The sequence below is a fragment of the Manis javanica genome, chromosome 2 (genome assembly GCF_040802235.1).
Source record: "Manis javanica isolate MJ-LG chromosome 2, MJ_LKY, whole genome shotgun sequence".
In the NCBI taxonomy this organism is placed as follows: domain Eukaryota; kingdom Metazoa; phylum Chordata; class Mammalia; order Pholidota; family Manidae; genus Manis; species Manis javanica.
In genome coordinates, this window is record NC_133157.1 from 152,852,197 (window position 1) to 153,140,554 (window position 288,358).

Here is a 288,358-nt window from a genome sequence, read left to right on the forward strand (position 1 = left end):
TAAAATTAGCATAAAAACAATGAAGAGGGGGCGGAGCCAGGATGGCGGAGTGAGTAGAGCAGTGGAAATCTCCTCCCAAAAACACATAGAGCTATGAAAATATAACAAAGAAAAATCTTCCTAAAATAGAGACCACAGGACACAGGACAACATCCAGACCACATCCACACCTGCAAGAACCCAGCGCCTTGTGAAGGGGGTAAGATACAAGCCCCAGCCCGGCGGGACCCGAGCGCCCCTCCCCCCGGCTCCCGGCGGGTGGAGAGAAACCGGAGCGGTTTTGTTTTTTTTTTTTTTTTTTGGCGAGCGCTTTTTGGAAGCCTTAGAGGGACGGGCCCCCGTTGCTGGGGAGGCAGGGTGGCGGGACCGGTGAGGAGGTGCCTGGGAACGGCGCCGGAGGACAAAGAATATCCCGCGTTTCTCCCTGCGAGACCTGGGGGCGGGTGCCTGAGACCTGTGCCTGAGGACGGAGGAGGTCGCGCGTTTTTCCCCTTTTTTTTTTTTTTTTCTTCTCTTTTTGGCGAGCGCTTTTTGGAAGCCTTGAAGGGACGGGGACCCCAGTGCTAGGGAGGCACGGTGGCGGGACTGGTGAGCGGGTGGCTGGGACCGGCGCCTGAGGACAAAGAATATCCCCTGTTTTTCCCTGCGGGACCGGTGGGCGGGTGCCTGAGACCGGCACTTGAGGACAGAGGAAATCGCGCGTTTTTCCCCTTTTTTTTTCTCTTTTCTGCGAGTGCTTTTTGGAAGCCTAAAAGGGACAGGGACCCCGGTGCTAGGGAGGCAGGGCGGCGGGACTGGTGAGCGGGTGCCTGGGACCGGCACTTGAGGACAAAGAATATCCCGCATTTTTCCCTGTGGGACCGGTGGGTGGGTGCCTGAGACCAGCACCTGAGGACGGAAGAAATCGCGCGTTTTTCCCCTTTTTTTCTCTCTTTTTGGCGAGTGCTTTTTGAAAGCCTTGAAGGGACAGGGACCCCGGTGCTAGGGAGGCAGGGCGGCGGGACTGGTGAGCGGGTGCGTGGGACCAGTGCCTGAGGACAAAGAATATTGAGCGTTCCTTCCCTGCGGGACCGGTGGGTGGGTGCTTTTTGGAAGCCTTGAAAGGACAGGGACCCTGGTGCTAGAGAGACAGGGCAGCAGGACCAGTGAGCGGGTGCCTGGGACTGGCACCTGAGGACAAAAAAAAAAAAAAAAAAAAAAATCGCTTGTTTTTTCCTTTTTTTTCCTTTTTTTTTTCTCTTTCTTTCTGTTCCCTCTCTCATTGTTGCTGTTGTTGTTTTGGTTTGGAGAGTGCTTTTTGGAAATCTTAAAGGGGCAGGACAGGTCACTTAGACCAGAGGCAGGGAATCTGGGGATCTCTGGGCACTCTAACCCCCTGGGCAGCAGGGAGCACAGAGGCCCCTTACGGAGATAAATAGTCTCCTGGCTGCTCCCTCTCCAACGGGGCTCCACCATTTTGGAGGAACAGCCCCAGCCAGGCCAAGCCCACAGCAACAGCGGAGATAAACCCCAAAGCAACTGGGCAGGAAGCAGAAGCCCTGTCTGCGCACAGCTGCCCAGCACAAGCCACTAGAGGTCGCTATTCTCCCAGGAAAAGGCTACAAACCAACAAGAAGGGAAGCTCTTCCAGCGGTCACTTGTACCAGCTCTGCAAACTATCTCTATCACCATGAAAAGGCAAAACTACAGGCAGACAAAGATCACAGAGACAACACCTGAGAAGGAGACAGACCTAACTAGTCTTCCTGAAAAAGAATTCAAAATAAAAATCATGAACATGCTGACAGAGATGCAGAAAAAAATGCAAGAGCAATGGGATGAGATGCGGAGAAAAATGCAAGAGCAGTGGGATGAAGTCCGGAAGGAGATCACAGATGTCAGGAAAGAGATCACAGAAGTGAAACAATCCCTGGAAGGATTTATAAGCAGAATGGATAAGATGCAAGAGGCCATTGAAGGAATAGAAGCCAGAGAACAGGAACGTATAGAAGCTGACATAGAGAGAGATAAAAGGATCTCCAGGAATGAAACAACACTAAGAGAAATATGTGACCAATACAAAAGGAAAAACATTCGTATTATAGGGATACCAGAAGAGGAAGAAAGAGGAAAAGGGATAGAAAGTGTCTTTGAAGAAATAATTGCTGAAAACTTCCCCAAACTGGGGGAGGAAATAATCGAACAGACCATGGAATTATACAGAACCCCCAACAGAAAGGATCCAAGGAGGACAACACCAAGACACATAATAATTAAAATGGCAAGGATCAAGGACAAGGAAAGAGTTTTAAAGGCAGCTAGAGAGAAAAAGGTCACCTATAAAGGAAAACCAATCAGGCTAACATCAGACTTCTCAACAGAAACCCTACAGGCCAGAAGAGAATGGCATGATATACTTAATGCAATGAAACAGAAGGGCCTTGAACCAAGGATACTGTATCCAGCACGACTATCATTTAAATATGATGGTGGGATCAAACAATTCCCAGACAAGCAAAAGCTGAGGGAATTTGCTTCCCACAAACCACCTCTACAGGGCATCCTACAGGGACTGCTCTAGATGGGAGCACTCCTAAAAAGAGCACAGAACAAAACACACAACATATGAAGAATGGAGGAGGAGGAATAAGAAGGGAGAGAAGAAAAGAATCTCCAGACAGTGTATATAACAGCTCAATAAGCGAGCTAAGTTAGGCAGTAAGATATTAAAGAAGCTAACCTTGAACCTTTGGTAACCACGAATCTAAAGCCTGCAATGGCAATAAGTACATATCTTTCAATAGTCACCCTAAATGTAAATGGACTTAATGCACAAATCAAAAGACATAGAGTAATAGAATGGATAAAAAAGCAAGACCCATCTATATGCTGCTTACAAGAAACTCACCTTAAACCCAAAGATAAGCATAGACTAAAAGTCAAGGGATGGAAAAACATATTTCAGGCAAACAACAGTGAGAAGAAAGCAGGGGTTGCAGTACTAATATCAGACAAAATAGACTTCAAAACAAAGAAAGTAACAAGAGATAAAGAAGGCCACTACATAATGATAAAGGGCTCAGTCCAACAAGAGGATATAACCATTCTAAATATATATGCACCCCATACAGGAGCACCAGCATATGTGAAGCAAATACTAACAGAACTAAAGAGGGAAATAGACTGCAATGCATTCATTGTAGGAGACTTCAACACACCACTCACCCCAAAGGATAGATCCACTGGGCAGAAAATAAGTAAAGACACACAGGCACTGAACAACACACTAGAACAGATGGACCTAATAGACATCTATAGAACTCTACATCCAAAAGCAACAGGATATACATTCTTCTCAAGTGCACATGGAACATTCTCCAGAATAGACCACATACTAGCTCACAGAAAGAGCCTCAGTAAATTCCACAATATTGAAATTCTACCAACCAATTTTTCAGACCACAAAGGTATGAAAGTAGAAATAAATTCTACAAAGAAAACAAAAAGGCTCACAAACACATGGAGGCTTAACAACATGCTACTAAATAATCAATGGATCAATGAACAAATCAAAATAGAGATCAAGGAATATATAGAAACAAATGACAACAACAACACTAAGCCCCAACTTCTGTGGGATGCAGTGAAAGCAGTCTTAAGAGGAAAGTATATAGCAATCCAGGCACACTTGAAGAAGGAAGAACAATCCCAAATGAATAGTCTAACATCACAATTATTAAAACTGGAAAAAGAAGAACAAATGAGGCCTAAAGTCAGCAGAAGGAGGGACATAATAAAGATCAGAGAAGAAATAAACAAAATTGAGAAGAATAAAACAATAGCAAAAATCAACGAAACCAAGAGCTGGTTCTTTGAGAAAATAAACAAAATAGATAAGCCTCTAGCCCAACTTATTAAGAGAAAAAGAGAGTCAACACAAATCAACATAATCAGAAATGAGAATGGAAAAATCACGACAGACTCCACAGAAATACAAAGAATTATTAAAGACTACTATGAAAACCTATATGCCAACAAGCTGGAAAACCTAGAAGAAATGGACAACTTCCTAGAAAAATACAACCTCCCAAGACTGACCAAGGAAGAAACACAAAAGTTAAACAAACCAATTACAAGCAAAGAAATTGAAACAGTAATCAAAAAACTACCCAAGAACAAAACCCCGGGGCCGGACGGATTTACCTCGGAATTTTATCAGACACACAGAGAAGACATAATACCCATTCTCCTTAAAGTGTTCCACAAAATAGAAGAAGAGGGAATACTCCCAAACTCATTCTATGAAGCCAACATCACCCTAATACCAAAACCAGGAAAAGACCCCACCAAAAAAGAAAATTACAGACCAATATCCCTGATGAATGTAGATGCAAAAATACTCAATAAAATATTAGCAAACAGAATTCAACAGTATATCAAAAGGATCATACACCATGACCAAGTGGGGTTCATCCCAGGGATGCAAGGATGGTACAACATTCGAAAATCCATCAACATCATCCACCACATCAACAAAAAGAAAGACAAAAACCACATGATCATCTCCATAGATGCTGAAAAAGCATTTGACAAAATTCAACATCCATTCATGATAAAAACTCTCAGCAAAATGGGAATAGAGGGCAAGTACCTCAACATAATAAAGGCCATATATGATAAACCCACAGCCAGCATTATACTGAACAGCGAGAAGCTGAAAGCATTTCCACTGAGATCGGGAACCAGACAGGGATGCCCACTCTCCCCACTGTTATTTAACATAGTACTGGAGGTCCTAGCCATGGCAATCAGACAAAACAAAGAAATACAAGGAATCCAGATTGGTAAAGAAGAAGTTAAACTGTCACTATTTGCAGATGATATGATACTGTACATAAAAAACCCTAAAGACTCCACTCCAAAACTACTAGAACTGATATCGGAATACAGCAAAGTTGCAGGATACAAAATCAACACACAGAAATCTGTAGCTTTCCTATACACTAACAACGAATCAATAGAAAGAGAAATCAGGAAAACAATTCCATTCACCATTGCATCAAAAAGAATAAAATACCTAGGAATAAACCTAACCAAGGAAGTGAAAGACTTATACTCTGAAAACTACAAGTCACTCTTAAGAGAAATTAAAGGGGACACTAATAAATGGAAACTAATCCCATGCTCATGGCTAGGAAGAATTAATATCGTCAAAATGGCCATCCTGCCAAAAGCAATATACAAATTTGATGCAATCCCTCTCAAATTACCAGCAACATTCTTCAATGAATTGGAACAAATAATTCAAAAATTCATATGGAAACACCAAAGACCCCAAATAGCCAAAGCAATCCTGAAAAAGAAGAATAAAGTAGGGGGGATCTCACTCCCCAACTTCAAGCTCTACTACAAAGCCATAGTAATCAAGACAATTTGGTACTGGCACAAGAACAGAGCCACAGACCAGTGGAACAGATTAGAGACCCCAGAAATTAACCCAAACATATATGGTCAATTAATATTTGATAAAGGAGCCATGGACATACAATGGCAAAATGACAGTCTCTTCAACAGATGGTGCTGGCAAAACTGGACAGCTACATGTAGGAGAATGAAACTGGACCATTGTCTAACCCCATATACAAAGGTAAACTCAAAATGGATCAAAGACCTGAATGTAAGTCACGAAACCATTAAACTCTTGGAAAAAAACATAGGCAAAAACCTCTTAGACATTAACATGAGTGATCTCTTCTTGAACATATCTCCCCGGGCAAGGAAAACAACAGCAAAAATGAGCAAGTGGGACTAAATTAAGCTGAAAAGCTTCTGTACAGCGAAAGACACCATCAATAGAACAAAAAGGAACCCTACAGTATGGGAGAATATATTTGAAAATGACAGATCTGATAAAGGCTTGACGTCCAGAATATATAAAGAGCTCACACGCCTCAACAAACAAAAAACAAATAACCCAATTAAAAAATGGGCAGAGGAACTGAACAGACAGTTCTCCAAAAAAGAAATACAGATGGCCAAGAGACACATGAAAAGATGCTCCACATCGCTAATTATCAGAGAAATGCAAATTAAAACTACAATGAGGTATCACCTCACACCAGTAAGGATAGCTGCCATCCAAAAGACAAACAACAACAAATGTTGGCGAGGCTGTGGAGAAAGGGGAACCCTCCTACACTGCTGGTGGGAATGTAAATTAGTTCAACCATTGTGGAAAGCAGTATGGAGGTGCATCAAAATGCTCAAAACAGACCTACCATTTGACCCAGGAATTCCACTCCTAGGAATTTACCCTAAGAACGCAGCAATCAAGTTTGAGAAAGACAGATGCACTCCTATGTTTATCGCAGCACTATTTACAATAGCCAAGAATTGGAAGCAACCTAAATGTCCATCTGTAGATGAATGGATAAAGAAGATGTGGTACATATACACAATGGAATACTACTCAGCCATAAGAAGTGGAAAAATCCAACCATTTGCAGCAACATGGATGGAGCTGGAGAGTATTATGCTCAGTGAAATAAGCCAAGTGGAGAAAGAGAAATACCAAATGATTTCACTCATCTGAGGAGTATAGGAACAAAGGAAAAACTGAAGGAACAAAACAGCAGCAGAATTACAGAACCCAAAAATGGACTAACAGGTACCAAAGGGAAAGGAACTGGGGAGGATGGGTGGGCAGGGAGGGATAAGGGGGGGGAAGAAGAAGGGGGGTATTAAGATTAGCATGCATGGGGGGGAGGGAGAAAGGGGAGGGTGGGCTGCACAACACAGAGAGGACAAGTAGTGACTCTACCACATTTTGCTAAGCTGATGGACAGTAACCGTAATGTGGTTGTTAGGGGGGACCTGATATAGGGGAGAGCATAGTAAACATAGTATTCTTCAGGTAAGTGTAGATTAAAAATTTAAAAAAAAAAAAGAAAGAAAGAAAGAAAAGGGGGATTACTCCTTAACAGGATAAAACTATTGGTAAATCAAAGATCAACGCATGCTTTAAATATCCTTAATGTTGATCACTTAAAGGGTGTCAGATGATCAGCTATGGAGGTACTCTTTTCTGATAATATTCCTTTCTCTTAATTAAAAAAAAAAAAAAAAAGCAGTTACTGTGTGCGGACCTCCAATGAGTTCTGCACAGTGGTATAGAGGGCATGTCAAAGTGTGGGCAAAGGGTCTGTTTGTTTCTACGCAGAAGATCAAGGCCTAGCTTGGATACCCAGAAAATGAACTAAGATACGATATGAGGAGGAGCTTCCGGCATCAGCACTCTCTGGAGGACTCATGCCGGGGGATGATCATCAAAAAGCCTCCACAGGGATCCGGACGATGCTGCGGTTGTGGCTGCATCCAGCCCACCGTCTCCTGGACTTGCCATAAGAAGGAGGAGGGAGATGTCTAGGCTGGCATGTGCATACAGTGAGACAACGAATTTGACTGGATCTGTACTGTTGGAACTCAACCAGGAGTTGGGAGGGGTGCAAGTTGTAGCACCCCAAAATCTCATGACTATAGACTATCTATGGTTAAAAGAACATATGGGATGTGAACAGATCCCAGAAATGGGCTGCTTTAATTTGTCTGATGGTTCAAGTACAGTTGGAAAATATCCATCATATCATAGATAAATTTTCACAAATGCCTAGGGTGCCTAAATGGTTTTCTTGGCTTCACTGGAGATGGCTGGTAATTATAGATTTGCTTTGTTTATGTCACCGTATTCCTATTATGTTAATATGTGTGTGCAAATTAGTTAGTAGTTTAAAACCTATACATACTTAAGGTACTATACAAGAAGATATGTCAAAGAAATAATCAATCCTCCCAAGTTTCCTTCATATGCTACATCTATAGCTTTTCTTCTTCCTTCCTAATTACAAACCTTAAATAGAATTCGTGCCTCATATCGAATTTACCGAGTATCATAATTCCTCCAGGTGGTAAAGATACCTCGAGACAAGTGCTGGGCATAGAAGCCACAGGGCATAAATCTGCAAAGAAGTAAAAAGATAACCTTTGCAAACAATATGGCTTCTCTCTCACTTACCAACTTTACATTTCCCTGTATGGCCCCGGAAGATGACTGGTTAGCCAGAGACGGGTAAGATTCCTCAAGGGAGGAACAACCTAAGACAGGCACAGTCGCAGGGGGGCCATCAGGTGAGAATTTGGGGATCAACAGAGGTGAGGCTCAGAACCTCACCCCCCCTGCTTTGAGAGAAATCTTCTGCATCCGTGGATGTCTTGCTGCCCTTGTCTAGCCTGGATTAATACTTAGTCCATAGGCACACACCTGATCATCTGATCATCTACATTTGCCTTCTTACAGCACTTAACTATGTTTTCTACCTTTATCTTGCATCTACCTACCACTTCAGCATTTTATTAAAAATAAAAATAATAATAATAATAGGAGAAATGTGGGATCAACATATAAATCAAGTACAAAAATCAAACGAATATTCATATTTGACCTGATTGTTTATAGGTCATAATGCATGATCAAAACCGAAAGTTTCTGTGATGAATGCCCTTGTACTGTTCACCATGTAAGAATTTATTCACTCTGTAAGAATTCGTTCACCATGTAAGAACTTGTTCGTTATGCTTCAGAAGATTGGAGACTGACGAGAATTAGGCTTGAGATGGATTAATGATTGTACATTGAGCATTGACCCCCCTATACTGAATTTTATTGTTGTTAACAACCATTTGATCAATAAATATGAGAGATGCCCTCTCAAAAAAAAAAAAAAAAAATACACCAGCCAAAAATAAAAGAATTGCTCATTCTTGAAAAAAAAAAAAAAAAAAAAAAACAATGAAGAGGTGCAGTCACAAGGGACCACACAGAGCAGACTTAAGAGAGGAGCCAGCCCTTCTGAACAGGTGCATGAGTGTGGCACGTGCCCTGCACTCTCCGAGGGGGCTAGTACAGCTGGAAGTATCTTACCTGGCCTGAAGTTGTTTAATCCCATCTCTACCTAGTCCAACAGGACAAGAAGCAGTGAACACGTTCAGAAAAGGGGCTCTCTACATGGGATGGGCTCATTATTAGGGGAAAAGAGAACACAAAAGGATAGGCAGAAAGGTGGTATCAAAGTGACACTTCAAAATTTTGCACAGGTTTGACTTCATTAGTTTGGAATTTCTACCAAATATTCCTTAAGAGGCCCAAAGCAAACATCCTGTGATACAGTTTGAAGTTGACCAGCAGAGACTTGCCGAGTCTTTAATTTTTCTTCACAATAGAAAATGCAGTTTGGATTAAATTCTATGCAGAGAGAAACTCATCAACAAAGAGGTTTTTCTCCACAGAAGATCCTGGTAAGAAAGTTTTTGCAAACTAATAAAGAGTTGTGAGACATGCTGATGTCACAGGCCTTGAATTAACTGAAGGCTCTCACCTGGGGCTGTTCTAGATTATCTTCCTCGAACAATGTGAATGAGGCAACTCAGGTCATGAGGTGGGTGCTTTCAGGCATGACACCTCCAAGTACCTAACTGGGATTTGTGGAGATTGAAGATTTACCTTTGTAAGGTGTTAACCGTGGTTTCTTGATGACACATGTCTCAGGAAATCATTGCTAGTCTATTCTAACTTCCACTGGTATTAGAACAAGGGACAGCTATTTGACACAGATATATTTGTGAAGCAAGATATACCTCCTTTTGTCCTTCACTAAGGTGGGCTATCTCAAATATATATATATAATTTACCTCTCAGGAATGTTGTGACAATTGGTTAATTAATATTGTAAAGTGTTTTGGAAGCATCAAGTAAAATAAAAATGCCAAATATTGTGTAACAGTTTTCCTTCAAATAGCACCTTAGTCAATAATGTAACCTGATTTAATTAAACAGAGTTAAATAATAGAAAGCAGAGGAGAAAATAAATTAAGAAGCAGAGTCCAGAGAGAAGGATATGTTTTCAGGTAAGTTTTGAAGAGAGGGTGAATCAATGAGGCAGGGAGACACTAGAAAGCAGTTTTACTTGAGAGAAGACACAGACAAGTTCTCGGCTTTGACAGTCTGCTAAGTTTCTTGGGACCTCATTATATCATTAAATGCATGGGCATCTCAAATAACAGTGAATGTTAATGGCCATCATTGGTGAGACGCAAAAGAGCACTTAATTACCCTTTGGGAGAGTAAATGCAATCATTACTGAGAATTGTGGAAGTCATACAAAAGTTAACAAATGTAAGAAATTGTGGCTGGCTAATTCTGAAGATCTGTGTTCCCTTTCTCCAGCTCAGCATTGCACCTGGGAAATACCTGCCCAACCAGGAACTCCATTTCTGGGCTGGCGGCAGGGAAGAGAGGCCATGGGGCTAGTCTGGCTGATGTAATGAGAACAGAAATGACATATGTTCTTTCCAGAACCAAGATAGATAATTAGTGTTGTTCTTGCCATGATCTTTTTCCTTCCCACAGTGCCTCTGGAGCCTATGTTGAAGATAGTGGCATCAAAAAATGGAAGGAGCCTGAATCCCAGACTCCCACTTGAAGGAAAATAACTCACGAGAGCTGCCCAAGCAGGAACAGACACCAGGACCAAGCATAAATGAAAAGTTGTATTGCTAAACCACTGATATTTTAGAGTTGTTTGTTGACCATTCTTAGTAATATGTTATGGTCCTAGTAATATATTTTTAATTCTAAAGTTGAAGTTTTACTAAACACTTATTTATTAGGATAGATAGTTGTCACACACCATGTAAAAAATGGAGTGAAGGGACAGAGAAAGAATAAAAGCCCTAGTTGGAAGAATACCTATGCAGAATGGAGAATGAACTAGGAGGCAAGTGGGCCAGTGTGACTGGACTGAAGAGCCGGTCACTCCTGAATACAGTGCAGAGGTCAAGTGTGATTTAAAAAAATTAAAGTGTCTTTAAAATAAGTTGGATTTCAGAAACCAAATGTCATAAATGTCCCTAGAGAAAGCAGTTTTCATCAAGTACTGGTAGAATAAGTCAGACTAGTGAATTGAGGACTGACATGGCACTGAAGTACAGAAAAGAAATATAAAATGCTTTTCCACAAAACTTGGCATTAAAGAGAAAGGAAGGTATAGGAAAGTAGCTAGAGGAAGCAGTAAGGATGAGGGACAGTCTTATATGTTGTTTTGGCATTGGAGTGACTGGTGGGTTCTACCAGAAATGCTAGGGCAGGAAGGGAGTGGTGTGAAATACAGGACAGTTCCCTGAGGAAGTGTAAGGGCAGAGTGCGAAGTCCAAGTGGAAGGTGATTCCTTAGATGGCAAGAAGGCAAGACCAGGAACTGCTGCAAATTGCAGGAGGGATAGTGTCTGCTTTTGCTTTGGGATTGCGAATAATTCAGAGATACAGATAATTGTGTTTCCATCACTGATAATTTTAAAAATGGGAATAATGTCATCACAATGTATAATCAAATAAGAACAAAAATACATAAGACCAAGTAAGGGGGAAACCTGTAAGGATAAAGATAGAGAAATAGATTCACATAGAAGGGTATGGGTAGGAAATACAGTAAAACAATGCATAGAAGGAAGAGACAGCCTTTTCATAGATTTTGACAATGTATTTGATAGTTATCTTGCAAGTATTCTGAGTTGAATGAGGAAGAAGACTAATGATCATCAATAGTGGCAGATAATGGACTGATTTTACAAATATTTTCCTATTGCACGTCACACCTACATGAGGTATTATTTCCATTCTTTTTTAAACTGTTCACAGTTCACAGTTGTTAAGCAAGAGAACTGGGGTCTAGTTCATGTCTGTGTAACTTAAAAACTCATGTTCTCATTATACTTAAAAACTGCTATTGATTAAGGCAATGAAAAACATTCACTTTGGAGACAAATAAACCAGAATTGATGTATTATTTCACATCTTACTTCCTATACTGCCAACCTTCTGAGAACAAGGTCTATGTTCTTGTAACTTTTCTATCACTTGTGCATTACACAGTGTTTAAGTATATTCAAAGTGTCCAGTAAGTGATTATAGTGCTCAGTTTAATTTCCTTATGTCTGTTTCAATATTCACAGCACATAAAACCAAAATAGTACAAGGAAAAACAAAGGAAAGAGAAAAAACAATTTTAACAAAAAACTTACAATGAAATAAATAACTAGGACAGAAAAGCCATAGATGGGATAAATTGAATATAACTGTACACATAATTGCAAAGGTTATTCAAGTGACTTGCCGCATGTCAATGAGAGTGGAAGTCATATCACTATCAATGGACAAAGATAGCACATTCCAGCTTTCTGCCTGATTCTAATATTTTTAAGTGAGTGCACTCAAAAAGTCTAAACAGCATATTGTTGTCAACTAACCACTATCAAATATTCCAAAAGTACTGTTTTCCCCAAAACCGATATTGAATTTTAATTTACATTGCCGTTTTCACACTGCAAGTAATGATTTTTGCTTAAGTGATATTAACCCTTTCTCAGACTCCATTTGAGGAGTCCAGAGAGCCCTTCTTTTAAGGACCAGACTCTAACATGTACAGTTTTAACAACATGGAGTTAAGAGTTTGGAAGCAAAATAATGCATATTCTAACAAAAGTTCACAGTTTTAGTATCAAAAGAAATCATAATATGCATAATGCACAATGAGCAACATTTGCAAACTATACGTATGGAGTGTGGGTACATCTGGTATAATATTTAATTTGAATACTATCTTTGTTATGCACTCAGCATGTCAACCAGTACTAGTTATTTCAGTCAACCAAATTAACAAAATATTTAAATGCTTCACTCTAAGTCTATAATCAACAAAGCCCGAAACTAAAAATCATAGGAAAAGAGAATGATACGAGCTAACGTTAAAACACCAGATTTTTTTCTTTTATTTAAAAATTACTTGTATAAATAATACATTTTTAAATGAAACTCAAGCCAAAAAACAAATGACTTCAAATCTAACTAGCTAGAAGTTATCCTCATTAAACATAAGTGAAAATCGTATTAAACTTCTCTATATGTATAAATGCAGATAATTAACAGACATCAGTGACTATAAAATAAGAGTTGCTCTATGCATGCTTAAAAATTATTTAATTCTATTTGCACATAGCAAAATAGAAGTGAAATATAAGGCATTCTAATTTTATATAAAATTTTGCCACTAAAATTAATACAAATCATTTTTTTAAAGTGGTTGGAATTATTATGACTATCTTTAAGCTATATTTCACTTTTAAATACTACTGGTATATAACATCAAAAGATGAGAAAATTTCCACAGTAATAGTTTTCCTGCCTTTCATTTCATTTTTTGTTAATTAAATATCATCTTTGGACTGTCAAAGTTTACATTCTGTCTCAATTCTAATAATCCCCATAGACTTTTTTTTTCTTCGTTTTACATTGAAATGAAATATTCACCTTCATTCCTTTTATCAAATCCTTTGAATTTAAGAGTTCTTAATTTTAATTAACTGCTTGGGTGGTAAATTTCAACACAGGTAGTTTTTCCAGGAAGGACTCAACAATACTGAATTCTTATTGGGAACAGATGCCTTTTGCCTTCAGACTTGATGGACAGCTCTGATGGGTGTAATATTCTTGGGTCACAGTTTGCCTCAGATGTAAACTTCTTTCACTCCAGTGTGTCTTTGGGTATTGAATAATGCAATGAAGAAATCTGAAGTCAACTGGTCTTCCCCCTGATAGGTGCCAGATAGGCAAATACTATGCACATTTTATAGATTAAGAAGCTGAGGATCAGAGCAGTTAAAGGACTTGTTAAAGGTCTTACAATTTAATTACCAAGAAAACTGGAACCAGCCTCCAGGTCCCACAACTTCCTAAAGTTCATAATAGGAAGTCAAAAAATGCTAAGGTTAGCCAGCTATGCAACTTGTTTTCTTTTATTCCAGTAAACACCATGCTTGAATGTGTTTCAGAAGATGGTTTCACCCACTTCTCTGGAAGGTGAAAGCAAATAGTACAGCAATCTGCATTCCTGTATACAGTTCATAGAATATGGCTGCAAATATTTTTTTCTATTTAAGACATAAGATAAAGTGTGCAATTACTCACAATCACAAATTAAAGTAAAACTGCAATGAAATTAAGATAAAACCTGAATGTGATGAGTATGAAATATCAAATATGTGGTTACAGATGTGTTAAAAACAAATAAAGATGAGAATCAATGAAAGAGAGAAAGCTAAGATATATGAAGGTATTCCCCAGCCACCCTTAAAAACCTTGAGTAATTACAAGGATGTGAAGTGTTGAAATTACATTATGCATTTCAGCAAATGGAAAATCCATACAATCAATTTTTATATTATAAAATGAGATTTTAAGAAGTATCTGTTTGTCTATCTAATGGCCCATTTTGAAATAAGTGCCTCTGTGACCGCCAAATAAATTTACAAACCTAGCAGGCTATGATTGTCTTCTATCTCTTTTCTAAAGTAAACTATGTATATGCAATTATGAGGACAATAGAGTGTATATAAGAAGGGGAGATTATGATAAAAGGAAGTATCTTTCCAGAAGTAAATAAAAAAGGAAATTTTGATACTTTCAATCTCTAGTAGAAATTTCCTTTTTATGATATCTAGTGTAATGCTTGTTGCTACTAAAATTACATTGAATTAACTACTCATGTACGTGTACCGTGTTTACAAATTCATGCCACTAGGTGGCAGTGGCGCCATCCGGGGCAGCATTGACCTTCTGCAGTAGCTTCTTCTGAATTTACATCATACTCCTCTTCAGAATCTCGAAATTCCCAACATTTAACACCTGTCTCATTCAGAACTTTTTGTTGTTATTAAAGAGCCGTTGAATTAATAAATAAGACATTAATTAGTATATCTGTTTCCAAAAGCAGTGATCTTAGAATTAAGCCCTATACATGACCGGGGAGTGTTTGCCACCTTCGCATCCACAGGAGGTGAATTGTAATGCACAAACTGAAGCGAGTTAGTACAGAGAGAGGCACTGCTGGAGTTTTTAATACGTCTCTCACCACTTACCTTAATTTTGGTTACAAAATTATTCGACATGCTTCATAGAGGCAGGAGCTCTCCTGATTTCGCTCCTTTAGGTGAGCTTTAAACTTGCTGCTTACTCCTATCAAGATGATCTCATTTTACCCTGCTGATGAGCTTGGAAGCATGGTTTCCTCCTTTTAACAACCGTTACTCTTCAAAAACAGACAGAAATTCTTGTTGGAGCCCTCTGCTTTTCCTTTTACCTCTCAGACCCACCCATGGTTCAAAACTTGAGGTTTGCCTCTGTTGTGAGTCATACACACAACAATGAATCAATGCTTTCCTGGATACACTGTAAGCCTCTATAATACATTTTCTCCTCTGAAGCTTCTTTTAATATGAAAGGTGCTTCTCCCCCCACCACATTCATTTGAGATATCCCATTAGGTTAAGTTAGCAGTTTCCAGAGCCCTTCAAGACTCTCTTAAAGAAGTATTGCTCCTTTGTCTTTCATTATCCTTCAATATATTTTGAAGTGACAGAAGAGATTGATTTTAAAGCTTCTTTTCATAAAAATCATGTCTTCACACCTTAACCAGCATCTGGTTCTGTGAAAGATACCTGTATTCATTAAATAAAGGGGAAAAAGCTTTCCTTTAGCCATAGTCTGAGGTTGTTTTCAACATCTATTTCTGTATAATAAAATCTTTTTAAAATTAAAAAATAAGTCCATGCACTTAAAAGAAAAGAAACTAGAACATCAGCATGGGTAACTAGAAAATATAGGGAGTTTAAATGTACAAAACAAAACAAAACAGTTAAGAGCTGCTCTGACCTTAAGTAGTATGCAAATTGCTTTCTTTTAAATGGTAGCCTAATGAACACAAATGATATTTCTGGGTCTTGGCACATCAAACTACCCACAGATGAAGGATGGTTTAATTGCTTTGACCACAATCAGAGTCAGAAGAGTTCAGTTGGCAAATATAAAAATAGCTTGATGATATTTGCATGAGTAAAGACTGTTTTCATTTTAATGTCCAGAAATATAGGTAACAAAACAACCCACAGGTACTGGAACACACCTTGCAGGCAACGGATACAATCCCTGATCATTGTCTGAGGGTTGCAGAGGACATGTTGGTCTTGTCAACTACAGCCCATGCATAGAAAATGCAGCTGTCAGTGCAGTGCCTTCCAATTCAGATCACAATATATTGAGAGTTTATGTCTTGCAAGGTTAAGCGGTTAAGCATTCACAGAGATTTGTTGCCAGTACCATCACCTTTAAATAACCTTCTAAAAATCTTTTAATAATTAATTGTTATTCTGAATGTCTAATGTTACTGTTAATGGCTTAAGTTGCTTCTCATAATTTCACCTCACAAAGTACTTCCAAATAAATAGTCATAGTGAGTGAGGCTTGCTATATTTTAGACTTTACTATGTAGCAGCCCAAATAAAGTAAAAATATATACAAGAGAAAAATATGACACAAAGAATAGGAAATTCCCCCAGGTCTTGTATTTAATGTGATTCCAAAGCAAGTAATGATAAAATGTGGACTATAGACTCTCCATTTTTTGTAACTGGTTATCTTTAAGATGATGTTACTTTCATATTTTCTCAACTTTGTCATGTAAACAGCAAACTTAATTCAGAAAAAAAAAATCTGTCATCACTGATTACCATAGCCAGGATCACAGACATTTAAAGCAACAGTCACCTGAGTTGGAAACAGTTTAGGTTTTTTCAATAAATTATTTTTTATAATGACTATAAAAGTTATATAGTACACAGAGGCTAGCTGGAGCTAGATACTTTACTGTACTTGAATTGCAAGGAATACTTTCTGAGACATAAAGCTGACAATCAGACATCTGAGTGCAACTTGAAAATAGCAGTCCCTGAAAGATTAAAGTGTGAATTTTAGTAACCTCAAAGGCAAAAACCATTGTTCTTTCACTTTGAACCAGGAGATAAAATGGGCAAAGTGATAATATGAACACATGTGAAGAGATCAAAGGGTAAAGTCATAGCCCCCAAAATCATTTTGTTGAAGTTGACAGTGAGAATTCTGGCTCCACAAATATCTGTATTTCTTCTACTATTTGAAAAACAGTTCTGTAAACATGCTAAAATGTATGCAATGGCTTAATTTACAAAGTAAAACCGAGTTAGTTTTATTGAATTTCAATGAAGTCACTAACATTGCAGTTTAATCACCATGTATCTTTAATGTTATAAATATTCTTCAAAAATTTAATTGCTAGTGTAAAAGGGAAGATATCTGTGGTTAAGCCAAAAATATGTGTATTGTTTATAAATATCATTATTATTTTAAAGTGCATTCTCGATCCAAACAACATGAAAGAAAATGATTTTAGGTAATGAAATTTGAGGGGCAAAAATTATAGAGAGCAAGTATTTAAAATTAGGAAAACTACTCCTACTATATTTTAAAAAAAGGAGAATCAATAATGATGCAATAAACCTACTAAAAGAGATACTAACACTTTTATTTATTTAATATTTTATTCTTAAGCTTTTGTAATTAATAAAAAAAACTATACACATAACAAATAGTAAATAACTGTCACCCATAATCTTTATAAACGTGTTTAAGTAACATGAAATACCCTACTCTTGACCTTCCAAACCCAGTTCCCAGAAAGAATTAGGGTTAATTGTTCTGGAAATTTCTTTCAGATCTTTACTAGCATGTACCCACTCACATACCTTTTTCTTAATACCAGAAATGACTTTATTATATTCTACATCTTGCTTTTTGCCTTAATTACATGTCAGAAATGTCTTTTCCAAGTCAACGAATATATAGATCAACTTAATCTACTTTTTATAACTGCATACTATTTTAAGAGTGGAGGCATTATCATTTATTTAATCAGCTGCATACTGAAGAATATTTTGGTTGCTCATATTTTCTGCCATTTCAGAAAATTCTTATACATGTATCTATACTACTCATACTACTATTTCGGCAGGATTGATTCTTAGGTGTTAGATTCCATATAACCTTCCCGAAAAGATTTACTAATTAATTTTCACTACAACTATTTTCCTTACAACTCTGAAAATTGTTTTCTTTTTAATTTAGCCTATTTTTTTAATGTTTTAATTTGTATTTTCTTCTTATGTATGTTTCTGAACATCTTTTTATATCTTTTTTTGGACATTTATGTTTCTTCTGCTAATTGCCAGATTAAATTATTCTCCTATTTTCCTATTAGATAGCTTCTTGTTTTGTAGAAGCTCTTTGTATATTTGATGTGTTTATTTTCTCCTTCAAGTCTGCCATTTATCTTTTAGTTTTGTTTATGTTCTCTTTTTTTGCAGAATGGAATTTTAATTTTTTCATGTAGTTAAATGTGTCAAACTTCTCCTTTGTGAACTGTTGGATTTTTGCCTTACCTAGATAAGCCTTTCTTCCCTAAATCTTTAAAATCATCTCTATAAATTTAGTAATGCTATCATTGCATTACGTTAAATGCACTTCTCAATCCACACATAATTGATTTAACTGATTCTAGTAAAATAATTAAAAAATTTAAGTAGAAATTGTCTTCAAATGTTTACAGAATAATAAAATCAAGGGACAATAAGTAGCTGAGGTTTAAAAAGTAAAAATAATTCTTTTCTTGATTTCCTTTCCTTTCTTGATAAAAATAACTCAATTAGTGGGTAAGGGAAGAGACGGTGTGTAATAAATTAAGACCTTTGACATACATTGTCTCCATAAATCTTTCATAAAAAATTAATTCAAATTGGCTTTGAGGTGAACACTGTCAACTGAATTGAAGACAGTTTGATGGACCATAAATAACAGAAATAACAATAGCATTGATATATCCAGCCACAGGGAGAAAAAAACAAATACCACAGTAAAATCAGTGATAGATCTGGACTCACAAATCTTTTATATTAATGATCAGAAAGGAAGAAAGAAAAATGATATAATCATTAATTTAACAAATGTCACTAAACTGAAGAGTGCACTCCATGCATTTTGAAGCCCTGCAACAGAAGATTGTTGTGAACAATGGAGACAATAGAATATACAAAGAAGAATTGACTCTGAGCTACATCTACAGTCATTTCTGTGCCCATATGCCAGTTAGTTCAATCAAAGCACACTTGGTGACCACTTCATAAATGTCTAGAGACAGGTGCCCTCAGTTCAAGACAGCAGAAAAGAGAGCAAACCCTCCCAGGCAGTGCAGAAGGAACATGCAGGAGAGCCTGCGGAGGGCGTAAGTGCTGACGGCATGGGGACACCGCAAGTCCAACAGCGACGGCTCCTATTCCTGGGGCCCTTGAACACGGCCCAAGCAGTGAAGATGCTCTAAGATCTGCCAGCACCTGAAAGTGTGACAGAAAAGGTTAATAAAATACAAACAAACCAATAATGGTAATTAAAAGTGACTAAACTGGTTTAGATGAAACAAAGAAGCATAATCAAGTATTAACATTAAACTCACATAACATTTTAGTGTTTACAACATGCTTCTACATAGTCTCATTTGATTAATACCCTTAAGCCTGTCAGGAAAGGCATAATTAATAGATCCATTTTCAAAGCTAAGTAGGATAGGAAAAATTGCCAAAGATTACATAGTTACTCTGCTGAGGATCTGCTATTTCACTTCACCTACTTACACCTTTTAAAGCAATTCACTGAGAAGTGTAATCAGGTTTGGACATACATAAAAATCATAATTCAAAAACTTTTAAAAACAGAAGTAGACTGAATCTTCATGAGACAAGCTCTTCCCAGAAACACTGAATACACTAAATGCATTATTTGGCCTCATATCTGCCTACCTACTCTTTCTCAGCCTTCTTTTCTTGTTTCCCCCCATAGCTCTTGTGCTTGAAAACAAGGGAAGTATGGGAGCAACTCAAGGGAGTAACACTGTTTAAGTACATGGATTACGAAACATTCTTTCCAGGAAAATCTCAACTTCTCATCAGTAAAGGCAATGGGTGATTTTTTTTCTTTTTTTTCCTCAGAAGTATCTAAGGCCTAGGAGGCTCTTAAATCATTTTGGGATTAACTTCAGTGTCTCCATGCCACCCACATAGTAATATTCATTCTCCACATGGGCATGACACTATAACAGACAGCCTGGTCAGCCAGCCAACATCACTGTAAGCAAATAATGGCCCCTTTCAGGAAGCCTGAATGAAACATTTCATCAGAGGAATGTTATTTTTGTTTATAGATATTATTGTTATGATGCCTACAGCCATTGATGTCCCCTTTATAACACCTGCTTGCCACTACGTACATACTGCACGTGTGTGTGTGTCTATTTTCCCAAGTGGACAACTCAGTCAGTACAGTTTTCAGCTAAATACATCAATTGAAAAGCCAAGTTGACTGTTTCTTAAACATAAGTTTAAATAATTATGTGCAACTATATACTGCATTGCTAGATCAAATGACCTCATCAAAAATGTTTGAGGTGTCAAACTTATCCATGTTAAATTTTAAATTTTAACTGTGAAAAGCTTTCTAGCTAACCATCTGTTTATCTAGTTCCTCCTATATGTAATCAAATTTCTTTCAAACAGTAACTCTTACACTGACAGAGTAAATGAGTCCAAATATTTGGCTTATAGATCTTCACTTTAATTAATCAAATAAAATTAATCTTTCAACTGAAAAGAAGTTTACATTTGTCTGTTTGATCTACAATATTTTTGAAGGATATTCATAATATTTTGTACACTACAAAAGCATATCTACTTTTATTTGTATTATAAGCAGCTGGCCTGCGTATATAATCATAGATGAGAAATGTTTTTAAATGGGAATGATCTCTAAGTTTTACTGAATTTTGATTTTATTTATAAAAGGGATTGAAGCTTGAAAAAAAAGACATCTGAGACACATTTTAATTCAGGAAAGTTGTAGGTATCCATGATGTTATTATATGCATTAAAGTTTTGGAAAATGATTTAGTTTCAGGTGCTATTTCAGATCTTGGACAGCCTAAGTAAAAAATTCTGAAAGATTATGAGATGACAAGACTGTTAAATAAAGAAAGTGAAGGCCTATTGAGAAAAGTGGGGCAGACCATTTACTAATGTTTACTAGCAAAATTTGATGAGAAACTAGGAGAATTTATGTTTCAACACCATCATTTCGAATTAGTCTCCTGTTTACCATGCATGGTAAGCATCATCCACAAAGAGTAAACGAAGAGAACTGCCTTTACTGAAAATACCCATACTTGACAGAGAAATATTTTGGTGATTTAAGTATCTGAATAGTAATTCAGCACTTGCTTTTCGCCAATTAATTCCTGAGAGCACTGATGTATTTATAAAGTTAATATCTTTTGCATAAAAGAACTAGTTCAAATTCTGATTTAGAAATTAACCTGTGATTTAATTTCCTTCATGAAATTATGCATTTATGGAAAATTAAAGAAACTTTATCATAAATCCTTAGAACAATAACTATATCTTAATCTATAAAAATGATGTGTAAATAAACTTCTACTGACAAATAATTAGCTTCCAGGATTATGTCTGACAACTATTAATGGCCGTAAATTTCCAGCTCGTGTTGTGTAATCATAATCAATTTGTCACTGAAATAATTTTTGAGGCGTAAAATAAAGTGTATCTATCATATTTGAGTATTTCATATTTAGTATTTAGGCAGGAGCATTTAAGCAGCTTCTCATTACCAGGAGATGGCGCTGTGGGCTTTAAATCGCAAAGCTAAAATACCAAAGCCAAACTGAACCCTTTTCAAAGTTTCTTTCTTTGCGGACACAAGGCAAGCCCTAAAAACATCTGCCTTTTTGGTCCGAACAATTTTTCTTTTTTAAAAAAAACAATTCGAATTCCCTCCAACATTGGATAAAAATAAGATACTAGGAAAGTGACGTGTAACGCAAATAAGTATATCAGCGCCTAGGTAGTGTCCCAGGTAACCAAGGAAAGCGTGAACTCTTTAGAAACTTTTCACTTGTTTTCCTCGATTTCCATCTTCATACCCTACAATGTTCTCTGGGGGCTCAGAAGTGATAGGCAGCCGCCCAGCATTTCTCTGGCCCTACCGGCCTCTTCTTAAAAGTCCCATACTCGGAAAGACCCTGCCGGAGCCAGGTGAACCCCTGGCCGCAGACCGGGGGATCCACCTTGGCGCCGGAGTGGGGCGCACAGCCGGGCTGAAAAAGCTTCTTTTTGTAAGGACTGAGGTTTTCTCTTCAACGTCTGTTCAAACTTAGGTTAACTTTCATGTCTGCTCAATTGAGGCTAAATTCAAGCAGCCGTGAGGATCAACATCTTTAAGAGATAAAGAAAAGGACAGTTTTCCCGAAGGAACTTCAGATCAACAGGTTTCAACTTTTCTAAGGTCAAAGTCCTTGGAATTGCAGAACACTTCGGAGCAATTCCAAACTGGAGCCCCTGGCTCACTGCCAGGGATGTGTCAACTGCCAGGACCCCAGCACCCAGGCTGCCGTCCCGATTAGCAATCCACCCTTCTCCGCCATTCCCCAAAACACACGTGGGCCCATAGTATCTTCCTGCAGTGAACTTCATAGGACCTGGAGAAGAGGGTGAGAAAATACCGACGACAATACAACACCGAAAAGGCTTGACTTCAGAAACTTGATGGTCTTGAATCTCTCTGCTACCGAGTGGATCCTGCGTTTCCAAACCCGGCGGAGGTTCAGGATAATGAACCTCAGCTCTGCAGGTTTAAAGACGACCCAAGTGCCTCCAGAATGCGCAGGGTCGGGGTAGGCAAATGCAGCTTCAATGTCAGCGTGCCTCTGGGGCTGAAGATTGGTCAAGGTTGCCCGGGTCGCGCTTAGGGGCGTAGGACTCGGCCGCGGAGGGCGCGGTGTCTCCGGAGGGAGTCCCGCAGGGTTGTCTGCGGTCCGGGTTGTACTCCGAGATGAGGAAAGCGTAGTCCGCAGAGGATTCCCCTCACTGTCAAGGAATTAGCTTTTCCAGAGCAACTCCTAAGCGAAAAGTGCCTGTCATTTTTGGCAAACTTTGCTTTTACTTTTTAAGGATATTCTCAAATAGATTAATTGAAACACACAGGCGCACGCGGACATTTCTCTTTCAGAAAACATACACTGATACCCATATCCCAGTGTTCAGGGGTTCTCCTAACTTTTTAATCTAGGTAAGTAATAAACTATCAGGGCTATAGAAATACCAAAGAGCGACTCATGAGTTTGCTCTTCAAAAGTAGATTAGATTATGCTCCGTTCTGATTTCATTAGGCTCCTATTTCAAATTTAAAGCAAATGTTAATAAAGATGATCACCAAGAAATTTAAGTCTGACCTAAAACATTAATTTGGCCGAAGTGCAAGGCTCAAATTTCAATGCGGTGCTGCTCATTGAATATTTTAGAATCCCTTCAAAGCCGTAGGTATGGTCCCTCCTGCCGTAACAAAACTGTATTCGTCTTTGCACTACATGCTCTGACGCTTGTAAATTTGGTATCCAACACTCGGCAGAAAATGCTCCCTTGTCCTGACGTGTGTCAGCCAACCGGCTCCTCTCACCAACTGGCCCAGCACGAAGGGCGCCCTGCCGGGTGTCGCTGAACTGTGCCCACTCTCCTGCTCTGGCCACGGAGTGGCCTGAGATGGTCCCGCCCTGCTGCGGGCATAGGAGACAGTCCCCTGCGTTTCCTGTCCCCCAGTTGCTTCGGTAACTCACAATGACCTCCTCTGAAATTGCACAGAGTCCGAGGATTTAGCTTCCGACTCTTCCTTCTTAGGGTCATCGGTGGGTCAGTTTTCCCGATGGGTCAGGAGTTTTCGCGGCAGGCTAACTCCCCAACCCTTTCTTCCAGGGCGTTCAGAAGGTTTTTAATTTGTTTTTCCTCAGCTACCTTTCCAACTTGCTTGTTACATCAGTAGCCCGAGCTCTTTCCCCGCTTCTTGGCAGAACAAAGTTCAAGAGCACAGTTCTCCTGAGCTCCTGCGGCCAGAGGGCACTAAGTGAGCAGCTGACATCAGTCCTTCGTCGGCTGAAACCAGCGGCTGGATCCCACTCAAGTGAAGAGTGAGTGCCTAGGCCGTGACTTAGGGTGGGCGACGATTAAACCAGGTAACGAGACACCAGGCAGATGTGTTTTCATTGCCTTGTAAGATAAATGCAGTTTTAAGTGTCTGACAACTTCCCAGAAGCAATCAGCAGAAGTTTACGAGTGCATAAACCTCAAAGACCATTCCCCGACGGTTGTTACAAGGCCCGCATTTAGAGCTTCTATAAATTCTCCAGCAGTTTCCCAAAGCTAAGTTTCCAGTGACTATTAAAGCAGCCACCTCCTCCGGGGAGACCGGGGAGATTTTCCTTAAACACCAAAGAGGTTTGGGGCGCCTGCTGAGTTAAATAAAGTTGCATTAAAGTTTGTTCCGGAAGTTTGGATGGTCAGGGAGTAGGGGGTGGGGATGGAAGGACGGAGTGGAGGTGGAGTCCGGGAAAGCCACGACTCGCTCTCTGGTGCCAGGGTCCTGGGAGGGTCCCACGTCTAGCAGCTACAGGCATCGCCTTTGTCGCTGTCCCTGGCCATTCCGGCCCTGCAGGTCATGGCCCTGTGTGGTGCGGCTAGGTAAGTCCAAGCTACCACCAGACCCGGGCATGGTCCATACTTTGCCTTTCTAGTGCCCACTGAGAGGCCCGCAGGAATCCAGGTGTCCCGGCCCATTAGAAAGGCAGGTTAGACAGGAAACCGAGTCAGGCATCTGGGGACGTGTCGTCACTCCGCCTAGAGCCACCACCGTGCCAGATTCTGTCCTCGGGTAAGTGGCCAGAGAACTTTAGTAGGTTAGTGTGAGGCACACATAACTCACCTATATTTGTAGAGAACCTTCGTTTATGATCCAGTGAAAACAAAGCTTCTAATTGAAAAACAGTAACAGGAACGTCTTTATAGCTTCCTAAAGGTAGAGATTAACATCTGCGAGAGCAGGGAAAGGCAAGGTGGGAGGGAAGAGGAGAGTGAGGGGCGGTCAAGCGCGACCACATGCCTTTGGGTCCCCAGCAAGACACGTGGGCCGGCTCAAGCCTCCCAGAACCGCCCGCCTCGATCCCAGGCTGGAAAACCTCCCGCAACCCGCTTGCTGTTTCTCAATCTTCGGGTTCCAGTAAATCTGAAGGCGCGAAGGTAACCGAAGACTGTAGTTTTTTCTGTCCCTGTGAGACTGAATCTCAGACAATTATTTTGGAACGATACCCCTGGGCCCCTTTTCATCCTTTCCAGGTGAAAATGCAGGCGCTTCATTGTCGCCCTCACCCCTCCTTTATGAAATAAGGCGCCCAACTGTTCTGATATTATCATTCAAAAACAGGTTCTGTGGCGAACCTCATTTGTGAATCTATTACAGAGATTAATAGATTATTTCTCCTTTTTCAACTAATTCTCAGTGGGGAAATTTAACCATATGGTAAGGAGAGAATTAGAATTTCATCACATTAGAGCAAAATGTAATGAAAAGAGTCCAACACCTGGGGCCAACTCTGAAAGCCACAATTAAAAGGTTTTTAATGAAACCAGAGATACCAAAAATTTCATGGGCTCCGGTAATTCTGCCACATAAGAAAGATTTACTGGACGTGTTGGGAAATATTGTTTTTACTTATGTCATAAGGATGAAACCCAGCCTCTGTTAAGTACCATAGTCTCGCAGACACTCTACTCCTGAGCGAGAGGACTGCGTGTACTGCTCCCCATCGGGAGAGCAGTACTTGCTTTCACACTTCTCTTTACTAGTGCTCCAAGAACAACCGAGGCAGATGCAGGTGTCCCTGAAGTGCTTCTTGGCTGACAGTTGTGTTTCCGGATAAATATATATGCACAAATGCCCCCACTTGATTCTTGGTGATGTTGACTATTCTGAAACAACTGGATTTTAATCTTGAGGAAAGTTTGAGAAATCAGTTTCTTCCTGTTTGGGGAATCGTGTGCTTCACAATCACCATCACTGCAGCAGTTATTCAGAGACCAATGCCGAAGCACCCCTTCCTGCTTTTTGTTTGTTAATCTAATGGGTGCTCTTCATTTTCCTTTTCTTTTTTCTTTTCGATCCGGGTAGGAAATGGGCAGGGGGGAGGGGTGTTGGTAGTGGAGATAAGAGTGTATTCAAGGGGTACGATTGCTTGGCTCTCTTATTATTTGAGAACCGTGTCTGAATTTGGGACAAGCCAGCGGGGACTCCACTAACCCCCAAAGTCCCATCGCCAAATCCAGACCAGAGTCATCCTACGAACAGGGTGGAGTATAATTCTCGCCCGGAAGGGTAATTTAGCACAACACGAGACAGCAGTGGCGAGGGAAGGGCAGTGGGGGTGGGGTGCGGTGGTTGGGGGGCGTCTGCTTTCCACGGGACTCCCAGGCTTCGCCGCTGATCCACAATTTGCTGAAGGAGCAAAGAACATCCTGGGCTCTAAGTAGGGCTTTTAGTGTGCTCATTGATGAGTGAAAGTCGCCACACATGTCAAGCTAAAGGCAGTTGTTGGGTTACTAACAGGACCCAGCGCCTTGCAAACATATGCGCTAAGCTGTGTATACAGATGGCACGCAGAATAATGGAGCAGGCGCCTTTTATAAAGCTCTAGCTGCTGCCTGTCTTCAGACCTGGGAAATGAAACTATTCAGACTCGCGGCCAGATAGCGCCTGCGATTGTTTGTTACCGTTTTAATCCTATTAATTAAAACGTTAACCTGATTGGGTAGAAAGCGCTGTCCCAACAGGCGAGTCTTCTTCATAATAACCTACTCAGAGATAATGATGTAAAAGACTCCCCCGTCTGTGGCGGCGGCTGGTTGATGGGTCCGGAAATCTCTTGAAGGTGAATCCAAGCAAGATAAACGGTGCGGAGAGGCGGCGCGGGGTTGGGCTCAGAGCGGCGGCGGCAGCGGCGGCGGCTCCACTCCCTCCGCGCCCACCCTCACACCATGCGGGGCCGCGGCCCATGGTGAGCCCCAGCAGCCGGCACCATCGGCTGGAGACGAAGAAGAAGAAGAAGAGGAGGCGGCGAGCGCGGGGGAAGGCGAAAAAGAAAAAGAAGGGGAGAGGGCTGCCAGCAACCCCGGGACCGACGCGCGCACCAGCCCGGGAGCCCGGCTCGGGCGCGTCTGCGGCGCCGCCTGACTCCCGAGCCCAGGCGGCTGCGGCCGGCGCGGCGGGCCTGGGCTGCACGCCGGCGCCGGACCATGGAGCGCGGGCTGCACCTCGGCGCGGCCGCCGCGGGCGAAGACGACCTCTTCCTGCACAAGAGCCTGAGCGCCTCCACCGCCAAGCGCTTGGAGGCGGCTTTCCGCTCCACGCCCCCGGGCATGGACCTGTCCCTGGCGCCGCCGCCTCGGGAGCGCCCGGCGTCGTCCTCCTCGTCGCCCCTGGGCTGCTTCGAGCCGGCTGACCCCGAGGGGGCAGGGCTGCTCCTGCCGCCGCCCGGGGGAGGCGGCGGCGGGGTGGGCGTCCCCGGGCTGCTCGTGGGCTCTGCCGGCGTGGGGGGCGACCCCAGCTTGAGCAGCCTGCCTGCTGGGGCCGCCCTGTGCCTCAAATACGGCGAGAGCGCAAGCCGAGGCTCGGTGGCCGAGAGCAGCGGCGGCGAGCAGAGCCCCGACGACGACAGCGACGGCCGCTGCGAGCTGGTGCTGCGGGCCGGAGGTGCCGACCCGCGAGCCTCGCCGGGCGCGGGAGGCGGCGGCGCCAAGACGGCCGAGGGCTGCTCCAACGCCCACGTCCACGGCGGCTCCAGCGCGCCCCCGGGAGGTCCCGGCGGCGGCGGCGGGGGCAGTAGCGGTGGCGGCGGCGGCAGCAAGAAATCCAAAGAGCAAAAGGCACTGCGGCTTAACATCAACGCCCGGGAGCGCCGGCGGATGCACGACCTGAACGACGCTCTGGACGAGCTGCGCGCGGTGATCCCCTACGCGCACAGCCCCTCGGTGAGGAAGCTCTCCAAGATCGCCACGCTGCTGCTCGCCAAGAACTATATCCTCATGCAGGCGCAGGCCCTGGAGGAGATGAGGCGCCTTGTCGCCTACCTCAACCAGGGCCAGGCCATCTCGGCTGCCTCGCTGCCCAGCTCCGCCGCCGCCGCCGCCGCCGCCGCTGCTCTGCACCCAGCGCTAGGCGCCTACGAGCAGGCTGCCGGCTACCCATTCAGCGCCGGGCTACCCCCGGCCGCCTCCTGCCCGGAGAAGTGCGCCCTGTTCAACAGCGTCTCCTCCAGCCTCTGCAAACAGTGCACGGAGAAGCCTTAAACACCCCTCCCCCCGGAAAAAAAACACAGGACCGACCACAAAGCTAGAGGAAAGTGAAAAGCTGCCCCCCCTAACCCCCCGCTTCGGTCCTCTGGTAGTTCTGAAACACTTGCAAAGCAAACAAAGCAGAGGCGAGAACTGAGGAGAAGTATCAGAGACAAACGGGACTGTTAGCCATGACATCCCCAGAATTTCGGTCTTAGGGGTGGGGAGGGCGGAAGGAAGGAGATGAAGGTGGGAATGGAGTATGGGTGTCTTTTTTCTCAGAAAAGTGGCAACTTTGGTGGTAGCCTACACCTCGAGGAAGCAGTTTTCCTCTAAGGTGAAAAATAAGTTGAAAAGTAGTCACTTGAATATTAAGCGTGAAGAGTATTAAATGGCAAAATACTAATCCTACTAATACTTGTGAATTTGGCAAGAGCCAAGGAGGAGAGGAGGAGTCTGGGTTGGGAGGCTTGTGGGAGGAAATACTCATTCAGACAAATCAGAAAGGGCACTTGAAAATAAATTTTGATTCTGAGCCAGGAGAAAAACTTGAAATGTAGACTTTTAAGTGGAAAAAAATAAAACAGAAGGAGACACGTTGCTATGAAAGACTTGTATTTTTTATTGTCTCTGAACTTTAATCCTGTGAAATGCTCAAAACTTTTGGCAAGAATGATATAAAAAACTGACTGTGACTGGAAGAACTGCATTTAAAAATATTTATGTGCACCTTGTTACTTTCCACTCTGCAGTGATGTATTAACAATTCATGGTATTTATTTGTTATTTATTCAAAGACACATCAACAGTATCATGTGTTAAGGTCATGAGTCTTACGTGCAGAATTTTTTTTAATGCCTCTAAATTCTGTTTTCTAGATCAACTTATACTGTGTGCCAAGTGTTTAAAAGGTTTATTTGCCAACAAATATGAAGAGACATTGATGTACCTGAGCTGCTTAGGTTTATCAAAGGTCACCTGGATATTTTCAGTTGCATCACCCCTGTATTTAAATTGAGCTTTAATAAATTGCTTCAGTCCAAAAATTACAGGAAAGGTGTATTCTTAATTGATGAATGAATTGATCTCTTTTTAAAAAGGGGACTCCTTTGCATTCTGAAAGGGAAAGACATCACAGCAATAGATCTTTTAAGTCAGAACATGCTAAGCAAATATTTTTCCAGGCTGTGCTGTGCATTTTTAAAAGGTCTAATTTAACTGCTTTTAATATATATGTACATATAAGTTATTTTAACTTTGGAGAATTATTTAAGTTAAAGACTGGTTTGATTTGCCTATGGTGTGAAATTCTTTGTTATTTTTCTAAAAAAAAATTTTTTTTTAAGAAATAAAATAACACTAAGGAAGAGAAAGAAGCTATTTACCCAAAGTGAGCTTTCAGTTTTAGTTTGCATGGCTGTTTGCCTGCCTTTCTATCTTACGAAAATCAAGAAAACCTTTTTTAAAAATGGATTCCTGCTATTTTCCACTCCTTGCAGATAATACAAATTCAGTTTGTCAGGTCAGATGGTGAGTTGGGAGCTGTGATGGATCTACTGGTGGGTTTCCAATGTGTAAAAATGACATATATATACATAAATATATATATATATATATTAAATAGGCCAATCAGACTATGACAGCTATGTATGACCATTTGTATGTGTATCTATGTCAGAAAGAATCTTTATTAAAATATTTTGATCAAACATTTTATTATGCTGTGCTTTGTGGAAGGAGCATTCACCTCTCTGCTGTGTTACTCTGCTTGAAAGGTGACAAAAAAAGAAAGGAGTTTCAGAGAAGGTGGAACTAAATAAAGTTTGTCAGGGATACACAATTAGGAGTAGTAGCCCTAGTTTACTTGTTAAAAGAATGATGGCTGGGCCTGGTCATTGGAGGAGAGAGAAATGGGGGTCAGTGGTGAGATCCAGAGGACAGCCGGAGTCCTTGTCTGCTGGCATGAATTCTGAAGGCCATGCTGTCCCTGGAATTCTTTTCCCACTTATATGGCACTGTTAACTATGCCAGGGCCCATCAAAGAGGGGAAAGTTTCTTCAAGAGTATATATCAAAATTTTTATCAGCAACTGCCTGAAAGGCAAGGAAGAGATGGATTTGGATTCTCTAAGGATAGATTTTATTGTGGCTTTCTGCTTTTTTTGTGACAGAAGAATCAACCAGGTTGAATTTTAAGTGTAAACAATGCCCAAAGAGTTACTAGTGTTGCTTGTTAATGAAATTTTTAGAAACTCTGTTTGGATTGGGCTGGGTATTGGGTTAATTCTGTTACGGAATGTCTGTATAAGCTTGTATTTGGACCTTAATAATGCCTTCAAATATAGAAGGCTTGCTTTTTATTGTGGTGGAGGACTAGAGATGGTTGTGGTGGTGGTGAAGTTACGGTGTTTCTTCAGTAGTCAGTATGCTAGATGCATTTTTTTGTCTGTAGAGCCTCAGCTCATAATGATATCCCTAAATGCCATCAAACTTAGTGGGGGGTGAGGGAGGATATTTTCTGCTCCACTTGCCATCAAAAAAGATTAATCAGAACCTGTAACTTTTCAGAAAACATAACAGTAAAGGGCCTTGAAGCTGGAGCCCTCCCAGTCGGAGTGGGGGGTAGAGGGAGGGAAGAGACCAGGGCAACCCCCAGGCAGGAAGAGACCCGTCTCTCAGCATTTACCAGACAAAGCCTGGGTGCTTCTAATTATGATTATTAAAACAATTTCCATGACGATGTCTAATATTATGTTAATTTGAAAACAACTGTGTATGAAAACTGTCGACTATAATACCTAAATTCATTTAATGAAACACATCGTTAAGGCAATTAAACCTCCTGGATGTGATTAAGAAACATAATTACGACACTGTTCTGTGCCATAATTGGGTGTCTTTAATCAAGGGGTAAAGTGATCAGCAACACAGCCATTAGTTTGTATTGTTCTGGCCCTGCTGTCCATCATTCTGATTAGGAATTAACCACAGCCACTATTAGTCGAATTTTTTCTTTTTGCATATTAATATTGTAGGGGACACATTTGCTGAAAGATTTACTGTTTAATATTTCTCATTATTAAAAGGCCTTGAAATACTTGCTGTGCAACTTCTATACTGTTCAATTCTTATTAGAAATTGTACAAATAACAAATCTTGAACTCCAGGAGGAAAAGAAAGTCTCTCCTTTTTTTCACCCTTGACCTCTCTAGTCTTTGCCCTCAAATCTCCACTCATAGTCCTGAAAGAGACTTGAAATGGATAGGGTTAGGGGTGGACAGAATATTGAGAATAGGTTGAAACATCAGATGACTATGTACAATTATTAAAATAACAGGGTTAATGATATTTATTTTCATTTTGATCATTTCAGACAAATCAGTTCTCTTTCCAAATGCAGAAGGTGACCAGCGTTTGGTTCTAGGAATAAGCATAGGACATTTGAAGAACCAGCAGAGGGGTAACTGGTGATTTACTTAGGTGGCCTTCCCTTCCCTAACTCCGAACTTTCCAAAGTTTCTTCATCAGCTGCTTTAGAAAAGGAAGCCAGTGGTTAGAGAGACAATTCTTCCCCCAGCCCCCAACCCGCACAGGCCAGGAACCCCCTGGGGCACTTTCCTTCTGAGGTTTGGGTTTTGAATTTAGGCCCAGTCTGGAAAGTGGGCCTACACACTTGGGCGCAGATGTCCTTCCAATATGGAGCATCCATGTCGTGCCCGGGGCGATCACTGGTGGCCATACCGGAGTGCCCTCTGGCCACAGCAGTTTGGCCCGTACAACTGCAGCATACCGGACTACTAGAGACCTTGCCCTCCCCTGAGCCTGCTGACCCGCCCACCGAACCCGGAGGCCTGGCGGATCCCGCTGTTCCTGCTTTTAGGGAGCTGAGAGTGGGCAGAGGAGGTCACGAGAGGACCCAGAGTCCCACTTGGCCCTTTATTCCCACCGTTTCCTTGTCTAATTTCTCTCTAATTTCAATTTCCTTATCTAATTTCTGCTTCTCACTTAGGTCTCATTTCCAGGTTGACCCTGGGCACCCACAGAAGCGCCGGGACTTTTCGTGGATTCCGCAAGACCAGCAAATGATGATCTTCGACGACGAGCTAGCTGTTAGCCCGCGTTTTCCCTCTCGGTGAGCGTGTGTGTGTACATGCGCGCGCGCGCACTGTGGTGCGCTCCCCACTCTCCGCAGCTGGGCATCCTCTCCAGGATCCCGTGTTGAGCTTAAGTGCTTCTCCCTTCTCTCCCACCCACCACTCATCCTTACTGCCGACAGCTCACTAGGCAGGGCCCAGGCTCACGAACTTCACTTTCCCACTCACTCTTGGTTTCGGATGCGGGAATCGAACCTTTCTTGGCGCCCCGGACCTTGAGATTGCTCCAGCATGAGTGGCGTTGACTTTTCCAATGTAATGACTTATGAAAGATACAATCATGTGTTAAATTGAGTCCTCCGTTTAGCTGTTAATGGTGTGCTCTGGGTACATTTACGTATTAGATGCTATGGTAACTAATTACCACTAAGAAAAAGGATAATACACTTCCCAGACTTTGAAAAATAATGATGAGAGTTCACTTCCCGGCTCGCAGCACGTTGTGGCGGCTCTGCCGGGTGGAGCGACAGAGCGAGTAGAGACCCGAAAGAGTGTTCATGAAGGGCGGGAGGTAATGAACCCTGGTCAGGCGAGGCTCCTTTGCAAAACCTTAAATGAAAAGGGGATTCAGATGGGGAGGAGGGATGGTCAACTGCTGCACAATGGTACCGCTAAACAAATTAAATTGCTAAACGTGAGCATCAGAAGCATAAATAAGTTTTCTTTTAATTAAAACGCAGGTCAGACTAGATTACCCACGTGCCAAGCAACTTTACGTCAATTAACATTTTTTGTTATGTGGGCAAAATAAATGAGCCCGTCTCCTGCGCGCTCTCCGTTGGCACTCATAACTTGGACGCACCTGGTTATGTCAAGCCAATGAGCTGCAGGTTGATTTAAGTTTGGCCTTTTAAATTAGACATCCCCACAGTAGATGGAAGGAGGGAGACCGCAGGGAAAACCAGGAGACAGTTTAAGAGCAAAAACAACTCTTCAGAGTAAAAGTCTTTTTCTCCTCTCCTTACCTCTGACTCTTCTGATCGATTGATGTGCTTATTAGAGCCAGGGTTCTCAAGGCTGTGCGGATCAGCAGGTGTCTGTTTAGCCCAAGGGCCAAGGCAAACGTTTGTCCTGGGGACCTAGCAGGACAGTAGGTAGGGAGCGGCTTTTCCGCAGGTTACAGACGGAACGACTGCCTCAGTACGCGCTACTACCACGCTGCTCTGCTTTCGCTGCGCGCTGGGAGGGACTCGGGATCCGCCGCCGCAGAGTACTTCTCCCGATGCTTCCCCTGGACTGGCATTCCAGGTGCTCCTGCGGGAGCAAAGCCATCCAACCTCCAAGTTCCTTGGCACAAAAACCGAACTCAGAAGCTCTGCCTCACACTCTCTTTGGAGAGGTGGCACTAGGATCGGGTTGTCCCTTGCACCCCTGTGGCCTGGTGAATGCCAGGCTTGTTAGGAGCACCCCGCAGCCGCATCGATCCTGGAATTTTGTGAAAGCGCCCCAGTTTTAAAGCCCAAAGAACTCTTCGCTTCCTAGAAAAGCTGGGAAACTCTGCTCGCTTTTCCTGAGGTTTGATTTGGGTTAAATACCACTTTTTCTAAATTACTAGTCTTAACGGATCCAGGAGACTACTGGACTATTGCATAATTACCAGGTACCCCCCAGGGCTTGTGCACGTGCGTGTGTGACTTCCTTCCCTTCCCCTGTACTCTCTTATTTGGGTAACAGAAATACAGATGGGAGAGCTCTGGAAGAGAAATGACTGGCTGGGAAGGTCAGACAGCAAAGGGAAAGAGGCTTTTGCAAAGCTCCCCTTCTCCCCTGCCCCCTGTCTAAAATGGACAACCCTACCTTACAAGTCAACAGGATGTTTTGATGGCCAGTCAGCTTTAATTATTCACACTATGATTTCACTCTCACCAGCTTGGGAAAGAGTTAATTCTTTCCCAAAGACCATAGTTGCCCTTGTCTTCTCAACCTGATTCAGAGATGCAATAAAATATGAAGCAAATTTATGATCTGTTTCAAGCATTTTATTGCTGTATTTTTAAATTCATATATGCACATATAAGAACTATGATCTGTGAATAATTTGAAATGCTATAGTAGAATGATACATTTTAGATAAAACATAACCATATCTTTATATAATTGTCTCAGATTAAAATAAAAAAGAAAAATAGATTTCTAATGTGGATCAAACTGAAAAACTAATGACAGCCATAAACTGCTAACCAACCATAAATTAACATCTTCATCAAATGCTAAAATGGTATCAGTGGTTATATAAAGCAATTATTATTTCTCCTTATAAGTTTTAGAATAAAGTTCAGGGATATTTAAAGGACCCATTATTTACAAATGCTTCGCAATTGTCAAGATTTCATATTTTATTAGGACAATGGTTGCAACTCAAATTTGCTATGCTAATAGGAATGTTTAGAGATGAGAATTTAAACATAAAAATGCTTCATGGCCTAACCTCATTTTATGCGTTTATTCTGCTCTGTCAGTTACTGGAGAACCTGGTATAAGGATTTCTTTGTTAAATATCTTAATCTAATCTTTGAAAAGAGAAGACAAATAATATCTTACTGTGGGAGAGACTTAGACTATGTACCTAACTGGTTAGAACATTAAATCATGCAAGGTCTATTTAAGCAGGTACAGGTACATCTTCCATGTACAGTCTCTCTGAAAAGTTACTGTCAAATTCAGGTGCCAGGCTGAGCTTGTGCCCTCCTCCTGAGACACCCATGAAAAGCAATGATTTTCCTAACCAGGCCTCCACAGAAACATGAAGAGCCATGAAGGAGGAAAGGAAATCTGTCTATTAAATGCCCCATGTATCAGGAAGGAGGGTCAGGGCATAACTTGTTTTAATTTTCATTTGTTGAAGCACTAGGCATACATATCTTTAAAGTGTACATTTCTCAAGAGAGTGAAATTAAATAAAATCTGGAATTACTCAACAAAGTAAGCTTTTTTTAAATTTAGAAAAGAATGTTAATGAAAATAAAACACATATTTGGACTATGGAGGATCTGGGTGGCATACATACTCAAATTATCTCTGCCACTAGTTGTTTCAGTATGTTGCCTTATAGGGTAGTTATTGTGGATGGTCATCTCCAAAATTCAAGGATTAACTAAGATCTTCAACTGTTAAAGTCCTGCAACCCATCTTGGTTTACATTTTTTGCCAGCACTGTTTAGTCTGAGGACTTTCTTCTTTAAAAATGAATACTATCTAATAGCTTTTCTGTAAGCCTTAAATTAGGTCAAAATAAAAAGTTAAAATAATGAATACCAAACTTCAAAACATGGAGAAAGTACTACTTACTGTACATATTTGCATTTATCAAAAAATTCAAAAATGATTTCAAATTCTTTCTAAAAATTCTACTGAAAGCATAAAACAAAGGCATTTATAAAATTTTAAATATATTGGTCAGTTCTTAGAAGTTATGTTCATTTAAACATTAATTTAAAAGGAAAAGAAAAAAGCATTTATTAAAAAACATAGGTTAGTTTTCAGGTAATGGTGACATACATTTTATGTAAATAAACTACAAAAACTAGTTCTTAGAAATGAAAGTTATATGGAGTAAATGTTCTCTTCATAACAAATAAAAATCCCCAACTAATACATGCTTTATATTAGTAACTGTTTAAATTTGACTCAGTGATGAATCATTAGATGTTACTACATTTAACTTTTACTTATATTCCTCTAGTTTCTTGTGTAAGCACAAAATATTAGGGAAATAAAATGCTTCATGGGTCTATCTCTAAATACTTTGTGTGATCTGTAATACATCATGTCTGCTTATTAAAAATGAATATATTTAGGAATTGAGAACATATACCTCAAATAATTAATAAACTCTATCAAACACATTTAAAATTATCTAGCTTAACTAGTAATTTTTCTCTCCAGCTATATCCTGGATAGAAAATGCACAGTATTACTCACATGATCATGCTAATTCCAGACAGTTCTGAAAAATTTGTACTTACTCAGTGTTTTTTTCAGTAAAATTGAAAGCAATGACAATTATTTCATAGATTATCCATTTAATGACATAACTTACCCTAATTATTAAACAATGTGGACCTGACTAGTTCAAATGTACAGGAACACCTTTGGAGTCTAAGGCAAGTTCCTAGAAGATGCTAATGACTCACAGGAGTGTTTCTTAGAAAAGCCAAGTGTCCCAGTGAAATGCTGTGTGTACAGTTACTGAAGGAGCCACATTTGATTTTCATCAACAGCATTCTCTATTATATGCTTTATTTACAGTTTGGGTTTCAGCTTTATGAATAAATAGAACACAGAAATATTATTCAGCTTCATGTATTATCTGTGGTAAAGTAATCTGCAGAAGACAAAGACTGCATCTATTGGGATCTCTCTCCCATTTCTTGCTGTACTTTTATATCTCTCTATAGAATAATAGTAATTATTAAGAACTATAGCCTAGCAAAGTCAGCCTGGTTAAAATAAACTTATTAAAAAACTTATTAGTCACTGGTATTTCTTGTATCTATTTTAATTTCCCATATAAATAAGTTAAACTATATTGAAAAATACTCTGAATATAACAATTAATGTACTTTTAGGAAGAGTGTCAGAAAATAAAAGTATATTATATGTGTGTGTGTGTTGGTGAGGGGAGATGGGGATGTGGATAGTCAGGCAGCAAAATTGTTTCCCAAATAATTTGCTATTTGTAATTAAATCTTCTGTCACATGTAAAATATTTACATGTTTTTGGTAGGGAAATAAGTAGGCATAGTCATTCACGTGTGCTTTAAAAGTTGATTTACTGAATTCTTGTTGAAAATAAAAGAAAATTAGATTTACAAAGCACTTGCATTTCTCATCCGAAATCTTTAAAATTTGCTTCCTTATAAGTCCACATATATACCATTTTAAAATCAAAAGATAATATTGAACAAACAATTCAGGACAACAGCTTTTAAAAATACACAGCATATCTCTGACTAAAAAATATTTTTAAACATAAGTATTGCCAAATTATCTCCTATTTAAAATTGTGCAGAATTTTTTATGAATTAAATTTAGCTTACTCAAAAAAGTATTATGAACAAAATAAACATTTAAGCTAAAAAGTTCAAACATCAATGATCACTGATTTAGATTAACACGGTGAAGTAGAGTAAGTAATAATTGCTTTCGAGAAATACTAGAGTTTTATGTGATTGCTCATTATAATTTAAAATAATGCTACAGGGAATGTAATCTTGGCTTGCTACCTTTTTCTTAATTGAGTATGTGGATATGAATAGCTAATAATGCAGTTCAAGTAAATAATAGATTGCAATATCAGTGAATTTAATAGTTCAAAGCAGAGCACATTCTAAGGGCATATAATTCTTGTTTTATAATTATTGACATTATTTTATACTAAGATCAAAACTTAGATAATTTTTGTGCTTTGATCTTTGAAATTGGTCTTAACATTCCACTGTTAAATTAGAATTTATAATAGGAAGTGTTACATAAATTCTTTTTTTATGAGAAAATAAACAGATGTAATCATGAAAATTTTGAGCATGGAAGTTCTTTGCCTTAGACTTGGGACCCAAACTTAATGCTAAAATGGAGAAGATACAATGAACTGTGCCAGCAAAGCTAAAACAAGGCAGATAAAAGTTTCCAAATAGGTTGCTTATCAGCATGCCTTATTTAGTGCTAAACAGCTTTTTTCTTAATATCTTCAGAGCATTTAGTTTTTGCTATCTGAATGCTTCATTACTGTTGGTCATTGATATAAAAAAATTATTAGTTACCAATTTCCTTCAATGTGAAACTTGGAGGAGGCTGTTAATCTGAAAAGATGTAAGTTTGTGATATTTAAAATGCCATTAAAAAATTTCTGGAGCCTCAGTGACTGTCATGCCTGTTGTATATGTTTTATTGTGTGTAATTATGTCTATAGTATTTCTCATTACAGAACACTACTTTGGAATGAGTGATGAAAGGTTAATTAGTACTAATGATATATCAGAATTTAAGAACTTTTTAAAAAGATGTATTACAACTACATTTATAATAAATTACTTGTGTATGTGTTGCCCTCTCTAGTAAATTGTGTGCTCTTGAAGAAGGGCAATCCACTGCGTAACATCATATCTAGAATAGAGGAAATGCTCAAAAATGTTTGATTGAATAAATGAATAAGTAATTACCTAAGGACTAAAGAATGATTCTCTTTAACATAAGAACAGTTTTTAAAAGGCACAGCATTGTTAGCCTATCTCCTTTACAACTTTACATTTGCATATTGGATTGCCCTTTTCAAAATAAATTCACTTATCTTACTATGCTTTATCCTTATAATGAACTCTGGTGTCAAAACGGCATTATTTTATTTTGCAAGTAACGAAACTGAAGCACTGAGAGGCCAAGTGACTTGTCAATAACAACAAACCAGCTATGTCGCAGTTAGAATCCATGTCTTGTCACTTATTTCTCCATTTTTTTTCTGTTCATTAACACTCTTTAATTACTAGATCTCAGTCTGTCACAAGACTCTCTCATTTTGGCTCCACTGGCTATTGCTTTTATATATTTTCTCAATCACTTTATTACTTTTACTTTCTACTATAAATTCCTGTACTCACTTTTAGTTATGAATTTGAATGGAGTAATTTACTGTGTTATGTCTACTATACCATCACAAATGTGTGCTACTAAGATGAATTTAAGATTATAGACATTTCTGCTTCAGGCAATATGGCATACTAGGTGTCCTAGTACAAAACGAATGGACTACACTTTGTGGAAGGCAGGAGATAAAGCACAGGGCTCAAGACGGTAGGTGTGTGTGAAATCCAGGACTTCTGCACAAAACCAAGAACTTGCAAAGGCAACATCCTTAGTAGGTGAGCTAGAAAGAAACCTTGCTCCATAGAGCAAGACTGTGGGTGTACTTGCAGAATCAGTGATGGCTCTGGGTGAAAGGGAAAAAAACGCAGCAAGTCTCTCCTGATTATTTCTAATCACAGGACTGCATTGCAACTGATCTAGGGCTAGAGCTCACACTACCTCTGTAGCTCTCATCCCCCAACTCCTCTCAAAACACTCAAGCTAAAAAGTTAAAGTAATCTGAGTTTGATAGTAACATCAGCAGTCAGACAAGCAAACACAAATTCTCTCTGGAGGAATGAACTTTAAACTCAGGTCTTATAAAATTTCCAGAGATAAAATTCCAAGGAATCTGGGTTCAGTAACCGAGTCATACTGAATAAGTCTTATGGACAAGAAACCAACAAACTGCACACCCACGAAACACTGATAAATTTGGAAGTATCAGATACAGAATACAAAATAGGTTTCTTAACATATTTAAATAAATGAAAGAGGATATTGAGTGTATAACAAGATATTATTAAAAATGACCAGGCAGATATGAAGAATCAAGAGTTCTCAAAGTGAACAGGAATCACTGAATTTAGCAAACTCAGTGGGATTGAAAACTGAAAGCTGACAGGTTGGTAGCTGGTGCCCTGACTCAAAATCAACCCTGAGACCCCAAGGATGGAGAGGGTCATAAGGATCTGAGGATTGAACATAACAAATCTAGAACATCTCAAGGAGAATGAAGGCTGTCATGACCAAATGTCGTGTGGGTTTGCAGCAGCCCAGGGTGGAGAGTGGCTGGACATGGCAGTGGGAGGATGGGGAGGATAGAGTTTTTAGGTCCTGCTTTGGCCTCTACCCCAAAGAAACCATCCTACTGATATAGTTTCTATCACTGGGTAAATAGAGCATTAAAACATGGTGGGTGCACACTGTGAAATACTATGCAGTAGTTAGAAGCAATAAATGAAAGCAATATCTTCTAAGTGGTGGGAGGAAATAACTGTCTGCCTAGACTTGTGCACCAAGTACCATCAAGAATGAGGACAAAATGAAGTCATCTTCAAATGTGATGTGGATGTATCTTTAAAACATAGCACTTAGTAAGAAAATTTAGAAGGCTCTGGTCTACAGAAAATGCACTGAGGAAATTAAAAACGTACACACCGAAGATAACAGTATATATATTATAAAGATACATACCAGGGGTCCTTGCTTGGACCAATTTTAATTGTGTACTATAAACTAAGGAGTATACAGAGTTTGATCACTTAATCCTGTGAAGCTGAGGTTAAAATAAAAAGAAGGAAGAAACTCAATGGATGAGTTAAACAGCACATTAGCTACACTGCATGGAGAATAAACTGGAAGAGAGATCTACACACATTACTTAGAGTGTAAATTAGAGATAGAAAATATAGAGAGAAAAAGTCAAGCAGCATGGAATATTGAGTGAGAGGATCTAACACAGGGTCAGAGAGAGCTATTTTTCAAAGACTTTATGGCTCAGAATATTCCATACTTGATGAAAGACACACTTCCTCAGACTGGGGGAGCACTGTGACATGTAACCATGATAAATAGAAAGAAACTAAGAACATTGAAGACAAAGAAACATGTTAAAGCTATTAGAGAGAAGAGGCAGACTACCTATTGAATAATTAAACTGACTGATGGCTAACCTCTTAATAACAAAAGTGAAAGCCTTAAGAACATGTAATATCTTCCAAGTGCTATGAGGAAGTAACTGTCGATGTAGACTTGTGCACTGAGAAAAATCATCTTTAAGAAATAAGGCAAAAATGAAGATGTTTTCAATTAAGCAAAAACAGTTTGGACTAGCAGACCTTCACTCAGGAATGTTTAGAGCATGTACTTCAGGAAAGAGAAATAAATGCTAGAAAATCTATTTACTTATTATGTATGGTAATTATGTTATTTTAAAAATCAATTTCCTTTTAAAAAACAATAGCACATTTCTGAAATATTAGAAGTTCCAATTTATGCAGCATGAATTAACTGGATTCATTTACTTGTTTTGCCTGTTTACACAGAACATCATCCTTCATGTCAGATGCCAGACAATCATTTGGTAGTCTGATAGTACAACTCTTTGAATCATGGACACAAGGCTGCATTATGGCATATGAAATTATACGGCTTACTTAATGTTGTGACTCAAAATAAAACGACAGAACTCCAAGCCCAAAAGGGTGAGGTGTCAAGAACAAATACTGCTCTCTAGTTTCTCAGTTATATTAATGAAAGCATTTAGGAAAGAATTAATTGTAATACTGGCATAACTCTTTTAGTTTACAATAAAGCCAAATGCTATAATCAATCCTGTAATGACTTCAATATTTGCTTCTACAATAAGCATAATACTAATGTCTAGGGCAACTGATTAAAAATAATAGGTTATGTGTGTTCTTAGACATTAAGTCTTACAAGTATCTAACTTGAACATGAATGGTCTTATATAACAAGGAATTTTGTTCTACTGAGCCATAGTATACAAAGTAATAAAAAGCATTTATGGATGATTAAATACTGAAGTAAAGTTGAAACATTTAATCTACCACAAAACTCATTTAATGGAAATGTATACTGGCAATATAGAAATTATTGCTATTATATTTGAAGGAAGTATCTTCATCCACTGTATCTCATGGAAATGTAATTTCCTTCTCTTGAGAATTCGGAATTTGTTAGACTATATCCATTTCCAGCACAAATTTCCAGTAGTATATGAAATGTGTTTGTACATATTAGAGAAGAAGTTGAGTGACCAAAAAATCCACAGTATCCAATTGATTTCTGTTCATCTACTAAGATAGGTGAAGAACATAACATGCAGAAATTAAAAAAACTATTTTGTTTATCATTATGTTGCTTTTGAGGTCCATTTTCATGCCACCATCCTGTTTTGTTTTATAATGTGTTTTGTGGCCAAGTGCAAACTGGACTGACCTCAGATCAAATAGAATTTGGCACTTTTTAGACACACATACAAACAAAACAATTACATTTGCAGAGATTAAAAGCAAATAGACGAACAGAGGCTGTTTGGTTAGTTTTGATGGATTTCTTTTCTACTTACAGCATCTTCAAGATTTTACTTTGTACCTAAATAAAACATCAGAATCTGGATGTTGAACACCAAGCAAAAGGCGGTTGTAGTTTAGATTTACAGGCTTATCATCAATTATTTCAAAATCAAAGTAAGTTAAAAGTACGATCAATAATTGCTTTATTTCAACAATTGCTAAAAACCGGCCTGGACATTTGCTGGTTCCTAATCCAAATGGCATTAGGTAATATTTCAGTCTCTTCCCTCTTTTGAAAAAGGTGGTTTTCTTCTTACCATCTTCTACAAAACGATTAAATCTAAACTCCTGTGAAAAAAGAGATTGAGTGTCAGTATGAAACATATACAGGAAATAGTTTTACAAAGTTGCCAACTCTCCCTGACTGTCTTAAAAGGCTCTTTGTAATGTAGCAAACACCAAAAAGTAAAACCTGACTAAGTGCAAATCTTGCATGAACTTCAAAAAACTCAAATGCTACTAGGAAATGGCTTGTCCCATGTCAAAGCGAAATCTTAACACCAATATGACTTCTCTTCCCAATTCACATTTCTCTCCTACACTGAGTTTCCTTAGAGGTAGTCTCTGTTTTTATTCTCTAAGATGGGCCTTGATTTACTGGCACTTGATAGACTAGCGTTGGGTAGACAGTAAGGGCTCCTGTCATCCCACCACTGTTATGTTACTATGAAACAATGAATCCTATTGGTCACAAGAGCTGCCTATCAGGCTCCTTAATATGCTGTTTTCTTTCCCTTCACAGTCAGATATTGGGAAGGATGAGGACTATGAGCTTAGGATTCAGTGTTTATAGGATTAAATAGATATAAAATAATAAAATTCACATAAAGCGCTAGGAAGTAAGCTGCAAAACCTGTCTTCCTTGTTTTCTGAATGCACTGAATTTCTGCTATAGCAGTTCTACTAAAATGTACTCTTTCGGCTCAACTCTAGGGTGGTAGGTGTTTCTGATATGTTTTCATAAATAAGTTATATTCCCTGTTACAAAAGATTATGGGACTAGTTTACCTAGGGTGTTTGGCCCACCATCTTAATTTACTCTCACTTGAGTTTCTAAGAGATTGAATGACCTTATTTTAGCCCATGGTGAATTAAACCACTGATTAAATTAATACACATGGCATGCATGAAGATGACCAAGAATTTCTTGTACTTGGCACTCATTAGTATTAGACTTGCTCAGCACACAACTTTGATATGAAGTACATGAAGTAAAAGGCAGAGAAACAGGTCAGGTTGACAGCATTTCAAGTTACAGTGAAAACCCTAGAAATAATATGGGTAGATTCTCAATCCTTCACAAATTACCTAATTTTCTCACTGAATGTCAGTATTAATGTCAGCAATTCATTTTCTTTAAAAGCATTATGTTTATCTTCATTTCTCTAGGGCACTTATTTTGATAAATATTCAAGCTTAGAAAATAGACTTTGGGTAGTTTACATTCCTTTCCAACTTGCAAGTTGATGCCATCAGAATGCCACAATTAATCTGCATTAGGACACAAGTGTATTTTCCCACAGACAGTTCTGGGATACAATTGAATGGGATCAAACCAGTGCTAAACTAAAAATACCTGTTCATCCTTGTCATAACGAATAAGGGCTCTTTGTTGACATACTCTTTATTACTGGAGATAGAGTTACTAGATGGCCAGCCATCTCTCCTAGTGATGTTTTTCCATTACTGGGGCCCAGGCCTGCTCACCTGAGTTTACTACTGCTGCTTCTTGCTCACTGACCAATCTGAGGAGACCAGCTTGACCCCCAAGAGTTCCCTGCCTATGCCTAATCTGTATAAATCAATTTGCTATGAAATGATTTGTTAGAAAAGATCTCACTGTGACCCCAATGTTTAAGCCAGAAAATACAAAGGTATTTTTTTACCCATAGCTTGTGTTATGACTTCATAATGTCCTGACTTCATAAATAAGCCAGAAATTCACACAGCTTTCCTGTTCTCTGTGAAAGTGAATGTGCTGCCTTCCGAGAGGTCACAGTGATGACACATAATGCTTCCCCATCCCTGTGTCCTTCAGTTAGTGTTTATATTCAATTCCCTCAGATTTCTAGTCAATCAGTAAGTAGTTCACTCCTCTACTTTTTGATCAACTTCTATCCAATTTCCTCATAATAAACATTTAAAAAATTCCAATTTAGTTGTTTATATTATGAAACAAGAAGGGAAGAGGCCAACTTGTTTTGCTCTGTGACTACAACGAAGCCCACAGGGCAGTAGGGCATACACATGTTTTTGAGTTAAGATTTATTTTCAGTTTGCTTTCCATTGCCAGAGCATGGAGAACACAGCAGGAACTGGGAAGGACTTGTACCATCTACTTTTAGCTAAAAAGAGGAGTGTAATAGTCTCACCCCTGAGATTTTGGGGTCACAGTGACATAAAACAAAGAGTTAGGAAGCTCAAGATGCACTCATTCATTTGGAATAACTAAACACTGGGTTTGTATTATTAACTTAAACTCTTTGCAATAACCATACCAGTGCTTCACAATTAAAGAGGGTCAAATAAATGTGATATTATTAAATGGGTGAGAACAGAGAAATGATAAGAGAATTCCTAAGGCACTGAAATTCCCCATTGCTCTTCTAATGGTTGTTGTGGTTCACTCCTCAGCACCTTCCTTCTGTGTAAGATTTGTCTAGGCACCAGTCATGGAAATCACATTGCTCTGGCCTCTAACTGATTTAGGATCTCATCGGTGCTGTTTTGGAAAAGACAGTGGGGACATCTGCGAAAAATTCTCATCTTTTGAAGAAGGAAAAACAAACAAAAATGGCTCATCACCATTCCTCCTCTGGCCCTAGTCATACGTGAGTATGATGCCTGTGACTACCGCAGCTGTCCTGCCGCCAGGTTGGCGATGGAGCTAACCCACCGACAGAGGGCGCAGTCGGGCAATCCCACGAGACTGGAGTTGTCCCACCATCTTACTTGTCTGTTTTTCCAAAGCACCCAACACGGTGCCATGCACATAACAGACGTTCCATGAACAAATACGAAAATCTTCAAGCTTATGAAGAAAATATAGATAACGAATGAGTAGATACACAAGTAGAGAGTGAAAAGCAGATGAATATTCAGTGTTACAGTAGAAAATGGTATAATATTTGGCACTAGAAATCATGATTAGATAAATGGTACAATTTTCCAGACAGAGAAGAATTTGGTAGAAGCGATTTAGGAACACTGCAGTAACACCCTAATTTGTGTTCTCAAAATATCACACTTAACTCAGTTCAACAGATTTCTTTGAGTACTTCCTGTATGTGAAATATTGAAGTTAAAAAGACATAAAACAGGGTCTTGCTCAGGCAGATGATACACAATATGACCAGGTTTTGTAATTACTCAATTCATCCTTTTGGGTATAGGAATCTAGATTAGACAAGATATGACTTCCTAGCAATAAAAACCGTCAATGTTTTGAATGATGATTAAGGGGTTTCACTGTTGCCCCTGGTTTATAGTCTGTCCTCCTGGGAGCAAGATGACAAAATATAGCAGTTCCTTTTTATCTCTGCAGCTTGGGTTTCAACCAGAGGTTTGCTGCGGTCAGTTTGCACTATTGAAAGAGAGGAAGCACATCTCCTCCCTGCTTCCTGTTCAGGGTCTTCACACTGGCAACATGAAGTCAGTCGATGTGGGGGGGTTTACACCAAAAAACCTGACAAAATCAGGGCTTTTGGGGAATGCTGGTTTAGCAGACATGGTTCTGACATGGAGAAATGAAGTGCCGACTTACTGGTACAGCAGGAACCCTCTCAACATGAAGCATGGGCTATGAAAACATGGCCACATGACCAGGCCCAGCCCCTAAGTTACAAGCTGTTGAGGACAGGAGAATTTTTTTATTTCTGTGTCACGCGTTAGGTCAATCAAAGAGCACTCTGGATAATAGATGATCAGTATCTGTTTGTTTCCTTGAAGAATACTGGTGGGACGATCTCTATTCCAGTTGGAGATACAGACAAAAAATTATTTAGTGATTTCCTCATTTGTCATGACTAGTCTATTCTAAGAATGGTGACAATAATCAAAATAATATTGAAAGAACAATTTTTATAGTGATCTAGAATTTTTTCAAGGGCTCTCAAATTCATTTATCACCTTATAATCCCTACACCTCTAAGCAGGTAGAACAGATTTCCATGAGGTCAAATAAAGACATTCAACCTCAGAGTTTTTGGGTGTACTATGATGGCTTCGGAATTACTTTGTTGTGTCACTATTTTCTTACATTAGGAGGCTACATGGTTATGATAATGTATTGCTATCTTAAATGTTTGCTGTTTCTTCCCTGTGGTCCAAAAGTATCCTCAGCTGTCCCTTTATACCTTAGCACTTCTGGCCAGAGAAAAACCAACCAATATTTTTGGTCTCCATAGCTCCAGTTCTATACACTGCCTTTTGGAAGAAAAGAAATCATCATTTATTGATTATTTGAGAGCCAGTTGCTTGAATTCTAGCAGATAACAAATTTGAGGAAGGCTTGAGAAAAATTTAAAAAGCTATCCATTCTTGTTAATTAATCTAGACTTTCTTAGATAGCACTTAGATCGAAAAAGAGAAAGGAAGGAAGAATTGGGAAGGGTGGTTCCTTTGCTTTCTCTCACTGTTTTAAATTGTACTTGCCAATTTGTTTTCCCACATAAGCAAGTGCCACCTATGTGGCTAGCATTCTAATGAGTTAAGCAATCAATCTTCCAGAAAAGAATAATTCTTAACACAGAAGGTACATGTTGGTAGCTTATAGACCCAATCAGTTCCCACATTATGTTTTAAATTTTATTTTTCTGAACATTTAAAAATTCTAAGGTTCACCCAGAAATCTGTTTTTGGAGTTTTTGTTTGTTTTTTAATAAAAATGACTTGGCCACGTGAGCATTTGCTTGTAGCCTAATGGTCTTATGTAGATGAATGACTGTTGGGCTCTTCTTTTGTTATAGAGCCTGTCACTCCTGACAATATTACTATATTTACACCATATCACTTCATCTACTGGATCTGGGTAGGCCTGGTACATAATCTGATGTACAATATTTGCGATGATTTAGCATTTTAATTGAAGTGTATTTCTGCTTTCAGTACTTTCCTCTCTCCCAGCATCCCCTTATTTCTTCATTGTGTCTGGACGCCCTCCTGTGTACCAGGCACTGGGAACGCAGGGGAGGTGAACACAGGGTCTTTCCCCTTCTGGAACTCCCAGCATATAGAGTACAGACAAGTAAACAGGTAACTGTACAATACTGTGTGGTGTGCACCATAAGAAAGGCACACATGGGCCACAGGGTGGACAATGGTGAATTCTCTGAGGAAAGAGGTGGGAATCAGGGACACTGTCAAAGAAGAGGTGACTGAGGGTGATTCTTGGAGAGCAATCCCTGTAGAGCCTCTTTAGTAGACAAATTAAGAGGGACACTGTAGGAATAGAAAGATGTGTGAAGGAAGATATGGCCCATTTCTGGAATGTAATATCAGACAGCCTGTGGGGGTTCAATATCCTGAATCCATGTTTCATTTGGTTGGCAGTACCTACATTCCGCTAAGGCTCTTCAGTCTCTGTGTCCTAAGAGAATAACTATACTATATCTGGAGTTAGTCTTCCTCAAGTTTTTGGCCTAACAGCTGTTGTCTATTTTCTATGTCTGGGGCCTAGTCTTCCCATTCAAGATCCACAGGGCACAAAAGGCAGACAGTGAGGAATATGAGACTTTGAGGGGCTCCTAGGCCAGTGCTTCTTAGTGACAAATGACCAACGACAGCATTTCACAGAATTTTCTTCTCTTTTTTATTGTCAGTACATAGCAGTTTTGGATGGGCATCTGTTACATGAACATCTTTAGCATCTGCTTATTGCCACCCTATGTTGTTAAGAATAAAAGGACTCAATCTATATAACCGAGAGTGATATGTGCTCAGTAAATGCATCATTTTTTTTTTCTGTGCCAGTAATTACCAGCATTCCACAACTAATTTTAAGCAAACAATACTGTGGCCAAAAATCAGCTAATTTAACATTAGTCAGCATAAGCGGCTAATATTACGTCTAGTAAATAATAGAGAGTGCTCATCAACTCAAGTCAGAACTACTCTAGGAATGATGAATCAGTTTTAACAATATTGCAATTTCATTGTACAGCTTCAGTATGAAGCAAACCCTTCTGATTACTATTAAGACTGATTGACTGATTATATAAAGTTTGGGCATTGCTATTTAGTACTCCACAGAAAAAATATAAGTCAGCATGCTTTCAATGTTTAACTTTGATTTTCACATTTCTAAAAATCTAATTCATGGTCTTTTCCATCATAGGAGCAGGGTCAGAGGATGGAGAAAAAGAGGAGCCCAAAGAACAGTATCATAAAAACAATGGTAATTTGGTAAACATTTGTTAAGGACTTGTTCATCAATTTAATGTTGGTTTTCCTACCACGATATGAATAGTAGACTTAATCACTAGTGGAATAATCACATAATGGAAATAGTAGCATAAGTTAAATTAATCAAAAATTGTACATATAAATGAAATTTTTAATTTTTAAAAATATTTTGTAAATATTGTTTATTCCAGTTATTATTATATATTAGTTATAAATTATATATAATATTATTCACCCAATTAATTGAATATCTACTTAAGTGTGGAATTTTTGATATTTACAAATGTGGGGATGAAGTTTGTTGTCTGTGGAATGTCTATTTGCTAATACCTTATTTCTGACTTGCTATTTGCTATCATCATTCATACAATGCCTCTTCTTCTGAAATGTATAGAAACCATATGTGCATTCTACTCTCGCTTAAAAGTTTTTGCCTTTGCTGATGAAATAAATGCGAGTTATCTCATTGGATTTGAAGTCTGTCCTCTTATTAATTTCCAAGATTAGAAATTTGGTTTAAAAGTGGTTCAGCTATGAACTGCTCAAGAAAAGCAAAGAAGTTTCCCTTGGAAAAATGTCATTTTGTATGCAAAAACCACTGCAGCAACATTACTTCATGAGAAGCACAGACAGAATATGACTGTATTCAATTTGCATGCAGGTGGTGAGTCTCCAACATGGTATTAAGGAATGAGCCAGGGTGGATTAATTTCCAGTCTTTGATGTTCATTAACTCCAGCTTCAGAAATAAATACAAGGAGATGAACAATTACCCTCAGAGCTTCACCTGCGAGCAGTAGCTTTACAGTCTCAAGTTCATAATGCCATCCTAACTGATCAAGAAGAGGCATATACCTTTAGTAAGAAGTGAAAAAATATATGGGTTTAAATATTGCAATGATGGTATTTGAATTTGGGACAGTTAACCCAACCCCACTCTGGAAATACTTAGCAAAATAGTCATCATATTTATTTCCTAAGCCATCTGTCAATAGCTAGCCCACCATGGTTTCAGTAACTCTGCCAAGCAAAGCCTAAGTTTGCTTAAAGGTAATGATGACCAAGGTACAATGTTCATTTCATTTGAAGACACTGGCATTTAATCTCATCACTGTATTTTGGTTTATAGATCACAAAACATTTAAAGAGATCTTCCAAGAACACTTCAGCAATAAGAAAATTTTCCCATTGGATGGAAGAGCAGAAGTCATCAAGCTGTTTCAAATCCCTTCTGGAGCAAGATGGCAAAAGGAAGTGATAGAAAGAAATCAGGAAGAAGAGAAATGTGCTCGCAATATCAGAAAAGGAGAAATGACCAGCTTGATGTTTATTTACCTCTGGAGCTTCAAAGATTTCCGGGTCATAGTGTGACATTGGGGGTAAGATGGCTATGAAGTCCCCCTTCCGCAGACGGTAGTCCCGGGTCTCTAAATGTAGAATCATATCCTCTTTAACAAAACGAAGGACGCTCGAAAATGAGCACAGTCGTAAAACTTCGAGAACAGTGCTTTCTGAAGGAAACAAGCAAGCAACAACTTATTAAAAGATGATTGCTCCTGAAAAGCGAGCTCATTATCAATAGGGAAAGGTAATTTCCTAATCATATCCATGGAGCACCAAGAGGGAGCCACCATAGTGAGGACTAGGCTGTGAGATGACTTGGGGACATTTCAGACAGGAGGCAACCGTGCTGTACTTCTGCAGAAGGTCATTAATTTGGATTATTGTAGGAAAGAATGGTTTGCAAAAGAGGAGTGCTGTGTTACAGGGTTTATATACTGACATTAAGACCACGTCCAGTTAAAGTACACTGCTGGTGGGTTATTTCACCAACCTTCAGAACAGATATGTCTTTAAAGCCAGGCTTAGGTATTTAATGACCACTTAGGGAGTTAATAGTAAAGTAATTGTAGTAGTGCTTTCTGAGACAGCTTAACATTTAATTTCATTTATGCTAGCTGTAAATAAAATGTGAGTCAGCATTTGCTGGAAAAATTTCAAAGGGAAAATACTTATATAGGATTCAGAAGAAAACCGTATTTAAATCCCTCAGCATCCAGGGAGAGTAACAGCCACCATCATAACCTGGAAGATTCCAGAAGCTGAATGTCCTTGCTTTCCCAGTGGCCTTCACCTTTTGCTCCTAGCACGACAGATTTTATGGCTAATTTCCGGCAATTTATCCTGGCAGTTTGAGGAGGAATTCCTTTGGGAATAATATGCATAATTTGCATAAATCATTCTGATAGCATGCATATCAGCATGTAGCTCCTGTCTAGGTCTGCATCTCTGCCTTCATAATCAAAACTGACTATGTTTTCACCAGCGTGAATGGGTCCTAGAATATAAAGCTTGATTCTTTCTAATCAGCAATGTGAAAAAGAGTTCCGAATTGAGTGTTTTTCCCCTTCACATGGTAACAAATGGTTGTGTTTCTGATGTGCAGGTTAGACACTCACACACACACACACACACATGGCCCAGTTTCTTGGTATTCAGCAAAACTCAGAAACGTGGAGTGCCGAATTATTAGATTATAGTGGCAGGCTGGTCACTGAGGACTTGCATCAGTCAAAAAATAAAAACAAATGCTATGTCACTGAAATTTAAATCTATGTACAGCATGCATAGGAATATTGTGTAGCTTTGGGTGCCTTCTCCCAGGAGGTTTTTCCCTAAGCTTGCATTTGTCTAAAGAAATGAGGCTGTGGTCAGCTCTGTGTGGCCAGTACAGTAATTTGATGTGACGTCCACTGAGGTTGTGCATATTCTTTTGGACTGCCTTTGTTATTATAATCAGGCAGAGTTACTCTAGTTTGTTGGTGACGTGCCCAGAAAAGAACTTTGGTTCTGGAATGTGGACTCCACTGCAGATAGCCACAAGGCACCTGACACGACGGATTTCAGCTGGCACGACATCAGTGACCAACATTTCTATGGTGAAGAGCAAGGGTCGGCTTCCGTATACTGCTGCTAGCTCTGTTGGATCAACAATAGCACAGCAACATTTTAGTTTGTGGTGTGAAATGGTGGCTGGCATACGTAGCAGTGCTATTCAGCAAGTCCAGTAGGGGTGTGGGAAGAAGAAATACAAAAGCAAAATAATTGTGGGGTGGCTCTGTGACAGGGCAGGCATTTAACATTCCAAATACCATGATCACATCCGATTGGCTGATGTGCTTGAGGGAAGCATGGCAGCTCGCGCCCACTGCAATATCACAAATGACAATTGGGCAAGCATATCTTATGCAGAAGTTAATCACAATAATGGAGCACAAAGTGTGGCTTAGCGGTCAGATCATAAATGACAAATTTGTTTTACCTTCCAGTACCAGTTATGTGTGCAAGATGAGGCTGGCTCTCGCTCTGAGCGACCATGCCGATAATCATTAGATGACATAAGTAATGAGTTGCATTATTATCAACAAGGAAGAGTGGAGCTTCCCTGGCTCTGTGCTACAACATAGAGACACAAAAGCCAGCAGCTTTTCCACCAGAGCCAGTAAGAATGCAGGCAGGGCTATATGTTGAGAAGAATGACAACTGCACAATAAAAAAATTGCAGCATCTACTTGTAGTTGTCATAGTTGAGCAGACACCAGCCAGTGCCACTGACAGACCAGCTGGGCCCTGGGAGGACTTCCATGTTGCACCAGGAGGTACAGTAAATTATCCTGCACGGTAGAGCAACATCTGTTTCTGTGCTAGTGCCGAACAAACAAGGCAATTTAAAACATACCAAGGGATAACCAAGCAACAAATGAACATGACCCTCATTTTTCCCCCCTTCTCACACACACGAGGTGTTAAACTTCATTGTGCAAGCACTCCACGAAAGAGAGGCCAGGTTGGTATTTGATAAGGTGTTGTCAGAGAGATTTTACATATTTCCAAAATGGAAAGAAAAAGCTTATAGTATTGTTATTCTTAGAATCTTCCTTCCCCCTTCTATCTTCATTTCTTTTATCGAAAGCTAGCACTCAGTTCTCAATTTGCTCTAGAATTAAAAAAAAAAAAACTTTCCATATACTTATAAATATTCAGTCTTTAAACCTAATTTGCTATACTTAGTTCACATGCCTTCAAGCATTTGTCTTCCAATTTCCACTGAATAAATGCGTACTAATGAGAAGTAGAGCAAGCTGCTGAGGCAAAGCTGGGTGACTTGGGTCTGGCCTGCCACCAGCTTGTGATAGGCGGGCAAATTGAGTTAAAATGAAAAGTCTTGTCAGCTGAAATTCAACATGGTAGCCAAACAGCAAGCTGTCAATCATCCAGCCAAAACAAGGGACTGCAGGTAATAAAAGGTCATTGTGATCATGAGTGCCGTTGGCTTTCATATGCAAGTTAATTTTAATTAAACATGATCTCTATCGGTAAATGTTTTATAAAACTTACTGTGCATAATGGTTGTTAATTTATACTAACATTTAGCAGGTAGTAGGACCCTCTATTTATTAAATGCACTGTAGAAAAATGGCTATCAAGAATGCAAATATTTGGGGGATAATTTGTACCAGGCACTGCAAAGTGCCAACAATTGCAACTGTGATTAAGATAAGGCTGCCGGTCTTTTACTAAGAACTGAGCTTTATTGACCAGTGTACGCTAGGGAATTGGATTACAGAATTCCCACAATGAATTTACAATACAGGGCCTGTACTACCTTCCTCACCTGGCTGGGGAAGATGTTTCTCTTTTCAGGATATAAAAATATTCTGATTAAGTAATCCTTCTAAGCTGGGGAATGTGTTGAACTAAGATGCTTTACAATGTAACTGTGAAGGAAAATGGCAAATGAAAGAAAATGCTGGTAGAAAAAGGCATGTACACTTTCTCTTTTGCTCTCAGATCTCAATTCTAGCTGTAATAATTGACAGATGATTCTCATTTGCAGATTTAAAGTGCTAAAGCAGCTTATGGCAATCAATAATGCATGTTACAATGCAAACACAAATATGCACATCCAAGTTCCTGCCTCACACTTAGGCCATGTCTGTATATGTGGAATGAATGTGCTGTGACATGGCCAGGCTGTTAATTTGGGTCATCTTAATGATTGGTGCAGACTGTCATACCATCTGATTAGCCATGGTGATCAGCGGATAGCAGTGATGGTTGGAGTGAAATGGACAGCCAGGCCCTCCTAGAGTCGCTAGGCGATCTTAAAATAAAGGTGAACAGAAAGGGGAGCAGGGCACCTGGAGGTAGTGTGCTCTAGATGGCGTGAGGAAAATGAGTGAGGCTCCAGATGTGTGTACGTTTTTACATAACTGCCTTCAAGACAGATGAGAAAGTATCTAAGAAATTGTAATAATCAGATAACCTGAAGCAAATAACTATTTTTGCCTCACAACTGTGTATTTTAAGAAAAGGGAAAAATAAATCTGAATTGGTACAAATGCTTCCTCTTAGTGTGCACTGCAGACATTGCACTGGGTTTATTGCTGAAGTACAGAAACATGAATTCAACACTCAGATATTCAAGAAGTGCTTCTTAAGGTCCTACTCTGCTCAACGGACTGGGCTATTTGCTGCTGGAGTAAAAAAAAAAGGTAGTACATGGATTTGACCTTCATAGACACTGCCATCCAGGCGGCTCACCAGGTGGCTCAAAGGTGGAAGGCACATACAAACAGGAATGCTCCCCAAGATCCTAGTGAAAATACTGTACAGTTCCTGACTGTATAACTCCAATGGTGGCATTCAGACACTCCATTTTAGTAGAAAGTAATTTTTTTATACTGAGCTGAAATTTTCCTCCCTTTAATTTCTACACTTTAGAAAACATAAAGGCAAAAAAATATTCTAATACATCTTTCATGTGACAGTTGTCTTGCCTGAGGGTTTCAGCCACAGGCAAGTTCACGATGGATTTGGTGAGACTGAGAAATGACAACTGAATGTTCTTGGGATAAAAGGGTTGATACCCGGCTTTATTATCATGGTGGCAGGTTGAGCACTAGAATCGCGTCTGCATCCAGCAGTCTGCAGATCTGTAATCCACCTATGTCTCTGCCTCTGGGCCTCTCCACCCCGGCAGCAGTCTTAGCCTCAGTCCCAGGTGTTGCCACCACTCCAACCTCTGCTCTCCTGCAGCCGTGCAGCCCAGAGCACTGGGCAGAGCTCTTTATACAGTCAATAATAATATGGAAAAAAAAATACAGCACATGGATTTGGCCTTCACAGACACGTGAAGGGGGCAAGCAGACCAGGGTCGGGTGAGAATCCTGGCCATAGAAACTTTAATTTTCTCTACACAGTCCCTTAAAAATATTTAAAGATTTTAACATTGTATGCCAGAGAAGATATGGCCTTCAGTTTTTTGACATCAGATGAATTCAATAAAATGTGGCAGAACTGGGTGTGTTATTTCAGTTGGAAAAGTAGAGAACTACCAATTTGTTTTAAGTTTTCTAATATCTCAGAAGTTATCAGCCCTGGCTGTCCATTAGAATCACCTGAGATGGTTTAAAAAAATAAATGCTCCAACCCAGACCAGTGGAATCAGAACCACTGCATTAACTAAAACCTTTAAATCAGTGGTTTTGAATCTTAGTTGCACATTAGAATCACTTCGGGAGCTTTTAAAGCCATCAGCCTGCACCCCAGGCCAATGAAATCAGAACTTTTGGGGGTGGAACCAGGCATGAGTAGTTTTTCAAGTTCCTTGGATAACTCCAATGAGCCATCAAGGGTGAGAACCATTGCTTTAAACACTTTTCTGCCAAGCCACACATTTCCTCATCCTATTTTTATGCAGTTGATTCTTAGAGCTAAGTATAACAATTTGCATTTTCATTAGTTTTCCATTTCAATTCTTTTAACTCCTGTTTCTAGTATTTATTATATTATCTCACACTCTTAACTTTGTGCTGAAGAGTTGATAAACATCCAAATCAGCATTTTTCTCTTTTTTACCAATGTTTTCTTATATTGCATATAAAAATCTCACTACCTGATTTTTGGTTACCCTTTGGGGAAGAAGGCTCTCTGGCCTTTTCTAGTTACAAATTTCTAACATGAAGTGGAATTTATACCTCCTACTCATCCCCACTGGAAGAGAAGATTTTTGTTAAATTTTGCTATCATTGTCTAAATTATGTGCAGTTTTAATTTTTCAAATACATTATTATTTTATAATATTTAAGGAGCTTTCTCAAAATAACACCCACAATTGTGACAAATATCTAAGATATTAACAATAGGGAAACTGTGTGTGTGTTGGGGGGGCATATAGAAACTCTACTCTTTGTAACTTTTCTGCAAATCTACAACTTTTCTAAAATGAACCATTTATTCTTATTTTTAAAAAACACGGAATTCTGATGTGAACCTCTCACCCATCCTCATCCTCAAACCCAACTGCTTTTGAATTTAGTGATACATACTCTTGTAGAATAAAGTGGTCAAGGACTCTGATTTTGAGAGCATTTTTCCCTTAGGTGACAGTGTTGATGGGTTAGCACTGAAGTTATATAGGCCTAGCATCCTTTCCTGGGTCTGTCATTATTTAGTTGTATGATTTGGGTTGGTAAACTAGTCTTTCTGAACCTTATTACCCAATAATTAAATGAAGATAATATTTTAGGATTAAATAAGCTCATATACAAGAAGCACTTAGCACAGTGCCTGCCACATAAATAATAAAATAATAATTATCATATTATATCATATCAATATGTGTCAATAATTATATCATATAAGGTGTTGTCATTTATAACGTCTTATCCTGAAATTAAAATTACAGTTTATCATCATCTAGCCACCTTTTCTGATCTCATATGCATATCACCACAGGATTTGTTGAATTAAGATACTAAGAATTCTGTTCCCTTCTCAGTTCAATGAAAAAGGACTCCAAAGATTCTACTATCAGACAGGCCTGAGGGGAAAGCATGGGTGTGGCCAGAAAACCCAGGACAAAAGGCTTGCCTCTCCTTTACTTCCATGACCTTAGTTAGGCAAATTATCCAGCACCCAGAGAATTTTGTCATCTGTAAAAATAACGACAAAATAATAGCTGAATATTGTCCCCCACTATCTTGAACATCACATAAACCAATGTTAAGTCCATAAAATTCCCTTGACCATTGAAATCAATATATTTAACATGGGCTATGTCTAATAATCATTATTGTTTTTTTATAAGGAATATTTTTTCTAACTAATTATTCCTTTCTGTTTCTTCCCCCCCTAATTACTCAAAAACAACAGGCTTACAGTCTTTCATAGAGCTTTGCTGGAGAATCACTGAGATCTTATGATTCCAGAGTTGTTATAATATACAATTCCTCCTTTCAAGATGTACAGCAAATTTAGCTGGGCTCTAGTTTTACAGCATCTTCTTTTATTCCAAGATCTCTCATTTGGACCACATTTGCAACTTTTCTCATATTTCAGGACATGTTAGTGAATACAGTTCACCTGAGCGGTGCTGGAGTTGTGACCGACTTTGTCTATGTTCTTCCCATCTTAGCGTCTTTGCTCTTTTCATGTGTTAATACATGCCTGTGGGGTGTGGTAGACTTGAGTTTGATAGCAGCCTGGTTCACAAATAATTGAAAATGAAAACAGTATAAAGATCATAGGGATGGCATTGAGGTGAAATATCATTTTGGTAATAACAACGGATAAAAGTCACTGACCCCATGCTTTTTAAGTTAGTTATATACATTATTCAGGGAAACCTTGAACTAAGAAGCAGCAACCGATGAGATTTGCTTCCCCTTTATCAAAATTTCAACTTTGAGAGCTTCCTCCCCTTGCATTATTCTTTTACTTGTCTTCTCTCTGAATTATCTTTTCTCTTTTTCTTTTTCCTAAATTGGAAAACCTGTAGTTTGAAATCCTATCTCCACCCCAAGGTTTTCTCTCTGGGGAAACTGAAAAATGCTCTTTCCTCTTAGAGTTTCTCAAACTTCCATTTATCAGGAGCTCTTCCTATTGAGATTTAGGCCCCTCACTAATAATTACCTGAACTCCACTGTATGTACTAATATTTCTATTTAAATTTAACTATAGAGATATACTAAACATTAATAGATACAAAATTTTAATGAGTTTATGATAAGCAGAATCCTTATAATAGATAAAAATATAAAATTATGTTTTTCTTTATCTAAAAGTAAGGGGCAGAATGGTTTCAAAGAAAGATTCTCAAATGAATTGGAAAAAAGCAAAATCCATCCCAATCTGTTCTAAGAGATGATTGCTTTGAATTACATAAGCAGGCTTGATATTGAAAAATCCAATCTATGTTATACATTTTAACTTTTAGTGACATTAAGTATACCTTCATGTCAAAGGCAATTTGATACATGTGAAGCCTACCAGACTGAGCCACTAATGTCAAAAATATGCAGAAGGATTTGCATCATGATTGACCTGTGCTCCTTTGGGCCCTGTCTTCTATGACCACCCTAAACAAGGGAAATCATTTTTGTTCAGGAGTAAGACACCTGTTTTTATGGCATTCTAACTTTCCTTTTCAGCCTTGTGTTATAATTGACATATGCTAACATGAAAAATCTCTGCAAAAAAAATTAAAAATAAAAATAAAACTCCTTTCCCTTTGATATACTATATTAAAATTCCTCTTCCTGGTAAAATAAATGCAGCATTCATACCGTCCTTGTAATCTTTTTTTCTTATAATAATAAGAATTCAAGGTATTTTATTTGGAAGAAATTGTACTTAGAACACACAGAATTCTTTCCTTAAGGAGATGAGAAGGGGGACCACATAAACTCATATCATGCCATACACTATAAATATTCAATTCTGTAAATCTTGCATTTGCACATATAGTTCACATTCCTTTGATGTAGAGAAATACTCATGACTCAACTATGACTACATGCAGAGGTTATCTGTTGTGTAACTGATTCATATAAAAATTTGCTTCAGTCTGCATAAAACTGTCTATCTCATGAAAGAAAAAATGCACACTATTTTCTGGAAGATTAAATTCTCGTAATGAACAACACTGGCCCTGCTGGCAACTGAGATCATGATGAACAGAGGTCCACTTTCTAGACTGCAGAAGGCATTGCTTTTATCTGGGAAGATCTACACTCACTTGGGATTGTGGTGGTTGTTCACTTGGTGGTTAAGTAGGCCATAAATTTATAAGTACTCCAAGAATGAAAATCTCTAGCCCTAGCTATGGACTTAAATAGACCCAAACTACAGTTCTAGAATGTGCCGTTTCTCCTGATCAAATAAATTTAAACTTTTCCGTTAAATACCACAGTTTTAAAGTGATCTTTTCTTTCAATGATCAGAAATTGAAGTAAAAAGAATCGATGAATTTCAACTAAATTTTTTAAGAGTAACAACTGTGTATGGAATACAAACACATATTCCTTGACGTTTATTTGCTTTCCTTCCTGGTATGCATCATCTGATTCATTGACAGCCAATGGAATTACTTGAATATATGGGAAATGTAACCTTGATCTTCATAGTAGCATACATCTACCCAGAAAGCACTGTGTATCCATGTGAAGGCAACTACCCAGAATTTTATGCAAATTTTGTACATTTGTTCCTTAATACTTCCGCAAGTAAAAGTAAGATAATATTTGTATTTTATAATATTGGGATTATTTTCTTTCTCCAAGAAAATATAAAATTATTTTGCTAATGTATGCTAAACCCCAGCAAACTACAAGGTAATATGTTTTCCTAAGTGACTGAACAGACTAACTAACCAACTGCCAGTACCAGGAAAGCTTCCTGTAATTGCCTCTAATGGATTTTGGCCTAGCCAGTGGGAAAAGTCTCAGAGCACTTGTGCCATTCTTAATACCAGCTGGTGGTCAATACTGATCAAGACCTGTAAGGCCTTTGCTCCCAGAAGTTGCCATCAAAGAACCTGAAACATGTTTAAAAGATAAAGAACTGAGGCCAATATAGGATAAAAAACTTGCCTGCTTTCTTGGAGTGAAGCAACAGAGATAGATAAAGACTAATTCCAGTAATTATCCAAAGGAATTTGGAATATTGCATAGGACACCACAAGATGAAATGTAAACACAGAAGGCATGGAGGGGAGCCCACTGAGAGGGGATTTAACTTGGGGAATTAAAGTGCATTCACATGACAATGAAACACCTTATCAAAACCAGTGATGGAGAATGCAATCGACTGTCATCAAAAGCTCACGTCACTGGCCCACAAGCTTATGTAGAAACAGAAAAACAACTTAGTCACTCCTGATTTCAAACATACTTGAAACAGTGGCCACGTATATCTCATGAGTCAGTGAATATTTTATAAAAACATTGACATTTCACGTGGAGTACTTTTATTTGTTACTTTTTCTTTTCCCTCCCTTCCTCTCTTCCTCTGTTTTCTACCCCAGAAGAACTTCTGGTCAGAATCACTTTTCCTACATTTTTGAGAATCATATCCTTCAGGCTATATAAAACATCCTAACTCAACCTGAAAAAGAGATACTATTTTAGGGAAGAATAAATACATTTTGCACACAAGTTGCCTTTCTGAAATGCTTTCTTTTGCAATCCCCAAGTATCATTCTTGTGAAGATAGTGCAGCAGTGTTTGGAAAGCATTAGCTCATCAACAGATGCTCAGAATCAAATAACTTAAAAGGCATTAACTTTTTTTTTCAAATAATTGTAAAGCTTTGGTTTAGCCTTTTGCATACCTTGCATAGTTAATTACCTAGGCCTTAATGTTTACATGTAATGAGAGTATCTACAGCTATAAACTACATAATTTATAATTGATGTAAATGGGTGTTATTATGTCAATTAGGCAGCTGTGTTCTCCACCTCTTGGTAAACAGCGTTGAGGGATAAACTGAGTTTGCAGAGAGGTACCTTCTTTTCTTCATAACAGCTAAAAATAAATTACCTAAGTAGATCAGGCTGTCCAATTGTTCTCTGGTGAAGTGGATGGAAAAGTGAGGCCCTTTCTTTTGACCTGTTGACTCCAGCAAATGGTCAATTTCCTCACGCAGCACCGCCATAACTTCTGGGTGCCGCAGAAGGTGATACATCGCCCAGAACATAGCTGGAATAGTGTTTGTCAAAGAGGCCCAGAAAAGGGCGAAATGATGTGCTAGGAGAAAATAAGTGAAAAGGAAGATTAATAGCGTTTATTACACTGATTAGATTTGCAGTGTGCTAATTAAAAGATGTTAGGACACAGACCCAGCCAAGGATCAGTGCATGCTAATGAGGACCAATAGGCTTCTGAAGTCTAATTTTCTGCTTAATGAGAATAGTTTAAAATGTAATGTGCTGGTGGGGGGTGGAGAAGTGGGGGATGAGATAAGAGGAGTAAATGCAGCTTAGTTATACTCTTTTCTCATTATCGCCATTAAGTATCTTGTTTTACCACCTCAGCAAAAAAAAAAAAAAAAAATCAATTATCACAGAGGGTTGTTTCAGAGTAAAACATTTTATCATTAGCCAATTAGAAAGAGCATAAAAATTTTCAAGGTCACCATTTTATCTTTTTATTTCAAAGGTCTATTGTACATTATTTTATTTTAGACAAGTAATCATTTGGAAGTTTCTTACCTCCCATTTCAGGGTCCTCCGGTGCATAGTATTTCTCCAGGATGTTTTGCCTCATTTGAATTACTTCTGCCCATCCTTGTAGCTTAGCTAACTTTTCTGGCATAAATTGTTTTGTAATTTTCTTTTGAAGAAACTTGGCATTTCCTAGAATGGGTATGCCTGATACCAAATATGGGAACTTGTCATTAAATTTTAACATATCATCTTTTAACTCAGTAATAATTTTTTTCCTGTCACCAGCAATAAATTTTCCATACAGGGTAATAAATGTGATGTCAAATATTACTGAGCTGCAGAATGGCAACAGGTATGCCACATCCCAACTTGTAGTTTTTAATAGTTGGGCTTCAAAAACTTGTTTTAAATTCTGCATCATGTTTTCTGAGACTAAGTCAAAAGGTTTTCCTTGTAAAAATTGATAGCAGACATGAAGCTCATCATTCAGGTCATCATTGTACATCAAGTTTTTGATGGAAAATACTGTCTCCAGCAGTTTATTACTAAATATTCGAAAGCTTAAATTGTGATTTTTCATCACTAAGTGGTACTGGAAAGAGTCCAGGATAAATGTAAAGTAATTTCCTGAAAGAAAGAAATGAGAATATGAGCTCACGTGGAAGCAAAAGACAACAGAAAATACCTGAAATTTGAAAATGTTTTAATCAAATTTGAAAGACCTTTTTAAAAATTTTTAGTTTCATTTATTTATTGACAATCAGTGGATATACAATATCCATCTTGGTTTCAGATGCACAACATAGTGATTCAAAGAAAGACCTCGGTAATTAACATTTAGAAAAGTGCAAAGTTTAATAATTCATTTCATTCAAAGGTTCAGGACACGTTTCCTTTTAGAATGGAGGATGGTGAAAAACACTCTGGAAGCTTGAAGTTAAATATTCTGGAATTCTAGATGACTTTTAAAATGATAGTGTAGTTCAAATATTAATTTTAGCTAAGCACTCAAATATTTAAATTATCCTTCAAATATCCTAAGAATCCTTTGACTTACCACTTCTCGTATTTTCTCCCCAATAATTCAAACAGAAAAGAAGCACACACAAAAAACAAACCAAACTGTTAAGATGCCACTGCATTACTGTTTATAAAGAGCTTCATAAAGAGCTATTTCATTCCTGGTGTCATCTTAGCTTTGGTTGGATATAATCATTTTCACTCAAATAAATAAAGATGTGGTATGAAGCAGGTACTCACAAATGAATGTCTAGTGCTATACTAACAAATCACAAATGCCAGCATTTTCTTTATTATAGGTGAGAAACTAGTGGCTCAGGAAGATTTAGTAACATGTCAAGGTCACATACTGATTTGTGACTGAAAAAGGATTCCAAATTAGAATCCATTCATCCATTCATTCAGTATTTATGGAGATCTGTCACTTGTTTGGACTTCTTTCCTCCTGCGATATAAAGATGTAAAGGAATCATTGTATCATTATGGTTAGTGATATAGCAGAGGTGTGAACACAATGTAAAGGCAGCAGAAAATGGAATCTGCTTTAGTTTGCCTGGACTTACCCATAAGGGTTCTTGGAGGAGATGAATGACTTTGTTTTTTTTCATGTATCAGTGCTGTTCATCTTTACCCAATTAAAGACTTAAGAGTCTGGGTAACAATACAGATGCCTGCCTGATCATGATTCATAAGGCTTGGAAGTGGGATCTACAAGTTTCTATATTTGACAAGAGCTTCAAGTGGTTCTTAGAAGGAGGCACATTGAGGAACAGAGTCATACTATGGTCTGTCTCTCAAAACTGTCAGGGTCCTTGGACAGTTCCTAGCTCACTCTCCCCACCCCAAGCCCACCGTTTACCAATTGAGAAAGCTGAAGCAAGCCAAAATAGTTAAGGGCCAAGACCATGCTGCCATTTTAATGGCAGAGCCTGGACAAGAAGTCATGTCCATGCACTGCTCTCTTCCTTACACAGGGCTGATTTCCCCTCCCTGGAATGCTGTTTTGAGACTCTTTCTAATTAGAAGTATTATGCATGTAGTGTTTAATAATGGCACTTAATAAGTCTTTGCTTTCCAAGAATACACATTAAGTTTAGATGCTGCTATAAACTTAATGCCTATTGTCTCCCAGCAAACAGTAAATAATTAGATATGGAAGTTTGTAGGATCATCTACACTTTCCTCTTCACCTCATCATGCTTCTGTGTGCATGTGTGTGTATGTTATGCATAGCTTTCTTAGATAAACAACTTCTCACTTGTTACTTATGGTAACTCAAACAGCATCACAGAAATCAAACTCAATTTGGTATAAGATTTAGGATGAAGTTTTGAATAATTTTCACTCATCCTAGAAACAGGATAAATGTTTTTGTTTTACAATTTTAAAACATAATTTAAGTTTTAATGTATGTGAATACACATGTGCTATGATTTTTTTCTAAAAATAAATCACATGGCTTGAATTTTATTGACTCTATTTCTCCTTGATTTATTTAATAAGGCAGGCCAATCTAGCAATGAGGGTAAAGCTAGTGGGTATTCTTCTGGTCAGATCCTAAAGCTCCGTCTACAAAGTATACTGGAGTTTTTACCCCTGAGAGAGCAAAAAGAACTCTCAACTGGATTTGGGCATATTTTATGACACCTGCTTTACCATAGCATCTTAATTAAACAAAATTGCCAGCATCTGCCTGAGAAATAATTGAAAAAAGAGTCAGTTCTCTTATTTTGCAGGAGATACAATTTTAGGCAAAACTGCATTTTTACAGGTGGTGATTCATACTTTTCTCCTTGCAGTAAATGAAATGATTTTGTTAAAAAATCTTTAGGTCAACTTTTTAAATTAGTCCCTAAAATTCAGAGAATGTATAAAAGGTTTATTTTGTAAAACACACAATTTTTAGGGAATACTTTGAAAATTTTCCAACCAATTTTCTATATTCATCAAAATCTCAGTGGAAAGACAAAACTGTATTTAGCCATGAAACACAAGCTTCTGGCCACTGGCCTACTGAAGTAGAGGCTGCATACACGTTAAGAGTTTTTATTTACCGTTCATCACAAATACACTCTCTCTTTTTCTCTCTCTCTCCTTGTGGGTGAAGATATGGAAAGAAACTGAGGTTCATTTCAAACTAAAGGAGTAAAAGCTAAATGTGGAAAAATGGTTCTGGTTAACAACCAATCATTAATAATTAAAAAAAAAAGCATATAGGTTCTTCAAAAAAATCATTTCTGCTTAGTTTAAAGCAATTCATTTTTTATAAAATTCTCCCTCTTTTCAAGACTCTTTACACTCCAGAGTTTGTAGTTTCTTTTTCTCATTCATATTTTAATTTTCAATATCAAAGCATTGTGTTTTACCTACTACTATCTTTCTGAATAAGATGTGGAGTGTTTTAAAAGTAGATGTTTTAATTTTCTGGATTTTACTTTTCAAGTGGGTTTGGAAGTACTAATAACTCTGGAGATGTTAGTTGGCTTTCCAACTTTTAATTTTCAGTATAAACAATTTAAGCTAAGTTTTCCAAAATTAATATTAATTTAAACCATCTGTCCACCATCTGCTAATGTGAGATGCAAATGAGAATTTCTTTGTAATCTTTAATCAGACAGTTAGGAAAACACATATACATTCATAAAATGAACTTACATTTCTTAACAAAGGAAATCAAAAAAGTTATTCTGAAGGCCATGTATTCTTGGAGCAAAATAACTTTTGCTCCAATGTGATTTTATGTAAATGAATGTCAAGTGATAATAGGCAAGTTACCTCGTTTACAAAGATCACAAGGTAGAAACAATATCCTTTGCCATGTTTTCAAAAGAGAAAAGAATGCTGTCAGCAGTTGATGTGAAATATTGATTTACGAAATTTCAGGCTTTTCATTTGTCTAAAACATAAATGGCAAAATGGGGCTCACTTCGGCAAAAAATAAAAATAAATAATATAAACACTACATATAAAACCTAAAAAAATTAAACTTTATAAATAATATACATACATATAATCATCCTTTTGAGCAGTAAATCTGAAATGAAGAAAAATTTTTAATGTCTTCTTTGCCAATCATTTCATTCTCTTCCATCTTTAGGAGTGGACTGGGTCTTACGATATTAACTTTAGTATTCCTGTATAACCTGCACATGATCCTTTCTAGCTCAACAGCCTTAACACTTTCTTCAAAATTAATTCTTTAGGAAGGTGAAGCAACATGATGCAAAGTATGTCAGTAAATGTTAAAAAAAAAATTAGGTCATTCACCCTGATGTCTCAAGACACAAGAAGTTTGACATCTGGATGATTTTAAAGTGAATTTTGTTGTTGGCATTTTAGATATTTGGTGCTGTACTGAGACACATCATGAGAATTCAGGACAACTATTTGACTCTTTGGAATAGAAATGCCCAGTCAACCAATATGAGATAAATTTAAAATTTAAAGAAATTTTCCATAATTATAAGCTTTTAATCTCAAAGCTTAGCTTGTTCTTCAAGAGAATTTTTTAAAACCTCAAGTTGAAACTATTAGGAAGAGTAGAATATTGACCAGCTTTGTATTGTATGAAGACGACCGCATTACATCCCTCCTGCCTTATTAGGGAGATCTCACTAGCTGTTGACAATGATGTACAGTGCTGCTTTGCTGGGGTGACGTCTAGGGGAAATGATTCTGCAGCACCACCACACATAACCAATTAGAGAACTATTTTCTGCGACAGGTCACGAATTGACGTGGTTTCTCATGAAAAGATGTACCTTTTAATTTCTTTATTAAGATGACATCCCTGTCCCTTGAGACTTTATGGGATGACAGTCATTTGTTCATCATGCAAGAACATATACTCACTGAAATCATATTATGGGACAAGAGTAGAGGACTCTGTTCCTCATTTTACATTTTTCAAGTGAGCCATGTTGCAAACTGATCATTAGTCCCATATATATTAACAGGATTTCTTGACAGGAATTTATTCAAACTCTAGTAAGCAACCAAAGGGAAGTAATTGTACATGTTGTCTACTGTTGAGTTAAAAAACATAACCATAGTCAAATTATTTAGACACTAGAAATTCAGCAAGTTTCTCAGTATCTAAGGTTAAGATACCAAGTGTCAGCAGAAACTGGTTGTTTTTTGAAAAGTGGATAAAATTATTCAAATATGCCACAAATTTCTACTTAATCATCTTAGGTTATTTTTGTATGGCGTATTAAAGAGGAAAACAGAAAATTTCAATAATCTGTTGTATCTACTCATTAGAACATAACGCTTAAGTTTTTAAAGTAACAGTGACTCTTTTTTTAAAGTAAAGAATATAGTTGTATATTATGACACCCAAAGCTCACTTAGACTGGAAACACTAGCTATGGCCTTTATTTGTATTGTAGAAGTATTTTGTCAACTCTGAGGTATTGGGAATTTCCTCATCAAATATTTATTGTGAATCAGTCAGTGCTGAGCTCTGGACTAAATGCTGGCAGTGGTGGAGCTAGAGAATAATGAAGGGAAACAGACAAGTAGACTAGCAAGAAATTCAGAATTTATTAAATGTTATGTATACTAGTGATACTAGGAGTAACTGGAGCCTGGAGAGGAGGCATCAAACAGCACAGAGAGGGAAAATGGTCAGTGAAGGCTTTGGGAGCAAGTGATACGACTGTGGCTTCAATAGATGAGATCATGTGAGTCATCCTGTGAGGATGACTCAAAAAGAGAAGAAAAGCATTCTAGCAGAAAGAACATCAAGAAAAAACAGAGGCACAAAAGGACATGGTGTGTGAGGAGGAAGCCTCAAATAATTCGGTACATTAATGGTGCATTAAACAAAAGGCAAGTAGTAGCAGAGATGAGGCTGGAGAGGTTGGTGGAGCCCAGATCTCAGCAATCTTTATGAGAATTACAGTAAATGTTTTTAAGACGCGTGATTTTTTTCCCCTATTTCAATGTCTCTGAAATCAGAGTGCATACAATTACTATTGGAAGAGACTTGCCAGTGTCCAACAAAGGAGTAAGTTGTGATGAATCAAAGACTAACTATTCATGTGGGAACCCAACCGTACTGATGGCTTCATCCAGTTGGATTGTTTTTCTCTCCCAATTACATTAAGGTGGTAGCACTGAAATGAAGTTGCTCTATGTACAACAGGTGGCTTCTGATACTTGGCAGTAAGTTATAGTAAGGAGAAATTACCTAAATTCTTGAGGAATTGAACATAAAATTCCATGGCTGGTTTAAGGAAGGTAAACGGGTTGAGCAAAGACGGAAGCAATCATCAAGATGACCCAGCTAAGGAGAACTTAGAGTGGGTTAAAGAACCAGAAGGTGTAGTGCCAAGATGGGAAATAAAAGTGTTTCAAGAAGGAATGAGGGATCAGCATTATCAACCTAGGGAGAGAGGTCTAATCAGGTGAGGGTCTGTTAATGACCACAGCAAAGCCCACAGCTAGTTAGTTAGGAGTTCTCCAGGAGATAAGTAACTACCTAGTGGCTGCAAATACAAGTAACTCTCTTGAAAAATCTGGATGCAAAAGAAAAAAAGGAGTGAAAAGTAAACTTAAGCATGGTTAAAAACTAAAGGTAAGGACCTAAGAAAGAAAAAAAATCAAGATAAACATGTGAGAGGAGTAAATAATGAACCACTATCTCAGAGAAGGCAGGATGTAAGGTCGTGGGGACAAGAAAATGGATTGTCTTGAATGGTCTTTGAAATTGGTGAAATGGTGTTGAGGATAGTTGTGAGACATCTGGTAGATATGAAGGAACCTGAGTGAGATCCTGCCTGACGTCTTCAGTTTTCTTAGGAAAAAAAGGAAGGAGACTGAAGTGTGTTACCACAGCCCAGTGAGAGATGGGGAGCTGGACACAGCCTTTACTGCCCTCCACAGGCACATCTAGCTGGAAGTCTGAGGGCAAAGCAGTGTGGATGATCTACTTCTAGGACACAGGACAGAGTCAAGTGATGAAAAGGAAGAGCTAGATGAAGAAGACTGTGCAAAGATGGCCACAATAAACTCCTTCTATCCCTCCTCAAGTGTTCCTTTGCAGTGTGACTGCCACTCCACCCAGGAAGAGGTGGAATCTATTTCCCCTGAATCTGGGATGCTTGTCTTGCCCTGACTAACAGAATGTGAGGGAGTGAGGTTTTGTAGCATCTCAGCGTACAAGAGGCCTTGTGGCATTTCCTCTTGCCCTCTTGAAACACTAGCTGCCACATAAGGATGTCTTCCTGAGGATGAAACATCATGTGGACAAGAAGGCCCAGCCAGGCAAGCTGGAGCCCACGCTAGACCAGCCGGCCCCAGTCAAGAAGCCGGATAACTCAAGCCACAGAACTGATCCAGGTGAGACCAGTTGTTTTAAAGCATGAAACTTGACAGTCTGTTACACAGCAATAGGTAGCTGATACAGCTGGACAACATAGGTTTTAAAGGAGGATGAACTAGTAAGAACATTCCAGCTTTTCCTCTTAGCCTTATAATGTTGGGATATGTAGTAATCTGTTTATTTTTCTTATTTGTAAATGTTTTATTGAAGTTAGGAAAATAAAAAACGTTTTAAATTAAAAATATATTAGTGGGTTTCTAGGGATTCAGGGGGATGGGAAGAGGACTGATTACGTGGAACATAGGATTTTTAGGGCAGGGAAATCATTCTGTGTGAAACTGTAATGATGGATACATGCATAACATTCTGCATTGGCCAAAATTGAAGAACTGCACAACACAAAGAGTAGACCCTAATGTAAACCACAGACTTTTAATAATGTATCAACATTGGCTCATCAGTTGTAACAAATGTATAGCACTGATATAAGATGTTAATAATAGGAGAAATTGTGATCAGGGGAAAAAGACCTGAGATGTGGGAACTCTCTGTACCACATAAGATCAATTTTCTATAAATGTGAAACTGCTCTACAAAATAAAGTCTGTTAATACATTCTAGCTTTTTTTTTTTAACCCTTCTTAAAACCAAGGCAAACCAAATGAGAATGAAGATGATGGTAGGAAAGAGGGGCTCCCTAGGTGCCCTCAAGATGGTTCTATAATTCGGTTATTAATGTGAGGATTATTATGCTCAAAAACATAGTTTCTTTTGTATGAGTCTAGAAATAATAATATACAAATATTTCATATTTTGCCTACGAGAAAAATATAGTAACTTTAAAGAACAAATGAGAAATCATGATACATGTGAGGTGCTTATACAAGGCTGCTCACCCCCAAGGAGAATGGTGAAAGTGTCACCATGTTGCTTTTGAAGAGTTCTCATGAAACCTAAAGGATCTTTATGTAATTTCAGGATTTCTCCCAGGTAAGGAAGCCAGCCTTTTATCAATGGAGGCTCACCAGGTCTCCTATAAGAAGAAAAAAAAGTTTAAAGAAAAATCATTAAAGCATTCTTATTGTAATACATGTGAATTATTAATCCAGTATAGAAGTGAATGGATGAATTGCACAGCTTTCCTTCAGTGATTCTTACATAATCATAGATGTGTTTTTTAAGTCCCTCCAGTATGTATGGCTCTTGGGTAGACAGTTCAATCCACAGATTGTGGTGAGCAACTTTTTAAAGAAATTTTGTCTTCTAAGGCCCAAATGGCTGGCTGAAATGACAGACACATCCAGTAAAGACTTTGTGCATGAGAGCGTTTGCTGCACTAGGGTGTTAGATATCAGGTCGTGTAGTTGCCAAAGTAAAGCTCTTTGTCATCAGATGTCAATGAGACTGGAATTACATCATTAAGAAAGGGGCAATTAATATCTTGAAGAATCTTTCATGCTTTTAAGAACAATAAAAACGTTAACATTATTTCCATGAAGTATATTTTCTTATATTCTTTTGTAAAGTTTTTAATTCTAACTACAAATGTATAGGAATATTTGTTAAATTTTGCAGGACATGTTTTTTTTTTAACATATGAAGCCTGTTCTATGAAACATTGCAACACAATGAGTTAAAAAACAAATTTCTTCTTTTTTGACCTATAATCGTAGCAAACCTGACTTCAAATTTCTTCCTAGTTGTTTATTTGGTGAACTTAATCTGATTTAAAGTAAAAAAAAAAAAAAAATCCAAAGCCATTTTATCCTAGAAGGGATTAAAACAAATATTCAAGAGAACTCTCATGATTCTCTATCCCATCTGTGACGATGACTTATAGTGCATTCAGTGCAACCCATTTTGATTAATCACAATATATTACTAGCTCAGGTCTAATCAAAGATCAAGATTATGATCATACTTAACATGGACTTTTATGTAGCTAGATTAACCTTATCAGAAGCTTTTATTTTCCCACCATCCAATATGGTAGAATTAAACCTAAAAAATAAACAAATCTTTCAGGGGTAAAGAAATAAAATAAAACAAAAGAAATCCAAGGTGTGATAGAAATAAAGGAAATAGGCCCCGAAACTTTGCACTTTCTATTTTTTGGGAGACAATTTATTTTCACAGAAATTCACAAAATGTATGCTGTTGTTTAAATACTTATACTTAGAAATAGGAAGACAGAAACATTTCATAGAAATGTGATCTTAACTCGTTCTCCCTTTCTCCACTGTTTTCTTGAATGCAATCATTAGCAACAGAAACTTGCTTTTTTGGGAAATATAAAAGTGTGCCAAGAAAATATTACAATAGTTCATTTTATATCCAAAGATGAAACAAGAAGAAACTGAACATAAGATTTTAGAGCAGTATTTCCAAGACAGAAAATGTTAGAGCAGGCAGGGTTAGAAATCAATGCCTCTTTCAAAATTTACAAGTAATCTAGTTCACAAAATTTCCTTTCACTATTAACTCACTTTGTCAGTCTATTTTTACTCAGTTTTGTTTAATATTGTCTGAATGTTACATTGTGTTACAAGATTTTGAAAAGCTTTTTGTCAGATCATAATTTAATGCAACTAATTTCATCCTCTCTGCTCTTTCATTTAGTCAAAAGCTGTATTCTTCATGGGATTTCTGCAGGGTGAGAGGAGGATGGAACTATGGAAACCAGAGAATATTAACTTAATGTTCAGAGTTAGGGAAACACATTAGGAAGCCATTTTATAGTTACCAAGATGAAAGGGTCATCATTTCTGACAGCTGTGTTCATTTTGGCAGCAATAAGCTTAAAACGATAAATTACCATGTCACAACTCTGCATATTTTCAGGAAAAAAATAGAGTGCTAGTTCAACTGATGACCTATCAAAGCCTTACGACTCCTGTTCAATGTTATCTTAGAATTCCTAACTAAAATGAAATAAGACAAGAAAAGGAAATATAGATTTATACAGGTTGAGAAAGAAGAATTAATATTCTCTTTGTTTGCAGATAATAAGACCATCTATGGAAAAATCTCAAAAAAAAAAAAATCAACCAAAAAATCCCTCCTGGAACTAGAAGTGATTATAGCAAGGTAGCAGAATAAAAGGTTAGTACACAAAAGTAAATTGTTTTCCTATACATTAGTGATAAAAAAGTGGAATTTGAAATAAAAAAGTGTAATACCATTTACATTGGCATCATAAACATGGAATATTTTGATATAAGCCTATCAAAGTACATACAATATCTATATGAGGAAAACTGCAAAACTGTGGTGAAAGAAATCAAGATCCAAATAAATGAAGAGATATGCCATGTATACAGATAGAAGATTCAAGATTGTCAAGATGTCAGTTTTTCCCAACTTGACCTATAGATTCAAGACAATCCCAATGAGAACTCCAGAAAGTTATTTTGTGGACTTTGACAAACTGAATCTAAAGTTTATATAGAAAGGGAAAAGACCCAGAATAACCAATATAATATTGAAGGAAAAGAACAAAGTTGGAGGACTGACACTACCTGACTCCAAGAGACTTCCTATAAAGGTACATTAGTAATAAAAACAGTGTGCACTGGTGAAAGAAGAGACAAACAGATCAATGGGACAAAATAGAGGGCTCAAAAATAGACCTATACAAACAGCGAGTCATTCTTTAACGAAGGAGTAAAAGTAATTCAATAGAGAAAGGCTGGTCTTTTCAACAAATGGTACTAGATCTGGGCATCCACTTGCAAAAAGTATGAATCTAGACACAGTTCTTACACCTTTCACAAAAATTAACCTGAAGTGAATCACTGATCTAATTATAAAATTCAAAACTACAAAACACCTAACTGATAACCTGGAAAAAAGTCTAGGTGACCTTGGGATTGGTGATGACTTTTTAGATATAACATCAAATGTATGATCCATGAAATAAAAGGAAAAAATATTTCATTAAAATAAAAACACCTGCTCTGCAAAGCACACTAAGAGAATAAAAACCCAAGCAGCTCACTGGGGAAAAACATCTTTGCAAAATACATGAAATACATATCTGATAAAGAACTAAATTAAACACATAAAATAACTCTTGAAACTTAACAATAAGAGAAAAAACAATTAAAAATGGGCAAAAAATATGAACTGGCCCCTTCCAGAGAAGTATATACTAATGGCAAATAAACAAATGAAAATATATTCTACATGGTATGTTGTCAAAGAAATGCAAATTAAAATGATGAACTACCATTACCCATCTATTAAAATGGCTAAACCCCAAATAATGACAACCCCAAAAGCTGACAAGGATGTGCAGCAACAGGAACTTTTATTGCCGGTTGGAATGCAAAATGGTATAGCCACTTTGGAAGACAGTGTGGCAGTTTCTTTCTTACAAAACTAAACATGCACTTACTCTACGACCCAGTGATTATGATCCTTGGTATTTACACAAACAAATTGATAACTTGTGTTCACACACAAACCTGCACACAAATGTTTATAGCAACTTTATTCAAAATTACTAAAACTTGGGAACAATCAAGGTGAATGGATAAACAAACTGGTAAAACTCAGGCCAAACAAAAAATACATGGAGGAACATTAACTACATATTGCTAAATGAAAACTAATCTGAAAAGGCTACGTATTGTGTGGTTACAATTACATGACATTCTGGAAAGGCCAAAACTATGGAGATTTAAAGATCAGTAGTTGCCAATTTTTTTTAGGAGGAGGGAACAATGATTAGGTGGAGAATGGGATTTTTATGGGGGGGTGAAACTTTTCTGTATAATACTATAATGGTGGTATTATACCATTATAATGCACATTTGTCAAAACCCACATACTGTACAACACAAAAAGGGATCTATGATGTAAACCTTAGGACTTTATTTACAGTAATGTTGGCTCAGTTGTAACAACTGGACCATACTCTCCCAAGATGTTAATAATAGGGAATACCAGGGGAATAGGAAGGGGGGTCTATGGGAGCTCTGCAATGTCCTCCCAAATTTCTATAAGCTTCAAACTGCTCTATCTAATTAAGCCTACATATATATCCATATATATGTAAATGTATATATATATATATATATATATAAAATGAATATAAACTGATATATCAGTTTCTTAATTCTAGGCATTAGTATTGGTCAGTGTGTAAAGTGGCACAAACTACACTATTTTTTTTAGAGTAAAGGGTTCTAGGAACCAAAATGAGAAAATCACTGTGGATCACATCCAGCCATGAAGACCCATTTCTTGCTATGACTTCACCAGGAGCCATTATTATGGAATCCCAGGCACCTCCTCAGGACCCTGGCTGGGCAGAGGATTGTATACCTTCTAGTTCAGGAAGCTATTTTTTAGTGACCTGAGGGACTTTGGCCAAAGTTATTTTATTCCTTGGCATTGCAGGGTTTTTGTCTACTTATTTACTAATTTTTCTACTTTTTCTTTCATCTTTTTCTCATGTTTTCTTTTACTCACTCTTTCTTTTATTTTTTATTATTTTTCTCATTCTTTTTCTTTATTCTTTTCACATTTTTTCTTTAGTTTGTTAATATGTGCTTTATTTTTAAAGATATTTGTTTAATTTTGTTTAAAAATTTTAAAAATCTGCTTTAAAAATATTTTTAAAAAGATTTGTTTACCTTTACTTTTCTTTGGCATTAGGTTGATTCCATTACAATGATCAGTTTTTCAGGTGGGCTTTGGAAGTGATTTTTTGGGAAGCAATTCAGATTAAGTTTCTCCCCAGCTTTTCCCAATTTTAAACTGACCTTAAGTCACTTTGCCTCCAAGTGCAAGAGTAAACGCAACATGCAGTGGCACCTCTCAGCCATCCCTGCTGAGGGGAAGAGGCCACGACCATAAACAGGGACACCTCTGCCAGGGTGACACTGGCCCGACCCGTCCTCACTGGGAACCAGCTGACCATGAAGGTCATTAACAAGAGTCCACAGAATCCTTCTGGCTGCAGAGACTACCCCACAAAGTCAAAACAAGGAAGGCCTTGGGTCACCCCGACATCATGAAATTACTTGAGACGACGATGGAGACTAAGGAAACACTCTACCTTGTCATGGACTATGCTAGTGGGACAGAGGTGTTCAATTACATAGTGATCCTGGAAGCATGAAAGAGAAAGAGACCTCAGGCAAATCCTGCCAGTGTCTGCCACGAGGCAGTGCCCCCAAAAGGGTATTGTCCACAGACCTAAAGGCAGAAAACCTGCTCTCCAATACTGACATGCACATCAAGACAGCAGACATTGGCAATAAACTGGATACACTGTGTGGCAGCTCCCTTATGCTGCCCCAGAACCCTTTTCAGGACCAAATGTAAGATGGGCTCATGATAGCTGTGTAGAGGCCAAGACATCTTATATATGCTGGTTGGTGAATACCTGCCATTTGATGGACATAACTTTAAGAATCAGGAGGAGCGGGTATGAGCAGAATACACCATACTCCTTCTTCTTGTCCATGCAGTGTGTAAACCCGCTCAGTACATTTCTCATGCTCATTCTCAGCGAGAGAGGCACCTGAGAGGGGATGATGAAAATTCCGTAATGGATGCAGCTCATGAAGATGAGCGGCTGAAGCTTAAATTGGAGCCACTCCCTGGTTAGAAAGACCCAGAAGGACTCAGTTGAAGGTGTGCTCAGGCTCCACAGGGTGAGGAAGGGTGGGGAGAAGCAGTGACACAGTGTGAAGGCTGTGAAGAGTACTCCTGAGTCCTTATCCACAGAGACATCCTGCCGTGTGTATGACACACCTCTCAGAGAGCCCATCACGATTTACTCTTCAGAGAAATGTGCTTACTGTGTACCCTTAAGGCAGTAACACAGTTAAATAACCACAGGTATAACAGCATAACATTATCTTCCTAGAAGAATAAGGTACTATTAATACAAAGAGAAGGGCTGGGGTGGTTTATGATATTACTAGTCAATATTTCTGAGTGATGAGATTACAGGGTTAGGTCATTGGGGTGTCTTCTAATTAGCCTAGCACGTACATAGTGCTTTGGAAGAGTACTTGTATTTATTTTGCAGATTTTCCCTTAGTGTGGGTTGGCTGATGTTTTCTCATTATTAGATTGAGGTTACTTTTGAGAAAGAATCCCACAGACGTGACATGCCCGTCTCAGTGTATTGTTGTTTGTGCATATTTTTAAAATGCCATTTTAGTGTTAAAATGAAAGCCATGTACAGAAGGCACTGTCTTCTAAAAAGTAGTTGATAGCAAAAAATATATTAAAAATAAATAAATAAATACAATCTGCAAATGAAGGCTGGTTCTAAAAATGAGCACAATATTCCCAAGGTGGGTGAGTGGAGACAGCCTAAGGGTCACCCTAAGGGCAAGCAGGTGCCACCCCACCCACACCTGGAAAATGTAGAGCAGACACCAGAGGTCATATTCTGTAACTGCACAAAGTGTGGACACATGGTGCTGCCTGGGACAGCCATCACTTCTACAAGGGTGCAGGCAACATGCTAGTGAGGCAGGCAGTTGGTTTCTGTGATAGCTATTGGGTGGAAGGTGCTCATCACACAGGGCTGCAGCTGCCAGACTCTGCCTACTAAGGTCCCTCTGATTGGCTCTTCAAGGGCTCTGCTCAGAGGAAGAAGCCTTGTGGCATGAGGCACACTGTTTCTGCTCCCTCATGGAACATGTTAGGGAACATAGTACCTCATGTTGACAGCGAACAGGTCAATTTTTTTTCTTTTGAATATGATAAACCACATATTCTTTAGGACTCTCGATTCATATGTTGAACATAAATGATCTGCTTCATATTTGTTTACTGCAAATCAGACTGTAATCTCTTGTCAGGATGAACAGTAATCCAACTCTGTCTAGAAAAATTACAGAATTCATTACACTAAGTAATCTCTATTGTACCCTGCACTTAACCTTCACTTTTCTCCCAGTCCTATAATCTCACAAATCCGCTAGTGCTGTATGATTGGCATCTGGTGTTCACACAACCTCTGCCTCACAAGAATAAATGAAAAATCTCTCGATAAAAAATGCCACTTTCCAGTCTGTCAGTGATTCAATGCTTTGTTGTTTGGTAACTTTCGTTCAACTCTCGAAGTTCTCTCAACTCTGTGGGTCATAAATAAGGCCTTTACTCTTAGAACTGTTTTGGCTCTATCAGAATGGCAACTGACTTAAAACTTGATTTAATTTCCTGATAGCAAAGATATTACTGTTCAAGCACTTTTGATCAAAGCATTAAATGTAATGGCAATGTAAAAGCAAACAATGCTTGACTGGTCACAAATTTCTCCATTATTGGCATGGAATCTAAGCAAAACCAACATGAACATGACTAAATATATCTTCAGGCCACCCAGCATAACTTTTCAAGTCATATTCCAGTTCAATCTTTAGTAGTCAATCTATGCAATTGTATGATCTAGACAAAGCTTTGTAGAACGTGCCTTGTAAACTCAATTCCATTAGCAGGTTTATACTAATGCCTTGATCAAGTGAGTGACTTGTAAATGCTTCTTTGGATAAGAAGCCAAACCACATACATGCAGGATTTCACTCAGAGAAGTCTATCATTGGGCTTTTTATTTTAATCTGGGAAGGATGCCCAAGTTGGCACCAATGAAATAAGGTCAAGGCATATTAAAAAAAAAAATCCTATCATTTAAAACTTAATTGAGTCTCAAGCAGGCTTCACAAAAATGACCACAACACTGGGGTACATTTCCTTATGAACCTGACCCTGTGTTAGTAGGGCATTCAAGCCATAATTAATTTCCACGTGCCTTGCTGCAAGAGCCTGCTGATTAATTTGGCCACACTGCATGGCTCAGATCTCAGGCTCTGCCAACTACCACCAGTTTGGTAACTTTGGCCAATTTACTTAACCTGTCTGTGCCTCAGGTTCCTCATCTTTAAAATGGCTGGAATACTGCATTTTCCTCAACCCGTGAGGATTAGATGAGATGGGTTGATGAATGTAAAGAATTGAAGGCAATGACTTGCTCACAGTAAGAGCTCAAAATGTGAACTGCTGTTACTATTATTATCTTTACGTTGTTACTTGGGATCATCTAAATACAAACCTAAACACGGTTCTCTCTTATTTTCTCTTTGCTAAAAGTTTTCAATACAGTACCAAATTTTAAGATATTTTTCATTTGCTTTCATGCTTTCTTTATTTGCCTAATTTAGATTTTAGTTTAGGGCTGCCATATATGATTTTCTTAGATATTAGTTTAGGGCTGCCATATGTGATTTTCTGGTCAGGAGATGGGGCATTACAATCATCTTCCTTCTTTGAAAGAAACTATAACTTTTCAGGCTTTGTGCTCTCTAAGCAAACACATGCAAAGGAACAAAAGTGGCTCAGAAGAGTACTGGATTTTAGGAGAAAGGTGGTCAAGAATGTTTAAATGGCCTAGACAATTCCAAAAGAGGCAAATTGATATAATGAATCAATTTGAAAAACATAAATGAAAGTCATTCCTACTCCTTAATTAAGATAGAAAACCATGCAACTGAATTTGTGATTCAGTTGGACTCCATGGACTCCATGGAAGAGATACAAGTCTATTTACTTGTCATTTCTGATATTTGATTAAATCATTTGATTTGGAAATGTTTAATAAAAAATCAGAACCCACAGTTTTATGGAAACTAAGTTATAAGAGGATTAGCCCAGAAAGCCTTGATAATGACAACACAGAGATCAATGCCAATAATATATAAATGCAGAGTCAAGTTATTAAATGACATTTCATCAACCCAAGCCAATGAAGAAACAAAGTTCCAAATTCTGAGACCAACATTAAAATAATCAAGCATAGTTTATCAGACCCATAGGAAAGGCAATTCAAGGGTACTCTGGTTTGCTGAGGTGGGAAGCTAATGAAAAGCCCAAGGACCATATGTTACATCTGCTTCATAATGCAATAATTCATAGCCATATTTTAATGTTGGCTAAAACATGAACATAGCAAAAGCTAATGGTATCTCTTCATTTGTAACACAGCACATGGCACTGAGAAAGGTAACATTTTGATAACTTAGAGGGCTTTTTGGAAGGGAAAATACCATTCTTCTCCAAAGATTGGTTCCTAACTTTGGCTGGTGATTTTAGGTCACTGCATAAAAGGAGTGTGTAATTACTTCAGGAAATCCACAATCACAAATATTATTAACATGGAATGTAGAAGACCTGGCATCATAGTTATATACAGAAATCACTAAGGTTTGCAGATTCTAAGATTCTATTAAAGGTAACATCTTATTTTAAACATAATGCTTCCAGTGTCCTTAGCTTACTCTATCCCCTCTTATACACTCCCACTTGTTTTGTGAACTCAATTTTCAGTGTTCATACCATAATCACTATTTAGGTAGTGTTCAACTGCTTTGTTTTTGTGTTTGTATCATTTTCTATGTACCTGTCACTAATTCTTATCCCTTTCAGTACTCTCTAAATTCTCTTAATATGGGCAGACATATGGTCCTGTAATTTTCATATAGCTCCTTTCCTATTCTCCATCAATTTTTCTTTTGCTCCATTTAATAGATTTTCTTAATCTCTTTTACAGATTTTTTTCTACTTTTAGATATTTAATTTTCAAGAGTTCTTTTGTGCTCTGTGATTATACCTTATTCAAATTATATTCCATTCTTGTTTTATGAATGCAATTTCTTCTCTTATCTCTCTAAGACTGTTAAATAAAATTTGGGGGGATTTTTTTTTTGTTGTTCCTGAATTGTCTTCTCGGAGTCTTTTTTGTTTGCTTGTTTGTATGTTGTGGTTTCTCTCTTTCATGATGTAACCTTTTTTTAATGTCTCATCATCCTTAGCTTCCTTCCACATTTAAGAACAAGGCTGTGTGTGTGTGTTGGTGGAACTGGTAGAATTCATACCATGACTGGAAGAGGATCTACTCATTTTAATGAGCTACTTCCTTTGTTAGTTAAATGGATGAGGCGGTATCTTTTTTATGAACTTTAATTTCACTTTGGGGACTTCGGGAATAGGATATAGTATACAGATATATGTAAATACATCTTTGGTGTTTAGTAAAATGTTAACATTAATCAATATTGAGTTATTTACAGAGGTAAGGATAGAAGATATTATCACAAAATGGAAGGTTAGCATTAGAAGCCAGAAAAGAAGGAAAGACGATGGGTTCTATAATACAAGTTGTCAGTTAAAAATTTTAGGATGGAGTAAGGGTTTTATTATTTCACTGTTCTTTCCTAAATTACTCCAAAATGTCCAAAAGTGATACTATCTTGTGTTAGGAGCTGGGAGGGTTAGGGGGAACTGGTAGAGAGAACTGAGGTTTATATTCTTGTCATTCGGAGAAGTGTTCGTGTGTGTGTGTGTGTGTGTGTGTGTGTGTGTGTGAATGCATGCACATGTATGCACATGTGTGTATTCATGTAACTATATTTTGAACTGGGACTTGGGCAAAGTGATGCTGACGTAGTAATATATTAATTTTTTCCACAGAACACACTTCAAAGCGCAGATGTTTGAAGTTCCATTAGAATAAAAAGCATTGAAAAATCAAGAACTCTGATATCTCTTTCTAGTTCCTCAGATACTTCCTTATTCCTTTTCAGAAATAACTGGATTTTGACAGAAGCCTTATACATCTATAGAAGATGTTTTCTCCCCTCTTCTATAAAAAGGGCAGAAACAAAGAAAATAGAAACCACTAATAGGTTTGTAAATAATCATTCTACCACTCTGAGAGCTTACAGGTAACTCCTCAAAATGCTCATTTAATGCTTGTTAATGACCACATAAAATTTATTGTTTCTCTTCTAGAACTGAAAATTCCATCCTATTATTTTCAAGGTATTTTACTTCAAAACATGAATGTGAAAGAAACAAGCAGTTTACACACACACACACACACACACACACACACACACACACACACACAATATGTCTGTGGGCATGCGTGTATGTGTTTACGGCAAGGAAAGTCCTGTAAAAATTAGGGAAAAATATATAAAGAAGGCTTTTAACTCTATAATGAGACCACCCAATAAAAAAATGGACAAAAGACTTGAATAAACATACCACTGAAGACATACAAATGGCCAATAAGCACATGAAAAGATGTTCAACATAACGAATCTTTAGGGAAATGAAATTAATAACTAAAATGAGGTATTGCTAGTCACTTGCTAGAATTGCAAAAATCAAAAAGAATGGCTGTCTCAAGTGCCATCAAGTACAGGAACTGGAACACTGATACGTGGCTGGTGAAAACAAAATAGTGGTCACTTGGGAAAAGAATTGAGCAGTTTCTTATGTTAAACATACCTACAATATAACCCAGCAATTCCACTTGTAGGTATCTCTACCCAAGAGAAATGAAAACATATGTCCACACCAAGACTTATATGACTATTCATAGCTGCATGAATCAATAAGCCAAAATTTAGAAACCATTCAAATGTCTACTAGTGAGCAGGTAAACAAAAGGTGGCCTATCTACATAATGGAATATCATTCAACAGTAAAAAAAGGAACAAACCCCTAATGTCTGCAACAACACCGATAAGTTTCAAATGTATTATGCTAGGAAGGAAGCCAGACATATGATTCCATTTATATGACATTTCTAGAAAAGATCAAAATAGAGATGAAAGGCAGATCAGTTCTGCCTTAGGGTTGAGGGTGGGAGTTGGGATTAAATGCAAACAAGAATAAGGAAACTTTTCACATGATGGAAGTGTTCTAAACTGGATCATGATGATGGTTGTGCAACTGTGTCGGTTTGCTGAAACTCATCAAACTGCACACTTAAAACGGATGAATTTCATGGTATGCCTCTCTAAAGCATATCTTAATGAGCCCATGGGGAAAAAATATGGGGCATTTTTGTATGATGTATTTTCTACTTCAACTATTAGACAATTCTTTCAATGAAATATATCATGTCAAAAATTATATTTTAATTTGTGTTATTAGGTAATGAAAAAGCAAGAATCATTTAACAGAGCGTAAGCAGTAGGTTTAAATTTAGATGCTGTTGGCAATATTTGGACCATTTCTAAGGATGAAGAGATACATATTTTATATTTATTTTCTAAATAAAAATCTCTATTTTACTGATTTAGCTGGACAACCTATATGGCTTCTGCGAAATTCCCTAAGTAGAATAGTGTCCTGAAACTGGAGAGTTTTGAGACACTCATCAGATGTCTTACAAATAGGGAAACAGAATCAGAGAGATAAAATAACTTGTCCAAAGACACATAGCCACAAAGTGGGAAAAATATCCTGATGCCCAGTCCAGTGATTTGTTTTCTCTGTACCATACTACCCAAGGAAAAATAAGCACATGTCAGGATTAAGGGAGTCCTGACTTTAAGAAATCAGATTTTTCTCTTTTCTGATATGTTTTGCATTTGCAGTGAGCCCAGAGGTGAAAATCCTATGAAGTAAATAAACATAAGATGTTGTCTCCCACAGGGCAACTTCTGTTTATGGCTAAATGAGCCAAGACGAAGAAACACTTCAAATAAAAGACTCAGCTGGAATGACAAGGCAAAGAGGCTGCTGAGCTTGGAAGGGAGTCTGGCACATAGCCACTGTGATTCATAAACTATAATGTAATAAACTTGTATGAACAAAAATCTAATTTCCATATTCAACACTGGTTACCTGAATGAGCCATATGAGAGCTAATTTTTGGAAACAACATTAATTCTCTGGAAACAAAATGAGCCACTTGATACCAGGCAGACTGTGGTATCTAAAAGGTTTCCAATTCTCCATCCTCAACAAACCTTTTCTTCGTCTCAGCTTTCAAGAGATGTCTCTAGAAACATCTTAAACTGAATCTTACTCTAGTTTGATGTCTGATGCTTCAAAAAAAAAATCACCTCTGGTTGATGTGAATATAATAATTGGCCAAAAAATAGGCATCTGATGGAAAAAAAAGATGCGGCCATCTGAGTCTCGGAAACTTTTAGTCTTCAATACCACCAACTCAGAGAGCTGCACTGTTTATAAGTGACAGTGACTAAAAGGATTTGTGGCACCAAAGTTCTTAGAGACTAGAACCAGCAATATTTGCCCAAAAGGCTCATGCAAAATCTCAGTAAAGCCCTGCAAAATTCTCTGCAAAAAAGTAATATGAGGACTTATCTTCCTTAAACATACATTTTATCAGGAGTAGCTTAAGGGCTGTGATAAACTGCAGTAGTGTTCAAAATATCCACTGTTCCTTACTGTAGGAACATTATTCGTTGATGCCCTATTGATGCCAGGCTGAATCATGTAACCTTTTTTAGCCAATGGACTGTAAGCAATGATGCACACCACTTCCCAGCAGAAGCTTTATGAGCCGTTACATGGTTCCACTATGCTCTCCTCCTATTGACACAAGTCAAAAAATGTCCCACACTGAATATTCTCCTTAAATCTGGAACCAGGAATAAAGGCAATACCTCATAGTGAACACACAGATGGAACAAGTAATCAATTTTCCACTTGTAAGCCAGAGTTATTTGTTACTGTATTATAACCTAGCCAAAGGTGGCTAAAACAATAGTTAAACAAAAAGATTTGTTTGGAATTGTGAGCAACATGGTACTTTATAGACTGTACACTGATTGCAAAATAAAAGTGTTGATATATACTTCCATCATCCTAATGTTTTGCAAACATTTTTGATCCAAATTTTAATCTAATAGTACTTGACTCTAGATTCACCATAGAACCACCAGGAATATTAAAAAAAAAAAATTCTGCTCCCCATCTCTGAGCTGGTGATTTATTTGGTAAGGGCTAGAAACTATTATTTCAACATGTGGGAATTCCTCAGTCCTTCTGCAGAGGAAGGCAAGAGGAAGAGCTACTGCTGCAGTGCGGCTAATCAAGGCCGGGGACCCACACATCCTAAGGGATCTGTCTCTGGAAGAATTAGCAAGATTTTAACTTCTTGTTTTACATTCCAATTATAGCTAGCTATAGAACATTTTTAACTGAATTAATATAACATACATTTAATATCAATTTTCATATGCATCATTTGGACATATTTGTTTCATACTAATAGGCATGCTTTCATTCCTGAAAAGCTGCTGCCTTAATTTGGCTTTCTAGTCATAGAAGATGCTCAAATGGTCTCTTATCTGGTCATACAGTTCTTTTAGATGCCAAAGATTTCAAATGAATTTGAAATATCAGTTAGCTGGGTCACCCATTAATCAATGGATCAATCAACTCATTAATTCTAACATTACTTTGTATTCAATTTGTGTCAGTATTCTAGATGATCTGGCTGCAAATAAGAATAAAGGGCACAGGATCTTCTCTGGGAGAGCTCAGTGTTGATGGAGGTGGGTACAAGGTATATACAAAAAGATAACTGAAATACACTCTACTGACTATGACGGTGGGGGTTTTTATGGATTACGAGCTTAACCTTGTCACTCATTTCTTAATGTGATTCAGTTTTTCTAGGAGACTTCTGCCATTCATTTTTCCTTGTTATCACTCTAGAGAATTTAACACCTTATTCCTTGCATCTGATCCTCCTTTCCATATATCTGGTCTCAGTATACTTTCACCAAAAGAATACTGTTGTTCCACAGAAATACAATGTTATTTAGTGACTATACCTGTCCTGGCCATGTAAATTTATGTCTGAATCCCCCCATAAATACACAAGTCCCAGAGTAGTTTATTCATGATCTTGTAGGACATACTTGCATTCTTCCTCAATGCATGTCATTGACAAACCAGTGCTTGGTACATGGTTTCTCACTGCTATCTCCATATCTCTGTGAAGTAGAAACTTAGAATATTTAATTCATTCTGTTTTGCTGTAGCCTCTGCTAGTCACTGGCAACTTTGCAATAATTATTTTTCTTGTGATATAGTAATATTCATATCACAAGAAGGTTATGTTAAAAGTAGTTTAGTGGGAGGTATTGGAATACTTTTCCTATGTTTTATCTAGAAGATACTACATACCCTTTCTCAAAATTTAACTCTCATTTAAAATGCATTATTGCAATTTCTTCTGAAGGAGATATGGAAAATCAAGTGATTAATAGATTCCATACTCTAAAACCATCAACTGTCAGGCTTCCAAAGTGACCTGAAATTTAAAAATATAATATGAATAATACTTTATAGACAATAGGCATTAACATCAGCCTTCCATGCCCACATGCTCTAGAACATATGCATATGCTTAAAATAAAATTACTTTACAGTTTATTTAACTTCAAAATAAAAAGGACGTTTTTTTTGTTATCAGAGGCTTTGATCCAATACTACTACTGCCAGAAGAAAGGTATATGTTGGATATTCCATACAGGTCAAGTTTATTCAAACTCTGTGAATGCTCCTAATAATAAAATGAAGCAAACAGGTATAACTAGATATATTACTATAAACTGCCTTACTGTCCTAAAAATAATTAAAAGCAAAGTCAGAGATCAATCATACATAGAAATATTCAGTTCTTTATGCCACAGGTAAAACCATTTTCAAACATAGCCTGGCAAAGGGTTTTTAAAGTTTAAATTATATTAGCTTTGCAATTACCTTTTTAATTGGAACTTTTAAAAAACTTGTAACTCAAACTGGGAACTAAGAGCCACAGAACACTTTCTGTTTGGCCTTCATGGAGCCTGTCATCCAAGTGAAAATAACCTTATTCTACAGGGTGCCCAGGCATTTCTGCTCTAAAGCAACGTGGGGTTAGGCCCAGAAAAGGCCAGTAACCTGTGGAACCTTTCACAGCATTCACTGGGTGTATAAAACAAAATTACAAAAGCTGATTCCTTAGATTATAAAAATACATAAAGGGGTGTTTGAGGCAGGGGAAGATGGGGACATAAGGAAGAGGCCGAGACCCCCAAGATGTACTCTGAGCACATGGAGATTGTTTTCAGTGGTTCCTTAATGTTTCAAAGTGCCTAGTTCTTCTGAGACAGTCTCGTCTCCCTTGTGACAGCACTAGGACACTGCAGCTCATTCTTCCATTCTGCAGCCAGCGACCAGCAGATGGAGAGACCTTTTTCTCCCAGGCCACTCAGCTGCACTGCTTGACCCACATGGTCCAGGTTAAGGCTGAAGCTATTTCCACAAAATAAAATGGAATGTTTGGAGGATAATTTGGGGGGAGAGGATGAACATACTGAGACTCATGAATTTATAACAAATGTTGCACAACCAAAAAGCAAATAACGGGATTAAAAAATGGGCGGAGAATATGAGCAGACAATTCTCCAAAGAAGAAATTCAGATGGCCAACAGACACATGAAAAGATGCTCCACATCGTGAATTATCAGGGAAATGCAAATTAAAACCACAGTGTGATATCACCTCATACCAGTTAGGATGGCCAGCATCGAAAAGACTAAGAACAACAAATGCTGGTGAGGATGCAGAGAAAGGGGAACCTTTCTACACTGTTGGTAGGAATGTAAACTAGTTCAATCACTGTGGAAAGTAATATGGAGGTTCCTCAAAAAACTAAAAATAGAAATATCATTTGACCCGGGAATTCCACTCCTAAGAATTCACCAAAGAATACACGTTCTCATTCAAAATGACACATTCACCCCTATGTTTATCACAGCACTATTTAGAATAGCCAAGATACAGAAGCAACCTAAGTGTCCATCAGCAGATGAATGGATAAAGAAGATGTGGTACATATACACAATGGAATACTATTCATCCATAAGAATGAAACAAATCCTACCATTTGCAACAACATGGATGTAGCTGGAGGATATTATGCTCAGTGAAATAAGCCAGGCAGAGAAAGACAAGTGCCAAATGATTTCCCTCATTTGTGGAGCATAACAATGAAGCAAAACTAAAGGAACAAAACAGCAGCAGACTCCAAGAAGGGACTAGTGGTTACCAAAGGGGAGGGGTTGGGGAGGGTGGGTTGGGAGGGAGGGAGAAGGGGATTGAGGGGTATTATGTTTAGTACACATGGCGTGAGGGATCATGGGGAAAACAGTGTAGTGCAGAGAAGTCAAATAGTGTATCTGTGGCATCTCACTACACTGATGGACAGCGAGTGCAATGGGGTATGATGGGAGGACTCAATAACATGGGTGAATGTAGTAACCACATTGTTTTTCATGTGAAACCTTCATAAGAGTGTGTATCAATTATACCTTAATTAAAAAATTGCATAAAAAAATCAACTGTTGCAATGCTTCCCGAGTATTTGGTTGGTAACCTTGGTGGCTGAGAGCACAGGATCTGGATTCAGACTGCTGGGTTTGACTATGGTTTCCACCCACTGAATGTATAAGCTTGAGGCCAAATTTCTCTGTATTTTGGCTCCATTTTCTGCAAAGTGGGAATAATAGTACCTCCTACCTTACTGGATGCTTGTAAAGATTCAATGGTATACATAAAATATTGAGGAACATTAAAATCAGAAGAAAGGCCCTATTAATGATAGCTATTATTGTGAACAACATATAATCTACCTGAAAGTTAACTGATGAGAATATTGAGATATACCTATGTTGATGATTTGCAACCATCCCAAAATTACAAAGACCCAAAATAAAAATTTGGGCCTCTGGATTCCTTTTCCAAATTATTTACATTTCCAAACTTTAGTTCTTCCAAGACCACTGGTAAATTTTTTTGCTATATGCATTAAACACCTGTTCATACTATTTTTTTTTTTTTGTAGTTTTCTTTGAGTGAGCTCATATCTTTTAGATAAAAAAATCACTACCCTGCAGAAAAACAAAGCATTGCTATTAAATTCTAGCTAGATATTCTGGTCTGCTGAATACTCTAAGCACTGGAGAAAGGCCCTGGGAAACAAAAAGAGAGGCAGAGAAGGCTTGCTTGTGGTGACTCCAGTGGATTCGCTCACTGCCATCTCTTAATTGCCTAGGTAGGAAGCAGGGCTCTAAGTGAGGTCACAAAATCAAACAATAAACCATTTTAACAAACAAGAATTCACTGAGGAGACAATAAAGACAATAGTCCAATATGCCAAGCTTTTCATACAGTACTCAGATTTTTTTCTATCTGAATTCCATCTATAGATGTTAGGACGTGTTCTTCCTTAGTGCTCTCGGTTTTAGAAGGTGATCGATCGCTCAACAGCAATGTGATTGAGGAAATCACTAAATTTTAAGACACCACAAACACATTAACGTTAATTTAAAAAGTCTCAAAACTACAGGCAAAAATAGCCAGTGATAAGGTGGTCTAGAGGCACAGGACCTGTCAGCCAGTCACATCTCTGGACCCAGAGCAGGACGGATGGCCTCGGTGCTCCTTGCTATTGACAATTTGATCACAAAGGATTGGTCTTTATAAAAAGCAGTGTGTAACACAAAAACAAAACAAATCAAGGTGAGATCCTTTTGGGCAGCCTCAGTGACAGAAGGAAGCAGATAAAACAAGTATCTGAGTGATTTTGGACAAATGATTCACTGTCATCTCCCACTACCTTGTTAGCTTTGTTCTTTGCGTATGTGAGGCTGAGAACTGCAATTGGTTCTCTAGAAAGAGGGCTGTGGGTTTGAGGAATTTTCATAAGATGCTGTGGCCAACTAGGATCCATTTTTCCTTTGGGGAAAAACTTTTAATTTTGGAGTGTAAAAAGTCTGAGGCCTTCTCCAACTTCCTTAGAAGGAGTTTGGGGCTTTCTCTTTGATGCCCCACCAACTTTTTTCATATCTCTGTTACAATTGACATGCAGTGCAAAAATTTTGTGTAATGTGTCAGAATTTGCACTACTCCATGACCTTCAAGCACTATGTCCTTTTTTCCAGTAAATGTCTGCCACTTGCCAAATTCCTTGCATCAGTAGGGGCTCAAAAATATATGTTAAAGGAAGAGGTGTCTATATAACTAGATTAGGTTTTAAGAATCTACATTTATCGCAGAAACATTGTAAAATGGCAACAATCAAAAGTCATCTGTATTTAGACACGCCAAAATAATATGATTAGCATCTTAATGTACATTTTAAGGATTTTTTTCCTAATAAATAGAATAAATAAATTTCCTAATAAAAGAAGATGTTGCTTTTCACAGTAGTGCAGGACAACGGAACTGTGCAAGTTGAAACTGTGCAAAGTGATCTTAATAATCAATGGTGAAAATTACCATTCTGTAATCTTTAAAAGCTCTTTTCAAAGCATTAAGATGTCTCTCAGCCTTGGCTACAGATGCATAGGGACAAGAATTAGCAAAATTAACATTTACTTTGTGTACTGTAATTTGAAACATTAGAAACGCTGAGAAGTAACTCTTTTTTTACAGAAAAAACTTAAGAGTAGTTAAAACAGGGGTTGACTTCTTGTCCTGTAACTTACATTACCAAGGGAGCATTTTTCTATGCCTCGGCCAAGCGTCACATTCCTTTCTAAGTTGGATGAGCTTCTGACATTTTATCTTTTGTGCTTTCAGTGTTCTGAAGTACCTCTAAGGGCTCCTTTAAGGAGTGGGAAGTCATTTGTTGTGGTCTCTTTCCCGCAGAGCTCGTCTGTTTCCTTACAAGGATTTTCCTCATTTATGTCCATCAGTTCTCTTCACTAAGCCCCCCTTATTTACAGTCTCCAGAATGGTGTCAGGGTCAACATCCCCAGGGACAGCTATTTCTTCCATAGCTTCATTTACATTAAACTCAAATCTTACTTCCAGTATTACAACTTTTTGTTTCTTTGCTGTATTTTGATCTTTCTTGGTCCATTCCTGCATTCAAGAACCCGATTTTTGACATAGGTTTGTTACATGAAGACAAGAGGGTGAGACAGCTACACCCTTGCATGAACTGAAAAATAGCTGTGCAGTGACTGATCACCAACAGACTGAAAGAATGATGTAATTGGTCACTGATCATGATGTGCACCTATTCTTTACATGGTAATTTGTGGATCAAAGAGCTAGCAGCAAAGTTTGTCCTTTATTCCTCACAGTGATAGACTGTAGCAATGACATTTGAACTGTGTTGCTGGGGAACTGCTGTTACTTGACTCATGGTAACAGAAAATGTGTGCATACTGAAACTGTTCAAAGTGCCTGTAATGAAAAGCTACTTAATATATATATTCACATGTATGCAGAGATGTGTTTTAATATTGTGCTGTTTTATGTATCTTTCATAACTTTCTCACATGTATGCAGAGATGTTTTAATATTGTGCTGTTTTATGTATCTTTCATAACTTTCTTTTCTCACTTTATTGTATTTCATGAGTATCATTCTAGACCAGTAAATCTTTACCTATAGTTTCCTTTAAAATGGGCTGTGCAAATTGCACTGAATGAATCTAAACAGGTTTGTTGTAATGATTTAAGTGCACGATATATACAATGCTCTTAGAATTGGGCCTGCCAATTCTAGCAAGGACTAAATAAATGTTCACACTTGTTATTTATGTGCACAATTTAGTTGATTTCCTATTGATGGACGCTTAGTTCCTAATTTTTCATTAACATTATGATGAATATCCTTGCACACAGTGCAGTGTATGTTTGCAATGATTGTTTAAAAAAAGTAGCACAATCTTGGCTGTTGCATACTCCGGAAATGGTTCTTGGATCATGACTCCTGCCAAGTAAGAGAATATAGAAGTAACAGCTACTGGGGGGTTGACAGGAAAATAGGAGACGCTCCAGGACTACAGGACGGAACCCTAGTCAAAAAGCAATATTTAAAAATTATAAGCCTTAGAGATAATCACTGTAATAAAGCCACATACAATGAGTTATTTACTAGGAGACACACAGTCCGTCAAACACTTTATACACATTATCTCAATGCCCGAATACCATCTTTATGAGGAAGGTATTATTTTTATAGGCTTTTTATAGATTAGAATATTGAGGCTTACTAATATTAAATAACTAGTCCGTGGCCACTTCCTAAAATGGAGTGCAGGCAGAACTTCCACTCATATCTTATGTTTCTAGAGTCTATAGTCTTAGCCTTTTATATTCATCATCACTGTTATGTAACAATTTAGTCCCAAACTGAGAGGATTAAAACAACCACCATCACTTATTATCTCACCTTTTCTGTGAGTCTGGAATCCAGGTAAGGTTTAAGGTGTCTCTGGGTCAAGGTCTCTGATGAAATCATACTCAAGGATTGGTTGGGGCTGTGGTTTCATTCAAAAATTTGATAGGCCATGGCTTTTGCAGGCCTTGGTCCCTTGTCACCAGGGCCTTTCCACAGGGCTGCCTCATGACATAGAAGCTGGCTTCCCCAGAGTGAATGACCCAAGCGAGTGAGAGTGGATGAGTGGGTGCCCAAGGTAGAAACAAGTGTTACTGTAAACCTAATCTGGGAAGTGGCATCCCATAATTCCTGCTGTATTCTATTTGTTAGAAGCCAGCCATAAGTCCCAGGCCACACTCAAGGGGAGTAACTACAGGAGGCAAGCACCACTGGGACCCCTCTTAGAGGCTGCTTATCAGTGCCATTCGGTGAGCATCTTATTAGGCCAACTAGAAGGACTCAGGAACCAGCACCTGGGTGCTACACTTTACAAGGCAACACTCTAGAATCTAGGCCATCATTTTAGTTCTTTGGGCTGCTATGGAAAGAGTTTCATGTGGAAAATACAATGATAAAATTCACAAAGCTGATCATTGAGAGGTTGGAGAAAACACTGAATTTTCAGAAAATTGAGGAGAAACTTAATAGAGGCCTATAGATATGAAAGAGGACTTAAACTCTTTAATTTAGAATGACAGTGAGACACAGTGGCCTTAAACTGCAGCATGCTGGATTTTCTAGGAGCATAAAGGATATGGCTTAGATGGGAGATCTCAGAAATTGTCCCACATTCTCACTGGTCTTAGTGTGAGGGTGGCCCTTTCTGAACAGGAAGGATTAGATCAAATGCAGGCTTCTAGTTTAAAGTTCTGACAAGAAGTAAACAGGACTTTATAAACATTTGGAAGAGGCAGCCAAATCTTCCATGGAAGGCCACTTTACAGTTCTTGAAAGTTAGTGTCTGTCAGCTCAAGAACTCTAATATGATTTATTGCCATTTGTTTGCAAGGAAGCTAGTTTTTATTTTGTGTCCTTTTCTTTTTGAGAACCAGAGATGATTTAATCTGCTTTTCTATTATAGTGGAGCCAAAGCAGTTGATCCTAGCTCTATCCAGATGGTTTGCATTGCCGAGACTGATTTCTGGTAAACTATTTAATGTTGTTAATAATTCCCTTAATATATTTAAATTTGTGTGCAGGGTAAAGGGGGGAAGATCTGGTACAGATTGGAAGTCATAGCTCCTGCTGGACTTCTGTTGATTTGTTAAATCCAACTGTGGTGTCTAGTCCCTGTTCCTATTTTGTTGAACTTGAAGTAACCTCTTCCTTTAAGCTGTGACACTCAACTGCAATGGTTCATTAATAGGGACATTCAGGGAATGTGGACCTGCCTCTTTGGGAAATGTATGCCTTTAATATGAAATGCCTGCTTTGGAAAAATAAATTTAACCATAGCTTTTATTCTGTGGAGGAAAAGCCATGTTGTGAAAGAAAGAATATGAACAAGATTATCTCCCACATTTAATGAATTGTAGGCTGTTGATTTTCATTCTTCAATATCTAACATATGTCTCTGCAGCCTATCTCAGGAGGGGCTATCTTGCTTCCCAGCTAGACTCCAATGAAGGCCTCCGGCTGGTCTCTGCTTTCAACATCCCCCCTGTAAAGAGAATACAAACAACTAACATGTGTTGATAGATTCCTACAGGGCTAGGCACGGGGTTACATGCTGTTCATCTCATTTAATCTTCATCCTAAATTGAGAAGGTAAATTCTATCACTGTGCATTTTACAGATGTGCAAACTGAGGCTTAGGTAGGTTAAGTAGCATGCCCAGATTCTAACTCAATTTTATTCTACCCTTTCGATCAGAATGTGAATGCAAACCATGCTGCCTTACTGACTAAAATCCTTCCTGGCTCCTTGGAACCAACAGAATGAAGCACAAATTCCATTCCATAGCATGGCATTTAAATAATGGCCACAGCCAGACGCTGAGTATTCACTATGTGTACAGAGTTTCACCTACATGGCTGGTAATCCTTACCACAACCCTACAAAATGTGTGTGGTTCTCACTGCGACAGGATTTCCAAGATCACAAAGCTCTTGTTAGTTGACAGAAATGGGACTCAAATTAGGTCTGCTTGATCCAACCCTGGTTCTCCATCCGCCACTCAGCCTTTCTTATTGCCTAGCCTCTGCCAAGCTATCTGACTCCATCTTCCCCTCTTCCTTTTCCTCCCCTTCAGGAATTCTGAAACACAGGCAATTTCTGAAATACGCTCTTCCCTGTACCCAGAATTTATTTATTTTTCTTGTTTACCTGGCAAGCTTCTAGATATCACGTAAGACTCAGCATAACCAAACCTCTTCTAAGTAGCCTTAAACAAAATCTTCCTCCCTGTGCTCTCTTCTTGCTGGAAGACAACTACTTTTCTTCACTGATACTTTGGAAATAGTTTTGAGGAGGCTGCTATCTTATTTTATTACAAATGTGTATTTATAAAAGATAGTGACTGGGAACCATATACTGATTCATTTTGTGCAGCTAATTATTTTTGAATGCCTACTGATGTGTCTTATGTTTATCTCTGTTTTCCCAGCTTTTAGCACAATGCTTGACACTTAAATAGTAAAAAAAAGAAAAAAATGGCTGTATGGATGAATGACTAAATAAATGGGGGCTTCACTCTGGAACATGAGAAGCTGAGTCAACAGCAGCTATTACTGAATCAGACTATAAAGCTCCTGAAATACAGTTTGCCATGATTCATGTCACTTGCCTTCTCCTTTTGTGGACTGAGCCTCCTTGATCTAAATACCATGTTTTAAAAGATGCATTAAATAGCCAAGGAACCCTTTTAACTCCTGAAAGTTGCAAATACAAAGGAAACTTTTGCTAGGTGATTCCAACAGAGTGACCCTCTGCATCCTGGGTCACTCACCCAGCTCTGTCACACAGCCAGGGTCAACCAGACTCAGCTCACAACACTGAGGTGTGTCTAACAGACAGGACAGGGGAAGAGGGGAGGATGACTGCCCTTTTCATCCTTTCTCTGTTCAGTCCACATGCTTTCTTTTCAGCAACTATTTCTCCACAGAGACCAGGTGGAGCTCAGCTGCTTCCCTACATCCTGAGGACCAAGAATTTCATTTCTGTCCATTGTAATCTGGCAATGCCATACTTTCCTCTTGCCTGTTCCCCCAACACCCAATCTTTCCTCATAAGGTGCCTAGTACCCCCTGGTTCAGCTGCACTGTCCCTGCCACTGGTCTCCCTGGTCAGACCTGTTCTGCCCTCTCCAGAAGGGTTAGAAATACAGACTTCAGCTGGGCAATATCAGGATTCACGTAGGACAGGGAAAGGAAAAGGTTGCTTGTACTGTTTCTCATTGCTGTGTCTCAGCTCACACACCGTGCCTGCCTAAGGTGAGCGGTGGGGTACAAGGGTGTGTGTGTGGGCTGGGGCGAGGGAAGGTAGGGAATGTTGAGATCTGACCTATTTGCAATTTGAAAAATCCAGCCAACAAGGGTTCACTATTTTTCAGGTCATACCATATGTATTTTCTTACTAGCAAACATTCCCACCCCACCCCACCACCAAACACACATATTGCTATTCTGCTATTCTTTTGACTCAATTTTACTTATAATAGCTATTATTTATAGAACCCATTTAGGTCAGACACTGGGCTAAATACTTGGAATGGACTATCTAATTTAATCTTTACAGTCACCCTGTGAAGCAGATTTTATCATTGTCCTTTTTTACAGAGAGAGAAACAAGACGTGGAGAGGTAAGGCACCAGTCTCACGCGGTGCTGAGGGCCTGGGCTTGGCACGGGGCGGTGCCTGGCACTCCAGAGCCAGCTGGGCTTTGGCTCCCAGCCTGCAGGCTGAATGCTCTGTGAGAGCCACCAAACTGTCATTCCACGGAGCTGATGATGCCCTTTCACCTAAGTTTCATTGACTTTTGCTCTGAGTGCGACTCACAGGGCACATATGCAAACATCTGAGACCCTGAGGTGAGGACAAGGCTGTGAGCTAAGCCGTGATCTCCACGAGGGAGTCACCTTTGTTGCACTTGTCCTTTATCTATAAATTCTTGTCTGTCCTAAAGGCACTGAAGCATGAGAAACACTGAGACAGAATGTAGAGTTGAAATACCAATGGAACAATGGCATAATTAGTTTGTCCAAAGGAACCCAAGCCAACTGCAATTTGGCTTGATTATGCATGGAATTAAAATTTGTCTCTGCCAATCCCATTGGCATCATTATAAAAAAGGAACCCAGACCATGGCTGGCCAATGAATTGGACCCTGGCAACTTATATAGTTATTTGCTATGTGTCATATGTGAAAATGATGCTAGTCCATTCCTGTCAGCGGGACACACATTAATATTTATTAATCCAGCAGACCCTTACCACATGACTGTGTTATAAGTATTGCGGCAGGCTGTGTGTACATTACCTAGATGAAAAGCCGTGATTTCTTGCCCTCTCCTAAGAGTTCATTATCAAGAAGGGGCAGGGATAAAATCAGGGGGGAGATTAAATATGGAGTATAAAGCACTTGAGCTTTTTTAGATCAGGGTCATGTTCTCATGAAGTGATCTGGGAAGCCTTCAAAGAGCAGGAGGCATTTTACATCTAAATGCAGAAATGTTGGAGAAAGAAATTCTAAGAAAAGAGAATGTCAATATTTAACAGGTTATATAAACTAGACTGGGAAACTGAGTTTGGGCAAATTCTTTTAACTCAGACAAACTATTCCACCTGAAGAGCAACTTAAAAAATCAATACAATTTCTTCAACTTTTTAAATGATGGTACCATCCTAAAACATTAGCTCTTGCTAACACACAGAAGTTACATCTAAAGTATTTGAAAACTTAATGCATTCCTTCTGCAAATAAATGTTAATGTTCTGTTTAAAATGACTTACCTTATAAATGTATGCGCAGACAGAAAATAAGACTGGAGGCATATACACAACAATGTTCAAATAACTGTGACTGTTTCTGGGCCTTGGAATTATGGCTAATTTTCATTTTCTTTTTTGTGCTTTTCTGAGTTTTTCAAGTTTCTAATAGTAAAGATGTATTCCTTCTGTAACCAGTTCAAAGCACTAAAGTTACCCTGTATGATCTTTTAAATGTATTATTTTAGAGAAAGAGTTAGAGCTCAGCTCATGACTGAGTACATTTAACAATTACGTAAGTCCCACTCACACACCAGGCACTACCCTTGTCATTATGGATACAGAAGTGTGTCAAGTCCCCTTCCAGAGTGACAGTCATTGAAGGAAAGGAAATTTTGTGGTTTAGATAAATTACAAATGTATCACGATTTGGGGGAAAGAAAGGAACTGGGTCCTGTGAAAGATGGGAACAGACACAAGCAAAGTGGTGGTGGGGGAGGGTTAGGGAGAAAGGCTCACAGCAAGCGACACTTGGGGCCAGATCTATGGGTGAGCAGGGGCAAGCTGGGGAAGAGTGTCCAGGTGGGGTGAGCACGTGTGCCTACACCTCACGTGGACAACAGCTGGCACAGTGACAGGACTGAGCGCACTGTGGCGGGAGCACCCCAAGGGGGAGGATGCACTGGCTGAGAGGAGTTTGGAGAGATGGGGAGGGTTCAGAGCTCATGGAACTTGTTGGCTTTCTTCTACCAGTTGTTGAAAATCTACAAGTTCATTCTCCAGAATAAGCAGTGTAGGAGTAGGACTGAGGGACTCAGGGCAAGGAGAGGCAGGGCAAGGAGCTCGGGTGTTGAGTCAAGTGGCCCTGGCATAAAGCCCAAGAGTCACCTTGGAGATGCTCCCATCTAGCATCCTCAAATGCCACCTCATTCATCTGTAAAATGGAACTTATCTCACCCTCACGAGGGTAAGGTGGTTGTTAGGATTAAATGAGATATATGTATTTGAAGAACATAATCAGTTTAAAAACTAATTATGATTTTTTCCAAGCAACATTTTGGGGGTCAAAAATCCTTTACATTACATCTTTATAGAGAAGAAGACAAAAGAACATGTATTCGTTTAAAAAAAAAAAACTATTCATTATATACCTAAGAGAGATACATAACTGAAGAACCTGTTTTTAGGGTGTCAGTTTTTGATGAAAAAGAAACAAGCTTATATAATCATAAATACACATATCATATCATACTATTTTTCTCTTTTAAAACATTGTTTTAGGTTTGCATTATTAAATTTAATTGGGCTTACACTAAAAATATATATATTTTATACTGCCAGGAAGACCTACATTTCATTTTATAAAAAATGAATTTTAGAAAGAATATAACCCCAAAGCTTATCTTCTAGAGGAAATGCAAATGAAAGGAGAAAAATCTGAAATGACCACATGGGAGAACATGTTTACATTCTGCAGAATGGCTGGTTTTGATGACACTAACTTCTGGCTGGCTTAATGAAGGAGAAAGAGTAGAACTTACCAGGATACTGAACTGAAGAGAGAAATGGTCTAGTATACGATTATTTGTTTGGATTTTTCCCCCTTCAACAATATTGATTATTCCTGTTATTTAACATCATCATTAGTTGGTTTGCTATGGCCATTATCTGCCTTAAAAAACAAATGTACACACCACCAGATAACAGACACTGTTGGCTATTTTAAAAAAAAAGTTGTGTTAAGGTATCTTAATCATTAATCTGAGAATTCAGGTAAAAACAGATCTACCCTAGAATGTCCATTTACTCTAGTTCTAATGTCTTTTACAATCTTCCAAGAGAGCATTTCCACTCGAATGCCCTCATTGCCGTCCAACTTCTCACTTAAACAACTTCAAAGTTACTGGGATATTTTACAGAAAAGCCAGGGTTCTCATGCATCAGGAGCTATTCACCAAAGTTTCTGATTGATTTGGAAGATTTTTTAAAAATTAAATATAGCTATTTATTCTCAAAGGAGGGGAAGAATTTTGAATGACTGGGGAAAATAGCAGGTAAGAAGCTAAAGCCTATCACTATGTGCTAAGTTGTACTAGTTGAAAGGAACAAAAAAATGGCTTTTGAGGTGAATGTCTCATAACAACTAATTTGTAATTGGGCAGAATTACATTCCCTCAGGGGCCACTGTATCAAACCTCTTGCAGTAGAAAAGTGTGTGGTTCTTCAGAGCATGATGGCATGAGGGGGCCACGCCAGGAGCTGAAGAAGATAAATCCTCTCCTACTTTGAACACTGACACAGAGAACCCTAAAAAGCCGCCATTCTCCTAACACTCCCAGGAAATGTGTTTCAGGACTTGGTGACAAGAGTGACCTTTCAAAATTCTGAGCTCTTGAAGCAGATAAGGAATATAATTATCATCTGATCCTCCTGCACTAAAGCAAACTGCAAAAATGCATCAGTCTACCCAACAAGTCACAAGGGATAAGACACCTCTAGGTATCAGGTGCACACCTTGTCATTAGAGAATGAAGTTAGATCAGTTTGTTTCCTATCCATAGTTATAAACTATCCGTGATAGAAGAAATAACCATCTTTTGGTTCCTGGGAGCAGGATAGGGAAAAAATTTAAAGAAGTGTTTTATTTGGATCTTCATCAGCAGCTATAAATGCTAGATACACCAGAACACATAGTAGGTGTTTTTGTTTTTGTAAACCTCAACTTTGCTAAATAAGAAAATAATATGACATCATCCTCTGTTCAAATATTCCCATCAAATTCTGTGTACAGCTCTCAAATCAAACTCTCCAGACAACTGTTCAATCTTCCAAATAATTCTTGTATTAAAGGAATTGTTGCCGAGGGTAATTACTACTTCCCCCCACGCTCCCCAAGGAAGATCAACCTTCTTGTCACCAGCAGTGTTTGAGATGTTTGGGGTTTTACCTTTGATGAATACATGACATGCCAAGTTCTATGGGTCTACAGATCCATCACTCTCCAAATTTATAGGGATGTAGGCAGTGTGATTTGATAAATTATTTTGTTTTGCCTTTCATCGCTCACACGTTATTGAAAGGACGCTCCCTGTGTATCTTGGGCATCATCTATCAAAAATAAGACTTTGCAGAGAACAAATAAAATGCAGTAAAAACTTGTTGAACTGATAACTATATAATATGAATGTGTCATCTCTGAATATGAAGGACCACTATATGAGGCTCATATTTTATTTTTGTAGCAAGTTTACATATCTGTTTCCCAGTGGCTTAAACTGTATTTTGGTTCAAATGTTTGCAAAGCTTCCCAAGTGTCTTTGGGAGAGAGAGCACCATAAATTACACTGATTATTAATCTTACTAAATCTATTCCTTTTTACTGGCCCTTACTTGTGAGATCCGTGCCTCCTGTGATGCACTGGTTTGATGACTTACTTGAAGAACTAGTATATGAAGTAGGTTGGAGCTTGATACTCAGCTTTCCTTTGTTTTAAAGAAAGATAAATCTCTACTAAACTGACCAAAACATGGTTAAAAAGGGAATACTAGGACTTTATAATTGCTAGACCTGGGATTTTAAATCAAAGTGGGAATGATAATTATTGCATTTATTAATTCAAATTCTATTTGCATTTCATCATGAGAATGACAAGTTTCCTCTCATTAATAAAATGCTCTCTATCCAAGACTACTAATGACCGTGAGTCCGTGAAAATATGTTTGAATCCCAGAAAAACATTGCTTTACAAGTTATAGGGCCTAAATTTCTTATCAGAGGCATAAAGCAAAACAGTCAATAGTTTTGGTAAACAGATTCCATGGTTAAAATGTTCACCCCTTTGTAGACCTTAGGCAGTCTTCAACATGTCAGATAAAGGTAAACCTACCTTGTCAATACATAGTGCTCAAATTAATGAGCAATCAGAGAAAAATGAAAAGAACAGAAAGATTTCAAATTTGCCACTGATAGGAAACATTTCAAAGACTGATAAATTCCAGGGCTGTTGATAATATGGGGCAAATAAGAATTCTCATACACTATTAGTCCTTAGAAAGAATTAGGTCTACCTTACTGACACAGAAGATTTCTAAGGCATGCTGTTAAGTGAAACAGGTAAGCTAGAGAAAATAACTCATAATATGACCCAATTTATATAAATACCTCTGCCTCCTCCTCTCATGTATATATAAATTAAATGCAAAAATAAAGATTCGGGGGGGCTTCAAACTAATCTCCCAACAGAGCTTGGGGCAGAGACAGGAGGGAGTGGAAAGAGGATGCAAGGTGTAGGAGCTTTTCACATTTTTACTTTGGATATTCCTGTATCTATGAAACATTTTAAAGAAAGATAGGTCCTATTTCTTATGTAATTATTATTTTAAAGAAAATATTTATAAGAACTGGATATGGATGAACTAACCTACCTACAATTTTTCATAGAATTTCAAAGCTGGCAGACATCATTCTATCTCATTGAATTTATGGCTCCCAAACTACTCTGAAGCCTTAAGGATTTTCCAGAGTCCCCTTGTGGGTTGGGAATGAAGGCTGTAGCCTGTGGGCTTCAGACACACATACACACACACACACACACACACACACACAAACACACACACACAGACACACACAGACACACACACACAGACACACACAGACACACACACACACACACACACAGATTCAGACACCTCCAGCTCTGCCTTCTTCTGTTTCATGAATTAGAATTAAATGTATGGTTCTGTGTGAACAGTGTTTCAGAACTTAAAAATGTTTAAAGGCTATTCCAACTTCATTTTGAATTTGTCCCCACAATGACAAGTTGATTTGCCCAATACCACACCCTAGTAGCAGAGCCAGAGAACATTAGGTCTCTTGCCCTCCCTGGTGCCCCAGACTGCATGACCTCTCTGTAACTCCAGGGGTTGCAGTCTCATGCACATACCACATATCCCCCTACTTGGGAGCAGCCAGCAGTAGAGGCAAAGCAATGGGCACGCCTTACCTATAGCAGTTCTCCTATTTATTTCTGCTTAAATATTTACATTCACCTTTCAATACCATAGAAGACTTAAAGTATTCTAGCTTCCTTAAGAAGGGTAACTTTTGGATGAGATGATCTAAATAAGTAAACAAAACAAGAAAAGTTGGTTTCTACTATTTTCCTCAAATTAAAAAGATTGCCAAACTAATTAATAAAATGACATTTATTACAGTCAGTAAAATATAAGACTAAACTCACTGAGAACAAAATAGCTTAAATGAGTCACCGCACCCGCCCAGTTTGGACCTGACCCACAAGACCCAAGAGGATGGGAGCTCAGAGGAGGCAGGAGAGCCGCTTACTGTGGGAACCAAACCACGGGGGCGCAACCTCTCAAGAAAACAGTCCTTTACCCTTCTTATCTGCAGAGATGAACTGAAGACAGCTCAGACCCAGAGAGAGCAAAGGGAAAGCCACCCTACTGGGCTCTTAGTTATTGTCACACAATGAAAAACGGCAAGAACATAACAACCTGACTTAGACAACCTGGCCCCCAGATAGGTCTCTTTGTATTTCTCGCTAACAAGGATTTTCCTTTCTCTGAATGCTTAGTTGTTGGGTTTTAAAATTGGTGTTAGGATCACTCAAGTTAGATCTGATCCTAACTGAGTGCCCAGTGCTGTGGCTTCATTATTTCCTTGTTTGGGATGTATCTTCCATTCAGGTCATAAGCACAGGAGAGTGGGGTCGTATCTTACAAGGTATCTTATAAGGCCTTTACAATGAATTAACTAGCAGGTTGCCCACAGATATTATTAACTACCCATCATATGCCAGATACTGTTCTGAGACACTGTTCTGTTCTCTCTCTCTCAATGCTAGAGGTACAGAGGTGTGAGGGTGAGTTTTATGCATTGACTTGGCTTGGCTATAGTACCAATTTACTGCCTCCAACACTAATCTAGATTTTACTCTGAAGGTATTTTGCAGATGTGGTGAGCATCTATAATCAGTTGACTTTAAGTAAAGGAGATTCATATCAGTAATGGGGGTTGGCCTTGTCCAATCAGTTGAAAGGCCTTAAAAGCAAAACTGAATTTTCCCTGAGAAAGTAGATATTCTGCCTCAAGGCTTTAGTAACTCCTGCCTCAAAGTCTCCAGCCTTCCATCCTGTACTATGGATTTTAGACTTGACAGCTCCTGTAATCCCATGAGCCAATTCCTTAAAATAAATAATATATATAGAATATATATACATGCACATTATTTTTATATATACATATACCATATACATACATCTGTATACATATCCTACTCATTCTGTTTCTCTGGAGAACGTGGACTAATACAGTAGTTGAACAAGGTTCAAGTTTCTGTTATCATGGAACTTAACATTCTTCTAGGTGAAAACTAATAATCACTTAAACACATCACTAATCAAAAGAAATATGGTGAGTGACAAGGCTGTGGAGAAACTAAAACAAGACAAATATGATTGCAAACGGTTGGAGAGGTATATGTAGACTGGGTGGTCTTGGAAGGCTTCCCTGAAGTGGTGACACTGCAGCTGAAACAGCTGATACCTCATTAATTTTTTGTTTCTGCCATAGAGCTTGTATAAAGTGATTTACATAATATGCACTCAATAAATTATTTTGAATAAATAATGAGCAGATTAATAATATGATCTTATAGAAGATTGACTATTCTAATTTTAGGTAACTGAGAAACAAGCCGAGTTTAAGACCTTAATGAGAAGAAAGTCTTTTCTCCCAAGCTGAAATTACATCAGCTTGGGGCTGGAGGCACTTGTTTCTGGCTTGATTAATGAATGGAGGTAACTGACTAAGTCATTCTGGGCATGCAATCCCTTTTACCTGCTCTAATTTGAAAAAAATAGAGATATAACACAGTTGGTAGACAAAGTACAAGGCTGAAACAAATATCCCTTTCTGATCAAATGCTGCCTCTTCTTACCTCCTTCTCCTCCTTCCCTTCAAAGCACAGAAACACTCACCCATCCTAAACTCACAAGACTTGATAGGTTATTTATTAGGGAGAAAAGATCCTGTACTTCATCTTTCTTGTCCATGATTCCTACTACTTGGCCAGCTGCATTTATTATTTTTATTATTAAATGATGTGTGTGTATGGTGGAGGGGGCAGGGGGGTACAGACAGTGAAGAGAAAGTTAAGATTCTTCCAAACCTTAACCCAAGAGATGCCCTTAACATCCAAGAGCTGTAACAAATAATAATTAAGGGAGATCTGGGCCAGACAACCATTTCAGATGGGACAGCAAGATCCAGACCTGCCCCTCAAGGAATACAGACCTGAAGCTTGTTTCTTAGCACATTAAACTGATCTCCCAATGTGAGAGTATGTGAACGCTATGGCTCAAGACCAAATGTCAGCAGAAGCTGGCCAAATGAGCCACTGGTGAGCCCCTTCCATGTGCTTTTAAGAGCGTTTTTTGGATTGAAGTGATACCTAAGAATTGATGTTCAACCTTGCTTAAAAATATATTCATTCTGTTCATCTGGGTTTTGTGAGAGTCAAAAATGAACAAAGTGGCTATGTTCAAGGTTAAGGGAGAGAGTAAAAAAGCCAAAGAGGCACAGTGGCAAAACGAGAAAATCTGCTTCAGCAGCTACACATCAGGAGTAAGACTCAGAGCCGCTCTGATTCCACTTTCAGAGGCAAGGTACCTGCGCTCCACCTGCTCAGCATCCAAGGGCCTGAACAAAACAATCCCGTGTGAAGCCACTCCAGAAAAGAGACCTGGAATGATGGAGATTGGGGCCAGGTCAGGAGCTGGCTTCTTTAAAGGTTCAAAAAGTTTCTAGTTGAGAGATCATGTCTTAAAACGATGATTCCACCTATCAGGAGGAATTGACCAAGTGAGTTAGGGCTGTGCTGTCCAGCCCTTTGCAGATTATCGAGACCCATTTCCTTCCTGTTTTGAGCTGTGAAGCATGAAGCATGAGCAGAGGCTGCTGCTCTGAACAGAGAAGGAAATGTGGGTCATTTTCCAGCAAACTCTCATAGGCAGTAGAGGTTGACCAGAATAGGGAGTGTGTGAAGAGATAAGGAGGTGGTGCTAAAGACTTAATTAACACCTATGCTCTGAGAAACACAGAGAATACTTTGCCCAACAGGCTTAAACAGGATTTTTATGGTAGCAGAAAGACCACATTTTGGGGTGGGCTCCTAGGTGACAGCTTTGAAGAGTTCTTTTTTTAGCAAAGAGGGGAAAGGGAAAGGCCATGAGAAGTTAAGAAATAACATGCCCTTAGAGTCCAAAATTGTAGATTTTTAGAATTAACTGTTTCACCTTATTTAAATGATGAGCTGGAGGCCTAAAGAGAAATACATTTCATCTGAAGGAACCCCACCTGTCTTCTGCCATGAACAGGTACTTCTGTTCTCCGGATGGAGGCAACCCAGGCCAATCAATAGGTTCTTGACAGGAAACTGTCTACAGAGCTTGCCCTGGTGGGCCTTAGTTTTCAATGATATTGCAGAGAGAGACCATTTATAAATGAAACCCCATGTTTCTGCATTTCCTGTGTCAGCATGCCATGGCCCCACCTATTCACAGATTCAAACTATGTCCATAATAACAATAATCCAACTGTAGGGGCTTGCAAGCAGTAGCTCAAGGAAAGATATTAGGCTTTCTGATGTGAACATTTCTCATCATGTGTATTCTGTGCACTACTACACACCCCTTCTGCACCACACACACACACACACACACACACACACACACACACAGCTTGAAGGCTCAAACAACCTACCTACCCTCCCATTTGCTCCAGTCTCTTAGTTTCTCTACCTTTTGTAGGCCCTGGTGTCTCAGATAAGTTTTACGGGCTAAGCCCTGTTCTCATTTTCCCTCATCTTCTTTTTAGGTGAATCTGCTTGGAAAATACTGCTCTGTATAATGTTTACTATTTTTCTAATCCTAGCTCTCGATCAAAATCCCCCCAGCCCTCAGCTCCTTCAGGTAGTGGAATGTCCTGGCCAAGGCTCATCTGAACTTGATTTCAGACAACGTCCTGCCTCCCCCACCCTTGCTGGGCTTCTTCCCATTAATGACTTTCTTCTGTGAACAAGATGAAACCTTAGGCCTGTGGCTTGTGCTCCTTGCTCTGAATTTGGTCCCCTTGTCTGTGTGGCTGCACATTAAGACAATGGCCACTTCCTGGGAGTGATTGTTAACAATACGTGTTTGAATTTCTGCAGTTCTTTGCCATTGTAAGTCGGTGTGGGAGCCAAAGCAGAAAGTGCAACTCAGACACACTAGTATTTTGAACAGAGTTATGACCTGCAGATAATTTATGATTCTATTAATTGTTTGTTCTTTCCTGCTCTGGGTGAGATATTAGCCACCATAGAGTCTTTAACCATAATAAACAGGCAGACAAGGTGACAGTGGAAACAGGTCCTTGATTAAAAATCTATGCCCTGCAAACCTGCAAATTAGATAATCAGGGTAGATGGGATAGAGTTTCTCAGCAAACATATCATTGCCATAGACCTCTCAGAAAATAAATAGCCACAGTTCTAAAGGATTGGAGATTAGTGATGTTTAGAAAAGTACAAAAATATGCTTTAAAATGATTATGGTATCAGATATCCATTTAAAGCCTTAAAAACAGCATTAGACATGGTCCTGCAGAATGCTAAAGAGCTAGCTTGAATGCTCCTCTTTGCCCCTTTCCTCCTTCTGCCTCTCCGGAACTGAGCAAGGTTTTAGCACCTTGTTGACAGAGCCAAGAAGTGAATGATCGACACTAATGGGATTTTTAATCTTCAACCTAATTAACTTAGTTAAAATTAAGGCTTACTAGGAAGAATCAGCACAAAGAAATTAATTAAAGTGATGGAATTTTTGCTGGATTTAACAGCTGAGTACTGACTATAGCTATAATGCACAAAGAGACAGATATTTTAAATTCATTTCCATTTTTCTCTTGTGTACATTTTTTTTTCAAAAGAGCCTAGGTCCCCAAAACTGGGAGAGTCCACCTTTGTCACTGGCATGGGCCAGGCTGTACTATGGAGGGGATTTCTTTGACTGTCAACAGCATGTACCCTTGATCTTGTTGGACCTAATATGCCCAGAACCTGACAAAGTGTCTGACATATATGGTAAGTGTTTGATAGATGCTTGTTGAAAGAATGAATATGTGAATGAGTAAGTAATTATAACTTTAAAAAACTGGTGGTATTAAGTGATGGCACTGATGGTCCAGGCTTGTGGTTATGTGAAAAGAAGCAAAGATGAAGTGAACTGGTCATTTTCTTCCTTGTAGGGACTAAGCAAGCTGATGTTTACAACCTTATGTGTAGTACGCTGAAAAATCTTTCATAGCCACCTAGGTCTGGGCAGACCCACTACCAGTTAGAATTCATGTACACCTGAAGTGCTATTAATGAAAAATAGGGCAATATCTTCATTTTGGGTTATAGGCAAATGAAATATTTTTGATGACTTACTTTTAGATGGCTGTAACTGTTAGAAAATGTTCAGGATAGTAATATTTGTACATTTTTTTTATCACAAATTCCTCTGTTCAGTATCATTGACAATGATCATAACATAATGACTGGAGGCCTTAACCATGATAACAACTATTAGATGATGTTCTGTACAATGATAGCCTCAGTCCACCGAGTTCCATAGGGCTGCTTGTCTGTAATCCTTTTGGTCTCTAAACTTGGCAGTTTGGACCACTTTACCTCTAACTTCATTTCAAATTCTGGGGCAAATCATATCCTTACATAAATAAATAAGAGCAGTAATTCATGAAATCACCATAGTATTGTTTTAAATTAACTTTCATCCCTTAACATTAAAAAAAAATTAAAGTATCCATACTGTATCACCACCAGCAGTGACAGACACTAGACATACATATGATCGACAAAGCAGAGTCCTTCCTCGGAGAGGTCTAAAGCTGATATTGGAAGGTTATAAAAAATCAAACTACGATTCAATGTGCTGGTTGCTGTGCAGAGGTGTCCACAGACGGCCACAGGGTAGAGAAAAGGCAGCAAGGACCGCTGGGGGGTAGGGAAGGAGGTGAGGGACATGTCAGAGGGCAGTGGCTTCTTGGAGAGAAAGCAGAGTTATAGCAGATGCAGTAGCAGAATGAGGAGATGCAATCAGCCCACACCAAGCACAGGCGCAGAAACTGGTTGCGGTGGGCAGAGAATGGGGGATAGGGTAGAGAGGACAGTCTGGCATCTGGAAACCAGCTAGGGAGATCTGGAGCAGACTGGAAGGGAAAGTCATTAAAGATTTTCATTAGGAGTATGGAAGACTATTTTAAAAATCCCCCTGGCAAAACATTGTGAAAAATAGGCAAGAGTGAGGAAAGACTGGAAAAGCGTAGGCAAATCCGGAAGCCCTCTTCCAGGTCGACACAGCACATGGGGCACAGGAGGCAGTATCAAGCAGTGGCTTTTCATGGTTCTTGGCCTCGGTGTGTTGTCATTTCCCAAGGTTCTCAGCCATCAAAGCAATACTGTATCCTGCCTCCACAGGCAGATCTTCTGGGACAAATCTACACAGCACACCTTGACTTACCACAATTTGCTACTCCTTAATTGCTGATCACCGGGAGGCAGGTTGTATCATCATGCAGCTTGGCCAGCAAACAAGCCTGAAGTCAAGGGGACCAGATGTGGACAAAAGTAAAAGAGGGGCAAGCTGAAGAATAGCATGAGATAGGAAGACCATTGTTAATAAAGGCAAAGAGGGGCAGGCAGGAACGAAGGTCCACACAGACAAAGTCACAAAATAGGACATCAATTTGACCAGGGAGTTGCACCAAGGTAGAGTAATAACAAAGATCCACACCCTGGCAACACAGGGCCAGATAGTCAGATGGTCAAACAAACAGAGATCAGGGTCTAGACAGGGGTCTGGGTAAGAGCCACTGAGCACTCCACAGGTTGGCCTGAGGAAACCCTGGTTTTATGTTCAAATACATCCAGGTGCACAGGTGGAAGCAGATGGTCAGATGCAGTGGCAGACCAAGGGCAGAATGGTGCAAGCTGTCTGTCCTGGGCACAGGCACAGACTATGGTCACTCTGCAGAGAACTGAAAATGGACAAAACTACTAACAGTCTGTGCTTTAATATCACCATGTACCAACCTTTTTAAACAATGTTAGTGATAAAAAAACTCCCATCCTAAAAATCATTTGTCGCTTGGGTTCTAAGCAATGGTTGGGCTTACATAAATGAGCAAATTATAATTACATGTCTATTCATGAACATGATTTCTGCATGAAAGTTCTCTGCATAAATATGGAGAATTACCAGTTATACAGCTGCTACTGACACACCCATTTGTGTCACACTTTTACAAGTTCTTCACTGTTCAAAAGATGTAAACTCACTTTGAATGTAATTTGTGTCTCCTAACCTGGTGATTCTACATAATCTTTTGTTTAAAGAGTAGATCTTAAATAAATATGATAGCACAGTGATTGTAATGATGGAGAACCAGAACCACTGGTACACTTCTGTCATTCTTCACCTTCTGGAATTTTTATTTATGCTTAAGATTTTATGCAATGAAACAATGAAAACGACAAGGTATATTTTTGCTTGCTAAATGCAAATCTTAGTTCATATGGGAAGTATTTTACTGAGTTTGAATAATATCTATTAAAGTGAATTCATTAATTTAAAATACTAAAATATTAAGAAAATACCTATTACTGACTGTTATGTAATTTATTTATCATTGAATGATACTGTTTAACAAAAGGAGTATTAAAAATCCCTTTTTAATAAATACATTGGGGTGTTAAATATACTAAACATAACACTGAAATAAAGGTGTCTGAAATAGGGAGCATGAGAGCAAGAAATGACAGCATAGCAGTTTCCAAGAGGACACACTAGAAATTCCCAGGCATAATCTCAGGGTCACCCATAATATTACATATCTAGGTCCTGACTAAGGGCAGATACATCTTTCTTGCAGAGATTAAAAAAGAAAAGACATTTTTATACAGCTCCAAGGCCAACCCTTACAGGTCTGTGACAATTTGTATTATTTTGCATCATGGTGTGGTACCTCATAGGGAAATCTCTAATATGACCAGAATCACTCAGTGTATAAAGGCTAAACTGGGAGCTCCTTGAAGACAGGGACTATATGGTTCATTTCTCAACTCCTACTGAGATAGATAGGAAAAAAAATGGAGCAATCAGTCTAACCCCACATACCTAAGCCCTGACAAAGTGCTGTGACTCAGACCCCTGGCTCTGTAAGTCTCCAAGTTATCTTGTTTTCCACATCAACCTATTCTTTTAACATGTTTTAAAGCCACCATATCCTAGGCTTAGAGACCCCTTGGTCAGACAATCAATGGACCAACACACGAACAACTTGTGACATGTGCATAAGTAAATTTGGTGTCTGACAGTTGCCTCTTCCTCATTATAATACGAAATTTCCTACCCTTGGTAATGATTTTATATGCTAATGCTACACTGAGATGATGTTGTAAATAATACACATGTATATATTGTATGTAATCCAGCTGTACATGTGCTAATTGAAACCCTCCCTACTCATGGTAGTAGGTGACCTAATAGCTAATGACTGAACATTTTCACTCCCCATAACAGGAGCCACTCTGATTCCTTTCAGGGCTGATTCTCTCTTGAGCAGCCCACCTTGGTCTACCAAGTTGTATCTGTTTCCTCACTTCTGTAATAAAGTGCACTGCTTGCTTGCATTCTCGTAAGTCTCAGTGTTAATAAGCAAAGAAGGACTGATGATCCTCTTCTAGTGTCTGCAGTTAACACTATCATTTCTCAGTCTTATCACAGAACATGAAGAGCTCAGGTATTCTAAGTATTGAAAGAATGAATAAGAAAATGAAAAGATTCCAAATGAAATGAAGGTTTTCTAGGGTGATAATTCATACCTTTCTTAAAATTCATCCAATTATTCTATTGCTTGTCCTTAGATATACATGGATTCTTTTCTCAACCATTCATTAATAAATATTTATTGGTGCCTACTCTATGGCAGGACAATTTTAAACATTGGGAATATAATAATTGAACAAGCACAGTGCTGAGTCTCGAGAGTCAAGTGCTTCGTGATCACTGAATGACATGATACCACATCTTGTGCATGACACGCCCAGGCGCACCAGCCTGTACTTGCTAAAGCAACCTTACCAACCCCTCAGGAAATAGGGACCAAATGGACATCTCCTTTGAGTTGCACTGACTGACCTGGGTTTTACACGGTGTGAGACCATCCAGTGAAAAAATGAAGAACCTCTTGTGAGATTTATGGTTGAACTGAAATTTTGACCTACTAATTATAAGGGATAGTCACATTGGGTTGGACGATGGGCTTGTACTTTCTCATTACATTTACCACCTGGCAAGTAGTAGACCCTCAATAAATATTTATTAAATGAATTAATCATACAATACCCATAATGGCTCATTTGCAATATATTAATAATATATATAATTCTTAGTAATATTTGATTTCTTTTACACTCCTTTTCTTTTATACTCCTAATTCAGTCTTAAACGGTCGTTCACTCCCGTTTTCTTTTACTAGTTCACTGCATCAAAACACTGCTTTCTTCCCCCAAGCTTGTGATTTAAATATGCTAGCAGAAATTCCTATTAATTCCATTCCAAGTATTTGCACAGAACTGATCCACCATAGCCGGCTGCTAATGGTGCATCTGTCATTTTATTGACACCCCTAAACAGCTTTATTCTCTTTTCTAATTAAGAGACAAAACTGGTATTGTCAGCTGATGAACCAACATTTGGGGGCTTTTGTTCTAACGTTAAAGACAGCACATTATGATGCTAAAACAAAAACTCTAAAATGCTGAGAAGCCCACTAGACAAAATATATTTACATGTACGATTTGAATTAAGCTTATTATAAGCATAATGCACATACAATATTTTGGGTTACAGGGAAAAAATATATAGCCATGGAAAAATATATTCAAAACAAAAAGTGGTGCTGCCTAACCTCCTGGCCATTAAAATTCAAACAAAGCAATCTCATGTGCTCACTGGACAATCAAAAGCCCTAAGAAAAAACTACACCTTATAAATGTGTCCAAATGATATGTTGGAATCTAGGTCATCATAGAGGTAATAGTAATATTTAAATAACATCTAAATAAGAACTAAAAGTTCTTACAGAAGAACCATAGAAATAAAGTAAGTAGCACATTTTTAAGGGCTAAAAAAGCAATGATTTCTTGATGATTATACTAGCCAATTGCCAGAGAAATGACAATTACGTACAAGTACAGGACTAACAGCTTACCAGAATGTTCTCAAGCAACTGAGGAGGACAAGCCATAAAAGCTCTATCACCATCACATTAAAAATCTAATCTAAAATCATTGCATGTCAGAAAATTAAGGATTCATCAAAATACTCCCAAAGGTTATGTGCTGAAAGGAATACATAAGGAACCTCACTCCTTGATTTCTTTACATAGAAAATATATTGTACATCTATATTTTAAAATAAACTAAAATAAAATCTGGTCTGCCAAGTGAAATCATTGTTATAAAGCAATTAGCATACATTTTGGCACAACAGAATGTGTTTGATAATGTTAGCTGTCTTCTTATTGTTATTATTATAGTGGTGTCAGAATTAGCTCATTGCCTTTCATGGTTCCCTCCTAAGGTTTAAAGGAACCTGAGAAGGATTTTGTGTGGCTAAGCCACAATTCCAGCTAATCTTGTTTCTACCCTTGTTTCTGGATGTTTTTGCTCTGGTTTGGCACTTAGGTTCCAAGCTCTTGTATTTTGCCTAAATTCTTCCTCTCTGCCTTAATGCTTAAGACGAGGCTCTGACCTGTATGTCTGGCTTTTATTGCAGATTTCATCCTGACTTTGTTTTTCATGTCACTTTCAATATCAGAAGCCACAGGCAAAACCTCCCACAACTGCAGCCCAGAGCTAGGCCCAAACTCCTGCTTGTTGGGAAGCTGAGTTTGAGTATGTTATAAGTGAATATCATTCCATTAGGCATCTGTATGCACCAAGGTTGGGAGTCCACCAGTTGCCTTGCCCTAAGCCCCTTAAAGAGTAAGACCTTGGTCCTCCACTTAAAGGAGCTTATAGAGTTCTATGGTCACTAATCTAGCAGGATTTGTTAGGCATAGATTCTTTTATCTCTTGAAAAGTCATTAAAACAAAAGAAGGCACCCTATCCTGAGCAAAAACACTCCTTCTGTGAAAAAAAAGTCAACTTATTGTTAAAATTCTGGCTCCCTTACAATGCAGTGGATGCCCATGGGATCCGGCAACCACTCCTTCCACCATCCTCCCACAAGCCGCCACGTGCAATATGACCCAGTTCTGATTTCAGTTGATGTCCAGGTTGGGCATCTCACACATGCTGAGCCAAGCTGAGCCTTTTTCTGGAATACTTTGGACCAGACAAAATGGGGAGTACACGTGGTGATATTCACAGAAGAGCAAAACAGTGTCTATAGTCAATGAGAGGTTACACAGTTGTGGCTAAGGATTATTCTATCCATAGAGAAATAAAGAGTAAAATACTGCTTTGAGGTACAGAATACAGTGATGGCCAGGTCTGTATGTACAAAAGTAAAGTTTCAGAAGGGATCCCATCCATGCGTGATGAGGGCTATGCAGGCCTTTCATATAAAGAAATCAGAGTTCTGAACAGAACTTGAGGAAACTACTTTTGTTCCATATATATGCAAGACTATTATATGTGTCTGTCTATCTATCTATCTATCTATCTATCTATCTATCTATCTATCTATCTATCTACTTATCATCTCTTTCTCTCTTTCATCTATCTATCTGTGAGTCAGAGAAAGAGATTATAGACTGTGGTACCTGTTTCTGAAAAGCAAGTCAGCATAATGGCAATTGGGCAAGAGACTCTTAAGAATGTATTTGGTAGCAGTAGACACAGACACTGAGAAGGGACTAGTGGTTACCAAAGGGGAGGGGTTAGGGAGGGTGTGTGTGTGGGGAAGGGGATTAGGGGGCACAATAATTTACAATCACAATACAGGTTGGTCACGGGGTTGGAAGTACAGCACGGGGAATACAGTTAATGGTTCTGTAACATCTTACTACGTTGATGGACAGTGACCTCACTGGAGGGGGTGAGGATTTGATAATATGGGTAAATGTCCAACCACTGCGTTGTGTATTTGAAACCAACATATGATTGTATGTCAATGATACTTTAATTAAAATAAAAAGAATGTATTTGGTTGTATAACTATGACATTCCTTCTATCTTTTGATTTTCTAGGGGGTAGGAAATGTATAGAGTTGATGATTCATAGACCTGTAGAACTTTCATAACTTTTTGTTGAAATTCAACTTCATGAAGATAGTCAAACTAGAATGCCTATTTTCCCACCTTTATTCATTCAGCAGTCAGCTTGAAGGACAAAGTGTTAACCAAAAACCGTCTCTCTTTGAAAGAGCTTACTGATTTCTTGGGGAACTCAATAGACTGGAAATTCTATCACTACTTCATTGGCCAGTGACAGGGGCTGATGAACAGGAAATCCTTTGCAAAAGGCAGATGTGTGAGTCTATAAACACATGCTTAGCCTTAAGCAAGTATCTGTTAGCCTTGACTACCTCCCTGAGCCCATAAACTAATCAGGAGTCCTTCCCTGGGATTTGTGCTTTGTATAGAGATGGGAAAAAACCTTTAACATGCTTTCTTGCCTTTGAAAATACTTCTCGTTGCTCTCAGTTAATTATGATCTTAAAGAATTTTGGGTAAAAGGCTCAATTGCTGCTTGCAGAAATGGCTCAGTTTGTTTTAGCAGAAATTGTCATGTTTTTCAACTTTTTTTCTTACTTTCATATGAAAAACCAGAGTTTCTATTTCTTAAACATTTATTTTAAAGGGAACAGAAAATCTTTTCCCCTTGACTTTTTTTTTTTTTTTAGTATAGATTTTGTCCTCCATTAGGAAAACCAACTCTTCTTTGCCCAGCTATTCTGTGACTTTCTCATTTAAACTTCATCACACCTTCATTTTTCTCTCCAATGTTGTACATGCTTATTTTAATCTTTCTAACCAGGTGAACATTCCTTTCAAATACAGTCTTATTTTGTTGATATATTTCTTTTGGCTGTTCCTAGCTGGCAGCTAGACTAGTACCTCATCTTCTCAGAGGACAAAGTGATAGTCCCTGACCCAGGTCTGAGACTAGAACTTGGAAATCCCAAAATTTCTACTTTATTTCAATTACAAATATATAATCAAACCTTAGGTGTCCTTCAGTATTTGGGAACTGTTTCATTAAAAAAAATTAAAATTTCTATCACTTATAAGAATTCACAATAAACCAATTCATGAGCCCTTAGAAAATTAAAAATAGAAAAAAAAGAAAGGTGGCAACAGCTGCCAGTGACACAAATTTCAATATTTTAGCTACAAATATGGTTCCAGTGAAGCACATTAGACAAACAAAAAGACCCAGGTAATTCTGACCATTATATGCTCTGACTTTTTCCTAGCTTTTAAAATTGAAATTAAAACTTGAAGCAACATTTAACAGTATTTCTGAGAAAGTAAGATTTTTTAAGCATCCTTCCATCCCCATTTTCCCTGAGAATCTCAGCACCAAATTCATTCATGCCATTTTAAACTCTGTACTGCTGCAACCAATATCACCCAGGTCCACTCTACCTGCAACTGGTTCCCTTCCAAAACTAATTCCCTTGTGACCACCATATATGCCCCCTCCAGCCCTCCTCCCCCCAGCACACAGACAGAAACAAATTCTCAATTTTTTTTCTTTGGAAATTATTTCAGTTAGTTGAAGAAAAGTAAAGTGAACAGGTCAATCTGATCCTTAAAATATTTTTAAAGTGTTTGTGGACAAAAATAATTAGACAGTAGAAAAGCAATGAAAACACTTCTTATAATGTAGGGAAACATACTCTTACCCTTTTGCACAATATTTTTTAGGGGAAATGCAATCAGAATGTTAATACTACTTCACATTCTCTGGGCCTGTTTCCTTATTCGGTCAGGTATTCATTTCACACACATCCACTGAGAGCATATATTCTATGTGCCACACACCGTAATTGGCGGTGGGAGAAAGAAGCTGAAAAGACAGGGGTGCTCTTTTTGTGGCAGCCAGCTTCAAGACAGCCCCCAGTGATCTTCACCTCCTAGGAGTCACCCTCTGTGTAGTTCCCTGCTTCACTGGACCAGCATGGGTTTGTGTGACAAATACATAGCAGAGTGAAGGCATGTCACTTCCAAGATTAGGTTCTAAGAGACTGTGGCTTTAGAAGCAAGCTGCCGTGTTGCAAGGACCTGCATGGTGGGCTGCCGAAGCCTGGAGCCAACAGCCAGTGAGGCCTGCTAACAATCCTGGGAGCAGATTCCTCAACCCAAGTCAGATCTTGAGATGGCTGCAGCCCCTGTCAATATTGTGACAGCCACTTCATGAGAGACCCTGAGCCAGAACCACCAGCTAGCTGAGCCACTCACAGATTCCCAGATCTCAGAAACTGTGTAATAATAAATGTTTGCTGTTTTAAGCAGCTAAAGTTGGTGGTAGTGAGGCGCGGGGGGTGGCAGTGAACTTATTACACAGCAATAAATAACTAATATGCATTTAGAGTAGACAGATGGTTCAGTATATAAGTATGTTGCACTGAGTTGTAGCCAAAATAGAAGGAGAGAATGAGCAAGTTACTAAGTTACAGTGATAGTTAATTTTATGTTAACCATTTTGGTTAGGCCAAGATGCCCATTTGTTTGGACAAATACCAATCTACATGTTGGTGCAAAGGTACTTGTGGATGTGATTAACAATTAATAAAATGACTTTGAGTAAAGCAGATTACCTGCCATAATGTAGGTGGGCCTCATCTAATCTGTTGAAGGCCTTAATATAAAAACTGAGGTTTTCTGATGGAGAAACAATTCCACCTCAAGACTGAAACCCATTTGAGTTTCCTGCCTGCTGGCCTCCCCTCTGGACTCTGGACTCAAATCTGCAACATTCATTTCTTACAGGCTTACCAGCCCCACAGCTGCATAAGCCAATTGCTTAAAGTCTCTCTCAGATATATATCTGTATACATCTATATGTCCTATCGGTTCTGTTTCTCTGGAGAACTCTGAATATACAGGAGAATACCGAATATACAGTAAAGCCCTTAGTGGAGTAACAGGGGAAAGTTCTCCATGGAATATAACATCTGAGCTGTGCATTTCAGGATGGGTAAACTTCCATTGGGGAGTGAAGGGGAAGAAATGGTGGGCCAAATAGATGTGATGGCCAAAGTAGCTAAACACCGCCAGATTAATAGCACAGAGTTTGCCTGGGATTGGGGGTGGTGCACTGTGCAAGATGATGCTAGAGAGGAGGTGGAATGAGCCAGGTTGCGAGGCATCTGGAATGCAAAACTAGGCAGCTAAGACTCATCCTATAGACCAAAGTGAGCAAGCATACATGCAGGGGAGCTAACCAAAAGGCACCAACTGTTTTTTACTGCCAGCAACACAGGTTAGTAGAGCTGCCCATTTCTAAGTTCAGACAGTGTTTCTTCCATTTCTCATTTCAACCATGGAGAGTCTGGATGAAATTATCTCTGAGACAAGGTTATGCTTCACTGACTTCTTTTGAAACATTTTTTTTGGGGGGATTCTTTTGTTAAATTTATTCCAAAGTATTGTATCCTTTTTGATGCTATGGTAAATGGAATTTTTTTCCTAATTTCATTGCTATTTGGTAGGAGTAAAGTCCATTTTCACATATTGATCTTGTATCTTGCCATTTTGCCGAACTCTTTTATTCTAACAGCTTTTTAACACTTTTAAAAATTCTGCTCCTTCATTTAGCTCCTACCTCACTGGCTGCCTCTCATTCTCCTTTCCTGAGTCCCCCAACTCTTAGTTATTTCTGAATACTGGAGCCCTCAGAGCACAGTTTTCAGGCCTCTGCTCCTCTCTCTGCATGCCCTAGCTTTATCTTGGCCAGTTCCATGGGCCTTGATACCACCAATACACTGAAAACACCTAAGTATGAATCTCTAGCCTGGACCTTTTCCTGAATGCCAGACTCCTGCATCTCCACTTAGGATCTAATAGCATCTAAATTTGACCTATTGAAAATGAACTCTTAATTTTCTACCAAAAATGCTCTCCCTGAGAGCTATGTACCTCAACAATGGCAGGCCTGTGAACTCAGCAGCTCAGACCAGGAAACATGGATTTAATTTGGACTCCTCTCTTTCTTACATAACCCACACATAATATCAGCAAGTCATTTAGTCCTATCTTCAGAATATTTCCCAAACCCATGTAGTGTTCCATCCTACACCAGACCACCATTACTCCTTCTCTGCACAATTGTTATAGCCTGTTTCTGGTCTAATCCTTCCTGCACAACAGTGCATTCTGCAGATATCAGTTCAGTAATCTCTAAAAATACTTTCCTTCCTATTCCTGGAGCTTGCCAATCAAGCTCCAACCTCAGGGCCTTTGCACGGCAATTTTTTTAGTTTGGATGCTGTTTTTCAGATACCTTCATGGTTCACTTCATTCCCGTTGCTGTTCAAATGATTCTCAGCAAAGCCTCCCAACTCTTTACCTAATACTCCTTCCACCATCCCATCACCCTCCCTCCTCTTACTTTTCATTACTTTTTTTTTTTAATACCACCTCATAGATAATAGGTCTCTCTGGTTACAGGATATGGTCTGTCTTGTCCACTAGAAAAGAAACCCCATAAGGGCAGGGGACCTGCTCAGTCTCCTCACTGCTTCCCCAGTACCTAGAATGGTGACTGGCACAAAGTAAGCATTCAACAAATATTTGTTAAATAAATGCATGGTTGGATTTATATATTTCTTGCCCCGAATACTGCATATGAGTGAGACAACATAGCATAAAAGAGACAGCAGAGCATGGTAGTTTAACACAGGTGGTCCAGAACCATAGTGCCTCACTAGCTGTGTGACACTGAGCAAGTTACTTGGTCTCTTTTTGATTCAGCTTCTTCATCTGTAAAATGAGGATGATAATATATACTATTGGTTGTAATGAGGATTAAATGAATTGGTATTTTTAAAGTGCTTACAATAATGCCTGGTACATAGTAAACACTATACAAGGTTTTGTTAAATAAATATATTTTTCTAAGCAGCAGAAATAATGCTTAAATATAATTTATTATAGAGTTCAGACAAAATAAAGAGATTTATTTTTAAAAATATGTAAGATCATTATCAACATTCAAAGATTTGTTCCAATTTCAGAGATGATGCCACTCAAAAGTAGCATTGAATGGCATTTTCCCAAGCAATTGTGAGCAGGTATGTTGGACATACTCAATAAATGTCTGGTGATGGATTGAATTAAAATTCTGCTTTAATTTTTGTCTCCTGAATCTTCAGAAATGCATAATAATGCCAAAGAAAATGACTCTTAGAAATTTCTACAAAGAAAAACTACAAATGGCCTACAAGTACATGAATAGATGCTGGACATCACTAGTTGTTAGAGAAATGCAAATCAAACCCACAGTGAGCTACCAGTTCACACCCACCAACATGGCTGTAAAACAGTGCAGTCACTATAGTAAAGAGGCAGCAGATCTTCAAAAAATTTAACACAGAAATATCATATGCCAACATTCTACTCTTAGGTATATACCCGAAAGAATGAAAATGTACATCCACACAAAACTTGCACATAAATGTTCACACCAGCATTATTCAAAAGAGCGAAAAAGTGGAGGCAATCCAGATGTCTACCAGCTGGTGCATGGATGGATAAAGGTGGTATAGCCACACAAGGGAATATTATTCAGCCATAAAAAGAAATGAAGTACAGGTACATGCCACAACATGGATGGATCTGGAAAACATTAAGCTAAAGGAAAGCAGCCAAATACAAAGACCACATATTGTACGATTCAATATTAAATGTACAGGATAGGCAAGTTCACAGAGATAGAAAGTAGATTAATGATTACCTAGGAATGAGGGGAGAGGATGGTATGGGGTGACTGCTAAAGGGGTATTTTTTGGGGGTAATGAAAATGTTCTGGAATTAGATGTAGTGATGGTTGCACAACCTTGTAAATATACTTAAGAATGACTGAGTGTACATTTTTAAAAGGTGGATTTTACAGTGTGTGAATTATATCTCAATTAAAAATAAAATGAATTTAAAAAACCCTCAAAATTCAATGGCAGCTAGAAGTATTTGGCATATAACAGATGTTAAAGAAATGTAAATTTTTCTCTAAGAAAACTATTCCTTGGATAATCAAAGTGTCTCCAAGTATTTTTCAAGTGTGTGTTACTCTATATAGGTGGGAAAAGAGCTCCACCTGCTTTCAACAATGTGAAAAGAGTAATAAATAATAAAAACCTTACTCAATCATCAGGTCTTTCTCTAGGTAAGATATATCTTGCACTCCAGTGGATTTACCTAAGGTTTTCTGCAGATTCTCTTCAGCATAGGCACTTGGCTAACTCAAGCTGCTAGCGCTGGGAATGAGGCAGGCCTGCTGGTTCAGTGGGCATCACCACATCCTGCAAGTCTCGTTTCCCTTCCCAGCCACCTCCTGGGTCTGCAGAGTTTTCTCATCCTATGTCACAACACAGACAAATGCATTTAATACCATATAATACTCAATTATCATTCCCAATGCTCTCAGCTCTGGTCAGCACAGAGCTGATTCCTGACTCAGCAAGAGCCATGCAATAATATAGATGTCTGAGCATAAAACCCCAAATTCAAGCTGGATCACCGAATCTGTCAGAGTTCTGCAGCAACTCCTACAGGAACATTCGGCCTTTCTATGCCCATTGCCTCCCTAGCAAAGCTTTAGAGACTTGGTGGCTGTAGTGGCTGCAATTACTATATAAGAAGCACTGAAAACTAGCTTTCTGTGAAGCTTTGCCATTTTCTAGGCCCATGCAATAAATATTACATATAGACTGTGTGTTAGATAAAACACTAGATATTGAGGATACACTGAATGAAAAAGATACATCTCTGAGGAGTTAACAGTTCACTTTAGAATACAGTAAGCTTTCATGAGACCAACTTTAGCCAAATGCAATTTTCTGGTGTTCTGGTTTTCTAGGCACTGCATGCTAAGAAATTTTTGATTTAAAAATACATTCTGAGATGTTTGTCATTAGCTTTTCATTTCTTCTCTAGTGTTAAACTGGCTTTGTAAAATAGGTCTACTTTTTTTACCTTTAAAAAATATTCTTGTTTCCAAATACACTGTATACTTATTGAGGTAAGTTCTTTAAAATATGTATGGACATCTAACTTTAAAATGCAAATTATACTTATTATGTCCTACTGGAGCTCATTATTTAAAGAAATAATTAAGTAAATGCTTATATTAATTCAAAGTACTCATAACTGAATGATAATTCAATTTTATTTTTAAGCTTTCTGTAAAGAGGGGAGTGGGCATATTAATAACTGAATTATCTCACAATGTACTCACACAAATAGCTCCTATGTTACTGACAGGAACCATGAAGGCCAATCTTATATACAACATCTGAAGACACATATTCGGAGATACTACTATCTACCAAGTCATGAAAAGCATAATACATTCCCTCATCTGCAATGTTATTTATTAATTAAAGCAGTCCATGTAGAAATAGCCATTGTCTCTACTGATACAACCACTCACCAGCTAATCATCTAGCACAAAAATTATATGCTTCTGGGTTTCAATTGGCATCTCTACTCTTGGAAAATGCCTCAAATAAATTGCAGCTGCGTACTTAGTATAATAAAATATATATTCCACTTATAAATAAGGAGAAATATATCTTGTTTTCCATGTTTATGATAAAATGTTCTATTTAGAAAGAAATGAACAAACCCAGATGTTGTGTATTGTGGAGGATATAGCTGGTCTTATTTGTGGCCTACTTTGAAGTCAAGAACTCTAAGGCTCTTCTAATTTGTAATCCCCTTTTTCTGCTTAGAAAATGCTGGTGAGACACACACACACACACATGCACACAAAGCATATGTATTCTTCCCCAATTTGAAGGACTAACATGTATTTTCAATAACATATATATGTTGAGCTTCAGTTGAAATATTTGAGACTCATTCTATTCAAAAAAGAAATGAGATAAATTTTGCCAACTGAAGAGATTTTTCTAGGCAGGCTTATGTTTCTCCTTTAGCTGGAACTACTTCCCCTATTCACTCATCTGTGGGATGTGGATGCAAATATCCCCAGGCATTCACTTTCTGCCAGGACGTTTTTGTGGTTTAAAGATGTACATAAGCAATTAGTTTTCTGCCTTGCTACTGGAAGGCAGAAATGGAACTGAATACTCACAGTGTGAAGTGATTGCACATGTGTCACTGTGCACAGAACTTCCCCCTCCAGCCACCCTCCTGGTTTTATGAACAATTCAGTGCTTTGGGACAGAGCAGCTCCTAGGATAAATGCTTTTCAGGGGTCCAGGTGGAGGCAATTTAACAATGAGAGTGAGGAGAGACATACGAGCAGCTTAAGATTATTTAAACATTTGACATTAACATCCATAGCTTCTAAAAAGTTTCAAAAGCCTAAATTGACATAAATATTTCTCAAAGTTCTACTCTTTACCAAAAAGTATACATTAACTTACTTATCAACACAAAAGCAGCCACTAATAGGTAATAGAGGTTAGGAAAATTGGCTTAGAAACCACAGTGGAAAATGACCTAGCAGCTCTCCCAAAAGCTCTGAAATAAAAGACAGGAGAAGCCAAATGGATATCCATGGCCTCCTGTCTTAATTCCTTTCCACTGTCAAAGGACGCAGACTATCAGGAAAGCAGGACTCCTACTGGCGCATGCAGCCAATGTATGTAGAAACAGGCACCAGTACAAACATAGAGCAGCTGGGTGGGGAGATGGTGGTGCTACAGGTAGAATGTGGATGGCTTCCAAAAATCCTTCTCAAGTCTACATGCAATAGGCTTGTTCTGCTCACCACTGACTCCCAAGTGCTGAGATGTAGTAGGTGTATAAAGGAATACATGCCACAAAGTGCTAATGGCACAAAAATACCTTCTGCTTCGATGCAGCCTGAAGAACTAGCAAGTCTGCATCTATAGCACCAGCAGCCTTGGGATTGTGGACACATTAGGGCTGGACAGGCCCTCACTGCTCACCCAGTCTAACCCTCTACTTGCAGAGGAGTTAGGCCACTGTTACACCAAAGGGTGGGGCCAGAGCAAGTCTTGTAAATGACTTGGAAGTCTTAGATCAGGGAGTTTTCGCCGCTCGCAACTCCTCAGTGCTGGCCATGCTTATCACAGGGTTACAGGGGACGCCCAGAGAACTCTCCTTTGTGACATTCCTTTAGATGTGTTTATACTGGAAGATGCCAAATGCAGATATCTCAATTCTGTCTCAAGGACTGCACTGTCAGCATTAACCAAGTGTCCTCTGTGGACAAAATATTATTGGAAAAGAAACTCACAAAGTAAAGAAAGAATTATGGAAGTGAACACACAATATACTGCCAGTAGGTGCCTGCCCCCAGAGCACCAAGGCTATCCACCTTCCATTGCTTCTGATTCCAATCTCATGAGGCAGCCTCTACAGGAACAATGTGACTTCAAGTTACCTCAGTGTCAGGAAGGGGATGTCCTGATTTGGATATACAAGTATTGATGTCTCTGAAATGGTCTATCCCCAATTATGAATAAATAAAGAAGCTTCTCATTTACTCAGGTATCTTGTGAGACAGTAAGTGTGAGCCAACCCACAAGAGGAAGGTCAATCCATGTTCACTGACGAAGGCAGATGTTTGAAATGCAGAGCAGGGAACCACGCCTTGTAGAGCAGGGATGAACAGAGCCAGGCCAGGACCTCACTCTGGCCTGATGGATACTTCCCTCAACATGGCTAGCTCAGCACTTTCTAAGAGCAACAGAAACTGGCCAGAGACATCTCGGAGAATATCTTAGTGGAGTGAAGAGGGTAAAACCACATCACAGTGGACTGGGCAGATTATAACTATAATTGTGTAAGGTAAAAATAAACTCAAGCTAGTTCTCTGTAATTTTCTCTGACTTTACCACACTACATCCACCTTCAAAGTTAGAAGCAGGAAAAAATCCCCCTGAAGCCACACACCACACCCTGTATTACAGTCAATTGTATTTTTCATAAGCAGGGACCCAGATTATTTTTTCATTGCCTCTGTCTACCTGGCACTGAGTGCTGACCCTGGTTCACAGCAGGTGCTCATAAATATTTGATGTATGATTCCATCATTGAGTGAGGTTACATAATTCTTCCAACCTGTTCTCAAGCCACAGTGACCCTTCCAGGGGCTTATGAGACCTTTCCAGTTTACTAGGGTGAAAAGTACATTTCCGCTTCCAGGACTCCATACTTAAATTCTAACTGTTCGGACCTATCTCCCCAGGGATTGAAGAGGCTGATCAGGACTAGGTTCTGCCAAATATGATGGCCTTGAGACCACCTGCTTCTTTGCTCTCAGGGCAATGACCTTGTTCTCATTTGTGATGACTGTTCTCCAAAGGAAACCCCATCCCGACCACTTGTGGAGCACGACCAGGATGATCAAGCATTGTTTCACGGAAACCAGTCAGAAGCCTGGTCTTGGCTATAGAGGGATAGCTGATGTCAAGGGCTTGTCAGTGTACGTGTGCTGAGTGGAGGGCGGGGTGGGGGGGGTGGCAGGGTGGTTGGTGGAGAAGGCATTAAACCCTCAGAGGTAAGCCTCCCTTTTATCTATCTCTGCAAGCTCAGCACCACAGAAATGCTTAGCATCATTGGGCCAGGGAAGCTAAATCTTGGAAATGGTATGTAAATGATTCTTTCCTGTGCTTTCTAAAATGAGACTAAAAAAAATTATACATTTAAAGTTATGGGTGGACTTGGGAAGGAGTGAGAAAACAGCAAAAAATATACATGGAATGGGTTAACAATGAACTCAGAATGTATATTTCAAGAGTTCAAGAAATAAATGTTGGATTAAGAAAAATGAAGAATAATGACACTTCCATATATACATATACATACACACATACATGTGTTTATAACATGCCTGATGGTTTCTAAAGGCCTACAACTAATTAACCTGGTCCTCCCAGTAATCCTGTGAGGAAAGCAGAGAGGTAGTGGTCTGCCCATCTTATGAAGAGAAAACTGAGGCCTAAAGTGATTTGCTAAAGGCCAGATGACTAGTGAGTAGTGACAAGATGAAAACTAGGTCTCTCGATTCCCAGACCAGTGTGTTTGTTTAGTTAATCTATCCTCAATATGCACTGAGGCTTGGGAGACAAAATTACTATCCGCTCTATTTCAAAAGGGCAACTACAAAGAAAAAGATAACTAAGGCAGTGTGTTCAGTCTATTATTTTACTAAGCTCTCCAGATTCTTCACCTACTGAATATTTCATGAATTGAATACCCCCTTTAATTGCTTCATTCCTGGCCCAAATGTGTAAGACAAAAATAATTTAATTTTGAACCTTTTGTAGTGTGAGGCGATTAGAAAATATCATCTGCAACAAACTTTTAATTATATGCTTAGGGTCAAACATTTGAAACCTTGTTTTCATTAAACTGGCACTGCCATCATCTCTGCTTTTTAATTCTTATTATAGCTCCTCTCTGTTTACCCCCCTCCCCCCTACATGTTCAGCTCAGAAGCAAAACCTTCTAACTCCTCCCTTGCTCTAGAAAAGGGAGAATTAGGGAGCTCTGTGAAGTGGCCGTGCTGAGAGGCAACAATCTGTAGGGCAATACCACCTGTCTTCTGATCGGATGGTCAGGAAGAGTGTGGAGCTGTGGTGAAAAATGAGAAGGCTCCCAGGCCAGCGCCACCCAGAGCAAATGCAGCCGAGGCCAGTGATCATGCTGGTCTGCATGAGACACGGAAAATGGGAGCAAGTGCTTAGAAACACTCACAGTAAATTCATAGTAGTTTTATGTTTGTTGAATACAGTGATAAAAAATTAGGTAGTATTTCAAATGCTTTTTAACTTTTCTTGTCATTTAACTTTATTGTGTTTTCACAATAGTATCGATCCACAACAAACCAGAAAAGAAATAAAAGACCTTGTCCATCACCACAGATTGTTTGAGAAGCACTGTGCTGGGCAAAACTCCACCAGGCCTTCTTAGTCAGGTTTCATTTGGGACAAACATCATGATTTCCTAGGGTAGCCAAGATACTTATATTTCAATGAGAGAATGTAAGTCAAATATAAATAAACATCTGTAATAATGTCCTACGTTCTCAAATATCTATAGTGTGGTGGTCCTCTGGCTACCTTCTGCAGACATGGGTGGTGAGAAGCAAACCACCCAGAAATAAATCAAATCCAATGCCAATAATGTGTCAGGTGAAACATTCGAGCATTAGAAACCTGAAATTTTAACAACTTGAACTCTTCAAGCAGAAGCTGCTGACTAAAGCCAGCCACGCTGAGAAAGGAATGGTCGTCCCCACAGGCTCTGTGCTTTTTGGTAGCTGAGGTGAAATGAGCAGGTGGTTTCAGCTCAGTTCCTCATTTATAACCTGGCTCTGAGAAAATACACACACAAAGCCACTTGTTCGGCAGTCTCAGAAGAGGGGCTAAGGACTGCCCGGACATGAGACACAATTACCCTCTCACCCCAGAAGTGAGTCCCTGCAGGTTAGGGGTGATGTTGATCAGTAGGTCAGGATGAAAAAAGCCAGGACAGCTGCTGCCTACGTGGGGAGGGCCTGAGAGAGAAAGATTTTCTTTTCTGGATTACTTTTTCCACCAGCACTGAAACTGACTTCAGAAAATTAGTGACCAGGTTATTATTGGTATGTGTTCTTTAATCTTTCAGGTTGGCAAATCTCTGTCATTCTGAGGAAGCATTTTAAATTGTCACCTTTTGCAAGTTGTACATTTTTTTTTAAGAACAAAATATGATAGAAATTCCTTTGTTTTGGAGGTGGAGATAGTGGACCTGATGAAATTTGGTTTGATTACCATGATATTTTGAAGGCATATAATTTTGTGGGCAGACAATGGATGTGTTTCCAACATTAAAACAAGCCTGGGCTTCCCGTTCTCTGTTTTTTTTTGTGACAATGTTGACTCCCTCTAGCGGTCAAAGTAATATATGTAAATGCACAGGTTAAAAATCTTGAGTGATCTGGCTATTTTCAAAAGAAAATAATTTTTTCTGAGGTTCACTTTCTTTTTGGAGTGCTTCAAACTAGGTAATTACATATAAATCAGAGAAAATGCAAAATACAGACTTTATTCTCAAATTCTCTAAGTGTATATATTTTATCTTTAGTTAAAATTATTATAATTGATTACACACTAATTCATCCTTCTGAATTTGTAATGCTAAGTGGTCAGAACAAAGACTCATTACCAAGTTTCTTAACAAGGCCTCTGATTATTCTTTACCAGTACTACTGCTAACCATTTATGTGAATTGCCACAGATAGATTATTTCCAAAGCAGGTATCAGGTCATTAAACAGAATCATTATAATCTGATGCCTGAGATGAAGGCTTTATTCCACATAATAAATGTTTACCCTTTCAAGTGAAATCATAGAATCCTAAAATAGTACTAAACGTTCTGGATAAAGGACGTAATATATGCAGAAATTATATAAACTACAAAGCAAAAAAATCAAGTATAAATTATTATTTTTTCCATCTAATCTGGAGATCTTTTTTTACAGATTAATAAAAACAAAAACAAAACCTGGGAACCAGAAAGTACAACTAACTTGCCTTTGGTCACTGAACTAGTTAGCACAAGAAGAAACTGGAATCTGGCTACACACACTGATTCTCCCTCTTTTCAGACTTTGTCAGTATTTTTCCCTCAAGCTTGCGTTTTAGCATGGACTTGTAGCTACAAAGGATTTAGACTGATTCCCACATAAAAAGTCTCATTCCTTTAGACATATCACTCACATTTCCTTTTTTTTTTTTACATTTCATTGCTTAATATAAGCACTTTCAGAAGGATTTGTTAACTGACAGAACAAGCTCCTAGGGAATTACTTTAGAACAAAGTCTTGTTCTAGTAACCTTAAGTCATACAGGGAAAAAGGATTTTTAATTATTGCTTTAGTTTCTTGGAAGATGAACGAAATAGAAGGAAATTGCCTATCCTTTTGGAGAATGAATGGAAATAGAAGAAAATCATCAATTTTCTCCACAAATGTGTACTGAGTGGCAAGTTCTGTGCTAGGTGCTGGAGAAAATATTATTAACTTCCTCCTGAGAGTTTTGGCATTTGATTTGGACTACAATTAAAATCTTGCTATAATCATAGCTGTGAAGTATTGTAAATATACTTGCCAACAAATATAATGAGTTGCTAATTCTTGGGAAAGGCCAAATACATTTTGAATCATTGAGTTTTTTCCTGATTTGAAAATTTCTCAGGTCCCTCTTATCAATCCAGAATGTAAACTCTGAGAGAATAGGGAGTGTGACTGTCTTCATCCACTGCTGTATGCCTAGCAACTAGAATGATACGTGGTGCAGAGTAAGCATTTATTACATGATTGCTGAATTTGAACTCCAAACTGGAAATCATAAGAGTCCATCTGTAGGACGAAAGGTGAAATAACTAAAAGAGGAACTGAGCAAAAGAAGGATGGACATGTGTTAGTGCCTCGTCCAGGAGGTACGCAACTTTGTAAACGGCAGGCTACCGAACCCCCTGCTGCTGGGGGAAAACATACAGATGGGCTTCACTTTTCAGATGGGTGAACACTGACCACATTTGCCAGGACTTATACAGAGATCATGAGCATCTCCCGACTGTCCTCTACATTCCAAGCTGGTGGATAATAAAATGCATGTGATCCTAACCAGTGACAGAAATGTCAGAAGAGCAGACAATAGATACGATGATTTGCCAGTTCTTGATTCTCCAGAGTTAATACAAAACAAATACATAGAAAAAAAAGTTGGCACAATATGCTTTTTATTCTTTAAAGGCTAAGAGGGACAAGACAGGGCTCACTTAGACTAGATGTCTTCGCATATTAGGCTTACTGATTGTGACAATATTTTTGGAAAGCAAGACCTCACTCCTTGTCTCTGTGATAAACAGAATGCCCAACTTAATAAAAGGAGCTGAAAACACATAAAATACCACCAAGTCTTTCAAAGTCCCATGCTTTTGAATGTTTTTTTTTTTAATCCTAACACATGATGGGTGAGAGAAGCTTCTTTTTACTGTCAAAGAGATCAAAGAGAGGGTGAGAAAGAATCCATCAGCAGATGCTGCCCAGTAACAAACCAGAAAGAAGCAGACAGTGGGGCCAGATGTTGGGGCCACCTTCGGTCTGCAGAGCACACTGGCATGGTGTTGATTTAGATGGCTGTTGGCAGAAGCTTTAGATCCAGCAGCAGGGGTAAAGAACTAAACTATGGAGTGCTTTCCTCCTCTCTCCCATCACTAGAAAACCTGAAATCACTGGTCAGTAGCACTGATGGCTGTCAAAGAAGTTGAATTCACCACACAACCCTGCCAGTAGGTATCACATCAAAAAGGAGTTAGCTGCATGAACAAGAACATCTTCAGGCTGTGCCACTTTGCATCTCACTCAACTTTCAACAGCTGTTTCTTGAGTGAATACAGACGTGAAATAATTATATGAGAACAATATATTCAATATGTGGGACCATGTTTACATTTGTTATGTAGTCATTTATAGAGGATATAACCAAGGTGGATGCTGATACATCTGACAAGGTAATGCCCTGTCAACAGTTCTAATCATGCCCAGTGAAAGTTCTCTTAAACTGAAATTTGAACCGTTAACTCTGAAGAAGGATGAAAAAGTGTTGTTTAACTTAGCAGAATCATTCAAATCAGAAGTACAGGCCAGAAAAGAATCCATAATGACATGTTGCAGTTTTAAAGATTCCTATCACTGTATGTGATTATTCCCATCATTCACTCAAGAGAAATTTAAAGCACTTTCTAGTGACCCAAATGTGCTTATTATTATAACACTCATAAATACGGCAAAAGATCACTAATCAGATTCTGACACCATTTTAAATCTTAGCCACCATGCAGTGCTAAAACACAGAATGTAAACAGAGGCTTGCTTTATAATATTAGATATGATTGAAGACTGTACAGTTCTTTTGACGCTTCTGGACGTTTTGTCACTTTACCTGGAGAAATATACACGGCTTAGTCTGCATTGCCGCTGATGTCCAGCACTTGTCAAAACCTCTATCTGTCAAAGCCTTCCCGAAGAGTTGCAAAATGACAGATCAGGATGTCTGAGTTGATGGAGCCCCAGGAAAAATGGAACAGATAGAAAATTCATGACTCTAAACTATATCAAAGTGACTTCTGTCAACATCATGTCAAAAGAACTGTTCATTTTTAGAGGTTTTTTTTTTAATTATATAAACACTTTTTTTTAATATGAGCTAAGTGTAATGAAAAAAATTTCTTGGTATACAGTATGATCATCCAAATGTTCCAAAAATATATTTTAGATCATCCAGGAATAAGGAAAATTCTAATAGTAGACACTGTCTGCCAGTTAAAACCAATGACATTCAAGAGAGATGTATGAAGATACTATTGGCTTAAAATAGGACAAACCATCTGGCTATAAAGGAACAAAAGTATATTTTTTGCATATTTTTTGGACCCATCAAATTTCTACAACTGGATTCAATTTTATTCTTCTACAACCAGTTTTGATCCATTTTTTGCTTAGTGTGACAATTATGAAATACTAATTCAGTGTTATTTTCCTAAACAGGTTTCCAAAAATATCTGGCATTATTTTAATTTTTAAAAAAATCACTGGAAAACCCTCATAATGCATAATTCCCTTAAATTATTGCTTTCAGAAGGAAGTAAAAAATAAATGGCTTATAATATGCAGTACTGCATACACAGAACTAATCCATAATCACATTCAAAGAGTCATTCGCTGAATGAAATATGAGTCACATAAATCTGGAAATGACCACTCACCCTTTTTAATTTCCAGCACCTTTCAGGGAGGATGGTTGGCACCTGGTGCTAGACCCCGGTAACTTGATTCCATTGTTTCAGTGGAAACAAACAGGATTTGTGACCTCTGGGAGCACAAACCACGGACAGTGTGTATACACAGCAGACAGGAGGGGAAAATACATATAATCCACCACACACACGTGCATGCACACATGTGCACACTCACAAGCACATGTGCATGAACAACACACATGTGCCAGAAAGGAATCAAACGTGCCATTTCACAGTCCCCTTAACTGTCCATCGTACTGCCGATCACTTACTTACACTCCTCCATTTGGCTAGGATTTAGCAATTCTCACATCAGTATTTTCTGTGGAAAAGAAATCCAGAAACCCTTTAGGAATCATCCGCAAATCCCAGTAATAGCGGCTACTGACTCAATTCCCTCATCCGGTTGCAAAAAGAGTCCACCACCTATAACCACAAAAGTTTATTTACCTCCAGGATGACAAAAGATCTCAAAAAATAATGACCACTTTCAGTTTTGATGGAAGCAGCTTGCTTCAGAATGGCCCCACTGCATTGTGTCTAAATGTGTATGGGAACTGCCATCCATTAATACAAAAGTAGGACAAGATTGCCATTTCTTATTATAGGCAGTACTCAATATATCTTGTGTTCTACTTATGGAAACATGTTTATTACCTGTAAGTGTCCAGAGGTGTGGGCTTCACAGCAGCCATGACTGGTAATAAGCCTCTTTTTCTCATTTACATTGATAGGAAGCATTAGTGAAGATGTATGCATTTCATTTCATGGTTCAGAAAGAACAAAGTATAAGTATATGTGATAGCAGTGGGTGGTTAATGAAATGGTCTGACAAACATAAGCTAATACATAATCATACCAGAATGTGAACTGGAACACCTGTTCCGGCTTCACAGACTTGCAATTCTTAAGGAAAAGTTACCATTCTCAAGGATTGAAGCTACTACTATTTAGACATCAATATGCTCCAAGGAAAATTTAGCCACTTTTTTTTTTGTTGCTGTTGCGATCACTAAAGGGTGGCTATTTTAATGCTATCAAATCTCTTTTGCTTGTGTCCTAAGAGTAATGAAAACTTCACACATGCATGAAGCTCCAGTAATTATTTTAAACTGCCTTCTGTTGTCCCCCTGAGGAACACGGTGGTATTTGTTTGATGCAGTTTAATTAGTGTCAGGGTAATTAATGCTATGCTATCTACATGAGATCAAAACCCTTTCTTTGTAACACTCTGGTAACTAAGAACTAAGAAAAGGAAGCGTTTTGAAAACGTTGAGGCATGGTGTTAACCTGGGTTCACGAGTGAACCGAATTGCTCATCTCTTCCCCACGCGTTGCCCAAATGGCAATTTCCGTCCCTCCCAGGACAAAATCAGACCTCTAATACATCAGAACCACACCGTCAGGCATAAGACCCAGTGGCTGCTGTGGAATTAAATTCTTTTTTTATGGGTATAATCAAATTAACTAAAACATTCACAGTCGCCAGGCACCTTTGCCATAGTTTAATCCTTTAATAATGAAATAGTAAACTTTTGCACTGACAGTGAACTGGAGTCCCTTGTAAGCAGGGTGTAATATTTCCATGTGCTGATATATTTTTTTCAAATAAAAGAATCATTTGGTTTAATGAATGAATGTGATTCTACTTAAATGCCTGAATAAAATTTGCACTTAGTAGTAAGTATAGATATCCTCTCTATTTGACAAAGATGTTAAGAGAGGAAAAACAGAGATAGGCAAGGGGAGAAGTTAAATACACAAAAATTCTAGACACACACATAATGTGCCCTACCATAAATCCTTTTTAACTGTTTCTTTGGTAATAAGCAACAGCAGTATAAATCTCCCAACACACAAACTCAAGCTGATCACAGGCTTAAGGAAATAGCTCCAGTTATCTTGACTGGATAAATTATTATATCCTAGAGGTTATTCCAGTTTCTAATAAAGCACTGTGGCTAACAAACAAAAATAAAAAGAGCAACCATTTTCTTTATTTTATAACAGATGAAATTATAGGCTGCGTAGGATAAGACACAATGGCATTGAATTTATTTTTACTCTCAAAAACGCGCCATGCAATGTTCATTTTGGAACAAGACCAGTGCTTTAACACAATGATGATAACCAGCAATAGACTGATAACATTTTTTATGGTAAGGGGAGGCTTAATGGCACATATCTAAAAAATAAACATGACTGGTTTAAAGTCACACCAAATGGATTTAGCCCATTGTATAAGTACACTAAGCATGAAAATAACCTCTGCACTGCATAAGAAATGAACAAAGAAAAATACTTCTAGGGGATACAAATGTATAGTCCATGGTAGTTTTGAAATTGTGTCAGTATCCATCGGCAGCTGAAATTAAGGTTAACGTTATAAAATGAAATTTCACTAGCTCAGGCTGGCAGTGTTTCACAGCTTAAGAAGGTTAGTGCTGAATGCATCTTCTTGAGGTCATTCGTTACTGAGTACCTCGTGGGATCAGCTGACTAGCAAAATATGTTCTTTCACATCTTCAGTTCTGCTTCCTGCAACTTAGTTGTTTATCAATTAAAGTGATAAATACAAGTGACTTTGATAACACAAGACACACATTATGTAGTAGAGTAACCTCCAGGAACCCTGAAATAAGAACTGCGTGCAAAGTTCGACAACTGTGAAGGAACTATTAAAGAGGACACACAAACAAGTGACCTTGACTGACAAGCGCACTTCATTCCAGCAATAAACAGCAGTGCTGCTGATAACTGCTCATTGGCGCAGAGAGTAATTACCTATCTGTCAGCGTTGCTGGTGTGTGCGAAATAGTATAAATGAAACATACATAATGTACGGCAATAATATCGGGCATGCAGAACCTAATGTATTATCATCATTCTCAGGACCCAGGTTTATGTGGCTGCCACCACTGAGTAAATGCCTTCTAGCCATGATAATTTCATTCTAATCTCTGTTCCATATTATAATTTTCATAGCTAAAAGATACTGAGGAGCAATACGTTTCAATCAAGGGCTAAATAGAACACAACCTGTAACTGGGTATTTTATACACCTATATATTTTTTTTCTTTCAAAAAAATTAGTCAATTTAGGAAGAGACTGGAATAAGCTGTAAATTTATGGGTGACAAACCCTGTCTGCACCAATGTCACCATGTTGGAGGTGGGCTCAAAGGGACTATGTAAGGGCTGGGAGCTTTGTCTCCATTTCTTTCAACAACACAAAATTCTACCTTTTAAAGTTTTTCTATTCTGTTCCAAAATATAAAGACTGCATTTTTTGAACAAAACACAAGATAGTCCCTACTTAGTAGGTGAAGAACAAGCATCTGGTTTCTAAGACAAATTATCTTGATTTGCATGAATTTCATAACTATATAACAGAGGCATGGAATCATCTTCCACACCATGATACTCCTCTATTCTTATAAAACTGTCCAACTCTTACATACTTACTTTTTCCTGTAATGCAAATGCAATTGGTAAGACTTTTAAACACTATTTAAGACCATACAAAAAAAAATCAGGAAAATCTAAGTACTAGTTACACTATCAGGACAGACCCTTGTCTCAAAGCTGAAGCATGAGAAACCCTCACAGTTAATAGGTAAACAAGAGAAAACAGCATATCCCAAACTACATAATAGAAACAGCTGTTATTAATCAGCTCTGTCATTCAGAAAGGGAAAAGAATATATGAATATTGAGAAAACACTTTGGCATATTTGATTATTTTAATCTAGTCTTCTTATCTTACAGTAAGAGTGCATATTTTGGAAATTTTAGGTTAGATCAAACTAGTAATTAATAAATATTCTTTTTTAGGAAGCATTTTAATTGATTGTCCATTGTCACATTTCAAATCACATGAGTGATTTAACTGTGGAAGGATGTGGATAAAATGAAAGTTACAGTAGCCAGAATTCTCACCTGGCCTTGGTTGGCTAGCTCACTACACACGTGTGGGCATTACGTTGCTATTGACTCTATATAAAGAGCGCTGCCCAGTGGTCTGGGTGACACGGTGGCACAGCTGCAGGAGAGCAGAGCAGAAGCTGGAGTGGTGGCAGGGCAGAAGACAGAGGCTCAGAGGACAGCTGGGTGGACGGAGAGGCCCAGGGGAAAGCTGTGCAGGGGTAGAGAGGCCCAGAGGCAAAGACCGGCTTGTTGCATGCAGACTCACTCTGAGTGGATGAAATTCTAGTGATTGACCTGCCACCATGGGAATAAAGTTGGGTATAACCCTTTCACCCCAAGAACGTTTTACTGTCATTTTCTTTGGTCAGATTGAATCCATAGCGAACTTGCCTGGGGCTGAAACCCACTGGCAAGACAAAGGACCCCCTCTTCATTCTTTAATTTTTGTTTGCTAGTTTTTCCAAGTGATTTTCTAAAACTGGAAGTCCTCATAGGATATTAGGCAAACCAGAGAAATAGCTCAAGTTTTTCTTCAGTGTTATCCTTTTGTTTTCTGCATTTTTCTTTCTATATTCCCACTTAAGAGAGAAAGCAATAAAAAAAACTAACTTATACTAAACTGTTAGGGATAATATGTTAACTCTCAGGGAAGCAATGCTATTTTAAAGGACAGGCAAGGATGAGATAATCCTTAATATGAAGAAATAAAAACAATTTTTTTGGTCGTTTTCATCAGTTTATGACATTAAGTAGCTTGTCCATTCTACTCATGCATCATCCCACTTGACTGTATGGCTAACCCAACATAAAAGAGATTTTACCCAGTTTCAAGCCATTTAGTTAAACTCAGTATTTCAGGATATCCTATCAAAAGGCCTATCTGGTAGATGAATAATGTCTATGAGTTCCACAGATAGATCCTAATCATTATAGCAAATTCCCTATTTGATTCATATGAGACTCCTTACCTGAGTAACTTAAGTCTTTCTTGATGTGTCCCATTACATGTTTTACATGTAGGTTTAAGAATATATTATTATTCAAACAGAAAATTTCCAGGAAAAAGCATTATCTTATTTCACTGATTCTAAAAACAATGGCATGTTTTCCACATCATACTTCTTTGAAAAAGCTTCTTATGGTCTCTGCCAGCCATGTGGCAACTGTGGACACATTTGGTAAGACCAAAAGTACTCCAGTATCAAACATCTTAGACTTGACTCTTGACCCTTCCATTCAATGAAATACAGTATTTCCTGCTATTCCAGCTTTGAGGAACATCTGTTACATGTTCATCTTAAAACAATTCTGATTATAATTACATCTTAACAACATATCCAACTGAAAAATATATTGATTTTATGTTGATATATAGATTATGTCTGTGTAAAACATTGAGTTAAATAATTAAAGCAAATGACTAGTTGCTTTAATTGGGAAAAAAAAAATCAACTAAACTTACCTAGTTTTACAATTGCATTAGGACCATATGGACCTTGTATCAGTTATACTGAGGCATTTACCTTTGTGGCTGCTCAATAATTAAGCATGATCAATTTACTAGTGCTTCTCAACCTAGCAATAGGGCAGAGAGCCAAATGACTCTCACTTATCTTTAGCTCCCAAAAAAGGGACAAGTGATTTCCTCCCTTCAGCTGAGAAGCACTGCCCTAGGGGCCAAGTGTGGCTGGTGGGTTGTGTCATGTCACTCTGGTGTGTTAGGGTGGTAAAAATATTGAGAACCAGTGAAGAGTATAATCTGCATAATTGAGAACAAGTTTCAGGGGGATCACCTTTCCATAATTTTGTCAAATGGCCCTAAGGACATTTATCCGCATATGAGATTAAAATTCAAGTTGTTTATTGTCTCCTTATAAACCAAAAATTGCTACTGCATCTCACAGTCATTATTCTCAATGCCTGAAACCTTTTTTCAATTAATATGTATTGAAGAAATGAGTGAATGAATCAATGAGTAAATGAATGGTATTCTCCAAATCAGGTTAGTTATTTTATAAAAAGCATATATCCTAACTTGATGTTGCAGAGCTCACACCAAAAAAAAAAAAAAAATCTCAAAACATTAAGCACAAAGTACTCTATCATGTTCTTTGGTGTCATAAGATTTTTTTTTTTTTTGGTAATGGAATTATTTAGGATTGATGGTTTTGCAGTTAAAGTACTCTTTTAAATCAGAAATTAACTTTTAATATATGGCTTGGTGATGATAATACCGAGGTATGTAAAGTGTAGTTGCCTTCTTATAGGCAATATACTTGATTAATTCTGAACAATTTAACAGTGAAAGATTAATTAAGAATTTCATCGACTACAGGCCATCTTTCTTTTCCAATTATATTCCTTTAGAGCCACTGTAACTGTTTTAATAATTGTACTGAAAATGCTAGAAAGTATCAGAATAATGCAGTGATTCAGTGAGAACAGTAAAATTCAGAAACATGGTACTTTGATATTTGGAGCATTTAACATTGTGTTGTATATATAAGCCTTCTGAACTTCAACAGGTTATATAATCAGAAGGTCTAAAAGCAGCCTTAAATTTTTTATTTAAAAAAGAACTATTTTTTATTAAATATCTATTTGAAAGAACATTGTTAGAAAAAGAAAACAGTATTAAGAACTTCTCTAATTAGGTGCTAGTAGATTTCAAGCTTGTGATAACATTTTTCTCAGAAAATATATTCAGTAGAAATGTCTTTGAAACAAAAGTATACCCCATGTAGCTGTAAACTCAATCCTAACTCAAGGAAATTAGAGTGCAAGGGTGAAGCTCAAATTAGAGCTCATGGTAAAACTAACTGTGAGACTGAGTAAATTGCACTAATAACAAGGATAAGGGGACAATGTTTAATATAGGTAGTCTTTTATGCTCTTACACTAGGAAGGTAGTTGTTCTTGAAACAATCATTCTTCCCATATGCTAACTGAGAAATTGTTAGGTAATATCTAGCTTCTTATCCTTCTAACTTTGGTAATCAGGATCCTAATTTTAATGGAATAGAAATAGTTGTCAAAAGTTTAGTGACTGAATATTTCCTTTTCTGTTTTGGTTTCTGGTAAGTAAGTTACAGTAAGAAATCTTGGTTGCTTCAGGATAATCAAAATAAGTTCTTGTCCTAAATAATATCTCTAGTATTCTATCAGTTGGATTTAATTAGGTCCACTTCATTCCCTATTAAAAATATTAAAATAACCCCAATAAACAATGATGTTGCTTTACAGACAGGCTGTCCAGAATTACCACTAGGAACAGGCTTTCAAGAAAGACCTGGGGTGCAGCTGTCTCAGTTATTCACGTTACATATGAGGCTTATGTCTTTGAATCTTATCTCTAAAGTAGAGTAGAAATAGTAATGCCTCATTGGCACATAGTAAGCCCTTTAGGTTTGAGAGCAAAGATTATTATCAGAAAAATGTTTTCTTAAAAGAAAGTATTTAGATCATTATTGAAAACAGAATTAAGCAACACATCTACTTAATGCCATTTAGTAGTCCACAGAATCAGAATTTGTATTTGAAACCCTGATTCGAATGATTCAACTTTAAACAATAATGCATTAGTATGCACTTAGAATTGACACCTGAATAATTCAAAATGCATTTGTTATACAACATATGTGTGTAACAAACAAGCCTTCAACAAAGAAAATGAAAGTCTGAGAGTTCTACTAAGATAATACTTTCATCCTTAATTGAGTTCATTTTCATTTAGTTTTGAGGGCCCCCAGAGTCCAACAAAGTGAATATCTGAGCCAACATTATTTCCCAAATTCCAGAGTCTATTACCTATTACATGTTTGTCAGATGCAAGGCCACATTCTCCTGATAAGTGACTAGTCGATCAGCTTTATGATACCATCTTCAGATCAAAGTTCTTCTAAGCAAAAGTATAAACCAAGGGGGTGATTATTTGGTACCAAAGACTAACCTCGTTCACTCTTTTGAGTGAACACTAGGCCTCACAAACCTAACAGACTATAGCTATTTCAAAACTCAATAGATTCTACTGCAAACATGACTTGCAATCAAAAGCTAATCACTGAGAACACAATTCAACTGTCATTTGAAATGAAAAGTCTTCCCAGTAATAATCATGCCAGGGTTCTATTGGACAGTCAGTTATGACCACGTTATACTAAGAAACCATTTCACCAAAACATTAACACTTCATTAATTTTGGGTCTGTTTGTTTTTTTTCATTCTCTTAGACTGTGACTTGTTTTTCTAAGGACTTAAAATCCAAAATTAAATATAAAATTCTCTCTACTCTGATCAATCATAAACTCTGGATTTCTGAGAAAGCTTTTACTGGTAAATACGTATAGGAAATGAGATGAGGCCATTTTGTATAATTCCCCAGCAAAGTATATCTGGAAATAGAGAGATGTATACACTGGCATGTGATGGACAGTGAGGGGAAGGGGACAGGTAGAGAGGAGCTACTCTGGGAATCAGAAGTGCTAATTACACCATTCTAATCCCCTCACGTTTGTTACAGTTCTTTCAAAATATCTAAATACGTGTGATGGCCTCTGGGAGCACTGGCTCCAGGCAGAGAGGCAGAGAAAGAGCTCTATTCTTCCTTGTCTGATTCTATGTCCATTTGCCTAAAGGCCAAGTCATCTGGATTGGGTAACAGATGCTGGGCAACAGAGTATGAATCTCATCTCACTGAGTATTGATTCTTGAATGTAAATTTTATCTATTTCGCTTAGAATTATAAAAGATTTGAATGAAACCTTAGCTTTACTGTCTTACATGTACTGAGTTGGGAGGTGTTATGATATCATCTTTGGCTCTCTCCTTTGTCCCCTCCCATTGCTGCCACCAGTTCTCCTGCTCAACAAGACATTCTCACAACCAGCCAATGCCCCACCACTTTTCTTTGGCACCTAACTTAGTAATACTTATCTTTCACTATTTGTTGTACATGAAATCTTTAAGGAAGGAAGTCTCCCCTGAAAACCCACAAAGGTTAAATACAACATTTTTTAAAAGAATAATGTCAATATCAGGATTACTAGGAAGTCTAGACATTTCAGTTTTTTGCTTTATATGTTGTATATGATTCCCTATTTAATCATTTGATGCTAAATACTGAAGAGTTTCTGGAGAACGTGGCTGGAAAGATGCCATATAATAAAATTAAAGGACACACGAAAAACTTCCAGAAAAGACAATAAAAGAAGAACTAAGAACAAAATGTGTAAACAGAGTTTAGAAGGGACAAAGTATTTTTTGGTTACCAAAATATGATACTTCTACATTGATCATCATGAGCTCCACTAGGGTTTCTGAAACAATACCGTGATTTTCATATTCAGTATTTTAATGCTGACTTTTAATATTTAACTCACTTTCCTGAATTAATGTTTTATTAGAAATTCATTATGTTTGAAATATGGCTTAAAATATCTGTATTCTTGAGTGTATATCAGTGTATATAATACATGCATTCTAATCTATTATTCAACACATCTATTAGTTATTATAATCATAGCATACACAACAGCATAGTCAAAAATATTTCCATAAACTTTTCCTTCAAATAAAGTCTGAAGATATTTGTGAATGCGTGTGTGTGTGTGGTTGCATGTGCATGTTAGAGGGGAACACCCCTTCCACTGATTTTGTGTAGCTGGATGGAGGGATTTCCTCTGGATAACACACTCACTACCTTATCCTACTTACATTCAGCTCCTTCTTTGCCTCTCTCCAAACACGGCCTGCTAACTTGTCTAATTGCAGGTGACAGTGATCTGTCACGCACTGGTCCATGTTACTTTAGTGGGAGGAGCTAATCTTGAAAAAGTAGAAGCAGTAGGGGATTCTCTTCTTCTTCCCTATTAGCTCCAGAGTAATGGGGGATGGTGATCCTCCTGGCAAGGTGTGCATGCTCTGAAGACACAACTACATCCTTGTGTTGGGAAGACAAACCAAAATAGAGAACATTATGCAAACCCTTTTAGCTGTAAATGTCAAGCCTCCACAGCTTGATGAACAATAAATGTAATATTTTGATTTCCATCTTTCTGTCTCCCATCATATTTATCAGTTGTTTCTGCATATTAGGGGTAGAGGAAGAAGAAAAGAGTATTATGAATTGCTCTAATGGTATGGAAGCATGTATGTGCGTGTGTGTGTAGAATTGAGTATATATACATGGATACATACATTCAAGTAATGCCTTCATTACTACTTAGAACATGTAATGTACTAGTGGAATGCTAAAAATTGTTAAGAAACTAGAATTCTGGAACTTAAAAGTCTGCTTATAAAAACTGTACTTTTTATGTTCATTACTTTGCATGTTTTACAAAGAATGTTGCTGGTAATTTGATAGGGATTGCATCAAATCTGTATATTGCTTTGGGCAGGATGGCCATTTTGACGATATTAATTCTTCCTAGCCATGAGCATGGGATGAGTTTCCATTTGTTAGTGTCCCCTTTAATTTCTCTTAAGAGTGACTTGTAGTTTTCAGAGTATAGGTCATTCACTTCTTTGGTTAGATTTATTCCTAGGTATTTTATTCTTTTTGATGCAATGGTGAATGGAATTGTTTTCCTGATTTCTCTTTCTGTTGGTTCATTGTTAGTATATAGAAAAGCTACAGATTTCTGTGTGTTAATTTTGTATCCTGCAACTTTGCTGTATTCTGATATCAGTTCTAGTAGTTTTGGGGTGGAGTCTTTAGGGTTTTTTATGTACAATATCATGTCGTCTGCAAATAGTGACAGTTTAACTTCTTCTTTACCAATCTGGATTCCTTGTATTTCTTTGTTTTGTCTGATTGCTGTGGCTAGGACCTCCAGTGCTATGTTAAATAGCAATGGGGAGAGTGGGCATCCCTGTCTAGTTCCCGATCTCAGAGGAAAAGCTTTCAGCTTCTCGCTGTTCAGTATAATGTTGGCTGTGAGTTTATGATATATGGCCTTTATTATGTTGAGGTACTTGCCTTCTATTCCCATTTTGCTGAGAGTTTTTATCATGAATGGATGTTGAATTTTGTCAAATGCTTTTTCAGCATCTGTGGAGATGATCATGTGGTTTTTGTATTTCTTTTTGTTGATGTGGTGGATGATGTTGATGGATTTTCGAATGTTGTACCATCCTTGCATCCCTGGGATGAATCCCACTTGGTCATGGTGTATGATCCTTTTGATATACTTTTGAATTCTGTTTGCTAATATTTTATTGAGTATTTTTGCATCTACATTCATCAGGGATACTGGTCTGTAATTTTCTTTTTTGGTGGGGTCTTTGCCTGGTTTTGGTATTAGGGTGATGTTGGCTTCATAGAATGAGTTTGGGAGTATTCCCTCCTCTTCTATTTTTTGGAAAACTTTAAGCAGAATGGGTATTATGTCTTCCCTGTGTGTCTGATAAAATTCCGAGGTAAATCCATCCAGCATGGATGTTTTGTTCTTGGGTAGTTTTTTGATTACCATTTCAATTTCTTTGCTCGTAATTGGTTTGTTTAACTTTTGTGTTTCTTCCTTGGTCAGCCTTGGAAGGTTGTATTTTTCTAGGAAGTTGTCCATTTCTTCTAGGGTTTCCAGCTTGTTGCCATATAGCTTTTCATAGTAGTCTTTAATAATTCTTTGTATTTCTGTGGAGTCTGTCGTGATTTTTCCGTTCTCATTTCTGATTATGTTGATTTGTGTTGATTCTCTTTTTCTCTTAATAAGTTTGGCTAGAGGCTTATCTATTTTGTTTATTTTCTCAAAGAACCAGCTTTTGGTTTCATTGATTTTTGCTATTGTTTTATTCTTCTCAATTTCGTTTATTTCTTCTCTGATCTTTATTATGTCCCTCCTTCTGCTGACTTTGGGCCTCATTTGTTCTTCTTTTTCCAATTTCGATAATTGTGATGTTAGACTATTCATTTGGGATTGTTCTTGCTTCTTCAAGTGTGCCTGGATCGCTATATACTTTCCTCTTAAGACTGCTTTCACTGCATCCCACAGAAGATGGGGCTTTGTGTTACTGTTGTCATTTGTTTCTATATATTCCTTGATCTCTATTTTAATTTCTTCGTTGATCCATTGATTATTTAGGAGCATGTTGTTAAGCCTCCATGTGTTTGTGAGCCTTTTTGTTTTCTTTGTAGAATTTATTTCTAGTTTTATACCTTTGTTGTCTGAAAAATTGGTTGGTAGAATTTCAATATTTTGGATTTTGCTGAGGCTCTTTTTGTGGGCTAGTATGTGGTCTATTCTGGAGAATGTTCCATGTGCACTTGAGAAGAATGTATATCCTGTTGCTTTTGGATGTAGAGTTCTATAGATGTCTATTAGGTCCATCTGCTCTACTGTGTTGTTCAGTGCTTCCGTGTCCTTACTTATTTTCTGCCCAGTGGATCTATCCTTTGGGGTGAATGGTGTGTTGAAGTCTCCTAAAATGAATGCATTGCAGTCTATTTCCCCCTTTAGTTCTGTTAGTGTTTGTTTCACATATGTTGGTGCTCCTGTGTTGGGTGCATATATATTTAGAATGGTTATATCCTCTTGTTGGACTGAGCCCTTTATCATTATGTAGTGTCCTTCTTTATCTCTTGTTACTTTCTTTGTCTTAAAGTCTATTTTGTCTGATATTAGGACTGCAAACCCTGCTTTCTTCTCACTGTTGTTTGCCTGAAATATGTTTTTCCATCCCTTGACTTTTAGTCTGTACATGTCTTTGGGTTTGAGGTGAGTTTCTTGTAAGCAGCATATAGATGGGTCTTGCTTTTTTATCCATTCTGTTACTCTGTGTCTTTTGATTGGTGCATTCAGTCCATTTACATTTAGGGTGACTATTGAAAGATATGTACTTATTGCCATTGCAGGCTTTAAATCTGTGGTTACCAAAGGTTCAAGGTTAGCCTCTTTAGTATCTTACTGCCTAACTTAGCTCGCTTATTGAGCTGTTATATACACTGTCTGGAGATTCTTTTCTTCTCTCCCTTCTTATTCCTCCTCCTCCATACTTCATATGTTGGGTGTTTTGTTCTGTGCTCTTTCTAGGAGTGCTCCCATCTAGAGCAGTCCCTGTAGGATGCCCTGTAGAGGTGGTTTGTGGGAAGCAAATTCCCTCAGCTTTTGCTTGTCTGGGAATTGTTTAATCCCACCATCATATTTAAATGATAGTCATGCTGGATACAGTATCCTTGGTTCAAGGCCCTTCTGTTTCATTGCATTAAATATATCATGCCATTCTCTTCTGGCCTGTAGGGTTTCTGTCGAGAAGTCTGATGTTAGCCTGATGGGTTTTCCTTTATAGGTGACCTTTTTCTCTCTAGCTACCTTTAAAACTCTTTCCTTGTCCTTGATCTTTGCCATTTTAATTATTATGTGTCTTGGTGTTGTCCTCCTTGGATCCTTTCTGTTGGGGGTTCTGTGTATTTCCATGGTCTGTTCGAGTATTTCCTCCCCCAGTTTGGGGAAGTTTTCAGCAATTATTTCTTCCAAGATACTTTCCATCCCTTTTCCTCTCTCTTCTTCTTCTGGTACCCCTAAAATGTGGATATTGTTCCTTTTGGATTGGTCACACAGTTCTCTTAATATTGTTTCATTCCTGGAGATCCTTTTATCTCTATGTCAGCTTCTATGCGCTCCTGTTCTCTGGATTCAATTCCATCAATGGCCTCTTGCATCTTATCCATTCTGCTTATAAATCCTTCCAGGGTTTGTTTCATTTCTGTAATCTCCTTTCTGGCATCTGTGATCTCCCTCCAGACTTCATCCCATTTCTCTTGCATATTTCTCTGCATCTCTGTCAGCATGTTTATGATTTTTATTTTGAATTCTTTGTCAGGAAGACTGGTTAGGTCTGTCTCCTTCTCTGGTGTCTCTGTGATCTTGGTTTGCCTGTAATTTTGTCTTTTTATGGTGATAGGAATAGTTTGCAGAGCTGGGACAAGTGACGGCTGGAAGAACTTCCCTTCTTGTTGGTTTGTGGCCTTCCTCTCCCGGGAGAACAGGGACCTCTAGTGGCTTGTGCTGGGTAGCTGCATGCAGACAGGGCTTCTGCTTCCTGCCTCGCTGCTGTGGAGTTTATCTCCGCTGTAGCTGTGGGCATGGCTTGGCTTGGGCTGCTGCTCCAAAGTGGTGGAGTCACGTTGGAGGGGGAGCAGCCAGGAGGCTATTTATCTCCGTAAGGGGCCTCCATGTTCCCTGCAGCCCAGGGGATTAGAGTGCCCAGAGATCCTCGGATTCCCTGCCTCTGGACTAAGTGTCCCGCCCTGCCCCTTTAAGTCTTCCAAAAAGCCAAAAGAAAAAAAAATGGCCGCTCATTTCTCTTTATTCTCCGGCGCCAGCCTCAGGCACCTGCTAACCGGTCTTGCTGCTCTGTTTCCCTAGTATTGGGGTCCCTGTCCCTTTAAGACTTCCAGAAAGCACTCGCCAAAACAAAACAACAACAACAACAGCAACAAAAAAAAAATGGCCGCTCGCTTTTCTTTTGTTCTCCGGCGCCGGCCTCCGATACCCGCTCGCCGGTCTTGCTGCTCTGTTTCCCTAGTATTGGGGTCCCTGTCCCTTTAAGACTTCCAAAAAGCACTCACCACAACAAAACAACAACAACAACAACAACAAAAAATGGCCGCTCGCTTTTCTTTTGTCCTCCAGTGCCGGCCTCTGGTACCCACTCACTGTTCTTGCTGCCCTGTTTCCCTAGTATCCAGGGCCCCGCGCATGCACTGCGTCTGCGCTCTGGTCCAGATGGCTGGGGCTGGGTGTTCAGCAGTCCTGGGCTCCCTCTCCCTCCCACTCTGACTCCTCTCCTCCTGCCGGGAGCTGGGGGGAGGCGCGCTTGGGTCCCGCCGGGCTGGGGTTTGTATCTTACCCCCTTTGTGAGGCGCTGGGTTCTTGCAGGTGTGGATGTGGTCTGGATGTTGTCCTGTGTTCTCTGGTCTTTATTCTAGGAAGAGTTGTCTTTGTTATATTTTCATAGATATATGTGGTTTTTGGGAGGAGATTTCTGCTGCTCTACTCACACCGCCATCTTGGCTCCGCTCTCCATTTTACAAAGAATGAAGAAGTTTTTAGGGATATTAAAAGTGAGATACCTTAGAGCAGATCTGGATAGAACCATAATTTGTGTTACAAACAGAAAAAAAGGGATAAATGGCATAAACAATATTTGGCCTTTTCAAAAAAAAAAGGAAAATATCAGCTTAAAAAGCACTCTCCTCAGAAGCATTTAAGATGGCCCCAAATTAAGCACAATAGACAGCGAAGGATTTGATTTCTAAGTTAGTTTCACTATGTTGATTTAGCGAAGGACTTGATTTCTAAGTTAGTTTCACTATATTGATTTTAATTTCTCATGAAATATTTCACCTCCCATTTCGCCATTTGGGAACAATGGTGAAATTAACTGAAATTTAACTGAGTCTGATTTCCTGACTGTGTCCTGCCACAGCTGACATTTTTCTGTAAGTCATATCAAACACAGTGCTATCAGATGGCAATGATGGGGCTCCGCTCATTTTTCAGAGGATATTGTTCAAGCAGTAGACTAGCACAGCCAATACAGTCTCACTGACTGCAGCAGTCCTTGTGATTCCAAAATCTCTCCATATCCTTCCGGCCTATTGGTGTTGCCAGCTAAGTCGTTCTAAAGCACAGATCTGACCAGATCACTCCTTCTGTCCAAAACTCTCCATGGCTTCCCATGGTACAGATAAAATCCAGATTCTGGGAAGTGGAGTCTCAGGCATCCACTCTGCGTCCCTAACGTACTCTTAAATCACAGTCACTCATCCATCAACTACAGTTAGACCCCACTGCTCACCAATCCCTAAACTGCCCAAAATTTTATCTTCTTGCTTTGCTCCCATGGCTGCCTTTGCTCTGGCATTGTTTCAAGTCCAACCTATTCATCTTGCAAGGTCACATGCACTTCTCCTTCATTTGTTCACTTATCATTCATTCCTGGAGTACATTCTATCCAAGTAGTACCCATAAGCCAGGCACTGTGTTAGGGCACTTTCTCAAACCATTCTTATATTCCCAATTCCTCTAACCTTAGTTGGAAGCTATCTTGCTTTTCCCTGAATTCTGCTAGCATTTTTTACTCAGTGAAGACACTTACCATATTTAAACTCAGAAACCTGCTCCATATAATCACTGTAGGCCCACAGGACCTGATGCATGGTAGGAACTCAATACATTCCATGAGTGGATCAATCAATAGTTGAGTTACAGATAAATATGTCAATACAAAGTACCTTGTAAAATACAGATAATATATTTGTTTATTTTATATTTATATATTTTTATATAAACATACATTATATGTACATATGTAAGCATAAAGCACCTTATAAACAGAGATAAAATATCTTACTTTCAAATTAAGCCTAATATCTAAAATGGGGTAAAATATTCAAGAAACTTAAATTTAAAAGGAAATACCTACTTTGTAATAGTTTACAATAGGAAAACTTCAAGACCTTAAAGAATGAAACTACACATAACTTTTGTAACTTAAAAATACCTTCTCTTCCATCATAACAAACTGCACATACAGATGTAAGTACATTGCAGCTTGTCAATTTCTATTTCATAATTTAGAAGGAGGAGGGGAGATGTGGGAAGGAGGGGAGCAGAGTAAAAGTTTCATTTTTCAAATATTTCTAAGTTTAATCCACCAGAAGAAGATGGTGCTAGATGTACTAAGACACTTTAGCTCTAATAATTTAATATTTTCTGTCATTTTAGCACAGAGATGTAGAGAGATCTGCTACAACTTCTAGAACAGCAAGCCAGCTCTCTATTTTACACACTTCACAGATGAGTGGAAATGATTTCACAGCTGCACAGTTAACCTGCTGGTGTCTCTCTGGTTTGGTGGTCCCACTGCCATGGGACCAGTCACTCCCAAATAGCCCAGCACCACCACTCTCTGGGAAGGGAAAAATGGTGGCGCCTCAGAGAGGGTGAGATGTTAAAGGAAGGACATCTGCACAGTGTTGATCCTGTCATCTGTCACACTCTGCATAGAACCCCTACCGTATAGAAGGAGGCCAAGGTCTGTAGAAAGGGTCCCCATGTACATCTCTACTGACCATTCTAATCTTGTCTCCTACTTGACTTCTAGTTTGCTCTTTGGAAAGCTAAATGGGGCATTTGCCATTCAGTAAGGCAGAGATACTGAGAAGGCATTCCAAGGCATTGTAAGGGTTATTTTAAAATCCAAATGTTCTTCTATTATGCCTTCCTCATAGAAATTAATGTAGAATTTGATTTGACTCTTCCAAATAAGGTTTGCTCAGAAAGCCATCTACTCAGTCATCAAATCAACAATGCTAATTGCAATTTACAATATGCAATGTAGCATGTGCTAATAGTCTTATTATAGCACTTTCAGTAATGCAGATTTAAAATGACTTCTGTCATGGTGACTGTGAAAACCAAGAAAAACGCATCTAAAAGGGAGTTAGGAAGCCCTGAAGGGGGAGCTCTCCCACACATACCCTTGTTGCAGCCTACATAACCAGCAGAAAAAAAAAGAATTATCTTGACAAGGGAGGACATTTTCCAGAGGGATTTCATCTCCTCCTTTTAAGTAAAAGAAGGAAGTTTCCCTCTTTGCCCGAGCAACAGCATGCTAAACACTACTTGCAGCTGGTGAGAAACTGCCATAACCTCAAACTCCTCTTCTCCCATGAACTATTGATCCAAACAACCTCCCATTTCCTTCTAAAACCTAATAGAAGCTGACCTTACTTTTGTGTCTCTGGACTTGCCTTTGGTTCAGTATAGCTTTCATGTCTCAAACTGCAGTTCCTCTGCTATTCCTGAGTAAACTCATTTTGCTGGTAAAATAACTGGCTATTTTATTTTTGAGGTTGACCAGCAAGTATGTCTCATTTTCATAAATACTTTGTGAAAATGATTTTATGGTTATCCTTACTTTTCTCTTATGTGCTGCTATTATCCTACACCTTATAGGATTCCTTTGAGGATGAAAAGAGATTAAGAACTTCACAGAACATCTAACAGAGCAGGGACAGATAGTGACCATTCAGGAAATCATAGCAGCAGTAACAATAGTAGTAACATTTGTAGTAGTAACTTCCAGCCTGGCTTTTCTTTTGCAATTAAGGATCATCTTGAAATTCATACCCTAAAACTCTAGAAAAAAAGCAATCCAATTTGTATCTACAAAAATAGCACTCCCACAGACAAAAGTATAGATACATCAGCATGCCTTTTTTAAAACACTTCTTTGAAACTAGCCATTTTCAGCAGTACTTATATGCTGGAGTTTGGAACAGGGAAAAAGCTGGCCTGCCCAAGGACAATTTTTCTACCATTAACTCAGTGCTAGAGTCATTATGTCACTTTAAAAGCAGAAAGATAAACATAGAGTCATAATTTTGCAATATGGTATACATTATCACCACTTGATTGTGCATTTTGAATTTGCATTTTGAAAGGACTTTGTTTTGTTAATGATTGTTACTAGAGCTGTGAACTGGCACATCATAGCCAATCAAGATATATTTGTCGAATAATACTTGAATTTTTATAAAAATAGATATATTTTTTCTTTTCATGATACATACACACATACACATACACATAGTTTTATAATACTGAAATTTTCTTACACAATCTGAGGCCAAGAGAGAATAATCAAAGAAAAAAGAAAATTCAGTATAAGAGAGTAAGTACCCTTTGATTGAACATCCATATTACACATGGGAAAAGAAAGATACCAGCAGATTCTACAGCACCTTGTGCATCATTCTACCAGTGCTCTTCCCTACCCAATAGCATTTCAAGTCTACACTGAGCTTCTCTCCCAAACTGTAAGCTCTTGGAGGATTCTTATTTTTTGTTACTCTACCACATCATATCAGCAAAATTCAATAAAATATTAGTTGGATGTATGGATAAAATGAGCTCATTAATAAGTGAATAAGTAGTATCATCAAAAAAAATTGTTAGTGTATTGTATGAGACTTGTCAAATGATCTGTTTCAGGACCCAACCTTACAAAGTTTAAAAGCAAGTTTTGAACTCATCACACTGTTACCAAGAAGCTTACCTGAGTGCCAGAACAAAGTCCAAACCTGTTAAAAGACAATCAACAATATTCAGCACCCCAAAATAAAATCCTTGATGTCCAGAATGCAATAAAAAATATCAGGCATGCATAGAAGCAGGAAAATATAGAAAAAAAGTCAATCAATAAAAGCTGGCCCCAAAAATAAGAGCAAAGGGATAAAACTGGCAAACAAAGCTGTTAAAACGGCAAAAATAGATGTGCTCAACCTATTCAAGAATGTAGAAGAAACCATGAAATTGAAGAAAAAAACAGAAGATACCCCTCAATAAAGGAAATTTTAGAGATGAAAAACAAAATTTCTGAAAAGAAACTGTACTGTATGAGATCAACAGCAGATCAGATTAGATACTGTAGAAGAAAGATCAGTCTACTTGAAAAATAGCAATAGAAACTATCCAAAAGGAAGAAAAAAAGAGAGAAGTGACTTAAAAGAAGTAAAAGGGTTGCAGTGGCCTGTGGGACAATATAAAGCAGCCTAAGCAATACAAGTAATTGGAACTATAGGAAGAGAGGAGAAAGAGAGGGACACAAAAATACTTACAAGGAATAAAAGCCCAAATTTTCCCAAATTTGACCAAAATTATAAACTTATGGATCTTTTCTTTTTATATTATGCTATCTCATAGAAATTATATATTAGATATATAAAAATTCAGCAACATTACTTAATAATAATTGCAAGCACATATATGGCACCTCCCATATTGTGAACCTTGACCTAAAACTCTGTGGGTAGTAACCCACATAACCCTCACAAACTGAGGAGGTAGGAGCTCTTATCCCCATTTTACAGATAAGGACATCGACTTCCAGAAATATTAGGTGGTATGTTCAATGTAGCCCAACTCTTAGGTGGATCCAGGACTCAAACCATGAGGTCTGTCTGGTGTCAGAATCCAATCTCTTATCCACTATGCTCTATAGCCTCCATTCCATATAGGTGCAAGGGTCAGACATTAACATTTAAAGACTCAAACATGAGCCAGAAAAGCCCATTTTTATGCCAAACATGATTTTAAAACAACTCAGTTAAATTATGGTTTTTATAAATAATAGCAATTTACCCCCTTATTATCCAGAATCCAGAATTATGTCAATAAATGTGTGCAACTTCATAAGCAAACTTGCAAAAAGACCAGAACCATGTTAGTATTCAAATCAGTGTGACCTGACATGTAGCCATTGATTAAGTCAGCAGGAAAACTGTATCTGGAAGAATGAACACTTGCGATTTTCTGAAGACACATTTAAAAAGAAAACCAAGAGTACCCAAATACCAGAGTTGTCAGCAACTTGAACTCCTTCTAGTGGGAACTGCAGGGTTTTTGTGACACATGTAGCCTCTGCTTGTCCTTTGTCACCCATGTGCTTCCCCTGAAAACTGTCAGTGACCTGTCAGAATTAATCAGGAAGTCTAAGGTCATTCTTCAGGGACAGACAGATCTGGACATGACTGTGTTGCATTTCTGGTTCTGTGTCACATACCATATGAAACTGATGTCCATCACTCTACTCTCAGAACATATAGTTGCATACCATGGCTGTGAGATTTTTTAAAGGTCTAAAAATTATCAACAGGATAAACTCAACATTTAATCACATTATAAACAAATATTTAATCTAGTGAGGTAGAAAGAGGACATGTCTTGCATAAGGATGTAGAATCCTATCTCTATGTATGAATAAAGCTTCCCCCAATCATGATCCTCATTTGGGAATTCAAACCATTAAACAACCAAATCTAGGAATAAAGGAGTAGAGAACTTTGATAAAAAATCTAAGACCCTGATGGATTCCAAGGCCTACAACCAATGAATTACAGGCTGGAAGTACCTTTGTTGCTTTCCAGTATGCCTACCTTGAAATTTGGTAGAAATTAGGATTTGTGTTACTTTTAAAAGTCCGTTATTAAAAACACAGTGACATCTTAATACCTATATTTTCCTTTCTGTAAGAGAAAAAAGCTGGAAAATTTTTTGATTATTTTTTTAAAAGTCTGACACCATTGAAATATATTAAGAGACTATAAAATAACTATAATCTTATTGAAAAAGATGAGAAATCACTAACTGTGAACATGGTCATAAACTGTATACTGTGTTCTTCAAAAGGGATAAAAGACATGAAAGGACACCCACTGGATAATTTACATAAATGAGAAACAACACTTAGCTGCCCTCTCCACATGAGGCTTCCCAACCCACTTTCTTTCATTTTTTCACTGCCTCTAACTTTTCTCATTGTTACCCTTGCTAGTCACTTTACTCACTCTTAACAGATTTTACTAGAAAATACAGAGAAGAGGAGGAGAGGCTGTCCCATCTGCCACAGTTCCCGGATCCTGCCTCCATAGTTTCCATAACGTAGATACTAGGTTCACAGCTAGGTCTGAAGTTAGCCAAAGGATGTCATTTGGGTTGGTGGCAAGTTTGATAGAGCTTCATGTGGGCAGAGTGGTCCATTCTAGATGAGTAAGGTCCCTTGCATTATGGCAAATGCAGGATGTGGGTTAACAGCTGCCATCTGTGTTCCTGCCTCAAAAATATCATAGATGGATTTTCCTGAGGGTAAGTGGAAAAGTGAGTATGAGGTAGAATGCTTCAAGGGCCTAACAAACATTCCAGTGGCCAGGCAGTGATGCATGGGGTTACTCCTTCAAGGTCAACCAGGTTCCCTCTGTTGAGCTACAATAGTCATGATTTAAATAGTTATGGGATGCAGTAATTCCTAAAGTGCTAATTAGTGTTTTATAATTTTGATGTCACTGGGGCAGATTTTTAAGGAACATCCACTCATGATACATGGTTTTGGTAGGTTTTAGGACAATTATGGGTACATGAGTGACCATATCATCACCCAAAATATTAGATGAAATGGGATTTAGAAAGATAAAAATTTGGAGAGAGCATATAAATGTCATTTGAACGAGCATCCAACATGTATGACGCCTGAGATGGTTCCGTGTTTAATGCTGTTTGTAAAAGATCCTCCTTCCCCCAGACGGTCATGTATCAACCACTCAAAATATACTAAATTGTTAATTCTGAAATTTACATTAAGAAGTCACAAAGCAAAGCACAAACAACCTCCTTAAGCTAGTTTTGTGATAAATCACTAGAGCAGCCAATTCACGTATTGTTAAGTTAATCATCTGTTAAGATATTAACAGTGTTGATTTCTAAAAAGAAGTCTAGAATTTTAAAAACCACACTGAGTTGACCAGCTAGGACAGATTGCTGCTTGTCTAAGTGACTTAGTTTGTGTGACAGAGCTACAAGCGGTCTTTGGGTTCACAAGTCCTTCAAAACCAAGGATCCATGCTAATGGCAACCTTTTCAGCATAAAGCACCCAACAATCAGAGTTTAAGTTTTATTTATTGGCTTTGACTATCTACTTCTGTTATCAACCATAAGGGCCCATACACTTCATCAACCCCTAACAATAGCCGCAAGCTTGGACAATCTGTCTTGCGTCGTCATTGGGTAAGACTTCAATGGAACAGCCTGGATTAAAGAGCAGCCCACGCATAAAATGGAAACTCATTAAAATAAACTTTCTCAAAGGGGGAAACTTCAGTTCCAACTGAACTGAACTGTTCTTATTTCAAAGATGAAAGGCCCATTACCCAGTCATACATTCATGTGCTCTTGGCCTCAGTGCTTTCTATTAGGCGACTTTTAACTCTTGAGTCCCTTCCCATGTCTTTTTGGAGGCTTTAGAAACATAATAGGAATTTAGCCCTTATTGAGCCTGATTGGAACATAGTATCTGTGAACCTCTTAATAATACTTGAGACCTTTATAGTTTAATTTGCAATGGTGTCCCTTTTGTCTGCCTTAATGGCCTTTAATCTCAGGCGCAATACAACCACTTTATGTGTATTAGAAGAAAAAGTACTGAATACCTAAGGATTTTTTAATGTGCCCACTAGGAAGAGTGATTTTTAAAAACACATAGGTATGGTGATTTATATAACAGAATGCAAAGCTGAATGAATAAAAGGATGATGTCAGAGATGGTTGCTGCCAATTGTTTACATGAAAATTGACTTACAGCTCTGAGCCTGAAAACTTCACCTTGAACTTATTATGAGCGTGTTTTCAGTGATAGAAACAGTACTATAAAATCAAAAAGTCAAGAGACTGGGAAATCTGTTATGTGAAAATATCAGCCGTCCTATAAAAGAGTAATATAACTGGTATTAGCTGAAGCAAATAATAATCTCAAAGCTTTAATTTTATGTGAATGACCATTAAGTGAAATGAACCACAATCTTGGTTAGATACACAGAATATTCAGAGAAAACATTCATGCTCAAAGAAATGCAAAAACATCACACAATCGCTGTACACACATGCCATCAAAAGGAAATTAAGCTCTTAAAGGTTGGTTGTATGTCATTATGTAATTTTAATTCATGCATCTTTGTCTGAAGGCCAAAATGTATGGCATGTGCATATTTTAAAAAGACATATTAGTTAAACAAATGTAAATTTCTTGTGATAAAATATATTTCTTTAAATTGTGTCATTATAAAACTACATGTAAATGCATTTTTAATTTTATCATAATTAATAACTAGCATAATGGCCTCTGTGTAACAAATGTTTTGACAAAATTTTTCATCAGAGTTTGATAAAAGTCTTTCAATTATATTTTGATTCAATTGTATTTTGAATTTAATATATGTACAAGTTGCTTCAAATAAGTTTTTTCTTTCTGTAAAATTTTATAGAAAAATACATAAATAAGACATTTTTTCTTTAAACAAAAATCTATTATCAAAAACAAAACAGAAGATCAAAATCTAAAATATTACAAAGTAACACATAACCACAAATGAAAAACTATTGAAAAAACACTTGATTCTTACTTAGTTCTTTACCTGTAAAGGCAGTCTCAACTTTCTTGCCTATTTTGGTTTTATGCCTGTGTTGCTTTTAATAGGGCATGCACTAAAATGTCAGCATTCATTTTAACTAACAAACAACAAAACAAAACCCACTTTCATTTAAATCACAAACAACTCTGTCATTCACTAAGTTACACAACTAGCTCAAGTCCAAGATAAACACCTGCCCTGACTGTTAGAAAGCTCTAAGTGAATTCCGTGCCTTTGCTGAGCCAGAATCACATAGACATAGTGTTCTTGTACCTTTTCTTTAAATATTTTAAACTTAGTTTCTGTATTTTACTTTATATTGTTTTTAGTCTTACCACATTGATCATTAACATGAAAGAAACAAATTAAAATAAGCAACAAGCTCTCAAGGAAAACTAAAATAGATCTGTCTCACTTTACAAGACCAGCATATGAATGTAGGTGAAGGATGATTTTAGAATTAATATTTGTAATGCATAGCATTAGCAATAGGAATTTTTCATTAGTGAGCTCTCCTATGGAAATCTGAAGTTTTAAAAATACACATTACAACTGTCTTGGAGTATATCTAATATACAAAATAATAGTTCATATTGTAATATCTACTGCAAATGCTTTCATTTATTATATTATTTAAATTAGTCAACTGAATCTGGATTACTCCATCAAATCATAGTTTATCAAAATATTATTATTGATAGTTGGATGCTTGCATTGCATATAAAGCATTTTATAATAAAAAAAGTAACAAAATGGGGGCATACCATGCTTATTATCAGAAGGTTGAATCATGGAAGTTCAGAACTATGATTAATTCTAATTAATTCTTTATTAATGAGGCTGGCCAAAGCTGTTATAATAGCTTCTTCTTTAAGACCACTCTGTAAGTTCTGTTTTCTGGATGTGAAGTTCCTATTTCATATTAAGCAGCATAGCTAGTGTGTAAATGCAATGGAAACTGCATGTTGGAAGTTATGGCTCCTCTAGGCCACCCATGTAAATTGAAAACAAGAGTAGCCAAAACCTGTCCTCTATGTGCTTCCCAGACTTTATATGGCCCATCAGAGAAATTCCCCTAATATATACCCACTGTTGAAAATGCAGCTATAAACATTAACTAAAAAAATTATTTTTAAATCAAACAAATTTTATTTTCTAAATTTCTAAAATAAATCATATATATATGGAACAATTTTTAACAGAGTATTAGATGATAAATAGCTTTTTAATTCTGGACATAGGGACATTACCCACTAAAGAAAATCTAATGTAATTAAAATTCTTTTGCACTGAAATTGCAGTGTGTCAAAAAATGAGATGGGACAGTAGCTTTCCCCTTACATTTACATATGCCAATAGTTGTGTATGATGTTTGCGATTCCCATTTCTATAATGTCATCTTTTGATGTTCTCCTAGAAAAACTGGGGTACTGTAGTAGCAAATAGATGATTTAAAGGATTATAGAATAATTTTGGGGGGGAAGGAGGAACTTATTTTGCCTTTTTTTTTTTGCCTTAATCCTCTCATTTGGTTCAGAAACATAAGGCTCTTTTCACTTCATTTAAGCCTCACAATGACTGGAAGCCTGATCAATCTGTCTTGTGTCTTCTTAGGGTGAAACTGCAATTGAGCGGAAGCAACAGATGAACAAAGCCCACATTCAAATCTGTAGCTCATTAAAATAATGTTAAAATAGAGTAAAAACTCAATTGTAAGTGAATTGTAGCTGGATTTTTTTCCTGCTAAATACATTGGATTAATAAACTATATAATCATTAGCTCTGAATCAGTGGTCTTTAAAATGAATTTAAAGAAATGTCTCATTCTTTTTAAAAATTTTGAACATTTTGAAAAACATTTTGGAAATTGGCCTTCAGCAAAGCACTAAATGACATAGCATTGTGGTATGCTTCAAAGGCATATCCCCTAAGACATGATTCACAGAGGGTGTATGGAGGAACCATTGATGTAACAATTCAAGCTCTAAATTCCTATGATTCTATAACCAAACATCACAGGGACAGTTTCTATAAATACATATCCAAATTGATTTGCTATGCAACAATTTGCTATCCAAATGCTCATTAAGAAAATTTGTAGGACTTTTGTGAGCTTTAAGTAACCCACAAATTCAGTAGGGGCATTCACAAGTAAATAACCTATGCCTGCCAATTTGTTTTCAATTTGATCCTGTGGATTACAGTATGTACCTAATCCTGGGCTGAAACGTTGCTGACACATTTGAGAAGGGGTAGTCTGGATTTGCGAAAGTCAAGTTTTAAGGGGGAACATACGTATCCATTCTTATGTATGTCTGATGGGTTTCTGATAAAAGGTATGATGTCCTAGGAACTGCTTGGGCAATCTGGAGATAGCCATTAAAATAAAATATGCACATTGTTTTCAACCCAAAAACCTCACCTCTAGGAAATCTATCCCATGGAAATAATGAAATCACATGTGATCAAAAGTATTTAGTGCAGAATTGTTTCTTGGGGCAAAAAGAAAAAAGAAAAGAAAAAACAAGAAAACTGAAACAAAGAAAAATTATGGACCATCCACACTATGGAATATTATATACCTGCCTTTACATGAGTGTAACTTTACAGTTGACCAGGAAAATTTTCCATGAAGGATTCTCGAATAAAAAGTAAGATGCAAAGAACACATTAAAAACAAAAACAAAAATGATGGCACAACCCCTATTCACACGTGTGTGTACACATATGGGTTCATTCTGATTATATGTTCTCGAAGAAAGGTTTGAAAGGTTATGTAAAAGCTTTTTGATATGAGCATGGCAGGGTGCTGGAGGAGGGGCAGGTAGGAGATAAGGGATGGAAGGCTGGCTGATAACAAAAGGAACAGTTTTGTTTTAAAAGGTCCTCAATGAAAAAATAGCATGTAATTCTGATATATTATATTTTTAAAATAAGTATGAGTATTTATATAATCAGATTAAAACAATAAAGTCCCTTCCATAAATAAAAAGAAGAGATGGCTGAGAAGCAAGTCTACTTGGATGCTTTTCAGGTCATTCCTAGCTTCTCCAAATGTTGGACCATTTTGGGGAAATCACTGAATGTCTCTAAACCTCCATTTTCCACATGTGTGGAAAGTGAGGTAAGAATTGGACAGGTATGAAATGAGATCATGTGTTTAGAGCACCTAGAAGAGGGAATGAGCATAGTAGACCCTCACCATACTGTGACCCTGAAGCCCCTCACCACCCTCTTGCCCTAGGGTTTAGGGAGGAAGCTTCCCTGCTAATGGGAGTCTCTGGTTTAGGCTGAAGAAGCTACTAAAAGGCTTTCAGCTATATACAAAATGGCAGAGTCTAAATCTGCCAAATCAGAGAAACAGAGAAACGAAAAGAAAAGCAGGGAGAGAGGACAAGAGTAAGAAAGTGGAGCAGGGGCAGAGGGGTGACTAACTTATATAGCTTCTTGGTGATGAGAACAGAAAATGCGACTATGAATCCCTTAGTACAGTGATAGAGAAGAAAGTCTCTGAATGTTCATAATTTGAGTCCTGATGATCTACTTCATATATCTTCATTGTGCCTCTAACTTCTCACTGGCCCACCAAAGTCCTGCTCTGCCTTCAGAAACTCGAAACTCTGCCGACCGCCATTGAGCAATGTCCTAGTGGGTGTGGGGTCAAAGATTTCTGTGTAATCACAAAGGAGCAGACGGTATGTTTCATGGGTATCTGGTCCCCTTATGAGGATCTAACTGACATTTTTTAATTAAGCTGGCCCACTGGAGTTTAATTAAGGTGTTGCCTTCTTGATGAAACTAAAGGAAAAATATTTTCCTTCTATGCAACAAATACGCACAATAAGAAACCTTCTTTCATCCTCTAATCTTTAAAAGGAAAACAAAAAAACTCAGTTGTTTCTCTTATTCCCTTTTCATCTTCTAATTAGCAAAGTTGTTTCAAAAGTAATTTCGAATGAACCAGAGGCCATCCCCATAAAGCTACATATATCTGAGAAACTACAGACAACTGAATATGTACCTTGAGGGATCAGAATGCCCTTCATTTTAATGCAGTTTCATAGAAATCAGCTTAGAAAGTATTTATTGACTTATGACCCTGTAATGATCCAAGTTCTGCAAAATACTTGGAATCCCACAAGGAAACTTACAATGTAAAATAAAGTACATAATCAAAACAACTTCCTATTTTGGAAAGAGCACTAGACTCAGTGTCAGGAGAGCTGGCTTTGGTATTGGCCCTACTGTTTTCTTACTCCACGACCTTGAGAAAAGTTACCCAACCTCTCTGAACAACAGCTGCCTAATTTGTAAGAAGGGTGTCCTACCTGACTGGGAAGTGGGGAAGACTAAATACGATAATGGAAGTGAAAGGCTGCGTGGGCTGTGTGCACTCCACAAATGTAGGGAGTTACCATCATGATTTGGGAAATAGAGATTAAAAGTATTTAACAACAATTTTCTTTTGGAAAGTCAGTATATAAGAACAAATTAAAACACCTGGGGCTTTAGAGTCAGAAAGATACAGCTGTATTTTAATGGAATAAATGGACTAAGGCATACAGCCAGCCTATGTTTGATTGAGTGTGGCATATTCATTCATTTCTCATTTGACAATCATTTTTGGCATACCTATGTCTGGCTGGGTCCCTGCTCTCCCTAAAATGGGGGAAATAATACCCATAATCCTGCCCTGGAAATCAAAGCGTTAATGTGATTACAGCATCTGATACAGTTCCTGACCCACAGAAGGTGCTCAATAAGTAGTGGGTTTTGTTTGTTAGATGATTAAGAACAAAGCAACACACAAAGATTCCTAATATGGCTGTTTTGATTTGTTTCCTTAATCTGAGAAATTACACAGATTTGAAATATCCTCATTGAATTTTTATACATTTTTTTTTCATATTACTCTTAAGAAACATAGCATCATCTTATAGCAGAAATGTTGAACCACCTCTTTCATCCCTTTTTCCCATTTCCGTATATACCCTTATAGAATCTGGACAGGAGTACCGCCTTTTTGAATAAGTTAACCCACCATATCAGAGAGATCTAGGTTTTATCTTACTTAGGCTACAAGCATTCTCCAGAGGACAAGTCAGCAAGCCACAAGCCCACCTTTTCCCTGACCCCTCCCATCAAAGAGCCCGCCCAAAACCCTGGCCATAAAAAGCTCCTTGGCCTGTTAGAGACCCCTTTTCCTTTGTTCTGCTGGCCAGAACAGAGGTGCCCTTCTCAGGTTGGGCAATAAACCTACTTGACTGTTGAGTTTGCATCCCCTCTTTCTTTTCCTTTCATACCCCACTCCTGAATTTGTAATCTGGTGCTCTGATGTCCAGACCAGCCTGCAGCTCTTCAGAAGACAATTCTCAGGTTGTGGAGTCACTTGCTGCAGTTGCAGAAAGTGGGAAGGGCCTGAACGTCAATGTTCCCACGTACCCAGTGACTGTCAACCGGTGATTATGAGGTAAGGGAGTATGAAGCTTCAACACATGTAAAATAATTTATACTTTGGAGTTCCTCTACAAGATTAGGCCAATGCCTATCCTCGGGAAGGTTCTGAGATGGCTACTCCCACCCCCTCTCAGCGTCTTCCTACTGTGTCTTGCTTTCCCTGATCCTGTAAGGTTTCCCTGGCAGCTCCAGCACATGAGTTCTGCCTCTAAGGAACCTAATCTAAGACAATATACTATTACAAAATCTCTTGTAATTTATTTAATTTTGAAGCTTACATTTACATACATCTTCTTTCTTTTAAATGACACATGTAATAATTTACCATTTCTCTTTGTTGACTAGGTTTCCTAATGACATTCTGAGAGTTCTTGCTTTCCTTAAATTATTTTTTCTTCACAAATATTTTTTCTCACTTGAGATCTTTTAGTGTATGTATAACCAATGGCCTAATTTTCATGAAAATTCTTATGAATCAGGCCTTCACACAACATATACGTTGATCATAATAGCAAATGACACAAAGGATCTGAATTCTTGAAAAGAATAATTATCATGAGGATTACAACATCAAAGTGACCGCATCTGTCTCACCACTTCATTCTTCTAAACTGAAAAGGACTATAGGGAACAGTTGACCAAGTAGAAATCTTTAGGCAAAGATTATGCTAATATACTCCCCAACAGAGTCCGGGAAAGTCAGTCTAGAAAAACCAATGAGAATAATCTAAAGTCTTTTTTAGATAAAAAGACTTGCAACCAGTTCTCAAGGTTCACAGCCAGGGCAAAGTACTTTGCCAATTCTAAGACAGAATTCCAAAGGTATCTTCCATTTCAAAACACACGAAATTAAGCAAAAAAGTAATGCTTTAAACACACTTGGGCTCCAACCTCCTTTGAAGAAGCATGGTTAATCTGAAATGTATCTGAATATTTAACCAAAGTATGGAGCAACATTTAAATCATCCTCTTTCATTATCATCGTTATCTCTTCAGCCTCTCATTCACCACCACAATGAAGAAGTTATGCTTGCCACTCATGTGGACAATAGGGTCATAAGTCTTGGGTTTAGCCTGCAGTACCTGCTGTGGCACATATTCTTCTGTTAATGAGCATGCATAACTCTTCATCCCCAAGGAACTGTCTCTGCACATAAAAGGATACATAATTTTTATAACACCAGAAAGAAGTAAATACAGCTCATTGAGTTTCTATGGGAGGATTTGGAAAGTATAATTATCATGCATTACCAGTATCTCCAGGCAATAGGCTGGTTCCTTTTCTAAATTAGGGCCATGTTTAAGTTTTCATATTAGACCACCAAGTTACCAAGTGTGTTGTTGCTAAGTATAATCCAATTTTAGATCCCCTTGGTACTCTCAGTGGCCATCATTACCTGTAGCTCTTCTTTGGAGGGCAAGTCTCATGCCGTTGGAGCCACCTTGTCCCCTGCAGTGAACAAGAAGTGCCTGGATCTTAAAAAGATCCTTCACTACACTCTGTTAGCCCCTTGCCTCATCTAGGAAAAAGTCTAAGATATAATTACATTAACAATATTGATGTGCAAAGGACATTTTTTTCTTTAGGATGTATTCAAATTTTAAGATACTATATTTGTTGAATAGAAGAAAATTGTATTATTTCTTATAATTATTTCTCATATTTTCTCATAATTTATATGAAGTGCTCTGCAAAGAAGCTGACACCAACTAAATGTTCAGTAAATGTTAGAAGCAATTGTTATAACTATTATAATTTTAACAATCATTAAGAAAAACTCCAGGGAATTATCACATGATTCTAAAAAAATCAGGAAAACAACTGAAATTCAACTTCAAAGTGTTCAGGGAATTTCTGCTATTTCCAAAGTTCTTCATAATGCAATCACAGGGAGGTTCTGCTAAGGCAGAAAATTTCATAAAAGGAATCCTAGCTCAGTAACAGTCTGAGACCAAGGAAAGAAGGCTTCACAACTAAATCAAAGAGAAGCTAAAAGATAATAGCAAATTTAGAAGTATATGTTAAATGGCTTTATGTTATATGGTACACCAAAGCAAAGTGAAAACTTTAACCCAGGACTTCCTATGCTAAGTGCTTTATTACTGAACCAGATTTCTAACACACACACACACACACACACACACACACACATACACACACACACACACACACATGCACACACACACACAGGCAAAGCTCACTTTGCATGGAAGAACAGAAGCATAAAAATAACTATATAAGCTGGAACTTCAAAACAATCTTAATAATGAATGGGGAAAAACAATCTGAACAGACAAAGCAAGTATCAGAACCAGACTCCAATATGACACTGATTGTGGATTTATATGACATGGAATTTAAAATCCTAGAAATACTAGAAATCAAAACACAGTGTAACAGAAACAAAGAATGCTTCTGATGGGCTCATCTATAGACTGGACAACAGCCAAGGGAAGAAATCAGTGAGCTTAAAGTAATTCAATGGAACTTGCATAACTGAATGTAAAAGAAAATAATAATAATAATAAATCACAATAGAGTATCTAAGAACTGTGGGATAATAACAAAACATGGCACATATGCATAATTGGAATACCAGAGGAAAAGAGAGAACAGAACAGAAAAATATTTGATTTGATAATGATTAAGAATTTTCAAAATTAATGACAGACATCAAACCACATATGCAGGAAGCTCAAAGAGGATCATACAGTTGTCCTGAACTTGTACACAAAGGCATATCATATTCAAACTGCAGAAAACTAAAGACATAGAGAAAATCTTGAAAGAAATCAGAGGGAAAAAAGCTGTTAGTTAAAGAGGAACAAGAATTATAACAGATTTCTCATCACGTAAGCAAGAAGAAAGTGGACTGAAATATTTAGGGTTAAATAAAACATAGCTTAGAATTCTTTGTGTACTAAAATTATCCTTCAAAAATAAAGGAGATAGATTTTCTCAGAGAAATAAAAACTGAGGAGAATTTATCAACACTCAACCTGCCCTACAAGAACTGTTAAAAGAATTTCTTCAGAAAGAAGGAAAATAATATAGGTCAAAAAGTTGGATCTATATAAAGAAAGGAAGAGCACTGTAGAAAGAACAACAGCAAATTGAGCATTCTTCTCAAGCTTCCATGGCATATTCACCAAGATGGATCATATTCTGGGATATAAAAAATATGTTAACAAAATGTTAAGAAGTCATACAAAGTGTGTTCTCTGACACAATGAAATTAAGCTAGAAATGGGTAACAGAAAGGTACCTGGAAAATCTCCACATATTTGGAATTAAACAACATATCTCTATAGTACAAGGGTCATACATAACATATGGATCAAAGAAGTCCTGAGGTAAATTACAAATATTTTAAACTGAGTAAATGAAAATGCAATTTATCAAAACTTGTGGAATGCAGCAAAAATAAGTCTTAATGGGAAATTTGTAGCATTAGATGCACATGTGAAAGAAGTATCAATAATCTAACATTTTACTCCAAGAAGTTAGAAAAAGAAGAGCAATTTAAGCATAGAGCAAGCTGAAGGAAAAAAAATGTAACTTAGAGAAGTGAATTAAACTAAAAATAAAGCGGAAAAATATAAAAAAAATCAACCAAATTGAAAGCTGGTACATTGAAAATATCAATAAAATTGACAAGACTCTAGCCAGGCTAACTACTCAAAAAAGAGAAGACATAATTTACCAGTATAATAAATGGAGGGGTCAGCACTATGGATCCCATGGACATTGAAAGAATAATATAGGAATACTATGAACAAATCTATGTTCACAAATTTGATACTTAGATGAAATGGACTGATTCCTTGAAACACAGAAACAATCAAGATTCATAAAAGGAGAATAAAAAATTTGAGTAGGCCTATATCTATTAATGAAATCTAATCAATAATTGATAACCTTCCAAAAAGACAGCATCAGTCCCATATGTCATTGGTGAATTCTTCCAAACATTTAAGAAATGATACCAATTCACCACAAGTCTTCCTAACACTTCCTAACATCCTATGAGGCCAGACTCACTCGAGTTACAAAACTAGATAAATATATTAGGATAAAGGAAAATTACAGAATGATGTCTTATGAACACAGATGCAAAAACTCTCAAAATATTACCAAATAAAATCTAACAATGTATAAATATAATTATATACCATAACCTAGTGGGATTATTCCAGGTTTGCAAGACTTATTCAACATTTGGAAATCAACAAATTAATCCACCATATCAATAGGCCAAAGAAGAAGGGTCATATGATGATATTAACTGATGGAAAAAAAGTATTTGACAAAATATATTATCCATAATGATACAAACTTAGGAAACTAGGGATAGAGGGAAACTTCCCAAACCTGATAAATTACATCTACAAAAAACATAATGCTTAATGATGAAGAACTGGACACTTTCCTCCTAAGACAGAGACAAGGAAAGTATGTCCCTTTTCACCACTCCTATAAAATATCATGATGGAAATCTCAGCTGGTGTAGTAAGACCACAAAAGAAAATAAAAGATGGACTGGGAGAGTCAAAGAAGGAAGTAATAAAACTGTCTTTATTTGTAGATGACATGATTTATTATGTGCAAATTCCAGAGAACTGAACAAAAAATTTCTTGAACTAATAATTATAGTAAGACTACATGATACAAGTTTAATATGCAAAAAATCAACTGCTTTCCTATACCAGCAATGAAAATTGGAGATTGAAATGGAAAACCAATACCACTTACAATAGCACCAAAACAATGAAAAATTTAGGTACAAATCTAACAAAATATGTACAAGATTTATATGCAGAAAACTACAGAATTCTGATAAAAGAAATTAAAGATTTAAATAAATGGAGAGACATTCTATTTTCATGGATTGGAAGACTCAATATTGTTAAGACATCAATTGTTTCCAACTTGATCTATAGATTCAAAACAATTACAATTAAAATATCAGCAATAAATCTGTATATATCAAAAAGGAGATGAATTCCTATAAAATTTCCTAAACTTCTAATATGAACTTATTGACCAGATAGGCTACCATTACTCCCATATATAATCTATGATATGAAAACTAGAAAATTATGTGTTTAACTAAATTGAATTGTCATCCAAATATTTTATAACAATGGATATATGTTTTTTACTATATCAGTTTAAATCTAATTTCAAAGATCTTTAGTTAGCATGAGACCCTGGACAAATATTACATTGAGCTATTTAGTAGATAATCTTCAAATATCTGGATATTTCTAAGTGTAATAGAATACTGAACCAGTAGTTCACAGCAGAGTTTGCATTTTTGCTCCCCATTTTTATATTTGTGGAGTGTTTTTAACCTTAGGTTGTATTAATGAATGTGTTCACATTTGCCTCTCTAAGAGGGTATAAAATGGATATTTATGGCTTCAGGGGGTCAAATTGTATGTGCTTATGAACTTTGCTAGTTTGCTAAAATCCTGGCATGTGACAGGTCTTTCTTGATTACCTATCTCTCAGTTCTTTCTGAGAAATAGAAGTTACTTTAGTTAAAAATTATAATTACTTTAGTTAAAAATTATAATTAATATAGGTGATTAAACTATATTAGGAGGGGAAGTCGTAGAGAAAAAGGTTGTCTATGCAAGGTAGTAAAATGTATTTTATTTATCAAAGGAAAGAATGTTTTCTTAACCTGGCTTTTCTAGAATGTAAAAGAAGATAGTGAAAACATAATTTGAATACCCACAGAAAACTGTAGGAATTTTGAAAAATTCACTTGTGTTGGTTTATAAGTACTGCAAGTAATAAGACAAAAAAGAAGCACTGAAAAATGTTAAAACTTTGGCAAAACTGCATTCTGATGGGTTTATTTATAAGAAAAAACAACTAATGAAAATAGAACTGGAAAAAATATTAGTATACTATCTGTTAAAATGTCAAGTTGGTCTTGGAGAACTCAGTCTCCTCTTTAATAAAGGCAGCAAGGGCTATTTTTCTTTATATCCTTTTATATATTATAATAATTTTCTATCCTTTTTTGTTTACTGTATCAGATCCTTGATTATTGAAAAAAGTTTCTCATTTCTAACAATGCAAGCATTCATTATAATTTTGTTTCCTTCTATGTTTACTTAAAAATATTGTATTGCCACTCTAATTAATAAGTAGCCAAGCTAAAAAGTCAACTGCTTTCCTGTAGTTTCCTAATGATTCCTATAGAATCATTAAGAACGGTGATTCTTTCTTCGCGGGCATCTATGATCCTCTCTTAATCAAATGACCAAATTTTCCACTAATAACTCTTCCCATGACTAGATCCTAGATTAACACCCCCAACACAAAAAAATTTTTGAACGTATTTTTTTACAACTAAACACAATCAAATCCTTATAAAACAGTTATGTTTTAGACTCTAACAGAAAACTATAGTCTCCTACCTTCAAATACTGTACTGGTCACTGTAATCATCAATCACAGCCATTCCATAATGTCAATAGCAGGTAGATTCTGCTTTCTTCTCAAAAGCTATAAAGCACAGTCTAGAAATTATGTCTCCAACTAAGGACAGACTCAGAACCATGATTGGAAGCACCAGATACTTTTAATTATTGGCATTTCAATGATTAGAACACGGGTTCAAGCTTCCAAATTGACATGTCCTGGACAACTGGCATAGCTCTCTACTACAGGGTACTGGGTTGCGCTTTCAGAACTTTTTTCAGTCAGAAGCAGATTATTGAGGAAAAGCCAACTGCTGACTCATGATCAAGGAGATAAACATTCCCTAGGAACGGAAGAGGGCAATCCAACTTTGGCTACTTCCTTTGGAATGTGTGAGTATTATTGTTAATGCTCTGTTTTCTGATGAGTGTATTGTATTAGACTTTCTTACTTCCTCAAACTATTACAAGCCTTTAATTTAGTAGACTACTTCTATACAGCTTACATTAAGCCTTCTTTATATGTTTAAAAAATAAAAAGGTCTATAAATTTTTGATTGTTTTTCTTTTCAACAAATATTAAAATATCAAGTCATGACAGCATTGAAGAGGACAAAAGGAAAAAGTATCATTATGTCCACAGTATCTTTTTGATAAATATTGCCCCTCCATCCAGGGATATAAGAGTAAATAACAAGTAGATTATTTGTTTTCTCAGCTTCAACTTCTCACCACTCCCTGACTCATAGAGTTTAGCCAATACAGAAGAAAAACACAGTAACTGACATGGCCTAAAAATACTTAACACATTTTTCACTTTATTGGCTTGGAGCAGTAAAATGTTTCCATATGAAGAAGTTGAATTTCCCTGTGAACATATTTACTACATTAATAAAGCAATGTTACTAATTTCTTAAATTATTTATTTTATAGTAATCTATTTCTAACATACTTTTCTTATAAACTTAAACTTTTTCTGTTAGCATGTCCTGGAGAAATTTCACTTACTTTGTTAAGATTTACATACTAGAGAATCAGAACAAATGGAGTTTTTTCCAATAAATTCACTCATGGGAATTAAATTACCAAAAGTGAAACATTTAACATGGTAGTTAAGGGAAAGGCTTTGAAGATACATAGACAAGGGCTCAAAATCAAGTTTCCCAGTTATTAATTGTGGGACTCTTGGCAAGTCTGAATCTCTTTAAGCCTCTGTTTCCTTATCTGTATGTACTTAAATACAAAAACCTACCTCAAAGGTGTCAGCAAGGTTTCGTTTCTTCTGAATCCTCTCTCCTGTGCTTACAAATGGCTAGCTTCTCCATGTGTCCTTATATATATATGGCTTTTGCTCTGTGCATACCAATCTTGGTGCCTCTTTGTGTGTCCAAATTCCTTTTCTTAGGAGGACACCACTCAGATTGGGTTACCACCCACATGACCTCATTTAACCTTAATGACCTCTTCCAAGGCTCTGTCTTCAAATATAATTACAGTTTGAGGTACTGGGTGTTATGGCATATGAATTTGGTTGGGGGGGGGACACAATCCAGCCCATAACACATACTAATATACTTTTCATTTTATGAGGTTAAAGCAGTAAATTGTTCCTTTCCATGTAGAGAAATTGAACTTCCCCATAGGTACATAATAAACTCCAATAATAAGTAACTATTGTTAGGTACAGTATTATAAACATTACATAATTATTATTTGGTGGCTGACATGTCATTATGGCACCTCAGATCATCATTCAGTGATAGTTATTTCTACAGACAGGCATGAGAAATTTGGGCAAATGTTTACTCATAGTAGGAATACAACCTAGAAATTGCTTTTGGGAATAAATCCTTTATTTTGGCATTAAAAACTGTGATTGGTCTCCTTCTCTTAAAAATATAATCAACTGAGTGTTAGAATAATAAAATATTGTCTGCGTCTATTAACTGCATACATAAAACAGGAAGTTTGAACCAGTGGAGTTTATTTTACAGATATTTCATAGCCACTCCATCCACACATATGTCAATTCAAGTAAAAAATCAGAGATTTAATTTAAAAATAGCTTTTAGTGTTTTTCTTTCATGTAACACAGGCCTGCCAACCTAGTGATGGACTGAATTTGCCATGACAGAATGTTCCACAGGTTCCCCATGACATACTCACAGTGGACATGAAGACCACACCTGAATATATTCAGGAGAAGCAGAGTAGGCTGCTAATTAAAATGTTGCTCAGAAATGATTATATAAGCAATAAAAATCGTGCATAACTCAGATACTTTCTTTTATTTTCTCAGAAAACTCAAATTAAAGTCTTACCATGGCCCCCATATTTGACAATAAAGGTTGGTTGGCACATATGGCATTGTGCCTTCTTTTAAACATATTCCATGAACCTATGAATTTTCTTAATTTTACCCTATTATTTCTGGTTTTCACCACAATATAAAGCAAAATTTTATCCACAACCAAATAGCTCTGCTTGAGGGAACTGCCATTGGTCTTAACTGAGTCAGAGGAATTTTGAAAGTCAGTAAACTATAGATGTGTATCTTTAGCAAATAACCAGTTTCAATCACATTTTTATTAAGACTGTATAGTACAGTGGCAGTAAGTTTAGGTATAGTAATGTCATGACTGAAGCAAAATGTATGCATGTGTTATAATTCGCTGATCATACAAAATAATTATTAACTATAAACACATATGCTTCTGTATATTTGTTGGAGAGATTCATTAATTGCTTAATGAAAGATGTCTTTCTGATACTAATTCCTTCATTTAGTTCAACAGATTAAATTTTATATGAGAAGATATTAGCATGCATACAATGAAGTGACAAGGACAACCAAAAAGCTCAAATGTTAATGGATAAAAGATAGCATTCGGGCTATTTTAAAAAACTAAACAGCATAATTTTCATTTTGTGTGCTTCCATTTGCTCTCTGTGCAGACAAAAATGTCCTTTTTTAATATTCATGCAAATAATGCAGTATCAAAATTGTTTCTACATTTTCCTGAGTTGTAAATAGATTATGAAACTTTAAACAGTGTGTGAATAATTCCGGATAAGGCAAGACTATGCATTTTCTAATTTGCCAGACTAGTCAGGACTTGACATTTGCAACCAAAGCAAATCACTTTTTGTGCCGTAGTTTTAAGTCATTATCCAATTATATGGAGATACTAGATATCTAGTTTTCAGAAAGCTTTAACATGAAAAGAGTTTTGCCACCACAGAGTAGAGTTATGTTGGCAATTTTTTTGTGAGAGAAAATTACTACTAATACCAATAGATCTGTGTGTTCATTACCTCCACTACTCCCTTAACTGCAGTTCAATCTGTTATAATCTTTTTTCCTTACCCAGTAGGGTGCACAGAGCCCTCTAGCTTCCAAGCCTGTTTCCTACTGAGGTACATATTGGCCAGCATACAGCTGCTCAGAACAACTATTTGCATCTACAATGGGGTCATCCCACCACGTTCTTTTCAGATCAATATGATTGGTACAAACAATAGTTTGATTTTGATTGCTCTATAGTACGCTTGGGTAGAGCCTCTGAATGCAAGTGAATTGCTTGGAAACAATGGACTGGTTCATCATCCAAAGCGTCCCTTTTCAAACAGCTGCCTCTGCCACACTCACCCTGACAACGTCCAGAAAAACAGATGGTTTCAGCATTCATGGCCAGTTTAGTGAAAGCCCCTGAGTCAACCATTCAACGCATGTTTTTTAATCTATTTGATATTAAGGAGTATTTCTCTCCACTAAAATTTTTCAAATGCATTAAATTATCTTGCTGAATCTAAGATGAATTAAAAAGAAAGGAGTAGGTATTGAGGTCAGAATAAAATATTCTTCTTAAGTCAATATAGCCAATGTCTTTTGTTAAGACTACAAGTGTAGACTCTCATGTATATTATGTATAACAACTCTGCAATACAAAAAGGTAGATTAATAATGCAGCTAAGATTCCCCCAGTGTTGATCTCCTCAGCTTCTGTTGTCTATTTAAAGGTAGGTCTTTAAGATTACTTTAAAAGACAGGCATTCTTTCCCCATTTTTTTTTTTTTATCACAAGAAAAACAGTTGCAAGGACTGCACAGGGAATAACAGGAGAGACACTGTCATTCCTGTGTGCTATCATCATTCATCCATAGAATATATTAAAATATATTTTGTATTCAGTTGGTTGCAATGACTGAAGACGCAAGTATTGATCCTAAATGTATTTGTGTTTTGGCACTTTAAAAGAAACAATGTTTTATTCATGAGCTATCTAAATACTATTTTGCTGATGCATTTTTAGTGCAAACATTGAGGGCAAGAAAATGTTTACCCATTACCTGGGAGAAATATTTTAATTTCAAAGATAAATGATTAGAAACAAGAGAGTAAACAACTAAAAATTTTTTTTCATTACTTAAGATATAAAATTTTGGAAAAGGTATGCAACTCAATGCTATATATTTTTTCTAAATACCATTTGTTTATATCCTAACTCTCCAAGGACACAAGAGAGATCATAAGGATGTTTTGACATACCCTTGTGATCAACCACCTTTTGTGGAATGTAGTTAACCCTAATCTGCATTTATAAATCTACAACGTTGTATATGCCCTCACTTTATCAAAGATTTTACTCCTAAAATTTGAGTGCAAATCAAGTTTATAAAAATAATTCTATTTTGCCATTGATTTTATTATAAATTAATAGAAAATATTCATTTATTCAACTGATTTTACTGATCTGCCCTCACTTTATCAAAGATTTTACTCCTAAAATTTGAGTGCAAATCAAGTTTATAAAAATAATTCTATTTTGCCATTGATTTTATTATAAATTAATAGAAAATATTCATTTATTCAACTGATTTTACTGATCTGTAAGATGGGAGTTGTAATCTTATCTATATCATTGTGTTCTTAGAAGGATGAAATGAGATAGTGCTTATAAAAGCACTGATCACAGTATACCTGGCTTATTATTTTACCATTATCATCATCATGATTATTCCTAGAGAAATACAAAGATAGTACATAGCAGCAGAGAGTATTAAACCACTCAGTGGACAAAGCTGAACTCTTGAAAGGGGAAAATCAGTCATGCGCTGGCCCATGACCCTGCGCTTTGCTCTGGAAGCAGCAGCATCTTCACAACTTGAAGATCTATGCTTGCCCCTCCTTACCAGCAAAACTCCTCTGTTCTGGGGATACCAGATGTTGCTCAGGCTCCCAAGCTCATCCAGTGCTCAACTCATTCTCCTCAACTCCTTAACATTGCCAGTAAACACCTGCACTCCTGAACTCACAATTCATCCACCTATTCAGGAGGCTTTGCCCAGGACTGAAGTATCTGCTGGGGGCCAGGACTCCTGGGTGAGCAGTGAGGTGGGAGGTGGTTTTTCACCCTTGGCGTGTACATATCCTCACAATTATATACAAACAGAAACTCCCTTTTGCTTTAGAGTCACAGTTGAGTACTGCCCAGTGTATCTCTTCCTTTGCCTTCTAAGAGTGGTCTCTACCAGCCGTCTCTCCTTCCTCACCTCCATTCCCCTCCTGGGCCTCTGAACACTCCACTAACACTGTAATTACCCAGTCCAGTACCAAGGATTGCCTAACTGCCAAACCCAACACTTCTTAGTCACCATGGCATTCAGCTTGGCTGCAGAACCTGAAGCTGCTGACTGCCATTCATTTAACCCATCAGTCACTGCCCCTGGGCTGGGCCTGGGGATACAGAGAAGCATTTACTGAAATTCTCAGCTTCTTCTACATTCTCTCCTTGTCTTCTTCTGGTCTTTTCCAGCTCACAGATTTACCTTCTCCCATCACCCAGTGAAATGTTAGCATTCTTCAGGGCTCTATGGTCTATGTCTGTTTTTAGTCTACTAACCATCATTATGTACCTATTCATTAGTAAAACCCATACAGAGTACCTCCTATATCCAGATTTTATCTATGCCTATGACTTCAACCAAATATGACCTCCAAACTGATATCCTACATTCACCTAACAAATACTGTTAACCACTTATTCTACCAGGCATAGTGCTAGGCTCATTCATTTTGTGATGAAAAAACCAGTCTCGATCTTCAGAGGGCTTTCTGTTTTGTGTAGGAGCAAGATAACTATGTAGGTGATTACAATACTACATGACACAAATAGGTTAACCTAATTTGTGCTGAGGGGTTAGACCTTAAATGCATAACAGCAGGAGAGATCAAGGACCAAATTTGTGTTATAGAAACATCACTGGCCATACTATGGAAAATGGATTCAGGGAAGGCAGGGAGATGAGTAGGTGGCTCTGTAGTAATTCAGGTAAACAATGACGGAAAACTGGGTTAACGGACAGGCCGTGGGAACAGAAATAGATGGATTTTAGGACAAAACAGATTTATAATACTTGCTAAGTTCTGAAGCTGGATATCTAAGAAACTCCTGGGAACAGGATAGGAAACATGGGGTTGGGTATGTTCATGAAGCTGTGTTTCTATGGCCAAAAGAATACTCATGCAGTTACTAACCTCATGACGGCAATTTGTAATCGCTCACATATGAGTCTGTCACCTGCACTAGGCCAGTGGTTTTCGGTATATTTCTACCACCATACTATTCTTACATTCTATCAGCTTCCATCATAATATTTCTTAATAAAAGCAGTGTGGGTTGAAGGGGTAGAAGAAGGACGAAGTTCAAAATCTCTACAGGGTTATATAGTAGGAGAATTGAAAATCCTCCACTACATAGAAGGTTTCTTGACAGGAGAGATATCTGTTAAATTGTGTTTACCTAGTAAGACCTAGCACAATATTTGGGACAAAACTAGGTGCTCGATATTTTTTGAATGGATGAGTGGATGAATAATGCATGCTAAAATGCTCCCAGGTTGTTAGCCATACAGCCAGTCTGCAAGGATACACCAGAAAAAGAGAGAAGAGCCAGCCTTCTCCTTAGTTTGACCTTCTGTGATGGATTTTCCTTTTGGTGGCTTTCTCACCTGAGGCTAGGAGTGGAAGATATGATAGAAGATAAAGGTATGAAAAATTAAGAGCAAAGTTTCAGTTCCAGAGTCCTGGAGTTTAAGGATTCTCACTTTATCACACTTGACAGATGAGGGAACTGAGATCTAAAAAGTTGCAGTGACTTCCCAGTGAGGCATGGCAGATCTTGGGTCTAGATCTACTGACCTGAGTAATGTCTTTCTCTCCAAAACATTATGATCAAAACCTTTAGCAAGGTTCAAAACAGCTAGAGATGTTGCAAATGATACTAATCTAAGATCACGCTTGAAAGCAATGAATTTAATCACCTTTGTTTCCTAGGGAAAAATTAAGAGGAAAAAAAAGGCATTGATTCCATCTGTTGGTTTAGTTTTGTTTGTACGTTTCCCAACTCATTAAGCAACCTTTAGGTCACAAGATACTATGCTTCATCTATTTGCAGATAAATGATTCTCTAAATGTTTAGTGTGGTGCAAGAGAGGGAACAGGCTTATCTGGAGTATTATATCAAGGGGACATGTGAAGAGTCCTGGGACAATTTATTCAATAACTCAATACTGAGTTGGACTTGTTTTTCCCACTGCCCTAGTTTTGCATCTGCTTTCCAGGGCCAACCCTAATTCCTATCTTTTGCTCTGAAAAACTGGAAATCTCCCAATTTTTGTAGGACAAAGTAATTTATATCCTAGGGATACTCTCCAGGCACCATGGCTGCTATTTAAACATCTCTGGTGCTATGGGTACACCTATACAGATGCCTCTTGCCCCACCCTTTACCATATGCCAGGATGCCATCCTTATGCCAATACCTGGTCTTCCTGTTGTTTGATGTCAGCTTCCTGTTAATATCATCTTAGTTTTGGTATATCTTCTTTGTAAACCCACAAAACTCAGATGTATATAGTTTTACTTGAAAAATAGCATCATATAGAATCACAAAGCAGCTTTTTTACTTAAAAGTGGTAGAAAGCACTTTTCATGTCATTAAATATTCCTATACAACATATTTTTAATGGATGAATATAATTCCTTTGTATGGATATACTATAATCTATGTTAACAACCCTTTGTTTTTAGTTATTACTTAGCTCATTTATTTTACACTATTATAGTAAATGTTATAATATATAGTACATATGTGTATATATATACACACACACATATACATACATATATATATACACATACAGATATATGGATGTGATAACTAAATCTTCAAGCACCTCTATGATTATTTCCTGAGGATAAATTACTATAATTGGAATTGCTCAGTTAAACAGCATGCACATTTTTAAGGCTTTCAGTGCACATGGGAAAATTGTTTTAAAGAAAAACTGAAACAGTATATACTACAACAGGCAGTATATGAGTGTTCATTGCCACCCAAATTCTTGTCTGAATAGCCTTTTATTTTTTGCCTCAAAACTAGGTCCTTCTAATTCTTTATCACAAGATCAGATTTTACTTGAATTCTGCCTACCCCAGACTGTGAACCTGGGCATGTTTCTTAACCTCTTTGGTCTCTTAACTTCTCTGATGGCTTATAAAAGAACACACCACCACTCAGCACACAGTAAATTCACAATAAAAGTTCATTTTCTCCCATATGTCACACATAAGTAAATATGTAGATTATCATTGCCATTCTGTTCTGTTATTTATCTTTTCATTTATGTTTGTTCTAAAAACAAACCACCATAATCCTCTTTCCAGGGATATACTGCAATGAAAAGCCAGGCTACCTATAGAATTAGAAAGCAATATCACTCATTGCCAGCAGATGCCACTACCTGATCCATGATGTATACCAGACAAAAATCTAAGTAGGAGGTTCTAGGTCCTATAAGCAAATAAGTGCTCTAACTAGACCATGAATGGTACACGCCTAAGATTACATAAAAACTATGAAAGAGAGTACTTTACTTACAAGCAGGGTTATATACTTTGAAATATATTTTCATAATTAAATGTCATGTCCAACTTCCTGTAAAAATAAATTGTATGTTGGGGGGGTCTGTGTTTCTGTGTATATATGCATGTGTGTATGTATATGTATATAACAAGATAAACTCTCTTAAGTTCCCTCAAGAGGTTTAAATTAATTATGAGCTGTTCTCCAGTATATCTCTGCTAACCACAGAGTTCTAATGACTTTAAAATATGCTAGTAATAAGGAAAGACATATGGGATATTATGTAGAGCTGAGGTAGGTGGTAAGAGATACAGAATGGAACTCAAAGAAAGAATATATATATTTTTAATGTTCTCTGTGTGAAATTATACACTACAGTATTTGAAGGGAAACTGCAAAACCTTATGTCTTTTTCTATATATACACACACACACATATGTATGTATGTCTATATATACCTCTGAAACTTCGACCCTATATACAAATATACATAATTTTCATTATAATTTCTCTTGCAATGTATGAACAAAATAAAATCTGAGAAATTTCTATAATGGTACTCATCAATGTCTTCTTACAATACTTTGATTTAGGTTTTCTAGTCAGGGATTATGAAAGTTTTGGTAAATTCATTTTGCATATACTATTTCTGTTACATGTTGAAGGGATAAGAAGAAATTTGAGAGAAACTACAGATAGCACACACACATACATGATTAACAATCTGGAAAAGTTAACAGAGTATACAACAAGTAAAGGTCCAATATGAATTACTAAGGTTTTCCAACGTTTGACATGTTCTTTTCCACCAAAGATTTAGAGAAGACTTTTGCTTAGAACGTACTGGAATTCAATGGTTCTCTTGAAATGTTTAACAGTCTTTTTAAAATGAAGATGATTGGCTCAGATTTGAAAAGACAGGAATTTCTCATAAAAATATTGGAGCAATTTTCCAAAACAAAACTAAACAAAAAAGAAACAATGCCAAATACCTACTCTCTGGGGCTGTTCTTGATTTTAATTTGCTGATAGCTTACGAAATACTTGTTGTTGTTTTTTTTATTAAAATCTGAAGCACTGTACAAACATTTGGCACTGCATCGGCTAACAAATACTGCATTGCAAACAAACCTGGCCTTCTCTATTAGCCAAGTGCATATAGGATTTCCTTGAAACTGAAACATGTAACCCTGTCACATCAAAGATCAACATTCGCTTTGATAGAAAGCAACCCATTCCCTACAGAGAATGAATCAACCCTTATGGACTGACTTTTGCTCATTCATCCTAAAGGAATGACTATGTGGAAGGACAACTGAGGGATCTTGTAATGGCAAAATAGACAAGATTGTTGCTCTCAAGAAGCTTACGTTCTAGTCTTTGGAAACAGACAAGAGTAAGTATACAAATACATGAGGCGGAAAGTATCAGACTGTGATAAATCTATAAGGAAAATGAAATACTCATTTGACAGAATCAAGGCTGCAAAGGAGAAACAGCTTACAAGTCCAGGGAACAAAGAGGTCAGTGGGGTCAGTGCCCCAGGGGGTGGGGGTGGGGGTGGCTTCTGGGAAGCCCTGCCACCCGAGGTAGAATGTGCTCTCTTCTGAGATGAACAAGAAGCCATGCGAAGTCTGAAATAAGAAAGTGACACACATGATCTGATTAAGTTATAAAAATCCTGTCCAAAAAGCACAGGATCTCTTTTTTAGTAGTGGGATATTTTTAGTATTGTAACATTTGTGCAAACTTGACATATTACATTGATTAATTTCATTTTTAAGATCTGTAAGAGGGCATTGGTGTTTGGGAGTGTCTTAGCATTGGAGTTGTGATTGCCCTGACAGTAATTCAAGGTGCTTAGAAAGATAATCTGATGTATTAATTTTTGAAACAATGTTTAAATACATAACATAATTTGCTTAACAGAGTTGGGGTCAAGACAGACAGGGACCTGAAGGACTAGAAATTAGTCCAGTAAGGTAGAGAGGGGAGTAGACTGAGGATTTAGGTAGACAAAGCAGGCAGCAGTGAGCCCTGGAATGGGGAGGCAAGCCAGTCAAAAAGGCTAAAGCAGGACAGGAAGTAGGCAGGGTAGGAAGCACATCTGGTAGGGTTGCCGGGGACAGAGGTGCAGATAGAAATGCCTCGAATGCCACAGACAGTTGTCTGACCTTTGTCAGGGTACTGAAAAGGACTGACATGATCAGAGTTAAGAAGGCATGAGATCTTTGGGGGTAAGTATGAAGAAAGAAGGGATGACAGCTGAGGACAGAACTATGGACAAGGCCTTTGTGCATAAAATTTCAGAACAAGAGTCAGTAAAGGATTTTGAGAGCAGCATTGTGGAGACCAGAGATGGAGTTTTAAGGAGATCAAGAGGGAGAAAACCCACTAACTTTAATGATTACAAGTTATACTGGCAACTTTAAGGAATGGTGGTGAGGCCAGAGGGAAAATAACTCACCAAATCACATGGTGAGCTCATGGCAAAGCTGGGATTCGGGCTCAGGGTCACAATTCCCTCATAGCAGGTGGACTGTGGATGTGTGCACACATGTGTTTGCAAGTGCATGTGTGTGAGCCATGTGTGTGCATGCATCTGTGTGTTTTACCATAGAAGATCATGGTTCCTGGGGTAAGGGATAGATGGCCAGTCCTTAAAGATTCTATCTGAGTGTTTCACTTGATTAAAGAAAGAACATTCTGCCTCTCCCATTTTATTTCTAACTTCATTTTACTTTCCTCTGTTCCCTTTTAGCCTCTCCCATTACCCTATTATTCTTTTGTTACCTGGTTTCTTTTCCTGTTAAGGAGGGGCTGGCAAATGTATTTCTGTAAAGAGCTGGATAGTAAATATGCATTGTGGGACAAGAGGCAAAATCAGTTATATTATATAAGTACTTATATAATAAGAGGAAAACAAAATTACCACAGATATCTCACTGATAAAATTTAAAATACAATACTTATAATTGAGTACAGTTGTTTGTTTTTGGTAATTCAGGCCTATTATTGAAAGGAATAGAATTCTTTTTGGGGAGATTAACATTTCACTGAACTGAAGTTCCAAGTTAGAGTTCTCAATCATCAATCAGTTGCAAATATTCAGTTCTAAAAACCATTCCTAGTTTACATACCACACAGAAAGAGGTACAAGGTTGATGGATTTGGACCAAGTTGGCCAACCCCTGTTCTGAACAGTTACATCATTTACCCATCTTTCATGCTTTATACCTGGTAGGTTTGCAGCCAGCAACAGAGAAAGCAGTGTCTGGCTTCCAAGCAGTGCCTGTGGTCACTTTGTACCCATATCTTCATTCCTTTTCCTCATTTTTCCCTCTTGTCCTTAGTGGAAAGCACTCTTTCCTACAATGCAAGCCAACTGAGCAATTTGGGTTTTGTGTTCAATGGGATGTTTTTAAAGCCTCAGAAGAGCCCAGGGTTTCAAAAATGAAATTGACTGACAGGTGAAATTTCTTTAATTGTGTGAGGGAGGGGTACATCTTTTAACAGCAACTAGATATAAATCAATTAACCACAATTAGATATAAATGTCAATATGTAAATCCACCTGGGAAGAGGGTATATTGATGAGGCCCTTCACAGTAAAATACAATGTGATGTCCAACCATTTTTTTAGTACAGGGTTGTTTTGGAAGCAGATTTATAAGTGCTGGGACAGGATGAACACTATCAAGGAGCAGAGAAAAGGAATGCAAAAAGAGGACTTACCAGCTTTGTATTCCTTGTTACCTGGCAATTACAGACAAAGGATCTACATTGTGCTAAATGAAAGGCCTGTTGAAACCATGCCCCTGACCTCCACCTTCTTGCAATCTGCATCGGTGGAATCTCAGTCTCACAGAAGTGAGCTTGGAAGGAACTTCAGAGATCATGAAATCCACATCCTTATACCCTAAATGAGAAAACTGAGATTCAGAGAGGTTGATGCTAATTTTCTTTATCAATTTTGACATGCTGTTTCATTTTGTTTCTGAGTACAGAGAAAATGTGGCCTTCTAGCACTTCTGGGGAAAAAAAAGGTACAGTTTCCAGGAACTTTCAAATTCAGTGTGTGCTTACACAGACAGTTTAAAGATTCATGGGCTCAGACGCACAATGCTGAGTCAGAAACGCAGTGGGGATTTCCAGCACTTACAATGGAGATGGGCCAGGTCCCCAGCTGACTCACTTGGAGGATGCTGACAAGCCTGGAGTCCCAGAAGTGAGTTCATTTTGTTGAGTTCCCAGGGTGAGAACTCAAGTGGCCAAATAAGAGCCAGCCAAGGTTTTCCTCCTTTCACCCAAAGAATACTAGAGTATGACAAGTAAGAGGCTAGGCATAAATAGGAGGCATGTTTGAATTTTAGCTCAACTGCTCTGTAGGAGTGGCCTTAGGCAATTCAGCACAGCTCCTAGGCTCAATTTCCTCCAGTGTGTGTCAGGGCAAATAATACTTAATTCATACTAGTGTGGCTAAGATCAAGTGAGATCATGGGCTATATGGAGTCTAGCACACAGTGGGTATAAACATAAAATAGGGTTACTAATGCCCAACGTGCTTACTTGTATATAAACAGACTAATATGTTTCTATTAGTTTCTCAATTTGCTATTAGTCAGAAAAAGGATGGAAGTTCGGGAAGTCCTTAGGACTAGAAGACAGTACTTTTCCTAACATAAACCTAGCCTTTACAGGGGTCATAGAGCCTCCCCAGACCTGCAGGAGGTACAGAGATCACCAATGGTTAGTGCCTTCTTTTGTCCATGACACCTGAAGATCCTCTCAGCCCCACTGCCCCCACCAGCCTCTATTCAGCTGACTGAGTTCAATAAGGGCTTTTACCAACTTCACTCCAGTGCACAGAATAGTACCTCCCCAATCTGCGCTACCCACTTCTTGTTTTTACAATGAGCTTCTTGGCTACTGCATCAGAGGCCACCATAAAATCCCCCTGAACACTCACACAGGTGCCAGCTGGCAGTGTGGAGGAGCTGACACTGGTAGGACGGCCCTCATCCAATATGGCATGGGAGTCTATGCATAAATGCTTCTTGCCCATGAGCCTCCCATGAGGGCAGTCCTCAGATACATTTCACGAAGCTTATCAGGAGGCCATCCTATACAGAGTACTAGTGGCAGCCACTGCAGAAACCCAACCTTGGCTCTCCTCCCTCCCCCCAGCCACTGCCCCTCCATCCAGGGGTCACATGCTCAAATAAACTACCTGCACAGGAGGCTCTGTCTCAGGCTCTGCTTTCAGGGGAATTCAGGCTCACAGCCAACCTGGACAACTATCCCCTTGTCCTAATCACCCTAGGGCCAGGTACCAGGTAGCCAGGGATAGCCCTATGCTACTTCCTACCAACATCATTGAAACTAGCCAGTCCTAAGCCTGTTACCTTGCCTCATCCATTCCTTCCCAGGGAGACCACAATAAAGGCTCCTTATGTTTTCCCTTGTTCTCTCTGCCATCTGACGACCCTGGGGCTTCCCTGTGTTCTACCCCACAAGGTGTGGTATTATTCACCATAGCTGAATAATAGTAAAACCTGTATTTTAAAACAGTAAAGCTAAGAGAGTGCCACCTACCTGGTCAAAGGCCGATCCCTCAGCCCCCACTCTTTCTATCACACTACGCTATCTTCCATCTGAGGCATCAGACAATTCTGACCACCATTTACAGGATGACAAGCCTAAGGCAAGTTCTGTTGATAAACAAGTGCTGGCCAAGGAGTTCACCAAGCACCATGGAGTCCTGCTGCATTGTGGGAAGAAGAAGGACAAGGAAGTTAAATTTAAATAACTCTTCAGGTGGCCTTCACATCCTGGTCAGCTCTGAACCCAATGATGAAGAAGGCACTAGAATCTTGGTTACAGAAACCTGGGGCTGTTTATAGCTCACTTGAACCAAAGATTTATTCTTAAATGGCACAAACCAGTGATTACAGCAGAGTAGAAACATTATAGCTGTAGACACAGCTAAAAGGGGATATACACAATGAAATGTGAGAGGTCATCAATCTTAATTTCTGAGTTCACAGAGCTCCTTCTAAACCAAAATCAAGTCCCTGAATAATTCTGCCACCACTTCTCTCATTTTTAATGGGTGGGCTTTATGCTGTTTATGATAACTTACATCTCTTAATTATCTGTATTTATTATCCTATTTAAAAAAATAAATCCAACTCCACTCCAAAACTACTAGAATATCTGAATTCAGCAAAGTTGCAGGATACAAAATTAATACACATAAATCTGTGGCATTCCTATACACTAACGATGAACTAACAGAGACAGAAATCAGGAAAACAATTCCATTCACAATAGCATCAAAAAGAATAAAATATCTAGAAATAAACCTAATCAAGGAAGTGAAAGACCTATACCCTGAAAACTACAAGACACTCTTAAGAGAAATTATAGAGGACACTAACAATTGGAAACTCATCCCATGCTCCTGGCTAGGAAGAATTAATATTGTCAAAATGGCCATCCTGCCTAAAGCAATTTACAGATTCAATGCTATCCCTATCAAAATACCAACATCATTCTTCAACAAACTGGAACAAATAGTTTTAAAATTCAGATGGAACCACAAAAGACCCACAAAAGGAATAGCCAAAGCAATCCTGAGAAGGAAGAATAAAGCAGGGAGCATCTCGCTTCCCAACTTCAAGCTCTACTACAAAGCCACAGTAATCAAGACAATTTGGTACTGGCACAAGAACAGACCCACAGACCAGTGGAACAGAACAGAGAGTCCAGATATTAACCCAAACATATACGGTAAATTAGTATATAATAAAGGAGCCATGGACATTCAATGGGGAAATGATAGCCTCTTCAACAGTTGGTGTAGGCAAAACTGGACAGCTACATGTAAAAGAATGAAACTGGATCATTGTCTAACACCATACACAAAAGTAAATTCAAAATGGATCAAAGACCTGAATGTAAGTCATGAAACCATAAAACTCTTAGAAAAAAACATAGGCAAAAATCTCTTGGACATAAACATGAGCAACGTCTTCATGAACATATCTCCCTGGGCAAGGGAAACAAAAGCAAAAATGAACAAGTGGGACTGTGCAAGCTGAAAAGCTTCTGTACAGCAAAGGACACCACCAACAGAACAAAAAGGCATCCTACAGTATGGAAGAATACATTCATAAATGACAGATCCGAATAAGGGTTGACATCCAATTTATATAAAGAGCTTACGCACCTCAACAAACAAAATGCAAATAATCAAATTAAAAAATGGTCAGAGGAGCTGAACAGACAGTTCTCCAAAGAAGAAATTCAGATGGACAACAGACACATGAAAAGATGCTGCACATCGCTAATCATCAGAGAAATGCAAACTAAAACCACAATGAGATATCATCTCACACCAGTAAGGATCGCCACCATCCAAAAGACAAAACAACAGCAAATGCTGGCGAGGCTGTGGAGAAAGGGGAACCCTCCTACACTGCTAGTGGGAATGTAAATTAGTTCAACCATTGTGGAAAACAGTATGGACATTTCTCAAAAAACTAAAAATAGAAATACCATTTGACCCAGGAATTCCACCTAGGAGTTTACCCTAAGAACGCAGCAGCCCAGTTTGAAAAAGACATATGCAGCCCTATGTTTATCACAGCACTATTTACAATAGCCAAGAACTGGAAGCAACCTAAGTGTCCATCAGTAGATGAATGGATAAAGAAGATGTGGTACATATACACAATGGAATACTATTCAGCCATAAGAAAACAAATCCTACCATTTGCAACAACATGGATGGAGCTAGAGGGTATTATGCTCAGTGAAATAAGCCAGGCAGAGAAAGACAAGCACCAAATGATTTCACTCATCTGTGGAGTATAAGAACAAAGAAAAAAACTGAAGGAACAAAACAGCAGCAGACTCACAGAACCCAAGAGTGGACTAACAGTTACCAAAGGGAAAGGGACTGGGGAGGATGGATGGGAAGGGAGGGAGGGATAATGGGGAAAAGGGGGCATTACGATTAGCAGATATAATGTGGGGGGGAACACGGGAAGGGCTGTACAACACAGAGAAGACAAGTAGTGATTCTACAGCATCTTACTATGCTGATGGACAGTGACTGTAATGGGGTATGTGGGGGGTACTTGGTGATGGGGGGAGTCTAGCAAACATAATGTTCCTCATGTAATTATAGATCAATGACACCAAAAAAAATTCCAATGGTTTTCCCTCTATTAACTGCATGAGAAATGTACAGAAAATCAAAAGATTGGCAACAAAAAGCAATGATATGCCAAATTATAAGAAATACAAACAAAGAATATGACAGGTGAATGATTTATAGAAAAAAATATGGAAAATGAACAAACTATAAATATAGGATGTTAGACTTTTACGAAAATAGAAATTCTGACCTGGAATGGGTCTTAGAAATCATGAAACATAATATTTCTTATTTTATGAACAAGAGCACTGAAGCTTAGTGTGATCAAATCATTTGCATTAAGATGAAGCAGTTAATTAGTAAGAATGATACTGATGTTTGAAACTTCAGCAATTTAAACCCACTCTACCATAACTGCACATCTTGGGTAACAGGAATTATTTTGGAAAAAAATATAAAAGTTCTAATAGGAGTTGTGACTTTTATTTTCAGTTGTTTAAGCCTAAGAGAAACCAAACTTCAGTTAAAATTTTATAGGATAATTTGAAAAATTGAAATATAAGAATGAGATTTCTGAAATCATAATTCATAATCAAAATTGTCTTAAAATGAACACTCATTTCATCAAGGGGACTGACAGTATTAAAAGATATGTACATATAAGAATAGATTTGTCACTAGGTTAGAAAAATCTTGAAATTATCAAAGTTAGGGAAGAGTATAATCAGTTCTGGGACCAGTGTACACATTCCTTAGGTAGAAAATATGCCTGCCCTCTACTGACCAACTAAAACCCTGTTTAGTGACATGTGGTTTATATCAGAATGCACATAAACCAGAATATATTTAGGAGTTCGTCTATTTCTAGTCACACAAATTTTGTTTCCTAAATAAGACTTCAGATTACCATTTTGGTTTGTTCCCCAAAATTTCAACACTCCATATGGTTGAACATGTAGTCTCATCTTCTTAACAAGACCTTGTGTGAACTGTGTACAGTACTGTCTTCAAAGCGCTCACTCCTATACATATTTGATGGTGAGGAGAAATGTAGGGCTTCTGAGGGAGGCAGGAAATGAGAAAGACAGGCATGTTCCAGAGTTGAGATTCTGAACTGCTTTCCAAATTTTCAAATGTGAAAATTTCTTTAGTTTGCAAAAACTGTTATAAATGATAGCACAGAACATACACATTCAGCTTATGGAGAGTCACATGGTATGAAAGTTATTTCAATTACAGCTCAAAAACCTACTATAGTAGATTTTATGTATCAGAACATTAGAGTTACAATTGGATCTTATCTAAAAGAATTACTTTCAAAGTTACATAAATCGGAAAAGGGCCACTGAGGATGTATTAAAATTATTTTTGATATGATATGAGAATAAATCTACCTGTTCATGAGTGATCATATTGGTTTTCTTTTCTGACTCCTTTTCAGTTTTAGTTTAATGGTCAATTTTACTTATATTATTAGCCAAAAAGTTAGCTCCCAACATTTCTAGAATTTCAGTAACACTGGTAAGAATTTACATGCAATGAAATTAAGAAAATGAATTATCAATACGTGGGTGGAATTAGCTTGAAAAGATAATACTAGTAAGAAAACAGGCTACTAAATGTAGTTTTCATAATGCATTTGAAACCTTGATTAAATGATGTGATGATCAGAGCTACCAACTGTTTGCTACAGCACAAATCTGCATGGGATTAAAGGCATATATTTTAATAGTTCATATCCTTTTTGAAAGGAAACTATTTTTGGTGGTCTTTATTAGATAAAAGTTTCAGCTCTTCCAATTGGCTTCCAGATAACTTGTATGCATTAGTCTTATGAACCAAAATTAACCACAAGACTGTGTAGTGTTCTTCCTTCCCAAACATTTACCCTCTCTGATTATTATTATTAGCCATTGCTATATTCATTGTTATTCACTGTTATAACTGTAGTGAATAATACATGTTTTTCAGGTATTTCTTATATTAATAAATATGTACATAGGCAGGCAGATAATGTACGAAAATCTAAATCAGAAGAGGTGAACTGACACTGTATTATGCACTCAATATCACTATCTCATTTATTCCTCAGATCAAAACTATGAGATATGTCTTACTTACTTAGGAGAAAATTTACTTAGGAGAATTTACTTAAAAGAAAACTAAGGCCCAGATAAATCAAGTAATTTATCTAACATTATAAACTTGATAGGTGACTACATTTGAATTCAAAGGTTTGTGTGTTTTAGGTATAGCCAAGTGCTTGACTTGACCATTCAAAAAACCAAAAACAAAACTGATGGTAGCTAATAATCCTGTGCAACTAATCGCATATAGTTTGCAGTCTGTTTTGAAGAATTTGTTCTGATTTTTTTTTTAGGAGAGCAGCCTGTTATACTGCTCTGCACAAAATACCATGTGTGTTAAAATTTAAAATATTTTGTGTGTTTGGCTGGGGTGTTAGAATAGAGATGGAGGCATGGGCCAAGGCGTGGAGCGAGGAAGCAAGCAAAGATTATATTTTGGGGGTAGAAGGAGCAGTTCAATTTGCCTTAGAGAAGTACAAGTCTGGAAATACAGAAAGTGCAGATGTGGAACTGCATATACTAGCAGTTGACACTGCTGTGAAATGTAATGGATGGAGCACATTCAAGTATTAATATTTGTTTTGTTCAGTTGTATCCTGCTAACAAATGTAATAGTTTAACTCAAAAGAACATTTTTAATAGAGTATGATGGTCATGAGCTTTAAAAATAGTATTTTAAACAGCAGCACTCTCTCCTTCCTTTTCAAAGTCCAGCAAGAACCACCGCTCTTACCCCTCTTGCTTACCTCAACTTTATTGTTCAGTATTCTCACTGATTGTGTTTTGTGAACCAACGCCACCACTTATCACCAGAATGCATCCCTAAAAGCCACACTGGAAAGCAGACTGCCATCTGTACACCATGCAGTACTCCAACAGCAAGGTAACACATGAACCATAGATGAGATCAATAGTGTGTCATAAAACCAAAAAATATCTACCTATCTCAAAATAACCTGGGGAAGAAAAATAAAACTATGGCTTAGGTCATAGAGTTTTAAGGCTGAAACCGAACTTAGAGCTCTAGTATAAACCCTACTTCACAGATAGGGGCCCAAAGGCATGAAGAGGGTAAGAAACTTCCTCAATTTCAGAGCTGGGATGAAGTGGGAATGGAACTCCAGCACAGCTCTGCTGACACACAGACCAAAGCTCTTTCTAGTATATTCTACTGCCCTGCTACTAATGCCTATTAAAAGGGGCATGCATACTTTATACACGGATTATTTAAGGGGTCTTAATTTGCAATAAAGTGTTCATCTACTATAAAGAATAAAACTACTGAACCATAAATCTAAAACCAGTATACTCCCCATAATAAACATTAAACAAATAATAACACAAATAAAAACCTGATAGTGGGCTCTTGGAGAGTAGAGCCACTGTCACACACAACCTGGCACACCAGGGTTACATGCACGGTGTGGATGGACCCACAGCCCATTGCCAGCCTCCTCAGGCCTCACATGCGCTGGCTGCTAGCTGTCCAAGGGAAATCTGAACACCTTTTCCTTCCCCAATAAATCTCCCAGAAGCATGTGGAGATAATCCAAAAATTACTTGATCATTTAATTCAAAGATTAATTTGCAGCATCTAAATAATTTGAAACTTGTCACTAAAGACTAGCTGAGAGGATTTAGAACTATCATTCTGAACCCAGGCTGAGCACTGGATTAAATGGGGAGTTTTTTTAAAACAATGTCTTCAGTCTTCCCTAATTGGATCAGAACCTTGGGAGGGATCTGAGCATCATTAAAAAAAAAAACTGATACACTTTAATTCCCATAATTCTGATATACTGTGAGAGTTAACAACCACTTGTTTGAAGAGTATAAGTTTTATCAGTTAGGTCCTCCCCCTGTTTTCTTTGTATTTTCTGCCTCAATTGGCAGGATTTTTTCGACTTCGGTAACAGAAACCCAACCTCCTGAGGCTCAAAGGGGATTAGTTCACGTAACTGTAGTCAGGAGTGAAACTGGCCTCAGCAGTGCCATCAAACATCCAGTTTTTGATCCCTCCAACCTTTGGAGTCCCACTCCTACTGATGTCCTCTCATGCCTGTTTCCCAGCTTAAATTCTATGGCCAGTCACCATAACCACTCACTGGCTTACTCCTTCAACTCTCTTGTCCCTCTCACACTACAGGGCACTTGTGGTAAAAGAGTAACTCCAGTCGTATGATGCCCTGTCTTCTCTATACTTGCCAATGCCGTGAACATAGCTAGAGAAAAATACACATTCCTGCTGACAGCTCACTTTCAACCCTCTAGTGACCCTGAATTCTGTTCAGTGATCAGGTTGTACTTCCCTGCTCCATTTACTCTGCCATATTTCTAGATAACTGATTCACACCTTCCCTTCCCTTGGTTCCTTAAACTCCTAACACCTGTCCCCCATCTTCACTCTCATCAGATGGCCTTGCTTCCTACTTTACACAAGAACTGAAGTAATCTGAAGAGAACTCTCACTGACTCTCAGCACAACTGCCCACCAACCAGGGTCACATGCCTGCACTCGGCCTTCCTGCCTTGTTCTGTGGAGGAACAAACTACGTGCCTGTCTAACCCAACCCTCCTCTTGCATATGAGGCTCCACCCAGGATGGTTAACTTTATGTGGCAACTTGGCTGGGCCATGGTGTCAATATGTGGTCAAACATTATTCTGGATATTTCTTTGAGGGTGTTTTGGATGAAATTAACATGTAAATTGGTGGACTCTTGAGTAAAGCAAATTGCTCTCCAAAATGTTGGTCAGCCGTATCCAATTGCTTAAAGGCCTGAATAGAACAAAAAGGCTGATTTCCTCCAAGCAATATGGATTCTGCAGCAGATGGCCTCTGGACTTGAACTTCAACATCGACTGTTCACTGGGTCTTCAGTGTGACGGTCCACCCTGCAAGTTTTGGACTTGCCAGCCTCCATAATTGCGTGAGCCAATTCTTTATAATATATCCATCTATACAGATACAGATATAGATGTTGATACAGATAAATAGAAACACACATCTTATTGGTTCTGTTTCTCTTGAAAACCCGAATACACTATCCCTCTCATTAACACAAGGAATTCTCTCTGGAAATTCTCACCTCTGTTCTATATCATCATTTTTCTCCTCATTTGCATTCAAAAATGCTATCATTTCTCCTATATAAATATCTAAAAATAAAAAACCTGCCCTTAACTGAATGTCCCCCCCAGCAACTGCCCCATTTCTCTGTTTCCTCTGCAACAATACTTTTTGAAAGGCTTATCTGTAGTCATTGCCTTCAATTTCACTCTTCCCACTTCCATTAAGCCTCCTCCAAACAGGCTTTTAGCTCTGCTATTGCATAGAAATGTCTCTTGTTGAGATCAACAATGATCTCCCCATCTCACTAATTCAGGAGCTATTTCTTGATCTTCATCTTATCTGAACTGTCAGCAACACTTACACAGTTTATCAGTCTTACTCCTTTGACACATTTTCTTCAATTGAACACCATGCTCTCAAGGTTTTCCTCTACCTCATTGATTGCCTCCTTTTACATCTTTTGCTTAAATTCTGGATGTGGGAGTATCCAAGACTCAGTCCTTGGTCCTCTGCTCCTTCATCTCATCAACTCTCATTGGGGAATTCTCTTATCTATATGTCAATGATCCACAAATTTATATTTCTAATCCAGACCTCTCTCTTGAACTTGAGACTTAAATATCCAACTGCCTATATGTCCAGTTAACTGTCTAATGAGAAATCAACTGAGACATTCATCTTCCCTCCCAAATGTACGTTGTCCATAGTTCAGTACATCAGCTCATAACAATTCTATCCTCCAGTTCCCAGGCCACAAATCTTAGAGTCTTACTTACCTTCACTCTTTCAGGAAATACTGACAACTCTACCTTCAAAATAAATTCATATTCTGACTACTTCTCACCACTTCCACTTCCACTGTCAACAACCTGCCCGACCCAAGTCACTATTACTTCTTAAGCTCCTATTGGAGTCTGGCTTACACCCTGACCACTACCCTGCAGCCAGAATCATCATTTTCAATTGTGAATCAGTTTACCTGACTCTGGTATTCCTAATTCCCCATTGGCTCTCCATTTCCCTAGGAATAAAAGCCAAGGCCCTTCACAATCTGGCTACTTGTTGTTCTCTGACCTGATTTTCAACATTATGCATCACTTGCTCAACTCCTGCCACACCGGCCCACTCGCAATTCCCCAGAGATGATAAGTATGTCCCACCTTACTGTCCTTGCACTTGTTTCCTCTGACTAGAACATTCTTTCTACAGATATTCACAGTCCCCTCCTCCTCCTCTTCACTTCAATTCTTTGCTCAAATACTACCTCCTCAATGAAGGCTATATATAAAATATATTTTTAAAAAACCTTATATAAAATTACAACCATTCTCACTTCCAGATCCCTCTTACTCTGCTCTATTTTTTCCATAACACTATTCCTAACATGATATATAATTTGTTGATTCATGGTGTTTATTACTTAATGTCTATCTTTCCTTGAGCTCCTTAAGTGCAGATTTTTGTGTGTATCTGTTGTGCTCACTGGTATTTCCAAGCATCTAAAATAATGTCTGGAACATATATGTCACTCAATAAATATTTGAACAAATGAATGAGAATGGTCATTAGCTATTTTCTTGATTTTTTTCTATTTATCTGCTAAATTTTCTCCCAATATAGACCTGCTTCCCTCAAAATGGGGCAAATGGCTGCTAGCCATTTCCAGACTCACATCTTTACAACTCCAGGACTATAAATGAATGGGTTTCTCCCTATCAACTACAGTTTGAAAAATTCAAGTGAAAGACATAGGTCACATACCTACCCTGCAGCCAATTACTTTGGCCCAGAAAACACATCTTGAGAAAGGATGGCAGACATAACCTACATGTAACATGACATGATGGTGAAGATATTACATCTGGGAGAATTACTGACTGGCAGCTACCCCAGTTTATTTCTGCTAACCCATCTATCCCTTTTTCCAACAAAAACCATGAAGGGAGAACTAAAGAGAAATAATAGCATCCATCTATACAACTGCCAAAGATAATACACCAGGGTATTCCATACACACTACACATTCAATATACCAATAAAGTAGAGTCATCCTCCTGCCCTAAACTTAATCCTCATAAACAGTCTCTAATTTATCAAATGACACAGTTACAGTGACTCAGACTGGAAGTCTAAGAGTAATCCTTACATTTCACTTCTCCTTCCTTCCATCCACATGCACTCCAATAGCAAGTCTAGTAGTTCCTACTCCTAAGAATCTCTCTAGTCCAACTCCACCATCAACACTTGTTTTCTGTGGTTTTTCACAATCCTGATTATCACACTATGTAGTGAAAGAGCTGGATTATTTCTGTATCTCTATAGAGTTTTGGGTTCTTTGAGGACTGAAATTTTCATCTCTATACACAGCTAATAAATTTTGTTGAACTGAACTGAAAAGAAGACATGAAAGGGAAGACAGATGGTTTTAAGAGAGAGGTATGGGGGTTGAAAATCCATTTATTTTGCCTTGGTGATCATTGGGTAACTCATGTCAGTAGTAATAGTTGATGTAATAGTCTCTCAGTGCAAGTCACAGTTTTAAGGGATCATGTGAACGAAAGTGTGTAAACACTAACAAACACAGGTGTTAAGCAAAATTGAATTAATAGAGTAGGGGAGTGCAAACATTTGAAGACTGGGACCTATTTCTACGTGTTTTCCTAACTCAGCTACCTATGTCTTGGAGGCAGAAATAGTATCTTACTCTGCTTTCTACTCACCTCAAGGTCTTCCATATTGTAGGAGTTCAAAAACTATCTACTGTATAGTGCATAGCTACTTTCCTTCAGGGTCTGAACAATGAAACCTTTTCAAACTCATCCATCAGCCTCCCACACTACTTCTATCCTCAGAGGTAAAACAACTCATGGAAAGTCTTGGTTCAAATAAGTAGCAGAGCTCATATTCAAACTTCTCCTTATTTCTCTGGTTCTAAAGCCCGTGCTCTTAACCATTCTGCTATATTGACACTCAAAGTATTCTGAATAAATGTAAATATGGATGGTCAAATATCTCACCCTCTTCTATTTCATTTTTGTGCAAATAGTTTCATTCAATTTGTTTTGTTTTGTTTTGTTTTAAATAGACCTCTCATCCGTGACCTGAATTCTGGGGATATCCATATATTTCCAAAAGTCCTTAACCAATCCATTTACAACAACTCTTTCCTCTAATTCTTAAAAACAGTGTTGATCTCAGTCTTCAAGAATGAGACATTTCTCATGGCCCTAAACTCATTCTGGGATTCAAGGTTTTGTGATCCTTACACGTTGGGCCCTTGAAACTACTCTTATAATTTACAAGTGATCTAGAAGAATACCAGTAATTGGCTTAGTTCTGATACATGTGGAGCCATTAGTCATGTTTTTTATAGTCCACTGTATTTCAGGTTTCTCTGCATTTTGTGAACCAATAATGACTGCAAAGAAAATTGTCCAAAGGCTTTATTTTCTTATTATGATGGACATTGATTCTATTTAAAGACAGTTCTTTCTTTAGTTATATCAATATGTTATTTATTGATTACATACAATGCACTAAACTTTTTTTTTCTAGGTGCAGAAGACACAGTAAAAGGCAGATTCTAATTCTCATATTAGTTGCTGATAAACTGGCTGATACTTACAATACATTGTGATGTGAATTCTAAGGTGCTGGGGACATCTGGGAAAGAAGACAGTGAACTTTGCCTGGGAAAGGCAAAGGTGGAGTTTTTCCACTGAGTCTACAAGGACATAAGGAAGGGTATTGTAATGGAGTCAGAAAAGATCATGCAGTGTTTGAAGATGGGTACATTCTACATAGCTGAAATATATGTAGTTTGGGGGTTATTTTGAAAATGGCAGTGTCCTCGCAGAATCATATCATTTCCAAAGTGATTATCTAGTCTGACTCCCTTATTTAGAGAGGAGAAAACTGAGGCTGAAAAAGTAAGTGAGAAACATTACTATGCCATTTCCTCTGCTATGGGGCTTTCATTACTGATGTTTCATAAGAATCATGATCTGACTTGTTCTCTTTTAATAAAGATACGTATTCTAAGTTATTTCCTTGAACTAGTTCTAACTATAACATTCCAATAAAAGCTTGGAAATAGCAGTTGAAAAAGAAAAGCACTCAATCTCTGGATCCTTCTTAAGTTGGCTTGAGAGACTCTGTAAAAAGAAAACTCTGGAGATAGCCAAAATTTTAGTCATTTTCTAATGTCAACCTGTGACAGAAAGAAAAAAGATGTCCCTACATGTTTCTTCCTGGTTTTTTTCACTGATAATAAGGAAGTAAACTTGAAAACAAATCTATGCATACCATAAATACAGTTATAAAACTGTCATTATTCAAAGTTTTTGACAAAGAATGATCAATTTTAAGGCATTAAATAACCTAGGATTATTCTAAATTATACAGGTCATGAGATAGCCTACAAATTTGAGGCATACTAAAATACTTAAAAGGCTCTCTTACCCCATCATATAAATATAGTGTTTGAGACTCGTCACTTATGTGTTCCTTTTTATAAGAGTGACAACTTTAAAAGTCCAAAAACAGACACTATTTCGAATTTTGGTTCTATCTGGCCAGCCTTTCTTCTCAAACATGACTGTTTTTAAAAGAGCACAAATGAGAGTTTCTAAGAGGGTTTGAGTTATCTTAGTCCCACCAAAGCAGATTGAGGAAACTGACATGGATCAGTCATTCTGGCTCCTAAAAAGGAAAGACTAGCCCTTTAAAAATATACAATTGCCTATAAAGTGGAAATGCAATTTGCATATATCTTCCAATGCAGTGTAATTAAGAACACTTTTAGCTACCTACTCAATTTCATTAACTTACATCTGGGACCAAAGGAACTGCTTTATAGTAGATCTCCAGTGAACAAAGGGAAAAGCACAAGAACAAATAAAATGTACAGATGCTTCTGGAATAAGACTTTTGCTTGACATTTTTGTAATATATGTCCATTTCAAGTTAAGGCAACCATGGCCTAAGAAGTGGATTTCAATATAGCAGGGTTCAACATAAATCATAAAACAATGAGAGGCATTGTCAAGATGTACTTTAGCAATGCTTTTCTATTATAGAGCCATCCTGTAAAACCAAGGGTCATTTTACAATAATAATAAAAAAAAGATAATTAGGACGGGTGATTGAATACAAAAGAACAACCATAACTAGTGGCGAGATGAAAAGTTAAGATTGGCTCTTTGTCAAATAACATGAGAACTGAGTACTGTTTATAGAACTGTTACCCAGAAATTACATGGCACTTAGCCTATTTTATGTGCTAGTTTATTTTTCTGGTAAAAAATATATTCAATCCTTGGCTAGAAAGTTAACTACTGAAGATTTTTTCCCCTCATATTTATTTAATTAAATAGTTGAAAACAATATTCAATGTGGCACAAGGGAACCTGGGTCTACTTGAGACCTAAAATGAGTAAAATCTGAGTAGCACAATAAGGCATATTGTAACCACTACAGATTCTTTCTTGCTTATTGATGGGGAGTGAACAGCCTTGAGTAACACTGCTACTATGACTTTATTCCATAGTCCCTAGAATGTCATGGGATTTGATTTTCTATGCCTTTCTTTTTTGGTGGGAATATTCCATCCATGGAATAACTTAGTAACACTCTGCAGTGGCCGTGTTACCTACAACCCAAAGGCTCCATCCACATGCACGGATGTGAATTCCATCTCCACAGCCTCCCTGATTGGTAACTCAATTTCACAGCACTCCATTTTAATCAAGAGATTAAAATAAGAGGGGAAAGTTCTATAAATAAATATGGAGAATGTCAATATAGATAGAAAACGCTGATGTAAATCAATTTCTATAGAAATATAAAATTTTCAGATGCTACTCTTGGATTTCCTCCCTTAAAAAGCAGAGAGCCTCTTTAACTTCAAAATATGTCCTGTTTCTGGAATTGGGGTAGTAAGCCAAGTACTAATGCCCACAAATGCATCAGGGTCACAAGTGCTATGGTCAAAAGTATTTACCCATCTTCAGCTGACTGGTGATTTCATATGTTCTAGGAATATTTTTGTCTTTTGGCATGACACTCTACACCATATGGTACAACACGCTGACAAGCAAAAAGGGTAGAACTAGTTTGAAATATCTACACATATACACACACATATATTTATACATTTATATATTCAAACACACATACACTGAGTGTACAGTGTAAGAAGTTGCATGCAAGTCTGCAAAGAAATATGAGGGCAAAGTTACACATTCTGCACACAGTACTGAGATTCTTTGTCCATGTGAAAAAATGGTCATTCAAAATACAAAGCAAGATTAAATGTTCACCACAGGCCTGAAACCAGTTAAGAGACATATCAGGAACCACTAGACTGTGCTACATCAAGTGATTTTTGATCTGTCTGCAACACTTTCTCAAACAATATTTAATGCTGGTTCTCTAAGTGCAATAATACCTGCAGCAATGATGTGTGCAATAGCTTGTATAATCCATTTAGGATTGTTAGAATGGAAAACACACTAAAAAAACTGTCTTTAATTGATTCCCAGAAGGTGCAAATACCCTTCCCCTTTGGTTCCGGGTTGCTTCAACATGGTTCTCCTATGCAAAACAGTGATCTTCCATCCAATTTTAGAAAGATTAAGGTGTCACTCTCAGCCTGCTCACTATTCTTTGTGAGTAGAGGCAGGATCTACTAGAAGAAAACACAGAGGAAAAGCTTCTTGACAATGACTTCTTGGATATGACACCAAAGGACAAGCAAAAATAAGTGGGGCACATCAAATGAAACGATCAATAAAAATTAAAAAGGAGAAAATATTTGCAAGCCATATTTAATAAAGCAATGATATAAACAAAATCTACAGGGAACTCAAAGAACTCAACAGTCAAAAAAAATCCAAACAACCCAGTTAAAAATTGGACAAAGCATCTGAATGGACACTTTCCCAAAGAAGACATACAAATGGCCAACAGATACATGAGAAGGGGCTCAATATCACTAATCATTAGGGAAATGCAAATCAAAACCATGATGGGCTATCATCACACACTTAGTATGGCTATTATCAAAAAACAGAAGATAACAAGGCTTGGTGAGATATGGAGAAAAGGGAATCCTGTTGGTGGGAATGTAAACTGGTGCAGCCACTATGGAAAAAAAATAGGAGCTCCTCAAAAAATTAAAAAGAAAACTATATGATCCAGTAATCACACTTCTAGGTATATATCCAAAAAAACTGAAATCAGGATCCCAAAAAGATATCTGCACTCCCATGTTTTCACTGAAGCATTATTCACAACAGCCAAGACATAGAAGCAACCTAAATGTCTACCAACAGACAAGCTGATAAAGAAAATGTGGTATATACACACAGTAGAATATTATTCAGCCTCAAAAAATAAGGCAATCCTGCCATTTCCAACAACATGGATGACATTATGCCAAGTAAAATAAGCCAGATATAGGAGGACAGATTCTCTATGGTACCACCTGATGAGTAATCTAAAAAAGTCAAACTCATAGATGAGAGCAGAATGGGGGTTAACAAGGGCTGGGGGCAGGAAAAAACAAACAAGTATTAGTCAAAGGGTACAGTTTCATTTATACCAGATGAACAAGTCCTGGAGATCAATTATACAATATTAATACTGTATTGTATTCTTAAAAATTTGTTAAGAGGGTGGATACTATGTTAAACTCCCTTACCACAGTACCAATAATAACTAAAGAGGGTGGGAAGAAACTTTTGTGGGTGACAGACATTTTATGGCATAGATTGTGGTGATGGTTTCATGGATGTATATTATCCCCAAACTCTTCAAACAGTAAACATTAAATATGTACAACTTCGTTGCATGTCTTAAAAAAAAAAAAGGCAGGGACCTGTGTAGTCTGTCCTGTTCTCTACTGTATCTGAACAAACAGTATTCTGCACATACAGTGAACCTCAAATCCTCTACTGAGTCATTAAATGAGTGGGTGCAAAAGCCAGTTAATAGGATAAGGAAAAAGAGTTATTTCCTCATGCTGTCCATCAAATGTGACTTTCACATAATTTAATGCAAGACTATTATTGCCTGCTTTTTTGGACTTAACATGTTCTTCTTTTAAAGTTCAAATGTATATATATTCAATCTTACTTTAATTTCTACTAGAAATGCTTAAAAGTTACAATATATCTGAATAATTTTTGGTAAAGGGTAAGTGTATAGGTCAGAATATTATTGTAAGAAAATTTCAAGAAAGAAAAAGAAAAATAGTGCTAAGTGGTTGGACTTAAAGCAAACACTGTGAATTTGATCCCTAACTGCACTACATTCTAGCTGTATGACTTTATGAACATTATTTAAATGAGACTTTTTACCTTGATAAAATGAGGAAAGTTATTATTTGGGAGGATTCAATAAACTCAATATAATAATGAATATAAAGTACTTGCCTCTATACTTAGTAGTCATCTAGGAAGGGAATCAAAAGTGTTAGCTGTCATTATTACAGCAGGTCAAAAATAATTCTATAGTACTATCTACTGAATGCACAAAAATAGAGTCAGCAATGTTGTAGCTAACCCTAAGGTGGTGACCATTCATCATCCAAGGAAGGTCATCCCCCTCACATCTTACCCCCAAAGGACAGCACTGCTGAAAAACAGTCTCATACATGACACTACATCCTCACTGGACATGAGCAAACAATAGCCTCCTTGTCCTGAGATAAAGTGGTTTGGTGCTCAGAGTTCTAAGGTAGAGCTCAGACTAAGTAATGCCTTCACCAGGTTGGTCTTTTTGATAGTTTACGAGTAATAATCCTACCATTATTTAAGTGTATTACAGACCAAACTACATGTGAGTCTATGTGATTACCAAAACTAGGCTCAGCCCTTTTACAAAGGAGCTCCGATCTGTTAAATAAAGCATACTGGCCACCTGCGCCAGGGAGGGGACTCATAAGCACAGTTATACAAACCCAGTACCTAGACCTGACAGTTAACAATACGTATTTTTAAACTGAATTTTCAAAAGCCAGGATTTTAGGAATGGACCACGCTCCAATTGCTATGTTTTCAGTCAAGCTTACACTAAAGAATAATCATTGCACCAACATGTTCTCTATTCATAATAGGTAAGCACGTGTTTATAAAATCTTCATGTTTCAATTAAAGCAGCAGAAAACGATATATATATATAACATTTGATTTACCATTTTTGTACACAGTTTGTATATTTTGGTTTCAATACCTACACCTCTAAAATACCCATATTAGAAACAGATGACAATTACTGCACCAAACTGTTCATTCATTCATCCACCTTCATTCTTATAATAAGTATTCACTGAGAATCTATTCAGTGCCAGATACTGTGCTAGGCGCTAAAACTAAAGTGAAGCTTCCAAAGTTTCTTCTTCATTATGATCAACTATTTAGGATAAAGTTCTGAGGAGAAATGACAATGGATTTAAATCCTGTTATGGTTGCACTTGTATTAAAATTTCTATTAAATTTTGTATTAAGCAATTACAGACTTAATTAGTCCTTTCCACTTTGCTGTAGACAAAAAATGATCCCGTCTCAAATACTTCTGTGTTGGGAAAAAAAATGCCAAAGCCATAAACATGATCAGTTCAGCTATAAAAATACATGATATAATAGGTGTCACCTTCTCTTATTCATCAAAGAAGGCTTCTATAATTTTGTCCTTTGCCTTTCACAGAACCGTAATCTGAAGTAGTTTCAGTGAGATTTTACTTTGAGTAAAATACAATAATATTCTCCTACAAGAAGCTGTTAATCTTTCCTCAGTGGCTGGTGGCTTTCTCCACTCTACTATTTTTAGGAAATCAGTGAAGTACAGCAGCCTGTTCCCACAGAGCCCTTTCAAGTCCTCAGAGTCAAACTCAGCTTTCTCCTACAGGCTGTGGGAGCAGTAAGGAGGCATGCAACCACACCTGGGAAATGAGAAATCTCCCAGTCAAATCACACCTGGATCTCAATGCCTACAGACTGTGTCCTATTTTCAAGAAGATTTTAAAGAATTATGAAGTTGCTGGTTACATAAGAAACATTCAAAACCTACATGTGAGTCAATGGATAAGGAAGAGAGACATCAATGAAGAGCCTGTGATAATCTGTGAAGTTTAAGAGCAAAAATTCTCAAATTATGATGTATTAGCACAGTAATGAAGGCACTGAGTATTTAGAAGTGTTTACTCTTGCCCTGCTTCTCATGGGCAACCAGCAGTCTCCCACTCTGAACCTTCTTGCAAAAGGCAGTGTAGTTTAATGCAAACGGCAGGGAGATAGGCCTACTATAGTAGTTTTCTATGGCTGCTGTAACAAATTACCACAAATCTGTGGCCTGAAGCATTGCACATTTCCAAGCATTTTCATTTTAAACAACATGAATTATCTTACCATTTCAAAATGGGGTTTCCCTGGGTTAAATTCAAGGTGTTAGTAGGGCTAGGATCTTTTCTAGAGGCTGTAGAGAGGATTATTTCTTTGCCTTTCAGCTTTGCTGGAAAGCTGCCCACATTCTTTAGCTTTTGGACTTGTATTCCGTCCCCAAAGCCAGCGATGGTCGGTAACCTCATCTCCGGCCTCCCGCTTCCAGTTTTGAATTGTAATTACACTGGGCCCACCAAATAGTTCAGGATAATATCCCATAGTTCAGTAACTGATTAGCAACTTCCATTCCATCTACAAACTTAATTCTCCTTTGCCAAGTAGCCTAACATATTCATAGGTTCTGGGGCTTAAGGTCTGAACAACTTTGGGGTGGAGGGAACTTTATTCTGTCTACCACACCTATAATGGAATGGGGATCAAAAACCTAGTTCTACCCCTGAGTAGCTATATGAACTCAGGCAAATTAGTTAATCTATTATTGTGTTAGTCTCTTCCTTTGGGAAATAGCTTAAAACAGTTATCTCATGAACTGCAGTGAAGATTAAATGAGGTGATAAATACAAAACATAATCACAGAGTCTGATATAAGGTAGGGCTTTGACATTGTCTGGTTCCATCTTCCCTTACCTTTCTGTCAAAAGTCAGCATCATAGTGGGAGGGAGCTAGATTTTGGACTCAGGTCCATTTGGATTCATAGCCATGCTCTGTGCCTACACTACACTGCCTTCTACAAGAAAGTCCCATTGTTAGGGAACACCAAGCCATGGATGATGTTACATACATAAATAGCTCCACTTTACTAAAGTAAGTACTCTAAGATTTTATTCTGATCGAGGTAAGAGACTTATACTGATCTAGCATCACTTCTGAATTGATTTCTCTTATGCAAACAGATGATATATTTAAAGGGATATTCAGGATTTATCAGCAGCATGTGTTGATAGCATGAAGCGATCCTCATTGATGGCCCAAGTAACAGTTCTGACCTTTGATAAACACACAAAACAATCAGCAGTGTTTGTCCAGAGCTCACATGTTCCTTGTATTACACAGCAGAAATATTCTCTATCTTAGGGCACTTTTTTAAAGTTATAACATAAAACAGTGAAGCAAGCCTGAAATCTGTCTTAAATGGTAACAAGACAATCTGAACTCTGCAGCTTAACAGTACCATGGTAACTGATTAGTTGTTTAAAATCAAGAGCCAGGTAGGGGTTGGAGATCTCCCTATCACTTCCCATGCAAAACCACAAAAATACACCTGTTAAATTCAGCATACTCTTGAGTAGAAAATGACTTCACTGTCAGCTGCCCACATCCTTTTCCTATATTTTGTTATGAGAAAGGGGAAAGAAACAAGAAAAGCATTCACTAGTGACAGCAACCCAGTTCATATTCTCTAGGCAGTGGTAACAATGTGAGGGATGCAGAGCACCACGGGTCCAGCACCACGGGTCCTGTTTGGGAGTTAATTAAGTAATTAGAAAGAGGAAATAATTGACTTATGCAATTAAGTGATGTCAACAAATTAACATTTCAAAACAACTCATTAACTACATAACCTTGACATCTTACAACTCAATAACAATTCGTTGAAGTTTTACTTTGACTAAAATTTATCGTAACAGCATTTAAATCTTATTTCTCACCAACTATAGCATTTCGCGGGTGCAGGGATATGTGCATTTGGGGAGAAGGCTGAAACAGGGATGGAAACCCATCCCACTTTGTTTTTCCCCCAAACAGCCACTAGGAGAAAAGGGTCTCTGGGATGTGCCAAGTAAAACTAATGGTGCAAGCCAAGTGTCTAAGTGACTTCACACTTTACAAAATGTGATCATATTCCTTATTCACTTTGCTTCTCACATTTACCTGTGAAGTTGCTGTTAAGGAAAATAACCCACATAGGTTAGTCAGGCTGGTCAGTAGTTACAGAGTTTGTGGACTCTCTGAATCTCCTGCCGAGGAAGGGGGTTCTCTCTGAAGTACTCTGGAAAACGTGATTTGGTGAGGCATTCTCTTCTGGGCTCAGTCTTTGAAGGCTTTTCTCATCTGGTGCAAGTTAGTTTTCTCCACTAGAGCCTGCAGGTCTCATGTCTCCCAACACCTTGGTAACTAGCACAGTAAGACTCAGACCTTCAGAACTTCAAGGGAATAAGTCTGTGTTTTTTTTATGACACTAAATTTGTGGTAATTTGTTACAGCAGTATCAGGAAACTAATAACAGATTTGGGTACTGGAAGTGGCATGCTCTTGTAACAAATGCCCTAAAATGTAGAAGTGGCTTTGGAATTGGGCAATGGGCAGAGGCTGGGAGATTTTGAAATGACAGAAAAATCTCAGTTTGCCTTGACAGATGGTGAGTAAAAATGTGGATGTTAACAACTCTCTCAGTGAGGACTCAGAAGGAAGTGAGGAGTATGGTAGAGAAAATATTCATCATCTTAAAGAACTCTTACATTACCATAAATAGACTGTAAGTAGAAATATTAACATTAAAGGTACCATTGATGAGGGCTCAAATGAAATGAGCATGTATGAGACTAGAGAATAGGGATTCTTTGGATCATTTCTTGCCTGTGCCTTTGGAAATGGCAAGCAAAACTGTTTCCCAAGGTTGATATGAGGCAACCACGGAAAACTGTACTATTGTAACCAACTACTGGGAAGAATAGCCACAACTTTGTCACTATATAAGTGGTTTTATATACCCCTAAGCCTCATTCCATGTTCTAATTTGAGTGCTTCCAGTGTGTCAGCTGTATTTTTGGTGTGTGCACAATAAATTTTTACTAATTACTACTTTAGTGATTCATTGGTCTTACACTGACTATTTTGAACCTTTGAAAATTTATTCATACATACTCATTCATATGTACAGAATGTCAGTCAATTATTTGAAAGGTTATGTTTCTCATGTCTCTCCTCAGTGGTCTCAAGAGCAGCCAGGAATATAAATGGGACTATCTAGGAAGTATCTGTGGAGGATCCTCTTGTTTTAGGGAGTGAACGCCTATGACACACATGGGAGACCCATAAGATTTTTAGGAATTTTTGTCCTAGGATGGGTCATACCCAGATTCCCACACCTGACTTAATGATTTAAATGACAAAGTTGGGGACTTTGCACTAGTGAGATTTAGATGAGATTTTGGGGCACTGAATTTATATTGCAATAGGTTGAGACTTTTTTGTTTGGATGGGGTGGATATATATTCCATGTAAGGTGGACATACATATTTTGGAGCTCAAAGGGGATACTGTGGTAAGAAAAATAATGTCCTGCAAAGATGACCATGTCTTAATCCCCAAATCTGTGAATATGTTACCTTACACGACAAAAGGGGACTTTTTTGCAAAATGGCAGATGCAACTGAATTGAGGTACTTGAGATGGGAAGATTATTCTGGATTATCTGGGTAGGTTTAATATAATCATAAGGGTCCTTACAAGTAAGTGGCAGGAGTGTTAGAGTATGAACAAGAGACTTATACTCTGGTGGCCTCTAGAAAATGGAAGAGTCAAGGAAATGGATTCCCCTCCTAGATCCACCAAAAAGAATGCAGCTCTACTGATAAATTGATTGAGGCCATTAAAGCCCATTTCAGACTTCTGTAAGATTTAAGAATATGTGTTATTGTCCCTCCCATCACATTTCCTGTAAACTCTTTCCCCTATTCATAATAGACCTTTTAATTCTGTTTTAAGTGTCCTCTTTAACAAACATAGTGTTTGGTGCCAGTTTTTATTTCATTAATTTACAAGAATTTAATTATTTTCTATTTATTTTATGTTTTCATTGGACTAATTTTGTCACTTTTGCAGGGGACAGGGAAGTAGAGACAGGATAACAGAGATTTGTTTTGAAGTCTGCCTTGCTACACAAACTCGGTTTTCATATGTTGTCTTCTAGAAAAATTTGGAAAGTAGGTATCTATATTTAAGTTCATTATTACCAAATAATGATTTTTAAAAACATATGTATCTAATAATTGGACACAACATATATTATTAATGACTTGCTGGAAATGCTGGGTTTCCTAGCACCAACCAAGTCATATATCTTCTAAGTTAGAATTCTACTACCACTGATGCAGAATGCTGGCTCTTCCAAAGAAAACAAAAATCAAACATACTTAAAAATAAGTTCTCAAAGTTTTATTTTAAACGTGGCTTTGGCTGACACTGTGGATATACAAGAAGGTAGAATATACATAGAATCAAATAATACTGAAGGAAAAGTCCCCTAAATCCTCAACTTGGGCTCTAAAGCAAGAAGCGCAGCCATCAAAAAAGGCAAGCTGGGAAAGGGTATGGTGCATTCCAGGAAGAGTACTGAAAACTCAGGTGGGATAAAAAAGTAAACAGCTTCCTTCTAGAGTATTCTCTGGAAATGTCCACAGGTATTTGAATGCAGTACAATGGTGCCATTTTTCTAAAACTATTGAGAAACAACCTACACCACATACATGTATATAAATACATTGTGTGTATGTGAGCACACGTGTGAGATCTAACTACAAGAAGCAAAAGGCACCCAATAAAACTTACCTGCTTGTTTTTCAAAAGTTATGAAGAGCCTGGTACTAAGAAAAAATGAGCTGGCAAGAAAGGGAAATCAGTGATTTCAAAGTGAACGCTTTTATTTTGGACTTCTCTGTTCTATGTTCACATTTCAAACCAGATAAATACGTGACACATTTCTGGGTTTTGTTGTTCTTATTGTTTTGTTTTGTTCTCATAAAAATAATACAGCAAATGCACAAAATGCACACTATAAGCTCACTGAGTACTCACAAAATTCCATGAGGTACAATTCTGTCGTTTTTCCAGATGACGTACAGTGAAGAAAACTGAGGCACAGAGAGGCAACCAGAGTTATTGTTCATACCCTATCTTGGCACTTTTCTGAAACATTTCACTTTTAACTGGATAAAATGTAAGAAAATTCCCATTCCGAAATGCATTATTGATTATAGGCCATAAAACATGAACTCACTGGAACAAGGCACCAAAATGTGTCTCTTTGGAAGCCATGAGTGGTGCCTGATGAGTAATGCAAACCTAGGCTTTATTGCGATCTATACTGGCGTAGCAAATCAAATGAAGTCTCAGTGCTTTCATATGTACGTGTTTGTAGGGGAAAGAGGCAGAAGAAGCCTTTGTCCTTAACACACGATCCGAAATAACCCCGGTGACCCGCAGAGAGCTTTGAGTTATGTGCACGTGAAATCCTGGAGGGGACTCCTGAGCCGTCAGGGTCGCGCGCGCTCTGCGGGACTAAGGGCGCATGCGTGGCTCGGCCGCGGGAACGCACCGCGAGGCCGCGGGAGCGCTTACCTGGTGCGCCGGAGGCTCAGGCAGAGGACGAGGAGCAGCAGGGCCGCAGCGAGGACCAGGCCCCAGATGGCGGGTGGCTGCAGCAGCGACGGCTCCTGCGAGAAGAGGCCCATGCCCGCGGACACGTCTTCCATTGAGCGGTTCGCGCGCGCGCGGCGGCGGGCAGCCCGGCGTCTCTCTCCGAGGCGGGGGCAGCGACTGTGCCCCCTGCGGCGGCTGCTCTCGGCTGAGCTCTGTCGCTCCGGGCCGGATAGGCGGGCCTGTCCGTGGCGGTGCCCGGAAAGACGCGGCGAGCCCCCGGCTGAGCCGCTAAATCCTGGACTCCCCTCCCCCGGCCCAGCCCCCTCCCACGCGCCGCCCGCGCCTCGGTCGCAGGCCCGGTCGCTTCTGGAAAACCGCGCCCCGGCTCCTCGGGCAGGAAGGACTGCTTAAGGGGGGGAAGGGTAGAATCTGCCCAGAACGAGTCTCCGAGGACCTGGAAGAGGGGGATTTTTGTTTTATTTGGAAGTGAGTCGCTTGAGTTCCTCATCCCTTAGCCGCGCCCTCCATTCTGTAAAATTGACCTGGTTGAAATAAAATCTAAAGGCATCTTTTATTCCTTTTTTGCGTTTGCAACCAAATATCAGCATCATTAGATTCAATCCAGTTCAATTTATTTTACCTCCAAAACACGCCTTTATCCCATCACTTCTGTAACAGAGGTCACTAGTTGACCCTTTGAATCTACATATCCCTTCTTCAGCTATAGTCCTCGATTTTAACTGAGCATGTGATTGGCCTTTACAAAGACTGCTTTCCCAGTCTTTGGTGTAGGAAGTGTGGCCATGTGACTGATCGCACCAGTAGGCCAAGTATAAAGTGTTATTTCAGAAAAGGGCCCTTGGCCTTCTTTTCCTTTTCTGCTGGTTAGAATGTGAACACTATACCGGGAACTCAAGCAGTCACCTTAGCAAATGTAAGTATGTCCCGAATATTGCATTTGATGTTATTTGTTGTTTATAGGAAATTCAAATTTAACTGGAGATCCTATATTTTCCCTTGCTAAATCTGGCAACTCTGGCTTAATTCCAATATAAGTGTTCATTAGGCATACAAATAAGGCAATTGTACAATTCTAGCTGCCCCACAGTGCCCTTTAGAAACCAGCCTCAAATTGTCCCTTCAACATCAGGATGTTAGCATCTTCTGCACCCTGACCTCCCTAATTAAACCAGGGTCAACAGATCTAAAAAGAGGCATGGAGTAGCCCTTAGAACTGGGGTATCCAGATGTGGAAGTGTGTTCAGCATAGGCAGCAACTGGCTTTATCATCTTGCTTCAGAAAATATTGTGAGCTACATGGTAAGATAGAAATACAAGGAAAAACAAAAGTAAAAGCAGAGGGAGAAGAAGACGGTGGTACCTCCAAATCTCTTAATTAATGTAAGGGCCATGAAAATCCAGATGATGGGTCATTCTCCAAACCCTCTCCCACCGGGCCAGGTGACTCTCATCTACCAGGCAGTCAGACCTATCAGCCTCTTTTCTCTATTCTCCTTATAATCTGTTGATTAGGGTTGGAATTCTGGCCCTACTTCCCTTCAGGCCTTCTGTTTTGATTGTGAAGAACCTGTTTGGAAGTCACCAATACTTGAATAATAATTTTTGTCCCCTGCCTTTCAACATCTGTCTCCTAATTCTCCTGCCCTTTATTTGAATATTTTAAGAAACTGGATTGAGACCTTCAAGTCTAGCTACTTAGTCAACGACTTTGTAGGATTGACACAGAAAAGGAGAAAAAAAAGAGGCTAGTCAACATGAGATTGTGGAGTGGCAGTGGGGGGAATTTAAGAACATGCACCATATGGCTTCAGTCTTGTAAATTCCTGGGAGACAAGTAATATGCTGGGGAAAGGGTAGTTTACAGTCTTCAGCTATTGGGAAACATTCGAAAGTACCTCTGTGGAAAATGTCAAAGCAGAATTCCACACATCTCTTTTCTAATTTCAGGAAGTTCCTAAAATCAGACTCGAGTTCTCAAGCATGAAAGATTCGACAACTTTTGACATAGTACAGATTGAGTTTTTGAGTCATTATCTCTCACTTAAAAAGGATGGTGGTTATCTTTCTTCCCTTCCTCATGAACTTTATCTTAACTAGCTTTGATTTCCTATCCCCTTCTGTTAGAATTAAGACCATTCTGAGCAAAACTGAAGCAGAAAAAGAGAAGAAAATAGAAGAAAGGAATGTGGATTGAGAGATCCTTCCAAGTGTCAGGTACTGTTCATGTTCTACACACATTGTCTTACCTAATTTTCAAAACCAATTTCTGAGTAGGTATTACTTCCTTTAACATAAAAGAAAATCAAGACTCGAAGAGTTTCAGGGCCTCATGATTATTCAGCTCTGACGTTCATTCCACTTGGAAATCTCTCTTCCCTTCACGGTACTGTCTTGGCTTCCTTAGAGTTTTCTTTCACTAACCCTTTACTACATGTGCTCAACCATTCTTGCCTCTGTTTTGATGGGTCCTGTGTTTACCTGGAGCTGCCCATAATCAAGGTATCCCATGGGGAGAGTTGGGCCTCTGCTTTATGCCTTGGCCTACTTCAAAGCACTTGTCTAGCTCTGAGGCTAGTCTCAGTTTTTCCATCTGCAAAATGATATGACTACCTTCCCCATAGGTTTATGAGGATGAAATTGTGAGGAGTGAATATATGACAATCCAAAATGCCTGGAGCTTCTCCTTTTTGCATTTGAGCACCTTCTGCTCCATTGGCATAGGGTATTAAGTAAAGATGAGTTTATCAGACAAATGCAACCTGGCTGAGGTATTACCTTTTTGATATATTACTTCTGTCCAGTTAAAATATAAAATGTACCACTTTCTTGTTTTCTTAATGTAGCTATTGTGACTGCAGCGGAGAGAGCAATAATGGTGTATACTGAGACCTGGGGCTGCTATAAGATGAAAGTTATTGTTTAATTGGCACATGGCCGTCAGGGTCTGGGGGTTGCCATTGAGATTTTGGGGCCATGTGAAGAGCAAAAAAGACAATGGGAGTCATAATGGAGGGTGCTCAAAAGAAGCCATTTTATTCTGCATAAAGCTGTATTTTTTATACTTCTGTAGTGCTAATTCATGGTTATATACGTACTAAAGATGCTCATGTGTGTGGCCTTCATGGCCAGGTGTCTGGCCTTCAAAGCCCTTATCTAGCTCCTTCCTCATGGGTACAACACACTGTGTTTTCAGGTTTCTCAAGGCCAGACATTGGCTCCATACAAGGCCAGACATATTTGGGGTGAAGCAGTGAGCAGCTGTTCTCATAGAACAGTAGGGAAAGTGGGGGGCAGGGCTTCCCTACATCAGTCAGTAGTGATCTACTATAGAAACTGCACTGAACCCGATTAAAAATACCTTAAATCACACGTTTCCGATTCTGTCTTCCTCTACAATTTAAATAATCGTATTTACTTTTTAGTTTTCCTTTCTCCTTAAAAAATGTTTTGTATTGTTGACCTAGCAATAAGCTTGCACATACAGATATGGCAGACATGAGTGAATGAATGATGACCCAACAATAGAGTGTTGTTATATTTAAGTCTTTATATGTATATTTATAAATATATATAAATACATTTTAGGTAAGACCAGAATAAATTCTTTTTAAGCAGCTTTAAAAGTGGTAGAATAGATGGCTCTGATGATCTCTAAGAGGAAGGAGGGATTCAAGAGATTTGTCATTTCTTATTTAATAGTCTTGTCATTACTTACACACACTTGAGTTTTGAAAACTATGGCTTATAAATTCACAATCCCCTGCTAAACCTTAGTTCATATTCACAATCTGACCCTATGTCCCATGCCAAGATTCAAGACTCCCACTGTCTCTGTCTCTGACTTACTGGCTTGTCCAACATTTCATCTCCTGATTAGCTCTTGAACCCAGATTTCAGAGGACAGAAAGCATAAGAATCTCTCTAAGCTTTGTTTTGCATGAGAACCATTCCCTCCACCCTCACTCCCCAGCTGACTCTCACTTAGAGAAAATTGTATAGATTCAAAAACATTTTTTTCTTTTGTATTTGAGCTAGGCTGCTTCTTGGAAAAGCAACAGAGAGCTCTCTGGTCTGTAATAAAATCTACCCACACCAATTCTTCCACCAGGTTCTGCTCTTTCTACTGGGTATAGGAGAGGTGCTGGGAAACAGCCCTGAGAGAGACCAGAGCAGGAAGTTTATTAGGACAGCCTCTGGGATCAGCACCAGGGGTGGGAAAGGGAAGAAAAGAGACAGCTGGGCTGAGATACAGTCCCAACAGAAGATAAAAGGATGTCTAGAACTCAGATGGCCCTTGTCTTGCCAGTGGGTTTCAGCCCCGGGCAAGTTCACTATTGATTCAGTGTGACCAAAGAAAATGACAGTAAAATGTTCTTGGGGTGAAAGGGTTTATTACCTGGCTTATTCTCCTGGCAGTAGGTTGAGCACTAGCGTCTCTGCCTCTGCCCAGAGCACTGGGCCAGCTCTCTATATAGTTCAATAATAGCTTATTGCCTATGGGTATGGAAGTGGTCGCCTAACAACAGGCCAGTTACATCATCAAGTGGTTTAAGTTCAGTGAGGATCCTGGCCATAGGAACCCCAACTTCCCCACATCCTTCAGGATTGTCCAAAAGTTAGGTGAAGTTTCAGGCCTTTGGAGCCCAATATCAACCTGTTATTGGTTGTAGACTGCCCTCAGGAGAGGAGGAGGATGACCTTGGGTAAAGGAGGTCTCTCTGACTGAAGGCCATTCCAGAAACCACTGTTGACACTCCTAGGAAATCAGAGCATAGGTCCTGCTATCATGACAGAGAATCTGAGTGACACAACAGAGAGTCCGCTAAATACATAGTGTCCACTATGGTGCCACAGAAATATATTGGGGCAGATAGCACATAGATAGTGATTCTCATTCATTCATTTTGTAGTTGTTCTCTGCTTCACTGGCAGAATTACAGTAACTGTCTTGCCAGTGGGTTTCAGTCCTGGGTAAGTTTACTTTTGATTTGGTAAGACCAAAAAATGACAATGGAATGTTCTTGGGGTGAAAGGGTTTATACCCAGCTGAATTCCAGCAGTGGCAGGTCAATGCTAGAATCCCATACAACTCAGAGCAAGCCTGCAAGAAGCAAGCTGGTCTCTACCTCTGAGTCTCTTGGACCCCACAGCCATCTCAAGTCTCTGTACTCAGCGCTGACACCAGTCCAGCCTTTGCTCTCCTATAGCCTCACAACCTAGAGCACTGGGCGGAGCTTTTTATATTGAGTCAATAATAATGTATTGCCCACATGTGTGCAGTGAGCAAGCCAACCAGGGTCAGGTGAAAATCCTGGCCACAGGAACTTTCATTTTCTTTACAGTAACAGTAGACTCACAGCTTCTGAGATAATACAGCAATCATGTTTATTAAATGATTTTAATGTTAAAGAAAAAGTTGTAGACTATTTATGAGTCAAAGTTTTGCTACAATATTGCAATAAGGAAAGCCTCTAGGAGGTAAATTCAAACATTTACTCTGGTTAGGAACATTAGAGAAAGAATGTTAGCTTAGCATTGCTAGATTTGCTACAAATGGAAAAGAATGGCTTAAATTACCCAACAATTGGTTAATAAGTGACAGTCAGTGAGGGTGAAGTTCCCCAAACAAGTCTAAATCACATGAAATTTTATCAGAAAACCACTTAAGTTTTTCAGGAATGCTAAGCCCTTAACATAATCAAAAAGTTTCTCCTGCAGATGAGGTTTGGGATAATTTTTCTTTTATACAATTTTTCTATCATAGTGCCACTTTCTTCATGGAGCCCCACCCCTTGTCAGGCTGCTTTGCAACTTGGATTCATGTAGGCCTTTCCATAACCAGATCTTTTCTTTAAAGACTGGGAAAACCATTCATTCTTTATCCCCCATTCCTATCTGGTCCCTTAATGTGTGAATTGAACTGTGTTGCCAGCTTTCTCCCCACCTTCCTCTTTCTTTTTCAAGGCTCAACTGGAAAATGGTCAAACTCATTTCCTTGGGCTTTTCTGAAACTTTTTTCTTATATCCTCCTCCAGCTTTTGGATCACTCACATTTCCATTCCCTAATTGTGGATAAAATGAGAGTTCCTGTGGCCAGGATTCTCACCTGGCCCTGGTTGACTAGCTCACTGCACACCTGTGGGCAATACATGGCTGTTGACTCTGTATAAAGAGCTCCACCCAGGGCTCTGGGTGCAACATGGTGGCAGGGCTGCAAGGCTGCAGGAGAGCAGAGCAGAGGCTGGAGTGGTGGCAGTGCCAAGGACAGAGGCCCAGAGGACAGCTGTGTGGGTCAACTGTGCAGAGAGGCCCAGAGGATGGTTGTGTGGGATGGCTGTGCAGAGAGGCCCAGAGGACAGCTGTGTGGACAGAGGGGCACAGAGGCAGAGACCTGCTTGCTGCATGCAGACTTGCTCTGAGTGAACGGGATTTTAATGACAGACCTGCCACCTGGAAATAAAGTTGAATATAACCCTTTCACCCCAAGAACATTCTGCTGTCATTTTCTTTGGTCATATTGAATCCATAGTGAACCTTCCCTGGGCTGAAACCCATTGGCAAGACAATTGGTGTAGTTGGCAGGGTTCACTGTTGACCAAGGGAAAAGACAGGCTGCCCTTATGGGAGGGGTACTTCAGCGGGCTGCCCCTGTGAATGGGAAGACAGTGGATCATCTCCCAATGGGTATGTGGTCTGAGGGGGCTTGCCTCCTACAGGACTGGGCCCACCCCGGGACTAGAGGCAAGTGGATGTGACAACTGAGGCAGTAGCGGTGGCCCTTGGTATAGTAAGCAGATCCTTTGAGAAGCAGAGTGCCCAGGAGGCAATGGGGACTGGGTTGGCTGCTTCTCACAGTATTAAAAAAGTCTACAGAGGAGACCCAAGAAATGGCGGCACGAGAATGCGAGCTGCAAACTTCTGTGGATTCCCTGAGGAAGAAGATGGCATTGATGCGGGAGGAGTCAGCACTAGAGCACCAGCAGCAAGGTACCATTGGACACGAGATGGCAGCACTGCCAGGAGTTCTGAAGGAGGAAGAGACCATCAAGGAAAAAGACAAACTCCTAGGCACAGGCAGAGGGGGCATGAGAACATCAGCTGTGAAGCATTGAGGTGAAGGTAAGAGACCTTCTGAAGACTGAGCTGGCATTGCTGCAAGGCACTGTAGCAGAGGAGGCACTTGGGGGAGTGGAGAGAAAGGTGCCATCAGTCCCAGAAATGGAGGAGCTGGGGAAGGAAGAAGAGGTGGTGCTGGAGGCACAGGCCCCTCCTGTATTGAAAGCATGCCCAGTGGTTGTAAAAAAAATAAAGCCCCAGCAGCTGAAAGTCCCCCAAGGAGAGGAGCAGCCCCCTCCTCAGGTAATGGAGCACACTATGGTCTGCCCCTATACTCAGGCTGAGCTGGTGGCTGCGGGACTTAGGGGTGGATGGAATTGTTCTTTCAGGATCACAGATGGGAGAGCTGTCTTCCCTGACAGTGCAGCCCACCTTGAGGTAGTGATTACAAAATGCGAGGTGACACATACACAGCTGAAGCAACGAGAACCCGGTAAGAAATAAGACCTGTTACTCACAGGAGGAATTTGAGGGGCCTCGTGAGGGTTACGAGGACCCAGATGTGGGTTGATTTGATATGGGCAGGAGTGGATGGAAGGAATTAGATGGGAAGCCAAATAGGATCTTACAGCTGAAACCAAAGCAGCAGTTCCAGCCGTTAAGACCAAAGAGGCAGAGGTCAGAGACAGAGCCACGAGTCTGGCCTGTGTGTCTGCAAGACTTTTTGCTGGAGAGACTGGAGAACAATGTTCGAGCTTCCTTGCACAGGGACCATTGCAGAGGACTAAGGGCACATAGATTGAGAGGAGAGAATCCTGGAGGGGTGGACTGTGGATAACATGAGAGTTCCTATGGCCAGGATTCTTACCTGGCCATGGTTGACTAGCTCACTGCACACCTGTGGGCAATACATGGCTGTTAACTCTATATATATAAAGAGCTCCACCCAGTGCTCTGGGCGCAACATGGTGGCAGGGCTGCAAGGCTGCAGGAGAGCAGAGCAGAGGCTGGAGTGGTGGCAGTGCTGAAGACAGAGGCCCAGAGGATGGCTGTGTGGGATGACTGTGCAGAGTTCTGGGACTTCAAAATACTTTTCTCTTTTCCCATATCTCTGTTTTTTATTTTCCTTAATTAGTTCCCAGCAGGCTGGAAGTCTGCTACTTATCTAGATTCTTGCTACCAGTGTCAGCAAAACTCTTAGTCCTCTAGTGTTTATACAACCTTCATATCAAGACAAACAATACATTATCATTTAAGAAACTTTCTAATGCACAAAAATTAAGGTGTATATTAGAATTCTACTTGCCTACTTTTCTCTGCATTTTTGCATTGGGAATCATAACATAATTATTGTGTAATTAGAAGTCTGAAAATAAACAAGCAGAGTTCTTTTAAGTCCATAAGGGACTTTCAGACATTATTTTATGTAGTGACCACTTGACATTGTAGTAAGCTGAATATTGTCTTCACTTTACACACCTTTCTGACAACAACCACGTGTCTGGTTGTTTCACCAATGTACATACAATGCTTGGCAGTGCATGATACTTAGTAGATTCTCAACAAATATTTGTGGAATGAAACAAACTTAGAAAACTAATGTTCAGAAATGAAATGAAATTAGTATTTATTGAATACCTACTATTACTTGTGCTGTTCATTTAACTAAATGTTTTCATCTACAGTATTTTATCTATACAACATTCCCATGAGCTGATCAAGTTCAAAAGCCAAGTAGTACAAGCAGATGTGTTCCCATTTATTAACCTGAATATTAGTTTTGCTTTTTCTACTTTATGGATTTGCCTCACTATATAATGCATTCCTAGATCTGTTTCATATCAGCCTACCTTGCAGTTTAGCCCTTTTCTAAAAGATATTTCTGGATCTTGGATCAATATTCATATGACACTGGAGTTTTAATTTGAGGAAAGCATCATGAATTTGCTCCATGCCCTTGGAACAAAGGGAAGCTTTAGTTGGTTATTTCTGAGAAATAAAAGGAACAAATAGTAGGGGCCCTAAGGAATAAATCCTGGTACTGATCTTACTGAGTTTCATTTTGTTTTTCTAAAGAAGTAATCTGCAGTAGAAGTTTTTCAGACATTGCCGGAGTCACATACCAAGATGCCAGGAATAAATAACAACAGTGTCTCTTAAACTTCAATAAGGTATCTGTTTTAGAAAGAATACATCTCAGTTGTATCTAGCAGAGGCCTCATCTTGACAGCTTCATTGTGTTCACTGTACAGATTTATCAGTCTTGAGGAAGGAACAGAGGAGTGGTCCTGCCACTAGTCCACTTGGATGAGAGTTTAGGCCACATTAAGTGCACAAGCTTGTTCAGAGAGCAAAGAGTGTATAGGAGAGAGAAGGCATAATTTTGGAATTAATAGCTATTCCTTTTTCCCATGTCTGCCCTTCTCTCCTCTCTCACTTCCTTTAGAGCCTTAGAAAATTGAATCTATTAAAGGAGAAAAGAATAATTTTGCTAAAATATAAGATAAGATTTCTGTATCATTTTATGACCCACACATAACATGAAACATGAAAGGGGATAGGAGTATTTTTCCTGTTTCACAAAACAGCAGCCTAATTAAGTACCCTAGACCCAGGTGACCAACATTTGAAGGAAGAGATAGAGTTCTGAAATGTAACTAGTGACCCCCAATAACCCAACTCCACGTGCTAGATTCACTGTTTTTCCGTTCACATCTCACTTCCCTTCTCAGCAGCTTCCTCACCCTCATGAAATACTTTCTTTTCTGTGCTTTTATGACTGTAGACTCCTGAGCATCCTCTACCTTTCTGGTTGCTTCTTAGTTTCCTGGGCCTGTGTTGGGGTTTGGGGATTACCGCTGAGGTTTTGGGGCAATGAGAAGAGCAAAGGAGGAGGTGGGGGTCGTTAGAGAGGGTGCTTAAAACTGTACTTTTTATACTGCTATAGTGCTAACTCGGTAGTTATTATGTGGTTATATTATGTGGTTGCATAAATATTGAAACTTGCATGTGTATTGCCTTCATGGCCAGGTATCTGGCCCTTACGGTCCTTATCTAGCTCCTTACTCATGGGTACAACACACTGTTTTCAAGGTTTTTCAAGGCCAGACATATCTGGGGTGAAGCAGCGGACAGCTGTCCTTATAGTATGGTAGGGAAGGGGGGTGGACCTTCCCTACATCCCACCCCTTTCTAAAAGGACAGCAGCCATCTGCTGCTTTGCACACAAAGCAGAGCTCTGTGCCAAGAGCCCACAGGCACAATATAAAGAACAATAGACGAGGCTACACGCCCAGTGGCCACTATGCTGAGGAACTACCGCCAAGTGGGACCAAGCTGTGACCACCAAGTAGACAGGGGATTTTGAGATAAGGCTTGTATTTGAGACACTTCATTATTTACTTTCTAGAGCTCAGCTTGTATTTGCTGCTGGTGGTTGGGGATATACACATGCACTTAATGTGCAGTTGTGAATATATCCAGAGCCATTCTGTTTTTTAAAATCACCTTCCGCATTTGGGTGACTTCATTTAGCAATAGGGCTAGTGAGGACCTTCTTGTATTTAGGGCATGAGCAACATTCTGTGTCAAGGTTTCTATTTGTAATTTTACATCTGTAGTGTTGGCTCCTGGAAAGAAAATAGCCAGGGGGTAAAACCACCATGCCGTCCATTTGGGATGTTGCCATTGGGCATATACAGTATCCCACTTACGCGTGTGCCATGGCAAGATTTGTGGTATCTGTCCTGATAAGTATGGGCGGCTACAAGTTTAACGGCCTATCTAATTTGCAGGGAGATAGGACCAGCCATATTTCCCACATATCTAAATGTTTTCCCCCAATAGGGGGTCAGTTGGCACAGTGCCCACATGGGTGTGACTGTCTCACCAGTGCTTAGGGGTGCGATTAACACTGACATTGGCACACAGTTCTCTGGGTAACAGGCCAACTGTGCTATTGGGTATGGAAACCTGCTGTTCAATACACAGCAGAGCTATGGTTTACAAGATTACATGTATATTAGACATCCATCCCCACCCATTATACACACTACCCTCCCCAGGCAGAGTGAGTGATGATTGTTGGATCAACTGCTCAGTTGCGCAGTTTTGCTTCACCTTCAGCATCACCCCGATTCCATGCTCAGAGGCATTTCCATGTGGACAGGTTGGCAGGAACGATTTTCCATGGCAGTCCAGCAGTGACTACCATGGGCAGTTCCATACACACCCAGCAGTGGGAGACATTATGTACCTGGGCAAAAGTATGGGCCCATGCCACTATGGTATTGCTCTCTGTCAACCTGGGTGGAAAGACGGAACAAAGACACCATCAGTGGCAAGTCCTGGTTACTGGGGAGGATACAAGCGACCTTGTCATTTTGTGACAAAACAATGGCTGCCAGGGTGGGCGGTTTCCCTGATCTGTGATACCAGACCATAGCACCCGAAGACACTGGCAGAGTATCAGGTTCAGCCTTCAACAGAAATTCTGGTATTGGCCACACCCACACAACCAAAATCCCTGCCAGTATGGCTGTTGCCCTCTCTGGCAAGGAAGCACTCCAGTTTAAAAGGCCACTTTTCTATCCACGGAGTTACTTGTAACCCATGGGTCAGCCACTCTCCCCATACCTCATACAGTGGGACCCATGGATGTCCTTTGAACACCAAGGTCCATGGCCATGTTCACTCCTTTGTGTGGCCAGGAGACAACATACGTGGGGCAAGAAGGAGCAATGTTTTTTCCAGCAACTCTGGCTGCAATTTATGGGGCCTTGTTTTAAATATTTTAAAATGTATGGGCCAGATACCAGCAACCTTTTTATGGCACTTTTCTCCAGTTTTCGTTGGTTGCTTATTGAGCAACCATACTGCTATGGGTAAGTGCTTCACTCACTGCGTCCATCCTAAATGTTTCAATTTGCCTTTTAACAGCCTGTTATACCTTTCTATCATTCTAGCTGCCTGGGGTTGATAAGCACATGTAATTGCTGTATGATGTCCTGTTGTCAAAGCCCATTATTGTATCTCCTGTCCTGTAAAGTGACTTCCTTGGTCACTGTTGACAGCAGATGCCCATAACTGGCATGTCAGATTCCTATGGCCCGTTTAGTAGTTTGTTGGGTAGGCTGAGCCATGGGATGGGCAAAACCCAATCCTGTAGGCAAGTCCACTGCTGTGAATGCATATTTACATCCCTGATTTCTGGGCAAGGGCCCTATGTAATCTACTTGCCACACCTGTAAGGGTTCTGGTGGGCAGGGGAGCTGTCCCTTTTGCATGGATACCTGATGATGATGCAGGGAAAAGTAAGCGCATTGAGCACACGCTTGCACAGCTTGTTTTGCTTCAGCAAACATCAGTGGAATGTGCCATCTCTGGGCAACTTTACACATGGTTTTAGGGCCTACATGCCCTAGTATTTTATGCAACCACAGTCCCATGTCCATAAGGAGCAGCTCCTGAAGCACATGAGCCCTGGCCATGGTGTCAGCCACGTCATTCCCAGGGCTTAATGCTGGGCGATGTCCTGAGACGTGATATATTTTAGGACACTTTCCTTTAACCCACTGGCTCAAAGGTCTTTTCATGTCGTTTGTACCCGCAGTGGACAATAGATGATTTTCCAGTACTGTCCTGCCCACTGAGGCAATCAGACAGTGAGGCCATGAAACACAACCCAACTGTCTGTACAGACTGTTATCTGACCTGATTTTCTAGTCAAAACAAGTCACACCACCTGTAATTCAGCCCATTGGCTGGATTGTCCTACCCCAGACTCATACCAGAACTCTTCCTGTAAGGACTGAATGGTGACAGCCACCCATGTTGGGTGGCCCTTTGCAGATCCATCTGTTTACCAGGCCTTCCCTGGTGGCATCCCTGTCTCCTCCCCATAGGGGCTTACCGTTGGTGCTTCCACACTCAGTAAGGTGGGGGTGGGTTTGACTGTAAAGGTCAACAGTTCCAGGACTTGCTGCAATTTCTGTGAGAGAGGGCTTTTGGAGAATCTAGCCCATTGTTCTGAATAAGCTCCCCACTTGGTCAGGGTGGGTGTCTGGGCAACCCCAGTCCAGGGAGCTGTAATCCAGGCTCACACCCACTCTTCAATCAGGAGGGCAGTAATGGCCTATACTGCTTGCATTTCCATGATTCCTTCAGTAGTCAGTAAGGTGGCAGACACTGCTGCCAGCTGTTTTTCCAATGGTGAATAGTGAATCTGCTCCCTTTCACAACCAAGACCAAAACCCTATTGGGACTTGGCGGGCCCTGTGCTTCTGCCATAATACCCACTCATACCCATCCATGCTGGCAGACACTGTCAGCAAGAATGGAATGGAGGGGTCAGGTCAGTGACTCGCAGCATCTGGGCCTGAGCCACTGCTCTTTTTGTCTCAGCAAAAGCCTTTTCTACCTCTAGTGTCCAGTCCCATGCTTGCCCTTGCTTTATAAGGTGATGCAGTGGCTTCAACAGCATAGCTAAGTGAGGGATAAATGTTCTACAATACCCCAATAAATTTACATATGTTTATAGGTACGGGTACTGTTGTATTTTATTAATTACTGCTTCAGGTAACACTTTTGTTTTACCCAACCAGACAACACCCAAGAACTTGACAGAATAACCAGGTCCCTGCACCTTATCTTCGTTGATAGCCCATCCCTTCTCATGGAGGGCCTGGTGTAAACCACGAGCTGCAGCTTCTAATTTGGAAGAGAATCAGATGTTAACATTATATCATCTATGTAATGGAACACTTGAACCGAGGGCAGACAGGATCAGGTGGCCAGGTCACTAGCCACCAAGCTGTGACACAAAGTAGGACTGTGCACGTATCCTTGTGGGAGGACCACAAATGTTCATTGGTGGCCCTTTCATGTGAAGGCAAATTTATCCTGGCTTTCCAGTGCAATGTCAATGGAAAAGAAGGCATTAGCCAAGTCCAACACAAAGTATAAGTCCCCAAAGTCTCAGTCAGTTTATCCATCAGGTCAGTAATGTTCGGTACTGCAGCATGCAGCAGGGGAATCACTTTAGTTCCTGATAGTTTACTGTCATTCTCCCAAGTGCTGTCTGGCTTCTTCACAGATGAATTAAAGGGGCTCTGTGCTAAGTGGATGATGTGCATTTTTTCCAGTTGCAAAATAGTTTGGCCAATTTCCTCCTGTCCACTGGGCAGCTGGTATTGTTTGGTGTTTACTATACAGGTGGCTCGTGGCAACACCAAAGGTGTGTGGTAGGGGTGACTTCACTGCACTGTTTTTGCGACAGATGTGCAGAACCGAAACTTCTCCAGAGTTGTTTGCATTGCTAAACTCTGCAGTACATTTACCCCTAAAATATATTCCACTATCAGAGACACCTAGACCACATACTGATGTGGGAGCAAACATCCAATTCTCAAAGTCAGAGTCAATCATTGCACCTGCACTGTTTGTCCACTATACCCCTCTATGACAGCAGAGGGGCCCTGGAACCTATCTGGATTGCTGTAGAGAGGTGAGTCAGCACCTGTATTTACTAGCGCCAACACCCACTGTACATTCTGTGGGGACCAATGAATGGCGAGTTCAACAAATGGCCTCCAGTCCTCTGGTGTTCCAATATGCACGCTACCTCGGCCCCACCACTAGTCGGGGGAGTAAATCAGTCAGCACATAAGGCATGAGTTCCTGGTCCACCACAGCATTCGCCTGCACCTGCTTTGGGAGCAGTAGCGATAGCATTGGTTGGGATGCAACTGTTTCCATAGCCCCTTTAAGACTTCTACAGGCTGTCCATTAAGCTTTTCATGAGCCAAACCAGCAGTCAAAAGATTATTTTACACCTGTTTTTGGCTTACTTTCAGCAGTACGACTGTGGCAGTCTGGTACCATTTTTGCCACTGCTGTTTTCTCTTTTCCCTTGTGCTGCTTCACTGCAGTAGTTCTCACCTTGGTTGCTTGAGGTCAGTTTACTTCTATGTCCCCCAAGGGAGCTAATGCCGACACTGCTTCATATATTGGGTGGACATGGCACTAGCAACTCAGTGCCAGTTCTAAAGGTACTTGCAGGACCGTTGGCCAGAACAAGGTATTTCGTACGAGATATTAGCAGTTCTTCATCTGGACTGCAGTAATGGGGAAACATCATCTGCATCGTACCTATTTCATGGAGCACGCATACCAACTCCAGGTACATGCTCCACTTTGTTACATGTTCTGGCATGTACCCTGGGGTATTCCACACCACCTTTCCTGCAGCCATTAACTAATTTATCAGGGTCTCATTGCCAGTCTGTGGGTTTGTGTGCCTAGCGCCCTGCAATACGTGCCACATAGGGGGAAAGGCCATTATGCTGGCGAGTTGCAACACCTCAGAGGATGAGAGCTTAGTAGTCTCAGTGCCCTCATCCCACAGCAGCAATAGCCAGGCAGGCACAGATTTCTCCAAGTGTTTCTAATACTGCTTGGCCAGATTCCACAATTTCATGGCCATGTATGTTGTGTACTCATTCGCCGGGTAGCTATCGGGGGGCCGCCCGGTTCTACCCTTGTATCTGTGGGTTCTTTTATCTCCACACGTTGCCATTCATGCGGGCATACAAAACCAATGGTGCTGTGCCACACTCAAGGCTTTTGGCCTGCAATGATGGGGCAGTACTCACTGATCTCTGCAACGTACGTTTGATGGCCACCAGCCATTGCTCCATGTCTTATTCCTTCTGTTGAAGACATTGCACTCTCAGCTGCAACTCCACAGTTTTGCAAGCGGCATGACAGATGACTGTTAGGAACATCTATGCCACTTGCCCAGCTGATTCCTGGTGGGCTGGAGGAACTAGGGACTCTAGCATCTTCAATGGTGTCTGTGTAGCCCTTAAGGTTGGCTATAAGGACTCCCAATCCTCTGGTGCTGCCCAAGCAGTCAAGTACATTGCCACTGGGTACCAAATAGAGGCTGGGGGCTACATCTCCTCCACTGGCCCCTCTATAGCAGGGAAGCTGAAGGACCATTGCTCTCATGGCCACCTACCTCACTCTGCTCACTGCGCCAAGTGTTGGGGTCCAAGGGTTGCCATTGAGTTCTTGGGGTGACACAAAGAGCAAAGAAGGAGGTGGGAGTCATCATGGAGGGGGCTCAAAAGAAGCCACTTTATTCTACATAAAGCTGTACTTTTTATACTGCTATAGGGCTAATGCATGGTTACATAAATATTGAAGATGTACATGCATGTGGCCTTCATGGCCAGGTGTCTGGTATTCAAGGCCCTTATCTAGCTCCTTACTGATGGTTACAACACACAGTGTTTTCAAGGTTTCTTAAGGCCAGACATATTTGGGGTGAAGTAACGGACAACTGTCTTTATAGAACAGTAGGTAAAGTGGTGTGTGTGGGCCTTCCCTACAGCCTGTTTTTCATCTACTTGATCACTGTATGTCCAAGGGCTTGATCCCAGGAGCTCCTCTCTTCCTGCTACAAACTGTAAACCAGGAAGCTTTTAAAAAATCTGAAAACAGGAGGAATCTAAGCATACCACTAAAAAAAAGTCATCAAACTACTAATGATTTCAAGAGAAGAAGAAAGAAACAGTGAAGAACTACAAAACAGCTAGAAACAACAAAATAGCATTAAGCAATAATTATATTAAATGAAAGTAAATTTAATTTTCCAAGCAAAAGAGTGGCTGAATGTATTAACAACAACAAAAAACACACAACTATATGCTGCCTATAAAGACACACACAGACTGAAAGGAATAGAAAAAGATATACCATGCAAATGGAAACCGAAAAGAAGCTGGAGAAAACTATATTTCAGACAAATAGACTTTAAAACAAAGTCTATAATAAGAGACAACGAAGGGCACTATACTAAAAGGATCAGTCCAACACGAGGATGTAATATTTGTAAATATTTATGCACCTAACAAAGGATGGAACCACAGAAGACCCTAAATAGCCAAAACAATCTTGAAAAAATAGAACAAAGCTGGAGATATCACACTCTCTAATGTTAAACTCTATTACAAGGTTATAGTAAATAAAACATGGCATTAGCATAAATAAAGGTACATAGATCAATGGAACAGAATAGAGAGGCCAGAAATAAATCCATACATATATGGTCAGTTAATTTATAGCAGAGAAGCCAAGAATATACAATAGGGGAAGGATAGTCTCTTCAATAAATGTTGGGAAAAATGGACAGCTCCATGTACAGGAAGAAACCAAACCACTATCTTACACCATACAATTTAGCTCAAAATGGGTTAAAGACTTGAATGTAAGAGCTGAAACCATAAAACTCCTAGAAGAAAATATAGGTGGTAAGCTCCTAAACATCAGTCTTGGTGATGATTTTTTAGATCTGACACCTAAAGGAAAGGCAACAAAAGCAAAAATAAATAAGTGAGGCTACATCAAACTAATAAGCTTCTGCATGGCTAAGAAAACCATCAAGAAAATGAAAAGGCAGCCTGCTGACTGAATAGGAAAAAGTATCTGCAGGCCAGGTATCTAATAATATTTCTATGTCCTTACTTATTTTCTGTCTGGTGGATCTATCCTTTGGAGTGAGTGGTGTGTTGAAGACTCCTAAAATGAATGCATTGCATTCTATTTCCTCCTTAATTCTGTTAGTATTTGTTTCACATATGTTGGTGCTCCTGTATTGGGTGCATATATATTTATAATCGTTATATCTTCTTGTTGGACTGACCCCTTTATCATTATGTAATGTCCTTCTTTATCTCGTTACTTTCTTTGTTTTGAAGTCTATTTTGTCTGATACTAGTACTGCAACACCTGCCTTTTTCTCCCTATCGTTAGCATGAAATATCTTTTTCCATCCCTTCACTTTTAGTCTGTGTATGTCTTTGGGTTTGAGGTGAGTCTCTTGTAAGCAGCATATAGAGGGGTCTTGCTTTTTTATCCATTCTATTACTCTGTGTCTTTTGATTGGTGCATTCAGTCCATTTACATTCAATAGATTATTGAAAGATATGTACTTATTGCCATTGCAGGCTTTAGATTTGTGGTTACCAAAGGTTAAATGGTAGCTTCTTTACTATCTAACTATCTAACTTAACTCACTTATTAAGCTATTATAAACACAGTCTGATGATTCTTTATTTCTCTCCCTTCTTATTCCTCCTCCTCCATTCTTTATATGTTAGGTGTTTTATTCTGTACTCTTTTGTGTTCCCTTTGACTGCTTTTGTGAATAGTTAATTTTATTTTTTGCCTTTAGTTAGTATTTGGTTGGTCTGCTTTCTTTGCTGTGATTTTATTTTCTCTGTTGATATCTATTTAGCCTTAGGAGTGCTTCCATCTAGAGCAGTCTGTTTAAAATATCGTGTAGAGGTGGTTTGTGGGAGGCAAATTCCCTCAACTTTTGCTTGTCTGGGAATTGTTTAATCCCTCCTTCATATATAAATGATAATCTTGCTACATACAGTATCCTTGGTTCAAGGCCCTTCTGTTTCATAGCATTAAATATATCATGCCATTCTCTTCTTGCCTGTAAGGTTTCTGTTGAGAAGTCTGATTATTGCATGATGGGTTTTCCTTTCTAAGTGACCTTTTTTCTCTCTCTGGCTGCCTTTAATACTCTGTCCTTGTCCTTGATCTTTGCCATTTTAATTATTATATGTTTTGGTGTTGTCTTCCTTGGGTCCCTTATGTAGGGAGTTCTGTGGGCCTCCATGGTCTGAGAAACTATTTCCTCTCCCAGTTTGGGGAAGTTTTCAGCAATTATTTCTTCAAAGACACTTTCTATCCCTTTTTCTCTCTCTTCTTCTTCTGGTACCCCTATAATGTGAATATTGTTCTGTTTGGATTGGTCACACAGTTCTCTTAATATTCTTTCATTCCTGGAGATCCTTTTATCTCTCTCTGCCTCAGCTTCTCGTGTTCCTGTTCTCTGATTTCTATTCCATTAATGGCCTCCTGCACCTCTTCCAGTCTACTCTTAAGTCCTTACAAAGATTGTTTTATTTCTGTATTCTCCCTCCTAATGTGATCCTTTAGCTCTGGCATATTTCTCTGCAGGTCCATCAGCATGGTTATGACCTTTATTTTGAATTCTTTTTCAGGAAGATTGGTTAAATCTTTCTCCCCAGGCTCCCTCTCAGGGATTGTCTGGGTAACTCTGGACTAGATCAAATTCTTCCGCCTCTTCATGGCAATAGAGGTAGTTGTAGACAATTGGTGCATGTGTCAGCTGGGAGAACAATGTCCTGCACACAGGGAGCAGCTTCCAGTTTTATTTCTTGAGACACCATGGGTGGGGCAGCCATCGGGGCAGCCCAGAGCCCCACAGGGAGAGGCAGGCACACCGGGTGTGCTCTCCTGTGAGAACGGTGACCTTTCACGCCCTGTCCCAGCTTCCTCTCTCTGTGCTGGGCTGCCATGCACTGGCGGGCCCTCTGATTCTGGCCTGCATGGCTGCGGAGGAGGCTCTAGGTGGCCGCTCCCCTGCTATGGTGGGGCCACACCAGAGGGGAATGGATGGGAGGCTGTTTATCACTGTGAGGGGCTTCAGAGCTGCACTGTCACCCAAGGGGTTAGGGCACCTTGAGTTCCCGGGGATTCCCAGCTGCTGGGCTGAGTGTGCCGGGATGCTGCCATCCAGCTGTGGAGCCCCTGTCCCTTTAAGACTTTCAAAAAATGCTCACTTTTCTTTTGTCCCAGGGGTGCCAGCTGTGGGGGCCCACTCATAGGTTTTACTGTCCTGTTTCCCTAGTATCCAGCACACCACGCACTGTGTGTCTGCACTCCAGTGCGGATGGCTAGGGCTGGGTGTTTAGCAGTCCTGGGCTCCCTCTCCCTCCCCGCTCTGACTTCTCTCCTCCCGCCGGGAGCTGGGGTGGGGAGCACTTGGTTCCCACCGGGCTGCAGCTTGTATCTTACCCCCTTTGCGAGGTGCTGGGTTCTTACAGGTGTAGATGTAGCCTGGCTGTTTTACTGTATCTTCTGGTCTCTCTTTTAGAATTAGTTGTATTTGTTGTATTTTCAAAAATATATATGGTTTTGGGAGGAGATTTCTGCTGCCCTGCTCATGCCACCATCTTGGCTCCTCCTCTAATAATATTTCCAAATATATTGGATTATATATCCAAATATATATATATTTGGGGTTAATATCCAAAATATTTAAGCCACACATTCAATTCAATAGCAAAACAACAGTCATCCAGTTAAAAAATCGGCAGAAGATCTGAATAGACATTTTTCCAAAGAAGATGTACAGATCACCAGAGGTACATGAAAAGATGTTCAACATCACTAATCATGAGGAGAATATAAATCAAAATCACAATCAGGTATGACCTCATACTCATTAAAATTACTATTATGACAAGAGTTGGTAAGGATATAGAGAAAATATGCCTGTGCACTGTTGGTGGAACAGAAACAGGTGTAGCTAATGGAAAACAGTATAGAAGTTCCTGAAAAATTAAAACTAGAACCTCCCTATGATCCAGCAATTCCACTTCTGAATATCTATTTGAGGAAAATGAAAGCACTAACTCAAAAGGATATATGCATCCCCATGCTCATTGCAGCCTTACTTTTATAATAGCCAAGTTATGGAAACAACCTAAGTGTCAATTAATGGATGAGTGGATAATGAAAATGTGGAATTTATTTAGCCATAAGAAAGAATGAAATCTTGCCATTTGCAGCAACATGGATGGACCTTGAGGGCACTACTCCAAGTGAAATAAGTCAGGCAGAGAAAAACAAGTATCATATAATCTCATTTATATGTGGAATCTAAAAAGACAAAAACAAGCTCATAGATTCAGAGAACAGATTGGTGGTTGCTAGAGAAGGGATAGGAGATAAGGGAAATTGGTGGAGTCAAAGTTAACAAACTTCCAGTTATGAAATAAGTAAATCATGGGGATGTAATGTACAACATGGTGACTATAGTTAATAATACTCTATTGCATTTTTGAAAGTTGCTAAGTGAGTAGATCTTAAAAGTTGTCATGATGAGGAAAAGAAATTTGTAACTGTATATGGTGATGGATGTTAAGTGGCCTTTGTAGTGATCATTTTGCAGCATATACAAATCATTATGTTGTACACCTGAAAACAATAGTACTATATGTCAATTATGCTTCAATTAAAAAAAGATGAAACAAGTAAATTGTAAATGTTATGTCTATGTAATAGCTCCTGAATGTGTATCTCTAGGTTTGTCTAAGAGATAGCCTCTTTCATACTGTGTATTAAATAGCCCATATGGTTATTTTATGAGCACCTTAAACTTAGCATGTCTAAACAGCTCTTAATTATATCCACCTCATCCAGTCCTTTTCCTGGGTTACCACTGTCCATCCAATTGCTCATGCCAAAAACTGGGGAGTCAGCCTGCTTCAAAGTCATGTAAATTCTACCTTAAAACAACATCTTAAATCTGTCTCCTTGTTTTCCATTTATACAGCTATTACAATGGCATCATCCACCTCTCCTCTCAACTCCCGCAATAGTCTCCAAACTGACATCTTCAGATTTGCTCTCACTGCATTCATCCATTTTCCATACTACAACCATAGTGATTATGTTTTTAAGTGCAAATCTAATCATGTCACTATAGTATTTTAAATGTCTACAATGACATTACATTGTTTTTTGGATAAAGTTCAAAATCCTTCACCTTCATGATTCTCAACAACTAGACCCTAGGCTCATCTCTCTCCACTAACCCCTACAGCACTCTAATATTGACTGCCATTTGGTTCCATGAATGATCCTGGTTCTCTTTCAGCCTTGACACATAATCTCTCTTTCTTCTGCAATCTAGTATTCATCCTCCTTGGGCTAGCTAAATTCTAAATCTCCTTTTGAACTGAAATTAAACATTATTTACACAGGAAAATTTTTCCTGATTCCATAAAGTAGCTCACTCCAACTTCCTCTTTATCTGCTTAGATTACTGAACTTCATTTTTATAGCACTTATGACATTGTTATTAAATAATAATTATTTGTAATAAACTGTTGAAATCTTCCTCCAGCATAGTATCAGCTTTTGAAAGTAGGAACTCTGCCTGTCTAGATCACTGCCATCTCTTCACACAGGGTCTTAGCATGTATTTGTTGGATAGATAGATAGATGGATACATAAATAAATATATAAATAAAATCATTCAATATTTATTAATTATTTCTTATGTGCCATATACTGTTCTAAGCTACTTCCTGAATATTTTCATTTAACCTCACAACTCTGTTGGGTAGGTGCTTTTATAATCTCTATTTTACATATGAAAGAAGCAGATACAGAAAGATTAATAATTCACAAATGTGTAATCTCCATCCCTGCCACCATGGTCCAATTTCTTCATAAACTCACTGGTCAAAGTTAGGAATAGCTAAGGAAAGAGGCTATTAAAATCCTCCTCTGTTGAGGTTGCCCTTTGGGCTGCATTAACATGGAACAAAAACATATTTACATTTTATGCCCATCTGGAGAGATTTCTCTACACACCTCTTCCCTATACCTCCTTGTCAACAAACTTCTAATCACCTTTCTTCTGAGTACCTGACCAACTTTACTACCTGTGAATGTCTCTTTCTAAGCAGAACAAACCACCAGGCACATTGCCTGAAGTTCTGCCCACTTGGAGAATTTCCTTTTGTGACAATATTTCAGGGCCACCTCTAAGTAGGTCTGTAATATTGCAGCTGTCTATTTTTGGAAAGTGCCACCATATCATGCATCACTCTCTGTAAAGCAGACTTAAGTTTTCCTATTCAAGTCATCAAGTCACAGAAGATAGTTGTGGATTGAGAAAGAAGGTAATGGAGCAGCACAACAAGACTTGGAAGTCAGAAATACTTGCTTAGAAATAACTTGTGCTTTTAGGATTTTTTTGAACTTGGCATGTTATAGTTCCACTTGATGATGGAGTGCTTCTGTGTACATCCAATTTAATGGCTTGGTGAGTCATTCCCAGTTCATGATGGGCAGTTTAAGTTGCAGGATAATTTGGTGGCTACTGTCAAGTTTTCGGTTTCCATGAGAGCCCTGAGGCAAGTCAAAAGTTTTTTTCAAAAGAAAAATAGTCATATGCTCTGAAATCTTAAAGTTTGCTCTGTGATTCACCTGCAGAGACCTCATTTCTATCTTCTATAGATTCTTCAAACACCATCAGATCTGCTGGGCAAAATGGACAAAGTAGTAGAGCTGCTTGCATAATAGCCTAAACCTGTTCAGAACCTTGTGGTGCTCTGGACCCTACTGAATACTGGGAGCCTTCTGGGTTATTCTGTTAATAGATTGCAGTATCAAACCTAAATGAGGTATGTGTTGCCTCAAAAACTCAAAAGGCTGACTAGGTATTGTGTCTCTTTTTTGAGGAGGAGGAGTCAGATGCAACAAACTTATTCTTTTTCACTCCTGGTCACTAAACCCTAAAAATTCCATCAAGGTAGCATACATGTGTCTAAAGATTTATAGAGAAATTTAATTTCCTCTTCGAATCCACATGATAATATCAATATAGTGGACCAATGTATTATCTTGTGAATGAAGTAACAAAAAGACCTCCTTGGACTGGATTGTGACTATGACAAGAATAGAATATAGGTGTAATATAGGTGGGACAGTGAATATTTATTGAACCTTCTAGGTGCAAGTAAACTGTATTTGTCAGGTTAGTAGCTACAGTGTGCCAGGGAATGAGTTGATGTGCTGCAATAAATAAACCACAATTCAAATCATCACCTTATTGAGCTTACAGTACACCATTATCATTCTTTAAGATTTATCTGTCCTCAAATTAAATAGAGATATAGTAGGGATTACCTATCTTGCATCCTTTTTATATTCTTGATGAGGCATTGTATCTACTAATATCCCTCTATAAATCTGGCATTGCTTTTGTTTTACTCCTTTGTTAGGTAGAGGTAGTTCAGTGGTTCTAGAGATTTCCTTTTAACCATTAATACCATAATAACCCTCAGTCTCCAGGTCAAGGAACCAATGTGGGGATTCTGCCAATTGCTGAATATGTTTATGCTAATTATGCATTCTGTAAATGAGGACATAACCATTGGGTGACTCATTTAGTGAGCTCACTATGAGACAGACCTAAGCCAAAACTCCATTAATTTTTTGATTTCTTTAATTGTTGGGTTCTTCCTTTTTCACCAAATACGTGCTTATAGGCCCATTTGAAAAAACTAGGAAGAAGATTTACAGTATAAGCATTTGACCATAAGCAGCTTCTTTCCTTCAGCAGACTTGGCCTATCCTTCATTCATTAGGTTTGGGGTCAGTCAACTGGTTCAAATAAAATAATTGGTTAGAGGAACCATAATTTGTGGTGAGTCAAATCAAACTTTTATTCCCCAGATTTAGAGGTTTTCTGCTTATAAAAATTAACTAACACTTTAGTGGGTTGCCTGTTTATCTTAGTTCTAGGGATACCATGATTATTTACCCAACTCCGAAGATCTCTGTGCATCAAAATATTCTGGTATTGGTATTAAGGTAGTAATATCTTATAGAATGACCTCATGGAATGATTAAGGAGGTATTTCCTCTCTTATATTTTGAAAGATATTGTAGAGAATTGGTATAATTTATTCCTTACATGTTTGCTAGAATTTACCAGTTAACCCATCAGAGCTTGGTGCTGTTTGGAAAGGTTATTAATTATTGATTCAACTTATCTAATAAATATAGGCCTATTAGATTGTCTCTCTTCTTGTGTGCATTTTTGCAGATTATGTTTTGCAAGGAATTGGCCCATTTCATCTAGGTTATCAAATTTGTGGGCAGAGCATTGTTCATAGTATTCCTTGATTATCCTTTTAATGTCCATGAGATCTGTAGTGATGTCCCCTATCCCACTTTTCATACTAGTAGCTTTTATCCCCTTTCTTTTTTATTTAGTTAATCTGGCTGGAGGCTTATCAGTTTTATTGATTTTTTCAAAGAACCAGCTTTTGGTTTAATTAATTTTCTCTATTGATTTTCTGTTTTAAATTTAATTAATTTTTACTCTAATTCTTATTGTTTATTTTCTTCTGCTCATTTTGGATTTAATTTGCTCTTCTTTTTTCCAGTTCATGAAGGTGGAAACTTAGATTTGATTGTAGATCTTTGGAAATACATACATTCAATCCTTTAGGTTTCTCTCTAGACATGCTTTCACTGCATCTCACAATTTGGATAGTTGTGTTTTCATATTCATTTACTTCAAAGTATTTTTAAATTTCTTGAGATTTTTTTCTTTGACCTATGTGTTATTTGTGTGGTTTAATCTCCAAGTTTTGGGGGACTTCCCAGCTATCTTGCTGTTACTAATTTCTAATTTAATTCCATTGTGATCTGAGAGCTGACATTGTAAGATTTTTATTTTTTTAAACTTTGTTAAGATGCATTTTATAGTCAAGAATATGGCCTATCTTGGTATATGTTCCATGTGAGCTTGGGAAGAAGATATATTCTATTGTTGAATGAAGTAGTCTATAGATGTCCATTATATCAAGTTGATTGATGTTTTGAGTTCAACTATGTCCTTACTGATTTTCTGCCTGCTCCATCTATTTCTGATAGAGGAGTATTGAAATCTCCAGGTATAATAGTGAATAAATATTTCTGCTTGCAGTTCCATCAGTTTTTGCCTCGTGTTTTGATGCTTTGTTGTTTGTTAAGGTGCATACATGTTAAGGATTGTTATGTCTTGTTTGAGACTTTACGTATTGATCATTATGTAATACACTTTTTATCCCTGATAACTTTACTTGCTGCAGAGTCCACTCAGAAATTATAGCTACTCCTGCTTTCTCTTGATTAATGTTATCATGCTATAACTTCCTCCACCCATTTACTTTTAATTTATGTTTCTTAATTTAACATATTTAAAGTGGGTTTCTTATATATGACATATAGTTGAATCTTGTTTTCTGATGTACCCTAATAATCTGCTTTTAATTGGTGCATTTAGCCTGTTATTGCAATGGGCTAAAGTGATTATTGCTATTGATGGATTAATATCTACCAGTTTTTTAGTGTTTATTTGTTGCCCTTGTTCTTTGTTCCTATTTTGTTCTCTGTTCTTTGTGTTTTTGCCTTGTGCAGATTTAATTGAAAATTTCATATGATTTCATTTTCTTTTCTCTCTTAGCATATCAATTATACTTCTTTTTTTTTTTACTTTGTTTAGGTGATTCTTCTAGAATTTACAATATGTATTTACAACTGATTCAAGTCTACTTTCAAATAACACCATACCACTTCACAGATAGTGTAAGTACTTTATAATAACAAAATAATCCCAGTTTTCCCTCCCATATCTTGGTGTATATCTTATTTCCTCATGGGTCATACTTTGTAGTTGAACACCTGGAGCCACCTGTGATTTGAATCTGTTTACAGAGCTAGATGCAATGAGAAGTAGTGAGAGTAGATCCAAAGGAGGATCATCAATGCCCTGAAAGTAAAAGATCTTTTACAATTATTTCAGACAAGACGATACTAATTTCAGAGAATGGGAGAAAACATTGTCAAAGAAACTGCAGAATTTGGGTGTTCAAAATCCTCAACTTTACTGGAATTTGCATGTATGCCATCCTCCCAAATTTCAGGGTCTCACTCTTTTCCAGTTAATTCCCTTAGAGACCCTGAGAAGTTATGAATTAAATTTGCATTGCAAGTCAGTCATCCACAGGATTAAATTTTGGGTTTGGGTTTTAGAAATTTCAGTTCTGTGACTACAGAAGATAAAAGTCACCCTCAGAGCCATTAGAGAATCTTTTTTGGTTCCTTACCAAAACCTTCAGTTGGGAATTTAAAGCCGTAATCTCATTTTTTTCTCCATGTTCTTTAGTACATTTAGAAAAAAAAAATTACCAATCCATGGTAATTTTACTCTTATTTCCACTAAATTGTTTTATGGCAGCAACCACTTGAGCATGAAGGGCCTTCCCGAGGCTTTCACTGATACTCTAAGTACTGCCGCTCCACCGTATGCCACAGACTATCGTTGTCGCATTTGTCACTGGCAGCAGAATCCAACTTGTTTTTAAATCTGTCCAGGTCAGAAAGCCAATTCCAGATTTCTAATATTAAGATTCTGTTACTCTGGAATTACTTTAAATAAAAATAATTGTGTCAGTCAAGAAGCAGAGCCATCATGGATATTATGAGAATAAAATATTTATTATAGGAATTAAACTTTACATAATTGTGGGAGGGACCAAGGAAGTAAAGCTGCAGAAGGAAAGTTTGGAAGGCTAGAGAAAGAAGCACTAACCAGGCCTCATGGAGCACTGTGGCAGGTGGACATGTTGGAGCTTGCAGAAAACTCATGAAGCCAAGCATACCTGCTAAAGCAGACTAGGAAGGGGGAGCTCATGGAGAGGAATATAGAAGTTGTGGCCTCTGTGCAGCTATTGCCCTTATGAGTCTGCAGCCAAGCAGCCTGTGGTGATGTTGGGACCTCCGTAGCTCAGCCCAGCCAACAGCTGGAAAAATAAGCTGGACAGGAAGAGAAGAAGAGTGAGGAAAATCTGGGAAAGTGAGGACGTAGTGAGAAATTCAGAGGATCAGAGTCAAACAAATCCTCTTGGTTTCATCACTTACTATTTTGAATTTGGGAATATTAATTAATTTTTGTGAATGTGTATTTTTCTAGTTAGAAAACAGATGAAATATTTACCTTTAGGGGATGCTTGCATGTCCCTAAGATTTTTTTTTAATTATTTTACTTTTTTGTCCCTTTTTAAATTGACAGTGATTTTGTTTATCATAAGTCATAATAGTTGCAAAAGATATGACTTTTGGCATATTTTAATTATTGACACTTGATATAAAATTGTAATATTCTTTTCAATGTATCTGTTAAGTATTATCTAAATGCTATAGTGACTTTATGCCCACCATCATCAATTATTTTTAAAATCTATGAATAAGCTCTTCTTTAACAACCAGAAATTTTATATTGTTCCATTTTCTCCTTGAACTCATATTTGAATTCCATTTCCCCTATAGAATTTTATCCTAACATAATACATTTTTATGCTTGGAAGTTTTTTACTGATCACATTTCCTATTTTTCTACTATAGGAATATGTATATAAATTGGAATTAATTTTTATATTCTCTGTGACCAGAAGACCAAGTACTAAGACCTAATTTCCTTTATCTTGATTAAGTTGTTATTATAATTATTATTGGCACTTTGTTGATCAAAGAAGCTTAAATATATTACAGGAATTTATGGATAAACCTAAATGTAAAGTTTAATTAGAAATGCACATATACTATGTATAATACATATAACTGTACATGCGTGTATCACTCTCTTGTCTGACAGTGAGAAACTTGGATCCCATCATTCTCAGTATATTTAGTTATTTGATCAGTCCCACTGATAAGTCAACAACCTTCCATCACCACCACCTCCACTGCCCCACTCCCACAAGCTCCCCCTGCCTTCTAGCTCTGACACCCTGTGCATGGACTTTGTGCAGATGTCTTCTTCACCCTGCTTAGACCCTCAGTGCTGGCCTTGTACTCCTACTTCTCCTCTTTGTGGCATTTTGTTCTGGTCTAATTTCTGGATTTTAGACTAAATTATTCTGAAATGCAATAATATAAGGAGGGAAAGGAAATAATGCATTTTTACAAATCTTAACTCTTTGAATTCTGAGATAGATAGATAAGGCACAGCATTTCTACGAATTTCTCACCCAGATGAAATAGCCTACAGTGCCCATCAATATTTACTGCTGACACTGTTGCTTTCTTCTGAGAATCTGTCTTAGCATCAACAATTTCTTTGATGAGAATTAGGGAGATAGAAGAAAATAGGTATTTAAAAGAAACTGTCACCATTCCATCAACAAACTCTATAAATAAATCTGGTTTTAGAATATTCTGACACAGGCAAAATACTCCCCATTTTTAATGCCCCACATTGTCCAGAACAGAAAAATGTTTGAGAAAGGAAAAGACAAAAACCTTACCAAAAGTTTTTGGTGACTTGGTTAAAGAAGGTTTCAGACATTATTTGATAAGAGTTGAGATGGGTGAAACACAACTCTTTCTTCTATAACATGAGGAAATTCTGGTGTGTGAAGGAGAGGTAGGAAAGATAACCAAATTGATGCCTAGACCACGGGTCTGTTCTCAGGCAAATCAATTTAACTGAACAGTAGAAATTGAGAATATGAAAATGGATTTACTTACATTGTTTACTGCCTACAAAGTTCTTGGAAAACTTTCATGGATCCTCAGAGGCACTGATTACCAATTTGTTAATTAGTGGCCTATGTGCTTGTTTTAGTTTGGATTGCTATAACGAAGTACCATAGATTAGGTGGCTTATAAACAATGGAAATTTATTTCTCACATTTCTCAAGGCTAAAAGTCTGAGATCATGGTTGGATTCTGGTGTTACAGGTGGCCTAATTCTCATTGTTTCCTCACATGGTGGAAACAGGCTCTTGGGCTTCTTCATATAAGGGCACTAATTCCATTCATGAGAGCTCTGCCTTCATGACCTAATTACCTCCCACAGGTTCCACCTCCAAATAATCATTAGGGGGGATTAGATTTCAACATATGAATTTGGGGTGGGAGGGGGACAAACATTTAGTCCATAACAATGCTCAAGAAAATTAAAAGAAGCAATGTATTTCAGTAAATTGATGGGTGTGAAAAAAGAAAATAATTCATGCAGATAATCCAATCATGTGCTCAGGTGAGAATGGAAAAAATATATTAAAATATTATTCATCGATGAGAATAAATAGGAGTTGGGCATAAATTACACTTTATTTCTACAAGTTAGAACATGTAATGAAAACTACAGAAGTCATTTTTTTAAATTTCTAATTTATTTGCCTTTTAAATCCAACTTTTTATAGTGATACACAACTCATCTCTGTCATATTATCTGATGTTTAATGAAAATTACCTCAACTATTTAGGTTATGATGTAAACTACTCTTTAGATCTTAAAGGCAGAAGTTTTAAGACTTGGAATGTACTTAATCACCCATGTTGTTTCATCATTTGGCAAATAGCTAAACGCCTACCAAAAGCTCAGTGCAGGGCCAAATACAGGAGGTGGAATAGTGAGTGAAATTAGATATCATGCCTGCATCCATGGAGATACAACCTAGAACCCTTTGATTGAAAGCAAAAGGAACCATAACTTAATCTAGAAAATGAGGTCCACTTGCAGAGCATAGTTTAGTTTGCCCAAACAAAAGACAGGCTCTGGAGCATCTCTGTTCTCCCAACTTCAGGAATCTGAGAGCACTCTTTGTGAGCTGATGTTATTGGATCATCCAGACACAAACACCTTCTGTACCTATGGATTTTTGCTCTACTTTAAATCCCCCAGGGGTTTAATAAGGTTGATGTACTTAGGTTGTGTTTCCACCTCTGGGAATGGTTGTGTGGCTGTAATCGGCAGCTCCACCATCACAAAGAATAAAATTCCTTAAAGGTAAAAAAGAAAAAAAAAGGGTAGGTAGGTGAGTGGGATGGCGTGCTTCTCCTGGAAGAAGAAGAAAGTATATTGCAGGTAGGAATGTCTACTCCAGTTTGCAACCATGAACCAAAACCTGGATCTGGTTCATTTTCTTATACAAAAGTCAGTGTGTTCGTTTCTATCATTTTACATTTTTAAACTCTGACTTAGCATCTACAGTGTTGTCCCTCTCCTTCTCTTTTCTTTTCCTGTTCTCTCTTGTTTCTTTCTCTCCCTATCTGTTTTTCTCTTTCTTTTGTATCTAGCCATACTCTCTAGCTTTCCTTGAGAGGACCCTTAAACATCTTTATGTAAAACTTATTTAAAAGTCAATGTGTAATATTTCTCTGTAATTATAATGATTAAAATAGAGCTATCATAATTTAAAACTTTGTAAAAAATCTTTCTCAGGTGACCCATCCTGGGTCTTCCCATGCCCCAACTCTCAGGAATGTACTCTTGTCTTTTTCTGAACTTGTATTCTTTAAATAAATGCTAAATGCTAAAAAAAAGTTCTTTTTCATATATATATGCATACACTTGCTATATGAATGCTATTATCATAGGGATGCACATTACATAGAGAAACAGCTCAATCTCCAACCAGCGGCTATAATGTATGGCTTATTATTGTGACCTGCTAATATCTAGGGTGAAAGAAATGCTCTGTGAAAGCTGTGGAGGTTTAAACAAGGAAGGGAGGTCCAAGCAGTGGCATACAGCATATAAAACACCGGTTGCCTTTTTCAGTACCTTATGATCATACAATGTTTTTACCTTGCTGATATTTAAAGAATTTTTTGTGTTTTGTTTGTTTTTCTTTTTGCCCAATAATAACCACATCAGTGGTTCTGGAGGCTCACTAATTGACCTTAACATGGAACCCTTGAGCTGATCTTTTATTTTCAATATTTATGAATAATGACATATTTCACACATTGAACTGATATTACCTTCCTTGGTATGAGGCTCATATTTAAAACCATTGTTTGTTTCTCTGTCCCTGGGATTTAAACATGCATGGCTTGTCTCCTGAGTGGCGGCCAGATTTCCCTCAGGCTGGACTTTTAACTGTTGGTGACAAGCCTGTCCAGATTTGCAATCACATGGGCATCTGGTCATGACTCGCTTTCTGCTGCTCTAGAAGATGCCTATGCCTCAGTGGTCAGGTATTCTTGTTGTACATAAGTCTCATTGTACTTAAGTCTTGACAGGACATCCCTCTCCTGAGTCCTCATGGGATTATCCTTTCCAGATGACCTTTGGACTCAGAATTCTCATTTTTTTTTAGGCTTTTGATGATGCAGAGCTAAGATTTGCTATTTTTGAGCTTGTCTTTTGTCTGGTATGAATTCTCATGACTGTGGCAAATAAAAATTTAAGTTAATCACATTAGAAAATTAATGAACATTTGGACCCTTCTGCATTTAAAACATAAAGCATATTTTTTTCAAAATATATGCAATATAACTAACTGAAATCCTTAAAATTATGCTCCCTCAATCCCCATATGTATTTTGTGTGATCATGCAAAATATTTTAAATCAAATAATTCTAAACATACTCTCAAAATTCGATGAAAAATTAATGTTTGTTTTCGTAGGATATTGTTTAAAATATTCAACCGGACGGCACCTTTATTTATAGAAATTAACATCTCACCGATGACACATAAGACAGAATTCCCAGGTTCTTGTTGAACTCCATGAGTTTTCTGCACACTGGAACTGATTGTGTATTGCTGGATGCTTCCTTGGTAAAACCCACCTCTCTTTCCAACTCTCTGTTATACAACATTCCCAGAGGAGCCCAGGGTACCTACAATATACTTAGAGCATAGCCGTTAATATGGTTATAATGACAAACGAGTACTTGGAATTATTCTGCTTTAAGAGCAGAGCACAACCTAGGAAATGCTTGATTACTGTGGGAAAGGAGTGTGAAAAGTGAGATGTGCCAAGGAAATTGCTTGGGTTTTCTGGATTTTACCCCAATTTTTTTGTTAGGTTTTTATAAAAACAGTCATTCCTAAAGACTGTGTTGCTCTTTTCCCTCATTTTTGTGAAATTCTATACTTCTCTCAATTATAAAAAAAATGTGAACATGACATGTACGTGCTGTGTCCAGATCACTGGTCCTCACAATGCCATTTTAATATATACTCTAATTGTATCGAGAGTTGTTATTTTAAAGAATTAATGAAAGGATGTTAATGTCTATACTTCAGCTCTCAAGATGAATTAACCAAGTGTGACTATAGCTTTCTGGTTGTCAGGAAGGTATTTCATTGGCTCTCTGTATGCCTTCTCCTTTTCCCTTTACTCTTTTGTTGGAGACTTTGAGAAAATTTACCTAAATTCTATTCAGAGAAAAGTAATTGGCAGGAGCTTATCAGTGTCTGGGGTGAGCAGAGTGGCCCTTGCCACCTGCGATCTAGGAAAGGCCACCAAGGAGAACTGGCCAGAACACTAGCTGTAGTAACTTGCACAGTTTTAGGCATCAGTGTGGGGACTAGACAGCTTTCCTACTGAAAGTAAGAACTTATTTAAATTATGGGAGTCAGTGGTTATCATTTGGAATTATAAGTGAATTATTTTCTTCATTATAAATCTATACATTTTGCAGATGTCCTCGATGAGCTTGAATTTCTTTGAAAAATCATTAAAAGTAATTTAAAAATTGAGAGACCAAATTCAAAGTGAGTGTTCTATATTTATATCAAAGATTAATAGCTTAATTTTACTCATATGAGTAAGAGAAAATGTTTTAAGACTTGGCATATTCAGAGTAAGAAAGATAAGAAGGAAACTGTGGGGAAGTTGGGGTTCCTATGGCCAGGATCCTCACTGAACTTAAACCATCTGATGATGTACCAGCCTGTTGCTAGCCTACTGCTTCCACACCCATAGGCAATAAGCTATTATTGCACTATATATAGAGAGAGCTCAGCCCAGTGCCCGGGGTGGAGGCAGAGATGCGAGTGCTTGACCTACCGCCAGGAGAATAAGCTGGGTTATAAACCCTTTCACCCCAAAGAAATGTTCTACTGTTGTTTGTTTGGTCACACTGAATCCATAGCAAACTTGCAGGTGCCTGAAACATATTGGTAAGACAATTGGCGAAGTCAGTAGGGTTCATTGTTGACCAAGGAAAATGACAGGCTGCCTTTATGGGAGAGGTACTTCAACAGGCTGCCCCTATGAATGGGTAGACAGTGGACTGTCACTGAATGGATATGTGATCTTAGGTGGCTTGCCTCCTAGAAGACTGGGTCCCACCCCAGGACTAGAGGCAAGTGGAGGTGGTACCTGAGGCAGTAGGGATGGTCCTTGGTATAGTAAATAGGTCTTTTGAGAAACAGAGTGCCCATGAGGCAGCAGGGACTGTGGCTTGGCTGCTTCTCACAGTATTAAAAAAGTCTACAGAAGAGAATAAACCACTCCTGAAAAAGACCCAAGAAATGGCAGCATGAGAATGTGAGCTGCAAACTGCTGTGGACTCACTGAAGGAGGAAATGGCATTGATGCGAGAGGAGGCAGCATGAGAAAGCCAGCAGTAAGCTGGGAGCAAGGTGCCATTGAAAAGCTAAAAGATTCCTTACAGAACAAGACAGCAGTGCTGCAAGGTGCTCTGAAGGAGAAAAAGGCCATAAAGGAAAAAGGTGAACTCCTGAGGGAAGCACAGGTGGAGGTGGCACAAGAACACCAGCTGCAAAGCATTGAGGTGAAGGTTAGAAAGCTGCTGAAGACTGAGCTACCATTGCTGTGAAGGATGATAGAAAAGGTAAATTATGTAGCAGAGGAGGCACTTGGAGGAGGGGAGAGAAAGGTGCCATCAGCCCCAGAAATGGAGGAATTGGGGAAAGAGGAAGGGGTGGTGCTGGAGGCACTGACCCTTCCTGTACTGAAAGCATGCCCAGTGGTTGTAAAGAAAATAAATATCCAGCAGCTGAAAGTTCCCCAAGGAGAAGAGCAGCCTCCTCCCCAGGTCATGGAGCACTCTATGGTCCACCCCTGTACTCAGGCTGAGCTGGTGGATTTGGGCTCCCGGTTTAGGCAGAAGCCCTCGGAGTCAATATCTACTTGGCTCCTGTATCTGTGGGACTTAGAGGTGGATGGAATTGTTCTGTCAGGATCAGAGATGGGAAAGCTGGTTTCCCTGATAGTGCAGCCCACCTTGAGGCAACTATTACAAAATGCACATCAGATGCCAGGGAGTCATTCCCTCCTCGATTGGCTTATGGCTGCACTTTGTGCTGTGTGACCCAATCCAAGTGATCTACCATCCTCTCCTACTAGATGGCAGATGTATGCTGAGGTCCAACACGTGTTACAAGAGCTACGCATAAGAAATACCATTTATAGTCCACAGAATAATAGCCCAGATGAAGAGACTTTCAAGACTGGGATGAGAAATACTATGCTTCAAAATGGCTCCCACATCCCTCTTTGGGTCTCTAGTGGCCATATTTTCCCCTCACTTAGAGCAGCCCATATGTGAGGTAACATGTACAGTAGCAGACTTAGGATAGTCTGAGGCAATGAGAACACAGAAAGAAATAAGGTCTTCTACTTACAAGAAGAATTTAAATGGCCCCATGAAGGTTACGAGGACCCAGATGTGGGTAGATTTAATACGGGCAGTAACAGATGGAAGAAAGTTAGGCAGGAAGCCAAATAGGATCTTTTTTTAAAAATTTTTATTAATGTATGATTGATATATACTCTTATGAAGGTTTAAGATGAAAAAACAATGTGCTTATTACATTTACCCATATTATCAAGTCCCCACCCATACCCCATTGCAGTCACTGTCCATCAGTGCAGCAAGTTGCCACAGATCCATATGTCCCTTCTCTGTGATACAGTGTTCTCCCCATGATCCCCCACACCAGGTGTACTAAACATAATACCCCTAAAGCCCCTTCTCCCTCCCTCCCCACCCGCCTTCCCATACCCCTCCCCTTTGGTAACCACTAGTTCATTCTTGGAGTCTCTGAGTCTGCTGCCATTTTGTTCCTTCAGTTTTGCTTCATTGTTATACTCCACAAATGAGGGAAATTATTTAGCATTTGTCATTCTCTGCCTGGTTTATTTCACTGAGGATAATATCCTCCAGCTCCATCCATGTTGTTGCAAATGGTAGGATTTATTTCATTCTTATGGCTGAATAGTATTCCATTGTATATATGTACCACATCTTCTTTATCCATTCATCTAAAGATAGACATTTAGGCTGCTTCCATATCTTGGCTATTGTAAAAAGTGCTGCAGTGAACATAGGGGTGCATATGTCTTTTTGAATCTGAGAAGGTTTATTTTTTGGGTATATTCCAAGGAGTGGGATTCCAGAGTCAAATGGTATTTCTATTTTTAGTTTTTTGAGAAATCTCCATATTGCTTTCCACAATGGTTGAACTAGCTTACATTCCCACCAGCAGTGTAGGAGGGTTCCCCTTTCTCCACATCCTCACCAACATTTGTTGTTCTTAGTCTGTTCGATGCTGGCCATCCTTACTGGTGGGAGGTGATATCTCATTGTGGTTTTAATTTGCATTTCCCTGATGATTAGTGATGTGAAGCATCTTTTCATGTGTCTGTTGGCCATCTGAATTTATTCTTTGGAGAACCATCTCTTCATATCCTCTGCCCATTTGTTAATCGGGTTATTTGCTTTTTGGGTGCTGAGGTGTGTAAGTTCTTTATATAGTTTGGATGTTAACCCCTTGTTGGATATGTCATTTACAAATATATTCTCCCATGCTGTAGGATGCCCCTTTGTTTTATTGATGATGTCCTTTGCCGTACAAAAACTTTTTTGTTTGATGTAGTCCCATGAGTTCATTTTTGCTTTTGTTTCTCTTTCTCGAGGAATGGGTTCAGGAAGAAGTTGCTCATGCTTATATTCAGGAGATGTTTGCCTATGTGGTCTTCTAAGAGTTTTATGTTTTCATGACTTACATTCAAGTCTTTAATCCATTTTGAATTTACTTTGTGTATGGTGTTAAACAATAATCCAGTTTCATTCTCTTGCATGTAGCTGTCCACTTTTTCCAACACCAGCTCTTGAAGAGGCTGTCATTTCCCCATTCTATGTCCATGGCTCCTTTATCATATATTAATTGACCTTATGTGGTTGGGTTTATATCAGGGCTCTCTAGTCTGTTCCATTGGTCTATGGGTCTGTTCTTGTGCCAGTACCAAATTGTCTTGATTACTGTGGCTCTGTAGTAGAGCTTGAAATTGGGGAACGTAGTTCTCCCTGCTTTATTCTTCCTTCTCAGGATTGTTTTGACTATTCGAGGTCTTTTTTGGTTCCATATGAATTTTAGGACGATTTTCTCTAGTTCGTTGAAGAATGCTGTTGGTATTTTGATAGGAATTACATTGAATCTGTAGATTGCTTTAGGCAGGATGACCATTTTGACAATATTAATTCTTCCTATCCATGAGCATGAATGTGTTTCCATTTATTGGTATCTTCTTTAATTTTTCTCATGAGTGTCTTGTAGTTTTCAGAGTATCAGTCTTTCTCTTCCTTGGTTAGGTTTATTCCTAGGTATTTTATTCTTTTGATGCAATTGTGAATGGAATTGTTTTCCTGATTTCTCTCTCTCTCTGCTAGTTCATTGTTAGTGTATAGGAATGCCATAGATTTCTGTGTATTAATTTTGTATCCTGCAACTTTGCTGAATTCAGATTTTAGATCTTATAGTTTTGGAGTGGATTCTTTAGGGTTTTTTATGTACAATATCATGTCATCTGCAAACGGGGACATTTCAACTTCTTCCTTGCTAATCTGGATGCATTTTATTTCTTTGTGTTGTCAGCTTGCCATGGCTAGGACCTCCAGTACTATGTTGAATAGAAGTGGGGAGAGTGTGCATTCTTGTCTTGTACCCAATCTTAAAGGAAAAGCTTTCACCTTCTTGCAGTTAAAAATAATGTTGGTTATGGGTTTGTCACATATGGCCTTTATTATGCCTCTCTACCCATTTTGTTGAGAGTTTTTATCATGAATGGATGTTGAATTTTGTCAAATGCTTTTTCAGCATCTATGGAGATGATCATGTGGTTTTTGTCCTTTTTGTTGATGTGGTGGATGATGTTGATGGATTTTTTAATGTTGTACCATCCTTGCATCCCTGGCATAAATCCTACTTGATCATGATAGATGATCTTTTTCATGTATTTTTGAATTTGGTTTGCTAATATTTTGTTGAGTATTTTTGCATCTATGTTCATCAGGGATATTGGTCTGTAATTTTCTTTTTTTGTGGTGTCTTTGTCTGGTTTTTTTATTAGAGTGATGCTGGTCTCATAGAATGAGTTTGGAAGTATTCCTTCCTCTTCTGTTTTTTGGAAAACTTTAAGGAGAATGGCTATTAGGTCTTCACTTAATGTTTGATAAAATTCAGTGGTGAAGCCATCTGTTCCAGGAATTTTGTTCTTAGGTAGGTTTTTGATTACCAGTCCAGTTTCTTTGCTGGTAATTGGTCTGTTCAGATTTTCTGTTTGTTCCTTGGTCAGCCTTGGAAGATTGTATTTTTCTAGAAAGTTGTCCATTTCTTCCAGGTTATCCAGTTTGTTAGCATATAATTTTTCATAGTATTATCTAATAATTCTTTGTACTTCTGTGGTGTCCATATTTATTTTTCCTTTCTCATTTCTGATTCTGTTTATGTGTATAAACTCTCTTTTTTTCTTGATAAGTCTGGCTAGGGGGTTATCTTCTTTGTTTATTTTCTCGAAGAACCAGCTCTTGCTTTCATTGATTCTATTGTTTTATTCTTCTCAATTTTATTTATTTCTGCTCTAGTCTTTATTATGTCCCTCCTTCTACTGCCTTTGTGCCTCATTTGTTCTTCTTTTTCTAGTTTCATTAATTGTGAGTTTAGACTGCTTTTATGGGATTGTTCTTCTTTCTTGAGGTAGGTCTGTATTGTAATATACTTTTCTCTTCACACAGCCTTGGCTGCTTCCCACAGATTTTGCAGTATTGAATTATTGTTGTCTTTTGTCTCCATATATTGCTTGATCTCTGTTTTTATTTGGTCATTGATTCATTGGTTATTTAGGAGCATGTTATGAAGCCTGCATGTGTTTGTAGGATTTTTCATTTTCTTTGCATAATTTATTTCTAGTTTCATAGCTTTGTGATCTGAGAAACTGGTTGGTAAAATTTCAATATTTTTGAATTTACTGAAGCTCTTTTTGTGGCCTAGTATATGATCTATTCTTGAAAATGTTCTGTGTGCACTTGAGAAGAATGTGTATCCTGCTGCCTTTGGGTGGACAGTTCTATAGATGTCTGTTAGGTCCATCTGTTCTATTGTGTTGTTCAGTGCCTCTCTGTCCTTACTTAGCTTCTGTCTGGTTGATCTGTCATTCAGAGGGAGTGGAGTGTTTAAGTCTCCTAGAATGAATTCATTGCATTCTTTTTCCCCTTTTTATTCTATTAGTATTTGTTTCACATATGTGGGTGCTCCTGTGTTGGGAGCATAGATATTTATAATGGTTATATCTTCTTGTTGGATTGACCCCTTTATCATTATGTAATGTTCTTCTTTGTCTTTTGTGACTTTCTCTGTTTTGAAGTCTATTTTGTCTGATTCAAGTACTGCAACTCCTGCTTTTTTCTCTCTGTTAGTTGCATGAAATATCTTTTTCCATTCCTTCACTTTTAGTCTGTGTATGTCTTGGCATTAAAAATGAGTCTTTCAGGCAGCATATAGATGGGTCTTGTTTTTTATCCATTCAGTGACTCTATGTCTTTTGATTGGTGCATTCAGTCCATTTTCATTTAGGGTGATTATCGATAGGTATGTACTTAATGCTATTTTAGTCTTTAGATTCATGGTTACCAAAGGTTCAGAGTTAATTTCCTTACTATCTAAGTGTCTAACTTAACTCATGTAATATGCTGTTACAAACACAATCTGAAGGTTCTTTCCTTTTTCTCCTCCTTTTTCTTCCTCCTCCATTCTTTATGTATTAGGTATCATATTCTGTATTCTTTGTCTATCCCTTGATTGACTTTGGGGATAGTTAGTTTAATTTTGCATTTGCTTAGTAATTGCCTGTTCTACTTTCTTTACTGTGGTTTTATTTCCTCTGGTGACAGCTATTAAACCTTAGGCACATTTCCATCTATAGCAGTCCCTCCAAAGTACACTGTAGAGATGGTTTGTGGGAGATAAATTCTCTCAGCTTTTGCTTATCTGGAAATTGTTTAATCCCTCCTTCAAACATCTTGCCAGATAAAGTAATCTTGGTTCCAGGCCCTTCTGCTTCATTGCATTAAATACATCATGCCATTCTCTTCTGGCCTGTAAGGTTTCTGCTGATAAGTCTGATGTTAGCATGATTGGCTTTCCTTTGTATGTGATCTTATTTCTTTCTCTGGCTGCTTTTAATAGTCTGTCCTTATCCTTGATCTTTGCCAATTTTATTACTATATGTCTTGGTGTTGTCTTCCTTGGGTCCCTTGTGTTGGGAGATCTGTGGATCTCCATGGCCTGAGGGACTATCTCCTTCTCCAGATTGGAGAAGTTTTCAGCAATTACCTCCTCAAAGACACTTTCTATCCCTTTCCCTTTCTCTTCTTCCATTATCCTTATAATGTGAATATTGTTCCTTTTGGATTGCTCACACAGTTCTCTCAATATTCTTTCATTCTTAGAGATCTTTTTTTCTCTCTATGCCTCAGCTTCTTTGTATTCCTCTTCTCTAGTTTCTATTTCATTTATTATCTCCTCCACCATATCCAACCTGCTTTTAATACCCTCCATCGTGCTTTTCAGCAATTGGATCTCTGACCTGAATTCATTCCTGACCTCTTGGATGTCTTTCCATACCTCCATTAGCATGTTGATTATGTTTATTTTGAACTCCCTTTCAGGAAGAGTCATAAGGTCCATGTCATTTAAATATTTCCTCAGAGTTATATTAATTTTACTCTGGACCAGGTTCCTTTGGCATTTCATATTTGTATATGGCATCCTCTAGTGTCCAGAAGCTCTACTTTGGAGCTGCTTAACCCCCGAAACAATGTCGGGGGTTACAGGGGATCTGTATTGGTGCCTGTGGGGAGGAAAGAGCTGTTCCCCACTTTCCGGCTGCTGTGCCTCTCTCCACTGCCTTAACCAGTGGGCCAAGTACACACGTATAAGCTTTTGTCCCAGAGCAGCCAGATATGGATCCCTGTTTTCCACAAGTAGCTGGAATCTCAGTCTCTACAGTAATTCTGCCTGTGTTAACTTTCGAACCTGGTAATCATGCAAGTATCATGACAGCACCATGAAATGTAGGTTTGTGCTCCCAGAGCAGATCTCTGTAGCTAAGGTATTCAGCAGTCCCAAGCCTTCCACTCCCTCCCTGCTCTGTTTCTCTTCCTCTAGCCAGTGAGCTGGGGTGGGGGAAGGGCTTGGGGCCTGCTTGGCCACAGCTTTGGTACATTACCCTGTTCCATGAAGTTTGCTCTTTTCTCCAGGTGTATGAAGTCTGGCGCCATCCTCTTTTCCTGTTGCTCTCTCAGGATTAGTTGCACCACCTATGTTTTCTAATTGTATACAGTTTTAGGAGGAAGCCTCTGTCTCTCCTCTCAGGCTGCCATCTTTAATCCTTGACAAATAGGATCTTACTGGAGCTATGGCAACAACTAAAACAAGAGCAGCAGTTCCAGCCATTAAGTCCAAAGAGGCAGAGGTTGGAGACAGAGCCACGAGTCTGGCCTGTGTGTTTGCAATACTTCCTGCTGGAGAGTGAGTCAACCTCACTTGAGACCACACAGGAAGATGATTGGGGAACAAGGTTGGACTGAGGGGAAGGTCGAGGTACCTGCCCTGATGGGCAAGAGGGGATTGGAGGCCAGATGTTGAAATAGCTATCCATTGGTCCCCAGTGAACATACAACATGTCCTGGCTCTGGTGGACACAAGGGCTGAATGTTCACTGATTCATGGTAACCCTGAGCAGTTCCCTGGGAACTCTCATAGATGGATATGGGGGTAAGGCTATCCAAGTGTAATAAGCCCAGATCCCTTTGGAAATAGGGCATCTACCCTCAAAAGAGTATACCATGTATATATCTCCTATCCCTGAGTATATTTTGGAGATTGATATCCTGCAGGGTCTATGGTTACAGACCCCTGCATGTGAGTTCAGACTGAGAGTACAGGTGGTTGAAGGCAGTTCTGAGGGGCCAGGCTAGGCATCCACCCATAGCTTTGCCTGTACCTTGGCAGGTGACTAATACCAAACAATACAAACTGCCTGGAGGGCATAAAGACATTGGGGAAACTTTCCAGGAACTGGAAAAAGTGGGTATTATAAAGCCCACCCATAGCCCTTTCAATTCTCCAGTGTGGCCAATTAAAAAGCCAGATGGCTCCTGGTGTATGACTGTGGATTACAGAGAATCTAATAAAGTCATACCCGCTATGCATGCTACTGTCCCCTCTATTGCAGGCCTGATGGATACCTTCAGCCATGAAGTAGGAACATAACATTATGTGGTAGATCTTGCTAATTCCTTCTTTTCCATTGACATTGAGCAGGAAAGTCAGGAACAGTTTGCCTTCACATGGGAAGGACAGCAATTCACTTTCACCCTCCTTCCACAGGGATACTTCCACAGTCCCACCCATCACCATCTGTCATGGACTTGTAGCCCAGGACTTGGCTACATGGGAGAAACCACCAATGGTGCAGCTGTACCATTATACTGATGATGTTATGCTCACATCCGATTCTCTTTCAGATCTAGAAGGTGCAGCACCTAAACTGCTGCAGCATTTACAGGAGAAAGGATGGGCTGTGAACAGCACCAAGGTTCAGGGACCTGGTTTGTCTGTTAAAAACTTGGTCAGGTAAGACCAAAGTTATACCAGAAGCAGTTATAGACAAAGTCCAGGCCTTTCCTACCCCTACAACTGTAGCATTGCTACAGGAGTTTCTGGGTCTTCTAGGCTACTGGAGAGTGTTTATACCACACTTGGCACAAATTCTGAAGCCCTTATACCGGTTGGTATGAAAAGGCATCAGGTGGGACTAGGATGGGACATGTGCATCTGCCTTTACTACAGCAAAATGGGCAGACAAGGCTGTGCAGGCCTTGAGTGTGATAGACCCATCAAGGCCCTGTGAGCTGGATGTTCATGTCACTGAAGATGGTTATGGCTGGGGTCTCTGGCAGTGGCTTAAATGAACTCACCAACCTGCTGGATTCTGGTCACAACTCTGGAAAGGGGCAGAGGTATGATACACTTTGATAGAAAAACAACTGGCTGCTCTTTATCATGCCTTGCTGGCTACAGAACCCATCACTGGAATGGCCCCAATTAAGGTGACAACCACCTGTCCCATCTTGGGGTGGGTATGAGACTGGACCCAAAAGCCAAGGAGTGGTGTGGCACAAATGCCCACACTGGCCAAGTGGGGTGCTTACCTACAGCAGTGTACTTCCCTCTGTAGTCGCTCCAGCTCCTTGAGTGAAGAACTCCAACACTTATTGGGGCCAGTGACATATACTAGTGAAAAGCAGGAAAAACTTGCTTTTGAACCATTAGTAGCAGAGAGTCCCTATCAGGAGAGAAGAGCCCTTATACCTGAAGATGCATGGTATACAGATGGCTCCAGCTGTGGGAAGCCCCTAAAATGGAGGGCCATAGCTTTCCATCCTAAGACTGAGACAATATGGATGGAGGATGGTTAAGGGAAGAGCAGCCAGTGGGCAGAGTTGCAGCCATGTGACTTGTCGTGAGACAGGAGCCCTCCCCTATAGTTGTCTACACTGACAGCTGGGCTATCGGTGCTTCACCTTGTGGCTACCAATCTGATACCCTGCCAACTGGCTGGTTGGTCACTGATCCCTTTGGGAGCAAGAATTGTGACAAGATTATGAGCCTGTAGTCAGACTAAAATAATTACAGTATACCATATGATAGGTCATTTGTAGCTGGCATCTCCAGGAAATAATGAAACAGATAAATTGCCCAGATATGTTGGTTGGAAGGAAAGCCTGCCTCTTATATAGCCCAGTGGTTACACCAGTGTTTGTTGCATGCAGGGCAAAAGATAATGTGGGCTGTAGCCCGTAGGTGGGGCTTGCCTTTGACCTTTAGAGAAGTTAGTGGAGCCCGGCAGGAATGTGTCATGTACTCCAAAAGGGACTTACACCGAGTTCCACAGCAACATGGGACAATAGCTAAGGGGCCTATATCCTTTGTTAGGTGGAAGATAGACTATATTGGGCCTCTACCTGCATCAGAAGGATATCAGTATGCCATGACTTGTGTGGACACAGCTACTGGACTTCTGGTTGCTTTTCCTATGCATTGTGCAGAGCAGCAGATGACCAAAAGACGCCTGGAGCTTCTCTTTCCCACCTATGGCTGACCACAGGCAATTGAGTATGATCAGGGCATCTATTTTACTGGAAATACACTGCAAGAATGGGTACAACAGCTGGGAATCAATTCGAAGATTCATGTGCCATCCAATCCTACTGCAGCAGGCATGACAGAGAGAGGCACAGTGGCTTGTTAAAATCCCGACTAAAGTCAGATAACAATAGTCTGTGCAGATGGACAGTCTGCTTATGGACCATGCTATGGCGTTTGAACGAAAGACCCCAAAAGGGAGCCCAGAGCTCTGTAGACATGTTAACACAATGGCTGCCTCCCCTATACAACTGCAAGTACAAACCAAGGAAGAATCACTGAAGCTAAGTTTCGGCCTCCAGAATAACATCTTGCTGCCAGCACCAACTGCAGTGAACCTTGGAGACTCCATTGAGGGGATGTGGCCTTCAACCTTTCGACACATAGACCAATGATGGCTGGCTCTCCTGGCACCTTAGGGACAAGGCCTTGAAGCTGGCCTCTGTATATCCCTGGAATAACAGCAGAGTGACCCCCAAAGAGCACAGTACTATATCCTGAATGACCAGAAAGTAGGAACATCTTACCGGGGAGTTTTGTTTTATCATTGTAGCCAGTGCATGCACCTCCTGTAGCACTATATATAGACCCTTCATTAATCCCCATGGGAGAGGAGTAAAATTATGGTATACTAGATCTGGACAGGACCTCCTTCCTGCTATAGTCCTATCACAGGACCACTCTTTTGCATGCATCCTACATTATGGACAAGATTTGCCTATGTTGGTGTCATTAAAACATGTGTCTTATTGCCCCTAAGGTCTTTGTGGATTGGGGACTTCCTCTGGTTTGAGGATTATTATAAATTTTTTGTTTGAAGTCTTATTGTATCTTAATTTTTGTTATTATTTCTAAGTTGTTGTTAGCCTCTGTTGATCTTGTGGAATCTGATTACAGAACTCTAGCTTTCTTGCACAGGGACCATGTGGAAAATTGACAGCATGTAGATTGTAAGGTGAGAATCCTGGAGGGGTGGAGTGTGGGGAAGTTGGGGGTTCCTATGGCCAGGATCGTTACTGAACTTAGACCACTTGATGATGTAACTGTTGCTAGGCTACTGCTTCCACAACCATAGGCAATAAGCTATTATTGCACTATATAGAGAGTTCAGCCCAGTGTTCTGGGTGGAGGCAGAGATGCTAGTGCTTGATCTACCGCTAGAAGAACAAGCAGTGTAATAAACCCTTTCACCCCAAAGAAACTTTCTATTGTGATTTTCTTTGGTCACAAAGAATCCACAGTGAACTTGCCAGGGACTGAAACCCATTGGCAAGACAGAAACATATCAAAATTTGTTTTAATTGGTTAAAATTATTTGCATTTGTCTGTTATTTTCCAAAATTTCTCTCCAAAGTTTTGTAGGGCCTGTTGTCTGATACTTGAATGGTATGACTAAGACTTGCCCAAGAATTCTTTCAGGAGGAGCAGCCCTTTTAATGCTGAAAGCAGGGAATGGGATGACTGCTAACAGACAGGAGGTTTCTTTCTGGGATGAAACAAATGTTCTAAAATTAGATAGTGCTAGAGTTTGCACAGCTCTGTGAGTATATTAAAAATCACTGGTGTACACCTTAAAAGGGTGACTTTTTGATGTATGAATTACCTCAATGAAACTATTATAAAAAAATGTCCTTCCCCTCCCTTTACAGAATGATGTAAGCAGTCACTTAAGTTATAGGGAGAATAAATAAATTAATAGAGAGTTTAGGAAAGAAAAATTTGAGCTTCTGATTGGAAGGCAGGAGAACTTCTTAAAGGGGCAAGGTTGAAATAACTAGAAAGCCATGACAACTGATACTTGACTTCCATGCCCCACAATAAAGTCAAGATAGATGTGGAGATGTGGTGGCTGATATTTGGGCAAAGAAACCTTTTAGACCAGATTTGCATAGAAAACTCTGGGTCTCTAGAGGGCCCTGCAGGTAAAGTAAATGTGTAGAGAAGTCCTGTGGTGAACTGAGTAGGAGAGTAAGTCTCCCACTAAATGCTGCTCAGCTGCAAATCTTTATCACCACTTGAAGAGTGCAGGCTCATTTTTGCTGCAGGTATTTCAACGGGGAAAAAAAAGCCATCTAGAGTTTCATGTCATATCTTATCTTGAATGTTGGCAACCAGTTAAGAAATGAAATAAAAATCCCAAGTCAAAGAATACTTGGTTGGGAATTCTGGCAAGGTCAAATGGGTGTTCCAAATGCCGGGGCTAAGCACCTGCACTGGGTGAGAAGTGGAGAAGATGATTTGAAGAACAGAGAAGCATTTCCAGAATTCCCATCTAAATATCCAATTGTCCTGTCAGCATTTATTGAGTATACTTGCATTTCTCCCTGATCTGCTAGGCAACTATGCCACATATCATAGTTCCATATATGCAAGGGTCCTTTTCTGGGTATTTCTGTTTCATCAGTTAGTGTGTCTGTCCCTGAGCCACTATGAATTGTACTAATTCCTCCATCCTGCTGCCTGGTGGGTGCATAAAGTCTTTTTTTCAGAAGTGTTCTGGTAATCTTAATGCTTTACTTTCCCTGATGTTTATGTGTGTGTATGTATGTGTATGCCTATGTGTTTTTTTGTGTGTGTATGTGTGTACACACATGTATATATATATATATATATATATATATATATATATATATATATATATATACACACACTCCTATATAGTATTTTTGAAACAATCTCAAATTTATAGAAAATTGCAAGTACAGGACAAAATATGTTTTATTCCTAAATAATTTGAGAGGAACTTAGGAACTTTATGCCTCATCACACGTGAATGCTTCAGCATCTATTTCCTACAATCAATGACATTCTTTGATGCAGTCTCAATATAGCTGTCAGAATCTAGGAGATTAACATGGATACCCAATTGTCATCTAATCCACACCTCTCTAAAGTTTGCTGGTTGTCCCAGTAATGTCTCCTACCGTGAAAGGATTCATTTCAGTGTCATGTTGCATTTTGTTTTCATGACGTTTTAGACCCCTTCAGTCTGGTATAGTTTCTCAGCGCTCCCTTAAATTTTATGACTTTGAGATTTGGAATGATTATAAACCAGTTATATTTTAGAATATCTCTCAGTTTGGTCAGTCAGTCTCATGATTAGATTCAGGTTATTTTTTTGCGAGAACACTGCGGGAATGCTGCTGTACTATTCTCATTGCATTATATTAGGTGATACATGATTTTGATTATTTTTCAGGTGATGTTTTTGTCATTTTGCAGTTGATGTTCACATTGATCAGTTGATTAATATTGTGTATGCAGGTTTCTCCCTGTAAAAGCAATTTTTTTCCTTCTGTAATAAGTACAGTGTTGAGAGGAACTTGGAAACTATGCAAATATCATGTTCCTCCTCAAGATTTTGATTTAATTATTCACTTGTTCCTTTATTTATATCAGTGTACACTCAGATTTCTATATTTTTTAAAGGGTATGTATATTCTGTCACTGTCATTCTTTGCTTTGATACTCAACTTATCCAAGATTTAGCCAATGGAAGCTCATTCTAGATGGATCCTGTGTTCTTTTGACACATCCTTATTTTTTGAGAATTTCTTTGCTTTCTGGCACACAAGATGTTCCAGGCCTCTCTTGTACAGTCTCTGCATCAGTCCTCCAAGAAGCTATGGTTCCTTTCTGGGCAGGGCAGATTTGACAGGACACATTCTGAAAGCTACGTGTCCACTGCTATCGGAGAGCTGCTACTTTCAACTCAGCTCAATGGGCAGCACAAGGTATGCAGACTGAATTCTCATGGGTTCAGAAAACTGCCTCCAGTTTTGGTCCCATACTGAGGAATTCATTCTGGTTTTCTGCCTTTCCATATTTATAGCCCCCCCCTTTTGCAACCCTGAGACACATAGCTTCCATTATCCTTAATATATTCACTTAATTTGATTGGTTTTCCTATGTGCAACCATCTGTCACTGCTGATGCCCTTCCTTCCTGACTACAGATGTCTTCTTTGTCACCACCTGAGCTCCCAGTGTCAGGCTACAGCCATTTTCCCCACAATGACACCTTCCTCTCCTGTTCATGCTCCAGGCACCGCCTGCAAGACCACACTGCAGAGTAGAAGCCCTCCTCAGCCCAAGCTAGCTCCAATACTTGGCTCTGGTTGCACTGTTGTTTCCCATGAGCTTTGACTCTGTCAAGCTGAGCCTCGGGCAAACATTTAGCTTACATCTTCCCCCTCACATTTTATATGACATTGTTAGTACCACAGTTGAATATTTCATTTATTTTTGTTTAATCCCATGCATTCGACATTATTGTTTTATATTAGCAATGTTTGTTGAGATTTACCTGTGCATTTGTCATGCTATTTACTATTACTTCTTAGGTCTCCGACCATCCTTCTAGCATGATCCTTCCTCTTGAAGTAGATTATTTCTTTCTTGTTTAGCTTGAAGCAGATTTATTGGTGACAAATGCCTCAGTTTTGTACAGAACTAAATTCTTTAAAATTTGCCTTTATGATTATCTTACTTTTGTACAATAATTTTGTTAGCCTTACAATAGGTTGACAGCAGTTTTACCTCAAGAGTGTATTTTACTGTTTTACTATAGTTCCCATTGCCATTGTTAAAAAGTCTGAGGTGACTTAACTATTGTAGTTATTTAGATAATCAGTCTTTGCTTTCAGGCTGCTTGAATGATCCTCTCTTAGTCTTTGATGTTCTAGGGTATCAGTGGGGTGCATATAGGTGTGAGTTTCTTTTTATTTAACCTGTTGGGATCTGTGGAATCATGTTTATTGGTTCTGGAAAATTTTCTTTAAATGTATTTTCTTCTCTGTTCTCCCTGGTTTTTTTTCCTTCTAAGACTTCATCTAGGTGTATATCAGTTTTTTCATTCTGTCTCAGATATGCCTTATTGTCTCTCTGTATTTTCCATCACCCTTTTTACCTTACTTGGCCCTCCAGATAAATTTTTCAGGCATGTTTTCCAGATCATTAATTCTCTTTTCAGTTATGTCTGATCTGTTGTCCTACCAAGCATTGAGTTTTTTATTTCAATGATTGCTTTTCATTTCCAGATATTCCATTTCTTTAAATGCCTATTTGTTCTTTCAGGTTTTTCCCTGAGGTACACTGATCTTTGTAATTTCATTATGTATTTCTTTTAGCATTTTTTGTTATTTCTGCTCTTATATTTGTTTCATATTTTTAATCACATTTTTGCTGAGTATATAATTCTAGATTGATAGTTGTTTCTTCTCAATGCATTATAGATATTATTGGCCTGTCTTTGATTTATTATTCCTCTCATTTTAATTTTATATATAGTATATGACAATTTCCACATCTGCTGTCCTTGTGTCTAAATTTGTTGGTTTTTGTTTTTATCTTGACTGATATTTAAAACTTGCCTTCTCATGTGTCAGGCAAATTTTTTTTACAAGGTCACACTTGCTCTTCATTTGTGGTGTTCCAATAGTCCTGACTGTGGCAGCTTTCCTTCAAAGGCTCACTGGAGATGTCTCTATCTGAGAAACACATCAGCCCTCTCAGAACAAGGGTCTTGGACTGTTGCTGTTTCAAAGGTCTTGTGTTATGTAAAAAAATCTTCACATAAAATATTTATTTTGTTTTTAACAAACTTTAGACAATAACTACAGACTATGAAATAAATAAAAGGATGTGATAGTTATCCCACACCTATATTTCTTCCTGTATTTTCACCTCCACCTTCTGATTTTGTCATATTATTTTATGCATTTTCAGTATATACAAATAGTAGCTTCTTCTTAGTTCTTTATTTACATGAGTTTAAAACTCACCATTACTTTCATGCTAAAGCTTCTCTATACATGTTCTGTTTGACTAGATTTACTTGTCAAGTTGTTTCAGAAGGTTTATGGATTTTACTTTTTTAGTTTTGAATATTTGAGAATGCTACTACATTTATTCTTGGTGGAAAATTTGGCTTTAATTGCAGATTTCTTTCAAACCTTTTCTCCATTATTACAAAGACTTCCAGCATTGAATTTCCTTAAAAAAATTCTAGGATTGACCTAATTTTCCTGCCCTGTAGGTGATTATTCTACCAAAACACCTTAACTTTAAATATCATGTCAGAGACCATTGTACTCAATTTCAGTTTCTGGGTTTCTTCTGTGAGTTCTTTCATTAGTTTTGTATTGCTGCTGTAACAGATTGGCACATACTTAGTGACTTAAAGCAATACACATTTATTATATCATACTTCTGAAGGTCAAAGTCCAACCTGGGTTTCCCTGGGCTAAAATTAAAGTGTTGCAGGGAGTGTGTTTTTTGGAGGCTCTTGCAGAGAATCAGTTTCCTTAACTTTTCCAGCTTGTCAAGACCACCCACATCCTTGGCTTGTGGCCCCCTTCCTCCATCTTCAGAGAAGGTGGCATTGCATCTCATTTCTTTCAGAGTCACACCTAGATAAGCCAGGAAATCGCTATCTCAAGGTCCTTGACTTAGTCACATCTGAAAGGACCCTTTTGCCATATTCACAGGTAACTATAGGTTCCATATGTTTAAATTCTTACTAAAATTTCAAATAAAATTTTTACTGGCCTTTTATTCTTACTTTCATAAATCATATATAGAAAGGGACAATTGGATTCAGATGGTAAAGGGTGATGATGATTTTTCATATTATATTAAGGTTAAACATTCTTTTTTATCCCCTTGAGGATTCAAAGATGTATTTTTTTTCTGCTGTTCTATGTATAACTATTATTGGAATAGAATATATGTTTATTTGGTTCTTTCTTCATTTTGCTGTTAGTTTTTCTTCTTTGTGTGCCATTTATCCCAATTCTATCACTGTCTTCCATTTCCATGATGTTCTGTACATTTACTTTAACTTCTTGTTCTCCACTACACCGCAGCCAGAGCATCTAGATTCACTAAGATGCTCTCAAGCCTTTCCCTATAGCATTAGTGAAGTTTTTAACAATTTTTCTTCTTTTTGGTTACCATTTTAGTTTTACTTATTTGTTGACCTTTTAGTTTTGAATGGAGATGTTTTGTTTCTTAATTCTTAATATTTAATTTGTTCTGCTATCTCTTTTTGTATCAGTGTGCTGTTTTATAATCTCATATTTGATTTCTTCATGGAATTAATACTCTCCTTGGCAGGTATTAATTGTAGGTAATTTTCCATTTTCTGCATTTCAGTATTATTTCTGAATGAATAAATAATTTTTGCTAATTTTGTTCTTTTCTTTAATTTGTGTAGGATTTTTACTTTTTGCCATCCTGCTTTTTTTTATCTCACACGTATTTCACAAGAACAATTCATTATAACTTTTTCCAAGATTAGATTGTTTAAATAAAAAAGAGAGTTTTTAACCTATTATTTATACAAAATTTCAAATATTTTTAAGTTAACATGCCAGTGTTTTATAAAATAGGTATTTGAAGATTAAATAATAGATTCAAAGTAAGTAGAGTATATATTTTTATTAGTTTTAACATTCATTTTTTTTCCATCTTCATCTATCTTTCTATGTTTTTTGCACAAAATTCCTTATCAGTATAGTACCTAATAGCCCTGAGCATTAATGACTGTAGAATCCTATCATGTCAGCTGCAATACCTGTTGACCAAAGTGGCAGTTGAAAGCCTGATTATACTACTGCTCTTTGTGTTGATTTTCTTTAGCCTCCTTAGTACACTAAAGTCTTAATATTTATATGTTCTTGAGGTCATTGGTTTTGTCCTCAGCTTTTAAAAATCAATGTAAATGTCTGTGAAATTTTTTTAAAGTTCTAATTATATGAATAAATAACACTGGTATATTTGAGGACATGAGAGATCATTTAAAACAATTACATACACGTTTTGAATGAATATGCATATGTACTGACAGGTTTGTGTATATTTGTGAGTGTGTGTGTGTATATACATATGTATGCATACATAAAAGCAGGAACTCAGATTTTCATTGACAATGCTTGGTACATAAGTATTAAATAAGTATTTATTAAATGATCTCTTGCTCTTATTCATTCATTATGGGCTGCAGGGGAACTAAACAAGCTCTTTTGAGGCTCTGAAATACAAATTTCGAATATGACTAAAAATAACTAAAGTTTTAGAAACTAAGTTTTTCAGTCCATATGTAGAACAATTTGATTGTCACAAGGATCTCTGTGTTACCCTTTTATAGCCACACCTACTTCCCTCCCACCCCCTACCCTTCTTAACCCTGGACAACCATTAATCTGTTATTCATTTCTATAATTCTATTCTTTCAAGAAGTTAAATGGAATCACACTGTATGTAACCTTCTGGGATTGTCTTTTTATACTCAGCATAATTCTCCAGATATTCACTCAGATTGTGTATGTCAATAATTCATTCATTTTTTATTGCTGATTAGTTTTTCATGGTATGGATATACCACAGTTTGCTTAATCATTCAGCCATTGAAAGACATCTGGATTGTTTCCAGTTTTTGACTAATAAGAGTAACGCTTCTCTAAACATTCATGTATAAACTTTTGTGTGAACATAAATTTTAACTTCTCTGCCAGAAATGCTTAGCACTGCAACTGCTATTATATTTTTAATTTAGTTTTTTTTTAAATGCCAAATTATTTTCTAGGATAACTGTACCTTTTTAATTTCCCACATGAAATATATGAGTGTTCCAGCTTCTCTACATCCTTGTCACATTTGGTTTGTCCCTATTTTTTGTTTTATCCTTTCTAATAAATGTGCAGCGATATCTTATTGTGGTTTTAATGTGTATTTCCCTGATAGCTTATGATGCTGAACATCTTTTCATGTGCTTATTTGCTGTATCTGATCTACTTTAGTGAAATGGCTCTTTGTATCTTATTATTGACTAATGTTTGTTTGTATCCCCTGAAAATTTAATGTTGAACACACCTGCAACCCCATGAAATGATATTAGGAGCTAGAGCCTCTGGGAGGTAATTAGGATTAGATGAGGTCATAAAGGTGTAGCCCTTATGGATGGGATTAGTTCCCTTAAAAGGGTCAGGAGAGAGCTAGATTCTCTCTGCTTTCTTCCATGTGAGACAGCAAGAGGATGGCCATGTATGAGCAAGGTTACATACAGTGTGATTCCATTTAACTTCTTGAAAGAATAGAAGTTAGTCTCACCAGACACTGAATCTGTCAGCAACTTAATCTTGGACTTTTCAGCCTTTAAAACTGTGAGAAATAAATGTCTTATTTGTAGACCACAAAGTCTATATGGTACTTTGTTATAGCAGCACAAAATGACTAAAACGTATATTTTGACTTTTTAAATTGAATTACTTGTTTTTTATCTCTTAGAATTTGAGAGTTCTCCCTATATTCTAGATGCTAGCCCTTGGTTGGATATGTACTTTGCAAATAATTTTTCTGTCTAAAGCATGTCTTTTCATCATTTTAGCAGTGTCTTTTCAGAGCAAAACTTAAAAATTTTCATGTTCAATTTTTCCTTTTATGGATTGTGTTTATAGTGCCAAATCTAAGCAGTCTTTGCCTAGCCCTAGATCTGAAGATTTACTCTTAAGATTTTTTTCAGAAAGTTTTATACATACTTTGTTGTAAATTAAAATTTTTGGTCCATTTTGAGTTAGTTTTCTTCTAGATTTTTTTTTTTTTAACTTATCAGTGTCTGGTTACTCTATCACTAGTTGTTGAAAAGACTATCCTTTCTCCATTGAATTGCTTTTGCATCTTGGTCAAATATCAGTTGGGCATACTTGTGTGGGTCTATTTATGGGTCTAATTCTATTTGTATGAATCTAATTCTGTTTAGTTGATCAGTGTGTCTCTCCCACCACCAGTATCACATGATTTTGATTATTGTAGCTATAAAATAGTCTTGAAATCAGGCAGACTGATTATTTATACTTTGTTCTTCTTTTAAAAAATTATTTTAGTTATCCTAGTTCTTTCCATTTTCATATAAACTTTAAAATAATCCTGTCCATGTCTAAAAAAATCTTGCTGGGATTTTATAAAAATTGTATTAATTCTGTATATCAATTTGTGGAAAATTGACATCTTTTCTATGGTCTCCCAATATATGAACACACATCTTTTTATTATTTTAGATTTTCATTGATTTCTCTCATAGCATTTTGTTATTTTCAGCATACAATACTGTACATGTTTAATAAAGTTATACTCAAGTATCTCATTTTTTTGAGCAGTTGCAAATGATAATACATTTTTAGCTTCAGTATTCATGTGTTTATTGCTAATATATAAAAGTGTAATTGATTTCTAAATGTTTATCTTGTATTCTCTGTCTTTGCCAAACTCTTATTCTAGGAGTTGTTTTTTTTTTCTTCTATATGATTCCTTGAGATTTTGTTCCTAGACAGTTATATCACCTGTAGATAGAGATAATTTTATTTATTCCTTTACAATCCATACATCTTACCTTTCTTTTTCTAGACATATGCACTGGCCAGAACTTGTAACTCTGTGTAATGATGGTGAAATGATTATCCTAGCCTTGTTCCTAATTTTAGGAGAGAAACATATAATTTTTCACTGTAAACTATAATGTAGATTTTTACAAATGATCTTTTTCAAGTTGAGGAAACTCTTTATTGCTATTTTTCTGACTTTTTCATGAAAGTGTATTTGTTTTGATAAAGTGCATTTTCTGCATCAACAAGTATGACTTTTAAAATGTGGATTGCATTGGTCAATTTTCAAATATCAAACAGCTATTGCTGCAATAAAACTGTTTGGCAATGGTGCCTAATTCTTCTAATTCTTTTTAAATAAAGCTGAATTCTCTATGCTACTATTTTGTTAATAATATACATATATATTCATGAGGATTATGGGTCTGTAATTTTATTTTTTGTACTGTCTGTGAGGTTTGATAGGGTAATACTAGCTTCATAAAATAAATTGGGAAGTGTTCTATTTTACATTAGAATTAGAATTAGAATTAGTTCTTCTTTAAATGTTTGATGGAATTACTCAGTGAAAACTTCTAAATTTGAAGGTCTCTTTTTGGGGAGTGTTAAAATTCTGAATTCCATTTCCTTAATGGTTAGAGAGCATTTTGAATTAACTAATTATTAATTCATATTGGCTAAACTGTTGTGGTTTTTATTTTATTTATGTAAGTTATCAAGTTATGTCTATAGAACTGTTTGTATTATTTTCTATCCTTGTGATGTTTTCAGAATCTGTAGTGACATTCCTGATATCCAGTTTTGCTCCTGATATTAATTTGTGTCTTTTCTGTTTTTCCTTTGTTAATCTTACCAATGGCTGGCCAATTTTACATCCTTTTCTTTCACTGATTTTCTCTATTTTTTTCTGTTTTAAGTTTCATTGGTTTCTGCTTCTTGTTATCTTTTTTTCCTTACTTTGGGTTTTTCCCACTCTTCATTTCTAGGTTTCTAAGGTAGGAACTTAGATTATTGATTGGAGAGTTTTCCTCTTTTCTGATGTGTGCATTTAGTGCCAGAAATTTTCCTCTCACACTCCTTTAGATGAGTCCCCGAGTTTTTAATATGTCAGATTTTCATTTTCATTAAGTTCAATATATTTTTCCACTTCTCTTGTGACTTCTTTGACTTGTGGGTTATTTATGAGTGTGTTTAGTTTACCAGTATTTGGGATTTTTATGTTATCTTTCTGTTACTGAATACCGGTTTGGTTCCATTGTGGTTTGAGAACATTCTCCGTATGATTTCAATTGTGAAAAACTTGTTGAAGTTGGTTTTAGCATATATTCATGGACCCTTGAATAGAACACATATCCTGTATCTCCAACCATAATGGTGGATTTGTCTACTTTCAATTATATTAGTTTTTGCTTCATGTATTTTGCATACTTCTGTTGCTTGGTGGATTCACATTTAGGATTGCTCTGCTTTCTTGGGGCCTTCCCCTTTTGTCCTTACCTAATGTTCGCTTCTGTGGCAATTTTCTTTGTTCTGAAATTTACTTCATCCATTTCTAATACAGCTACTTTTGCTTTCTTTTGATTAATGTTTTAATAGATATCATTTCCTCCTTTTACTTACAACCTCCCTGTATCATTGTATTTGAAGTCGTTTACGTAGACAGCACACAGTTGAGTCATGTTTTGTGTGTGTGTGTGTGTGTGTGTGTGTGTGTGTGTGTGTGTGAATAATTAGCATGGATCGCTCTGCCATTATTTTTCTTTTAATTGGTGTTTTTAGACTGCTTACATTTCATATAAGTACTCATGTGTTAGGGCGTAAGTCTGGCTCTTTATTTTTGTTTTCTGTTTTTTTCTCCTGTATCCCACTTTTCTTTCTTTTTTCCTGACTTTCTGTGGGTACTAAAATATCTTATAGAATTCCATTTTGATTTATCTACAACTTTTTTTATTGTGTCTCTCTGTGTAGCATTTTTAGTGGCTGTTCTAGGTATCATATTACATACACAAAATTTATCACAGTGTAGTGGTGTAATCTTTATACCAGTTAGAGGGAAATACAAAACTCCTACCTCCTTTTATGGCTCTTTACACAATCATAATATTATTATCTTACATATTTCACCTACATACATTTAGAACCATGTCAGACACTTACGATTTTTACTTTAACCATCAATCATGGTTTTGAAAACTCAGGAGCAAAAGGAAATTATATTGTATTTACTCACATTTTGGCTTACTGTATCTTCCTTCCTGATGCAAGTTTCCTTCTTTATAATACCTCTTTTGTTGAAGAGGTTCTTTTAGGAGGAGTCTGCTGGCAATAAATTATTTTAGTTTACATTTATCTGAGAATTTCTTGATTTCCCCTTCATTTCTTTATGTTCAGTAGATATGGGATTCTGGGTTAAAAGTTATTATATTTTTTCAGCTGTATTGGGGAATAAGTGACAAATAAATTGTATATATTTAAAGTATACAATGTTATTTAATATATGTATACTTCATTGGATGATTACCACAATCAGGCTAATTAACATCCATCACTTCACGTAGTTAACCTTTTTTTCATGTTTGTATGGTGAAAATGCTTAAGGTGTACTTTTTAAGCAAATTTCAAGTACAATGCAGAGTATTATCAATTATAGTCACCATGCTGTACATTAGATCCACAGAGTTTATGCGTTTTATAACTGAAGACAAACCCTTTGATGAACATTTCCCCATCTCCCTGATCCCCCAGATGCCAGTAACCACCATTCTACTCTCTATGTGTAGCTTTTCTCTTTTCCCACATGAAGTGATATTGTACAGTATTTGTCTTTCTCTGACTAATTTCACTTAGCATAATGTCCTCTAGATTCATCCATGTTTTTGCAAATGGCAGAATTTCCTTCTTTCTCATGGCTGAATAATATTCCATATTTATCTTTTATCCCCATCCATCAATGGACAAAGAAGGTTGTTTCCATATCTTGGCTATTTTCAATACTGCAATAAACAGATACATCTTTAAGAGAGTAATTTTTTAAATTAAGAGAGTTAGTTTTATGAGTCATATAAGATAGGGTCTAACTTCATTCTTTTGCATGTGGCTAACCAGTTTCCCCAACCTTATTTATTGAATAGGCTATTTTTGCCTATTGTGCAGTCTTGGCACCCTTGTCAAAGGCTGACTGTGTATGTGTGGCTTTTTATCTGGGCTTGCTCCTTTTGGGTATAATCTTATGAGACTCTGGAATTCCCTTAAGCTTGCTTTTGTCATTGCTCCAGAAGAAGGACGTGCTGCTTTATTACTGCCACTTGAGGGTAGAAACCTAAGTTTCTCACTTGGCCTCCACTGACCCTCAAGGAATGATGGCTTCTTGTTATTGCTAGTAAGGTTCATGTTGCTCACTAAGACCTTCCTGGATAGGAATGTAGAAGTGCCTTGTTTCTGCACCCCCTATGACCTCTACTCACTCCATCCTAATGGAGATAGGAAACAGAAGTCTAGGATACTCAATGGTCTCTCCTGACTTTGAGGGAACAAAGGGTCCTCATTACTACCTGATGGATATGAAAATGCTGGCTCCCTACTCAACTTTTTCTGACACTACCCTGTTGATAACATTGAGGCACCTCACTAGAGCCTGGCATGGGTGTAAGTCCAGGCTCCTCACTCAGGCTTTGATGACATGGGTAGAGTAGAGCCATATTTTTTTCTGTTTTGTTCACCTAGAGTGGACTAGTTAATGTGTAGAAGTGTTTTGTCTTCCTAGGTTGTCCACTTCTTCATCCTTTTGTCAGGAGAAGGCAGAATATTTTAGTACTTTTTTGGTCTATGCCTATTGACGTTTCCAGGGTGCTGTCAAGAAGAAAACTCAGAAAACTTACTACATGTCATTCTTTGGGTCCCAAAGATTCTAGCTAGAGTTTCTTTTACCCTTCTTGTATGTAGCAGTAGGGAGAAGGAAAAGTATGCTACTCTATCTTCCTGCAAGTGGAATTCTCTGCATAGGGTTTTATTTTGCTTTGTTTTGTTTTACTTTTTAAAAACACATTCACTTTTCCTTATATTTATCTTGTTAAAGGTAAGTCCCTAAAAAAACACAGCAACTCTATAGATTTCTTAAAAATAACAATGCATCAAACTTGCTTCAACACATATATAATGATAGATTACTGAGTGTGTGCAGGTGTTCTTTAATAAGGCAAAGCATACATGTGTGCGCACACACATGCATACATGCAATCCTATAGAGTAACTATGAGAAAAAAATTTTTCTTTCTTAGTAGATTCCAGTATTTGATAGTGATGTATGTTTTCTTTGTTAATTGGTTTTCCTACAAAAATGCTACATAAAAACTCCTTCCCAAAACTCAGTGACTTTAAACTTATTCTCATGTTCATGGATCTGCAGGCTGGCTGGACTCCTGATTCAGGGTCCTAGACTGTTCCTTGGATTCCTTTCAGAGATGTGTCCCTCACCCTCCTTGAACCAATAGCTCCGAGGGCATGTGAACTCCTTCATTCTGAAGTTCAGGCTGAGAGGACAACCACAATCTTGGGCACATTCTTTTCATGGAAAATCATTGGGTCACCAACTCCTTAAGAACTTCATGTCCTCTGCTTGCATCTTGTTTACTGACATTCCATTCACTAAGTCCAATACAAATGAGGTAGGGACGTGTACCCTGCACACAGTGGGAAGCAAGAGGAGTCACTATTTACAGAACATAAATACAAATTGTTAACAATCTTTTTTAATAATCTTGTTCCAGTGAGGAAGGGGAGGAAGTCAACTCATATGCTATCTGGCACTTTACAAATATCAAGATTCTTTTCCCTTTTTAGCTAGTTATTCAGAATGCTGAACCCAATGTCCTCATGCTAGCTCCTAAAGTAAACATTTATTAGCCATTCCCTGCCCTTCTCCTCATGTATAACCTTAAAGTGGCTTCTCCAAATTTGAACTCCTCCAGTTTCTGTAATTCCTTCAGTTTAAAAAGCTATTTTCTCTATCTTTCTTTGCATCCAACTAAAAGAAAATTAACATCCTGTTATTCATTAGTGCATATAAATGTGTGTTTATGTGTGTGTATTTTTAAGTATTATGTCTATGGCAGTGCCTTCTCTCCAAACCTTTCCTTTCTGTAACTACTAAGAAAATACAGTGATTAGGATTTCATAGCTGTTTACTGAAGAATCTTGCCACAGCCACACATCAAATTAAGTATGTATAAATCTGTCTTAATATTCTGTCATATCACATTTATCCATATGTTTGGGTTAGAAGATTTGGAACATGAGGAAATATACATTGTTTTTAGTGTGTGTGTGTGTGTGTGTGTGTGTGTGTGTGTGTGTGTGTGTGTGTGTGTGTGTGTGTCTGTGTATTATAGGGATTTTTGATATGGTCGTAAAAAGAGTTCCTCTAGAATCATTACCCACAAATTTAATTATTGTTTTTCTTGACTTCTGGCACATCTCCATATACTTCAATTCTAAGTTCTCTGAAACTGTTTCCCTGATTTGAGATGCTATAAAAACTTACAGTATCAAACAGTTGTGAGAAATCAGAAAAAAGTCTTTAATTTTGCCTCTAATATTTCCCAGATGTTTTATCTTGGGCAAGTCAGGAGCCTTTCCCAGGCTGTTTTCCCATGTGCGCAGTGGAACTAATGATACTCACTTTACTGGATTATTGTGAAGGGTGCATGAGATGATGCATTTTAAATTCCTCTGTGAATCTCCAGTGCTGTTCAATTATAAATGTTTTAACTACATGAATTGAGTCGAAGGGGAACTGCTCATTTTCTCTATTTGTGCTACATTCTACATCAAAACATTTGGAAACAAAGGAGGGAGAATCTCCTTTATTTAGACAGCTGGAGTGACTTCCTTTTTCATAGTTCTGTGGCTTGGAGGAATTGATGGAGTTGGAGTTCCCTCCCATGTATTACATCAAAGGTTTGATTAAGGGGAGTTCACCCAGTGGTAGATGTGTTTGTCTGGCTGTGATCTCTGGTTTCATCTTGTGTGTGTGCTGGAAAATCAAGTTAGGCTTGAGGTACTCTTCTTCTTGGGGTACATACTCCACATCATATTAAATATATTAAAATATACCCCACTAAAAAAAAGCATTATTTACTGTAAAGATGGAAAGGGTTTTATAATCTTTTAAAAGTATTTGCTTTAAGAAATTCATTTAAAATTTATTGGATATAATTGATCAGCCATCATCCTACCCCCTCAGGAATTCTTGAGAAGTGACAAAAATCAAATGTAAATTATCAAAAATGTTACTATAGTATTATGGATTCTAAATTTAACAAAGAATGAAGTTGATGTGATGGTATGTTTTCTTGACATTTAATCAAATTATATTAATATTTATTTCAAATAAATAAGAATATTTAGATTAACATAAGACTGACAATTACACTAAAATTATGAATAATATTAATAGTTAATATTAGATTAATAACTGATTATATATGAGTCCAAAAAATCTTTTCACATGTTGGAGCCTGTATATTTTTGGGAGGATCTCAACCATTTTCCTAGACGTTTTATAAGACCATAATCTGGAGGCATGCAATCTGGATAAAAGGGATACAAGGCCTTGTTCTTTCATTAAATATATGTCTTTGGGAAATTGCCCTAACATTTCTGGACCTGCCAGCCCTTACTGCAGTGTTGAAGTAGATTAATACCTCAAGCTCTTCCAATATCAGAATTCATATATTTTCACACTACCTTCCAACTTCTGTATATGGTAGACAGAAAAATGGCCCCCCCAAAGATGTCCATGTCCTAATCACTGGGTCTATGCAGAAGAGGCATTTGGCCCAGAAGAAGGGATGTTAGTTGATTAAAACCCTGTGATCAGCAGGCTCAAAAGAAACAGAGGTCTAAGGAGCAGTGGGCAAAGAAGGAATAAACTGAGAGGACATTTTAAAAATTTGAGCTCTGAAGGGCTAATAGTCTAAGTGATGCTTAGGTCACAGGTGTGGCCAATGTAGAGGGCAAGTTATATGGAAGAGTAATGGAGTTTATCAGAGTTCTAATGTGTCCAGCTGCCATGAGGCAGAATCAGTGGACAACAGCCCATACGTTGAAAGATAAATTTGATTTTAGTCAATTTGTGATGGCCTCTTTCTCATACCTCTCAGTCAGTTGCATGAAATCATTTGAGTAACTCTAAGTGCCCAAAGTGTGTTGTAATTTTGTCTCAAGGTATTTTCTTTTTCATTTCTCAACATTGCCTATCTTTATATAACATGGAGGTCATACAAATAATCCAGGAAATCCAACCCTTTGAAAGTAGATCAATACAAAGAAAATTCATCTCCATCTGGCACACAAACATTCTGAAACTACCATTTGGAAATAAATACACCCAGCTTATTGAAGAGTGGTAACTCAATGAGGTGCAAACAGTCAATGGTTTAATTTTTCTCTAGTCACTGCCTTCAACAGTGCTATTGTGAAACCTTTTCAGGTCTTTTAATGGCATCTGCCACAAATTTTACAGTTTGTGTGTCACTTTAAGGCATGAAAATTCCAAGCCAGTTTAATTTAAACCTTTGGTCTTACATAATCTTTATGCTCCCCTCCTCCTGTCTCCCTAGGGTCTGCCAGGCTTGCACTGAGGAAGTGAATGGGGAGGGGCAAGGCCTGCTCCTGGGACTCCCCTTCTTTCCTGTCTTCCTATACCTCTCACCTCAGATTTCTTGCTCATCCCTAGTGTTGAGGCAAGAAGATGGCAAGGCTGACAAAGTACACACCTGTTGTGCAACTCTGGTATTGCACTCATATTCAGTCAGGCATGGCACAGAGGGGCCATTAGTACCCCAAATGTCTAAATGCTAATCTACCTGAGGCGCTCTGGCTGTGTCATTCTGTGGGGCTGAACAAGGTGTCCCTGCTACCTTGCTCCTGGGGCAGAAGATGTGTTCTGGGAAGACCTCTGCCCTCTCAGCCCCCTTCTCTGGTGGTCTTCCTTACAGATTTTGCTCCTATAGGTCTTTCTCCAGGTCATTTCCCTCTTATATGGAGTGGAGGACTCATAAGATGGCTCAAGTGTGGCACCTGAGCTTGGCCCATTTGACTAACAAGGAGCTCACCAACCCTTGTGTGTCACTGCAAGCTGTTTCATTTGCCCATTTTCCAGCTCTCTTTCTTCCCATGCCCCTGCCCACTTGAGGAATCACAGTGGCAGATGAGTTAGGGACTGAGCTGTGAGTGTTCCCTTTGCAGGTGTCCTACATCCCATGCTTGATTTTCTTGATGCCCTGTTTGGGGTAAGGAGCACACCCCCAATCTCTCCCTCAACAAAGGGGATGGAAATGGACAGCAGTGCTGCCAGGTACTTCCTGCTGGTCCTACTGGCCTCAGCCCAGTTAAGGGTAACAGGGGCCTGCTGTGATAGGCAGGCATGACAAGGCTAGTTTGGTCCCTCCAAGAGAGACTGGGAGGAAGGCAGTCTGTTCCCCCAGTTATTTGATGCTGTATTGTTGGCACCTTTGTCCTCAGTCTTTGTTCCCAGTCTTCAATTTCAGGGTCACAGGAAAAGTCCCTTCAATTGAAAATGAAACGTCCCTTCAATTTTAGTTCAGAAAGAATTAAAATAGTTGTCACACTGAGTTCTCTAGCAGCATATGCTGAGATACAGTTTTGTATGCAAGATGTTTGTTAGAGACTAACACCTGTGAAAGAAAGGTGGGAGGTATGCAGATCTGGGCAGAAGAAGTCTAGCCATGATGTAAGACCAACAAAGTCTTGGTCAGCCCTTGGGAACTCTGGGTTACAGATCAGTTGTCAAAGAGTGTCCCTTGTTGGGTCAAATTCTCCAGGACTTATATCCCTAACTCACTCAGCCACTGAGTGGGGAAAGCTTGGGAAGGGTGTACTCTTGGGTGAGGCCCTCTCTGCAGTTGGGTCAGACCTTGGAGGAGCAGAGACCTACAGCTTGTCACTTACTACACCCCTTGCAGCTGAGCAGCAGGTGCTCCTTGAAGTGGGGTCTGGGTGGTGCTCCTATGTATCTTCCATTAGTAGTGGCTAAAATCCTCTTGCCCTGCCCAAACTTTTGCTGATATGTATATGAAGGACTACAGTGCAAGAGTATTTACTAAGAACAATTCCTAAAATAACTCTGATACCTTCTCTTGCTGTTTGTGGAAAAGTAAATTTATAAGTTAAGCATGGTAAGAAGGAAGGAATAAAGCAAGCCTGACTGGGGAGAAGGTTGCTCCCAAACCTAAAGTAACAAAGTAAAATAGTCACTGAAAATTCTCTGTAAGATGGGCAGAATTACCTGAACTTAAATGAATATCACATAGCACATCTCTTATGAATTCTGGAAATAATCATCTGTCTTCCAGGATATGACCAGCAATCTTGAAAGTGATGAAAGTCATCTTTACACAACTCTTCCAGTAATCGTCACTGAGGAATAAAATAAGCATTATTTTTCAGCTAGGCTGACTGTGGAATGCACATCCCTGCCAAGTAAAGACTGTTTGTTTATATCATGTTGTTGATGATCATGCAAAGGGGTTCATGTGATTTGTGCGAGAACAACAATTGTTACTCATGTGTATCTTCTTGGGGTTTTCCTCTGATTTCCACAAAACACTAGATGATCAGTAGAGGAACTTTTCTGAACTAAAATTAAAATCCTTTCCATTCCAAAGTGACTCTTAAATCACAATCATGCCACATCGATTTGACCAAATGTGCTGTTTTTAGATGCCTTTATGTACTATATTTGAACTGCTCATAGAATCACTAGCTGTTTAAACACAGTGCACATTTGTGGATTAGATAAAATGCATATAAGATCTCTCTGAGAATTCTTAGTTTGATATTTGTCTTTTGAGCATCTTCAAGTAATTTTTTCACCCAATAACTGAAAGGTGGTCAGTTTTTGTGAGCAGTAGTTACCTGAGAGACTGGGAAGGGAAAAGGTGGTAAATGACCATGCATATTTATATATGTTACATGCCTCAGGGCATGAAGGATTTTGACAGAATAATGGCAATAAATGACGGAAAATAGAGAAGAAAAAGAAAAATGGCCAGTTTATTGATCTCATAATAGAAGTAATACCACAAAACAAGCTACAGAAATGTAATTTCACATTCTGAGGCCTCATTAGAAAATGAGTTGCATCTGACAGATGTGTAGTTGTATTCAGTTTTAATCTCAGCCATATGGAGGCAGAAATCCTACTAAAACAGTGCTGTTTCCAGCAGTTATATCATGCAAATGCATCAGAAATAATGGGTCTCATTCAAAGTTAAGAGGTAAAATGGGCAACTAGAGTGTTCCTGTAAGTTTAAGTGAGATCCCAATGAAGAATCGGCAGTAAGACATAACTGCGTAGTTAGATCTTCAGCTGGTCATTAGGGTTCTTCATGCTTTCCACTTAGTTTAATGAAAGTACTATTACTGCAGCTCGACATTGCAGTATCTCACTAAAAATTTTTTTTTAGAGAAAGGCATAAAACCAAATAGTGTTATAAATAGTAAATCTTTTGTGATTGAGAACATTGTATTAAGAGAAACCCCCTCTCTCTCACCAACCTAATATCAGAGCCTCTTTCCCAATGGAAGAATTCTAAGAGCTCTAAATATCAAACAGATCTGCTATTCAGATCCCATCCAAACAACATGGAGGTCAAGACTTATAAGAGCACTGATAACATTAATTCCAGCACCTTCTATATCTTCTACAAAGTAACTAGTTTAATCAAATGTTTGGATAAACTGGTATAATATAGCTTCTTTTTCTCCCCAAATTAGCAGAGTATAAATCAAATAGATTAGGCAATCTAATCTTCCTGAGAATATAGATTACCTCTGATGAAAGGATAACACAGTTATTATCTGTGTTATTGTCTTTCAATGTTTATTTTTGTAAACATCAAATAAATCTGAATTTCTAATTAGCTCACTTTAATTTGGGGTTTTTAGAGAATATTTTTAAGTTTTTAAAAATATATTATTATAGATATTTTATAAATGATTATGTATATTCTACATAATTTATATGCAATGTATTCATATAAATTATATATTTACATTTAGTGCATATATAAAATAAAAACCACACTAAATGCTGACACTAGCATTGTAGATGTAAAATAGTTTTATAGTCAATTCTTTTTCTCTTGAACATTGCATATTCATGTTTGCAAATAAGAAAAAAATATAGTGATGGAATCTGTGGAGAAATACTTAAATAAATAGGGCCATTTAGCATCTCCCACTAGACAAGTTGCTTTTAACAAGTTATTTAGCTATTCTGTCACTCTGGTTTTTTTATCTGCAAAAGGTTTACAATAACAGAACCCAGGCATTTGTGAGATGATTCATGTGAAGCCTAGCACATAGCAAGAACATAATAAATGTAAATTTTTAATAAATCAAATTGTATTACCATGAGTGTGGAATGAAAGGAAACTATGACTACATCCTATACTGAATGGACAACTTAGAGCAGCAGAATTTTTCTATAGTATTTAGAAACAGTTTTCTATAGAATTGTCCTCTACTATATAAGAAAAATATTCACATGATGAAACTTTTAGAATTGCTGAAGTAAAATAGATGATATGAAAGGTAAAATAAATTATATAAAAGGTCAATTGGCCACTGATCTGGCACCTCACAAGGTGGTAGTTGGTTAGTGACCTCACTGTTGGTGTACGTGGAGAAATTTCATTTCATGCAGATTAGAGTGCCTAGAATAGATTAACACTGGATAAAGTGACAGGAGGATATGTGAATCAAAATGCCAATGTTTTTATTTTCCTTTTCCAGCAAAAATACTTTAACACTCCATTAAGGACATCAATAATGAATTAAATGTGTGATTTGGTGAGAGGTGAAGAAAAGACATCAGGAAGTGGATCATCTGAGAGAAGGATATCCCTAGGCCAAGAAAGTAAAATCTCATGACCTATCACTTTAACAAGGTAAAGTCCAACTTTCTAATTAATGGAACACTCTTTCCTGCTAAAATCAGGGAGTTATTTTCAACCCCTCTTCATTCATTCACACACTGTATATATGTTGTCACTATATATCAGGCTACTGAGGATTGCTAAGTGTGATTTCATATTCACCCTTCTTTGAAGATCATTGTGGTAGACTGCATTTTTCAAAGATGGCTACAACAATCTCTTCATCTCACATGCTATTTTTGCCAGTCCTCCATCAAGAGGTAGAGCCTATGTCTCTATCTCCTTCAATCTGGGTGAGCCCTGTGACTGCTGTAGTCAATGGGCATAGCAGAAGTGATGCTGAGCTCATTCTGGATATAGCCATTTGTAGGCATGGCAGTGCCTTCCTTCTGTCTTTTGTAACACCGGCTTTTAGGATGTTCCTCTCAGAACCCAGTTACCGTGGATAGACTTTGTAGTTGCAGTCTCAGCAGAGCTCCCAGCCAAGAGCCAGCATCAAATCCCAGTCCTGTGAGTGAGCCACTTTGAATGTCCAGTCCATGTTAGACAACTGTAGCCCCCTGTTCCATCTGACTGCAAGTGCATGAGGACGTCAATCAAGAGCTGTCAGCTGAGGATAGTCAAACCACAGAACTGTGACAAATGATCACGTGTTATTTGACACCACTACATTTTGGGATGATATGTTATGCAGTAGTAGATTCTAGAAACTATCATCCGCCATCCTGTGATCTATCTTTGGCTCCAACTAGCTTAGAATATTGAATTAGCTTTTTATTCTTTTGTATTCAGTAATTCTTTGATTACTTTCACAAGCCCTCTTCATTCATTCACACACTGTACATATGTTGTCACTATATATCAGGTGCTATATATCAGGTTCTAGATGCTGGAATCACAGAAGTGAAAATTTCCCTTCCTTCACAGATCTTTTATCTTAGTGAAGGAGACAGACAATAAACAAAATAAATGAGTTATAAGGGCTGAGAAGTAAACAATAAAACAAGGAAGGAGAGTGTGAACTGTTGAGATGAGTGGAGTTGTAGAAGTTTTAATATAGAATGGACAGTGAGAAAGTGAGTGAATACCTGTAGGAAGTGGGAGAACTAACTCAGTGAACAATTGAGGGACAGTGGAATGTGCCTGGTGGAAAAGAGGGCAGTTCAGATAGAACAAGTGTGAAACCAATACGAAATGAAGTAAAGAGGGACAATGCTGGGCCTTTCGGATCATAGAAAAGGCTGACTCTCACTCCAAGTAAGAGAAGAATCTGTTGAAGAGTTTTATAGGGAAATGGATGAGGAAACTCTTGCAATCATCCAGGCAAGGGATGATGGTATGTTGGATTACAGTGGTATTTGATGAGCATCTGGGGTCTGGGATTTTATTTTACCCTATTTATAAGGTAATATATTAAACTGTAACTCTTTCATAGATTCTGACAGAAAACACGAGACTATTGGGTCAGAGGCAAAGGACTCTATTATTTCTGATATACCAAGCAGCATGAGCTTCACATTTGTGTTGGTTCCCCTTGTCCTGCCAAGTCCCTTGGAGGCCAGGTGAATGGGCCCAAATGAATGGCACATAATTGGGTGGACATGTGTTGCAGCTAAGGAACACCAACCCTAGGACATCCATCTTATTTATGGCAGTAGGGGGTAAACAGTCTTGCTCTTTGTCCTGGAGGATGCCATTGCCCTATCCCTTCATGTTGCTCACTGTAAACACATCCCTATATAGTGTCCTGAGTGAGGAGTGGTCAGGACCTTGTATTCTTGGCATACTGGTAAGAATGCATAGGGACTCTCGGTGGGTGGCCTGGCAGGTTAAAGTACTCAAATTCTCAGTATATTTTTAAGATAAAGTTAACAAGATTTTCTGAGGGGCTTTGATTTCCAAGATATTTTTCTAAGGAATCAACCTTTTAGTGACTTACTTTGTTTGAGAACAATTTTATCTGCAAATATTGGGAGTCCCTTATATTCACTTCCAATATACATAACACATTTCACCCTAGCCACTATAAACTTCAGAATAATATATCTGAGTCACAACATGCTTGAAGATCTGCAGCTGAAAGAACAGATTAGAAATCTGAATATTTTTCCTTACTTCAAAGTTGTTGACTAGTAAGATAATATACTAGATAATACAGCTTAAAAAGTGGGGAAATAATAATTTAATTTTTTCCAACTGAAGAGAATATTATTTTTCTTACTGAAAATTCTACTAGTTATCATCAGCTTCTAGAAGATATCCACCTTCAAACTGTGTTTTGCATTCAAGCATATTTCTAATTTTACCCTTTTTAACTTTACCAGAGATTCAAATATCCAAGTTTACAAAATAATACTTGCATTATCAGGAAAAAAATATTTATCAAAAAACCATTGTATTAATTTGTTATATAATATACTTTCCTTTTTTATAGCAAAGATAATTAAAATAATATTCAAGTTTTTGTAAGCAACACTTCAGCAAACCAAGTTATGTTTGAACTTCTTAAATTAGTTTCTCAATCTGGGTGTTTTTAGCTCCCCAGATTATAATTATACATAATCAATAAAGAATAATTAAAGCTCAAACTGGTAGAGTGTGATCAGTAGAAAACCTAATCAGTATGCCCCACTGAAAAGTGGCACTAATAGAGCATTCCCTCATACTGTTCTCAACACTGACTAGATATTAGAGTCACCCAATGCTTGGAATACAGTGCAAGGAATACTAACACCCAACCCAAGCCCCCGTCCTGAAACTTCTGATTAACTGTTTTTGAATGGGCCCTCGCATTAGTATTTTTTAAAAAGCATCATAAGTGAATGCAATCTTCAGCCAGGAGTGAGAACCACTGCTCTACTGAATTCCAAAATACTATTTCCCCAAATTAAGGAGTTGCTGTTCAGTGTACCATGTCTTCAGATATATCAGAAATAAGATGGCACTCATAGAGAAGCAATTCTCAAACATTCTGAGTCTTTTCTTCTTTTTCTTTTTCTTCATAGAACTTTAGCAATTAAAATTCCAAATTTAGCAACTAATACTTCCAAATCTAAAAACTTCGATCTATGCAAACTGCAGTATCTTCCAAATGTCAGTAAGAAGAACCAGACTCCATCTAGCTGGAGGATTACTCTACCACTTATGGTCCAGTGTAAACTGCCTCCATCATGTCCCCTGGCCTGTAGGAATCCAAAGCCATCTTCAAGATTTCTGCAAATTCTCCAATACATTCATTCTCCTAGCTTCTTCACCTTCTTGGCTCTTATTGCCTTTGCCTGAACCATGTTGATTGGGGCCTAAAATTCAGCCTTTATCTGGGACTCACATCCACTAAACAGTCCTTCACCTAGAATAGTCCTGAGTTTCATTACACTTTACTAACATTTTGGCAACAAGGAGAGAGAGTAAAGAATATCATAATGAGAGGATATCATTAGTTATCCTTCAATACACATTCTCTCTTTTTCCATTTAGTAATTCACCACTCCCTTCCCCTCTGAAGAACGGTTTTGTTTGGAAGATATTCCTATTCCTAAAAGAAATTCTAAGGGAAATTATTGTAATAATATAAAATACATAAAAGAAATTTGAACAAGAATTTATATAGATAGATATTATTCCCTTATAAACACCAAGCAATACTGTCTTTGAAATATTTTACCAAGGTGAAAGTATCTGTGACAAAGCAAAAACTCTTGAGACCAAGAGATCTCTGAAATTAAGGGTCTGTTGAGCTGTTATAGATGCTAGACAGATAAGGATTGAGTCCTGGGACAGGATGTTTCTGCTTCAACAGCAGCAAGGTCAGTCAACAGAAACACCTGTCCACCAGACTCAAGAAACAGCACACATTTATAAGGGGTCTCAAGGGGAAAAGCTCATTAAATTCTTATTGGCTACAAGTAAGGAAGGTGGGATAATGCAAAGCAGGGTAAGTCCTGGGATGCATGGTTAGTCCATAGGGGAGGCTCGTAGATTGGTTGGTTGTTAATAATGGTCAGACTCCGGTCACTTGCAAGGGGGATGTGGTGGTCCTTCTAGATGCTTGTTGACTTTGGGAATGTGGAGTTTTGATTAGCCTGTGGCTGTTGAGTGATAACCAAATCCCCTTGTCTCTCTCCCTCATTCTCTGGCCCTTTTGTCACTTCATTTAGGACATTTCAGAATTTTTACCTAGTCATTGTTCTGAAAACATTTTTTAGAGTTTAAAATAGAATATTAAATGGCCATAAACCATGGTATTTGACTGTCTTGAATATAAACAACCTGGAATTCTTTGGATTTTATATATTTTCAAGTTCAAGATAAACAAATGCTGATAGAACCAGTGTTGCCACTGATGCAGGACTAACTATTAGGGCCTGACCAGTTACAGGCATCTCTGGTCTCAGCATTTTCTGTTTCCATGATTGCTTAGTTTCTTTTAAAATTTAAAATTCTATGACTAGGGAAGCTTCTTGCTATTGAATGACAATGGGATTGGGTGTCTGGTAAATAACAGATCCTGTTTTACCTTGAAGAGCTCATTTATGTCATGAAGTATAAGCCATTGTTAAAGAATAAGAGCATACAAAAATGTATGCCTGTCCTTTTTATCTCCGTATTCTATTAGCAGAAAGATAGAGCCTTTCTACCTCTCCCCATCATCTAGAGCCACGACTTCATGTCCTAAACAACAGTAATGCTGGAGGTAAGGGAAAGGGGGAATGAGGGTGTTGGGGGTAAGGTTGGGGCAGTGATGGTATTAATGTGTATTTTAAGAGTGTGGCCTCAGAAACCAGATCCTCTAGATTCGTATCTCATTTCTGCCACTTAATATCCATATGACCTTGGGCAACTTGCTTAACCTGTTTATGTGTATTCTTTATCTGTAAAATGAGGATAGTGTTACTTTCCACCTCACAGAGGTATGAAGAATTTAATACATGTAGTACACTTAACATATTTTAAGAGCAAAATAAAACATGTAGTATACTTTATGATACTGGCATATTTTATGATATTATTTATATATTATCATTAAGAAATTTCAGTGGCCAGGGTTGATACCAACTGAAATTTCAGTTTATGTGGACAGAATCTGACACATCATACCCCATCATCTCTGCAACTAATAATACCAATTAACAAAGTGACACATTTTATTATTCAAATGATGAAATGCAATCTCATTTGTCATTGAAAATTCCCTCTTGCCCATAATTTCTATGGTGGATTCAACTACTTTAAATGAGAGTGAAAATCCCAAAGAAGACATCTGTCTTGCCTTGGATGTTATGTAGGTTTTTATATCCAGTGAACAGTGATAGCATGTGCATTTCGTATTTCCTAGCCATGAGTATGACAAATAAAGTTACAATCACATTTTGCTCTGTGTTAAACATCATTAAACATCAATAGAAGAAACAAAAAAACATGATTGTACTGTCAGAGTTAATGCAGGAATATTAATCTGCTCTTAAAGTCATCTGTAGTCTATCATGCATAATTGACCCTTGTGAATTTTTCTCCCTTGTGTCACTTAGTGAATTTTATAACTAGCATTTAAAAAAAAAAAGAAAACCAAACCAAACATTTAGTCAGATACATTGTTCTCACTTATCTCTAATGCTGCTTTGTAGAAACTGGTTTGGAGCAATTAAGAGAAAAAGCTTATCACCCTTACTTACTAAAGCAGTGTTGAATGTCAGCTTGATAGCAAATGACTCATGACCCCAAAATAATGTCCTCACAGGTGGGAAAGTTTCAGTGACTTTGGGACATGAACTGTCAGAAGGAATACAGCAGTTTCCTCATTTAAGGGAAGGCATATTATTATGTTGCTGTATATGTGGCCTTTGTCAAATAGCAGTGATAGAAGGGGACAATCTCTAACCAGCTGTCATGGTGGAAGGCACTGCAGCCCTCTAAACTGCATTGTGTGCAGAAATAAGATACAGCAATGTTTGAAGTTTAATACAGTTTCAGACTGGCAGCCACCTTTTGTTCAAAACCAATTCTAACTTCCAGCTTCTGCCTGGTGCATTTCATGTTCCACTCAGTAATTTTATTTATTTTGTAGGATAGCATTTACTTCTACTGTACTGTCACATATTACTGTGCATTAAGCATCTGGTATCAATAGACTAAACAACACAGAAAGCCGGATTCTGCTGTCAGACTTAATAATTCAGAAATATTAACCAGCTCTCATAATTATCAGTGGTTCTTCATGTGTAATTGGCCCTCGATGTACATTTTATACTTCTGTGTAACTCTCTGCATACCAGTATAAGATAATAGTGCCTAATCTTTCATGTAACTAACTGAGTTAATTTGGTTAAATGAAATCAGTTCATCAGCAATAGTAGTTCCTTGCCACACACAAAAAAAATTAGTTAACCACACACACACTCAAACACACGTGTACACACCCTACCAAACAGCTGTTTTAAAGCAACACACACTGCATACCATAACAGATGAGGAAAACTCTTTTGCCTTAAGCAAACTTAGGAAAGAAGAAATGTGAACCATGGAGAAGAAAGGAGACCTTGCTCCTGAAGTTAATATCCAGGGCTTGGTTCACCGCAAGCTTCAGCTTGAGAACATTTGCTTCTCTATTTAATTAAAGCATATTTGTCATCTGCTGTACCTCTACCTGTAGTACCAGAAACTGTTCAAGATCTGCTTTATACCTGGCCCCTAACAGCTTTACTGCAGTTTTGACATCAGTACAAAGGAGGACCTGTGTGTAGAAACCTGAGCAGAAGCAGTAAGTACTGGTCAGAAGTTTTTATTCTCATAACATCCTTATCTGAACATTTCATGTTGGAAGACGGTCTAGTGGGTTGATCCTAGGAACAATTCTTAAATATTTCACAAATTAATATTAACATTTTTCATGCTTCTACAGTTTCTTAGTATCTTCCCTGACTCTCCACTGCCATTTCATGTGATTATCAGTATATCTGAGAGAAGTGGCTGCTTTTCTCTCTGGTGATTTCTGCTATTTATACGAAAAGCACTTTAAAACAATACAAAGAGACTTGCTAAAAGCAAGTGCTGTGCAGGACTAAATGTGCTGTGAAGAAGGAAGATTTACAGATCTGCAAGTGAATGAACTCCAATGTGCATTCTGTTTGCTATGTCCCTAAACAGGTTCAAAGCATTTTTGGTTGCTTTCTGTTTCTTAACTCTGATGCAGATGGGTAAAGCTTGCAGATATTTGAGCTCTGTGTAGGGGAGATGGAATATTTCCAGTAAAGAAAGATCTTTCATATCTTGAAGGAAGGATCCAGTGAGTGTGTTATCCAAGAGTGAGTGTTTCAGTGATTGCTACTAGCAGTTCTAGAATCAAAGGGGGTCTGCCTGTCATTCATGAAGACATCCTTAAGAGAAATAGGATAACAAATGCTATTTCCTGTCAGATTCCTTAATAGTTAGTTGTGTGAACTAGTTGTTTTCATCTCTATAGTAAAGTTCCTAGGGAAAAGAAAAAGAAGGAAGTTCTTAGAGGGAGAATGCTATGACTTCAGAGGTAAGAATGAAGAAGTAGAAGATATTTACGAACAAGCTCACTTATTTTGTCAAATGTAGCTCCTGAAAAGAAGCAGATAATAATACTCCATTCAGAGAGTTACCTTTGAAACTCAGTTTCCTCATTTGTAACATTAGAATAATGGCATTCAAATAATAGAGGTTTTCTGAGGATTAAGTTTGTTATATGAGGCCCTAAGCATGATATATAATAAATACTTTATAAATTTGAGTTTGTAGACTCCTATTTTCCTAGAATCCATTGAACATTGGTGCTCAAATTAGATGTAACCCTCTTTATATTAATATGCTGTGCCTAAATTAAATGATTAAATATCACTGTCTAATATGAAATATGAATATTGAATTTAAAAGATTCACTTTCTTTTAGACAAGTGCTTTAAAAAATTTTCTGTTTTATGAAAAACAATCTGATTGTAACAGAGCAATTGTAGTATTTCCTCAGGCTTTAATCAATAGGGAAACATTTTAGAGTTAGAGGAAACTTCAGGAATATGGGTAGTAAAATAATAAAATCTTAATACTTCAGATATGATTCTTGGTACATAAGTCACAATAGAACTTCTAAAAAGAGACAATAAATCTGAATAATTATTTTTTAAACCAGGTTTGTTTCTGTTTCTTTAGTTTAAAAGAAGTATATTGAGTTCTTCCCATATGCAAAACACTATGCTAGGGACAGAGAATATACAAATACAAAGTAAGACATTACAGCTGATCTCAAATCAACAGACAGAATAGCACCTATTTATAACAATCTAAATGCAGTGATAGAAATATGCACTAGTCTTACTGGACTACAGATGAAGTCACCCTGACTTGACCAGAGCAGAAGAGGGTAAATGGATGGGGAAAACTTCCTGATGGAGGTACTGCCTCTGCTGAGTCTAACAGGAGAAGTTGGCAGAGATGGGGAAGGTCACCCCCTCCAAAGAGTGGTCTTGCTCTGGACCACTGCTCCACACCCTTGCTGGCCTTTTTTGGATCCCCTTTAACCACTTTATCCTAAATGAGGAAACAGATTACAGTTAATGTACTTCAGGCTAGGTGAGAGTAAACCATACCACTTAACTAGATATACTGAAGCCTGGGGAGTAACAAAAGGGTATCACAATGCAGAAAACAAGCGAACATGACCTCACAGGCAGATAGGACTAGGAATTCAGAGACCTGGCATCTCTACCAGGGATAGCCTGTTGCAGTTTTTCTCCATTATCTTGGGGGTCAACATGTCTTTAAGCTCTGGGGTTTATTGCTAATAGCAGTACCCTTGAGCAAAGCTCTCCTTTCCAAGGCCCCTTCTCTAAAGACAGGGAGAATTGAATTTATTCTTTACATTTGCATAATAAAAAGGCCAATTATATTTTTTTCTTAGAACAAAAGAACAGTATGTTCTCAAAGGCATTTTATGCCATGCTTTAATTAATTGTCTATGTTCATGTCTATATTATTTATGGGAAGAAGTGCAGTGTGGTGGTTGAGAGTATGGGTTTAAGTCTTGGCTTTTCCTCTTCCTGCCTAAATGGCCCTGGGAAGGTGACATTATTTCTCTGAGCTTTCACTTTATTTTCCATAATATAGTATTAATAACATCTACCTTTTGGTTGTTGTAAGGACTAAATAATGTATGTAGAATGTCATAGTGATGATTGAGGCAAGTATAATAACAATGCTCTTTAAACTGAATATACACTTAGAAGCAACACATTTTGGTTTGAACTTGAATTAAGTCTGAATATGAACTCTGATTCTAGAGGTAACAAAAGGGCATTTCAATAATCTATTAGTTTGTTCAACAAATTTGCACCTTGTTTTGTATCATTTCTCTGAATACTAAAAACATGGTAAATGGAGAATAATTATAAAGTGTTCAGAACAAAAACACAAAGTCCTCCTTACAAATATCACCTATATTTTTGCTCCACAGAAATAACCACTGAGTACATTTTGGTGACCTGTCTCCTGAGAACATTTCTCTCTCTGCCTGTCTTTGTGCCTCTCTCTGTTGCTGTCTTTGTGCATCAGTGATGCTGCCAGCAGAAAACAGATGGCACATTCACACTGGGACACTTTGAGGATGGTTTCATAAAGAGACTATTTACAAAGATGTGGGTTGGTTGTAGGGAAACTAGACAGGACAGTGCAAACAGCAGGGAGCCTATTAGTGCCTAGAAGCCTAAGTGGATAGTGGGTAGGAGAGGTTCTAGGCCTAGAGATGGAGAAACTGTGAAGACGGCTGCCTTACCTTTTGGTGGAGATACAACAGACCCAGGATAACTTTTCAGGGAAGGAGCTGGGGGAAATAAGCTCTTGCACCTCCCTGGCCTCCCCCAGCTGTTACCTGCCAGTGCTCTTCCTGGACCAGCCTGGCTGGTCTCACCAGAGGGCAAGAGACTAGGCTGCTACCGTCCATACAGCAATGCCTCCCAGGTGGACACAGAGCTAAACGGTAACTTTGAGAGAATAAGCATACTTTTGAGAGTGAGAAGGAGTGAATTACTCATAATGCCAGTAATCCCGGGGCAAAAAACATAAACTGGGATGGTCCCAGGCAAAGCAGGCTATACCATCACCCTGTGGATTAAAGCTGGGAGTAAATCTAGAGGGGGAATGCAAGATATGATGCTTTCTCTCTCTCTCTCTCTCACACACACACACACACACACACTTCTCTTTAATTTTATGTTAGTCCATACATTGTATATCTTCTTTTAAATTCACTACTATGAATCATTTTATATATAATGCATGTTTTTCTAAAACATAATTTTAATTGTATAATGCTCTGTATTATGGTTGTGCCAAAACTGAGCTCAATTTTAGATGTTTTGGCAAGTTCTGGTTTTTCTATGTGCTGTGATGAACATCACTGAGTGTAAATCATTGCATGTCTCTAATTACTTAATGAGTATTATTTGAGCAACTACTATGCACTACCCACTGAAGATGCAAAGATGAGCTATGAGACCATAGTCTAGTGGTGACCACTTCCAACAACAGCCACACCAGAGAAAGTATGGGACTTCCAACATCAAGCAAAGCTTCCAATGTCTGCAAGGTGGAGAGGAGGAACCTGATCATGACACCAGGCCATAGCCACGGCATTTGCCTTTTCCAGTGTTAGTTGTTGTCTCTGGATTCTATCCCCTGGGGTCATCCTACCTGCCCCCAGCTCCATCATTACATCCAGCAGTCACCAGGCCACAGTGGGAGTGGGGGAGTCTTTTTTTGTCCAGTTCCCTTCTCTTGGCAAGGAGCTGAGTAGACTGCCTACCCTGGTCCCTTCTGACCCAGGCTAAGGGCAGAGACAGTGTTTGGAACCAGAGAACCAGGACAAAATAGTGCCTGAGAAAGCTGTTGGTTGAAGCTAGATGTGCCAGAAAATTTGGGGGTGAATTGTAGTAGCCAAGGGGCTTAGGAAGCCAGCTGGGCAAACTGGAGCAAGAGTATGTGAGTAGCATCATTGTCTTGGCAAGTATGAGAAATGCTGGTTCAGGGCTTGCTTTCAGGCTGTTCCTGTATGGGCCGGGCTGAACTCAACTTGAAGAGCCTGAGAAAGATAGGGAGGCCTGATGCAGACTTTACATGTCCAGGAATTTCCTCTCTCATGAGCTGCCTATCAAGCAAATCATTGTCAGCTTGGACAGATTGCCTTCACTTCATGCCACCCTTTCTGACTTCGCATCAATTCTTGCCTTTGCTCACTTCGTTGGCCCCCCGATTTTCCTCTACTCTGCTGCCCCTTCTACCTCACCATCTGGGTACCTGTCCTGCCTTCTGCCTGGAGGGCTCTTCCTACAGATCTCTGCATAGCTGGCACCTTACCCTGTAAATCCAGGCAAATCCCACTTCTCACAGTAGTTTTTTCTGCACCCCAATTCAATTTAGCATCTCCTAGACACTAACCCAGTACTTCATGTCATTTCCCAAGTAGAACCTGTCACCTCATGAAATTACATTGCTTGTCTTGTGACCTGTGTACCAAGCACCTCCCCTTGGGACTGGCATGTCTCTGTCCCACCGGCCACCTGTCCTGCCCTTGCTCTCTCTCTCAGACATGAAAGGACACCTGCTGCATATGTCATGCCTTATATTCTTCTCTGAAAGGATGACTGTGTGGTGGGTTTGCGGCTAAGGCCCTTGCTCTTAGAGTTATTATTTTGTTTCCATTCTTAGCAATATGTAGGTCTTCTGGGAAAAGATTTATTCAATTAGGTAAGCATGTCTTTTAATGATGTAAGCAGAACATAGCATTTCTTCTGAATGATTCAGTTCATTCCCACGGGAAAACTAATAAAGAGAAAACTGTTTCTCTTCTTCAGGATTTTGACTTATTATCTTTCCAGCTATAAATTAATGACACTAATTCAGGAACCAGGATGACTTCTCCAAGACACATTATTTGCCTTGGAATAATGGACATACTATTTTCACTTTGGATTGATCCAGTATGGGTATGATTTCAAATATCAATTTTCTAATTTATGAGGAAATTTTCAATTATAGATGTTTAGTTTTTTGGCATCATTTTTTCCCTGTCCTTTGTGTTGCATATGAAGTGGATCAAGAGAAGAGGCCAAAAGAAAGATGATTTTAAAATATCCTGGGCTGATTTTACATTGTTAAGTTGTTTTAGTCCAAAAATAATGTGAAATGGTGAAATACTATTCTGAAAGAAGTCACACAGAGTCCATGTCATAATCTTAGTCACTTGCCCATTTATTCAACAGTTCTATACAGATTTTCATACTTAATGGTAGATTACTATTAGATAGCATTTATCTAATTAGCAAATACAAAAAGTTAGCAAATTGTAATAAGAATATAACCCCTATAGCAATTCATAGCAACATGAAATAGAATGGACTTTTCCCCCTTATTCCCTTATTTCAGCTAGAGGCTGGTGTTTGGACACCACTGAGAGTTGTATGCTTTCCTTAATTCTTGTTAACTAATTGAATATCAACAAAATATGTAAGTATGGGATGAAAACTTTTAGCCTGGCACAATTATAGGTAAGAACATCTTCAGTTTTGGAAGATGGGTGCTTTTCATGATTTTATAAAGGGTGTTAGAGTGTTCTGCACTAGTACCAACAGGTTTTTGTATCATTCCGTAATGGTATTGCATATCTATAAGGTGGTGGGTGAAGAGTGATGACATATCTCGGACTCTTTTCTTTCCCCTTTATATCCCTTTTTCTATTTTTAAAGAACCATGCAGATGTAACTGTAAAATCTTTAATGAGAGAGCTGAGAGCTTGGGAGAACCCACCTGGAAAATCCTCTTATTTTTAATATCTTTCTTGCTTTCTTTATAGAAAGCTTATCAAGCTTATAGGTTAGGGGGAACTTAAATGAAAGTAATAGAGAACTAAAATGGGGAAAATAAGGCAGCAACAGATATAAGAAAAATACCAATTGAGAAGAAAGATAGAATCAGAAATCTAATGTTAGCATGTATTCTCTGTAGGCAAGTGTTAGTCCATTTGGAAAAATTTGTGATCCATTTTTAAAAATAACTCCGCGATGGGACTTACTTATCTTAGGTGTTTGGAACTTATGCCTTGGTAATCACAGACTTTTTGCTCTTAATAACAGGGAATGAATGAGAAAACCTGGAGGGAAGTTACTGGTGTTCATAAACTATAGAATAGGGAAAGCTGAGATTTTGTGGCATTCTTTCTTCCTTTCTTCTTTTTCCTTAGCTGTGTAACAGTATAAGCTCTTGTCTTGTGAATTTGAATAGCAGGAAATCTGAGTGACTATGTCTAGCTAAGTTTAGGTAAGTATATAAGAAGAACTTAAAAAAAGATACAACTTAAACCTTGATCTGCTGAGTCTAAGACAACTAGAAAGGCATTTAATTAATTAGTTTGTTTCCTCCCTAACACAGTTGGGGAGCATTGGCTATGGTGTCAGAATGTCTGGGTGTGAATCTTGCTTTATCACTTCTGAGCTCATGCTGTGAAGAAATTATGCAATTTCTCTGACTTGTTTCCTCATCTGTACAAGGGAAATAATAAAATCTGCCTCAAGGTTTACTTTAGCTATACTTAGTTTAGAAAAAAAATTGGAATTAGTAAGCACTTAGTCAATACAAGATGACAAACATCAGTTTTATTACTATTTGCTATTTGTTAAAAAATTGTTGTCAGACCCTCTGCCAGAAGGTGGGGATAAATCATGACTATGATGATCCCTTATCTGTTCCCTACCTTCTGAGAGTTTGGTATGGAACAGGGGTTCTTAAACAGAATTCCATGGGTGAGTGTCAGGGAGTCCATAAATTCTATGTAGAATTTTGGAGGAGAAAAATTTTCCTTCTACTCTATGCAAAAGTTTGGATAAGAATTTTATTTTCCTAAGGAGATTTCCAGCTTCACCAGAGTTTGGTGGAGTCAGTGATCCCAGAGACAGGAAGGACCACTGATCTATAAAGATGATTTTGTTACAGATTAGAGGGACCTGCAAGCCTTCTCCCAGATTCAGAGGGAGGCAGCAGCTGATGGGACTACAGAAAACAGGTGATTCTTTAAAGCTCAAGTACTGTTTTATTATAAAATTTTTCCATTTCCTTTCTGTCTTCAGAAAATTCTCATCATATTTTTTTCCAGGTGTGCATGCACTTATCTCTTCCTCTATACTGGTGAAAGAGAAACTGATACTAAAAATTTCAGCAGAAGTTATTTTCACATTCATAAGAAAGGGTCTTTCTGAATCTTCCACAGAACATAGTCTAATGCCTTCCCTCCCCTGTGCATGATCTGGGAGCTTGAGTGTGAAAGGAGCTTGAGTGTGAAAGAAGCACGGTTAAATCTATTAAATATTTTACTTTCTAGGTTGCCAGAACCAAACCCACTGGGACCAATTTAATTTAAAATGACCGATTTTTTTTTCTGAGTTGCCATCTGACTGGCATGTGAGTGTTAGGCATCACCATCAGTGCTGTGGTGCGAGACATTGGCCATTGCAGAACACACCTTAGACTCACAGGCAGAACTATCTAGTTTAAAAGGTCTAGATAATTGGGAACCAGTATTTTTCTTTGATCCTGCCTAACATAGCAACTATAATATAGTGTTTGGAACTTCCCCCAAATCTGATGGCCTAGCATAGTCATTCTTACTTTCTTAATTCAGGTCACTGCTATTTCTCACCCGATGTAGGTGTGAGATCCAGATTGGTCTCCCTCTCTAGCCCCAAGTGATCTGCTGTCTCTTTACATCCTCCCCCACCACTGCACTGGCAGACTCCTCTACTGTACAAAACTGCCTTTGGTTCCCTGATTCCTCTGTCCTCAGGGCCTGTACGCATGTGGTTGTCTCTGCCTGGACACCTCTCCATCCCCTTCCTTCCTTCGCCATTTTACAGCTAGTCCCTGTAAACCTCATTTCACTTGAATATGAACTTATTATTAAGTTATTGCTTTTCCAGGAAGCTGACCCCGAACACTCCCTCCCTCACCCCATGCCTGGGCTTGTTGCCTCTCCTCGGTATTGCCAAAGCACCATGACCCATCCTCAACACAGCCTTTAGATCCACATTTTATAATTGTCTGCTCACCAGACAACAGATCCACAGCACAGTAAAGTGTAGGTCTTGCTAATCAGTATATCCCAAGTTTAGTATGGTCTCAGTAATTATCCCATGGATGAATAAATGAGTAGGAGAAGAGGTGACTGTGTCAATGTTCAAGAATGTGTTTGTTGTAATTATCTTTAGCAGCTTTTATGTTCATGGGTCAAAATGCACATGGCTCCTAAAGACATTCCTCTTCATATGTAATTTTCAAGTGGGGACTGAGGATAAAAACCTTTAATTCAATCAAAATGCTATCAAACATATTTATAAACCATTTTCTACAGCAACAGTAAAAGAAGGATTAGCTGAAAGTGCTTTAGGGTAATATTATATATCAGTTACACTGTTTTAGAATAATGCTTAGTAATGTCTCCTTTTATTTTCAAGTTTCCTGATTTTTACAAAAAATTATTTAGCCATTCTGTCTCTAAATATTTGGGATAATGTGGAGAGGAAGAAGAGTTAAACACACACAAAAGAACATTTGGAGGTTTCTCTGTAGTTCTGAAAATAAAACATGCAAAAAAAGCCGATGACACACCCTGTTCTGCTTTGTCAATGATAAAATTTTAATTTGCTCAGTGCTTTGCACAGTTACGATTGATGGTAAAATAGAAGGAAGTTCTTTTGTTAGCTTCCTAATAAATTGCTCTCGGTGTTTATCAGTTACTGAAAGATAAAACATTTATGAATTCTTTTTATTTGAGGAAGTGAAATTATTTTCAATTAACTGCTAAAGACTTGAGTTTCCTAGAGTTCTTTTCAAAACTCTAGAGGGTGAATTTTGTTGGATTGCCTTTTGTTTCTCATCCTTTCTTTTAATTGAAGCTGATTGCTAACTTAAAAAATAAATAAATACAACACAGTGAATGTATAATCACTGGGTGGTTTCTTTGAGAATGTTCTTGCTGCTTTACATATTAGACAGAATTCTGAGAATACCACAGTTCCTCCCCAGAACTGTTTTGAGCTCAGTAAGCAGTAGGAATGCAGGAGGATTAGTTTAGGTCAAAAACCAAAAGCATTGACTTTTTGGAAACATGAAGTTTTATTTTTATAAGGTCTGTCAACCCTTTGCAAAGTATTCATTTCTTGTGTCTTCAGTTGAAATTTATTCAATTTGAAGAGCTCATCTGTCTTTATAACATGGCTAAAAGTACTATGAAATTAGAGGCTTTTTTCATAGAGGATGTTAATTATACACTAGGTCTTGGTTGGCATCCTGTCCCACATGACAAGCATTAGTCGCCATAATGTGATATTGAGCGGTACTGCCACTTAGGGACTCCTGTTCCCATACTCACTCACAATTGACAGTCTTTGGATAATATGCTTAGTGGACCTCCATCAAACTTGCTTTTTTCATGCTTGTGTAACCCCTTCTTGAGGAGCATTTCTATACCCAACTCAGTTTTAATGAAATAGACCCTCCTTCCCCTTCAGCCCCTCTGGCTTGCTGCTGATGTTCCACCATATCCTTCTTCCAAGGCCTTTAAGATTAAGACTCCTATAAGGTTGTACATCAAGTTCAGTTCAGCACATTCATTGATTACTTCCTATGTCCAGATATACAGAGAATAGGGGGTGAGGATGATAAAATGGCATAGTCTCAGCCCTCCAAGAACTTATGACGTGTGCAAGTCAGACATCTTAAGAGGTAATTTTAATGTATTGCAAGTAAAAAAGAGATTTACCTGTCAACTTGCCAACTGCAGTAAAAATATCTAGTTAATGCTTATTAAATTATGCTCTCAGACATGGACAGGCTTTATTCCCCCTCTAAATATCACTCCCAATCCCCTCTCCATATCACATCCTTTTCCTAATTAATATTTCCTAGGTATTTCTTTTGTCAGCAAAAAAACCACACCCTGATTTCTTCATCTTTGCAGTAATCATATCTGGATAACATAAGAATGTCTTCGAGAGGAGTCATTTCCTTTCTTCCATGAAATATTGCAATGTTTAATTAGTGTAAAATAACCAAATGCATTGCTATTTAGTGAGGGCTGTCCTGTTAGATGGCATAAGATTTACATATTTTTTGATCAGCAAAGAAAGTTTAAATTAGGTGACATTCACTGTTGTTAGCATTTATCAGTTGCCCACGGAGTACTGAGAATGCCTTATAACAAATACAAAGGCAGTGCTACTGTGATATTTACAATGAGATTAAAATTGTATGCAATGACTCAAAGTTTAGATCTTAGACTCTTTTATCCCCACATTATGATTATATTTCATAGACTGATTTTCTTCATACCCTACAGCCATTCATGATATCGATCTCTTAGCATTATAGCTCTCTCAAGGAAGGGGTGTATCCCTAGTGCCAAATATGATCAAGAAATCATTGTACAATTCATGTTACCTAGAACCAGTATTTTCCTACAGTGCTTTTATTTTCAGTATCTTTTCTCAGCAGCATTTATACACACTTAACATAGCTTTTATTATATACTGGGCACTTTTCTAAAAGCTTTAGAACTTGTTTAATCCTCACAGTAAGCCCATGAGGGATGCAATCCCCAGTTTATAATCCAAGAGAGTGAGGCATGGAGGGTTAAGTCATATGGAGAGTGCTGGCACCAGGCTCCATTCTCAGCTGGTGGAGCTGTGGAGTCCAAGTGCTCAACCACAGCACCAAGCTGCCTCTCCAAGGTAGCTTCAGACCCTTTAGTGGTCGTTAGCATTGTCAAGAAAGGGTGGTATAAGAGACATTTATTGAAATGCATTCTTGGACCACAGCTTGATTTCTGAGAGCTGTTCACTCCTCATACTCCTATTGAAGGGATAAGCTTCTTGTAAATCTTATTTCTATGAGTTATGGCCCCACTGACCCCAACTGTATTCAGTGTTGAACATATGTTGAATGTATGTTCAGCCAGTGTTGAACATATGACTCCACCTGGGCCAACCAGATTCTCCGTCCTTGGAGTTTGGAATCAGAACACCATCAGCACTAGAGGCTGAAGTTGTATAGAGTTCAGACTTGCACAGCCGTTTCCTGCAGTGCATGGTCATGTATTTTCTGCGTATCATGTGCACTGCTGCAGACAAAAGCAAAGACATGCCCTCAGATGGAATAATGCCTTTGGTTTCTATTTTCCAGTTCCTGGCTTCAGTTCATCGTTAGAGCTACCTACTCTTCTTGCCTTGCTCCATTGGAGCTACTGCGTTAGGTATTCACATAACCAGATTGTCAAGTTGTGAGCACCTAACAGTCATACTGGTCATCTTGATACCTGTTGGTAGAACCAGTTTAGTGACAAGGTTATCCATCATTTATTACCAGTCTCACTCTCAACCTCACCATTCCTCCTTCCCTTTACCTATAAAAATGAATTTACTTCTGGGAAAAGGGTGGCAATCTTGAATTTTATTAACTAATGTTTCAAAAAAGTTTGTTGATAAATTTTTCACCTAATTGAAAATTTTTAAACTAAGTATAAGTGAAGTCCATTTGGTATAACTCA

At 38.3% G+C, this 288,358-nt stretch overlaps 2 protein-coding genes across 4 annotated transcripts; one reads left to right on the top strand and one right to left on the bottom strand.

The window, feature by feature from the left end:
- Positions 1–27,068: 27,068 nt before the first annotated feature.
- Positions 27,069–29,929, top strand: BHLHE22 (basic helix-loop-helix family member e22). Its single transcript, XM_036998294.2, has one exon. It carries the CDS (start codon positions 27,183–27,185, stop codon positions 28,233–28,235), a length of 1,053 nt encoding a protein of 350 aa, XP_036854189.1. The 5' UTR covers positions 27,069–27,182; the 3' UTR covers positions 28,236–29,929.
- Positions 29,930–37,128: 7,199 nt separating this feature from the next.
- On the bottom strand, positions 37,129–203,954 carry CYP7B1 (cytochrome P450 family 7 subfamily B member 1). 3 transcript variants are annotated; one of them, XM_017675620.3, is made up of 6 exons: positions 203,387–203,954; positions 69,469–69,605; positions 61,270–61,851; positions 60,599–60,805; positions 50,052–50,227; positions 37,129–42,602 (listed from the first exon to the last, which is right to left on the bottom strand). In XM_017675620.3, the coding sequence occupies exons 1-6, from the start codon at positions 203,518–203,520 to the stop codon at positions 42,315–42,317; spliced, it is 1,524 nt and encodes a 507-aa protein (XP_017531109.3). In that variant the 5' UTR covers positions 203,521–203,954; the 3' UTR covers positions 37,129–42,314. The 3 variants fall into 3 exon arrangements, with proteins under 3 accessions (XP_017531109.3, XP_073085695.1, XP_017531110.3); XM_073229594.1 differs by lacking the exon at positions 203,387–203,954 and adding an exon at positions 166,645–168,013; XM_017675621.3 differs by lacking the exon at positions 203,387–203,954 and adding an exon at positions 165,390–166,306.
- Positions 203,955–288,358: the final 84,404 nt, after the last annotated feature.

Excerpts from the sequence above, each read along its gene's own strand:
- BHLHE22 (XM_036998294.2), top strand. The coding sequence starts at position 27,183 with ATGGAGCGCGGGCTGCACCTCGGCGCGGCCGCCGCGGGCGAAGACGAC.
- CYP7B1 (XM_017675620.3), bottom strand. The coding sequence starts at position 203,520 with ATGGAAGACGTGTCCGCGGGCATGGGCCTCTTCTCGCAGGAGCCGTCG. Across the intron at positions 61,852-69,468 it reads TTTCACCATTCTCCTTGGGG|GAAATTACTTTACATTTATC; the intron begins GTGAGCAGCCTT and ends TCTTTCTTTCAG. Across the intron at positions 50,228-60,598 it reads GGACAGCCTGATCTACTTAG|AAAGCACTGTTCTCGAAGTT; the intron begins GTAATTTATTTT and ends TGTTTCCTTCAG.